At 38.6% G+C, this 218,546-nt stretch overlaps 15 protein-coding genes, 1 long non-coding RNA gene and 1 other non-coding gene across 24 annotated transcripts; 2 read left to right on the top strand and 15 right to left on the bottom strand.

Annotated features, from left to right (window-relative positions):
* Positions 1 to 7,243: 7,243 nt before the first annotated feature.
* On the bottom strand, positions 7,244 to 21,485 carry atp6ap1lb (ATPase H+ transporting accessory protein 1 like b). Its single transcript, XM_044121813.1, has 7 exons — positions 21,229 to 21,485; positions 12,965 to 13,002; positions 12,306 to 12,388; positions 10,223 to 10,461; positions 10,014 to 10,064; positions 9,657 to 9,900; positions 7,244 to 9,321 (listed from the first exon to the last, which is right to left on the bottom strand). Exons 1-7 carry the CDS (start codon positions 21,360 to 21,362, stop codon positions 9,085 to 9,087), a joined length of 1,026 nt encoding a protein of 341 aa, XP_043977748.1. The 5' UTR covers positions 21,363 to 21,485; the 3' UTR covers positions 7,244 to 9,084.
* A 2,081-nt stretch (positions 21,486 to 23,566) lies between these two features.
* Positions 23,567 to 36,355, bottom strand: b4galt3 (UDP-Gal:betaGlcNAc beta 1,4- galactosyltransferase, polypeptide 3). The gene is made up of 7 exons (XM_044121801.1): positions 36,066 to 36,355; positions 31,772 to 32,331; positions 31,434 to 31,669; positions 30,229 to 30,419; positions 30,030 to 30,152; positions 29,141 to 29,245; positions 23,567 to 28,518 (listed from the first exon to the last, which is right to left on the bottom strand). Exons 2-7 carry the CDS (start codon positions 32,052 to 32,054, stop codon positions 28,185 to 28,187), a joined length of 1,272 nt encoding a protein of 423 aa, XP_043977736.1. The 5' UTR covers positions 32,055 to 32,331; positions 36,066 to 36,355; the 3' UTR covers positions 23,567 to 28,184.
* Positions 36,356 to 38,147: 1,792 nt separating this feature from the next.
* bgnb (biglycan b) lies at positions 38,148 to 58,696 on the bottom strand. 2 transcript variants are annotated; one of them, XM_044121790.1, is made up of 8 exons: positions 58,612 to 58,696; positions 48,403 to 48,667; positions 43,531 to 43,643; positions 42,777 to 42,990; positions 42,527 to 42,637; positions 42,205 to 42,298; positions 39,626 to 39,764; positions 38,148 to 39,534 (listed from the first exon to the last, which is right to left on the bottom strand). In XM_044121790.1, the coding sequence occupies exons 2-8, from the start codon at positions 48,650 to 48,652 to the stop codon at positions 39,337 to 39,339; spliced, it is 1,119 nt and encodes a 372-aa protein (XP_043977725.1). In that variant the 5' UTR covers positions 48,653 to 48,667; positions 58,612 to 58,696; the 3' UTR covers positions 38,148 to 39,336. The 2 variants fall into 2 exon arrangements, with proteins under 2 accessions (XP_043977725.1, XP_043977717.1); XM_044121782.1 differs by lacking the exon at positions 58,612 to 58,696 and adding an exon at positions 54,222 to 54,477.
* A 991-nt stretch (positions 58,697 to 59,687) lies between these two features.
* On the bottom strand, positions 59,688 to 72,541 carry si:dkey-32e6.6 (extracellular matrix protein 2). The gene is made up of 8 exons (XM_044121775.1): positions 72,509 to 72,541; positions 72,209 to 72,425; positions 70,703 to 70,818; positions 68,662 to 68,794; positions 68,409 to 68,566; positions 67,823 to 67,962; positions 60,120 to 60,446; positions 59,688 to 60,027 (listed from the first exon to the last, which is right to left on the bottom strand). Exons 2-8 carry the CDS (start codon positions 72,261 to 72,263, stop codon positions 59,856 to 59,858), a joined length of 1,101 nt encoding a protein of 366 aa, XP_043977710.1. The 5' UTR covers positions 72,264 to 72,425; positions 72,509 to 72,541; the 3' UTR covers positions 59,688 to 59,855.
* A 62-nt stretch (positions 72,542 to 72,603) lies between these two features.
* LOC122833841 lies at positions 72,604 to 74,744 on the bottom strand. The gene is made up of 4 exons (XR_006371063.1): positions 74,612 to 74,744; positions 73,729 to 74,525; positions 72,858 to 73,006; positions 72,604 to 72,745 (listed from the first exon to the last, which is right to left on the bottom strand). It is a non-coding gene; the product is annotated as an uncharacterized LOC122833841 (long non-coding RNA).
* Positions 74,745 to 76,112: 1,368 nt separating this feature from the next.
* LOC122833832 (transketolase-like) lies at positions 76,113 to 84,074 on the bottom strand. Its single transcript, XM_044121757.1, has 14 exons — positions 83,837 to 84,074; positions 80,975 to 81,092; positions 80,766 to 80,879; positions 80,550 to 80,647; positions 79,570 to 79,761; positions 79,225 to 79,352; positions 78,935 to 79,131; positions 78,604 to 78,768; positions 78,289 to 78,445; positions 77,760 to 77,890; positions 77,599 to 77,682; positions 77,407 to 77,503; positions 77,198 to 77,314; positions 76,113 to 76,793 (listed from the first exon to the last, which is right to left on the bottom strand). The coding sequence occupies exons 1-14, from the start codon at positions 83,941 to 83,943 to the stop codon at positions 76,621 to 76,623; spliced, it is 1,878 nt and encodes a 625-aa protein (XP_043977692.1). The 5' UTR covers positions 83,944 to 84,074; the 3' UTR covers positions 76,113 to 76,620.
* Positions 84,075 to 84,754: 680 nt separating this feature from the next.
* lrrc23 (leucine rich repeat containing 23) lies at positions 84,755 to 88,156 on the bottom strand. Its single transcript, XM_044121744.1, has 8 exons — positions 87,913 to 88,156; positions 86,529 to 86,638; positions 86,247 to 86,367; positions 86,008 to 86,149; positions 85,710 to 85,840; positions 85,454 to 85,590; positions 85,148 to 85,352; positions 84,755 to 85,055 (listed from the first exon to the last, which is right to left on the bottom strand). Exons 1-8 carry the CDS (start codon positions 88,000 to 88,002, stop codon positions 85,014 to 85,016), a joined length of 978 nt encoding a protein of 325 aa, XP_043977679.1. The 5' UTR covers positions 88,003 to 88,156; the 3' UTR covers positions 84,755 to 85,013.
* Positions 88,157 to 88,750: 594 nt separating this feature from the next.
* On the bottom strand, positions 88,751 to 99,102 carry LOC122833815 (RNA-binding protein 10-like). Of its 2 annotated transcripts, none has more exons than XM_044121725.1 (23): positions 98,962 to 99,102; positions 98,511 to 98,574; positions 97,926 to 98,415; positions 97,669 to 97,839; positions 97,387 to 97,456; positions 95,034 to 95,107; positions 93,065 to 93,151; positions 92,908 to 92,968; positions 92,664 to 92,822; positions 92,382 to 92,542; positions 91,840 to 91,937; positions 91,555 to 91,642; positions 91,264 to 91,453; positions 91,085 to 91,170; positions 90,902 to 90,983; positions 90,716 to 90,807; positions 90,433 to 90,612; positions 90,037 to 90,210; positions 89,877 to 89,933; positions 89,551 to 89,748; positions 89,371 to 89,415; positions 89,235 to 89,284; positions 88,751 to 89,098 (listed from the first exon to the last, which is right to left on the bottom strand). In XM_044121725.1, exons 2-23 carry the CDS (start codon positions 98,525 to 98,527, stop codon positions 89,011 to 89,013), a joined length of 2,718 nt encoding a protein of 905 aa, XP_043977660.1. In that variant the 5' UTR covers positions 98,528 to 98,574; positions 98,962 to 99,102; the 3' UTR covers positions 88,751 to 89,010. The 2 variants fall into 2 exon arrangements, with proteins under 2 accessions (XP_043977660.1, XP_043977669.1); XM_044121734.1 differs by having other exon boundaries at positions 89,551 to 89,745.
* Positions 99,103 to 101,247: 2,145 nt separating this feature from the next.
* Positions 101,248 to 105,499, bottom strand: LOC122833810 (rho-related GTP-binding protein RhoA-D-like). The gene is made up of 5 exons (XM_044121716.1): positions 105,134 to 105,499; positions 104,877 to 105,034; positions 103,859 to 103,979; positions 102,527 to 102,657; positions 101,248 to 102,419 (listed from the first exon to the last, which is right to left on the bottom strand). The coding sequence occupies exons 2-5, from the start codon at positions 105,030 to 105,032 to the stop codon at positions 102,246 to 102,248; spliced, it is 582 nt and encodes a 193-aa protein (XP_043977651.1). The 5' UTR covers positions 105,033 to 105,034; positions 105,134 to 105,499; the 3' UTR covers positions 101,248 to 102,245.
* Positions 105,500 to 107,544: 2,045 nt separating this feature from the next.
* Positions 107,545 to 112,639, bottom strand: usp21 (ubiquitin specific peptidase 21). Its single transcript, XM_044121706.1, has 12 exons — positions 112,478 to 112,639; positions 111,814 to 112,139; positions 111,335 to 111,391; positions 111,131 to 111,248; positions 110,927 to 111,041; positions 109,727 to 109,846; positions 109,569 to 109,633; positions 109,300 to 109,487; positions 109,089 to 109,167; positions 108,870 to 108,977; positions 107,806 to 107,920; positions 107,545 to 107,695 (listed from the first exon to the last, which is right to left on the bottom strand). The coding sequence occupies exons 2-12, from the start codon at positions 111,964 to 111,966 to the stop codon at positions 107,602 to 107,604; spliced, it is 1,212 nt and encodes a 403-aa protein (XP_043977641.1). The 5' UTR covers positions 111,967 to 112,139; positions 112,478 to 112,639; the 3' UTR covers positions 107,545 to 107,601.
* Positions 112,640 to 112,807: 168 nt separating this feature from the next.
* arhgef3l (Rho guanine nucleotide exchange factor (GEF) 3, like) lies at positions 112,808 to 118,506 on the bottom strand. Of its 2 annotated transcripts, none has more exons than XM_044121686.1 (13): positions 118,304 to 118,506; positions 117,935 to 117,980; positions 117,792 to 117,842; positions 117,220 to 117,273; positions 116,980 to 117,087; positions 116,728 to 116,886; positions 116,306 to 116,368; positions 116,127 to 116,223; positions 115,768 to 115,844; positions 115,379 to 115,636; positions 114,336 to 114,506; positions 114,051 to 114,246; positions 112,808 to 113,347 (listed from the first exon to the last, which is right to left on the bottom strand). In XM_044121686.1, the coding sequence occupies exons 1-13, from the start codon at positions 118,339 to 118,341 to the stop codon at positions 113,100 to 113,102; spliced, it is 1,566 nt and encodes a 521-aa protein (XP_043977621.1). In that variant the 5' UTR covers positions 118,342 to 118,506; the 3' UTR covers positions 112,808 to 113,099. The 2 variants fall into 2 exon arrangements, with proteins under 2 accessions (XP_043977621.1, XP_043977632.1); XM_044121697.1 differs by having other exon boundaries at positions 117,792 to 117,839.
* Positions 118,507 to 118,988: 482 nt separating this feature from the next.
* uba1 (ubiquitin-like modifier activating enzyme 1) lies at positions 118,989 to 134,589 on the bottom strand. 2 transcript variants are annotated; one of them, XM_044121664.1, is made up of 26 exons: positions 134,368 to 134,589; positions 131,237 to 131,353; positions 131,103 to 131,161; positions 130,845 to 131,013; positions 129,455 to 129,589; positions 129,264 to 129,370; positions 129,079 to 129,169; positions 128,863 to 128,995; positions 128,687 to 128,784; positions 128,337 to 128,483; positions 127,753 to 127,929; positions 127,517 to 127,624; positions 127,348 to 127,428; positions 126,791 to 126,943; positions 126,406 to 126,571; positions 126,094 to 126,290; positions 124,228 to 124,292; positions 123,934 to 124,129; positions 122,604 to 122,678; positions 122,301 to 122,490; positions 122,050 to 122,135; positions 121,402 to 121,494; positions 120,979 to 121,170; positions 120,590 to 120,691; positions 120,394 to 120,494; positions 118,989 to 120,051 (listed from the first exon to the last, which is right to left on the bottom strand). In XM_044121664.1, the coding sequence occupies exons 2-26, from the start codon at positions 131,351 to 131,353 to the stop codon at positions 119,916 to 119,918; spliced, it is 3,174 nt and encodes a 1,057-aa protein (XP_043977599.1). In that variant the 5' UTR covers positions 134,368 to 134,589; the 3' UTR covers positions 118,989 to 119,915. The 2 variants fall into 2 exon arrangements, with proteins under 2 accessions (XP_043977599.1, XP_043977608.1); XM_044121673.1 differs by lacking the exon at positions 134,368 to 134,589 and adding an exon at positions 132,758 to 132,992.
* LOC122840518 lies at positions 120,787 to 120,897 on the bottom strand. The gene has a single exon (XR_006372249.1). It is a non-coding gene; the product is annotated as a small nucleolar RNA U6-53/MBII-28 (small nucleolar RNA).
* Positions 134,590 to 134,980: 391 nt separating the features above from the next.
* Positions 134,981 to 182,757, bottom strand: camkvl (CaM kinase-like vesicle-associated, like). 3 transcript variants are annotated; one of them, XM_044114259.1, is made up of 12 exons: positions 182,549 to 182,757; positions 162,374 to 162,560; positions 148,431 to 148,537; positions 146,408 to 146,539; positions 144,565 to 144,639; positions 143,676 to 143,814; positions 142,235 to 142,355; positions 141,391 to 141,466; positions 139,834 to 139,970; positions 139,403 to 139,481; positions 139,225 to 139,312; positions 134,981 to 137,449 (listed from the first exon to the last, which is right to left on the bottom strand). In XM_044114259.1, exons 3-12 carry the CDS (start codon positions 148,523 to 148,525, stop codon positions 135,965 to 135,967), a joined length of 2,427 nt encoding a protein of 808 aa, XP_043970194.1. In that variant the 5' UTR covers positions 148,526 to 148,537; positions 162,374 to 162,560; positions 182,549 to 182,757; the 3' UTR covers positions 134,981 to 135,964. The 3 variants fall into 3 exon arrangements, with proteins under 3 accessions (XP_043970194.1, XP_043970185.1, XP_043970202.1); XM_044114250.1 differs by lacking the exon at positions 162,374 to 162,560; XM_044114267.1 differs by lacking the exons at positions 162,374 to 162,560; positions 182,549 to 182,757 and adding an exon at positions 151,636 to 151,656.
* Positions 182,758 to 191,099: 8,342 nt separating this feature from the next.
* LOC122829565 (follitropin subunit beta) lies at positions 191,100 to 192,521 on the top strand. 2 transcript variants are annotated; one of them, XM_044114238.1, is made up of 3 exons: positions 191,100 to 191,259; positions 191,384 to 191,546; positions 192,086 to 192,521. In XM_044114238.1, exons 2-3 carry the CDS (start codon positions 191,385 to 191,387, stop codon positions 192,350 to 192,352), a joined length of 429 nt encoding a protein of 142 aa, XP_043970173.1. In that variant the 5' UTR covers positions 191,100 to 191,259; position 191,384; the 3' UTR covers positions 192,353 to 192,521. The 2 variants fall into 2 exon arrangements, with proteins under 2 accessions (XP_043970173.1, XP_043970165.1); XM_044114230.1 differs by lacking the exon at positions 191,100 to 191,259 and having other exon boundaries at positions 191,361 to 191,546.
* Positions 192,522 to 195,879: 3,358 nt separating this feature from the next.
* On the top strand, positions 195,880 to 199,159 carry LOC122829555 (mitochondrial glutamate carrier 1-like). Its single transcript, XM_044114218.1, has 9 exons — positions 195,880 to 196,008; positions 196,437 to 196,562; positions 196,668 to 196,723; positions 197,001 to 197,091; positions 197,184 to 197,302; positions 197,408 to 197,603; positions 197,697 to 197,854; positions 197,944 to 198,019; positions 198,109 to 199,159. Exons 1-9 carry the CDS (start codon positions 195,986 to 195,988, stop codon positions 198,266 to 198,268), a joined length of 1,005 nt encoding a protein of 334 aa, XP_043970153.1. The 5' UTR covers positions 195,880 to 195,985; the 3' UTR covers positions 198,269 to 199,159.
* A 1,117-nt stretch (positions 199,160 to 200,276) lies between these two features.
* LOC122829549 (tetraspanin-2-like) lies at positions 200,277 to 217,118 on the bottom strand. The gene is made up of 8 exons (XM_044114206.1): positions 216,931 to 217,118; positions 207,835 to 207,937; positions 203,854 to 203,951; positions 203,704 to 203,778; positions 203,539 to 203,622; positions 203,382 to 203,441; positions 203,188 to 203,271; positions 200,277 to 203,108 (listed from the first exon to the last, which is right to left on the bottom strand). Exons 1-8 carry the CDS (start codon positions 216,997 to 216,999, stop codon positions 203,043 to 203,045), a joined length of 639 nt encoding a protein of 212 aa, XP_043970141.1. The 5' UTR covers positions 217,000 to 217,118; the 3' UTR covers positions 200,277 to 203,042.
* Positions 217,119 to 218,546: the final 1,428 nt, after the last annotated feature.

The raw sequence follows: 218,546 nt of genomic DNA, 5'->3' as shown, positions 1-218,546 counted from the left end.
TTATGTCAATATGTCACAGAATTTCGCTCATAGCACAGATAGATTCACATCTCTTTCTACTGTCCCTCAAAAATCCTACTTTACTTTTACCCAAAGAGTGTTCTTTTAAATTCTACCAACAGAGCCAGAGTTACTGGAGTAAGAAAAAAAAATTTAAACATTGTAATAGTAAATTATGTATCATCTTCCCAGTCATGCTGATCATTCAAAGCACTTTACATTATAGATACTTTCACCCAATCACACTCCCATTTATTTACCGAAAACAGTTGGAAAGACTCTAAGTGCCTTGCCTGGAGCTGTCTCAACTTGTGACAGGAAGAAGCCATGGATCCCTTTAAAACTAAACGTGAGTATTGAAAAGAAAGAGCGAAACAGCTTGTTTAGTGAAAACAAATATCCAAACATGAAGAACAAAGCGAACAAAATCATTCTTTTAAAGGAGAAGAGGGATTCCTCCAGGGTTTCTTAAAAGACACCAAAGATGAATGAATTTGCCACAAATAGAATCTCAAAAATTGGAAGAACATTAGTGAACAGAATTGTGTCTAAGACCAATTATGAACCAGTTATTTCCATTACTAACAGATAAGAATAAGAAGATTGGCCCATTTATGAAATGGAAATTAGCTGATCAAAGGAAAAGACTCACAATGATACTGACCCATAACATGGAAGAACTATGCAATAAAGACATGTTGGCTTTACTGCTTTGTTAAATGTTAAACTGACAGTATATATATCTTCATATAAATCATTCAAGCTGCTGATGGAGACAGTATATTCCACAAAAAACTGCAAGAGAAACGAAATGCACCAGAAACTCTTCCCAAATGATGTAGCCAGAACAGAAACTGCATTCAGTCCATTTTGAAAGAATGAAATGCCAGTTCAGGCACTGGTATGGAAGATCAGAGTGGAGATGAAGGAATTAAAAATAAATAAATATTTGCTCTGTCTCTACTGAGCCAGTGTGGGGTGGGAATAAAAGAGGCCCATGTTACAGATTGGCCCAAGCAAACCTGGGACAGATAGAAACACTGTAGGTAGCCATCAGGTAAATTCACTATGCAGTTTATTCATGTACATAGATTGATGCATTCATTAGTTTTGGTAAAATTCATCAGAGACATCCTTTGTCTTGTATAGCATGTTCTTGAGTTTTTGTATTCTCTGGATAGCTATGTCTGGAGAAAACACACCATAACAAACATTAGTAAGTTTCTTCACTTTGTCTCTCAACATCTGGTTGTAAGCAGCAAGTGAAGCTACTTATCCATGACTGAACTCATTTTTACTGGATTTAAAACATTTGTTTTAAATCCAGCATTTATATAAATAACAAATTTAGATAAACACACGTAAAAAAGGATCAGATTTAATGTATACCAGTTAACTGCAAATTTAAAAAATTATTTGCCAAATGTCTTGAACATAGATATTTTGTCTAAATGAATGACAGAGACAGCATGGAGTCAAGAAATGAGGATAGGTCTGAAGTCGTTGGAAGTGTGGTGAATTTCTGACTAGTAAGAAGAAAAACAACAATATATAAAAGTGTGTGGCTAGTGTGACTTTTCATTATTGAGTCGGCTTGTCAATTTGGTTTTCAATCTTCAAAGAAACTCTGAAATGCCTCGAGCAGCTGCCTGATTGCATAGAAAAATGCTTGATTGGATAGGTAGTTTCATTATGTGGAATAACTGGCAGCCAGTCGAGACGTAATATTTGCATTGTTTTGCACAGCACACTAAAAATCATACCTGCGTGTTGCATTGCATTCAGAGCGTGGTACCAACCGATTTGCCCAGAGCATCCAATTTCATTTTACATTTACTGGTGACTTCAATTAAAAATGAATAAATAAATTGTAACTTGTTGTTACAAGTTCTTTCTTCCTTCAATTATTCTTCGTCTTCTCTTTATTATTCGCCCTCCTCCTGTCATAATTTTTCAGATATACAATCTCCTTTTTATCTTTTTTTCTTAGGTCTCATTGGCCTATTCTAAGCTCAGCTTATTAAAATGTATATTTTTAATTTATTCTTCACAGAGATGTTTTCCTAGAGAACCAAGGCAATGACCAATGGAACCGGAAATTACAGCCCAAGGGAGCATAACTAGATGGAGCCTTCTTGTCAGCTTTCTTTGTTACAAATTGGATATGTTACACTGAACCACCTGAAAAATAAAGTGACCAAGCAATGCTAAAGAAACGTTTTTTATAAATGTTTCTATATTGTGAAAATAAGACTCTACAATCTTCAAGCAAATATCTTAAAAATGCTACATCTAAGCAAAATAACTCTCTGTAAAACTGCATAAAGTGTTTACATTCAACTCTAGGACTGTTTATTAGTCAGAGCCCCATAGACTATGCTGTTTTTTTTTTTTTTTATAACTTTATTTTTATTGAAATTTTTACAATATTGTCAAAAAGAAAAATCAAACACTGCAAAAAGACAAACAAACAAAAATAAAACAGAACAAACAAAACAAATATAACATACTGGGGAGAGACTCTTATTACAGTATCACAAGATCCAAGGGTACCGTTCGTATCCAAAATTAGTTAGACTATGCTGTTTTGTGGATAACCAACTCATTTTCTATGATAACACGCCCAAGAGGCTAAAATGAGGCCATTCACTGCAGCTGTGTAGATACGGGATGAGGAGCTTGGAGGCTATGATTGGCTCTAATGTTATGTTCAATTAATAGTCAACTCATTTAGCTCTTATGTACATCAAAGTACTCCTGTTGGGATGAGTCAGTGATTGACACACCGGGATAATCCCAAATATGAAGTGCTGAGTCAGAGCACATCATCTATATTCATTATCTATATTTCAAAGGGGACAATGAGGTGTTATATAACTGTGAACTTTTATGTCAACTTTTTTTAGCTTTATGTCATGTTATAATGTTCTTGCCTCTTCAAAAGTATACCTGGAGTCTATATATGCTTGAAGAATCCTTAAATCTCTTGTGACAGCTTAAAGTAGCTGCTCTCACCTTTTCCACACAGCTCCACCTCAGAGCTGAAGTTACCAAGCTGATCTTCTGCCTCACAGAGCACCCTTCACCACTCAGTTCCTTCAGACTAGCAGCAGCAATTAGCAAACACCAGGTGGAACTGCTCATCTCCTGAGCTCTTCATACAGATTACTTCTCAGTGCAATGCTCCTAAGAACAGTTGTAAATGGCTTAATGGAGGAGCACTGTTGGGAGGACATGCTGAAGGAGGATTGCTGGAAAGAGCAAGAGCTTCTTAAAAACATAGAGACCAATTTCAAAGCGTCAAATTGCAAACTCAAATTTCTTTAATTATGTTTGATACATGCAACATTTTATAACAACTGAAGGTAACAGAGTTACTTGACTGGGATATAAAATGGCATTTTGTGATGGAAAACTACATAATACTGCACCTTTAATAGCAGAAATAGCAGGAAATAATTCAAGTTAAAAGTAACACAAGACAAAAGTGAGGAAAAGGTGGTAATTTTGTCTGACATTGTGTGGCCTAAGCCTATTTAGCAGCATAACTACAACTATGACACCTTAGAATGAGAGAGACAGAGCCTTATTTTTCAATACTATTCTTTTTTTTAAATCAGGTTCAACCTAATAGTTGATACGTTTATGTCTAACATTGAAAAATATTTATAAAGGCAAAAAACATCTGACAATAAAGCAGAAAATGACCAAACTCTTAATATGTTATGTTTGGAGTACTGAGCAGTGTGTATCACACAGTTCACCAAAGAGAAAAGCATCCATATCAAAGTCTCCAGCTTGAATGCGAGGTCATAAAGTTAAGATTTAGATGGTCAGGTGGAGGAAGTCAAGAAAAATGTTTTCTGAGAGCAGAAGCTTGGAAACCTCACAAACTCATAACTAGGAGGGCAGCCCATTGTGGTGTCCCCAGTCTGCTTCTAATTCACCACATTGTAGAAAAAAACTGCAACTTTAGATGCTTGAGTTTTGGTAGACATTGGATAGAGATAATTCTGCTCCAGTTTCCATAAGTATTTTTAAACTGACATGCACAGATCTGTCAGCATGTTCCACTCAACAACAGAGTCCCCAGTATAGTCAGGTCAGTATAGTCATGGTTGATCTCGCATTTTTTGACACAATCAGTTCAAGTTTTACTCGTTGATGTTTTTGACTAAATGGCAATGTATTTGTGAAAACACAGCAAACCGCACCACTAAAACTAATTACTAGCTCAAACTTATTATTGTGGCTACACAATCAGAAGAATCATTTCACATGATCAATTAACATAATCTGCAGACATCATCTACATGAACTACAAACTATTGTAGAAGGACATCATATTATAACATAATAAACTTTATGCTCACAAGCAACAGCTGCAACAATCTCAGTAAATTGACTTTTAACTCAATGCTATTGATATTGAATCAAAAATATTTTTCTAAGCTTTTAACTTTGTGGAGTCATTTGTCCTGGGTTGGGATTGCTTCCATTCATTAGTTTTAGCTTTCCAATTATCTCAGAGGCAGCAACTGTTTTCAGTTTCTGTAAATCTTATCCCTGTAAATACCTCGAAAAATTCCTTTCCTATCCTCTTTCTGTTGCCATTAAGCAGCCACATATCCATTCAACGTATAACCATTACAAAGGTCTTTTAAAATTGCTTATTGGCTTTTGAAATATATCTTTGTGGCACAAAGATCTAATTACATTTGCTTTGATAATAGTACTGAAAAAGGCAGAAAAAATGTATGTCTTTAAGAGCCAAAGAAAAAGAGGATGGTCAAGTGGTTGTGCCTGATCCCTCTAATAGTCAGCTCTGTAGTGAACATATATTTAGTGATTCAGAAAAAGGTCAAACCCAACCCACCTACTGTCAGTGCACTGCCTTGTGCAGCCTCTATTAAAAGCCGCCTAAACGATTGGACCAAGCTGCAAAAGTTTTTTCTTCAACAAAGGAGTGATGTGAGGACCCTATGGGCTGTGCTTTCTGACTGGAGGCTTTACATATAAAATAGGCGGGCCTATCTGTCTCTGCACAGGCTGCATCCACAAAGTCTGAATTCCCAGCTTTGAGGACTCTGAGGATCCAAGCTGTAGAGTTCTGCACAGGAAAGAGATTAACAACAAACGCGAAACACCACCCCTTCTGTTCTCCCTGAAATGTGACAGAAAAGAAGAAGTATGAATCACTGAAATGTTTGATCCAGTGATGGTTCCAGCTAAACTGAAAATGGAACTTAAAATTGGGTTATCTATGAAGGCAATATATTGACACATCTCTATCTGTGTATCATAATTTGTACATTGCTTGCTCTTTTTATTAGGATGATTAAGCACTGCCACAGTGTAATGCACAGATAATTAAAATCATTAAAGCTTTTACTGAATTTCGAAGTTGTAGTACAAAGCATTTCAACAGCAAATAAAATTCAGTAGCTTTCCCACAACAATGTAAGCATCTAACGTAGAATTAGTAAATAGGTTACATCATGTAGAAAGCTGTAAGTTTTGACACATGTGTATACTGACATCTAGAGGATGGAGTATGACATTACATTTCCCAAAAATATAAAAATGGTTCAATAGGTGCATTTCAATTCATTTGAATATTGAAAATGTATTTATTTAATCAACTCAGTTTTCAATTTCTCACAAAAGCTAATGAAAACACTACATGTTATCACTTCAAATATTAGACTATTACACCAAAACAACAAAAACAATAGTTTTAATACAGATAAATGGGATTAGTGAGAACTATGTTCACTACCTGCTTATAGGTAGTTATTTTCAATGGATAGTTTTAAACTGAAGAATGAACCTCATTGTTATTCTGTGTCAATGAGATGTATAACTAATTCAACCTATGACATTTTCTGCTATTTATTTACTTTTCACATAAGCTTGAACAACCGTTTGATGCAATTTGTAAGAAAGCAGACAAAGATGCTGTTTGGTTGGTGGTGAAAAAAATTATTACTCTCAATAATGACTCTCTAAGCATAATAACTTTAGATTTATTCTTATCTCATGATTCTTATCTAGTAAAATTAGAAAAAGACCATAATCCTTCATGGTTTTATTAATTAATCTGCTTTAATCTGCTTGTTTGAAGTTCTTTTTCGGTATCCATCCATACATACATCCTGAGCTAATTCATAACTTTAAATTATGTTTTCTTCTTCTGTCCTCAAAATTTTCCTAAAATACAAAATACATTGTATTTATTATAGACTGTTATCTTCCTTAACCTCTTACACCCTAAGCGAGCCGAGGTCACATGGCAGCTGGACCCACCGGTGGGTCCGTCCGGTTCTAGAGGTTAAGGCTAAAATTTATAGCTATAAAGAAATTAATATTATATTCTCATATAATCATTTCTGTGCTTAATGGTTAAAATGGAAGAATACACTTAGTCTACACCAAAGGATTAAACAGTTCTATTGCTGATCCAAGTTTGACCAACATGGCCTTTTCTCTCCTGAATTCCTTCTCTCCTTTAATCTCAGAATTCTGACTTTAATCTCAGAATTCTGACTTTAAAGTCAGAATTTTTTATTTTTTATTTTTTGGTGGCCCTAATCCTCTTCCGTATATTTAGCTTTCCGTTGAAACAGAAATTACCTCTGGCTTAATCATAGGTAAGTGCAGGCTTTCAAATCCAGCATTACTCCATGCCATTAGATGTCACTATTTTTCAACAAGAAGGATGAGTTTGTTTTCTTAGGGTATATGCAGAAACTATTTGAAATATTTTCATTGGTATAACTGTAGGGCCATTACAACTTTAGTTTGTAGTACAGTTTACTTCCTCTATTCAAGGTTGTTTTGGTTTTTTTGCCTTGCATAAATTTTGATCATAGATTTAAGACACAAATGCTATTATCCCTAAACTGTTATTTTAAATTAGTTGAAAGCTGTTGCCCTATAAATCTTGCAGTTATTCCATAAGGAATGTACATGTTACTATTGTTTTATAACGTGGACTGACAAATTATATATATATATGATATTTTTTTCTAGAATAGGATTTTTCTTTGTAAAAGTCCTACTTTTCCCATGCCCACAAAGTATTACTCTCATCGTCACTTTTGTGGCATTCATTGAAGGCAAATTCCCTTCATATGGTTTTTCTCACTGAGAAACAAATCTATAATAAAATCATATTTGCATGGAAACCATTAAGAATAAACAACAAAAATAAACATATGGTCTCAGAGAAGCACAGCAGATATGTCCCTCAGAATATCATTTTATTGTTCATTTTACACCAGTTAGTCCTTGGACAAACTGCCTCCAGTCAATCAATTGTAGGATACATTTATGACCAAAGAACACATTTCACACTGCTACAAACCGACAGAACTGCCATATCAAATGTTAAGATATCTATTTACTGTCATGCTGAGTGTTTTTTTTTTTTGTCAGTAATAATGACTCACTGATTCTGTAACTGTTGCTAATGAGGCTTCTGGCGTAATAATGGCATCTATAGGTCCCAGTGACTAAACGGCATTCAGTAGAGACATCCGTCTATTATAGGAATCTTGCTTTATAATTTACACATTGGTAAAACTGAACCTTATTTTGGCCCAGCTTAAAACAAACACACAGGAAATGTAACATGTTCACCCTTGTAGAAAAAAAATCATATGCATTGATATGTTCACCAATCTCAGTAGAACAATTTTACAATTGTATTGTCTATTAGTTGTGCAGTATTTGAAGATAGTAAACAGCTATGATCCTAGAGAGATGTTATATTTACAGTTCTGGATATCCTTTTGGTTATGAGTTTTAGCATAGTCAACCTGTACCTAATAGCTTTTATGATTACACAGAATATAAAAAAAAAGACCTCCGCAGAGTGACATTTCTGTACATGAATGCATTTTCTTCTTCTTTTTATTTTAACATAGCTGTAATGGTTCACTTTCATTTTCACATTGTCTCACTCTGTTTCAGACCATATATTATGGCAACACATTTGTGGCTTCACTTTGGCAGTCAGTTTGAGCAGTCTCATTTGAGGACCCACAGCCTCTTTTGTTCAAACAAGTGACTCGGATGAGCCGTTGCATCCCAAGAACCTGCATTTCTGCTATACCCATGGATGGGCCGTCTTTTTGCAGCATAGTTCTTTGTGTAGTCTTTCAAAAGTCTGTTGTTAGTGCTTCTGCTACTAACAAATGTTGTGCTAGTTTGTTGAATCCCCTTTGTCTAGTCTGGTCTGTAGAAGGCCATTTCACAGTTAAGTCCCAAGCAGCAATCTCGTTCAGGGGTGGGTTGAGGGAGGCCAGCGGCTCCGATGGGCCAGTAAAGTTAGTTCATCCATTCCAGACGGCTGTTAGACCAGTGGTTCCTAATAATTTTTTAGTGTTTCCACCAAAAGACTTCCCAATATCATTTTACATTGTGCCATATCTCATCATATGATAAATCTCAAGCAGGAGACCATCTGGGTCAGTCTTATTAGGAAACACTGTGATAGCCCAAGAACACCAGCCTATTAGGACATGCAGCTAATAAGGCTATCTCAGCTAGAAAAGTGGCTGTTCTAAGTTTACCATTTTTGCAGTGGTGTTAGACTATCTTTACAGCAATGAAAGCTGGAAGGACAATGTTGTTGATGGTTGCTTGCATTATGACACTTTGGAGCCATGTAATACATACACTTAAGCTGGAGCATTTGAGTTAGCTGTATTGGCTGCAACTGTGAGCCTTTTGTTTTAAGGGCAGGCTGGGACAAAGACCTGTGCAAGTCGTTGCCCTTCAGCATCCTGGGACAGACACCGAACCTTGGATATTAAACCAACAAGCCATCTGTAGGAGAGGCCTGGACTTTCCCAGGAGATGCCAGTCAGTGAGGAGAGAAGGGAAAGTATCCGGCCACACTTTGCATTTACCTAATAGAGTTAAGACTTAGCTTTTGACAAGAACAGGCAAAGTTGTCATTAAGTTGATGAAATTTCAGTTGAAGATACTTTTTCACTCTTGTGGCCACTGCAGCCTTGATTCTTAGCTTCCTCTTCCCCAGTATCTCCCCACAATCATCCTCAGTCTCATCGTCCTCCTTCACAGGCTGTTTTTGTCCGGTAACTCTGCCTCAGGACTGCGGGGGAAATAGACAGTGGCTTTGTGCTCCTCATAGCGGTCAATGTGCTTGAGGTGTACCACCATATGCAGGGCATAGGCTAAGACTAGGAGCAGGATTAACGACGTCACCAGACCCATCAGAATAGCTGGCGTTAAGAAAGTAGCACAGTCACTGGCAGACGCAAACTTCTCTGACTGTACGTTGAAGGCCTGAATCTGGAAGAACAAAGAGTAAGGCGGATAGATAAGATTAGGCTGAAGCAAATAGGACAACTGGCTCTTATTGGGCTTACCAAGCACAGACACACTACACAGATGGACAGGTTGAGACAGTTGAGCAGATGGCTAAATAAATAAAACAGACCGACAAACAGCCAACTGACAGATTGACAGCCAACACACTAAACATTAAAAGGAAACCAGCTCGCTAACGTACAGACACATGCACCTATGTAGCTAAAATGGAGAAATAATTAAACCAAAACAGACCATGCAAACACTATTAAACGAGTTGAGACAACAAAGGTTGTGCCCCTTGTGCGACTGTGTACCTGGAAATCAGTGAAAGTTATGTGCCAGTTAGCAGATGTGTCAGTGTGGGAGCTGGGCACTAGCAGGGTGTCATATTTGTGCAGGCTGCTGACGTGCTGGCAATGGTAGGATGAAGTGGCAGGAGCGTAGACCTCACTGGCGTTGAATGTAGCCTCCTGGGTCCAGTTGTACTGGATGTGAACGCTGTCTAGAGTGAACCAGTTTTGACCAGCTGCCTCATAAAAAGTGTTGGACATCTGAAGCCTTTTGAAGGAGAAAGTGTAGTTATTTATAATTGTGCACTTGAAAGCATTCTAATGTGGTTTCTAGAGATTCATAAAGATCAAATGTGTTTGAATTAAGTGTTGCCAATTTACCTGATAACTAGACCTCGTAAGTCCTCAACATCACCAAATCGTAAAGAAAGTCTGTGGGAGATAAAACCAATAGCAGAATATTTAACTCAAATACATAAAACATTATATATTTAAGGACATGTCTGCACTGTAGATATTTGAACACAACAAATATTGATCTTGTGATGCACGTTCTCTTGGCACAGTGGTTGCTTTGGGATGAGACTTACATTGCTTTGTCCTTGGTACAGATTGAGCCCTTAGTGTCCACAGGTAAGCTGGGGTTGAAGACCCTCTCAGTCAGATCAATGAACGTGTGGTTTCTGTAGCGGATTGCCAACCGTTTTGCCTTAAACAGAATGCAAGGCTTCCCATTGTAAGACACACTGAGCGGGCCATAAGGCCCCATCAGAGACTGCAGCAGCTTCCTTTTACTCAGAGTCATCCCAGACTGATGCCATTTAAAAGGCTGCAAAGATACAAACAAATGGTATTAATCAATGACAATAAAACTTGTATCCAGAATAATAACTGTTTGGCATTACCTCATTGTCTTATTGAAGACAACCCACTATCCCTTTAATTTCTTACAGAGACCTGAACAGACAGTCCCTTGCAAATGTGTTTCAGTCCCTTGAACGTTTTCATTTTTTCTCATGTTGCAATCACAAATTTCAGTGCATTTAATGGATATTTTAGGGAACAGATCAACAGGAAGTAGCACAAATTTTTGAAGTGAAAGGCAAAGGATATTTGGTTTTTGGAATAATTAATTGGAGCAAATGATAAAAGTATTACATGTTTACATTCAACCCCATTTATTCTGATACCTCTAAACAATCTCAAGTACAACAAACTCAATTCAGATGTGCGTAGTTAGAAATCTGTGAGTAACTAGTGTAAATACTCTTCTGTGAATGTCTCAGAGGTTTTTTAGAGAATACTAGTAAACAGCAACCAACATTTTGAAGTCTGACAGTGTTTCCTAAGATGACAGGCCAATGGCCAAACATGGAAGGTTTTAATCTGAGACCCAGACAAGAAGCTCATGGTAACTATGGAGGAACTGCAGCAATCCACTAAAACAGAAAGTCCAGGAAACATTTGTTGGTTGAGACCAAAATGTCAAGCAGGTGAAACTAACACTGCCCATCACTTTGAATACACCCTACCCACTGTAAAGAAGCATTGTGTATTATACTGTGGAAACACTTTTCTTGAACAGAGACAGGAAAGATGATGGGAGTTTATAGGAAAATACTAGATCTAGCTAAATACTAGGCAATCTCAGTAGAAAACCTGAAGAACCTGCAAACGACCAACAACAGAGGAATAAGTCCTCCTTCCAGTAGGGCAGTGACATTACAGCATTATCTAGAGCTATTAATGAATTGGTTTAATCACACATAGCGTGAATCAGCTTAGAACACTCTACGTGTGACCAAATTCTTTTTGTTTAAATGGTCCAGTCAAAATCCAGAACCTAACACAATTCTATAGCGGGACTGTTCACAGGCATTCTCCACCCAATCTAGATAAGCATGAGATGTCTTAAACTGTTTAAATCAGGGCATTCTATGTCACATATCCTACAATCCTACAACTCCCGACCTGCAATGCCTTAGTTTTATTCATGCTGTGATATTAATTTAATGCTTGCCTTGAAAATGGCAAGCATTTTCGAGGCTTGCCAGCTTGTCTGATCATAAAATGTGAGCCATGAGTAAAGTTCAGTATTCACCCCACCACCTGAATCTTAAATGGAGAAAGAGCAGCATGTGGAAAGCAGGAGTTCTCTAAATTTGCATATAATGGTGTGCAGTGGCAGAGAAAGCACTGACATTAGTTGGCAGAGACAAACTGCCCCCTGTAGATTCTTTAATCTGTTCGCACGAAGAGTGCATCACACTGAAAGGTAGTAGTGTTCCAAAAAATGTAAGGTGAAGTCATAATGTTTGTGTTGGGATAAAACTGGATTTTTATGGCTGAAATTAGAAGCACCCAAATTGAGTTTAGAAAAGCAACATTGCTGCTTTGAGCAGGACTCACCAATCTATGTAAAACAGACATATTTGCCTGTATGCACAAGCTGATGAGGCATCCTGTGGAATATTATTGAATTTTCAGTCACAGGAGTCCTGTGTGTGGGTGGCAAAGATGTTTTACCGCTGGTGAATATGAGACAAACATTATTCCTTCATCCAAGGTCATTCAGTGTGGCTGAGTGAGCATGCTCAGTTTTGCTTGTGTGTTCCAGCGTGTGTGCATTTGTATGAACAGCAGACAGGGAGAGGAGAACACTGAACACTCTACCTGCAGTATTCTCCTGAGTGGGTTTTCATCTTCAGGCGTCAAAAACACCTCTTCACTTTCCAGGCCATACTCTCCATCTGTACCTGAAAGTGAAAACAAACAAATGCATGATTGGAGTTTAGATCAGATGGGCAGGTTAAGCTGATTTGAAGTGCGCTTTACTGGAAAAAGCTGTATACTCATAAAAGTTGCAATGACTTCTTATAGGTAGTGCACACATAAGCACACGCAAGCAGGCAAAGAACAAAGAGACCTGCGTGCACCTCACTACTCTGGTTCGTATCTATTTCTAGTAGTTTGCGTCATCCCTCTGACTCATCACCGGTTTACTTCAAAATAAGTTTGGTGTTTACAAACACTGTTCATTTTGTTCCACATACATCTTTACCCATCACGCCTTTCAAGAAGTGCAAAAATGTATTCTTTGTGCCTTTGTATCACAATGCATATTTATAGCTACACACAAGCCAGCATCCCACTGAGGTGTTCGAGTTGCACACAGGCCCCCACTTGAAAACCTGATCAAATTACAAAGTGGCAGAGATGTCTCGGGGTTTAAAAAGCAAATGCTTTCATCAGATCTGTGCAAGTCAGTGTCAAAAGAACCACAGCAGGTTAGACTGAATCAGGTCTTGTGTCAGAATGGATTAGTTACTTACGTGATGTGACTCTTGTTGCTTGATGGGGGTTCTCTTTGCTGTGGAAAAGACAAAAGATACAATGAGGCTTTCTGAAGATAAGATGAAGAATTATTATTATTATTTTTTTTTTTTACTGGTAAACACATTTTCTGTACAGAATTCTTCCCCGCAGTAGGGTTTCCAAAGTGCACCCTGGTGGCCATTGGAGGCCTTTGCAATGATTTTGTCAACTGCAAAGAATATGACAACATGACCCACCAGCACATGTGATTAGTGCAACTTTAAAAAGAATTGGTGATGCCAAGATTTTTATGACAATCTTCTTAAGTGAAAATGTAAAACACAAAATGTTTCTTTTAATAACCATGTTTTTTATATATTAATTTCACAGTAAATAAGACCATAAACATCCATTGTGTAAAAGTCTCCTTAGGACTTTTACTCAGAAGGAGACCGCTCTAGGAGCTAACGACAGCAAACATTTTCAAAGAGTGACCCATGTTCTTGGTGCTATGAGTAGACTGAATAAAATGTGTCTAATCCAACAAAACAAATGAACCAATTAATCTAGAACATATAGAAAACTATATATATTTGTCAAGTTCACCAATAAATAACAGATCTATTTTCAAACAAAAAACACACTACTTCATTTCATTTAAAAATTGCATGCTTGTTGAGCAGGTAAAAATAAAAAATAACTAGAATTCTTTTTGCATTTTTAATTAAAAAGAATTGCTCTCAAATACTATCAATCTGACAATTTTGTCCAAAGGGACAAAACATTTGGACACTGCTGGCTTGGTAACATAGCAGGACAAAGGCGCAGTAATAAAAATCCTATTAAAAAAAAAATTATGTTCTATTAACATAATATTGTCCATTTATTATTCTGACATTAATTCAAAACTGATTACATATGACTTTACATATTGATGAAGTGGCAGTAATTGCAATAATTTATGCACAAAGTGCCACCTAAGTCATTTAAAAATATTTGAGCTATATAAAATTCATGCAGACTTAATGTTAAACCAAAATAGTTAAACAATAGCATAACAATAATCTTAAAAGCAAAAGCTGTTCAACACAGATGCTGTGTAGTCAAACTACAGGATTATTTGTTTTTTTAAAGAAAATTCCTTCAGATCAGCCTATTACTTTAGTTTCGTTCAGGTACTAGAGTAAAGAATGACACATTTAAAATGTGAGGGGATTTGAATTGACAGAAAACTAATGAATTAATAAACGTTTTAGACCAAGACTTCTGAAGTGTTGTGACTGTGGACATTAGCTGTCACAGTACTGACCTACATCTTGCACATGTGACAGAGGACCAGCCATTTCCTTGTTCTTCAGATGTTCGCCCCAGCTGTCCAACTCTCTGTCTGAGACTGAACCCAACAAAGCACGGACCTCTTGAGGCTAATCCTAATCCTTTTTTAAATGTCTAATCACAAACATATTGTGCCAATGGGCTTACTGGGCAGCTCCGACATAGCCAGTTGTGCTTGTTGTGATGGCCACTCTGATCTGACAAGGTGGTCCGTCCTGACCTGGCCTTTGTGATTATCTAGGCTTGTTCTCTAATCGCCGTACAACAGCCAGTAATAATGAGCTTGTAAGAGGTAAATCTTAATACCTGTGGGACTGGGAATAACAATTACTTTGAGTCACCATACATCACTCCCATCTGTTGTTACTGTTACGGTTTCAACCAAAATTGTAAGTGAAACTGCAGCAAAAAATAATTGAATTTAACCATCTTGCTTCTGCTGGCTTTAAGTGAACCTTGTTTGAAAGAATACACTAAACAATCAAGAGCTGCTTATGCTCTCACTAAAAGCTGTTCACATATTTCTCTCCCTCATGTACTAAGGTTTTGATTTAAATATTAAAATTAGCAATTTTTTTGTAGATGTACCTGGAAGTCACAGCTTTACAGTGGGCTGCCAGGGATGTCAGATATCCCCCCATATGGTGCAATATCTACCTGAGCAATAATGTACAGCAATAATGTACAGTTCGGTGCCAGGTGGATTAGGATTAGTCGTGAGGTCACACCTCGTCCATTGGATCCCAAAAGTGGAAAGTCATTGGCCCTGACCAAGGTGAAGGGATTAAATCATGATGTCAGAAGCTACAGCAGTCTGGATAGTTCAAGTGCATCTGTCCTGACCTCTGAAAGTGCTAATGATTGTAGGAAGGTTCAGGAAATGTAGACCTTGTCTGGGTTCAGCGTAAAGTTATTTGACAGAAATGCAACATTAAATGTATTTATATATTATAATTTTACCCATTCCGAAAGTTTAGATCATTTAATGTCTTTATAGTAATTTGTATAAAAAAACAGAAGGATCAAATTCAAGAAGTAAAAGAAGCTGATTGAATGCACCAGATACAGTACTTTAAAAATATATATAAAAAAATAATTTAAACTTCTGGAGTCAATAGTTTGTGGGACTACCTTCCAACGCAATAAAGACTACAAGTCTTTTGTGGCATGTTTTCATAATCTATGCACATCTAAATTGTTAACTTATTCTTTGCAAAATTGTCCAAGCTCAATCAGCTCTGAACATCAATTTTCAGGTCTCACACAACCTCTGGATATGTTGTGTGAGACAGAGCTGGCCTTTGGCAGCTTTGTATGTGTTTAGTGTCAATGCCCTGCTAGAAAATGAACATCTGCCTCAGGCTCAGGTCTGGCAGCCTCAGACAGATTTCATTCCAGATTCACTCCGTATCTAGCTCCACATAAACTTGTTCCTTGTTCTTGCTGAACAAAAGAATTTCCACAGCATGTTGCTGCTTCCACCACCATCTTCCAGAGAGGGGATGGTGTGTTTACTGTAAAACCCACTGTTAATATTCCAATATAGTAACCATTTTGCATGTACAGCAGAAGTTTTATTCTGATACATCTGAGAAGATATTTGTTGTCTTGCATGGCTTGAAACTTAAATTCAACTTATTACGACTTCATGTAAACATTGGCTTCATTCTTTGTGCTTTTTTGTACAGGTTATATTTATCAAGTGCTTAACTAATAGTTGCTCCAGAACTGCGATGGCCTTCCTGGCTGCTTCTCTGACTAGTCCAGTTGTGCCGTTCTGATCTTAATTTGAAATGATGAACTGGACATTGTTATGCGAGATGTTCAACACTCGCAAATGTTGTTTTAAAGGCTGAGCTTGATTGAGACATTTCTGCATCTTCTCCCTAAGCTTTCTGGACTTTACTGTATTGCTCTAACATATAAAATGCTAATAAAATACATTGAAGTTTGTGTCTGCAGTGCAGAATGACGTGAACAAGATGTGAACAAGTTCAATTGGTATGAATACTTCTGCAAAGTAGTGCAAACTCTGAATTATTTTCTATTGCATGCCACAAAGCTGTGGAACAATCAACTTACTTTGTGGAGGAAATCAAAGCAATTGGAATAAAGCCTAAGCCCATTGGAACAAGTAACGTTAATCGCACTGTGACATCTGAAGAATGAGAACCAGTCCGTGACCAAGTGGAAGACGCCGTGTTGTCATTTGCCACAAATAAGCTCTTCAGCCTACATTCCAGTGTGCATCTGCCAACTCCAGTGTCAGCATCATGATTGGCTAAATCCAGTGGGATGTGTGTGTGTGTGTGTGTGTGTGTGGACGTGTGGGTGTGTATGCATGCGTGTCTGCCCGTGTGCAAGTTTGGGGGTACATGCTATCCCACATGCATTTTGATACCTCGCTAAGGAATGCCTGCCGGTGCCATCCTCCGAGTAACAATATAACAGTTTATTTATGTAATAAATGCAAATATTTATATTTTCCACTGGTGAATGCTGGGTAAGCATGGATCTATATAAGAGCTGCCAAGTCCAGGAAACCTTTGGCAGCAGGCGCTTGTGTCTGAAACCTCAGCAGCATAGCAGCTAACTTGGATGCTGCGCACTTATTGCCTGCATTGATATTTGAGACATCAATGATCTCAGGGCTGCAGAGAGGCTTGAACCCCCCCTCCCCACCCCCCCCCCCCCCCCTCCACCACCACATCCACCCACCATCCACACCGCTGACATGACTCCTAGATTTAATGTGATTGTTGAACAGCTTAGCTAAATTAATCACTCCTGTGCACCTATGTGGTATCAGCTGGTTGGCAGGAGCCTCAGGACTGTGAGAATGCAAGACCTATGCGAAGCCCAGCCATTTTGCTCTTCTGCAAGTTTTTGCAGGGTCAGCAACCATGGGCTGTTGTGGGCCCCCCATCATTGGTTCAGTTTGTCACACAGTGGCTGGGTGCTGAGCAGGCCCTTTACATAATCAAAGCCAAGCCAGAGCCACTCCTTGGCTCATCTCCCTGCTGCCACACACATCCATAAGTATGGGTGCACACAACTGAGCAAACATGTCCCCCCCGCACAATATCCAAAATGCTAGCAACAGAATGACTTTTAACTTGTATTTTCACAAATTTTAGAAAAGTGCTGGGTTTTAAATATTAATGATTAAGCTTCATTTGGCTTTTCAATCAATACATTTTCACTGAATGTCCTTCTTCAAACAGATGGATAGTTGATCTCTTGTTCTTTCTTCTTGTGTTGCACCACTGAGCAGAAAAAAGGTTTGAGGGCTGCTCTTAAAACTTATAAGCAAATGCTATCTACCTCTGTAACAGTACTTAGCCATAAGTACTGTTACTTATGGCTAAGTAAGCCATAAGTAACTTATGGCTCCTGCATCTTACAGGTAGAAAATATTGCTGAGAATACTTATGGGTTTTGATAAGGGTCATGAGGCTGTTTGCCCTGGGCGGTGCATCCAATAGGTTAGTCTGAAAATATAACTTTTCTTAAAATCTGTCAGTTGCACTCTAAGCATGCTTTTGTATTAAAGAAGTGTTTTCTCAGTACCGGACCTGAAGGAGCAAAAGCCCTGCATATTTTGGATTTGTCTTTGTACCAGAACACCTGATTCAAGTAATTGCATGACCTCCTCTGCAGCCATCAAGTGCTGAAGAAACCTGTTAATCAGCCTCTTATTCACTTCAAGTGTGTGGCAGAAGGGAAACACCTAGAACATGCAGGGTAGTGGTTGCTGAGGATACACAGTATTTGATTCAGAACTTATTTTGTTGCTAGACTTAGCCTGGCTTTTGCATTTACCTCTTCTTTAGATCTAATAATGTCACTGTAATATCTACTGAATAAAATTAACTAGATTTGAGGTTTTTAATATTGTTTTTATTGGTATTTGTACTGTTGTTCTCATATTTCCTTTTAGTGTCCCTTCATGAAATTTAAAACCCATCTTAAATATTTAATTTTTTGAGCCGTTGAAGAGCAGGGATCTCATATTTAGCATCAGTTGTGAGTAATCATGTGTAAATTATATATCAGAAAAAATGTAGTTGGTCCAGAAAAATGACTTATGAAAACTCCTCTTAATCCCCCACTCTGCAGGTGCAGTTTTATAAATAGACTTGTTAGCAGAGATTAAGATTTAGGTGTTAGCTAAGATGCCAGTCAGACCTTTGCTGCCAGTTTCAGTATAGCTTTGATTGCAGCTTCAAATTAGACCTTAGGTTAAGCACTTGACTGGTAAATTTTTCTACACCTTGGATGTAAAGCAAATAAAGTTAGGGGACCTGAGCTTGCGGCTTTAAATTTTGACTGCAGTCTTATGTATGCATATATGTTAATAAGTAGGATTTTTTTTTTTAATCAGTAAGATTTGCAAACTTATTAGTGTGAGATATGCTTGCTTCAGTTAGAATGTGATAAATATTACTAGAAAAGGTTTTTGTCTTTTGAATTTGAAATCCTTCTCAGATTAACGATCGCCGATCAATTGTCTGAACTAAACGATAACCTTTCTTCCATACCTATATAAAGGCCAGTTTGTCAGAGATCCAACTTGTGATCGCATCTGCAGTGAATCATAGCATTTCTCAAGAGTATTTTGTCTTAAAAGATAGCATTTTTATCAGTTGACTGTACAAACAAAGCTAAAATTAACCACTGGTCTTTAAACCCTTTAATCTTTCTTTAAATAGAGCTCAATGAACCTTCTGTCACCTTGAACTCCATGGGTTTCCCTTTAATCTGTGTCTATGTTTGAAAGGACTTAACAGTTTTAAGATGCATTTAAGTACTTGTTGACTATGTAATGTGTTGGTCAAAACAGTTGCCAGATATGCTTTGACACACATGCAGATTATCGTAAAGAGCCGAGGTAGAGCAGATGAGGCAGTAAGGTAGACCACAAAGGCCTTCCATATAAAAACATTTAAAAGCGAAAATTAAATAGATGTCTTTCTGACTGATCTCTATTGATGTCTTATGGTGGTTTAATGTGGTTGACATTGTTCAAATGGGCTAACTTCTAACACTTTTATTCAGTCCAGGAATAACAGGACTGACAAGCTCTAAATAGGCATAAAACGTCCTGGGACAGTCAGGATTTGAGGAGTAATTGTACTTTTAACAAGTTTGGATTAAAACTAGGACTATATGTTAGAACTATTGCACGACTGACCCTGTCCTCATTTGAGTTTTCATTAACCTGCCAAAAGACATTCTTCAACTGTGGCTGGCATAGTCAACTCCGAGTGTTGCAGCAATCTCAATAACTAGGTCACACCTAAGTGACATGGCTGGTTTTTGAAGTGTAGTAGGACATATTGAAAAACTTTGTTACTGAAAATCAAGTTAGCAACATTTATGGCTGGTGTTGGCTTATTGTTTTTTATGTTTTGGGGGAATTTTCTTTTATTGCTCTCCTACTTTGTTTGTTGAGCCTGTGCATGGTCGCTGCCTAAATGTGTGAACAAGTCGCTTACAATATTACAGCTTAGTGTGTTGTCCTTTAATCTGTGGACACATTTTGACCTTGTTCATCTTCTTTCAAAACATACTCAGATAAAGTTGTTTTATAACCATTGTGAATGTCACATGTTTGATGTTGTTTTGTTTCCTTATTTCTTCAAGTAGAATTTTGTTCTTATTTCTCAAGTTTAGATAAGACTGAGTACTGCATTACCATCGTGACAGCATGTCAACAATACAGTTCATTTACATTGTTAACATTATAGCAAAAGAAGAAGAAAATCTACTACAGGGATTTGCCTGTTTCTTTCAGCTGCATTCCCTGGTGTCCTCTAAGCCTTTCATCAGTAAGCCTCTAATTCATATTTTCCTAACACATATTCAGCTCCCTCCAAGGCACCTCATATTTAAGGAATAAAATATTGCTATTATATAACACCGTCTTTGAGTGAGTCAGAGCTGGAGTGTTGGAGTGTTGACCTGTGACTGTTAGCTGTTATGTTAAGGAGTTACGCACAAAGTTTGATAACGGGACATGGGCTCCAAATCCCAGGAGAAATTATCTCTTTTTTTTTTTCTCTCGTTCTGATAAACTGTGGTAAAAAGTTGTAAAAACAATCGGGTTTTAATATAAGCTTTCATTAACATGGAATAAAACCATATCCATGATAGCATGGAAACTGATTGTCATTACTGGTGACCTGGAATCACAAAAAAAGTTGTTGAAGATTTAATTGTGTAATAAATAAGAGCAGGGGAGGCAGCTTGTTGTGGGTTAGAATCAGAGGACTGTGAGAGCTGTCATGCATGGCATGATTTCAAGAGCCTTTCATGGCTTTGGCACAGTTTGATAGCTCTTTGCTGCGCTGTCTATGTAAGCAAGCAGGAGAGCAGTGGTAAAGGCCCTGAATGTCTTTTGACAGTCCTGTGAGCCCTGCATTTTTGATCTAGATCAGACTTCCAAGGCGACATGTAAATTAAAAAACTGGAATTCCTTCCCAATGGCTGCATCGTTAAGCACACCCACAAAAGATGCATCGTCTCCGTTATCCTCCATCAGCCTCTTTCTTCACTGTTCCCATTTCTTCCCTTCTCTAGATTTTAAGACCCGCTGCCCAAGCCTTCTTGCCAGACCAGCATTACTGTACAGAGACAACAGCCCCGTCTGAGATTGATGAGCACCGTCTGATGCGGTCCCACACACTGAAACAAACAAAGCCTTGAAGCCTAGCGTTCTCCAACACATACCAACACAGCTTGAATGATTGAATTCACAATCTGAGATGCGTCCAAGGTGAGCTGTAACTAAGGAAGGCGAGGGTGGCACAAAGCCCTCTCAGAGAAGACGCACACATCAGCATCCCAGCATCCCTGCGTGCATCTCCAGTACCCCTCCCCCCTATCGTTCCCCCCTTGCACCCCTCCACTGCTTCGCAGCCGTAGAGAGCGAGGATGGACTCACCTTCTATCCAGGATCAGAGGCACTTCGTCATATAGGAGTCCCGGCTGGAATTCTTCCTCAGTGAAGGTTAGCCCAGGCCGGCTGAGGGCAGACAGCAAGGCGAGGGAGCAGATGAGGAGTGCGTGTGCAGCCATCGAGACAATGAGAGGAGACTGCTGCTGGACGAGCGCCGCTTCATAATCTGCTCTCCTAGCAGCGCCTGAATCCCAGATCCTCAGACAAGCAGCCGCTGCAGCCAATCAGTTCCCCAGCACAAGCCAACAAGCGTGCGTCACAGCGCCCCTCACTGCATCCATCCCTCCTCCACCCCTCCGCTTCTTCTCCCTTTCTCACCCTGCTCCCTCCTGTGTTATCCTATCAGTCTGCTCAACCTCCCACATCCTTTTCCAGTGCTGCTCTGCCCTCCTCTTTCATACACACATAGCTGCAGGCGAGCTCCAAGTGTGGACAGCGAATCGTTTGTTTTCATTAAAACCCTCGTCATACCTGAGCTTCCAACAAACAAAAGCCCTGCTTGGAAGGCTTACAGGAATGCACCTCCAAAAAAACAAACATTCAAACAGGCTCGTGCAAACTCTTACTGGAAAATCACCTGGCGATGTCAAGGTCAGGTTTAGTGGGAGCCGGATGAGATGAGTGGATGTTGACATGCCTTTAGGTGGCTGCAGGAGAAAAAAGAAAGAAACCCTGAGCAATGACTGCATGACCTAGATCTCTTGTGCACTGCCATCGTGGCAAAATAATTCACTTGATGTGTTGTTGTGAGCACTGAAGGGGCCTGCGGCTGAGGAAATTGTCCACTGAGGCAAATATGGATGACAGAAGCAGCTGAGCAGCCGTAGGATAGGGAGACAAAAAGGGTCCAGCACTGATGGGTGATCCCATTTTCTGCTCATTATTCAGTCTGCCCCGAGATCTTGATGTTAACCTCATCGGGACGCCACTATGCTTGAAATGACTGAATGCTTGTAGATGGAGGCCAGCCGGGGACGCCACTATGCTTGAAATGACTGAATGCTTGTAGATGGAGGCCAGCCGGGGATGCCGCCTTGCGTGAAAAGACTGAATGCAGGCAGATATAGGCCAGCTGGGGGTGCCGCTGAGTGATGCTATGACATAGTGTTGCCAATTAGAATAATATCCCCCAAAATGAAGCTGCGGCTGGGGCCGAAGCTGGGAGTTAGAGACTGGGGAAATGAGAATAGGCCGGGAAGCTACACTAACTTGAGGTTTACGGGCTGGGACTTTAGGAAGTCAATACCAGGCGACGTTACTGATGGAAACAGTATGAGCCGACGGAGAGAAACGTTTTCTCGTTCTGTCGTTCTGTTCTTCCTCGGCATGCTGCATACTTCAGTGAGTCGGGGGAGGCAACTTTATTCCCCCACACAAACTCTGAGTGTGGACGATGCCAGTGTGAGCTCGGCATGAGAAACTCCCTAGAGTTTGATCCAAAGGCTGCATCTCCAACCTGGGTTGCTCCAGATAACTGCCTGCTACTGGAGATGAGATGCTAGAACTATGGTTAGACTCGCAGGGGACATTAAAGGATATGAGTGAGCTATGGGGACATCCTGGAATGGAACTTAAGATGGGGGTGTGAAGGACAAAGGGGAAAGATGATGTTAAGGAAGAAAACAATTGCGTGATGACGTCACAGAATTTCAGTGTTTAATCCCATACAAAGAAGCGTATGAATTAACAACAAAACTTTTGAATACTTACCACAAACCTGTTCAAAATTAAGAAATTTGTTCAGAATAAGAATGTTCGAAATATCTTTTACCCATGATACTTACCACAAACCTGTTCAAAATTAAGAAATTTGTTAGAAATAAGAATGTTCAATATACCTTTTACCCATGCCGTAAGATTAACTGTATTAAGCACGAAATAATCATTTTTCTCAACAATGAGCATAACATTTGCTGGATGAGAGCATGCATTTGCATGAGGTTGACCAACCACCACCAGGTAATTGCGCAGTGCTTGTGAGGCACTGAGGGAAGCTGAGAAGTTACGAGATATAATTATAAGAAGAGAATGCTGGAGATGACTACAGAGCTGTTGCCATAAGGTCGAGAGGGTACCTTGAATACTGGTGAAACGTGATCTTAAGAATTGAATGCTGTCGTAAAAATTATGATCCTATGGTTGCGAGAATGCAGGGGCTTGGAACGATGGCTGAGCATGAAGCGAAGATTGGGGCAGGAAATGAGGCTGAGACACTGAGGAAATATAGGGTATAAAACTACAGTGCGAACGTGGATGACTGTTTGACGTAAATGATTTTTTTTTTTTTTTTTTTTTTTTTTTTTTTTTTTTTTTTCTCTCTCTCTCTCTCTCTCTAATAGCTGGACTGGACGAAGTCTGGGAGAGATGGCTTATTAGCAAGGGTTTAGAAGGCGGGATGCTGGTAGATGAAGGCCAGCTGTTGAAGAGAGCGTGTTCGAATGGCAGGATGTTGGTAGATGAAGGTTGGATCTGCGATAAGCAGACGTGATTAAATTGATGAATAGCAAATAGAATTGCTTAGGGTGAGTGATAACGATGAAAATAGTGGCGGTTCGGCTTGTGGGTCGAACATGATAGCTTATGGCAGAGAGCTGCGATGTAGGGACGCTTTGCAGAAAAACCCCTCGAGAAACAGGTTACAGGGTGGAACGGGTTTCGCAGAAAACTGAGGACTCGTGCTGTTGAAAATGGAGGCGGAGCAAACCGGCTGCATGGGGATTCAACGGCTGGAAAGAATGGGAAATTTAGAGAGGAAATGCGATACCGGACTCCCGGCGACAAGAAGGTGCTGATTCACCCCCGTGGGGGAGAGGATATTGGCTCGGAAGAGGGACTGGAACGAATGGGCGAGAGTGAAACCTGGGAAAGCAAGAGGACAGGATGGCCTGGGGATAACGTGCGAATTCAGACGATTTATTTATTTTGATGAGAGATGAAGCCTAGAAGTGCCAGCAGGGGCATGAGCTTGTAATGTCGGCATGCGAGGCAATTTACTGTTGGTTGAGAACGCCGAGCTATGAATCTACGTAGCCGAACGTGGGTAACGACTCGGTAACCGCAGGCTACTGTTAACATGCTTAGGGTGCTGTAATGTTATCTGGGCATGTTTCGTCTGTGATTACCGGCATCTGGCAGTATTACTCGACTCAGTTGATTACTTGGGGGAAAACTTAGCAGAGTTCTGTATTTTTGTTATGACTAATGCACATGCATGGCTCAGCACGGCGGCGGCAGGTCTCCTTCACTGTAGCATAAAACCCGGCAAGCGTCTCGGTGTTCAAGTTGCGTTTGAAGGCAGCTCGGGATACAGGTTGCAACATTTAATGAATAAAACGGTTTTAACTGTGAAAGTGACGGGGAGACACGGATATGTGAAAAGCGGGAGCCCCTATGTATGAAAGAGTGCAAGATTGGCACTTCTGGGGTGGGGACAGACGGCTTCCGGTTCAGAGGGAGGGGAGGGGCACTGCTTTCTCTGGGCAGGCAATACCCTACAAGCTCACCGTACCGCTAGGCCTGGCGGGGAAGCAGTTAAGCTTCTAACGCCAAGGAGAAACCCAGAAGCAACTTAGCCAATCCTAAAAAAAAACCTAAGTTAAGAAAAGGGGATATTTGATAACAAGCCTGGTGAAAACCGCTGCCAGATCGTTAAGGTCTTCTAGTTCACTCCGAACAGCACGACTGTGATGAAACGTGAGGTATCGATTAGCCTTTTGCATTATATAACAGGGAAAATTACTGAAGCTCGAACGCCGGACGCTTATTCTTTGAGATTAATGCGACATCACCTTCTATTTAAAGTTACCTTTGATGGGTAGCGAATGGGACTCTAAGCAAAAATTTTATGAGAAACGATGATGCGATGATGGCCCTGGCGTGATGACTTGGTTACCGATTGGAGAAGCTCTGAGCTGATTGGTACCGATGTGACCTGGGAGATTATTAGCCGGCTTCACATTCTACAGCGCATAAGACTGACTACTGAGACTAGGAGCACAGTTAGACTAGAGCTATAATTTACGGCTTTAGTCCATGCAGTCACCTCGCTTTTACAACTGCGAACGGCGTCATGAACTGTAGTGGCGGGTGGTGAGGCGATGCAAGGAACCGAGTAGCAGTAAAACGATGATGTTTGGAGAAATTTATAGTCTGGTAGTCCAGATTATCCTAAATCCCAGGCAGCACTGCCGAGTGGAAACCAGGGCTCGAGACGGGTAGGAGCGGGGTGAACTGATGGACCGAGACGTGTGACGACAGCTACGAACAGAAGGACAGGGACTCAGACATGGTACAAAGCACGGGGTAATCAAGGAATGAGAGCACCTGGGGCAAATCAAGGGGAGAGGGACGACACAGAGACTCTGAAGGCACATGTTGAATCAGAGAATTTAATGCGGTAACCATGACAACCCATGAACGGCTCTACGTAGCTGGGTGGCTGAATAATACCGCTTTGCAAATGAATGTGGAGGGGCACGGCCGCTGACTTGAGATGGACCGAGAAGCGGAGCTGAATGTCTGTTGCGGGCGTACTAAAGTTCGGGGAGGAGTATGTGGGGCTTGATGCCGGCGAAATGACAGAGGCTACTACTAGGTGCCGGGCGCTGAAGAAACGCAGTCGGCGATCCGCTTTGACGCCGCTGGGAGGGATGCTACTAGTTACTGATTTAATTATGCATTTATTCAGTAAAAGCTCTGAAGCATTTAAAGCGCAGCCTGGGTGACGCATGCGAATAAGGCTTGCAAGTTCGGGAGGGAGATGGACTAAGAAAAAAGTCCTACGTTTCCTAACATTGCGAAACATGGATGAGATATGTGAGGATACGTCTTACCTGGAAGGCCCGAGGCGTGGCGTGGGAAATCCGGACGGAAGGAGCGGATGACCGGGCTGATAGCGGCTATACGGAAGTGTGTGAAGTTGTTGGCGTAGGTCGGTGCGGCGAGACCTGGCGAGCCGGCCAAGGCCGTGAAGTGGGTAGCGCTGGAGCAGGTGACGGTGGATCCCAGTCAGCGAGAAAGCGGCGGGAGAAGCTGCTTGGAATGAATGACGTCCAGGGATTCTCTTCCATCTGGGGAGCGTCTGAGGGAAAGAAGCGGCCGAGCACGCGGCTAAGCGGCTTTATGACGGACATGAGAGGTGCGGGGGCGAGCAGTCGCTCTGAAAAGGGGTCTGGTGAGATATTTGACCGAGAGCTGAGGCGTGCGGCTGAACAGGTTGAGCGCGGTTGGGATGCGGAAGACGCCATGGATGGAGGTCCTTTTCAGCTGGGCCTTGGAAGGTGATTGGACGTGACGTGGCTTGATCCAGCGTTGATAGGACAGCGGTGATGGGCGGGATGCTCCGATAGGACGAGCCAGGTGGGGCTAAAGAGTCTTCCAGTTTGAATTTGCGCCCAGGCTTCATAAGACTGGGAGGCTTCATAGACTGCCTTCCTTCCTCTTCACACCTATGCACTGCGATTGTGTGTCTCTGACATAAAATCCCAATTAAATACCCTAAAGTTTATGGTCGCAATGTGTCAAAATGTGAAAAAAAGGTTTAAGGTGTATCAATTCTTCAGCAAGGCCCTGGAAATAAACTCTCCTTACAAAACATAAACCAAGATGGACACTAAAGAGTACATTCAGAATGGCTGATATTTTACAACAACAAAATAAAGCGGCTGCTAGCTTTTACAAGTGGATGATCACCTACATGCATCTCCTGATCAAACACACCTCCAGAGTTTTACATAAAGAAAACATATTTTGGGGTTAGAAACATTTTCTTCTTGCTTAAGTCACTAAAGCTTCACCGTAGCAAATAAAGTCAGACAGAAAAAGGCAAACATTTGTTCGTAGCTATATCTACGCACAGTGCTTTGTTGTCACCATAACCACTTTAGATACTAGAACACTAGCTTGACATTTTTCTTGTAGTGTGCCTTATGTCACTGTCTGTGAGTTTTCTTCTTAATCTCATACTTGACTAAACTTAAAGCGAACAATTTAAATTAAAAAAAAACACAATTTTTATCAGAAGCACAAATCTATTCGTGTATCAAGAATATAGTCAAACTAGACACAACAACTATCATGCCACGTCATTTTCATTATGTGTTTGAATACAGCTTACACTCCCATATAATTTGATTGTCTCTAAACTAAACGTCATAGAGAGAGAGGCACCAGACTGTAATGAAGGACATTAAACTAAAGAAGTACACAAATAAAGATGTCTCTCTATATATAGATATATAAATATAAACTCTAGGATATTTCAAGAACTATGGAATTGGTCAGTGATTGATCGATGCAAGCATATATATAAAAACAGCAGTCCTGGAACAAGGGGCTTGTTCTGGTCCATAATCAGCTTTATCCTCCCAGCTGGCAGGAGAAGCCAAACCTTTGCTAGCTTAGCCCCTAAAAGCATTCCTATTGGTCTATAAAATGCGCATAAAAGAGAGAAGGCACAGAAACACAAACCCCTCCATGTAGCGAGGTGGACAGACAGCAGCAGCTTTTTTTTGTTTTTCTTTTCTTTTCTTTAAGTAGGAGGGAATCAGAGGTGCAGACTGATTGAAGCTGCCGCTTTGCAGATGTGTTCCCTCAACTTGCAGTTCCAGTCAGTAGAGAAATGTCGGCATCTCATGTTCAGCTAGCGTTTTGTATCTTTAGAAAGATGCAATTGAGTTTTTCTTCCTTTTCTTTTTTTAATCTTTCTACTTCTGGTCACAGAGGTTTCTTTGCCAGTCAATACAGTCAGCACCACATTCAGCAGATCATAACCCAACCAAACGGGTTCAGTAGTCCTGAATCCACATCTGTAAACGAAACAGGTTGTGTGTTTGTGATCCAGTGCATAACTGCCCTTAATACAGCAAATCAATGCTGCTTTCCATCAAAAATGACGACCACTTTATGCTACAAGTGCAAGATTATTACTTAATTAACACCTCTTATTTCATCACTCCTGCTTTTTCCTGTGTAGTTTTATTTGCCGTCTTTGGCAGGATGAGTCCTGTCTTTTCACCAGATGACTTGATCAAAGTGTTATTTTTTGCCACTGTTTCTTCTAGACTTTTCACTTGTCCTTTGTCCTTGCTGGAGCTATGGACAGGCATTGCTTTCACAGCACTGTGAGCTTTACCCTGGGTCAACCGGGGGTCCTCTCCGATGTTGACAGTCAGGTTGGTGTAGAGCGGCTCCAGCTCCTTGGAAAGCAACTCATAAGTCAAAGAGTTGAGGCCGTCAGAGTGCCAGTTGAGTCTGGTCTTTTTCAGGAGGTCGAATCTAGAATGACACACAGCACCTCGGGTTTTTGTACTCTGTGGTTTCTGAATCTAGTTTTAATAACTTTTCCTTTTCAGCTAGACTTCCTTCTTTTTCAGTTGTTTGCAATTTTATACGTTTTCTGTTTTGACTGTTGTAAAATGTAACCCTAACCCTGACGTTTGTTTGTTGCTTTTAAAAATACGCATAATGATCCGTTTAGCATTTTCAGTAACCACACTGTTTCCTCTGAGCCCACAATTTTTGTTTTCTCGGTCCAGTCAATATTCCAAAATGTAACACTCACAAAAGGTCATGGTTCTGAAATGATTACTGACGAAGTTTTTACAGCAGATATGTCACCCGACCTTTCAAACATCTTTTTAACTTGTCCTTTTCTCACAAAAGGTCACTAAGCTTTGATGAGGAATTCAACTGAAATGATGGTGGCTACAACTATCATTTCGGTCTATGGCTCTACTACATTGTATTTCATTGGGAGTTGTCCGTATTAAAGAGTTTATTATTTCCAATTTTACTAAATAAACAATTGCATTTATTATTACATTCTTTGAAAATAAGGTCCAATGTGTATATACAATATGTATGTATATATTGTGTGCCAGTTTTATCTATTAAGTACCTGCGTGGATTTTGCTCATTGCCTTTGTCTCCTTTGTGCTTGATCATCTTGTAATGGCCAATGGCCACTGGAGGGCGCACAATCTTCATACCAGACAACCGCACTCTGGATTGGCAGCAAATAACAGGAGTCAATAGTGACAACAGATTCAGAGTCATAAAACTGACAGAAAATATATTACAGCATAACTAATATGGCGTTCAATAATAAAGCTACATTTTTCTTCTCCTAAATATGACAAAAATAAAGAAGACAAAAATAAAGAAAACAAAAAAAAATGTTCGGAAATAGCTGTAATCCCTTTATCCATCTCTTGATTGCATACAACACCAGTTGTTGAAGTCGTTTGAAATATAACCGACTGCTAAAATTTTATCTATTAAGTTTTAAATACACAGAAATTAGAGTGCTTTTATAATTAAGCTCAAACTATTGCAGAATTTTTTTGGAGATGTGGATTGGGGGAGTCTGCCTTGTATTGACTGCTTGCTAAGACACACTAGCAAAAAGAAAAAAAAGGAAGCAAGAGAGTGGAGAGGGGGGATCCTATGAAAGAAACAAAATAAATAAGTACTATTGTAAACTCTAAATGACCCCAAGCAGATCTAGTCCATGCAAACATACCCACTGAGATCACTCCAAGTGACACAAAGAAAAGTGGCAGCAATGGAAAGACATGAGGATGAAAAATGATATTAGTACACACAAGTAAAGTAAAAATATGCAGCAGTGAAATAAATGGTAAAAAAGAAAAAAAAATTAATGAGTAGCGCAAAGTAAAAAATGAAATGAAAAATGAGGACAGAAATGCTTATGAATTCTCTATTTTTAGCCTGAACTCACAACACCTATGCAAACGTGCTCTGTTTGCTGCTACAGTGAGCTTCACCTGGCAGCGATGTCATCATCCTCTCCCCCCCAGCCCCAGTACTGGTTTGGGAAGCCATTCATCTTCATATACTGATCTGGGGTCACCGCAGATACACCACCGAAATACTGTGGGTACGGCAGCCTAAGAGGGTCACAGACCACTGAGTCAATGCAATGCGACAATGAAGTCCACACGCTCATTCACTGTGCTCTTCTACCTGTATCTAAACTTGTCCATGGCCACAGACAGGTGTGTGGGAAACTGCTTGTGGCAGGTGTAAGTGTTGTGGTCGTTCTCTGGCAGCAGGTCGACATCGTGAAGGAAAATGCAGCTCCAGTCTTCATCTTTGAGAGCCTCCCGCACCCCTACGTTCAGCAGCTTGGCCCGGTTAAAGGTGCCATTCCCCCACTGAAGCCAAAAACAAATTCAGAGTAAAATCTTAAAATTGAAGGAACAAATAATAATAACAATAAGAAGAAGAAGAACTTTCTTTAACTGCTTAATATTTATTTTTGTTAGTTGATCAGCATGTTCAGGAACTCTTGATATGATATGCTTTGTTGTGTTATGAATATCCATGACACAGTGGCTCATTTCTCTTAACTAATCTTTATAATGGGTAAGACAGACACTTTCGTAATTCAGGAAATGACTAGAATGGAGTTACTGATCTCAGCCAAAGTCACAAAAGTCATTGAAGTGTATCAAAGATGACAACGGAAAAACAAAAGGTGCAGCACAGAGGCGCATCTTGAGTCTTCAAAACAACCTTCAAAGCTGCAGTAAATAGCTTTTATAAAAAATATTGGTTTTTTTAACATATTTGTTAACCTGTTGCTACATATTGACAGTATAATATGGGATGAATAATCTGCAGGAAAAAAAACAAACTAGCTCCTCTGCCTTCCCCCTGTGGTCCTGCTGCCATCTGCAGAAATGCACCGCTATTGGTTAGAAATAATCAATTAGAGTCAGAAGGAGGGTCTTTGCACTGTCAGTCACGCTCATGTACACACTGCACACACTCTTCTCCTTGCTACATGGTGCAGCTTTTCCCCCACAGCAGAGCCTGTTGTGAATGTGCAGACTAGAAAGCATGGCTACCAATGATGGTGGATAAACAGTTTTCTGTAATGTTAGCTTGTTTCTTTGCCATTGACACAGCTGCAGCACGCGCCATAATTTAAGTTTGCTATTATCTTGTGGAAATCAGTTTTTAATTTGACTTGAAAGACACTTGTTGTATTTGTCGTTTTGTCAAAAGTGTCAAACTTTGTTGTTGATTTCAATGATTTGCATTATGCATCTTTCATGCCTATTGGTTTTCCTCAAGGGGAGAGAAAATGTAAACTTTCCACAGCTACATACATATTATCTTTAAATAGCAAGATACACAAAACAGATGAAAACACATCACTTGACCTGTTGTACAATGTAGATGCTGTAGTGTATCTGCTGTCTTTGCAGGAAAGGGTGCAGGTGGTACAGAAGAGAACGTAGATGGCTTATGCGATTTCGGAACGGCACCACAATTGCTGTGTGGTGGCGCGGTTCGCAGTCCGGAGGCCGGTACCGTCCACCAGGCAACACTAAAGGGTTCCTCTGTCGGATGTCCTCCAGAGACATAGGGGAGGAAAGATGGACAGACACTGGTCCAACTGGAGAACAGAAAAAGGGGGAGGGGGGAAATAAGTAACATCTTTCACTATGTCACTATTTACTAGGCCTACCAGATAATATTTAACACTTCTCTCTCTCACCCAACAGGGGGGAAGGAATCGGGCAGTCTTTCAGCGGTTGTCCTGAAGCAGGAAGCCCAGTGCCAGAGTTCCGAGGAGGGGGCGGTGGTACCCCAAGGAGACTGAGGTTGGTGTAAACGTCATGAGGTCGAGAATAATCAAATTCTGGTTCTGTGGTGTGCACCAGAACAGACACCAGACCTCTAAAGCCCCCAAGGGAGAAATAGAGCACAAAGGCAAACTGAAAGCCTACCAGCAAGGCTAGTGTGCACGGTGAGTCCAGAGAGCGCCCAAAGCAAGCCATCACAAAGAAGAAGACTTTGCAGAGAAGTTCCAGGATGTGGAGGTAGATGTTATGGCGAGAGGAGAGACCGAGGGAAAGGCAAAAAGCAGCTGGATGAAGAGGGTGGAGGGAGTGGTATGAAATGAGCGAGGAGAGGCAGAAGGAGAGGAAGGGACGAAGGCAGTCCAGATTTCAAATGATGTCTTTGTGCAGGAAGCAGGCATCGATCAGGTGGAAGGGGTAGAAGTAGAGGTGAAGCTCTGCCAGCACTGCCATCACCTTCTGGCTACAGATAACACTGTGAGGAAATAAGAAGAAAGGCTATCAGCTAATATGGATTGGTCTATTTTGTAAATAACATTTTCAAAATTCTTAATACTCGCAATATAGTAAGCATATCTAGTTACATCTGGTACCAAAAGCAGAGAGGGATCAGGTGGATGTAAACATTAAGACATTTGTGGTCACTTGGTACAAGCTGTAGTCTTGCTACTTGAAGCCTATTAAAAAATGGTAGCCCTTTCTGTTAATGCTGTAGCAACATCCTTGTTAGTATGGAGGTTAAAAATCCATAATCACCAGCCCTACAACAAGATATCCCTCCGTGACACTATAGACACTGGCTGTAGGGAAATTAAATCCGGAGACTGTCAGACACTTGATGCAGTTTTATCTCCAGTGGATTGCTATACTGATGATATCAGGTATTATACTAATGAACACCTGTGGCTTACCTCACCCTTAAAAACAAAACAAACCCACAGATCTGCCTTTTTCCATTCCTCTGCACTTTTATTGCTATTTTTAAGTGTACATTTGCAATACTCATATTCCTCAAAGATATTTAGTCAATGTCCGCAGTTCTGTCATTTCCTGTTTCCCACTATTGTATCTTTTGATGTATTATAATTACACTACAAAATCAATGCTGGAGTTGTAAAATCTGAACTGGATGCAAAGCATCTAAGCAGTTTTTTTTGTTGTTGTTGTTTTCAGGAATTGGTGTTTTTCATCTTCTTCTGTACATCCACTTCTGCTTTAGTGACTTGTTTTTTTTTGTAGGTGTACTGCTGTGTTATAAGTTTATCTAAAGTATTTGTAATTACTCATTAGAATTTGTCAAATTTCTGTAGCTAGTATTTCAAAACAGCTCAAGGTTCAGTGTTGTAAATATGTCAATGTAGTGTGCTTTCCTGTTGTAATTTAACAAGTTAAAGGAGTCAAATTTATTATTAAAACACTTTCTTGTTTTCATATAGCAAACTTGTTTTCAAAGACAAAGACTATCACACCTCAAAAAGGAGCTCCTGCTAACTTTATGGGTTTTTCGGCACCTTTCAATAAAAAAACAAAACAAAGAAGCGGAAAACAACCTGACAGGACCGTATTAACTTCAAAGGTAGCTGCCAAATAATTCTACGTCAGAGCTGCTCCGTAGTCTTCACTCAGTGTTACTATGTTGGCCACACTTTACCCTATCCTGCAGAAATAGGCTCAATTTTTCCTACAAGGTCTTTTTCTTTGTCAGGTCTGTGTGACAGATGCAAACTCTTCAGCTGGCAGCAAATGCCGTGAGCTCATCCAACTGCAGAGTCTGGATCAACGGTCCATAAACTGTTCCAAGTAGCTGGCTTACTTTAGAAAGATTCAAAAACCCTCTGACGCCCTCAAGATACAAACAAGACACTGACTTAGGCCAAGTACAATTTAATGTCTGATGAAGGTCCAATAATTCAAAGAATTGGGAAAAAGATGCTTCGAGAAAGTGCAGAAGAAAGTGAAGCTTGTCTGCACCACATTAAGTGGTTGCAGTGAAGTCTTTCTGGTTGCCCTTTAAAGCATATATTCAGTGAAATAATGTTTCATAAAATACTGAAGTATGATGTGCGTGTGTACGGGGATCTTGGTGACAGAGGATGTTTTGGGATTGACTCCACTCAGGAATTGGTCTGTCACCTGTCAGAAAGACAGGTGACAAAGATGACTGAGAGTAAGACAGCAGCAGTGCTGTCTTACTCTCAGCACTGCTGCTGAGAGTAAGACAGCAGCAGTGAGTTGTCTGTGTTTTTTAATATGTAGGTTGTTCTGTCTGTGTTAATTATGGGTGAACTTTCCAATAACATGACGGTAACAGGAAGTCCATTGTCAAAATATGCTTTCCCAAACTGTAAAATTAACTCTAATTTTAAGGTCACTGACCTTCTGCACAGCGCTTCACACAGCAATAACATCATGGTGCACTGAAGTGTGCACTCTACATTACTTTAGCTAAACTAAAATAAATCAACAGTAATATCACATTTGAAATTATTAACCACTCATCTTATTCAACACTTACTACATAGCATCCTTTACCATTATTTTGTTGCTGTACATTTGTTTTAATAAACACGCTGACCAAAACTCCAATCACTTCTAAACAACAAAGTCAAATAATTAGAAATTTTAACATAATCTTGATTAATAGCTGATAAACACAAATGTGAGAAATTGTGAGCATCTTCAGTGGCAGCATATTCTAAAATGACTCTTGTAACTAATAAAATGGTCACACTGAATGTCCAGTACCATGGACAGTACCATGGACACAGTGGGCAGTAAAACTTACATAGTCTGTGAAATCATTTAAAGAAATTTTGAAATCCAGTTTACAAAGTAAAACAGTATATTGCACTTAACATAAGAACCAATTCAGCTCATAACATGGAATGTCCAGCCAGTCATGGATATTATTTAGGTAGAAGCATTGATTAAGACAAATCTGTTTCACTGCGTTGCTTTTTCAGAAGACCATCTTCAAATTGTAGGTATAGTGCCTTGCAAACTTTTCCGTATGTCTCTTTGACATTTCCACATTTGTTATGTTACAGCCACAAATGCTGATTAATTTTATTGTGACATGTCATAGACCAACAGAAAGTAGTGAATTAATGTGAAGTATAAGGCAAATCATGGACAGACAGCCGTTTCGTTAGACAGACAGACAGACAGACAGACAGACAGACAGTGGGTAATTTGGTAGAAGCCACAGAAACCCATAGTTAGTTGGAAGAATTTCTAGACAGGTTATATTAATCATGTGCGCTATAAATCGACCCTTTACAGATGAATGGCAATAAAAAAGTCTAATTTAATCATGCAGGGTGTACAGTAAACATATAAAAGAAGATAATCTGGTCAAAGCGGACTAGAGCTAAAAGGTTTTAATACTTTTCTTCAGAGAGGAAAGGGATGTTGCTCAGCGTTAATTAAGAAAACCTGTTTAGATGGTGCAAAAGTCTATGGCAGAGATTTACCTTCCAACAGAAATGACTATAAACATTTGATTAATAAGTTGTTTTAATGAAACAGCTTAGGTCACAGCATATTTATGTGTGTATGACTCAAACAACTTCCAGATTGCTATTTGTAAATAAATAAATAAAATTAAAATGCATGATTTTCCTTCCACCTCACAATCATGGTCCATTTTATGTTAGAAATAATGCTGAACATGTGGTAATTAATAGGTATGGAGACTTTTGGAGTAAGATACAGGTAGTGCGGCAGCTCATTTCTGTCTGTGTGAAGTCTTCTGCCAGCTAAAATAAGCTGGCTGATGACAAGCAGCTACAAACAAATGCCACATTTGCTTCTTTTTATAGAAAGGATTATTTTCAGCTGGAACATGTGTGTCCAGTTGATGGGTGCAAATTAACCTAACATATTTTTGCTCCCCGTTAGTGCAAACAATAACATGCAATATCATAGCTTGATAAACTGGGTTTACATTGAAATAATTTTAGGATTTTTGCAAGTAAAATGGATATATAAGGCATCCAGGTGATTACTCCACTTACATCCATCGCTTGGCCTGTAAGGCACATTCATATGTGCCTTACTTAAACCTGTGTAAACAAACTACGCCAGTGAGGATCATTCTTAGTCATCAGCCCCATATTAGGTCACCAGTAGTACACAATGACCCTCCCTGAAATTACTAGTTACACCGTTCCAGGCTTCATCCATGTTCCGCAGCTCCAGCGGACTCACCAGTACATCTCTGCGACATGTCAAATCCAGCCCCCGGCTTCCTTCGATTATCTGCAGGCCGCCGCCATCAAGCACGCTGCAGGATGCCGATTTTATGCTCACGAGAGCTGCTCCCTCGTCTTTCCCCTTGTCTCTCCACCGTGGCGAAATCTCCCCTTTTGTTGTTCAGAGGCCGCTGCTGACGCTTTCATTTGCAAGGGCATCACCGCACATCCGTCCACTTGTCAGTGCAGGCGAGCGCCCCTCTCCTCTGCCTCAACTTAACGCGTCTGATGGAGCTCAGGCGCACCACGGTGACGCACTGAGCGCCACATTTAAATGTGAAAGGGATTTATCTATTTCACTCTGACGCTTTAATGAGGTAGATAGATAGATAAATAGATAGATAGATAGATAGATAGATAGATAGATAGATAGATAGATAGATAGATAGATAGATAGATAGATAGATAGATAGATAGATAGATAGATAGATAGATAGATAGATAGATAGATAGATAGATAGATAGATAGATAGATAGATAGATTAAAATTATCTTGAGCTCACTTTTCTTCAATGATTGCCTAAAATCCAGTCTTTATCCATAAAGACTGGATAAGTGAATTGAACATATATCACTTGTCATGCTAATAAATTGTGTCTGATGTTTGTTACTGTGGACCTCTTTGAGTGTTGGTACTGTGATAATTGGTAGGTGGATGAAGGACCAAAGTGCAAGCCGGAGTCTGGGTGAGTACGATGAAAACTTTTTTGTTCTTTAATAAAGAGTCCAAAAAATAAAACAAACGTACAATAAAATAAAATAAAAATAAACATGAAAACGCAGGGAGGCAGAGCAGAACACAAATTCCTGGAACCAGGAACAAAAAGTCAGCAGACAGAAACCGGGAAGTAACAGGACTAAGCGGGCGGAATTAGCAAAAAGGAACAAGAGAGAGAGAGGTGATTAAATACTGGGAATGTGAATACTGGAACAAAGGTCCAGGCTAACTGAGTAACAGTTTGCATGTCTGAGGGGACACAGAAAATGGCACAGGGGCGAGGGAGAGCACACAAAGGAAATTAAGAAAAAAGATCTAAGAGTAGTATATGAGTAGACACAGGGAATAAATAAACATAATTAACTAGAATCACTAAGAACGGCTTTAACTAAAGTGACATAGAAACCAGGCTGATCTAATCAAAATAAGAAATCAGAAATAAAAACATTATAAACAAACCCCGAAACAACTCAACAAAGCAGGACGCTGACAGATACAGCTCTGATCTGTCAGCGCAGGTTGATGTTTAGGTCCTTCTAGGCCAGTGTTTCACAGTTCCGGTCCTCAGGCCCCTCTGCCCTGCATGTTTTAGGTTTTCCCCTTCTGCCATACACCTGGATTGAATCTGTGGGTGATTAACAGACATCTGCAGTTCTTGATGGCTGCAGAAAAGGTCATGCAATCATTTAGATCAGCTGTTCTGGAATAGAGGTATGTCTAAAACATGCAGAGCATGGAGGCTTGGGGTCTGGAATTAAAAAACAACAACACTGTTCTAGGCTTTGTGGTTGTGCCGTAATATTGGATTATACATAGTGAAATAATCAAAGCTGGGGAAAATGCTTCAAATTCCTGTATACTTGTGGTACTGTTCACTCATCAATGTTCTTTCACAAACCTCTGAGGCCTTCACATAACAGGTTGACTCTAATTAGGTGACTTCTGAGAACATGGTTGCATGAGATTTTATTTCAAATATAATAGTAAGGAGGGACAATCTACAAATCTAAAAAGGTTTACAATGAAGTAAACCTTTTCTTAAATTAAATTCAGCCTTTTATTCTTTCAGTTCACAATTGTGCACAGTGGTTTGGTGGGAACGTTCAAAAAGCATTCAGCCCCCTTTTAAGTCAAAACTGTATCCAAAGAATATCAGGGGACCATAAAATGCACCTATCATACACATCAGTGTTCAAATGTGGAGCATTTTTCTTAATATTTATTTAACTTTACAAAGTTTGACTTCATACATGATGTATTTTCCTTTATTTATTTTTTTCTTCTTTATTCCAGACACACCATTCAACCCAGGGCCACCAGTTTGTTGGGGGGGGCTTCTCGCTGAATGCAGCAGGCTAAAAATGTCTTTATTCACATGCAGCAGTAGGTTGTCAGATTACAGAATAGAGACAGGACATAATACTTATAGCTAAAGTAGTTGCACATAAGGGTACCATTGTAAACATGCTACCTCACCGCTCACCTCCCCCAAGCCCTCCACCCGCGGCCCCGACCCCCCAACTCCTCCATACTGTACCCTGAAGCAAATAAAGCATATAAGAAAATCTGTGCAAAACAATGCTTTATCACTACTACTGTTTCTTGCACTTTGTGAACACACTACCTTCATTGTCTTAAAGCAAGCGGATGTATTTATTGAGTGTGGGATTGACCCTGACTATATTTAATAAAAGGGCACAGAATGAACTCAGTAAGAAATCTGTAGAAAATATTTCAGTAAGGTGCTTTAAAAGGATTTCCCTTCTAATTATTATTAGGTTTTTTTTTTCCTCTGGGTCTTGGAGATGGAGTAAAACCACTCTGACTTTCTAACTTCATATGTCAGAATCACAGAGTTCATGACCAACTAACTGAAATGGGGACAAACTTTGGTTTTGTTGTTTGTTTTTTTTTACAAATCAGCAAACAGAGGACATAGAGCACCTTTATATATATATGTGTGTGTGTGTGTGTGTGTGTGTGTGCGTGTGTGGGCGTGGGTGTGTGTGTGCGTATGTATAAAACATTCAAAAATGCACTGCTTATCAATGTTTTACTTATATTCCTTACCAAAGAAAATAACAATAGAACCTCAGTCACAAGAATAACTGTTGTAAAGATTGATGCACTGAAATGTTTCACAAGGTTTCAGCACTCATCACACTGACTTAGATGGAAAATAGCTTCAAAACTGCGAGCTGAATATGCAAAGCTGGTTGCAGTTCTGCACAAATTCTGCTCTCCACCTACTTCAAGTTCTGGGATTATGTATTTCACTTTGCTGTCTACTCCATACGTTTATTACCAATCTCCTCCATTACTCGATTTCACCACAAAAGTAACAATTCTAAACTCAATAATCTCAGACACAGATTTCTTTCGTGACATCTCAAGTGTTGTTTCTTCTTTCTTTTTTTTTTTAGACATTATTTAAATTATGTTTCTCCTATTTGTTTTTTCCTCAACACTTCGGCCTCATTCTTTGTGTTGCCAAGTATTTCCGTTGGTTTTATTTTTTGTAATTTCCGAACTGAATGGCAAACCGGTCGTTCACACAGCGGAATGTTGCCGGCTGCACCTCCCAGTAGTTCACAGGGTTTTCAAACAGGCTGATGCCATTGTAGTACGTCCTCTTCATCCCGAACCCTCGGGGGCAGAAGTCATCCACACCCACCTGACTGATGTTGTTGGAGTGGAGGTACACCACCTTAAAAACAAGACAAGACAATAAGTTAGAACAGGCCATTTTTTTTTTTTTTTTTTAAATGTGTTAAAAACAAAAAGTTATTCAGGCTAACCTGTAGGTACTTCATGTTTGGAAGGCCTTGGGGAACACGTGTGAGCCGGTTGTTGTCCAGATGCAGCTCCCTCAGCATGGGCAAAAATGACAGGCTGCCATTCTCTATATTGCGGATATGGTTAAAGCCAAGACCCAATCTAGAAAATGAAAGAAGAGAAAAAAAGTTGTAGATTCAGAAACCAGTGACTTGCTCTTATAACAAATTCCACTCTTCACTACCTGAATGTTGTTAAAGCAGCAAAGTGCTTCCCCTTAGTTGGACATAGAAGTGGCCATCTATAAAGCAGTGGTTCAATTCTTTTCTTCAGAAAAGAAATTAGAAAAAAGGCAACGGATTTGAATTTGTGTATTTCACATGGGACCTTCTGACATTTAACCGCCATTAAGCACACGGGTTAATTATTAAAATAGAGACTTGACATTTTAGAGAAGCAGAGCTATTATTAACATTTGTGCTTTTGAGTTTTGCAATATTTATTATATGAAAAAAGTTTCTAAAGGTAATTACTAGGAACCTATTTTAATATTGATTACGCAAAAACTGCTGAGACAAACTATTTAAATTGGGACATGAAAATAGGAAAGATTAAAATGACATAGCAAACGATTTTACATTATTAGATAGTTCATTAGAACACATTAAAAAGGCCTCTACTGTGGTTGACACAATATATTTCAAAGTATAAAGTCTCCACTAATTCTTATAAAACAACCATTTAGTTATTCCCACGCCCTGAAATCCTTCTCAACTCGGAGTTCCCAGTTATAAGGATTACACCAACCACTAATGGCTTCCATACTGTGAGGAGAGTCACACACTGTTAGTTGTGTTGTTCGGTTTGTTTAGCTAAATGACTCCCGTCCTGTCATACTGGAAGCATTTCAGACAAAGGGAGGAGCATCAAAGAAGCTGTAGATCATGGTTTAGATTTAATTATCATGTTGAGTCTTCCTTATCTGTATTAGTGCTCCTCTTTGAAGGTTATTGTGAGGCAATTGGGTTTGTTTTGAAGGCTTAGAATTTAATGAACACAGTCCAAGTGATGACCATAGTGTTTTTTTTATGATACTTGCTGTGAACTGTCTACAGTGATTTGCAATGCATACTTGGGAATTGGAGGGAAAATAATCTGTGGTCTTAATTTTTTTTCTTTTTTTTTTTTCTTTTTTTTTTTTTTTTTTTTTTTTAGAAAATAAAGATATGAAAAGAATTACATGCATTTGTTTCCAGCCCCAGATGAATTGGTTTTGTATGTTTGTGTTTACGCATTTGACAGACACTCAACATACAAATGAGGATATAAAAGTGCAGTTGACGTCAAAGCTGATAAAAAGCTACTGCTGCTTTGTAGAACGTCCTTCTGCTGCAATTGCAACTGGAAGCCTCTACCAGCTCTGCACATTCGGAGTCTGAAATTTCTGCCTGTTATTCTTTTCAAAATTTTAGTCATATTTGATGGAAAGGGCCTGCAAAAAATTCAAATTAGGTTTTGACCATTCAAAGACATACTTATGCTTGGTTTTAAATACTATAACTGTAGCTCTGGAGGTATGTGTAGGGTGGTTTTACATCAGTCTCAAGTTTTTGCAACCTACAACTTTCCTTTCATGTATTTAGCGCCATCCATTTTTACAGAAATTATGATCAGCTTTAAACCCACCTGCAGCATCATATTACTGTAAAAATTTAAATGACAGACCTGCCCAAGAAAAACAATATGCTGTTTATGTCTAATATCTCCCCTCATCCCATCAAAGTTTGTCATAGATGACAAATTACTTTGTAAAAAGAATTGTGTGATTTTATTTTGGAAAAGGCGCTGTTGAAAGAAGGGCATGCTGAGTGACCAGGAAACACAATGGAATTCCTGGTCATTCTTATAACTTCTTTTGAAAAAATACTTTAAAAATATGGAACTGTGGACACAGACATTACTGTTAGAAACATCTGTGGAAGCTGCAACATGTTCTGGTCTAGCATGGTATTTTAGACTTCTATAATATCTTCCATTCATCCATTTTCTAACACCCATGTACCTAGTGGGGTCGGGAGAGGTGCTGGTGTCTATCTCCAGCTAACGTTCCGGGTGAGAGGCGGGGTTCACCCTGGACAGATCGCCAGTGTGTCGCTTCTATAGTATCTTTAATAGGGTCATTCTTTTCTGTATAATTTGCACACAATACATTTTTTTCAGCATCCCATTAGATTGCTTTTTGAAGCAAAAATTAACCAAATGTGTGCCAAGAGAAGCGGTCCTCAGTGTTGTTTGAGGACATTGTTTGTGCATCAAATTTGTGGGTACACTGGAAACATGCGAAACATGCGAAGGTTCCAGCCTTAGACTTTGTTTGTAAAAATAAAATGAGATAAATTGTGTTAAAATGTTTGTTTAAAATCTTTGTAATTAATTAATCAAAATTAATGCAATCTGATTAGTTGCAATCAAACCATCTCCCAGTAATTTCAGTCAAGAACTCTTGCTAAGATTTGAAAAGTTAATATTGTGGTTTGTGACTGGTTTTCAGATGTAGATCAAAAACTGTTAAAACAGTTTGGTGTTTAGGTGTGAAATATACCTGTGGAGGTTTCTGTAGCGGCTCAGGTCCTCCAGTTCCACAGCCTGGATCTGATTGTGGTCCAGATGAAGCTCATGAAGACTGTCTGGAAGATCTGAAGGCCAAACCCCAAACACTTGAGTTGCACAACATCAAAGTAAAATAAAACAATGTAAAATCTGAAAGGTTAATGCATCCAAAAAAGTAAGTGAAATTAAACAAAGTTGAAGGTTTTTGGAGAGTTAAAACAACTTCAGAAAAACCCAGAACCAATCCTTTAAATAGTCCATGAATTTTTGTTTCTAAATTTCTTAGACTTCCATCGAAATATCTGACTTCCTACCTTTAGGCACTCCAGTTAGCTTGGCCTCTGATATACGCAGATAATTTAATTTCAGTCCTTTAAAGGCTCCAGGCTCAAAACCACTGTTCTGGATAGGGTTTGCTCCCATTTCTGCAAGATAAAGTCAATATTAAAACTATGAAATAAACTTTTCTCCCTTTAATTTACCAAGTCTGTGGTGGTGCCACACATACTGTGGCGAGTACCACAGAGTATAACCGGGATTGTTGAAGTCGTCGGCATTTCTAACCTATGCAGTGCATGTTGCCCAGTCCTGAGAAGGTTCCAGCTGCCACCTTCTTGATGCGGTTCTCATGAATCCTCAGCTCCACCAGAGAGGCAGGCAGGTTTTTGGGGATGGAGGCCAGCAGATTCTTTGAAAAGTAAAGCTTCTGCATGTGCTTCAAAGGAGCAAAAGTTTTGGGATGGACTTTGGAAATCTTGTTATTCCTCACAGAGAGTGCCTAAAAATAACAACCAATGAAAGCGCAAAGTCAACAGCTCTGTATTTCATACGGATAAGACCTTCATTAGGATTCATTTTATAAAAAGTGAATGTAGAAAAACATAAAGTTGTATGCAGAGTGCACAAAAGTTCATTTATTTAGTCTCTGCTTCTACTATAGTGATCTGTGCAAGGTATAATCTGGTAAGGCTAAAGCAAATGCACAAAGATAGTGAGCATTTGCTTTACTCAGGAAGCTCATAAACTGCCAGAATTAATATTTCTTTTGGTGAGGGATCTTGAATGAGGGTCAGTCTCGAGTAAAGCCTTTTTGCTTGGACGTTCTCCATACTCCAAATTGGCCACGTTTTAATACAGTTAAGGTTTTCTGTGAACTGAGTGAGAAACAGAGGGGAAATAAACTTCCAAATCCCACAGAAGATGAGGATCAAGCTGAACTTTCACAGAAATAAAGCCAGTAAAAGCTGCAGCTGCAAAACATCAAGAGGTCACTAAGGAGCAGAGGATTATGAATAGATCCAAACTGTGTGTCTCTTACATATAAGTTAGTAAGGCCTTTGAAGTCATTTTCTTTTAGCTCAGTGATACGGTTGTTCTGCAAGTCCAGAAACTTGGTGTCTGGAGGAATATTCCTGGGCACCTCTGTCAAACCTAAAGACAAGACCAACAAAAACAGAGAAGAGAATTATCCTCCATTAAATGCTTCCCTAGGTGAGAGTCAACCAACACCCAGAAACCAGTTTGTTTTCAAAAGAAAACCTCAAAGGGTATTTCACACAGATACACAGTTTAAAAGAAAAAATAGCTGCACAAATCACATCCCTGCATAATTTATAATGACTACTTTCATGCTATTTTAATAAAAAGGTTGACATTGACTCATACTTGGAGGTCACATGTAGAAATCTACAGTAGCAAGGGGACAGACTCACAAACACAGCCTCACAGAAACTTGAGCTCCCCCAATGCCAGATGGGGAAACCAGATGTTTTCCATCTGGTTTCCATTTGACATAAGTCACAAAGGATGGGACCGAAACGCCATAAACTAAGGCACCCATCAAATAAAAAGTATGGGTGTGAAATGAACACATAAAAAAAAAAACAAGCTGCACGTGTTAATGTGCAAGTGGTGAAACATTGTGATGTTAAGAACAAGTGTCTTCATTTTGTCATTCTTGTCCCCGATAAAAAGAAAACCAAAATCAGTTGCCCTTCCTAGGGACATATTATGGAGGGAAGTTGGTCTTCTTTTTCATAAATTTCATAGTTAAGAGTGTCTGAGGTTGGGCGTGCTATGGTGGCGTAGGGGATAGTGCGACCCACATTTGGAGGCCTTGAGTCCTCGTCACGGGTTCGATTCCCAGACCCGTTGACATTTACTGCATGTCTTCCCCCCTCTCCTTCTCCCTTTCAGTCTAACCCGTAGTCAGTCATGCCAGAGAGCTACTGAAACTGGTTCTGTTTTGGGTTTTCAGGCCGTTATTGGAGAGTGGCTTCTCTTCACAGTTGCCACATGCCTTTCAACTACTAACACATCATGACTATTTAACTACCTCTAACTGAAATAAATTTGTAGCATTGTATTCCAGTAGCTCTTGTAGAATCTCCACCAATAGGCTGTTTGTTTTTCAGATTGGGGCTTGCCATCAGATGCACCTGGGCCCTGCTCTTCATTGTGGCTCATCTGCTTAGTGGGGAGGTCATGCTAGTTGCTGCTGATGGTTGAGGTCCACAAAAAAGTGTGTAGTTTCTCAGAATTAACTGATGATTGCGAGTAGGAAAAGCTACACACTGGTTTCTGTGGTGTCTTGGCTCATGCCGCTCCAATATATGTCGCTACCAGGTAAGGTGGGGCTCGGCTCAGCTTGGTTCTTCTTTCCACGTGGATAAAAGATGGTCAAACATGGCAAAAATACTCACTGAAACACAGATGTTCTCCAAAAAAATGGAAAAAAAAAAACCAAAGCTTAGTTCAAGTTCCAGGTCTAGCAATGGTATGAATTGGCAGAAAAACTTTTCTTCAACATTTGTCACCACACAATTGACGGGAGACTCAAGAATGTGAAAACTCTCTTCATTCTTCAACATTTAAAAATAAAATGGAATTTGGAAAGTAATAATGCTGACATTCCAGCCAATGACTAAAGACTTTTTGACTGAGTCTCTGAAAGCAGACCTTATTGTAACGCAAAAGTGATGAATAACTCCCACTAATATTCTGGGTTTGAGCATTTTAAATGACTATAGTTAAATCATAAAGTCGTGAGTTGAACTTGATTCCACATCGCTTCTTCAAGGTCCTCATAACTGCCATCACCCTGAATACTCTCTATTGCAGATATGATACTGAATGCTCATAATTACGTTAGGCAACCCAAATAAAAAAAATAAAATAAAATAAATTTAAAAAAACCTAATACACCTGCTTTATTCCTGAAAAAAAAAATTACTCATTGCACAGCATAACCAGTAATCATAGAGATGAGCCACAGAGCCACGTGGACACATGTATCAGATGTGGTCAGAGGATGTGTAAGCACATCTCAACCCTGCTAAAACCTCATCCTTACCCAGACCATGATGCAACTAGACCGACTGGTGAGAGCGTGCCAGCTGTCCCGATGGGACTCAACCCGCCGCCAACCACATCTGACCCACAAGACTATGCCCAGTGTTGTCCAACTACAGTTAACTTTAGATATATGGCTTAGGCTGTACTGTGCCACACCCTGAATGACACCACACAGGAACAAACCCTCAGCAGCCTCCTCTGGTAATTACCACACCCACTGAAAGCTAGGAGACCTGCTGCAGTGGCTTCTTCAAGGAAATGATTCAGTTTTTGCCACTGATGAATCTACAAAAAGTAATGCAGAGCGGACACAAAAATACTTAACATTCTTGGGGGGAAAAAAATTATTTTTTAAAATTCATGTTTGATTGTGGTACTCTAGTGCATAATTCAAATTCATTCATTTGCTGTTCCAAATGAAGGATGATAAACTTTCTCTAGCATATGTTAATTATTACAAAAGAAGAATTCAATAACCAACCTTGTTTAGGCCGACATCGACAACACACTGAAATAAACTTTAGAAGTAAACATTAAATGAACCTTTAAAAGTCAGACTGAAGTATCCATCAATAGTAATTTAGATAATGGTTCCACATTACCAGCAGAACTAAACCAGTCATGAACAAGAATCTACTTAACCTTTCAAAATAAGCAATCTTCAAAAATTTCATAGAACATTTCATTCCAAAGGTAGATTGCTCATTTAATTAAGTGTAATTCTTTTGTGAATCACTGAGAAAAAAATTTTGATTTGTTGGATCTTCAAATAAAGCTTAGACTTTAAGGGTAAAATAAAAGTCTTCCTCTTTCATGGATTATATTATAAATAAAGTTGGTTAATTATTCCTTTTGGTGTAAAAGACAAATGCCAACCAACAGTTTTACCCAAATTTATTCCAGATTTAGAGTTAGTTATTTTCATTCCAACAAGAAGGAGACCTCTCTCGAAAGACCCTAAAAAATGCAATGACATATCAATTTACATTAAAAAAAAATTATTCATTTCTCAACAATCTATAAAAAGAAAAATCTTCATTGCCTTTGCAGCAATCAAATGCTTTTTAGAAATGCTGGCAATCTTTTGCATGCTTCCACTGAATTTTACCAATTTATGTTTGGTGACGAGCTACAAGTCTCTAAGTCCTCCTTCCCATCCCTCCAAAACATCTATATCATCTCCAAGTCAGAAGTAAAGTCAGTCAAATTAGAAGATTAAACTTAAAAGCCAAACTTTGCCAGGGGTTTTATTCATTTTGGGCTTAACTGTTAGTTCTCTTAAACACATCAATATTTTGAAGGCAAGGACTGAATCAGATGGCAGGAACCAATAACATTTCTTTGGCAATGTTTCTTGTTTATGAATTACTGTTTTAAACCAGTGACTTCCATAATGAAGACACTGTGAACCATGAAAGGAGAGACCTGATATTTTCCTTTCAATAGCCAAGTACAACTATAACATCTGTGAGTATTTCCAGCTTGTTTTTGTGTTGATGGTGTGTCTGCTAACAAACTTCCATCAAGGTGAAAAAGGAAAAAAATCTCGCATCTGAACAAAATGTCTTGCAACTCTCTGTGCACCATTAACATTCAGTTCATTTTATTCAGTTTTCTGCATGTAACCCTCCAACTTTATTTTGCATGCCTGCATCACAAAAAAAAAAAAAAAAAAACTCACCAAGACCTTAATCAAGTGAATCCTTTAAACTTCAAAACCCTACACCGCAACTCTTCACCCATATCAGCCACAAATCCCAAAGCTTAAACACAAACTGACAACCCTTTCACCCACTAAACCCCCCAGTCCCTCACCAACACAAATTCTCAACATCATGTTGGGATGCAGGCTGAGAGGAGACAGACGCCACCACCAAAATACATCTGTTCTAAATAAGCACTTGACATCTCGGAAATTATACGCTTCCACATTTACCCGCTGCAGAAAAGACTGAGGACAGTAAATATACAGAGCTTTTAAAATGATGATTCAACAAAACCATCTCGTCTAAAGACAGATTTCTTATTGGAGCTTAATGGCAAAAATATCACGGAGACACTGTTTTATTTATAGGATGAACAGACAGAGGACTTTAACTGCACCCACAAAGGGAGAACTGTTTGCACTTTGAATATCCACAGGATGCTGAAATATAAACAGAATCCTAAACCGACTGATGCACATAATAATGCCTTTGATGTAATTGAGTGTAATTTATTTGCATAAAAGTAGTACATACTAAGACTTCATCTTGTTTGATCAAACAGTATTACCAGAAGGACAATCACAACAGCATAAGATCCTTCATTTAGATCTGGAAAGCCTTCTCATGCTAAACTTTTCATCATTTTGTATCCGGGCCTTCAACTTTAAATCCATGTTCCCTCCGACTTGGATTTAATCAAATAATTAGTATGTGGTCAGACAAATAAAACAAAACAAAAACCCTTCTCCAAAGAAGGAAATGACAGAGATCCTGATTTTAGTGCAAAAATAATTCATTTTTCTCCACCAACCCTGAAGTTGTTGATCCAGCCTTTTTTAATTACATTTTTTTCTCTTTGCTGTCATCTCTCACTGAGCATCAACATAAAAAAAAAACAAAAAAACTGGAACACATAATCCCTAAAGGAAATGTTTTTCCCAGTAAAAACATAACAGCATAACCAGGAGGGAGAAACTGCCTCTTTTTGACCCAATTTATGAGTTTGTAAAACTTGATTACTCTGTGCTCCTCAGCCATTAAAGTAGTGCCTTCATGTGTCTGAGTTTCAACATTTTCAGGCTTCTTGTTCTGTTTGGCTACTTGGTGTCTTCACATTCACTCTCACTAACCGAGGTCCGAGCACTGGACGACCCGAAGCTGGCAGTGGCACCCAAACGGACACATGGGAACGTCGGGAGTGAGGATCTCCTCCGTGGCTGAGCCTTCCTCCTGATCCCTCACCATCGACATCATCCCGCCGTTCTCCAGACTGTCCAGGGCAAAGTCCCAAAAGCCCCTCTGTTCAAAGGGCAAAGCAGAGGAGCTAGAGAGCAGCTGGGCTGCACACAGCACTAACCAAAGGGAGCAATGTGGCAACATCTTAGATGAAGACACCTGGGAAAACATAGAGAAATGGGAGAGCAGTGTGAGTTTTACTGAATATGAATGCAGGCACATGGAATGCCTTTTATTCTCCAAACTTGAAATAATAAAGACTCATTCATTAAATTGGAATAACACTAATTTTAGGAATTGTATCACTAAATAAAAACATTATCCTGATGTATTACACACCGGTGAATGTTTGAAAACCTTTATTTCTGTTAATTATGATGATTTTCCACTTACAGCCAATGAAGACATACACTTTTAATCTGACAAGCTGACCTCATCTGAATGCATATTCTAAGAATTTTTTTTTTATATATGACTGTAAAACAACAAATGTTCTGTGACCTTTATTAATTTGCATGCAACGGAGGTGTGTTTCATTCACACTTTAAAACCTGTGATGATTTAACTTAATCAGGCTTGGAAAACCTTTGATAGAAATACTGTTAAAATGCCTTGAAAATGAGGCAAAGTGATGCATATTTTCTATCATGGTGCATCATTTTGGAAAAGGTTAAATTAACTGCTGCAAATGATCTCAAACAAATTCTCTTTTTTTTTTTTCTTGACCTCCTTCTACAGGTGCAGAGGATTGCAGACTTATTTGAAATATACAGGTGATGCATTCAGTGTAACATACAGACAGTGCCTCATTTCCAACGTTTTGACCCTCCCAACTGGGAAATCCTGCCACTGACGTGGAGTCAATGAAGTGGTCAAAGGATATTATGAAATGGTCTACTTATCCTTAATTACAAGGGCCCTACTGTTTACGCCACACCTCACAGGCAGACGCAGGCTGGAGGCAAAAGAGGAGAAATGCACTCATTCCCCTGTCCCACTTGCCAGAAAATGACCCAGCGAGGGAAAATGTCTCCTACCACACCAAATTTTCACTATCCGTCTACTGCCCTCCAAGGCTCCCGGCAAAGTGAGTCGTTTGCTCCCTGTCCAATCAGATAGCAAAGAATGCATTAGCTAAAATGGTGGAAAGGTTTATTCCTTTAAATCAGGCTTTGCAACAAAGCAGGCCATTCACTTGTGAGGAAGTGTCTGGATATTGTGAAGCACAGTCTCCATGATGTCAGAGTTGTGTGCATGCACATACACACACACACACACTTGCTGCACACTAATCAAGGTCCCCAGGACTTTTAACATGTCTGTGTCTGATTGTTTGCTTTCATGGCCTTTTCTGCAGTGACTTGACAAACCAATAGGTGAACTCAACCTCTAAATGCAGACAAAAAAATAGTTCATGGATAAACCAAATTTTACTTGGTCAATTGATTTGGACAGCAGTAACTATGAGCCTTGGGGCTAATCCAATTAAGTAAACATGGATGACCTGAAAGCCTGTAATCTTGTCATGCCAGTTCGTCCCCTGACCTTGTCTGTTGCTTCTTGTGTGTAGGCTGGAAAGTCTTGTTAATATGTAGGGCACAAACAGTACGTTTGTGGAGGAATCCATCTAAGTCAAGCTACAGGAGGGTAAGGTGGAGGTTATCTTATTGTCAGAGTCAAAAGGGATTGAAGGGTGGATGACAAAGAGGAATTTGGGTCAAATTTACTTCCAGTCTAAATGTGCCTTTTTATTGTTGTAATGGTTTATTGTGCCTCATTTTACTATAAATACACCTAAATATTTAGTATCCTGTTCTAAAGATGCTTAAACTCAATTGCCCATATATTTTATCCAAAGACGTTTATCCATTTATCATACGTCGGATTGTAGTTAAAAGCCGTTCATGCAATGCTCTCTGCAACTAAAGGGGTTTTAACTCTATTCAAAGAAATACTTGCTACTATTTGGGGGAATTCAAGGCAATGAGACAAAGAGCCCGTGCATGATGTGAACCTGGGCTGAAAGCATGAATAAATGGCTCACTGCAGACTGGTCTTTGTAATAAAAATAGCAGGCAAATTATACCATTTTGTAGAAAAGAAAGAAAACACCACTGGCCTTGGCTTAACCAGAAGAATGCAGCCAAGAGGACACAGGGAGAGCCTATGGAGTCAACATCGCATAATGACATGCAACATACAAAGACGCACAAAAGAGCTAGGTTGTACACCAGACTTATTTATAGACTGACAATTTTAGCCTTTTATTCTTTGCATTGTGACAGCAGCGCTCCAACTTGTGGGGCAGTTTTTGTCTGGCTTTACAGGGCTACAGTAGCAGACAAAGAGTGGCAGAAAGGCTGGGTGTGATTGAGGGGAACAAGCAGATGTGAGCCAGTACAGTCTCTCATCAGCTCTTCTGACGTATAGAGCTGCTATAAACACAACATGACGATAAGACTAAACTACATCCCACAATCAAGCTGCCCTAATAACCACTTTTATCTGGCTCTACTGTTTGTGCACATAAATTCCTCATCTTTCCCTTCAGTTAAGCTGCAAGCTGTCAAACATCCGGCACTGATGAAAACAAACCAAAGGCAGAGATTTTAATTGTTGTTGCTTCAGCTTTCCTTCCACCCAACGGCTGCGAATGGTTTAATGGATGGATGCATGCACAGGCGGCTATTTCTGCCTTGCTATAATGTGTGGGGCAGTGAAGAGTGTGTATATGTGAGTTCAGAGGGATGGGCGTAGGGTTAGACAGGAGAATGAAAAAGGACCAAAAAAGTAGACTTGGGTAACGAGAGACGCAAACACAAAGTGGGAGTTATATGTCAACAGTCTTATTGCTGCTCTACATGCCTAAAGTCAAAGGTTAGCGCTGCAAAATACTGTCTGTTCCTTCCTGGAAATTGAAAGTTACTTTCTGAAGCACTCAAGCACTTTCCAAGTACTTGAAGGTTTACTTGAAGGTTACTTTCCAGAATGCACAAGGTACTACACTGGAAATTACACTACAGGATACCTACTGGCTAAGTACCCTTTTAAGACCCACTTCGTAATACAGCCTGACTCCTGAAAGAACCCAGGAAATTATAGCAAGGTAACCACTAATGCTCAGGAAAGTAACCAGTAAGCTCCAGGAAAGTTCCAGTAAATTGACTGGTAAGCTCAAGAAAGGAACCTTGAAGTTGCAGAAATGTACCTCACAAGTTTCAAGACTGTAAAGTTCCATGAACATTAAAGGAGAGTATCCAGTAATTCCCTAGAGAAAACCTGGAGAGAATGTAATACAATTGAAATGACCTTGGAAGCTCTGGAAATATGTCTGGTAAAAGGAATTTAGTAAGCTCCTAGAAAGTTCAGGAATATACTCTTACTAAATTCTAGAACATACATGTTAGCTTTATATTCACCTGAAAAGTACGTAATAAACCCTGTAACATCTAAATCTTTTTGGAACTACGTAGGCATGCATTGAAGCTGACAAGATTCTCCTGTCTTAAATTGATATAAACCTTCCCAAGGTAATAATGAATCAGTTAACGGAAGGTGCAGCTTTCTCCTCCTGACTGAAACTCCTTGATGCCGTCCTGCCAGCCAAAAGAAACCGGAAACCTTTTGTTTTTCTGTACACAGTAGCTAAAACATAATTCAGTTAAGTCGCCTAAGTTTCTTTCGTGAGCTTAATCATTTAAACTTCAGGAAGAGTAACAACATTTAAGTAAGTTTGAGATTTTATAAAATCACCAATTCTACAAAAAGCGTTGTCTCTGTGGTCTGGACAGGTCCTAACTACTCACTGGCGCTGCTGGAAATCCCCATGGGTGATTCTGAACATCATGTACAACACTCCTTTATTTCACCTTTCCTCACAGTAAATGCTGTTTTTACAGACAAGTTAAGGTGAGCTGAAAGGGGGCTTACCAAGTGCCAGCTGGCACCTAAAAGCTGCTGTACTGGCAGCTGCCACGTCAACACTGAGTGCTGATTAAAATCACATGGTTGCTTAAGCTGATCTTAGTGCTGAATGAGCATGAAATATTAGACACTTATTGGTACACCAATGCAAGGACTTAATCGGTTTTTTCAGTTAGGGTAGTGTTGCAGTTCTGAACTTGATCCAAGCTGCAATAAACTCTGGACATATAAACCCAAATAGCTAAATGTACACAAGAGCTTTGCATGTGGTAAACCGACGACTTTATGGAATATACATAAACGTGTGGTTCACAAATAATCTGTGGAAAACAATCTGGCTGCTTGACTCAACTTCCTTCACTTCATTGTGCCAAGCGCTCCTCTGTGCAATCCCTAATTCTTGTCCTCCTCTGACATGAAGGCAGTTACTGCTAGGCGGGTCCGGTAAGCACACTCGGGTGGAGTTAACGCCACCAGCGGCTGTAATTTGGCGAGTTCTGTGCCTAAAAAAAGGAGCTGCTTGGCAGCTACTGCTGTGCCGCCAAGCTTCGATGTGGTGGCAAGTTGTCCGGCATTGCAGGGATCAGGCCCAAGTACAGCTGAGCGGAGAAAAAGAGTCACACAGATACATGAAAGGAGGGCCAAATTTCTCAGCAGCAGAGAGATTTGGTGAGACCTGAAGATTCACACCTGCGGGAAGGTGTTCTTTGCTCTACGAGTTCTGATTTTCTGAAGTAAAAATAATAAGCCAGAGAGGCTCTCTAAAAGAATTTAAATAAAAAGCCATTGCTTGGATGCAGCAATTTTAAAATTCCGCCTTCAAAAGAATGAAAGAGAGAACATAGAGAGAATATATGACACAATTAGAACAGAGACATGGACTTGCAGGGAGTTAGAGAGCACACAGACTGGCAGGTATACAGTGATCAACCCACAGACTGGCTAATAGGCAGGCAGGGAGGACGGTCAGGAAATACACACACCACACCATCAATTTCCACTGTCTGACCAATTTTCAGGAAGTCTGACGAGGTGCTGTTTAAGCCCATACTGTGTAAGTATTTAGTTTCATGAATACAGTTTTTGGCAACAATAAAAACAAAAACAAAAGAAAACAGTGTATAGACTAAGTACTTCATCCATGAGCTGTTTTTTCCAATTGGTGTTTGGTCTACTGTAACACACCACAATAAAGTAACAACTAACTATGAGTCCAGGACTGGGTTGTGAAATGAGTTGCATGTTGTACCTCTGAAATTTCTTGCATTCGGGGATTATTGAGAAGTAAAGGTGTACTGATTGAGGGATAGACGTTAGAAAGTGCAATGCAACTCAATTATCACATCCTTTGAGTTGAGTGGAGATTATTTGCGCCATCTAGTGTGCGTGTCGAGAAATGAACAACCAAACTAACAGGTTGAGTGGAATATCTGCATAAGCTTTTCTTATGCATTTGTTCTTTTCTATGCTTTTCTTTTCTTTCCATTTCCCTTTTTTCTGTTTTCTTTTCTTTTATCCTATTCTCCTTTCCTCTCTTTTCTTATCTTATCTTTTCCTTTCCAACAACAGTTCTACACAATTTTACGTCTAGAATGCAATTCCTTGCTCTGTGTAGTATGAAAAGCAATATTTAAACGCAGCCTACATTGAACATAAAGAAAAATATTAATAAACAAATCTTATTGTAAAGCAATAAATAGCATACCAAAACGAGTTATCCAAAAATAAAATGCCAGGCCTAAATAAAATCAAACTACTTTAGAAAGTTTAAAGTAATCAAACTCCCTACCTTTTTGAAGAAATCAGATATTCACTCCGAAATAAACAGGGTTAAGGAGTTGTTGTTGTTGTTGTTTTTTTTGTTTGTTTGTTTTATCCTTCTCCCCCTTCTCCCTGTGAAGATTTAAAAACGAGCTGCTATATTTTCATCACATTTAGGGATAGTCGCGGTGTCTCCTTCTCACATCCAGTCGCAGTTCTTCTCCCGCACCGCGTTTCTCTGCGAAACGAGTCAGACCACCGCGTGTGCGTCGGGGAATGAGTGCGTGTCTGGAGAGTCTAGCCCATAAACTTAACAAGCCAGCCTACTTTCTGGCTTTCGGGGTGGAGGGAAGGATGGGAAGTTGAGAAAATGATTTAGTAAAACGCATAATTAAATAAGTCTTCACAATCACCCTTTAAGGTGGCCATAAATAATGTTCACAGAAAATGTGTCTTCTGCTAGTTATCAAACATTAAAACAGTGGCGACGGGATGAAAGTTACAACCCCCTTTACTCTGTCAACATTAAATAACATACAGTGAAACCAATTTCCTTCAGAACTCAGTCATGTGTAATTCAGTCTCGAAATAAATCCTTCTGGTTTGTGAAGGCATCTAAGATTTGTTAGGAAACACAGGCTGCGCAGTGGCGAAGTGAGTCATTGTTGTTGCCTTGCAGCAAGAAGGTCCGGGGTTCGAATCCCAGTCTTTCTGTGTTGAGTTTGCATGTTCTTCCTGTGCATGTGTGGATTCTCCCAATTAGACTTATTCGACCTTAGTTTGTATTGTTAATCAAGAAACACTTATTAGATTATTTCTGCAGATTACCTATGTCAGAGTCCGTCAACATTAAAGTCCTAAGGATAATTTACATTGGGTCTCCATTCCCGCTTCACACTATCAATTAAAATTATTGCACCTCAAATGAAAAGAGACAGTAAATTTTCCATCTTATTTATTTAGTCTGGCAGTTGTGTCCATAATACAGCTCTTTGTCAGTTCAGTTGAATGGTAAAAAAAACCCTCTAAATTTCTAATTTTGTAAACAAATTAATATTCTTTGCCATTCATAGCTTTTTTAATCAGAGGCTTATTTTTGGCAAGTGGAACCACAAATATGAAGTTTTAAGATATAAAATCTGTTAGACATCAAATACTCTCCGGTGCCCCCTGCTGGCCCAGCCCCAAGCAGCATCCCCGTTTGCTTATGAATTTGTCCATTTCGAAAGTAATTAATAAGAAAGAAGCAACCCATTTTAGTTTTTATACCTCGAGGTCACAATTGTATAAAAGTGTTCTTCACAGAGAAACTTTTTTTCCCCGTACTGTCATCATCATAGAACCCTGTTTTGTTTTTGTTTTTGTTTTTTTTCAAGAATAACGTCAAATTTTAGAAAGAGGCGTTTTTACACATATTTGTAAGATGATTACTGCTGTTATGAAACTGGCCTGCATAAAGTCTTTCACAACACAGTCCCTGGACGATCATCCAGGGTGGTTGCAGAATAAAACTTTTTTCTGTAGGACTTATTCTCAGTTTTAATGTAACTGATATTTTTCTTTTTTCTCTTTTAATAGTTTCCAATTTAATCCTTTTTTTTTGTTTGTTTATGTTTTCTTTTTTTGTTTTGCTGGATATCGGGCTATTTTTCCCTGGCTCTCTCACGTCCTCTCTCCCAATACCCAGAGTGAGAGAGAGGGAGAAATGCCAAGCCATTCCATCTGGGAACTTTGCTATCCTCGCGTAAACACTGTCACACGTTTTCTAGTTATTTACACACACCACTTGAATCACTGCTACTCGTATGCTATAGAGTAAAATCAATTTGACATTCATTACTATCCATGCAATTGGATATAGACATACATAGCTGCATTTTGATCTATATGTATGTATTTTTCTTTTCTGTAGAAGTATGCAGACCAGATCAGTGCCCTGTGGGGGTTAATGGCAGTAAAAGTCAGATAAACTCTTTTTACAGATGATATTTCATCTTCCTCTCATTCTCTCCTTTGGGAAGAGAATGTGGATGCAAGTCTTTCTCTGTGCTTGTGTGCATCCTGCTGTGGTTCACTTGATTATGGTGTTAGTCCATAGCTAGAGGGCTTGGCATTCAAATTAAACTCGTTTTGCCCTGTAACACAGAGCAGCTAACGTGTCTTTAGAGATCAGTGCAACCACTCACTTCGTCTCGAGTCGCCGCTGCCATGTTGTGTTTTCTATTCGAGGCAAGCAGAGGGAATAATCAAGATTTTCATCTATGATTCATGGTCTCTGTTGCTGATTTGTTGAGTGCTAATGGAAAAGTGGCTGCTGTTAAACACGTTCCAGCAAGTAAATAGACAAGTTACTTGTTTCTACTGACTGTCTGGCATTAGAATAAATTTCTCCCTTTTTCAGATATCAACAAAATTAAAGTCCTTGTCCGTGAGGGCATTTATTTCACACTAAAATTGATATCTGGGACACAGCACACATTTCCTTCCTAATTCATGCATCTGAGTAGTGGACAGGGTTGAGGTGTTGCCTTTAAATAAATCTGTAAACAACTCCATTCATGAACTACTAAAACCTTGCAAATGGATGCCATCATTACCTGGGCTTTTGCAAGTGGAGATGATAATAATATTGGTGATTATTGTGGTATTTACCAAATAATTTCTATAATACTAACTGACCTAAACTAGGAAAAGTAGCTTAATGTCAGACTCAACAAACAACAAAACCAAACAGCTATGCCACCTACAGTATATTTTACATCTATCACTATTTGGCTACAATTGAACTTGAGTGTACATTAGAATCTATTGCTGAATCCATAATCTAGAATAGAATAGAAGTACTTTATTCATCCCAGCAGGGAAATTACTTCGCAGTTGCAGCATAAAGACAAGACACAGTAACAATTAGTTGTAGATAAAATAAAATAAAATATAAAATATAAAATGCTATAAATTGTAAAATTATAAAGTGCTGTAAAATATAAAATGCAACTTAAGAGCAGTCCTTGCAGAGACACAAAAAATGCAGATATGTATGTGTAAATATCCTCTTCACCTAATCTCAAATTATTTCTGTATTCCTTGCAACCATCATCATCAGAGAGAGGATTCTTCTGCTGTTTGTTATCCAGGTTTTTTCTCTTACTGCTTTATTTTATCAGCTAGCACACCCTCCAATCCAATAACAAACACAGGAAGCTGCTGTCTTGGAGCAGAACAGCCAGGACACTGGAGAGGAGAAGCCTGACACCGCTCTTCAGTCAACCACTTAGAAATGGGATGTGGCTTTAGCCTGACAAGATGCAAAACAGCTACTGTATGCGCTTGGCAGTTTAGTAATGTGTGCCACAATGGACAGCATTCGATATGTCCAACATGTCAGAAATTAAAACTACACCCATCATCCGTAGCATCTATTTGTGCAGAAACACCATAGAAAGTTTCATCTCATCAAGAAGTGTAAAGGAAATGCAGGGTAAGAGCAAATGTGCAATTTCTTAGACAGTAGAGTGCCATTTACAAAATGACTGCACAATTATAGAGACTGGAGATTGCACCAAATGTACAAAACTACAGCAGAGACCTAACATGTGATTACATGCCCAAGCACAGAAAAAGACAACCTAGCATGCATTTGTCTTCTCATGTAAAATATTCTAAACATACATGGAGCATTGTTTATGGTGTCGTCTGCCTCCGTCGCTGATTTTTGTTTTGCAGCTCAAACATCTGTAGGAGACCTTCTGGTCTTCATTTAGAGCTCCAGAAATGTAGCTCTGTGATGAAACCTCCTACCTCAGTCGTTGTAGATTATACTGTGAAAACACCATCTGTAAATCTTTACTTCACTCTCTTAACATGACTCAATATGTCATGTTTTTTATTTATTACTCAAAGTGATATACTGTGCAATGTGTGTCCAGAAGTTAAACTAATGATTACCCTGGCAATGAGTTCAAATGACTAAAATTTAAATAAGATGTCAAAAAATTTTGATTTACAATTGTGTTGTTTTTTTTGGCTAAAATTCTTTTGACACTTATGTAAATCATCCTAACACTCACTGGATGTCTACATGACATGTTCATCCCTGCTTGGCCCCCTGCAAATCTCTCTTATTTTCAAACAGACATATATACGGCATGTAGAAAGGAATAAGGAAAGTTGACATTTTAAAAAGTAAACTAAAAAGAAAAGAGGGGAAAAAACAAAGGACAATAAGATCTGGGCGGGTAATTTAGCGGTTAGTCGGGTATAAGAGCACAAGTGGTTTCCATCTCTCAGTGGGAAAAGAGCTCTCAATGTGACCTAATTCCCGCTCCTCCTTGCTTTACCTCCTTTTCTGGTCTTAAATCTCCTTCCTCATCTCCTGCTCATGTCCCATTGTGCAAAACGTGACATCGTCTGTTACTCACATCTTTCCACTCTCCAGGTTTGGAGACTTTCTTAGGACAGCGGTTGATTCATGTTTTTCAGAAACACAATTCAGTCCTTGTTCAAGTTGCACTCAACTCATTTCAGTTTGTCATTTTGAATACATGGTAACCATAGCAAGAGTAAATACAGGATGTTATTTTATAAGATGATTTCATTTAGTAAGAGAAAAGCTACCTAACTCAACCTGGCTCTACAGTGATGGGAAAAAAGGGTTTGCACCTTTCCTGTTTTCCCTTTTTTTTTCTTTTTTTTTTTGCATGATTGTCACACTTAAGTGTTTTAGAACATCAAACCAGTGTAAATGTTAGTCAAAGACAATACAAGCAAATACAAAATCATTTTTAAATGGCGTTGTTCATTCTTAAGGGAGAAAAAAAAATCTTAACCTTCAAAACCCTGTGTGAAAAAGGGATTGTTCTCTAAACCTAATAACTGTTTGTGCCACTGTTGGCAGCAAAACCTGTTATGGAGTATTTGTTATACCTGCCTTTGATCACTGTGGAGGAATTTTGGCACACTCGTTTGTTCCAATTGAGCTGCTTTGGAAAGGTTTTGAAGAGTGAATGTCTTGTTTAAGTTGATGCCAGAGGATCGTCACTAGATTTCAGTCTGATATTTCAGCTCCACTTGAACATTATTGTCGCGTTTTCTTTTTCTCATTTCTGGTATGATATTTTATATGCTTGCTTTCCTGGATGCACTGGCCTTATCTGGAGATAGAAAACTGATGTGACGTTCATATTTGTCCTCTAAGTGGGGCCCTTTTAGGTCACATTGGTCATTTTCTTTGGACACCCAAGCTTAGATTGCTTAAGGCTGGTCTGTGTCCACACCACACCCCTAGTTTAATTCTACTCAATTAAAGACTCTCCTTGCAAGGACCTCAAAACTACTCTAGAGACATTTTAATCACTCTAAGTAGTAAAATTCCCAAAGAAGCTTGAGGCTAAAGACTTGGTTACCCTGTGATTTTGAGCAACTGTGAATTACAGTCAAATTTCTTGTCCAAAAGAGTAAAAATCCAGTTACTGTGTGAGGTTCATATTTTCTTTATTGCGTGCCAAAATGCTACAACATACTACTTAGAAATGGATTTACAGACTTAGCTAATTAAGTTGTAAATGTTTTCTGATACCATGGTGACTATAAAGATGTCAGATGTCAGAAGCTGGAGAGAACTGTATTGCTGTCTGCCGTGCTTATGCACAGCATTTGTGTCAGTTCATGTACGTTTGCCCTGCTGTGGATGCAGGACCAGTCCCTGTGTGTCAGTCACACAGGAGAAAGCCTTCGGGGCAATCGCCTCCTCTTCCAGGAGATTATATTCCAGGTGGACAGAAACCAAGGTGGAGCCAGAATTACCAGGGTGGCACACTGCCCACTGCCTCACCTGCCTACAACCACAGAACACAGATTTAAATTAGATCTAGGTAAAGGTTGTTCAGGGAAAACATGAAGATTTTAAACACTTCAAATGCATCCCTACCTGATCTGATTGTTTTCCAGTCTCAGCACCTGCAGGTTCTTGAACTGCCTGACACATCTGGGGATGTCCTGCAGTCTGTTGTTGTCAAGTAGGAGCTCGCGCATGGAGCGGTAGGTTCCAACGAAGGAATGCCGCTCTGCGCCCTCAGTGCTCAGTTCGTTGTGGGACAGATGGAGGGACTGCAGGCCAGCACGCATGTGACGGAACGTGAAGGCAGGGATGTGACGTATGCTGTTGTGCTGCAGGATCAGTTTACGGAGGAAGCGAGGCAGATTCACAGGGATGGAGGTGAGGCGGTTGTGCGACAGGTCCAGGTCTTCCAGAGATCTGAGAAATAAACAATCAGGACAGTGAAAAAAATGAATCCAAGTTTCCGTCACGTGATTCTGCCTGTCGTATAAAGGAAAACAAGATTGCTTTATGCTCAATTTGACACTCGCATCCAAAAAGACCTTTTATGGCTATTTAATGAAAACACCTTTCCCTCTGTAATGAGGGAAAAGTGCTTTTTACACTTGTCAGTAAAGTGCAAAAAGCACTTTATGCACATTATTAACAAGCACTTTAAGCATAGATTGGCACGTCAATAACAATTGGCACACAAGACGTTTTAATTGTATTTATGGAGTATTTTAGTGATTAGCATGTAGCCTTTTGTTCTGGGCTCTGCACAGCTGCTTCTCACTGAGAAGTGAGGTTGGTTGCCTGTGAAGGAGGATAATTGTTACTCAGAGCAATGAGCTACTGGTGGGTAAGAAACTGAGCAAATGTTTCTTCATAATCTGTTTAGTGTGGAGTGTTATTATAGAGTGACTCTCCTGTCTTTTCTGTGTCCTCTCCAGGGTGTTTGGACAAATACTGCCCCGGGGGTCCAGACACCATATATAGTTTCCGGGAGAGGCCGTTGAAAAGTGGGGGAGGAAGGGGTTGTTTATGGGTTTTGTGGCATCTCATTATGGTGTAGCAATAAAATATTAAATATTTATAAAAAAGTAAATGGAAATGTTTGTATTTAATAAAAGGTATTTTTATTTAAATAGGTGGAGATTGACAAAGCGATTCCCCTGTGAATTAAATGTGGTTTGGTCCGTCACAGCTGGGACTAGTTAAGGCTGCAGTTTCACCTGTGAAGTGTTGTTGATTTTGGGGAAGAATAAACCACTGCTGTTTCCACCTGACTGTCTCAAAGCTTCATCCTCACTGTAAAAACGTCGTCTTGTTACACCCTCATTCATTATTGTGTTGTTCATTTTTAAAGTTTCACACTAAACCTATTGCAAAATTTTTTGTAATAGGTTAATGTAAACAGATGATTAGAGATCTGAGGAAATAATCATGTGTAAACATAAAATGTAAAAATACAATAAAGATACTTCGGCCTCTTGGTTATCTTGTTAAATCTTCAGTTACAAACCTTGGGAATAATTTTCAACTCAGACTGTACTCTGCAAAATCATGTCAGATCTTTGACTCATTTTTGACTCTACCACTTGTGAACTATTGCCAAAGTCAGCCCTATTAGCTCTTGTCTTAAAAAGGAAATATCTGTTCATGCTTTTGTTTCATCTTGTCTAGATTTTTCAATGTGCAGTACTGTACACGTCTAAGCAAAACATCCCTCAACCAGTTGCGGTCTGGGCAGAATGCTGCTCCTAGACTCCTGACTGGATCATCAACTTCATTGGCTCCTGGCTCATTAAGACCTGTTTGGTGATCGCTGCACGGAAAATGATCAGTCTACATTTCAGAGTTTTTGCATGCTGTTTGGGTTGTGAAGTTCTGTGATCATGCCTTGCTGACAGTTTCCCATACAATAAAAAACTAAAGGAGATAGAAGCTTTTCTTCTGTGGCTCTGGAATGTCCTTCAACCGACTCTGATATGGGCCAACTCAGTGCCTACCTTTAAAAGTCAGCTGAAAACATACAACATTTTTAAATTTGCTTTTCCTTAAATTTTTTTATTCTGTTATTTCAAGCACTCTGTGATTTTTGTCTTGAAAATTGATGTTTTATATGACAGCACACAATGTTTTACAGATCTCTGGATTGAACATTTTAATGGATGCCCAACAATTCATCATTGTCCTGCTGTTTTGCATTTACTGGACTCTCATGAGCATTGCAGGAGAGGCCAAAAGCTAAGGCTGCAGAGCAATACTGAAGACGGCCAGGAAAGCTAATAATGCAGTCGGGGCAAAGATAGGAGCTGGGGAGTACAATACAAAGTGATACGGTATGTTGTGCAAATATTATAATAATATCAGTTTTAGTTTGCAGAAAACAGAGTAAATATCTGCAGGGATAGAAGGGGGGGGGAATTTTTGGTTCCGAGACAGAGATCTAGAACTGAGAGTTCCATGTTTTTGTTGCATGATCCCACACAGCTGTTGTGAGTTTGATGCAAGAATCACAGCAGGAGACAGACCTCATTTTCTGTTTTTCCCCTCTGTGAATAGACAAAAGCACGTAGGTGGCCAGCTGATGCCCATATGGTCAAGTGATTTGGGTCTCATTGAGAAAAGAAAAACAAATTGGTGTGTCTCCCTCTTTAGTCGTGAAGAAATGACAAAGAAGGGAGACACTACAATTTTTAAGGCAAATTATGAAAATGTTTATTAACTTAGCATAGGTTTTAAACAAGAGATTAAGCTGCAGTATGGTAAGATGCCGACCCGAAACAAAACAGATGAAAACTAGGACACTAACCCAGTGTTTCCCAACTCTGGTCCTCAAGGCATACAGCCCTGCATGTCATAGATGTCTCCCTGTTTTAATAATTCTGAAATGCCTGAAATGTGCAGAGCAGTGTGCCTTGAGGACCAGGGCTGGGAAACACTGCACTAGCCAACACAAGACCTAACTAAATCCAGCAAAACATCCTAATTAAACATAACCAAAACAACAAACTAAATGAAATACAAGGACTAAATGCTATGGGGAAACCATGAGCAGCCCCTTGGTGTGAGGAGCTGGCCCCTGGCAGCTCCTCACACCAAGGGCAAAAAAGTGGGCTGGCTTCCTTCAGAGAAACGTATGAATAATCTCAGAGGAATTATCTCACACAACTATACAACAAAAGGCTTTTTGTTCACTCTGCTTTCTTACGTATCTAACTATGTTGTTTCTGCTCTGAAATCCTACGTATCTGTCCCTGCACCAGTTCAGACCAGCTGTGCGCTGCTGACTTGTGTTGGAAATCTTTGCCAGTAAGCACAGTGGCAGTCCTCCACTACTCTGAGCTCCACATGGGATTAATGAGCGGAGACATAGAGCTCTCTTCTCAGGAAGAACTGTAGAGCCCTCCACCACCCACACCCCGCTCCCTCCCCCCGCCCACAGGCATCTGCACACAAAAACACAAACCCACAGTCAAGCAAATGATGTGAAGCCGATCCACTATCTCACGCAGAATTCTCCCCTACGCTGTTACTTCTGCAACCACAGAAAGGTACATAGCAACAGTAGGAAACTGAATGTTCTTGTCTTTACAAGTCTGGGTGTACATGCGTTTAGGCAAATCATGACCAAGTACAACCACAAAAAAAAAAAAAAAAAAAAAAAAGCCAGTAACAGTACTTTATACTGCACACGTCTCCATTTGTGTTAGCATCACACATGGCAGTTGCAGAACACTGGCAGCCAAGCAGGGTAACGTTAAGCCAGCCAGAGCGGCTGTGCCAGGTAAGAAAAGAAAGACAAAGTGCGGACTTGAAAATACACTGATGGATGAAGAATGGCAGGACACGACTTCGGCTTTATTAAAGCCACATGTGCGCGTCCGCGCAACCCGAATGAATTAACTCAAACTGATTTCTGGAAGTGTTTTGAAAAATTTGTCAAGTCTCTGCAAAACATACCGACGAATATTTGGATTTGAATACAGCTAAAACTTCATTTGTTTTACTGTAGCTGCACTTCTCTTGCTCCGAGTATTTTGTATTTGACGACATCCAGTAAAATAAGAAAAAAGCTACAGTTCAAAATGCAGATGAAACCCTTACGTGAACTGATGCTCATTTAATTAAATCCCTCTCATTTGATGTCAGTGTGGTTTTATCATAGGCGGGTTGTGTAGTGTGCAATGATGTGCGCAATTCTGCTTGTGTTCCTGCTTACATAAGCTCATTATGAAACCAATTTGTGCGGGACCAAAGACAAAAAGAGATTTTGGGACGAGCTTATTCAGGCTAAGACTCAACATGGCACCACACACACACACACACACACACACACATGCATGCATATACGTATCCGTGCTCACACACACACACACTTCTGGTTTGATGATCGCTAACCCAATATCACCATGTACTCACTCTGATTGTAGTGTTTGGAAATCAACAGAGCTCTCTCACAGCTGTCTGTCAGCCAACACCATCATATTAATAAGAGTCAGAAATTCAAAACAGCCACATGTTCGTGCACAAAACAAAGCACAACGAAGCACTGTTTATGGGGAACATTCAAGAGCGCAACCATTTGAAGTGTTTGGGGGAAGTAGGGGTTTATGTAAGAGCAATCAGTGAAAGTAGTGCTCCATTCTTTTTACATGTGAAGTGGTGAGTCAAATTTGTTGGCTGGAAGCAGTGATGCGAGTAAAGACAAACGTTGACTGACGTCTTGATCAAGAACCAGGAGCAGATAAACGGGGGGTGGGTTCTGTTTTTTTGCTTGTTTGTTTGTTTTACAGTTGGGAGAATAAGGAGGAGGGCTTTTGTTGCGCCACTACAGATTGCTACTGCAACAGAATTAATGCTAAGCCACTGCACAACCAGTTACGTAACAAGAATACCTATAAACACACACAAAAAGAGGGCACGGAGGTTAACACGGCTGGAATGGTATTAAGATGTCATAAATAAACACAGTATCAATGCAATAACAAATGAATTCCTTGTAAATACGGGTTTGAAATGAAACAGCTTATTGAAATAACGCTAAATGAGGAGGGAAAGTTTCCCTACAGCTTATGACAGGTTGCCAAAAACATGTTCATTCTAGTTAGCACTTTTACTGTGGCTTTACTTATCAGAATACAATGAAAACATTGTCATAGTAACAAAGTATTAAAATGGAGCGTCAGTATGTGTTTTGCAGAAAATCATGACTGAGTCCATATACTTAAAAGCTAGGAGCAAAATCTGCATTTCCATAGGAATTTAACGTAAATAGAAATTGAAATAGAAATAGAAATTATAATTTATTTGGTCTGAGAACAGTTTGTTTAACAAAGTAAAAATATTGGAAAATGGGAATAACCATCACTCCAAAAATATATGTAAAGATTTTAATGTGAGCAAAAAAGGAGTCATTGTTGAGCGTTCTACTTTCCTCCACAATGTCAACAAGAGAGAGAGAGAGGTTACATTTTCTGTCTATTACTCATAAAATAGTTACAATAATTCTGATTAATCAATGTATAATTACATGACACCATAATTATAAAGCAAGAAAGATTATTCACAAGAAGAAACCCTTCAAAGCAGCTGCCAGCTTTCCTGGATTTAGAGCTTCCTGCAAGTTCAGACCAAGGTCACATTGTGCAACGCTCAAAAGCAGTTTAAATAAACCAAAGGTTACATCTTAAAATGAACTTTTAAATGTTAAAGTGATAAAAGACAGAGCGCAGTTATGGACTGTTTGGACGCATTCCAGGGAAAACACTTAATGTCTCTTAACGAGCAAGCAGCACAGCATACGTTTGTGGACAGACACAGATCCATGACTTGTGTACTGATGAACTTTAAAAGAACACAACAAAGATATAAATAATTCACCATTATGTTAACCACATTTTCTGAAAAGCAATTATAAGATATCAGCACAAGCAATACAAAGATGGTGGTAAAAATGTTATAACATAGTCATAAATATGTCTGTATACCTGTATATGAAGCTATCATTGTGAAGAAAGGCTAGAAATGGGAAATGGGAGGTTCAAAAACACTGCAAAGCCACAGGAGGGCGGCTGAATGCATTAACTCAAACTGATGTTGCACTAGCCTCATAAATTTCTCCAGTTCACAGAGATAGTCTTGCTGTGGCAGCGACTAAAGAGACAGGCAAAAATTTACTTCTACAAACTTCAATAACCTTCAATAATTCTCCACAGCCATTTGAGAATTACGTTACCTCATTCTGCTATAAACTTTTGAACCATGAAGTATATATTTTTTTTTCTATTTTTAAAAAAAGAAAAAAATATACATCGTTCTTTTTTTTTTCTTTTTTTTTTTTTTTTTGCTGTTAATAACATTGAAAGATTTGATGTGTGGTTATTCACTTCAGGTTGTAGTGGACTGCTAAGATTCACTGATAATATCAACTTAAGTCAAGCCTACCTTCATACTAAAGAAGTGAATTGTTTTATACTTGCCAAACTTGAACTTCTGTGTTTATATGGTGGTTAAAAATAATAATAATAAAAAAAATAAAACTTCTTCTGAAAACTAAACAAATGTGTCCCCATTATGTTTATGACTTTGGGGATTTAATTCATTTTTGCACTGCATATTTATCCTAACATTTTACAGCTAAACAGTAGTAGGAAGGCAGATAATGGCGTAAGAATAAAGCAGCGCTCCAGTCTTCCAAAAACAGATCCCAGATTTTACTTCCAGTCCCAAACTCCCTGTAACTTCCTGTACACTCTAGCTTAAACCCCAGCAGGATGTAATAAACACACCGACGGCTACACAGTGACTAGAGGCACTCCACTAACTAGAGCCAGCACATTGCATTAAAGTATTTATTTTTAATTTATTTTTTTTTCTTCATTTGACTATTTTGGACAACAACAAGAAAAAAAAAAACCACAAGGAATGAGCTTTCTTGCAGATTCAGCATTATTGTCTTAAAATTAACTAGATCGTGGAGAGGGTAAGGTTAAATATTTCACAATCTGGTACCTATGCAAAGCTACAGAAAGCTATAGAAATCTTTTAAAACAGAGCATTTACAATTACCCATGGGGCAGTTACCACATCTATCAACAAGGCACATGCCAGGCATTAAGTACACTATTACTAGTATCTAAAAGTCAAATTAAGGGCATTTTATTGATATGGCCATTGGATTTCACTGTTTTCGTTTTGATAAGAAAATCTGCAAGTCTTTGATTTTATCCCCCCTCTCTACCACTTTGCTCTGTGCCTGATTTGCGCAATCCCTTTTCAGCCGCCTCTCCTGCACTCCCTTCTCCGTTCTCTGTTCCTCTGCGTTACTTGAACTTGCATTGTGGTTCACAAGGATCCAAGGGAGAAAAAGACAAACCCTCCGGAATTCACTATATTTAAACAAACACACACGCTGGCACAGGCTTACCCTCCAGGTCTAAATCACACCCCTGCTGTTCTAAGTACACAAAGTCGACTGCCATGACTTGTAGAATATGTAAATATGACTACATAAAAGAAAGTGAGGAAAAGGAAAGATAAAAAGGACTTTGTGTGCTGAAAATAATTACTGTAATACCATAGAAAAAAGTTTGTAATTGAGAATAACACCAGCCTGAGGTATTGATTATGATAACTGTCTACTATTGCTGGTCTGTTAAAAAAATAATAATAATAAATAAAAATAAAAAAATTATATCTCTCGGGTTACTTCAGACCTAATTATATGTAGCTAAAACTGGTCAGAGCTTCCAAAGGGCAGTTTGCCCTCTTGTGGCAAATTAAGGAACTACACGAATGGTACCTACCTAAGACGGGTCCAAGAGTTGCTATCGATGCTTTGATCGTGAATAAAGTTGTGACTCAGATTCAGCACTTTCAGATGAATGCAGTCCCTTAAGGCCTCAACGGCCACCTCTTCAAGCAGGTTTCCATTCATTTTCAGCACCTTTAAAACAGTGAAGAGGGTTAATGTTAAATAAAGCAAGTCCTGAGAAGAAAACGGAGAGATGATGTTCAACTTTGGGATATTGCTTTAGAATCTTACTCTGCTTAAAGATTATATACCTGACCTAAATGGTGTTTTTTTTTTTTTGTTTTTTTTTTTTGTTTTTTGTGATCTACAGAATTGTGTTTGCTCACTAAAGTTCTCTAACAAACTTCTGAAGCCTTCACAAAACAACTGACTGTTTGTAAAGATTCTTATTTCTGGAAAACTTTTGAAAACCATGGATCCTTTTCCTTCAACTTCCCAATTATGCACGACTTTCTGTTGGTTTGTGAAATTATAGCATTATACTAAGAAGTTTGTGATTGTAACTTAACAAAATGAACACTTGGCACTTCACTTCAGGGAATATACCTATAGGTTCCAACAAACGTATAAAAGCACACCTGAAGAGACGAAGGAAGGCCCAGAGGGAGGGACCGGAAGCGGTTGTTGTCCAGCTGCAGCTCCAGAAGCTTCTGCAGAGGTCGAAAAGTTGCAGGTGACACACTGGCTTCATAAAGAGTGTTCAGCTTTAGCTCCAGCTTCAACAAGTTTTTCACACCTAAAAAAAAAAAAAAATTGGAAAAATGTTTTGTTTTGGGTTTTTAAACAGATTTTGTCTTGTGTTTTTCTTTCTATAGCATATGCTGGTGGTACCTTGGAAGCAGTGATCAGTGAGAACAGTCAGTTGGTTCTTATTAATCTTGAGCTCCTCTAGAGATGCTGGCAGCGCTGGAATTCTGGTGATCTGGTTGTCATCAAGATCCAGTTTTCTCAAAAAGGTCAAGTTCTGCATGAAAACCCAATTTCAGAAAGAGATAAAATGGCCAGTGTGATTAAAAAAGACAAAATAGAAGCCTGCCTTAAAGTCCATAATTTTCTATTCCACTTGGAGTTTACAGAAAAGAACCAAATGAAAGAATTGCTATTCTGTGAATCTCTTCCATGTCATTTATCATGTTTTATTTTTAGTAAAACCACTGTGGGAGGTTTCTCGGTACAACCGGCTCCCGTGGTTTATGTGTGAGGGAAAGCAGAGGACAGGATCTTTTACAGTGTCCTTCTAGCCAGTCCATCAGCCCTCTGTCATTATGGTGAGGTGAGGAGAAAAAGAAGAGAGAAAAAAAAAATACTCTTCCAAAAATAATTTCCTTTTGTTCCTCAACGCATTGGCTTCAGTGTATCAGTGGTGAAGAGTAATGATTGGCCAGAACACAGCGGTTGCCTCGGTGTGGTTGGGATCTGAATATGGCATGGAATCAATCTAAGGTTTTACTTAGAAAGCATCTGTTAATGCAACTTCAATTATCCTGACTCCTAGCTGTAAAGTGACTCATACAATCTGCTCATTAGAAGAGTGCACATGTTCTATAAAGACTTACAAACCAGAGGAGAGTCGTAAATTAAGAAGTTTAAAATTTTCAAAAAAGATCTTCTGGGGGGAAGATCTTTATTTCCCCAAACAGCTATTTGGGGAAATTGCTGACTACAATTTTCCCAAATAGCTGCTACAACACCTGGATAAGACAGTGACGTCTTGTGCCTTGGCTGAATTATGAATATATGTCATGTTACTGCTTATATTACTCATCGCCATCATTTTTAATGATTTATCGCATACACAAGCTTAATTATGGTGTGATTTAAATTAAATTAATTATTTAATGGAAACAACTCAATTACGAAATTGTAGAATAGACATTAGCGCTCCATAATCATGGAAAAGCAGCTACTGACAAGGCAAAAAAAAAAAAAGTAACGCTATAGACACTGGCTATTTAATGTATCCAGGTAGAGTAGGTAGAATAATTTTTTAATATTTTTACTGGTTTCCTTGTAACTATGGACTATATGTATTTTCGCAAACGCATGGTGAAAATTTCATGTCGGTAACATCTCTTGAAATATGTTTACTGTGAAAAATTGTGATGTGTTCAATACTAATTTTACATGTTGTATATCAGTGAAAGGTTAAGCGGAAGGAAAAAGTGCGGTGAGAAAAGGTTCACAAGCATCAGGGACAATGGAAGCCTTGAGAAGGTTTAGGAACAAAGCCCATTCAAGTGTTTGAGAGAGACCGAAAGGGCATGCAGCTGGAGTCAAAAACCATCATACATAGATAGATCCAGGGCATAGTCAAAACCTTTTGCATCCTTTATCTTAAGCCTCAAGAGAAAGTGTTTTATCTGGACAAGAAAGAAAAAATATTGGTGTATCTGGTATTAAGTTTACTTTTCCCCCTTTAAGTTAGAAGTCAAGGCTACAGAGTCTTGGGGGAAAAGGAAAAAGTCATATAATCCAAGTTACTTAAAGTCCAGTGGAAAGTTTCTGCAGTCAGAGATGATTTGGAGGAGCCATGTCATCTGCTGGTGTTGGTCCACTCCGTTTTATCAAGTTCAAATTCAGTGCAGACGTCTACCAGGAAACTTGGGAGCCTATTATGGTTCCCTCTGCTGACAGGCTTTATGGAGATTTAATGACAATGTTATCACAGTGATTGATAGGCCACATTCCTCCAACAATGCAGAGTTTATGAAGGCAGCAACTGAAATAACCTGGACTGCATTGATGCAATAATTTATGCAAGTGTATGAAGTACTAACTTTTTAAAAATATATATTTATAATTTTCTGGCAGCAGAAGGAGCTGTTGAATGAAGATCTTTCCCTGCCAGTTTCAAGAAAGCAACCATACTCACAAGCAGGCAGTTCTGGCTAAACGACTCGTCGTCCAGTTGGTTCTGGCTCAGAACCAGTTCATCCAGGTTTCGTAGCCCAAACAAACTTTGTGGAGTGATGATTCTGACGTTGTTTTCTTGGAACAGAAAATAATATGCAGTGCAATTAGCATTTCAAATATTGCGTCTGGTAATAAAAAAAAAAATCATGTTGCAAAAAAATGGCTATTGTGACGCAATAAAAAAATATTAATAAACTTTTGAGCTCTTAATTACACATAGTTTGGTATCTCTTCTTCATTTCTTGCCATCAACCTGTAGCATACATTTTTCTATTACACCTGTTTTTTCATTATTTTAATTTTATTACCCCACAAGGTTTATCCACTGCGGGACAATAAAGACAGTTGTGTGTTAAACCCCGTATCTGCAGTTGTGGTCAGAAGTTTCCTACGCATATTACGAGCATGAATGTCATGTTTATTAGCTGTGTGAATTTTGAAGGCTAAATTAACATACATTTTCACTTATTTTTAAAAACAGGAAATGGGTTCAAAAGTTTAAATGTATTGCCATACTGCAATTTATTTACATTCCAACTATTAGGCTAAAAGTCCTATAGTAAATTGTAGTTCTGATTAAAGACTTTCTGTCCACAATCAGATGAAGGGAGACTGTTTAAGGTTCACAAGAACAACCCAGGAACATCCCAGGTTCGAGCGTTTTATAAACTGCAAACTATTGGCATATCGGTGTCACTGTCTGCAGTGAAGTGACTGTTACATAACCATGAACTTAGAGGGTTTTTCAAAACAAAAGATTTCTACATGGACAACAAAACTACATAATTTTTTTGTTGTCCATGCGGGACAATAACAAAAAAAAGGGTCACGGAGAAGCTTGGAGAGGCTTTCACACCTAAGAACAAATGATGGTGGATTGAGCACGATTTTCATAGTAATGTCACACTGAAGAGCTGTTTTTGGGTTAGGGTTAGGAACTGCTGCATCACACAAAGTGCTGGCATTAAATTTCTGCCATTTACAAGTACATGGACATTTTTGGATATCATGCCAGGAGACCACCACTCCAAATATCCAGCTCAACTATGTCAGATCCTTGAAAACTGTTAAAAAAGATACATTTCTTTCTAAGGAATGTTTATAAAGTATTAGTGAAGCTATGTATATTAATATTGTATATTTAGGTCTTCATGTATGATTTTGAATCTATGTGGATTACTGTAAATCCACAATAAATAATAAGAACTTAAATCACTGAAGTTGTATTTTTCAACATCAGCTCATTCCAGAGAAAGGACGTTATAATCAAAGCCCTAATTTAATCTGACATTCATATAAGCAATAAACGTATAAAAACTTCTGTCTGGAATTTCAAAAAGAAAAAAAAACGTATGGATAACACCAACTTTTAATTAAACAGAATGCTCCTTTTAAAATTTTGTATGATTTCATTGGGCTTAAAGAGGATTGTTATTTGTTCTGACAACAGTCCTGTCACACACACCTCCCAAGTCAAGCTTTGTCACTTCCAGGTTCTGGAAAACTGGCAGGTGTGTCATCCCGACGCCCCTGCAGCTTATCTCTGCGTCTGCAGTCTGGCATCCAGCTGGAGGTCCAGTAGAGTTGTACTGTGTTTCTGTTTGATTAGTAGGAGGTTCTGTGGGCTCCTCCTCTTCCTCTTCTTCTTCCTCCTCATTTTCTTCCTCTTCTTCCTCTTCCTCCTGAAATGAAAAGAAAAACTTCTTTACATACGGCACACTAGATAATGATGTGTACAACAGCAGGATTTTGAATAAAATTAAACCTCTTCTTCGTCTTCTTCATCGTCTTCATCATCGTCGTCGTCATCATCACCATCCTCCTCCTCATCGCTGTCCTCCTCCTCTTCTTCTTCCTCCTCCTCTTCCTCTTGTGTTTTTCCATTATCCATCAGTCGTTTCTTTTCCGCATGAAGTTCCTTCAGTGTCGCCATAAGGAGGCTGGTTTCCATCTCTCCCTTAGCACTCTGTCTCCAGCCTTTCAGAGGTTGCCTTAATCCGGCCTGCAGAATGAAGCGGGAAACCAGTGACATCATTAACTCAAGAGGAAAATAAACAGAAATATTGACTTCTGATGAGTTGAAATGATGCAGAAAAACGTTTGAATATATTTACTATTCGATACGCGGCAGCCTCTACTGTAGCAGCGTGTCTTCTCCTGCCCCAAGCACTTCTCCTTCCTCTGACAACCTCTAGCTTTTTACGATCAGCTTTCCTCTGATCCGTCTTCCTTTCTGATTCCAGTCGTGGCTGCACTTCTGTTCCTGAGTCATTACAATTAAATTAGACAGTCAGTGAAATGCAGGTGATGTCAAATTTTTACATCCACTGTATCAAAAACACACATGATAATTTTTCATCCCCCCTGCTTTTACATTACGTCTGACTAAATTGTTTCTGTTTTAGGTCAGTTAAGATTAACTTTTTTTTCCTCTTTGCTAAATAGGCCTACTAGAATATTGAGTGACTTTGAATTTTCATTTTTTTCAAATTCATATATTTAAATATATTTTGTAAGCTTTAGATAGATTTGAGTTTTTTAAAGATTTGAATCAAACATTTTGGATACTTTTCCAGGAGCTTGTCAGAAGAGTTTGCAGGGATTTAGGCTTCTTCCTCCTTACAGAACTGGTTTAATTAGTCAGATTTGGTGGCCATCTTGCTTAGTTACATCTTTTCAGCTCTGTATGTATTTTTAATAGGCATAAGGTCAGACTTAGAGATAGGCACACCAAATCTGGCCTGATTCGTTTTGAATTTTTCAATCATAATCTCAAAATAAAGCGTTGTTTTTGATGTGTGACCCTAAGACACCTTTTGGAGACTACCTCCAATGTTACATAAAAGAGTCCTATGTCTCTTCACACTAAATATAAGAACACACATGAAGAAACAAACTTAGATATTAAACCCAGATGTGTTAGGTTATTGAATATGTCATTGTGGAAAGCAGGCAGATAGAAACAGAAATGTTTTGTCATCTTACCAGTGATAAGCTGATCCAAAACCTTCTCCCCTGAATCAGTCCCTGATGAATGACTGGTGGCCATTTCTATTTCAGGTGCGTCAGAGTTTATTTCCAGGATCGCATTTAGGTCAGGCAATAATTCTTGGGTTTCCTCTGAATAAATTGTGCCGCTCACACAAATGATCACAATCCACATTCTCAGAACCTGCATTATTGGATTTTTGCTCATTTACTCTTCGGTTTAGGTTCCAAGCTTCTGCCAGCTTTGAGGCAATAAAAGAAAAAAAAATATATCACAAAGTTTAATGTAATTCCGAAGAAAAGAAAAAAAAGATTTTTGTCGAATTGAATCTTTTTCTAAAAATCCTTGTGCTTGGTATTAGATGTTCATTGTGTGAATGAGGAGAAAGAAAGAGGATGGAAGGAAAATCTGGGAGGTGGACAAGTTGAGAAAATAAACTCACTATGCTAATAAAGGTACTCCATCATTATACCATGAAGCACAGACACGCCTCGCTCCTCCTTGTCTCTTCTCTCTCTCAAAACTGTCTGCAGACTCTGAGCAAAAAGAAGCGATTCCCATGTTTACTTTGCAACCTAAAAAGAAAGAAATTCTAGTACAGAAAGCTTAAAAGATGAGAAAAAGTCTCCTCTTGAAACATTCTTAATGAACTGATTTAGAAGATGGTGAGGACAGTGTGCACGTATCTTGGACGCGATCTGGCAGGGAACAGAGTTGATAGACGGGTCAAGTCAGAGACAACCATGTTTGGCCAGGCTCCACTAGCATCCACATATTAAAACAAACATGAACTCTGAGGAGAGAACAATACGGGAATCTTTACATTCTCTGCGTACATACTGTTCATGAACTGTGGAGTGTGCGAGTTGTCACACTTACCCTTTGCACCCAGCTCAGAGTGGAACTAACATGGGATTTTCACCGTGAGGTGAAACATGCTGACAAACTCCCTTTTCTTTTGGAAGAAACCACACAGAAGAGCAATAAATCTATCCAGAGGTGCTTCAACATTGCTGGCTCAGGTCAATCCATATGACAATGAGACTCATGGATTAATTTGTGCTAACGGAGAGCATGACAATTTTCACACATTAGGTGCAGCTGTTGGGACAGAAGCGATAGACACAGTCCAAATGGCACCGTGGACAACTTCACACTAAACACTGAAACACTCAGGTCCTGATGAACTCCTCCAAAGTAAACAATAAAGTGTCCACAGATGATTCATTTTAGCCTTGACAGGAACATGCAGTAATCCACTGACCACATTCAACACCCCTCTGTAACCTCAGTCTGACAGCACAGCTAAATTACCAGCTTTTACCAGAAGGTATGGTCCCGAGTCTGGATTTTCCTTCCACATATTAAAAAATACTAATATGTATTGGTATTTTTTTATGATGTTGATCAGCAAAAAAAAAAAAAAAAAAAAAGATCCTCATTGGAAACACTGTGTAGTTTATAAAAACCAAAACCATTACAATAAAGATATAGTCTTTTGCATAAGTTATGTAGTTATTAAAGATAAATACATTTAATGCAGTAAAAAAAAAAAAATTGCTATGCAAATGTCAACTGTAACAAAACAAAAAAAAACCTGCCCTAGAGACACATAAGCACTTGTTGTAATCTCATTCATTTACAAACATTTCAATTCTATTGTACACATACACATCAATATATTTGGATTCTATGTACCGTAATAGGCCACCACATTTTAATACACAATTATAAAGTGGAATAAAATATATGAATTTTAGACATTTAGAAAATATATATAAAGTGGGGTATTATTTAGTCAAATTTTACTTGGTTGAAACAGAGGGGAAAAAATATTTCTGTAGATTAAGATGGTTGATATCTGGTTTAGGATGAGGATGTCTTCATGGATGCAAGGATTTTTTTTTTTTTAACGGTGTGCTGAAAAATCACATCTGCTGAGCTTATAATATAAATCACTTCTCAGTACAGTGCTCCCGTGAATTAAAACACTTAGTAATGTTGATGTGATGACATGCTCAAGGCAGAATCTAACAAAAAGAGGAATATTTTAAAGAGACGGAGGCCAATTTCAAGGTGTTAAATTTTGAAGTCAAATTTCTTTTAACTCAGGTTTGATATACATAAAGCAATTTTTTAAACAACTGAAGGTGTCATAACTATTTGATTGTGCTATATAATAATAAGTGGCTGGAAAACATCCTGCCCCTTTAATTACACAAAGTTAGCGTTTCCAGTTGCTGCTTCTTTGAGAGAAACGCAGCTCAACAGATCTGGGCACTGAGCTTGAGGTCCAACCAGTCAAATTTATGTCAGAGTAGATGAAGTGGAAAAAGAACAATAAAATAAACATCAGGAAGAAAACAACATACTGCAATAATGATGTTAAGCCATGAACGTTTAATTTAGCACTTCACAGCTACAACAGGTGAGACTGAGAACCTGCAAACACCAAAAGCATTGTTAGATTTTGTGGGATGAGGAATTGCTATGGAATGTCTTTCTGTGACTTAATTCTGGGGTAAAATAAACATCTGAGCTAAAGGCTTTCACTACAGAAGAGATATAGTACATTGCAAGAACAGCAGTCATTGTGAAAGCAATAAAATAAGAGGAATGATGACAAAAGTCATGGCCTGAGTTAACTGACAAAATTTGTACTGTTAAATTTTACAGTAGTTTTCAGCTTCAAACATTTGGGAAAAGGAATGACTGACAAAGGTAAAGGGGTAACTTGCAAAACACATTACACTGCTCTTAAAATGCAGCCCAAGGTTAGTGAATTGCAATTCTGAAACCACAAGATGGCAGTAGAGAGGTTAACTGGCGTGGACGCTGTAGCTGATGGATGAAAGCAGGTTGTGATGAAAGCTCGGAAGATGGAGTATTTAGTTTGCAAAGGTCTGGCGGACAGCGGTGACGATATTCTTGGCACTGATGCCAAAAATATCCAGGAGCTCCTGGGGCTTTCCACTGCGGGGAACGCCACTCACTGCCAGCCGGGTAACCACGATGCCAGGCTCCCCGCCCACTGCAGACAGCACGGCTTCACCGAGACCACCTGGACAGAGACAGTTAACAAGAAGCACCTTTGTAAGCAAGAACCAAAACTGATTTCACAGCTTACAGGGAAAACTTTGTTGAAAATCTAAGCAATGGCAGGACAAATTGTCAAAAGTTAGAAGGTCTGTAAAGATCAAAATAAGCTAAAGATCAAATAAGACAACATTTATTTTAATACAAGACCTACAAGTGGCTGAAAATTTGTCCTGCAGTCACAAAACAGAATTTGTAGCCTGGAAAATATGTTCTTACTACAACAACTTCATTTAATCCAACCAACTCCTAAAAAAATAATAATAAAATAAATACATAAAATCTCCCCCATAAAATGTTGCTGTTCCAGAAAGGTTTAATGCGTCATCAAACTCAATTAGGAAAATGGGAGCAAGGAAACAAGCCTACCCTCCTTGTAATGGTCCTCCACTGTGATGATCTGCCCCCCTGTGGCTCTGGCACAGGACAAAATGGTGGCGGCGTCCAAGGGCTTGATGGTAAATGGGTCGACACAAAATGTTTTTCCTGCAAAATTAAGGTTCATGTTATTCAGGTTGCTATTTGCTTTGGAAAATTTAGATTTTATTTATTTTTTTTTTCTTCTTATGCGAGTTTACCTTCACTTTTAAGCGTATCATAAGCAGTCAGAGCTTCATGAAGAGTGACACCAGCTCCAATCACAGTCACCACATCGCTGTCAGACTGGCGTACAACCTGGAGGCCATTCAGTCAATGTCAGCAAACATCAAATGAAGTTCGGTTGTGATTCTGCCCAGTTTGCAGATCAGTTAATCACCAGTATCGATTACCTTGGCTACACCCACTTCAAACTTCTCATCTGGTGAGTAGATCACTGCAGTGGCTGGTCTGCTAGTACGAATGAAGCAGATTCCCTAAGAACAGAAAGAGCTATGTTACTATAGGCTTTGGGAGGAATGTTTGCTGGACAATCTCAAGGCAGGCCTCTGACCTTTGTGTTAGCAGACAGTTCAACAGCCCTCTCGGTCGACACAGCATCACTCGGATAAAACACTGTGCATGTTGGTATGGCGCGGAACATGGCCAAGTCCTCCAGAGCCATCTGAGATGGACCGTCCTCACCTGAAGGTAGATATGACAGAGTTCTCCCATTTAATCATAGATAATACCAGGGATCTAGACCTCAAGGTTTAGCATGCAGGTGTACTGAACAAATGCAGTGTTTTAAGCCTGAACACACACACACACACACACACAATGTTTAGGTACAGAACTCAAGAGACTCTAGAGGCAGAACTCCCAGCCATCACTAAAGTCTGCCATGTGGGAACATTGAGGTTAACTATTTAGCGACGGTGATGGAGAAGTAAGGTAGACCATACCAATGTTTAACAGCAGCGTTTTCAAAAGCTTTTTTAAATGCATGAACAGCAAGAAAACCTGCTGAACCAAGAGTTCAAAACAGAGATGCATGCAAACCAGAACTTAATGATGGCAATCGTTTACAGCCATAATCTTACCAATGGAGACACCGCAGTGAGATCCTACTAGGTTGACGTTGGACTGCGAGATCGCTCCCATACGAATCTGATCGTAGGCTCTAGAGAAGAAGGCAGCAAACGTGCTGGCAAATGCAACTGTGCGGTCACGAGTGGCACAGCCAATGGCTACTCCTACCTGTAATTATAGGCAAATACAGTTCTATAAGTCAAAATGAAAACTAATGACATAACAGAGATCCAAATATTGAAGGCTTAAAAGAAAAACCCGACAGATTACACCATATGGAACAGCAGGAAAGAATATCAACAAGAGTGAGTGTGTGTGCACTTTACCATGTTTTGCTCAGCGATGAAACACTCAATATAGCGATCAGGGTGAGCCTTCTTGAATAATTCTGAGAAAGTGGAGTTTTTGGTATCTCCATCCAGGGCAACCACCCTCTTGCTTCCCTGACCCAACCTGGCCAGTGCAACACCATAGGCTTGCCTTGTTGCCATCTAAAGGGAAAGATGGGAACTGGGTAAAGCAAAGACTGATGGATAATCAAGTCGGCAAGACTTATGGAACAAACATAATGATGATTATTCATTTGTGTCTTCATTCACAGCCAAATTGCAGCATGAAGAGCCATTTTTTTAAATCATGAAAAGTGCATTTTTCTACCTTATCTCCCTTCTTATAGGCTGGGGGTGTAGGTAGGGAGATTGGGCTCAGGTCAGCTGGTGCTGCATCATCATTGGGCAGCTCTGGGCAGAGGATCTTGTTGGGGACCTGGATCTGAGACTGCAAGCCCTTCAGAAGGCCATCTACTTTGTCCTTAGGGATTGGCTTCCCATGCCAGTTCTCTAGATCCTCAATGTCTGCAGAGCCATGGATAAACAAGTTTCAGTAAGAAAATGTAGGATTTTGTTTTTTAAAGTGAGGAAACATCTTGAAATTTTGTTTATACAAACCTTTAAGTCCTTTTCCTTTGAAGGTCTTTGCAACAATACAGGTGGGTTTGTCCTTTACCTGCTTAGCCAGCCAGAAAACTTTACACAGTTCCTCCACGTCATGCCCATCCACAACATACGTATTCCACCTGCACGTATTTAAACAGTGGAAATCAGTACTAAAATAAATCTCAGAAAAGTATGCATCAGGCATCAATATCAGTTAAATTTATAAAAATCCTCAGAAATGGGAATAGACTAAATGGGCAAAAAACTAATTTTAACCAAAAGTTCATAATATTCAACTCACAAATTTGTCCCAAGAGTTTAAAAAGTGAAAGTGTGTTACTTTGTGTTGTTACCGACCCAAAGGCTTCACAGCGTTTGCGGTAGGTCTCCATGTCATGTTGCAGGGGTGCAGGCTCACTCTGACCGAGACGGTTGACATCCAAGATGGCCACCAGGTTGTCCAGCTTGTAATAGGATGCAAAGGCCATGGCCTCCCACACGGAGCCCTCTGAACACTCACCATCACCAAGCATGCAGTACACACGGTAGCTGCAATGAATAAGAGGAGAAGAAAAAAAAAAAAAAAAAGGAAGCATTTATGGCTTCTACACAATTACATGTTAAGACAATGACCAGCTAGCAAGATCAAAAGGGTTCTGAATTATTGTTTGAGTTTAAAAAGATCCCAAAAATTCAGTAAAGATAATGTTGTTTTTATTACATGTACATCCTATTTTTAAAAAAGCATCTTCAAGACTGTATAATAAGGTCCAAGATTAATTCTTGATGGATGAAAGACTCCAGACTAGGCGTGACCTGGTATATGATTGTCATCCAATAATCTGGACAAAGAATAACATGGTTTCACTGCATTATGCCAAAACTTTTAATCTGAGAATGTATAAAGTCACTAACTAGTCAGGCTACCTGCCCCACCATGCAGTTTGTGCAGTATGAATGGTATGGTTATTTTTGCAGTTTGCAAATCATATTTTGCAATATCTTTATACTGGTAAACAGCCCATGCCTAATCTGGACACTGCCATGCAGACTAATGGTATTTAAGTCTGACTTAAATACCATTAGCCAACACTAAAACAGCAAAAGATGCTTAGTTTTAATACAAGACGGCCCAGACAACACTCAGGTCAGTTTGCACACAAACAATGCACTTTCTTAAGCAATGCTGAGATGACCCAAAGGATGTTAAGATTAAAATTTAAATCTAAATGAAACCATTCTTGAACCTGAAAACGAGATCAAGATTCCAAAACTGTTTAACTCTAATCGTTCCTCAATTCAGATCTTCAATAAAAAATTAAAAAATAAAAACTGACCTGGCTTTGTCAAGATACTTTCCAGTATAGGCCATCCCACAAGAAGCCCCAAGACCTTGGCCAAGAGAGCCAGTAGCCACATCAACAAATGCGAGTTTCTGTGATATAACGGGGTAAATTGCAAAAGGAAAAGTTACCATTCACATGCATTAAATTTTTCCCAGTCATGTTGAAAGAAAAAAAAAGAAAAAATTCCAGTCACTTTTATAAACTTACAGGTGTGGGGTGCCCCTCCAGGTCACAGTCGATCTTACGCAGGTTGAGCAGATCAGATTCCTTCACGAAACCTGCTTCTGCCCAGGCAGCATACAGGACAGGGGCAGCATGACCCTGATGAGAGTCACAGAAGAATTCCCAGGTGTGATCACCAGCCAACCAAATGAAAAATTAACAACTCTCAGGTAGAATTTGCATCAAGCACCAACCTTTGAGAGCACAAAGCGGTCATTGCACTGGTTGCGAGGATCGTCTGCTTTATAGCGCATGGCGTTGAAGAAGAGCACAGACATGAGCTCCGCTGCACTGCAGCACGATGTGGGATGGCTTAGGAACCAAAATCAAAAGGAGTCAATTAGTGACAGCTGACAGTACAGATACAATATTAGTATACAAGACCGTCATGCCAGTGCATGCATATTACATTCAAACTTTGTGTTTAGTCTGAAAACATTAAATCATTTTCCGTTTAAAGCACTATGTTAATAGTGACAGAATAACTGTACGAGAATTGCCGTTGAATGAGAGAGCATGACCACAGCACACAAAATTTACACAACTGTATTGTTGACAGATATTGCTTTTGAAGATGACCTATTGAGATTAGAAAACATCATCATCAATCAATAACTTGTTAATTTTTAAACACAACCAACTCTGGTTACCACACAAAGGTCCTCAAGCTTAAAAAAAAAAAAAAAAACTTGCAAAAACGCCTTGTGAAACTGTTAGTTGCTTAAAATGGGGGTGGGATTATTGTAAACATTTCTAGAAACCCCGAATTGCCTAAGAGATTTCAGCTTCCCTTTGTGGTTAAGTTAAAACCGGTACCATTTTGAACATGCTGGGAACTTCTACAAAATCCAATGCAAATGTACATCACTCACTGTTAAGTTTTATATTAAAAAGCAAGATCCAGTTGTTTAATTTACCACTCTTCCACTTGTTGAGGCAGAGCCTGCTGAAAATAAAGCAAGGCAAATTCAGAGAAAGACAATAAGAGTGCATTGTTCTGCATTAGTCAGAACGAGGAAACGGTTGGAGAAGCAACTTAAGATTCGCTTTATTTGTAACAAGTTTTGTGAGCCTCATTTCAGACAAAGACTTCCTTATTTCCTTATCGGAAGAAAGAATTAGGAACCCAAAGAGACTCATCAACTGGCCTTTTATTTGAAGAAATGCAGAACAAGAGAATTTGTATAAGGGTTTAGTCAAGGGTGCAGCACAAGTATAATCTATGAGTGAATCACTCTTTTGTGAAGAATTAAAAAAATAAAATAAAACGTAGCTGCCAATTGTTTTACATGACATAAAACTGATGCACATGTAAACATTTCCACTAAAATTTCTCCTCAGTAATGACTAAGCTAAAATGAGAAAGGAAGAATCTGGTTCAAAACTCCCCCCTGATTTCCCCTAAATGAATTTGTCAGGCATAATAGTGCATGTGACACCCATTCAACTACAGTTAACAGAGCAGGAGCAAAGGGCAGCTACAACAACTGATAAAGCTGCACCCTATTCAAGTATACATGCCCTGACTTGCATCAACCCAGTCTGTGTGAAAACAAAAATCTGCACAAATTCTTTAAGGAGCAGAATAAATTTTAATCACTATTCTGTTTTGGTAAAATAGTTTACCTGGTGTTCATACACAGGAGCCAAACCCACAAGGTGAATAGTTTTTAGTTTTTGCTGTTAAAAGGTGCATTTGTTTAACATCTGGACAAGAACAGTTCATTTCAGTACAAGACTGCAAATGGTAACGCTACTAGTCATATCTGGACAAGATTATCCTACAGTGAATACAGATACTTTTAAAAGAAAATGTATTATTACATGTACTGCAGGGTAGTCGGATTTCACAAAAAGATGACACTACTATGTTATTGTTGAAAAACAACATATTATGAATAATCCATATTTTCACCAACCAGCTCCTCTTTTACATCATCCATAGTTCTCCACCCCTATCTGATTTTCTATGCCAGTTGTGGAGATAAAAGGGAAGAGAACATCCATCCAGGAGAAGCAATATGTTGTTTGAAATTAGTTTTAGTGCATGGAGTTTGAAATTCTATTGTCTACAAAATATGCAATTATAATATTGCACACATTCAATGGCAAAATAGATATATTGTGACATTATTGATTTAAATCCTTTAGTTGATTTAAAATTTGACCATTTTAAATAGAAGTTAATTACATAAAAAGGGAGCTTCTAACTTTGCTGTATCCTGCCCTAAAGCCGATCTTGTGTATGACAAAAAAAAAATAAAAAAAAAAAAAATAGAAAATACAAATACAAAAGTCTTCACGTGTCCCGTTAATATCAATTACTACCTAATGTAGGGGCAAATAATTCAATACCTGATTAATAAAAATGAGACTAAAAAATTCTGTGGGGACAAAATAGCACCTCAACGTCATTTAGGGAAATAAATAGAACCTATACTATTTTTCAATATTCAAAGTTTTGCGTTCACAATGAGAAAATAACTGTTAAAACTATAGAAAATTTAATTACAGGCACATTGTGTGCAAACAACTTACATATATGCATAACTAGCCAAAGTTTTTAAATTAAATCAAAACTTAAAATTTGTAACAGACGAAAAAATTATGAGCATCCCAAATTCTATAAACTGATATTACAATCCCCAGGAGAGAAAAATACCACGAGAACACAACACAGCAGCATGTGATAGTGGCATCATAGACTTGACACACTCTATCTGTGCTTATTAAAAAGTGCCTTTAAGGGGAAACTAAAAATATAACGTTATACCGAAGAGGCTCTGAATGAACCATCTAATGGGCTTGAATTTTCTTACACTAGACTCTGCTGTGCTCCTGACAGCAGACAACCATAGCGGCAGTCTCCTTAATTCGCAACTAGCTCTGGCTAACTTGCGCCGCATGAACATAATCTACTGCACGTGCAGCCACCAGGCCCCCACAGGTAGCGCGTGCATCGTCTGCACACTACGACTACGGTAATAATCTTCTATCACTGTTTCCGTGTGATTTCCTTAACACTTGACGAATCAGAGTAACTTTGTGTGACTTACCCAGAGTTGGAAGCGCATGTTGCCTTGATGGAGTGGATCCTTAGCTTGTTAGCAATGTCTTTGAGTCCCTGCAAAGTCTTCTCGTCGGGTTTGTGGTAGCTAGCCATGATCTCTTGGAGGATAACTGGAACGCTTTGTTTGCTTGGAGAATTAATGAAAGTAATTTAACACCGCACACGGCTGCTATCTGGACTTGAAGGCCTCTGCTACCCAGCGTATAGAACGACTACAAGGAGGAGGAGGAACGATTGTCACAGAAAGAGGTTTATGTCTACCAGGCGAGCCAGCCCTCATCCAATCAGATCATTGCAGGAAGAGAAGTTGCGCATGTTAAGCAGAGTATGATGTACATTTCGACAACTTTTCTTAGGTTGTCTTTCTTTTGTAAATCGAAAACTTGCAGGACGATATTCGGCACCATTTTGCCACAAAAGCGATTTTTAAATAAATAGAGAAGTCTGCAGGGCTACGTTAAGTATTACGTAAAAACCCTGAGTGTTTATGACCAAATGTGTGTTCCTGCATTTTATAAAAAATAAATATGCTTGCTTTTAATATAATATTAATTTGATAAGTTGATATTTTACTGCATTACAACTGTTATAGCAATGTCACCATTCAGTATATCCTTATGTCTCCATTTGATTTTTGTCATAAACATAAAATATAACATTCACACTTCAATTGTCTTGCTTTTTACATATTTCATAAATAAAGTGACATAAAACAAATATTAATTAGCAAAGAATGTAACTCCTCCTACCTACATTAGATCATGTTACTGAATACGTTTATTGCCAACACGCAGCTAATGTAACTGTTCCTTTAAATTTGGAGTTGGGAGGCTGGCTACAAGGAAGTGTGGGTAGCAGATTCTGCCCTATCATCCTTACTCGGGGAAAAACTGAATATACAATGTTCACATACAAAATTCTTTTTTATCCCGCAGTCAAAGCACATTTTTATTTAATGTCAGTTACTCTGCAATTTTCCATTTCTTGAAAACAACTAGAAATATAATGGTTACGGTTAGCTGTATTTCTATATATGAGAAATTAAACTTAATCAGAACATTAATCATGCAAGAGACATGTTTTCCAAACACATTTGTAATCAAAGTTGCTGACTTATACATAAGAGGCTCCTCTTTTCAAAAAGGCACAATTTCCCCATTCTATTAATCATTTGATACAGGTGCTTCTTCCTCATCCCTAAGTTCCTGAAACAAGACACACACTTAATTAAAAGCTGAAACATTTCTGAAATTTAGAGAAAAGAGAGAGCGATATGAAAACAACAACATATTCATACCCGGATTGACCTTTGAGCTTCTGTTCTCTCTTTCAGAGTGACTACCTCTTTGTCAATTCGCTCCAGCTGAGGCAGGAGTATTAGTATACTTGGCCGATAGAGTATTGTGTCCACAACTGGATTTTCCGCAATAACCAAAGATTTCAGGGAATTTGTCAGAAGGCGGAGGCTTCGTAAGGCATCTCCTTCAGTGATTGCATTTCCTCTACAGGGGAAAAAGATGGTAGTAAAAAAAAATGAGGTTCAAGACTTTGCTGATTCCCCAGAGGTATATTTAGGCACCAGTTTGTTGTTGTACCGTAATACCTGATGTTGAGGTACTGAAGACACTTCATTTCAGAACAGAGCCCTTCCAGAGTTTCAAGTTGATTGTCTCGAAGATGTAGGGTTGTCAGGCGCTCTAGCTTCTCTAGACCCTCAAGACGTTTGATAAAGTTTTGGGCCTGAGGAAAAACAAAATTTGATACATACAGTTACTATTTTACATTAACTTATACAAAGACTGATTACATTGACAAAGAAACTATGACTTATTTTTACAGATCACAAAGCCTTGTATTACCAGGTATAGTTTCCTCAAGTTTGGAAGATCAAAGCCACTTGTTGTTTCCAATTGGTTTCCCCTCAGCTCTAGAATAACCAAATTGCCAAAATCTGCATTCTGCAAACCACTTACTTTCTGAATACTATTACCTGAAAGAAAGTTTCATAGTGTCACATAATTTTTTTCACAAACATATGCTTTAAGGTTTCATTATTTGAGTTACGAACAATTGAAATGGTTTTAATTATGTCCACTAATAGAAACGCTTGCTAAATATGTTAGACTAATCATCTGGATAAATGTCAAAAGGAGAAACCTGAAAGTATGAGTGTCTCTATGGACGGTCCAACCAGGCCTTCTAAGTCTACCAGCTGGTTTGATGCCACACTCAACCACTGTAGAAAGGTAAACTCAGCTAAAGGTTGCCCTTTAAGTGTTGTCACAGAATTTGAGTCAACCTGCAAAAGAGTTGCATTCAAGATTTGCTTTCAGTATGAGATTTATTTAATGATTCAGACATATGCAATTTTCTATATAACATCAAGACTTTCTTGCCTTCAGCCAAAGCAAATGAGTCATTGGTGCCAAGGGAGAAAGATCAGAGATGTGGTTGTTGGATAAGTCCAGAAAACGTATGTGAATATAATTGCTGATTGCAACTATGTCAGTTAACGCTCTGAGACAGAGACACAACAAAACAGCTGAGTTTAAAATACAGTTAAAAGTTCTAAAAAGTTCTAAATACTATAAAATATTTTAATGTCTGAACATGACACACTTTCTAATCGTTAAGGCTGGCACTGAATTTAATTTTTCAGCTCAACTTGGTCTGCTTACCTTTCTTTAAGATCCAGTTTGATAAAAGCATGTTCCAGTCTTTTTCCTGTCTGGCAGAGCAATGAAAGCCCCTCTATGATGGTCTCCTTGTTCAATGGGAACGCTTGAATCTGACGAGAACAGAGAAGCCACTTTTCTTGTGAACGTTACTTAAACACAAACACACAAAAGCATTGGAGGTAAAGGCTCTGGCCAAAGTTTGAATGTTTTAAAGTCTTTACTATTAATTGTTTGTTTGGAGGAGCTACTGTGGGAGTGGAGTGTGCACTTATAAGAGCAAACTTAGAAGTTATACACTGACATGTTTATCAGTGTATAACTGGTGTGTACAACTCTTATATTGCCAGTTTGTAACAAATATAAGATATAAGCATTCTCTGCAAAACACCGAGCGCACGCTTTCAGGATGGGTTAGAGTCTGCTGCAGAGGATTTCTTCCCAAGTCATGATAGCATGGGACACGACAAGACAGATTGCTGCTTCATCTGCAGAAAATCTCTGCTTAAGGTTGTAGTGGTCAGTCGTCATATTCAACAAATCTTTATTATAAAAAGTTCCTTGATTTCAGTGACAATTTACTAAGTCAAACACATTATAAAGATTAATTACTCACAAAGGGATATTTAAGCCTTTATTTCTGTTAAATGTGATAAGTATCCAAAAGACAAGGGGTTTCACAAGCTTATTTTAGACTTTAAGACATTTAACTTGCCTAAACCTACTTTTTTCAGAAGATTTTTTTAACCCCGTCATGTGAATCCAGCGCCATTTTACAACTCAAATTTCAGTGCCCCTCTTTACAGTAAGAGACTGTTCTAAACATTGAATTTCTGATTTTCAAGCAAAGCTTATTCAAAAATATACTTTTCTATGCAAACACATAGGAAAGGGTCCAAGATGGAATTGTTTGTGATTTATTCAAAAGCTGGTCAGGAGTTATAAAATTTCGGTTTAAGTAATGCCCATAAATATATTTCCATTGATAATTATTTTCATCATATAATCTTTGATTTTATTTAAATTTTTTCCACGACTTATGCTCTTTTTTTACATTTTAAGAAATAATTTTCAAATCTGATATGAGGGACTTGTTTGAAGTGATTTCAAATTTAACTCTTAGTGGAACGTATATATCAAGACAGTTTACCTGTTCGTACGTTGGCTGGTAGCGGATCCTGCAACTTTTATTAATTTCCTATAGTAGCTCATTACAAGTGTAGAAATAGGCTAAACAAGCTTTTTTTGGTATAAACTAAACTGAATAAACATTTGAGAACTGTAATGGAGATGTACATATGACTTTTAAGGACTTAAAACTGAGATAAGTAGCTAAATGATGGACTTTTTTTTAAAACTGTTTTTGGTCTACCGCAATAACACGAACCTTATCGAGATCGTCCCCTTCTTCGCCTTCTCCAGGCGCATCTTCCCCTAACTGTTCTTCGGGGGACAGGTACACATCATCGTCAGACATTGGGGCCAATATTATTTTAAAGTGTTACAACCAACTTGCTTGCGAGCGGTGTCTGTGAAGTTTTAAAAAGAACTAAGTTTGACAACGTTACTATGGAAACCACGCAGTCGTAGCACTAGCAGATTTAGTAAGAGGGTTGCAGCTGCACGAAAACCAAAAATCAGGAACCTCTGATTTTGTAGAGCCAAAAAAACAAACAAACAAAGCTATTACACCACAAAACTCATATCGGCAATTGCAATATATTCCGCTTTCTTTATGTGAACATAAACGAAAGACAGCTGGTGAAATTTCTGTTGAAAATGTTGAAACCTGATATACATTCCACCCTCTTTCAAATGCATTCCATCAGTGAAGATTGATTTCTTTTTTTTTTAAAAAAAAATGTACATTAGCTTAATGAAACAATCACATTAATTGACAAATACATAGACAAAAATAATTTTCTAAAGACAATATTAGTTTCATTGTAGTTAAAACAAGATAAACAGAGACAATTCCTATCTACACATTAATGATGGTGAGACTTTTTTTTTTACAGTTCAGGCAGCCACAATGTCCCTACCTCAACATCTGTAGAAAAGTACTCACTCAAAAATATACATAGTTCATGCCTAGATCAGTCATTCATTGAATGACAAGGCATGCAGCATTAACTTATAAGAAAAGAAAAAAATCTATGGTGCATAGACTCATTTGCTGGCATAAAGATCTGTAGGCTACAGATACTCAATTTCTGAGCAGCAAATGTTTTTCCAAACTTTTTTATTACAAACAAACCTCAAAGCCAGTGAAAAATGAAAACTGCATTATTCAGGAAGCAAGCGAAAAAGGTGCAATTTGTGCAATATTCCAACATTTACTGCTACAGGATCTGTTCATGAGACTATTACCACTGCTGAGGTAATTATAATATCTATCTACAAGAGGTTCTTATACAGATAGCAATAATATGTTCACTTTTAAAAGTTCATTTCCTAGGAAGGGAGAAATGGGAAATCCAAGCGGTCACTCCACTTGCATGTTGCGCAACAGAAGCCCCTTCTTCACACCTCCTTGCAGCATCCTTGCACCAAGGCTAGTTCCTGTTCCGTCACTGTAAAAAGGTAACGCAAAAAAAAAAAATGTTGAGTACACATTCAAGCCTGCAACACATTATAAAATAAATCTTAAAATTTTAAAGCAAAGCTTCAAAACAACAAGCAGAGGTTTTTCAAGTCAAAGCTGCTTACATTGGACTGAACTTCTTAGCTTCTGGTGGTTCACTATCATCTGCTAATCTCTGCATCAGAAATAGTGAGAACATTTATAGTGAACTAATTGAACATAAGTGTTAGTGTCCATCCTTCTCTTTGAAGCTCAACTGACCTTGCCACTAGCTTCCAGCTGAGCTTTTCTTTGCTCCAAGTTTTGCTGAAGACACAAAGGTGAAGTGTCACACAAAGTTAAGGAAGAAAATTATTCAAACACAATGACAACAATGTGACACATGGATTTTATAAAGTAGTGAGCTGTTAATGATTATTAAAACTAATATTTTAAAATTACTTTATGGAGTTCAGAGAGCTGCTGGTGCCTGATGAGGGCCTCTTTGCTAGGGAACTGCCTTCTGCAGAGCAGACATGCCAGTTTCACCCAGTCTGTCAGTCTCCCTTCCTTCTCGTCTTTCTCAGCTCCTTCGTCTTCACTGTCACTTTCTGCACTGTAGGCTGGGACCAGACCGGACTGCTGAGGGGGCGAAAGCTGCTGGTGTCAAAGCAGAAGATTGGAGAATGAGACGGATACTGTGCTCCATTTACACATCTCAAATGACGAAAAATACTATAAAAACGTATGCATTTTTTTTTTTCCACAGCTTGCAGCCATGTTCGTACTTCTGTACTTTGTCGGATCTGGTCCAGAAAACTCGGCGCCCTTTCGGACAGCGCACCCTGCAGGACAGAAAATCAAGTGGGTTTAAATAGGTGATCAAATCTAAACACGTGCATGATAATCACCCCTCCTGACATTCTGATAAGGCAAATGTGTTGGCACCTTTTTCTCCAGAACAGCATAGCCTGCGTCGGCACTTGCAGACTCTCTGTAGTCGTCAAAGCGACTGTGACCCGGCCCTCGAGAAGAGCCGACAGCAGGGGACGAAGAGACAGAACGCATGTTTTCTTTTTGCCTGTTAAGACTTTTAGCCCAACGCTCCATATCTTTGGCAATCTGGAAAAGCAAATAAAAAAAAAAAATAAGTTAGTAAAATTTCACAGGGATTTAAGATGTTTTTGTTTCATATTAGAAAGGGATTTTGAAATAAAAAAAATTTCTTATGGCCCTAATATCCTGATGTACAATATACCAACGTAACATAAAGGCAAAAGCAAAAATTTAGTTTATTTCAATAAATATTACAACTTTTAAACTTGTATCCAGTTAGTAGAGTACCTGTTGAGCAGTTTTACTCTTCGGCTTCTCTTTTTTCTCTTTGCTTGCTGCGCTGTCCGAGGAGGCTGCTCCATCCTTCACTGGTGTACCTTCAGTGTTTGATTGGCTGGCAGCGGGAGTGTAGGTCTGCTTCTCTCCATCCCAGTACATGTACTGCTGAGTGTTAGCGTTGTAGTAGTACTGACATGCAAAAGAACCCCAAAAGCAAAAAAAGAAGTCGTAAGGATGAACTCGAAATGTTTCTATTCTGCTCTCTGCAATTTGTTCAGAGTGGACAGTTTACCTGGGAATTTGGGTCATAATAGAGTCCAGTGAATGGGTCATAATAGAAGCCTGAGCTTTCATCATACTGGTAAGTAGACACATCTGGCACAGCTGCGAAAGTATACAAGAATAAAAAAAGTTCTGAATTGTATGAAATTTCACCACCTGCAGGTTGGCAAGAAGTCTCTTTATAGGAAACACTTACGATATTGTTTGAGCTCGTGTTCGGTGCCGGGAACGGCAGGTTGATTAGAAGCAGCTGGCTGTGGTTTTCCTACAATCTCAACCTGTGAAGGGGCGGAACTCTTAAAGTTGGGAAGATACAAGGAGAGAATGGGGGAAAAAAAAAAAAAAAAAAAAAAAACGAAAAAAAACAATAACTATGTACCTGTGTGGCTGGTGTAGAGATAGCTGGGATGAGGGCCACCTGTCCAGCTGCTGAACCAAGTTTTACTGCCTCAGATGAGATAACAGCTACAGATGAGCAAGGAAACATGAGCAAATACTGTTCTACAGAAATATTAAACAGCCCTGTTACAGACTATTGGAAGAATCAGTCAGCCCAACCTGGGGTTCCTCCTGTATAGGCTCCATTTAGTCCTGCTCCTGCACCAACCAGGGGTGCAATCCTGGAGTTCGTCTGGACCCTTAACGCGACGCCGTCTGCCCCAGAATAACTCTGTCCTTCTTGGCTGTATGTCACTGCTGCTCCCTGCTGGTAAACTGCTGCATCCTCACTTGATCCATTCTGAGAGTTCTAACAATAAAACAGAAACCACAAGAAACAGGAGACAAATAAATATTTCGGTCGGGATGTCTTCATTTCACCATATTAGTAAGTGAAGCTAGATGAGTTACCTGTGATATAGCCCACTGTGCAGCGGCTATAGCAGTGCTGGCCACCGTAGCCGCGCTCACTCTGCTCCCCTCAGTCACAAAGACATCACTGATGTTGATAAGAGCAACAGAAAGTGTCATTATCGATTTTGGAGTATCTCGGCTAAAGCAGTCTTTCTTAATCTCACACACTTTATCTCAACTAAACTAGATTTTTTTTTTTTCCTATGCTGAACTTTGATCCAGTTTTTTTCCCCTCTTAAATTTGCAAGTATATTTAACTGCATTCTTAGTTAAAGAGTTTACCGTTTGGAACCTTTAGCAAACTCCACTACAATGGCTTTCCCATCAATAGACAGGGGGGGCTGCAGAGCCTGAAGAATCTGAAGCAGCTGTGAGGCCTCCTGTTGATAAAAAAAATAAAAATTAATGATCTACTAATGATGTTTATTTTTAAAAATCATCAGTGCAAAAAGCAAATAGTTCTTGAATCCTGCTCATTTTCTTGCAGACATTTAAATTCTCTAGAATCATCATGTCCTAGATGACAAAGAACATGTGATTCATTCATGTTTTTATCGTGAGGTCAGCTCCAGTGTGGCTGCCGTACTGATAAAACAATGAACATTGACAAAGTATACTATTAACTTTTCAAGTAATAGTATACTTTAAGCTGTATGTTTGTGAGTAATCTCCTTCAATGTTTAAACTGTATGGCTAATTCACAACAACAAACAAATCTCCACAGTAAACTTCCCAAATAAATCCAATGATGCCAGACAGAAGGTTCCACTGTTTGACCTGGAACATGTAAGCCAGTAGATCAAATGCATTTTCTCCAATCTTACCACTATAGTAGAAAGCTGCAGAAAAGCAAAGCCTCTGTTTAGATGCGTGTGCTTGTCCTTGATCAGACGAACATTGGAAGGGGAGAGGGTGGCGAATGGAGCCAACGCAGACAAAATGGCTTCCACAGTTGTATGGGGGCCAAGGTTTCTAAGAATCAGAGCTGTGGAAATAGAGGATAATGACTGACATTCTCTACTGGCTTTGCAGACAAATTGAATTATATAAACGTGATCAACAGCAGAGATGTCTATGGCATTGTAAAAGCTTGTCTGGAGGCTTACTGTCATTTGCGACGTCTGCCGGCTGCGGCGCAGGCCCTGGGGGAACACTGGGACCGGCAGGGTGGTACGACACCGGCAGAGGCAGCAAGCCTTGGGCTCCCTCCTTCTGAACTCCAACAGGCATTTCCCTCAGCAACTGTGGCAGCTTTAGCTCAGCCTCTATGGAAAGATAGCACAACACTAATGCATCAAAGAAGAAGAGAAAACAGGTTGGATATTAAAAGCAACTCTTGTTAAACTTCACCTGATTTGGGCACGCTGCATTTGAAGCACTTTTCTCTCCTTTTGAAGTTCTGGACACCACACTGTTAGAATAACGCGCAACCCGTTAGAAGACCTGCTAGATGAGCCACTACATTACGTCTGATATGCACAGACCAGGTAATTCAAGCATAAAAAACCTTGTTACAGAGCCAGTCCTCGTTGGCTCGTGGTTTGGGGTCGCTGTAGTGCATGGACACGCGCTGCTCCATAATCATCAGCGTCCCCTGGAGGAAAAAAAAGAAAGAGAGGGACAAAGAATGAGTTTCAGTGACAATGTCACACACGCCACAAAGAGGCCTCATCTCACAAGAGATGAGATTGAAAGAGAAGAAACAAAATTAAGAGAAAGAGAGAGACGGAGAGAGAGAATCAGAACAGCTGAGGCTTTAAAAATAGAAAGAGGAAAAAAAAAAAAAAACAGGACAGCAGAGAATGGCAACCTTCAGCTTAAGAAAATTCGGACGGACTGAGATGGTGTGTCTGTAGTTTTGTGGATTCCCATTATTTAGGGACAATGTGTGATGTCTTTATAAATGCGTTAACCCTCCCCCCTTAAGGGGAAACTTTCCAAAGATTCCAACAAAGCCCACACAAGTCCCCTCAAACCCCAAATGGCAAAAGCTTTGTCCTAAAATATGCAGTAATGGTTGAAAGAAAAGAATAAATAAATAAAAAATTATGTTGCTTCTGAATCAACATAAAATAGCAGGGATGTTCAGATCAGGGTTGTTTTTAAGCCCACCCCTCCCCCCCCCACCAATACCGATCCGAGTCATTTAACATTAGGCATTTTCCGATACAGAGTCCCAGTCAGAAACCTCATTTAAGTTAATAATCACTGCTATGCATGTGCTTGAAAACTCAGCAGCTGATAAGTGGCACTTGTTAACACTACATTTCACCCACACTAGGACTTACTCACCAATAAGGTTCTGGAAGCTGGATCTGCACTTATCCGTTTTCCTTGACAGCTAAAGGTATTTTATTACCAGTGTTTCTGCAGAAAATCCTCTACATGCAGCTCTAATACATATTAACTCGGTGAAAAGAGCGCGACTCACAGTAAAATAAAAAGTTGCTTTTAAACATATTTTTGACCTGCCAAAGCTAGAGAATTCAAGAATCTACATATAACTTCTGCAGAAAATGCAAAGTAAGTTCGATTATGTCCAAGGTTAACACCAGCATGTTTATCCTCCGTTTTGATCTGTCTCCATTTTCCTGCTTCATAAACATCACACTTGGGTTTGCGACTGCAGCTTCAGCGTCTTTCTATCACATTGAGCAGCGCATGGGAACATCTGAACCCAGCAGACAAAGTAAGTCACATGACACAGACAGACAGAAAACGGCAGCAACACAGTCTCTTTCACTGTGAATGTCATTATGAAGAATGAAAAACTCTTACTAGAACAACAAAGTAATGTGCATGGGCTAAAATTCAACTTAGTGAGCCGTGCACGCAGAAGTGTGACAGGACTGTCACAAAATAAACAAATAAAAAAATAAAAATTCAGCCTGGGCTCACTGGTGGTGCAGCTGACAAAAAGAAAAAGAAACAGTACACCCGCAATAGCTTTCAAAAGTTACGTTTTGTCAGGGACTCCGATATCGATTATTTAAAAATGCCATGATGGTAACCCCGATCCAATAGCTGGGTTCGGATCGGTACATCCCTATACAAAATACCTGAGGAGAATTTCCATTTCCATTCGTGTGAACTCTCCAAAGGTGGCAGAGAAAGCAGACATGGGACTGATAGAAGGTATTACAGAATCAGCCCTCTATTGGAAAAAGTTATACTGTAGAGATAATAACTGCAAGGATCTATTTTTGAAAACTAGGCAAGTGTTGAGTCTATATTCTTGGCTGTGATGTAGATGAATTGGCATCTTACTGGAATTTGTGCGCATGTGGAAAGAAAACATTCTAAAAATACAAAGGCTTACCTGCCTTAGGCACAGGAAATCAATCGTTTTCTAGTGTGCATTTTGCAGAAAACCATGAAAGTGCACCTGATGGCATGATGTCACTGGATATCATGTTAGCTTATGTCCCACTGACTTAATCTATATGTGTATTTGTGTATGTGTTGGAGAGAGTGACCTGGTTGGTCTCCATCCAGCGGGTGGCCTCCTGTATGAGATTAAACTCGACGAAGGCGAATCCTCGGCTCTGACCTGGACACCGCCCAGCGCCACAGCAACCGAACAACAACAACATAACAACAACGCAGTGTTTGGGTTAGTGCTTCATTTACAGAGGAGAGAAAGAGAGAGAAAAACCCTGTTTGAGCTCCATAAAAAAAATAAATTAATTAATTAAAAAAAAAAAAAAAAAAAAAAAAAGACATGTTCTCTCCCACAAATTTTCTGCACAGGATGGGTCTCACTTGGAGTTGGGGATGAGGAGAAATACTACCCACCCATCCGTCTGGGTCTGAGCTCTTTGCTAAATGGAAGTCGAGATACCCAAGCGGCAGCAAACACACACATTTCTGATACTCTTATTTCAAACTCCAATCACAAAAACTAGAGACCTTTACTGTATAACCAGTGACTTACTTAAGTGTTCATACCCTTTAAGCTTTTTCACATTTTGTCCAATTAAAACCACATCAATGTACTTTAGTGGGGTTTTTTTTGTGACAGACCAAGACAAAAGTAGCACGTAATAAATTTTTTAAAAAAAGAAAAGATTTTCAAACTCTATCCCAAAAACAAAGCTGGACATACATCACTTAGGTTGCACTTTGTAGAACTAACTTTTTTGCAGCAATTCCTGCAAGTCCTTTGGGGGAACATCACTACAATGACCCTGAAACTAGATTCACATTTAGATTTAGGTCAGGGCTTTGACCTGGCCATTGTAGAAAAGACTATAGTTTGATAGAAAACAACATTCTGCCTCTCTGGCTATATGTCTCAGGTCATTATTCTAAGTTACATTAGTTAAATGTAATTAACTTTTTTGCTAGTTAATGTAAATTACATTAGCACACAGTTAACCCTGTGTTGTATTGTCAAAGTATTTGCTTGGTATGCAATATTAAAACAGAAATGAGAAATACTGTATTGGTTAAATATTACATACCAACTATCAGATCTTGAACAAACGAAAGAATACAGTGGATCCCAGCCTAACTATAGTTCAGTATTCATGGACTCACCTATTCTCTGATTTTTCCATAGCGCTTATGTAAAATACTTTTAAAAAGACTGGACTAAAAAAGGAATACTGTTGGTATTGATTCCGAAGCAGTGCCAAGATGGTTTCCACTCTGCCCATTAATGCACACTGAGGTACATTTAGTGTTTGACCTATTAAAGTAGTTATTTAATAGCGTTTATAGTCGGAGCCCCAAGTATTCCGTGTTCGGCTGTGGTTTGTAACCCCAATGAATACTGGGGATTCACTGTAGTCAGTCTGGTCAGTCCAATATACTGAGGAAAAGACAAGATTGAGGAAAATGGTGATTTCATCACAACTTTCCAATATTTCTAATAAGTATTTTCTTCTAATATTGTGCAGCCCTATATTTAGTTTTAGGTGTCTTCCTTTCCACTCTGATCAGCCTCCAATGGCTTTGGTGACAACGTTTTTTAAGACAAAACAGGAAAAGCTTTAATGGGTAAAAATACTTTAGCAAGGCACTGAATTAGTTTACCTGGTGCAAAATGCTTAGATTTACAACAACCAGTATGCACAAAAAATTAAAATACAAATGTTATTTTCCAAAATGTTAGATCAAAGCAACTAATCTGAAAAGCAGATAAAGACTGATGTGGGTGTAAAAGAGAGTGTTGGGGAAGGTAAGTGTGCCAGTGTCAGTAAAGCACACCTTACAGACAACCAGGAAGTTAGCAAAGTGCGACACCAACGACACAATGACTTTAATGGGAAACATTAGGAAAGAAAATATATAGAAAATCAACCATGTAGCTGATCGTTAGCTGCCAGGTTTCATTCTCAGGACAAACAATTTATCTATAGAAATAATTGATCTATTTGGAGTTTTAACTTTCAAAATTTGTTCAGCTCAGGTGCATTTAACTTCCAAGATGGATGAAAGAGAACGAAAAAAAAAACAAGTATAGACAGTGTATGAGATACACAGGACAGGAAAATCGAGTTAATGACACTTCTTGGCTGTATGCCTGCATGTTTGCATGAGAGGCGAAATTAGTAGGACATAACTTAAAGGGTAGATGGATTTTGCTCTGTGAGGAACAGCAAAAGGACAGAAACCAGAAGATCAAAGTAAAAAGCAGGAATCTGAGCCTTCTCTGTACGAACCTGCATATCTAAACATTTGTGCTGTTCTAGAGCTGTCATGTATCATAACAAGGCTGTGAGAAAGTGAAGGCAATCAAGCCTAACAGAAAAACAACAACAACAGAGCCAGGAGTGGATGAGACCGACACAAGGAGGGGAAAGTGGCCAGCAGACAAACCCTCACCTGAAGATTTATTCCTCATAAGGCGAACTTCTCTTGGCTGGATCCCCTGTTCCTGAAGTTGTGCCCGAATCTTAAAACATCCAATAAAAAAAACCAAAAATGTAGTTTAGACTTTACAAGCATAAGCTGTACCACTGTTTGGTGCAGCTTGAGTAGACTGTATTATTGCTTTTATGTTATTTTTTGTGATGTGTGTAACAGATCTCTTTTGTGAATGAGACAATGACTCTGAAGAGGTTTTTCCTGTATAAATAAAGGATTATAGTTCAGAACAAATCACACCTCATTGGCTGTGGCACTCATTGGTAGCATGCGAAGCATGATAATGTTACTGGGCCTCTGGTTCTGGTCCAAGTCTGCTCGGTAGTCCTGGTCTCTCTGGTCCAGTTCCTCTGCAGACAGGTCTTGTCCAGCGCTTTCACAACCGCCTTCCTCCGCTGCTGCTGGAAAAGTCTTCCAGAAAAGGTTGAGTTAAAATAATGAATCTCTCCCACTAAAGGAAAGTAAATGCTGCAAATTATTCATTTCTCAGGATTTACCCTCGGCCTCCTTCCACCTCCACGAGAGACCCTATCCTCCTCTCTTGGTCTGAATTCCATCTGCTCAGAATGGGCAACCCAGTTGCCGTCCCTACTTAAACTCCTGTTTTCTGGGAAGCCTCTTCCACCTCTCTGCCTGCCCCTTCCTGGTGGGCCAGTCTGTATCTGCTCAAAGTCTTGTCTGAATCCGTCCTCCTCCCCTTGGTGGGCGAGATGTGCACAATCAGGGTGTGACTGAGAAAAGGGGGGCCATGCAGGGGTATTCCCCTCCAGACTGATGTCGCCTCTGGTATTCCCTCTATGGTGAAAATGTGGGGAACCTTGGAAGCCTGCTAGCGCCTCATCAGGCATGTATAACCCATCATCTTCCATTCTGACTTCATGCACTCCCTCCTCATCCTCTTGCCCATAAGCACGATAGTCCATGTCCCGAAAGTTGTGATCATTGTGAGAGCTACCATAGCGACCGATGCGATCGCCTCGACCACCCCTGACGATGTAGGATATAATGACGTTAAAGTGTCTTCAACGAAAAATATGCCAAATAATCAATATTTAAAATAAATAAATAAATGATTTACTCACCTCCGCTCATAGTCCATGTCGACTTTGAAATTTTCTCAAAGCGTTTGCTTCTTGACAGTTAAAGCTATTAAATGCAAGATGACAGCAGAAATACGGAGCTAAGATGAGATATCGGATTGCAGGAAAAATTTCAGGGTGCAGAGTAGTGTTGTGCAATGCGATCATTCGGATGCATAATTTTACTGTACACACTACTCTCACTTTGAGTTAATCTTCTTAACTTTCTGTCCACGTTATTAAACAAACTACTAAAACATTCAACAACAGCCATTCTTCTGTAGCTATCAAAACACACACAAATATTAACAGAATAGGAACCTAACGTGTAGCGGTCATCTCTGCTAGCAGCTAAGCTAACTAGCAACTCCAGGGTTGACATACCGAACCAAAACGGCTCTCAACTGTTACAAAACCCGAGTGCATTTTTAGACAGAACGAATAAAAGACTTACCCTGGACTTATTTCAATAACAGCCTTTTTATAATACGTCACCTTGAAGATAAGGTGAGTGCGACGTTTTCTTTTTGCTTTTTGTTTTTTAGTTAGCCAAGTGTAAAATGGCCACAGGAAGATATGACACAGAGGGCGGGACTAAAACTCCAGTTCTCAAGTGTGATTGGTGTATGTAAACCGACTAAGACAGAAGAAAGACGTAAAGTTGATGGAGAGCTGTGTAACGTTTAAGCAAATAAAAGAGTATAAGTTTGATGGTTATGTTAAACTTGGGTTTTCCTGATATTCTCAACTGTGTAGACTTGGAAATTAGATTTGTTGTAAAGACTTTTGAATATATTTAATTAAAATTGTATTTGCAGTATTTTTTTTTTCCAATTATATACTAAAGACCTATTTATTCTAATTTTAACCAAAAAACTGACCTTGAGGTAAAACTTTGTTTCTGCCAACAACTAGTTCAGGTCATATTATCTTATATAAATAATAATTTATTTCCATTTAATCACAATCCATAATTTTTAGAGTATATTTTCTTCTAGTGTTTGCAAAAATCCAGCCATCTACTTTCTATACTTCCCCCAGCTTTCTATACTTCCTTGTACTTGCAGGGTTGCATTCTAGGAGGTATCCTAGTGGTGTCTATTTCCAGTTGCCATTGGGCAAGAGGTTGCAATACTATAATAGGACAACACTGAAACACACAGACCTGTACTTAACCCTCTGATGCATAAGTGGGTCCTTTTGGACCCAGTGAGGTCATCTCTTTGCAATATCTGTAATAAAAAGTTTTCATCACTTCATATTCCAGGTATTCCTCAACAAACATGTTATTGATATCATGCAATTCAAATTTTAATTTACCTTTTACACATTTTAAGAAATAGCATGTTTTCTATTACTACCCCATTCTACCATAAGTGGGTCCTTTTGGACCCATATTCATTTCATATGGAATTTAATGGAAATACCAGATTGGTGCAGCGTCTGCAGTGAAGTGGGCGTTGTACCAGTCTGTCCAGGTGAAGAGAGAGCTGAGTCAAAAAGCAAAGCTCTTGATTTACTGGTCTACGTTCCTACTCTCATCTATGATCATGAGCTTTGGGTCATGTCCGAAAGAACAAGCGGCCAAATTTAGTGTTAGTTTTTTAGGGTGTCTGCGCTGTCCCTTAGAGAGAGAAGCTCAGTCATCTGGGAGGGAATCAAGAGTAGAGCTGCTGCTCCTTCATGTCGAGAGGTGACCTGGGCATCTGATTAGGATGCCTCCTGGTCGCCTCTCTGGTGAGATGTTCCGTGCACGACCCACCGGTAGGAGGTCCCAGGAGGAAGACCCAGGACATGCTTGAGGGACTATGTTTCTCAGCTGGCCTAGGAACGCCTTTGGGATTCCCGCGGAGGAGCTGGAACAAGTGGCTGGGGAGAGCGACCTGTGGGGCTCCCTTCTTAGGCTGCTACCCCGCAACCTGACCCCAGATAAACGGAAGAAGATGAATGGATGGATGGAAAAATAAAAGCACATACATACACACACTCGCATGCATGATACACACAGCACAATAGAATGCAGACGGCAATGTTAGCTAGCTTAGTTAGCTAGCTAGTTTCAAGATGCGTGCTCTTTCTATACCCTCTTCCCCCCACACACACACCCCCAGACACACAAAATGGACACTGACATTGATCCAACATTGCTGTTGTAAAATTGCTGTTGTTGTCGTCATTTTGTTTTGAAAATGTTCTACAAATCGTCACAAATGTTCTGCAATTTCTTCTAAAAATGCTTAAAAAAGTGAAAAATGAAAATATTTCAAACATGAAATAATACTTGTGTGAAATAAAACACAGCAGAAAGTATCATACTAAACATTATTTTGAATCAAAATGACAAAAGTAGCATAAAAACACATTGATTGATGGGTCCAAAAAGACCCACTTATGGAAGATTGTATAGTCAATATGTCATGCATCAGAGGGTTCAGAGCAATTCAGAGAAAACAGTTAACATAGCAGTCACATTTTTGGACTATTGGACGCTACAGAGTTGTGGAGATAATCCATTCTTTTTGCATGCAGATTTGTATTGGGCTCTTTCTTTGTGGCTAAGATTCCAACCCAGAACCCAGAAGCATAGCCAGGATTCAAACCCTGGACTTCCTTGCTGTTAGGCAAAAGTGCAAACTACTGCTTTACCGTCCTCCAAAAAAAACTTTGATAACATATCTACTAAACTTTGATACCCCTTCATTTTTTTTAGAAAAAAAGATTTAGATCCAGACATCCAGTACAGTATTTCTTTTTCATTCACTTTATTGAATGAGATACCATTACAAAAACATTATAACATAAACTACTGCTTGCATTTTCCTGTAAGTACAATACATATTCTTATATTAAAGTTTCTGTTGAAGCTGCTGTTCAATAAAGCATTTGATCAATACAATATCCTTACATTAAAGAACAAGACCACTGTGTTTTACAAATTTTATGACAGTGTAATCTCTTGACAATATGGCAAGTAAATCTGAAATTGGACATGATCTTAGGCTATTTCGTAAAGCTTTTGACCAAATATGAAAGCATGCAAGAAATTTTATGAGTGGCATAAAAATAAACATCAAGTCGTTGCAGTAAATGATAACTGAATGCAACAAAAAGTATTCACAAAAACAAAAATGCTTAAAAAGAAGATACCACAACCAAAACGTGTAACTAACAAGAAACATTTCACCAGTAACAGAATATTAGTTCATTTTCTGTATTCAGAATGTCATGATAATTGAGTTATACAGTTAAAATATGGCTGGAAAAACCTGTCACAAAAGATCATAGGTGTACAGTACAGTATAATGGAGATATGATGGCTTAAAAGGAAGACTAAAAATATACAATGCCTTGTGAAGATAATACAGTACATATTGACAAAATATGAAGGCTAATTCTGCTCACCTGTTTGTGAATTGATCCCCTGGTTTATGAATTTCACAGTGTGGCACAAAAATGTCTCAGCACTTAAAATTGTGGTGTTATGGTGTCAAGAAAGGTTTATATTACTATTGGCAATAATTATTTTTAAATCAAATTACAAATTGATTTTGTACAAGGTCATGACTCTCATTACAGTTTTTCTATAGCTTAGCTGTTCTTGTCTTTGCTCTTCTTGAGGTACAAATCATCCTTGGCTTGAAACACCTTGGCTTTAAATTCCTCCCTCCCTTTAAGTTCTACAGATTTAGGATCTGCCCTTCATGAGAGCTTCAGGATAGCGTTACTTTTCACCAGAGTTTATAAAAGCACACAGTGATTCCTCTTCCGACGGCTGTTGTACGACAATGCTGCCTTAGCTGCAGTGTCAAAGACTTCCCTCACGCCTTCATTGTTTTTAGCAGAACACTCCTGGTAGCTGTAGGCAGCAATTTGATTAGACATGTTTATCCCGTCTTCATGATTAATTACCTCCTGAAAACAAATTTCATAGATTTAAACATTTTGTGATTTTTTAAGTAGACAAAAATACATAGTTATTTTGAGCTACACAAAAAATACAAACAACTAACTCAACATGCCTCATTCTGTTCGGCAAGCGTTTCTCTGACATATTTATCGTTGCGAAGATCCGTTTTGTTCCCCACCAGGACTATGGGAACATAAGGACAGAAGTGTCTCACTTCAGGAATCCACTTTTCTTTAACATTTGCTGCAAAAGGTGAAGAAAATATTGTATCAATTAGCAACATAAATCCCTTTTCAAATCTATAATATGCTAAATAAAACCTAATTATATTATTATTAGCCCCTCTTTTGAATTGCCACCTTAATGTGTTGGGACCCTATCATCATGAAGGCTATGTTGTCCATTGACTAGGATCCTGGTAGGGTCTCTCAAATTGGCAAATTGGCCTCAGGAGCTGGAATAATCCAAATTCAAGGATTTGGATTATTTGGCAGATCACAAGAAGAGATCAGGTTGCCTGGGTTTTGGAGCCCCCTCCCAAAGTCAGGCAGATGGGGAACCAGGCAAGTGTCTTGTGGTTAAACCTTGGCCTCAGGAGCTTAACCACAGCTGGGCTTCACACAACAAATGAGGAATCACCACCTTCAGGGATGGTAGCTTAGCAACAGAGTCTGCTCTTCAAATCTTCAGGTTACAATTGTTGTCTGTGCCTATGGGCTGAACTGCATTTCAGATTACCCAGCTTTATTGGAGTCTCTGGATGCTGTCATGAAAGGGTTGCCATCTGGGTATGAACTCTATCCATGAGTGGTTGGACTCAAGCTTAGTAATAGGGTTAGGCGTAGAGGGGATGCTTCTTCACTGATATCTAAACTCCAGTTCAGATATCAGCATGCCTCCTGTGTGCTAATCTCTTCAGATCTTCCATGTCCCACTGGTAGGAGACCTCATGTATCACTACACTAGCTGAGGGGATTATATGTATTCTCTTCTGGCATCCCCCAGAATGAGCTGGAGAGAGTGACCAGGGAGAGGACGTCTGGGTTTTCCTTCTGTTCAGTCATAAAAAAAACTTCAGCTTATGTTCTAAGGATATGCAAGACGCCTGGTTCCAAACTTTTATTTTAAGTAACCAAGGCAAGTGGTACCTACATGCTCACACAAGGACCAGCTGCATTGAAAGTACCATCTTCTTTGTGTGCCTGCTGCTTATGGTAAAATACCACGGCTGTCAGAACCACAGAACCAAAATTTTACCATATCATTTGTAAATGCAGATAAATAAGGATTTACTGTATACAGCAAAATTCTGGTAACCCCAACTGCTGGTATTTTACCATAAATTAGAGTCTTTTTTTTTACAGTGTACCTCACCACATGACCCGATCTTGGGTCAGCAGATGGATAGATAGACATTACGTTCAACCCAGCCAACAAATAATACCTAAACTGTCCCGGTTGACCACAGAGAAGCACAGAAGGACTACATCACTGTCTGGATAGGAAAGCGGCCTCAGTCGGTCATAGTCTTCCTGACCTGCAGTGTCCCAAAGTGCCAATTGCATCTGATAAAAGAGCAAATGTATAAGTTTAGAAAATTTCTTTAATGGTTACAGAAAGTTAGGTCTACACAGTATTTTGCTGATCATGGAAATGATGTTGTGTGTTTTAATATTATTAGAAATCTTTTAACAATACTTTGAGTTTTTTTGTTTGTATTTTATAGCGTGACAAAACTATGCTGGATAAAATAAAACTTAAAATGTAATCAATGTGGTTTCTTTTGTCTCAAGTATATAATCTGTTCTAGAACCTTTGACTCACTAAATACGATTTGGCAATATGATATCTTTTATGTCAGCAGTCATTTTTCATTTGATAGATTTGCACCTCAAAGACTAAAGTTATAATTGCTGCAAACTGAATACAAATTCATGTCTCCCTTGTTACATTTTCATTTCTGAAGAAAATTAAAACAGCTCACCACTTTCATTCCCGTTCTCTATTATGATCTAAAGTGGATGTGGTTTCTATTTTAAAGGTGAAAAGAAGACCCAGCAGCTAAAAACTACGTGGTGAAGTGCGTGAGTTTGAAAGTAGAACAAAATGAAAGTAGGATGGTAAACTTCAGATTTTACTCTCAGCAATGAGTAATGAAAAACAATTAAAAAGTGCTTTAATTTTTTGGGGGGGTCTAATGGGAGAATAAAAATATTCAAATGATTTTATAGACAATAAAATCATTTTATTTTATTTATATTTTCTAAAATATACATTTTAAGACACTGCAAATTACTGATAATGGTATTCATAATTAGTAATGACAGGTATCATAATTTTAAAACTTCAAAAAGTAATTATAAAATATTAGGGCCCACCTTCCAAGAAAGACGTGTTTTTGTCTGTTTGCTCACTAACTAAGCCAGCAGTCAGGCTTCCAACCAGGTGACATCATCCCTTACCTTTTTCTGATCCACTTCCATGTCTGCCACATAGTTGTCAAATACAGTAGGTATGTAGACTTCAGGGAACAGGCCTTTGGTGAAAACCGAGAGCAGACATGTCTTCCCACAAGCGCCGTCCCCAACAATCACCAACTTCTTCCTGATAGAGGCCATTTCTGGGAAGCACAAACAAAACTAAATTATAATAGAGGAAAAAATAGCCAAACCATCTCGCAGGTATGACGAACAATTCTATTAAAATACAGAAAACTTACACTGCTTTTGATGCTTTCAGAACAGAGTGCCTTGGCCTCTGCTTTTGCAAGATCTCAGCTGGAATGAGCTGACTGGCTGTGTTCATACGCCACAAAGATTCCCTTGCTATGTTACCAATCCAGTTGAGTAGGGAAATGCGGACTTGTCAAACCAGTCATCTCTTTGAGGCTAGGCTACCTAAAGCCGTTTAAACTCTGAAATTCAAAGTTTGCTTGACTGATTCTAACACACCAGCCTTGTACTATCTGTAAAACTGAAGGAACACGCTTCCAAGTAGGGCTAGAAGAGCTCAGTGAGTTGATTGTCCTACCAGACAGACTGAAAATCTCATCCCGCCTCCTTGTGTTATTTGTCAGAAGGATGCCGCAGCTTACACGTAGCAAAATGTTTTTAACCTTCTGTAAACTGCGGGTGTCTCTTTATCCGTCTGACAGCATTAACATCCAAAATGTTCACAGTGAAACAACCCAGTGTGTCTGAAATACTTTTCTAATTCATTAGATAATGTGCAAACTACTAACGGAAAATTATTTAAGGTTTTGTTTATATTTCATAAGAATTTAGCAATTTGCATACCAAACTCTGGAAGTTAAGTGGCGTATGGATAATGTTGCATGATTTTACCAGAATGGAATGGGTTCTGACAGGATTGAGTCTCACTTACTCATTTACTCACAGGGCTATTTTAGTATCTATCTCCATTAAATTGCCTGTTAGCAATTTGATGTTAGTCAGTCACATTGGAGCATCATGGTACGTTTAGGCATTTAGACGCAATGAAAATAAGTTTCTGTAGCTCAAATGAAGCAACGGAATGGGAAAGAGAGGAGATTTAAGAGACATTGAACGTGGGATGGCAAAGATGTTGGTTATCGCACACACAACTCATCTAGAGGGAGTTGTGTGTTTTCACACTCAGCCATCATTTGTGTTAGAAAAAGAGAAAATGTAGGAGAAAGGGTAAATTGGTTCAAGATAACAGAAAGGCACATCGCCCTCCATAAAACATTCGCTCCCGCAGAGTTTATGACATTGCAAAATCTCATCATGCGCCTGTGGTCTTTCAATTTTCTTGTTGAAACTTTCATCATTTTTCATCCTTCAAAGCCAAGGGGTGGAGCTAACACGGGTCTGCTGAACTCTACTAGTTTAGCTTCATTCTTTGAAAGTCATAGCCATTTTCATAGACGATTTCACTTGACTTTCCTGTGAGCTCGTTCGTGAGATTTTATAATTAGCAGACAAGACAGAAGCAGGAGGCTGTCGTCCAGACCAGATAAAGTCGAAGTATTGATTGAATGCCAGTTTCCTAGAATAGGGAAGCAAAAGCCTGGTAAGAATGAGGCTAAACCAGTGGAGTTCAACAGATCAGTTTCAGTCCTGCCTCTCGAAATTTGAGAGATACATTTATTTTATGGCGAAACTTTGGGAACAGGAACCATGAAACTACTAAAAACACATTGAATTAATTATCTGCATCTGCTACATAAGTTTGCAATTGAATGATTAAATTGCATGTAATTCTCAATTAAGTAAATTACTCATACACTTAATTCAATAAGAATATGGATTATAATTTTATGATAATCTTTTTGAAAAAAATCTATTTAATTTTGTCTATTTTTACTTAAGTTTCCATAATTGTTTTTGGTTTCCTAATTCTGCAGTTGTTTAGTTTTTTTTCTACTGGGTTTCCAAGATAAAGTCAATCAATTATCTCTTCCTGCCAGTGGATTTTGACCAATTTGGAAGAAGGCTAAAAATATACATCTTTGCTCCCTCATTTTTTATTTTTTTTTATTTTTTGATGGATGTATTCAACTTTAAGTCAGTAAAGATTCACATTCGGACACTTTATCTACATATCCTTGCTGACGTAATGGCTATCTGTCCACCGCTTTCCTTTCTTTTCTTCAGAAACCATAAATCTCGTATGAAATCGCTTGAAAAAGGAAAAGCAAAACGTTTTTCAGAAAGTTTTATTTTAATGTGTGACCACTTGAAGATTTATAAGAATTTATTTACAAAAATGATCAAGGTGCCATTTTATTTCTCACATACATGTCAAAGTCATGACCTATTTCTACTATATTTTCTTGATTTGTTTTGAAGGGCTCATATCAGTAAGCGTGATTGATAATGATGTACATGATGTATATAGTGCTTACATCGTACATAGAATCGCAGAGTAAGAGCTGTTCATAATGAATAAGAGCATCATATTCATCACGCTCTCACCTCCCTGAGTAGCCATGGAGCCACTGAAATGGCTACTGAGATGCTGTCAAGCACGACTGACATTAAAACCTGTTACAACTAGCATGCCTTCTCTCGCCCTCTTTTAGTTCCAGAGAAGGCACACTGAGATCAAGATGTTTTTGCTGCTGATGTCAGGGTTAAAACTGCTGCTTCTATTTGTTTCTATGGACACTGGAGGCGAGGTGACTGATCGGCTGCATCTTCTAGGCTATTTCCTGACGGTGGCCGTGCTGCTGCTGCGTTGGTAGAACAGGACGTAGGCTTGATTTGTCTGAAGCTGGTTCTCGGTGATCGAGTTTGCGCTGCACATGGAGGAAGAAGGAGGGAAACTCTGAGAAGGAAGACTATACAGAAGACATTCGGACACAAAACTGCTTCTGGCAATCAGGTGTTAGAACCTCTCAAGTCTCACCTGGAGTCATTGTAGAAGCACCATCCACTTTGATCTAGACAGCAGGCCGTGTAGTGGCCCATATTCACAGTCCCAGCGTGGTTACAAATCGCATATAAATCATATAAAACTGGGCCTGTGGAGACGCAAACAGACATTTCTCTCTGAAATATTTTTTGTAAAAACGACCAATTATTTTTGCATAAATTAAATGCAAAAGTATTCAAAGACAAGAAAGACAATCTTTTGTTTATTCAAAAATTATCATATTAATTTTTTTTTTTTTTAAATTAGACATTAGTTCCTTTAGTTTGGCCAAAATTTTGTCGTATTTTCTAGAATTTGTTTACTCTTGTCATCAACAAGTAAAACCAAACAACCAGAGCTAATAGCAGGCCACTTAGTTAGCTATTATAAACACATAATTATATACCTTCAAAAATCTTTGCAATCTGACTGAGTTAAGGTTTGGCGTGAGCGATCTTCAGTACAGCAGAACAGAATTCAGTCAACTTTGGCTCAATCTGAACAGATTTCAGCATAAGGATGCTTGATTCGCTTGTGCTTCATCCTCTGACCTCATGTTGCAAATTCAGCAGCTTCTGAGTTCAAAATAATCTTACAAGGAAAAACCCTTTTTGTCTGTGAGAATTTTCTTGGATTTGCACGTGATGGAATAAGGCTTATACTACAACCAAATGTAATCTTTTATATTTAAACCCAATTACAATCTAAAAACAGCTGTGGAATATATGCTAACATAGCAACATGTTTTCTTGTTTTACATAGTCTCCATCCAAGTTCAGTAGTAAACCATGTCAGTTTTAATTTTCTAAATAACCTTTTTCCCCAATTACTTGACTAAAATTTGATTATGATTTCAATATCAATCCATTTTTCAACTCTAGGCTTTTTCTTCACATTTTAAGTAGCTTTTCTTGGTGCATATGTTTCAATTTACATTGATATTTTCAATTTATCTCCCATTTTTTCTCATAGGCTATTTTTAAAAAATGGTCAAGCAGCTGCCCACGGTCAGTAAGTGAAACATGTACATAGTTGAGGTAATGAAAACTCTTTGTTACCACAGTCAACGGGGCCGTAAGGTCCGAGGTCCAGGTTTTTGAGGGGAAAAGACACGTACACTGTGCTTTTACTGATAGACCACCGGGATGTTGTGAAACGGTTCAAATCTGTCGGAGACTGTTAAGTACGAGCGCACAATGTGTTTTTGCACACCAACACAATTCCTCACAATTCCTCATTTTCAAACTAATTAGAGCAGAAGTTGTTGCCAAGGATACGGATTACAATAACCTGAGGAAACCTCTGGATGGAAAGCCGCTTGGTGCACTCTGTACGCCTGTTACATCTCTCACACATCTGGAAGACGCAGAAATCAACATTAAAAAAAAATAAAATAGTAATAATAATGAACAGATCTGTTGTTTCAAGTAAATCTGGTTGTTTAAACTAAACTACGTTCAGTTCAAAACCTGTGAAATTTTTTCTTACTGGTGAGTTTTCCTTGTCAAGTTTCTCCTCCTGAGAGAAGAGGTCCAGACACTCCTGCAGGGTGACCTCCCCCACAGAGCTCCTTTTAGGGATGGGCAGCGACAGATCACAGAACACATCAAACGTGTTGGAGTAGTGCGAACAAACCGAGCAGTGCAGTGAACTCCGCAGCTGACCTGAGAAAAGATCTGTCAAGAGCGGGGCAAAATTTTATGTCAGTTTCTGCTTCTGAATCCAGCTGAAGACAAAGACGAGGTTGACCTCCTCACCTACTATTATGCTGTCATCTCTTTCCAAGTGCTTCTTCCACATCGCATTCGCCTCTTCTGAAATTCTACATCAGATCAGAAATGGGGAAACATAGGTTGTGCGTTCACATGGGATGGATCCAGGATTCAAGCACAGATTTGTCTTGTTCTGTTCATACCTAAATCTGACGTATTGTTGCTGAGGCTCCTTCCCTGTCCTTTTAACATAAGGCCTGCGATTTATTTCAGTATGCAGCTTGTCCAGTAGGAACCTGAGAAACTCCTGGGCATCTTGCTGGCTGGGTTAAATTCAAACATAGAAATATTTTTAAATCTCGAGTACAACTTTAGAGATTCTTTCATAATAAAAGTATCACATGCGGTGATTATTAAATGTTAGTTGCAGGATCACAAACAACGATCACAGACCTAATAGCTGATGTTGGGCCGGCATGTCTGGCGAAGCAATGAATTGGTTTGTGTCTCATTTTTCATTTAGGATTTCTGTTGCCAAATTAAACTTTAGACCATGTTCAATTACGGTTAAGCCTGGAGTTCAACAGAGCTATGTTCCTGGCCAGAATTAATTCAACTTAATTCACTTTGAACTCTAACGTTCAAAGTGAATTTATTTGCATAAATTCAAAGTTTCATGCAAATAAATGTCAAACATTTAGCTGTCTAATAATTTTCAACAGTTGCAAGGCATGAAATTGAGGTTTCTCATTTGAGCTATGTATTTGGTAACACTTTATTTGAAGGGGTGTGCATCAGACTGACATGACACTGTCATAAACATGAAGGAGTTTTTATGAATGTCATGAAGTGTCATTCAGTAAATGATGACACTTTTAATGCAAAGTTGCTTTAAAAGTTGCATTAAAAGTCCATAAAACGTTTTGTGTTTTCCCACTTTTCTTTAAAACTTGAAACATTCATCTTTGTCTTTTTTGTTGTTCTGCTGAAAAGAATGTTGGGATTTTTTTTTTACCTTGAAAAGAGCTAATTAAATAGAACCTACACATTTTTAATTGCTGCATTAATGTACATGTAAAACTTGTATCCTCATGTGTAAAAATGGATTACTTTTGTGAAAGCCAACCACTGTCAGGTATGAATTTTGAATCTGCTGTGAACAGACAGATGCTAATAAAATTAAGATTAAATTTTATTCTTCATTTTCATAGTGATATTTTTTCAATCTTTCCAGTTTACATGAAGTTAAAATCTATGAATTGATTTTAAGAGAAATACATAGAATTTATTTTTCCTTCCCTGGAAAAAGAAAAAGGCTTTACTCCTTCAGACAGATTTATGAACATCAAATTAACATCAACTCCACTTAACTGTAATGGAAAAAATATAATTGTTTTTCTTACCTGTAACCGCTGAAATAAGGCACTGCTGCTTTAAAAACGCTGTAAAACTGTCGAGGATTTACAACAGTGTCTCCTTCCCTGACATCCCAAAGGCCTGAGAGTACCTGGGAGAAACCTGGCAAAAGAACAATGGAAAAAAGAATGTATGATTTAAAAAAAAAAGTATGGAGAACATTAAAAAAGGTGGAAAATGAGGAAACCCACTTTCCATGAGCTTTGCCTCCTCTTTTGAAAACTTCTCATGCTTGTAAGACTTCAGAAGACAATAGTTGCGCAGGACGCAAGTGTGAGACAAACACTGGACCACTGCGTTCAGGAAGCACTGTTGTCCAAAGAGAAGGAAAAGAAACGTGAGCCTGTTGCTGCGAAACCTACGGGAGATTTGCATGCCATCTCTTTGACACTTACTGTATTCCCAATGTTTCTAAGGCCAACTCTTCCACTTCCAACAGTAAGCGGCTCTTTCTACGAATAAGAAGGTACGATAGAAGTTTATGCCTAAATCTAAAGTGGTCCTGTATCCGCAGACAGATTATTGTTATGTGGTTACTGGTATGCCATGTTCCGTGCCCTATGTGACTAGCTGTCTGTGTTGATCCTGCCATGTTGGCCTGTGTGTAACTTTGGCAGGACAGATTTAGCCTTCTTATCTCATTAACATAACAAGCAAGGCTAAAAATAAAAAGGGGGTCAGTCTGAGGCTTTATCCTATTAGAGAGTGCAAGGACTGCTGACAGGTGTGTAAACACGTGTGTGTTAATTAGCATCCCACCTTTATGTTTTCAAATGGTCTATTCTAATAAATTTGATAGAAATACACGTTAATAAGCTGTTCAGTGCCATTTGAGGAGAAAGTAAAGGTTTAATACAGTGTTCCTTTCCCCCACCTCGTCAGCGACCAGCAGCAGGCCCATCAGGGATGTGTAGAGGACAGACTGGGAGATGTCTGCCGTGTCTCTCTGCAGACCGTTCTGAGAAACCAGGGTTCGACACAGGGCCCCACAAGAGCCCCCCACGTTAACGCCGCTGGACCCAGGCATCCTGTTCTACCAGTCGGTCTCTGTCCGCAGATGTGCCAAGATGTATCTTATCCCTGATACGAGTCTGATTAAAGGTCAGCAAGATGTTGAGGCGCGACCCTTCTTATCAGGTAGCAAAGCACAGAGGAGTACACCCCCTGCCTTACCTTGAGAACGACAAGTAACATTTACAGCTGAAAAGGAAGACAGAAAGAATAAAAACCTCAAATTTGCTTTGATAATCCTTTAGAGTGCAATTCTGCATTAAACACATGAAGTGAAATAAGTTCCCAAAAGATTGTGTTTGGACAAGTAAAACCAAGAATTTCCAAATTCAGCCGATTCCCAAAGTTAAAATACATACAAAGATTTGGTTATGTAACCAGGATCCAGCAGTACAGTACGCATCAACTTAACAGCCAATCAATGCGCACCACTTACTGTTTTATGCAGATAAAGATAGCCTCTACGGCAAACAGTTATCTCTACAGAAATATAACGTATAGAAAAAGAGAGAGCACTTTGGACTCACCTGATCACTTTGGTCTGTATCTTTGAACAAAGAGTCCCAACCAAACTGTTCCCATCATCTGCTGAGCTGTTAAAAATGCATAAAGGGAACGTCTACGGTTTCACCGTGTGTTTGTGGGATAGAACTGAAAGTCTACCTCTCTGCCCTGTCCTGCCACGAGTGTCAGAGAGGAAGAGAGAGCGAGAGAGAAAGAAAGAGCGAGAGCCAAAGAGAGAGTGAAAAAACAGACACAGGGAGGGAGGATAATCATCTCTAATCTTTTCTCTGCAGATCGTGTTGGCTATACATAGATGTGTCAATGTGTCCACCCATGAACACCACAGCGAGCTTTTATTTTTTTTACTGTCAGTTTTTATTAAAATACAGCCGGTTAAGCATTTTGTTGCCATTTTACATTCACATTAAGTAACAGTAACACTGTTCACAGTCAGCACACTTTATGACAATCACAAAAATAAGGAAAAACAAATATAGAGAAACTTTTTTTTGTTTGTTTGTTTGTTGCAATTCTCTGAGTCTTTAATTAAAACTGTTCATAAAATAGTCCATCTGGTTTCTTTCACTCTCCAGAAACGCCCTTTCTGCCCTCCAGAAGGGCAACCGGGTGAACGGTCCACACGAGTCAGCGACAGGTGTGGTCTGCCATGTCTGTGTCCGAGCTGAGGCTGAGATCCGCTATATGACACAGCGCGGGGTCAGAGGGGAGGGAGAGAGGCGACTGGCTGGTGTGAGCGGTCCTGTCCCTTGACTGGACGATGGCCTGGCGCAGGCAGGTGATCCACTGCTGCTTGCTGAACGAGTCGTTGGCCTGCAAGCAGTAAGGGTTGACTTTAGAGCGCCCTCTGCTGCTCACACGGAAACAGTTCTTCACTAGAAGGTGACGGAAAGAGGAAGGAAGGAAATTGAGTGAAAACAGTTTGGTTTCAGTTCAACTAACAGAGGGCTAGAACTACTCTCACATTAAGGTGAGAGTGGTTCTTCTTTTTTAAAATATAAAACAGGCACATGAATATTACATGATTTTAATTACAAATTTTTGATAATTATGGAGTTGGTAAGTTCAATTAAGGTGAGATGAATAAGTGTCACTTCCTCCTACTCCTTCTCAAAAAGAAGAGTAGTGGTAACCAAAATATTTCGATCTCGGTTATGTGTGCACATGTTTTCTCTTTCCTACTGATTGCTTGTCGTATTGTTTTTGAAAACCTGTTTGCAATAAAAAATAAAATGAATGAATTAAAAACTGAAAATATGTGTTAAATTCTGATTATTTGATGTGTACTTTTGTATGCTTTAATTATTTCATAAACATGAAATGCCAACAGCTTTGTAACCTTTCTGGTATTTAATTGTCATTTTTATGAAAATGGAATTTTAAACAAAGACGTTTAGATTTAGGGAGAAAAGATAACAAATGCATATTTATGCTCAGAACTAAATTGACCTATTCAGAATAGTTTGGCTTTATATGCAAGATTCTGAGGTTCCACGATTTTTTAAATTTTTTATTTGAAAAATAAAAAAAAAATTCTGTAATTTTATTTCTAATCCAATACAAAAAAAAGCAAATTACCTTTGTCGTTTCCTCCGGTGAATGCTCCTCTGAAGGTTCCCCCCCCTCCAGCCTCACTGTCTGGGATCTCCTCTAAATTGATCAGGGTGTTGGGCAGAGGCTGCCGGTACACACTAAACATTTGCCCTCTAAAGTCTCTGTCGTCCCCTGGTCTGGTCAGCACCAAGGCCAGTTCAAACAGGAACACATGCAGCTTCTGTTGAACAAAGTGGTTTTGAATAGATGTCACGACTTAGAAATAAAGGCAACCTTCGTGTGAGCTGGTGTCAGGGACGCTGCACACACCTGCCCCTTGTTGGTCTTGAGCTCTCCGTGGCAGTAGAGGAAGCGGGACTGGTGGATCTCAGGTATCCTCTGGCTCTCTTCGAGGTAGATCAGACCCCGCCGGTAGAACTGACACTCAGCCTCCCCGGTCTTTTTGTTCACCTCGGCCACGATGCTCTGAATCAGCTCCAGCTGCGGTCAACGAAGCATTGCACAGAGTAAATGTTTTGCCGGGGCCATTAGTGACGTCAGGTACATTTGTGATTATTTTAAAACAAAACGCAAGAAAAACCCAAAAAAGAGAAAAGATATCATTTGGTTAAATAACATAGCCCATATCCCAATTTTCAGTCTTTTATTATTATTATTATTTTAATTAATTTAATGTACTGATAGACTCACTAAAATTTTACTTTCAAACCTCAAATGAGGCCACACAGAGTTATCCTTAATTAAATGAGCAGCTTACATAAAAATTTATTTTAACTATTAAGTTTATCTTAATTTTAAATACTGCTGATAACCAAACACCTATGTGTCTTCCTGACTCATACATAACAGAACTGAAAATGGTTAGAAAAGATGAGATGAACCTAAATTCATGATAACTTCCTCTGCATTATTCTTTTTTTTGTTTGTTTGTTTGTTTGTTCTCGACGGAAATATAATTCATTTATATGTTCTCTCAGTAACAAATAAATCATTAATACATAAATCTATATAATTCTTAACTGGACCACTTTACAAAAAAATTAGTAATAGGGCCCGATGAGATCAATTTTTAGACATTTTTTTCCACCCAAATGTGTTTTTTTCCCCGCATTTTTTTCTAAATTCAAATGCTGTAGCTGCTTTAAGATAGAAAAAAAAAGGTAAAAACAGGTTGGGAAAAAAAACCCCCTCAAAAAACAAACTTGTTTTGGGTAGGGCATCCAACAAATAGTGAGGGTCTCATAGCGTTTAGCTAAGAACGAAGGATGCACAGACAGATCTCAACCCAGCATTCCAGATTTTCTAAGTCCACTCAGTTCGGCACTCTAAGGCCACAGGTCATAGCAACTCACAGCATCAGGCAGCGTGTCCTCGTCTGGGTGGTCTGGAGGCGTGCACTTCTGTATCTCCTTCAACAGCAGCGGGTATTTGACCAGGCGGCTTCTAGGAAGGTCCAGAAAGTTCCACAAGTCCAGTTTCCTACTAAACGAAGACTCCTGACACAGGCGCAGGAAATGATCGACTCTTTTCTCCTGCTTCTTCAGGTCCAGCAGAGCTTTGGCTCCCACCTGGTTGCAGCAGTATGTGACGTAGGCTTCCAGGCAGGGAAACTGCAATGGGGAATGAGACGAAGTGTGAAGCGAGAAAAAAAAAAAAAAAAAAAAAGTGCGCAGAATTCGGCTATTGTGCCCCCCTTCGTCTTTCTTCTCTTGCAGCTGTCGGTTGCCATGAAAACACTCACCCAGTTCAGCAGAGTCGGTCCCACTTCGCCCACCGTCTTCTCTGAGCCCCTCAGTCGCTCAAGACGAGCCAAAAGATCTGGTATGAAATAGGCAAAAAAAACACTCTCAACCTAAAAGGACTCAACTTAAAAAAATAAAGAAAAAAGAAAAACACATCCTGAAGGCCAAAAATGGAAAATTTTATCTGCCATGATAAAGAAATCAGTATTATACGGAAATAACAGGCTAAAAGAAGCACATTTGATGCCTCATATTTACTTGGAACAAGAGACTTTCAGGAAATGATGCGTTCTGAAATAGCCTATTATTAGTCACTGAGATTAAGCTACAAGTAGGTAAAGAGTTCATATCATATTACCCTCATGCAGTGGAATCAGGGAGTCTAAAGTCCCGAAGATTTGTCCGAGCTCACTTTCTGTCAATATGTCCAACTTCAACATGGGCTCGTAGTACACCTAAAACATAAAAACGCATGGAAACTAAGAAAAAGCTAGCAAGTATTTATTTTCCTGCACTGTGTTTCGTCACAAAAAGTACCTTCTTGACCAAACTGAGGTCTTCTATGAGTTGCCTCTCTCCCTGCGTCAGCTCATAGATCACCTGCAGAGGACAAAACGTTGCACACAGCAACTTTAGACGTGTCAGTGAAAAATAAAGACAATTTCCGCACAATGCTGCATGGGATGTAAACTAAGCGGAAACTCAGCAAGAGCTCTCACAGCTGATTGTTCAATAACGGAAGTTGAGCCGCTTAGTGCCAGCTCACATCCTCTTTCCTAATACCCGCGCAGCTTCAGAAAAAACAGTGCACGCTAGTCATCCCACCCACACTGCAACCACAGCCTCACAGCCCGTCCACAGAAACCCCGCCTCCCCGAGTAGACACAAAAAAAAAGCATGTCAATGATGACAAAAATAAAAAAAATAACAATTGGGTAATAAAATGATCAAATTCACACCTCTTGGCGTTTGATCTCCTTTGCAGTCAGGTCGTGGCTCTCCACGGTGTCACTCCAACACTGGCTGTTGCGCCTACGTGGAAACGACGAGGCTTTGGAGCGAGGGCGCAGGGGCCCCGGGGGCAAAGGTCGGGCATCGGTGCGAAAGCTGATGGAGCGCTGCGAAAAGAGAAAACGTCAGGTATATGAATGCAGAAATCCCATTAAGGTCATTACAAGGTACAAGAATATACACGGGGACGTGTGTGTTACCGAAATAGACTGCCCAAATCGTTTAAGAGCAGCAGTCTTCATTGGTGTTATGACACCTGTCAGGCTGTTGGACTTTGCCACAGGTTTGACCTTTTTGTTACTGGGCTCCTGAAACAGATCAATGCTAGAAGTTAAAGAGCCTTGGACAAAATACACAAAAATTTCAAAAAACTTATAGGGTTAGTCAAGAAACTGTTCAAAAAGAGAGAGAGAGAGAGAAAAAAAAAACTTCAAACAAACCTCTGAATCCTTGTGATCAGACATAATTTCCCCTTCTTCCTCTTCCTCATCATCCTGATGGCCAGAAAAAAATAAAAATAAAGAGGTGAAGGCGACATGAAAGAGAGAAAGACGTTGAAGAGTGCCGAGATGTTGCATGGTGCACATCTCTCATTTCCTGTGCAAGGTTTTCATAGAGGAAGAAAGTTGAAACGGTGCCTCAATAGTGAAGCACAACATGTCTGCCTTTTTCTTTTTTTTCTTTTTACCCCACTAACCACAGCCGCTGCAAATTTACTGTGGTAATAATTGAATTAAAGTTGAAATGAAAACAAAATGCAAATACATGACATTCATTAAATGAAAGCAAGCACACCAGCAACTTTCTGATATCCCAGCAAACTCGATACAAGCTCTTATGGAAAAGAAAAACAAGAAGCTACCTTTAAAGTCAGCGTCTCACACAGTGTTCACCTCTTTTGTCAGTTCTGCACTCAGCATTGTGGTCACAAAGGTAAGGTTGACAGGCTTCCGCCAGTTACTGAGAAAAGCAAGAGATATGACAGTGCGCAGCATTTCAGATTATTACTCACCTCTGTGATTCTGATGACTGGTTCAGGAATCAGGTCTTGTTTTCGCTTCTTCTAAAGGCAGACATTTTGCAGAAAATTTATGCACTGCATTTCAGACTTTGGGTGATAAATACATGCTTTATTGAGGGGATAGGGTTGCTTACCCCAGCATGGTCACAGAGGACAGAGTGAGTGTCTCCTGGCAATGACCTAAAGAGGAAAAAATAAATAAAATCTTATTCACAAATCAGATGGATTTTAATGTACTGTAAAAACACAGTGCTTATTGCTTCACAGAATTTCAGCTGCAGGTTATGCACCACTGCATTATGACATGGAGGGATTTCAGTTGTCGGTGTGGTGAACGGAAACATCAAGTGGAACTGTAGTCATTTTTCAAAAATAGAAAAAAAATCACTTTTTCTTTTTAAATCCTCCAACAAATTTGATCAGTCTCATCACTAACACGTCAAAAAGACAACAAAAAACAACCAAAGCAAAGTCAGAACAGTGCATTTCTGAAAGTACAGTACCAGGAAGTCCTCATTTCACAAGCCTCCTCCACTTCCATCTTCTTCCTTCTCTCAGTGCATCTTCACCGAAATGGAACAGCTCCGCTCTCAAAGTGAGAAATAATCCAGCTGTGAAGGTCTCCTCCGTTCGGCCAGCCACCGAGCAGTTTGCGTCGAGCTGGTTTAAAGTTCGGCGTACTCCTTCCTCCTCACCTTCTTCCTCATCTCGCAGCAGACCACATCCTTTACAGTTACGCATAATCACGTATCCGCTCTTCTCAGGGAGGAGCGTTCAGAACTTCGCAGTGCAACCTGAACGTTGGGACTGTTTTAGATTTTATTTAGAAGCTGCTGTGCGGAAGACTAAAATACTACATTAGAAACTATTTGAGCCAAAATGGGAAGTGAAATGGAGTAGTTTATCTACATATAGGAAAGAAAGAAAATGACAAAGAACGGTTGCTTCACACTCGATAAAATGCAATCTGTTTTGGGATTTTCCTCTGAATTTAGAGGTTGGAGATGAGCTGATGGAGGCAGAGTTTCCCAGAAATGCTGCTCTGTAATGAAACCGGATCACCCCAAACCAGGTCAGACAGCAGAACACGCGAATCTGAAATCTGTGACACTCATGTGCTTCAGAATCCTCAAGCACCAACACGAGCACAATTTTGTCACACGAAAATAAAAACCACTCACTCTAATGCATGTTTTACATGTTTATTCACTATCACACTAAGTGCTCCCATATCAAGATACATCTCTTTGCCTTGCTCTTATTTCGGTTTTTTATTATTTGGAGTTAACAAAATAGAAACAAGTGTTATGAACTACCAGATGTGTGCCAAATCCTTATTATTATTTTTTTTCCTTGTATCTCCCTCCCCCAAAATAAAATACAACAAAAACACAAGAAATAATGAGAAATAAGGGGAAAAAAAAAAAAAATAATAAAAATATTATGTCATGTGCAAGAGCCCCTCGGAGAGTGCTGTGGTGAGGGAGGTAGGGGTGCTTCAGACTGGGAAGAGCATTCTGCCAGTGTGATACCATTGGGTTTCCAGTCAGAAAATATCTACATGGTCGTCGTTTGTTTTCTTGGGTAGCTTGGTTTTAATTAATGAAATGGAAATCATAAAAAAAAAAGGTACTTTGAAATTTAACTTGTGATGTGTACAAGGTAAAACGAGACGAGGGTTTTGATGACTAAAGAGAGCGAGAAGAGTGGAGAGAAGGTAGCTGGGTTGGATTAAAATGACCCTCAGTTACTGTGAGGATGATCGTTTACGCAGGGACTCACGTTGGGCTTACAACGTACTACAGCTGAGGAGCGTCAGGATGTCCAGTATACATGCTCCCTTCCTTCAGTTACACCCGCCATAGAGCGCCAACTGGATCCCTAACCCATACTGGTTTCCTTTAGTCAGCTTACTGGGGCTATGTACAGTCAGGCACAGGTTTACGCAAAAACCCCAGGCCCACAAAAAAGAAAACAAAGAGAAAACAGAAAAAAAAAACCCTGATTGATCCAGTAGAGAGAACTTGGATCAAGCTACCCACTTCAGAATAGTCCCCTTTTTGCTCCCCTCCCCCCGTGTCTCCCACCCTCCGGTGGGTGGGCTTGGTGTGGAGCTCAGCGGATGGTGTATCTGACATAGGGCACTTCCACGTCTTCATCAGACAGGTCGTTACAGCACAGCTCAAACACCAGGGCCTTCACGTGTTTGCCCAGCTTCTTTTTGGACACCTTAGTCACAATCTCAGTCATTCTGCAAAAGACAAAAGGAGAAACGAGACTGAGCCAATAAATTAAAAAGAAAACCACTATTAAATATCAATGCATTATTATGTGTACAGCACTCTGAACAACCATTGTTGTGGTGTATTATTTTGTTACTGTGCTGCTGCAACAAATTAATTTCTACTCTGTTCTAACCCTCAGGTTGGTATTATCCTTATGATTGTGCATACCACAACATTTTAGTATTAGATATCCTAGAACAATCGTCTTATATAGCATTCCGAAGCAGAATAGCCCTTAAAATAAAATCATCACTGTGATACGTATTTGCAGTTGTTATTGTATTTGTACACTCAAATTATATACTCACGGTAGGTCCAGTCTCTCTTTAAGTTTGGCAGCAGGCATGAAAAATGAATACAGCATGGACACTCCCTGAGATAGCATGGTGATCTCCAACTTATGCTCATTCTGACAAACAAAAAGGGGGGGGGGAAAAAATAAAATAAATAAAAATAAATTGTTGGCAAAAAATACCAAACATGCAGAAAAGGAGCTGAACCTACTTTAAAATAGTCAAGGAATTGCCGGAGTGTCATTTCTTCCCCGTTGGACTGCAGCCCTTTGACCTCGAAGCGATCCCAGAGAGTCCAGTCGATCTCGTAGTACTGCAAATGAACCAGCAAGAGTAAACGTTATCTACAGCATGCATCTCGACCTGCAATGTGTGAACAGATAAAAAAAAACAAAAAAAAAAAACAATTCTCCTCAGCACACACTGATACCGTCAGCATGAGAAGTTAAGTTGAACTCACTTACATCCAAGCAGACTGCCTAATGTATCAGTATTAGCATGGCTGGATCATCATTGGAGCATCACAGTGCGATGGCAGGGAATCGCTAGGCTTATAATGCATTTTGTGTCTGTTAAGACTCAGAATACACACATGCTTACCTTGTGTTTGGGAGCAGCGATGGGCTCAGAGAAGGCAAAGAAAGGTAGGGCTAAGTTCATGAAGCCATTTTTGAACGAATCCAGTTTTTTATGCCCTTGAATAATCTTGAAGAGCTCCAAGCACACCAAGCCAACCACTGCAGCTGTAGTCGTGGCGATAGCAGGAATGATCTTGCCGGCAATCAGCTTGCTCTAGATTGGACAGAAACAAATGTATGCAAAAAAAAACAAGAGAGAGAGAGAGAGTGTGTTAAGTCTTACACAATTACACAGAAACCCAGGAATGTTTAACTAACCCACAAAAGAAAACAGTTGACAAAAGTGTGAAACACTGATCCATCATCAACACAAGCAAGTACGTTTTAATCTAAGAGACGAGGAGGTAATCAAAACAACATTAATCCAAGGACCAATGTTTCCCACCTTGTGCCTGTCAGCAGGTGGAATGTCGTAGTTCTCCGCTCTCAGATTGGAGGCGGCCACGATGAAATCCATGTGAAAGTTTGCATCGTCATCCTGTGGACAGTCAATAAAAAAAAATCTGGTTACCGAAGGTAAATGGAACCGGTTTGTAAACTTGTCACAATAAATGATTAGACCCATGATAACTTAAAATGATCTTGATAATTTCCATCTTATCTTTTTTTGAAGGGCGATTTTGTTTACACAGACCACATAAACAAAATATGTGTATAGGTTTATGTCTGGTTGTTTTTGGGGCGGCAGGTATTGTAATCCATAGGGGGGCCCCTCCATAAACTGGACACTTTCTGTAGTATTCCAAAAAGCTAAAAGAGAAAACAAACTAACTCATCTTATTTATCAATATTTCCATAGACTAAAACTATCATTTCAGGAATTACAATATAAACAACTTGTGCACTCAATCTGTCACAGCTGCCAATAAACCATTCTTAATTTCCATATTTTAACAGAGCATTTTGCTTTGGTCCCATAGCTTCTCCTTTTAAATTTGCCCGTGACATACAAGATATTAAACATGAAATTGTTAAGTTGCTGATTTTCTCTCAGGCAGTTTATTCGGACAGAACAGTTCCCAGGATGAAGTACCTTTTCAAAGTCGATGGGGCTGAGTTTGAACTGGAACGACTCTGGCGTAGGCAGCTGAGACTTCAGTTCTTCCAGTTTGGAGTCATCTGTGTGTCAAGAGATTTCACTCAAAACTCCGAAAGCATTCAGAGATGCATGACATGTCTTTAAATTATTGTTTAAAAAAATATATATATATTTTACTTGAAACTACGTTAACCTAAAATAAAGCCTGACTGAAGTTGGTTTTTATTTAAATTTGCACAGCTTACCAACAGAGGAATTGCTATTTTGCAGCTCCTGATCAGAGACGTGGATTTTAACCCCGGAGCGAGGGGTAAAAGTTGGCACTTTGACGTCCTGCAAGATCTTGACCACACCTGCTCGGTCAGTGCTGCCAGGCAGGCCGTACGTCTGGGCGAACAGGTTTGCAGCTGCTAATACATAATCCACGTGGAGGTCCTTTAAAACAAAATAAAAAAAAAAAAAAGAAAGAAAGAAATTAGCACCTTCTTCACAAAGAAAAGATTCAATCTTATAATCTAAGAAGTAGAGATCTTGAAAATCCTTCTTACGTTGCTAGTGCTGAAATCTAAGGGGTGAGGACATCTCTTTGGACCAGACCAGAAGGGGGCGCCTGAGCTGGTGAGCTGAAACACATGAGGAGCAGAATGAATACTGACAGAACATTCATTTACAGGTACATCTCTATGAATTATTATATTGTGGAAAAGTTAAATATTTCTGTCACTTTATTTCAGAAAGTTAAACTTTATTAAACTAATTCAAGTATTTATTGCAAGTTTGACGGCTATGGCTTATGGATAAGGAAAACCCGAAACGCTGCCTCAGAAAATATCGGGAACATTGTGAAACAGTCAGAACACTGGGAACTCATGGAGTCGCACCCTAATCGGCAAATTAACTCAAAACACCTGCAAAGGTTTCCTGAGCCTCTAAAGGCTCAGAAAGGGCTGAGCTCCTGGAAGCTTCAGGGTTCGCTCCATGAACTTAGAATCTCTACGAGATTGGAGAGATCAGAAAACATGTCAAAAATTGGCTATGGTTTGATCATTTAGCGTTGACATTTGCTGATATTGGCTACACAATCACTGGGAAGACTGCTTTTAACAGAATCGGAGAGGAAAAGGTCAAAAGGTCATTACTAAAGAATATGGAGGCTCACCCAGAGAGGTCCACAAATATAATCACAAAATGGAAGGAAAAAAGTGTAGTAGAAGAAACTACAAAAGCAACAGCAAAAACCTTTAGAGGATTGACCTGACGTGTTAAGAGACACTAGAAGCAAAAATGAAGATTACAAAACAATCTGGGCTTCTTGATCAATTCAGCAGAACCACAGAACCCCCGTGTCACACTGCACTGATGCAGTAAATCATGCAAGTGGGGGCCCAACCAAATAATGAGTATGTTGAAATGAGAACACGAAATCTGTTTTGGAAATCTTATGAGAAATTCTAGTTTTCTGAGTTTTTTTAAATTTTTTATTAGCCATAAGCCATAGTCATCAAAATTTCAAGAAATAAAGGCTTGGAGTATATCACACCAACTAATGAATCATTTGTAACAAGAGTAAAAATATTGAAAATGTGCCACGATGTCCACAATTTTGAAGACGTATCAATACAATAAATTTAGACGCCGACAACAGAAAAACTCCACAGAATGAAACTTCCTAAAGTTTCATTCTGTCATGACATTCTAGAGATAAAATATGTCGGAAACTAATCCGAAGTTAATTAAAACCGAGTACCAGAGTCTAATCAGTTAATGAGTATAAATATGTGACCCGTTGTGTCACAGTAGTTGACAAGATGTGTAACTTCCACCGTGTTGTGTAAGCAACAGAGTTTTTCTATCCAGTGTAGAGAGACTTGATTTTACCTGATCTGGGGGGAAGTTGTGCAATAGCTGACGGATGTTGTTGCTGTACTGGCACTGCCAGTGGTTGCGAGCCCAGGCCACGCAGTCAGCCCAGCTGTGCGGGCAGTCTGTAACAACACTCTTGTACACGGCGTCCAGCACCTCCACAGGCTGAGCTCCTGGAAGCTTCAGGGTTCGCTCCATGAACTTAGAATCTCTACGAGATTGGAGAGATTGGAAAATACGTCAAAAATTGGTTGTGGTTGGATCACTTAGCGTCGGCATTTGCTGATATTGGAAGTGTGTGCAACTCACGTGAGGTACTGCATGGCATTTTCTGGTGCCTGTTTGAAGAGCCCCTCAAACTCGTCTCGGGCCCACTGACGGAAAGATCAGAAATAAACTGAGTTCAATAAAACAAGCGTGCAGTTTTTAGAAATGCGTGGTAGTACTTTTGAATAACACCGTGACCGCTGACTGTGAACACAAACTACCTCACAGTCATTGCGGCCGTTGGAGGGTGAGAAAGTTCAGGCAGCAAGTGAACATTTGCCTCAAGGCTGACATGTTGGAAGGACAGGTTTAAGACCCAAATCCAACATAAGAACAATTTTAGTTTAAAACGCTGAAACAGTTGAAGTTGGTTCAAAGCAAAACGTCAAATATACACAGTAAAAGTTTTGCAATAAAATATATTTTGATGAGTACGTAGCTAAAAGTCGGTTCTGAGGGTACTTTGGTAAATACTCCTGAATTTTCATTTGATTTCATTGTTTCTCAAAAATCTTGATCTCAAATAAATCAAATGTTCTAAATTAATGCAAAATTAAGACATTTGTGTTCTGCTGTAGATTGCTAAATAATAATAAAAACAAAACTATTACCAGGACTACTTATTTGTAGTTTTCCAAATAAGTAGCTGTAGGACAGTAACCGGTAACCAGGGTTACCTTTCTTCCCAAAAAGTTATCAAATGACACATCCCCAAATATCACAGCACATCTGAAGGAACGGCTGTGTCATGTGTGTTGCTTATTTTATGTGTGAACACTGTGACAGAAAATTTTGCGATACTACAATTAACTTATATTGTAGCGACAAAATGGTTTAACTACTATGAGGGCAACCGGCAAACTGAAAACAGAATGGAGGTGTAGAATTCTAAGAGGAAAAGAAAAAACACCCAAGATTCACCAGGCAATCTTTTGACCAAGCAGAATTATCTGCATTGAGGATTGTTTTGGTTTGCCATGACACTGGAACTGGGTTAAAAATAAATAAATAAATAAAAAAAGCCACTGCCCTTGTGCCTTCAGTTTAACTAAACCGCTAATTATGCCAGATGGTAGAAATCTGGCATAATTAGCATTTCATGGCAAACGAAAGGGGTGAGTCAGAGTACCAAGAGCATGTGTGACTAATAGTTGGATACAGAGCACTGGTTGTGTAAGAGCTACAGTGAGTTTCCCCACAGTGACAAAGTTAGCCAGGAAACATCTGTGTAATCCTTGGAGCAGTGAGCTAAACTGACAGAGCCTTCAGTACACAGGGGGAACGCCAGTCTGAATTCAACCGGAGGCAAAGGGTGGGTTAGTTTCCCACCGTAGGGTTTGTGACGTCTTGGCAGACTGAACTCAACAAAAAGAGTAATGATGATTCAAGGTCATAAAATTGAAAGCGGACTGCGTTTTGCTCTGAGAAACAAAAGCGTTCTGGAGTCTTCCTCAAGTTTCAGTGAGTTCAATTTAAGATTTAAGAGTTGTAAATTAAATTCAACATGAACACATTTACACTCCATTCACTCGGGAACTTAGGTAGTTAAAAGGTAACTTTACCTCTGGAATGTGAACCAAAAATCATATTTCTTTCACGTTACAGAAATGGATAAAGATGACAAAAAGGTGAATGGATGCAAGATCTGGACACATTTAAGGCCTAAAATTAATGCAAACTAAGACTTATTATTAAACACCCGCAGAAGCCCTCTAATCAGCCGGTTCAAAAACAATATGAAGAAAATCTTAACATTAACCCACGTTGATGCACAGCAGCAATCTCTCAGCAAAACAAAAGCAATACGATCACATCCATTGAAACTGGCAAGTATTCTGAAATACAGCAACAGATTTTTCATCCCATTGTGTTTCTGTCCAACCTGAGTGCATTAGTAGGTGTACATACCTGCAGTGTGTGTTCAATTGCATTTGGAAAGTTCTTCAGGGTACAGATGGGGATGGACTTCTCAGGCGGGTCTTGGCTGGAGCTGTACGACTCTGTGAGAAAGGGGATCACGACCTGGATGTTGCCTTTTGTGCCCAAAGTACCCGACTCCAGCAGGGGTTTCCGATAGTAAACACACCGCCGATCCATGTACATACCTAAGCATCGGGAAAACAAGACAGCTTGCTGGGCAGAAATCTTTTAAGGCTCGATTAGATGTTCTCACCAGGATGTGCAAACTCGCCACCTAACATTTAAATGTCACCAACTTACGTGCGTCGACATTGTCCAGTGCATTAGCGACCCCATTTAGACTTTCGAAGAAGTCGTCATCGTAGACCCTCTCCGTCTCTGGACCAACTCTGTTCTGATGAGCTGTGATCTTGAAGGAGGGGTTCATCTGCTTCACTGCAGCAGCAGCTGTGTCACTCTTCATTTTCTGTAATGGTGAGTTTTGAGTAAGTGGAGGAGGCCATGATTTTCTAAAAGAGTGTCTAATAATCAATCAGTGCTTTTACAGAAAAATACAAGATTGGCATAAAGCAGCACAGTACTTATAACTCCTCTTTATCAAACAGAACTTTACTCAGAAGTATTTACAAGACAAATGTACAACGTGTGTTTGTTTCTTCCAATAATCAAAGCGGATGAGACTGACCGTGACATCAGAGGGTCTGAAGAGGAACTGTCTGTTGAGGTTGGATTTCTCTATGGTGTCCATGTCAGTCACAATAACCTCGCCCTCCTCACTGGCCAGACCAATCATGGCAAAGTTTTTCAACAATTCGCAGCCGATGGCTCCAGCTCCAACCTGGAAGGATTTCATGTCATGCGTAGAATGAAGCTGAAGGACTGGATCTGGTTTTAAAACGGACACTTCCCACATACAAGCCCCGTCTGACAAAGTAACAGTCAAGCCAGAAATTGTTGGCAATGTTTGGTACCAATATTTTTAGAGGCTGTGACAGTAATGTGAACAATTATACTTCGTAAAAACAATCAAAAAATGCTAAATTGTTGCCAATTGAATGCTGGTTTGGAGCAGCACAGAAAAATATTCTGTTAGATTTGTCATTTTTAACACCATCAATTATTTCAGATCATTCAATACAATCCTTTTAAACATGTGTAAAATAAAAAATGTGAACAGATTTAAATCCTAAGCCTGGCGATTTGGAAAGGAGAAGTTAGGAGTTCTGTCACTCATTTACTCACCAGGAAGTAGCGCTGGTCGGCAAGAATTTTCTGCAGTTTACTGCCAAACACTGCAATCTGCCCGTCATACCGACAATTCCTCTGGGAGAAGCACAAAAGAATATTATTTATTCATATGTGTTTTCTCTACAAAGATGACATTCGTGTTTGATCTGCTCTGGAAACCTACAGGGCTGCACTCTTCCTCTGTGAGCATAACCTCTTCTCCTTCAGAAAGGCACTCCAGCGCATCAAAGTATAGCCACTGCATTACAGGCATAAATTTCCCTGTGGATGCCTGGTGAGAGAAAATAAATAGCTCAATCCAATGATTATATTAGCTCAAAACAGTCTTTCTAATCTTAAAAACAAAACATCAAACATAGCAGACAAAAGGCTTCAGTTTACATGAGACATTCCACTGACCTTCATCACTTCCTGTGCAGCCACTCCGCCAATGAAGGCATTGACAGGGGAAAGATCACCAGCAGCAAGATAAGACATCTTTTTGATAAGAGCCTCATCCAGCTCCTCCACTTTGGCAGACCCCGTCTGGGCAGAGTTCAGCTCTTTGGCCAGAGTCAACAGCTCATCACCATCAGCCTGGTGAAAACACAAAACTTGGCACTTTCAATAAATTGCCTAAAACAAGTTCTGCTTTGCTATGCCATTTTATGTGTAAATCTGCCCCGTCTAAATATTTTGATTCAGACCGTCTACATTAGGGATCAGATTAGCCTAATCTGACTGAAACTAATCTGACTGGATCGTACTGGAAAAACCTGCATTTTGAGCATCTGAAATTCAAAATAAATTAGGCTTGCTTTTTTTCTTATTGCCTTCACATGGCATCCATTATGTCACTGAATGACATTAATACATATAAATTTTAGACTTAGCAATTAAGATTCAAGACTATAGACTAAGAATAAGGGCAAGTATGAACACAACAAAGTAGGAAAGACTAACAAACAGGTCTAACAAGAAATGATGCGCTGAATGATGCACACCTGGCTCCAAGGTGTAGGGAGGCGACTGTGCTTCTGCTTGAAAGCGTGGATGGCCTGAAAGCCTATGTGTAGCTGTCCGGGACGATCGAACTTGGCAAAATCTGTCATTATGAACTCTGGTTCCACCATGGAGGACGAGATGGATTTCTGTACGGGAAAGACGTGAATATTAGTGATACAAGCTTCATTTATTATGACTTTCCAGTTGGGGGTGGGGGATAGCAGATGCAGAATTCTGTTTTAAGTAGCTCTGTTGAGCACTTGGCATAATAAAACAAGGCAACCACGGGACCTAAAATATTTTTACATAATTTTCCATTAAATCATTATTTAAGGGGAAGAAAACTTACAAAACTGATCTTCTTGGGCGTCTTAACCTGAGAGACAATTCCTCCTCTGACATAATCTGAAAAGCCGGTTGTGTCGCAGATACTGAACGTGTAAGGGCCTAGGAAAAAAACAAAACCAGTCAACTTTGGAAAAGTCAAACAGAACGTCACTATAAATGAACATTAAAAACTCTCACCAAGAACTTTAATCTCCACGGGCTGACAGCCATTTAGATCCGTCATGCCCTGAATCTCAGTGAAGGTCACATAATCTCCACTTTCAAAGCCATGGCGAGCCTCGTCAAGACAAGTTACCACACCTGGATTGTCCTGAAGGGGAGAAAAAAACCCCCAATACATTTCAGTACATTTTAAACATTGAGAACTTACCTCAATGTTATAAGTAAACTAACCTTGGTGATCATGGAAATCATTGCACTCAGTGGCTGCTCTCCGTTGGTGTCGTATACCATCATCTCCTCTCCAAAGTCACAGAAAAGTTGCCTACAAAATAAAATCCAAGTGTTCATATGTTGAAAAATTAGAAAGGCCAAGTTGTTCACTTGGGAGTGACCCCGAAAAAGTATGTCAATCTTACCCAAACAGACCACGCGTGTCTGCAACAACCAGCTTGATTCCTTTGTTGTGGCACAAGTCCCCCAAATGCTTCTGCTCATCTAGGCTGGAGTTAGTAATCACCACCACCTGGATTCAAACGCAACTTACTACAAACCTTTCTCTTGGTGCAAAACAGGTGACAAAAAGGCCTTCGACTAAGGCTGTTCATACCTGGAACTTGGAAAGGTAGTCCTCGGTGAGCGCTCCAGTATACGCCGTCACGGGGACATAGTTGTTGAGTTCAGCCAAACGAGGCTGACTCACCTCTGCTCTGTTCTTTCCCAGGTCCTCTTCACGAAGGTAAAACTAACCAGAACAACAAAATATAAGATAAAAACAACTCAGAGACAGCTGGTGAACCTAAAGCAGTTTGCTACTTTTAAACTCTTGGACACATTTTCCCCAATCAATAGCAGATTACAACTCAAACATGCTCAGCAAAGGACATATTAAGAGTAAGTTCAGCAAGAGTATATATGGTTCCTGTATGCAAAATGTTTACAAAATTTAAACATTTGTAATTGTTGCAGTCTAATTTTTTCACCCATCAATTGGGTTAAGAAGTTTGAAAGCATAATTTGCCTCAAATGAAACTGCAATAATATTTTTGTGCAACCTATTAAAAATGAACAGTCTGGACAGAAAATATTTAAGACCGAGGAAGAATGCAGTGGCGTATAAACAAAAATCCCTGCAGGAAATTTGTGGTAAAACCAGCTGTAGCTTCAGTTGTCTGATAAACAGACATCATTTCATCAAACTTGTCAGTTTCATTTTAGAAATGTGTTATTCTGTCAAATTGTGACAACAGGATATCTTCTGCACACTATAAAGTCAGTTTTAAAACCACATCTGATTCTAAGTTCACACAGGAAACCGTTTTAGTTGGAAGTGAACTGAAATGTTCTAAACAAAAAATACAGTAAAATTAAAGCCTTCAGAAAGTTAAATTAAAAACATATATGCAAATTGATTTTCAAGTTAAAAGGTTTCTGATTACAATAATTGTATTAATGTAAACTCATAACCTTAAGGAAGGAAGTATGAGAAGTGGGACCGTTTTTAAATTTACTTCAATGTAGAAAAGAATATTTTTTTTTTACATTTATGCCCTAATCAAATATTAACATATAAACCTTTCAAATATATACAACCTAAATACAAGCAAGTTTATGTCATTGACACAAGAAATACACGTCTCATATTGCTGAATGTATTTCTACAACCTGTTCAATTAGCCAGCTAACAGCTGGTGGATCAATACACTTAGAGGCTTTGCCTGTACGCTGGTTAGAACCCAGACAGAGACCATAATAAATTTGCGTCAGCAAATGGGTTGCTAAAGTGGAGGTTGTTATAGTTGGAAGACAACCTCTTCCAAGATTACCTTGGAAGAGGCAACAAAACAACTGACTCAAAAACACAAAAACTGTCCTCAAGAGCTTGGACTATAAATAAATCTGAATAAGATGAAAATATATCAATTTAAAAGTAACTAGTGATTTCACACACTAGTGAAATTAAACAAAAGTTCAAAAATATCTGTGCATTCTCCAAATACCTGGGAAGAGAGATCTCGCCATTCTGCAACTCCTTGGTCATGCACAGTGACACTTCGAACTCCTCCCAAGATGACATTCTTTGCGATCTCTACTCCAAGTCCTCTCATTCCAGAAATGAGGACATTGGAGTTCTGCATGCGCTTCATGGCTTCATGGCCCAGCACATATCTGGAGGAGGAGTCCGACGACGTTTAGTAAATCAGAACAAAAACCAGAGAAAAAATAAATAAATATGCGTGTATAGCAAGATGACTTACAGTTGTCTGGAGTACAGGCCTTCATCAATCTCAGCATCATTGCCATTCTTAGCCATGCCCTGTGAAGAGAGCAGCGAGCAAATTCAGTATATCTGAAAATGAGTTGATTGAAAGATTAATTTATTTGCACTTACGTTTGCAGGTGTATGGGACAGATCAGTTCTGACAGAGTTAGAGGAGGAGCAGTGGGATCCCGTCTTCGTCTCTGTTCCTGACAAGCGACGCTTCTTGGACAGCGGCGAGCTGGACATCTGTGTCAAAGTGCAAATACTATTCACTCCCAAAAATCTCTTACAGTAAGAGCAGCTGAAATTGTAACTTTACACCATTAACATCTGATAAGAAACATTTTTTTTTTATTCTTAAAGTGAATAAATCTTCATTTGAAATCTTAACATTAAACCTGTTATACTCAAGTTGCAATGCTGCTACCAAAACACAATAAAAGTAAAGCTATATATATATATATATATATATATATATATATATATATATACACATATAAAAAACAATATTCATAATGATGGATTCTTTGTTGTGTGTCTAAGTTGAGGAAAGAGGAAATTTAGCCTCAAGAGCAGCTGGGCTGGCTACAGGCCAAGCAACAATCTGACGGAAAAACGAACTGAGCCGAGAAGACACATGAATAGCACCATTATGTGTTCTTTCATGCAGGGGAAAAAAACACTGATTTGTTTATGTGCCTCTATTGTTCATTATGTGGCTTTTTTAAAGACTGCTAGCATCACCACAACAAAAACAGCTGAATCATTAAAAGTTCACTGCAGTATAAAAAAAAAAAAAAAAAGAGCAATCCACACTGATTCACCAGTAATGTGCTGCACCAACTGCATTCAAATAACAGACCTCACAGCTATAACCTTTAAAAACATAGTAAAGCTATTTTGATAAAGGAAATAATCAAGAAACAAATCTGTCACATGGGACATAAAAAAAGGGCCGCAGAATTTAACACAGTGACCTCACACTCAACATTATCGGCCACTATTTCCGCATTAAATGCTGCCGACTTACCTTCGCCCCTGAGTCAGACTAAACGCCTTGGTTACTTCTATCAAACTTTGGAATAATCAGGCGGCCAAAAATCAAACAGTAAGAAAATATTTATTTTGAAACCTAAAAGTGAAAGCTACTGGCATGATACAGCAGAACCATCCGGCTAATACAGTAGTTTCAGACCCTCATACAAGAAAAGAGCTTAGCTACTAGCGATCTTTTTAAAGCTCCAAAAAAATATATAATCGAGTGCGAGTCGACACCACCAAAAGACGAGTGATTAGGTAAGTTCAGAGTCACTAATCGGTTAAGTGGTTTGGCAGGTGGACAAAGACGTAACATTAATAACTTAGAAGCAAGAAAACACCAGCCTCCCTGCCCTTCCATTAGCCGCTCGGCCTAGGCCTGCACTATCCACAGTGTGGAACACAACTTTACCAGCTAGCAGCTGCGGCTACATTAACCTGCTCACAAAACCAACGAACGGGTTTATTTGACAGCCAACTATCAAAGCTCATTCTATGTTGAGGCGTAATGCAAATAGACATTCTCTTTACAGCTCTCAATTAAAAAGAGAAACCACACGAACGGAAAAACAAGCCTCTAGACTCGTGCTTCATTGATTTATCTGCTCTTACCAATATTTCTTCCCGTTCCCTTCCCTACGCAAACCCGCTCCTCTCCCGCAATGTGTAGATGTCAGCGGTAACGATGAATGCAAAATCGACGGTCGGTACCAAAAAAGAAAGGGTGGTATGGGAAAAGGATGGTCGGCGCTATACTGTCGAGTCACTATGCCGTTGAGCCGAAAGTCTCTTCCTATGCAATTGCGTTGCTGGCTTTGCGACTGCAGACGGGAACAAAACCAAAATGGCAGATGGGGAGAAAGGGGCGGAGGAGCTGTGACGGAAAGGGTGGCTGTTAGCACACGGCTCCGTCTGGCTCTCATCCGATTGGCTGCTGATGCAGTTAAGCCCGCCCTTGTTATTAGAGGATGCATGCCATGTATAACAGTGTACAATGAACTGCTAAACGTCAAGCCATGTAAGAAATACGAAAACATGCCACTTTACCAAAGAGACGGACATGCAAAAAAACAAAAAAACATCTATTTTAAGATAGTCCTAAAGTAATGCAGCTGATCAATGCTGATGAACATCTAGCAACACCTTTTGTTTCAGTTGCTCTCTAATGAGCAACTGAAACATCCAGTTTATTGTAAAACTGGATGCGCTCAATGCTTTCACTGGACGTGACCTAATCAACTGTAAAAAGAAAATATTAACATACAAATAAAACAAAATTTGTGTTATTATGATTACATCTTTTGCTGCATCAATGCTAGAAAAGGTAATGCATCCTTCTTAGTCCGACTTAAGCAATTATTACTAAGTCTGGCGATGCTCAGTGCAGCAATGAATGAATCAGGTACATAAGGTACGCTACTTGCATGCAAAGTGATGCTGATCGGCTGGGCACCTAAGATGAGGTTAGTGGGTGAGCATTCCTTGGAGATGAGTATTGGGGGAGGGGGTGCCCAAGCAAATGACAAAGGCCCATGAAAAAGACTGGGCCGCGTATTCTAGGGTACACGTGTCGGAGGGGATCCCTTAGTTTTCATGCTCCCATTTCGAAATGATCAACACTGTCCCCATCGTTCTTTTGCACTCGAAACAATAAGGTCAGAACAACAGGCTGCCCAACATGACACGCTGAACTGACCACTATCACGTTACTGTGGTAACACCGAGAACCGAGCATCTTAACATTATCCTGAAAAAGCACATATGGCTAAAATAATTATCTTCATGAGGTTTTATGCTCCTCGAGGCAAGTTTCTCTGACTTTGGCTCCCGAAATAGCCTGCATCTAATGTTTGCAGCAACTATAGCTCTCCAGCTACTATTTGACACATTATGATCCTAGACAATTGTGCTGTCCACAAAAACGTGCAAATGCTAGTTTAACGTCATCTGTTCCGTGACACTGCCTTATTAGCATCGCTTAGCAGAGTAAGTAGACGAAAAGATTCAATTAGCTAACGGTAAGTAACGTTAACAACTATCAGTAACGCAGATCAAAAGACTGCGTAGTTGTTAGCTTGTGAGAAGCTAGCACTTCGGCTATCTAGCCACCCAACGACTTTTTCCCTTCTTGTGCCGCTATGTTAGCTGCCCAGCTAACGTTAGCCAAGTAGCTGGGGCTAACGTTACCGAGGCGAGAGATTACACAAGTGTGCAGAACTTACCACATCCGATATTACTCGGCCTGATTTGGAATATTAAAAAATGCGGCTTCTATTTGAGCGAGAAACCAAACAAACAATGTGACAAGTCAACACAGCCGCTGACGGCCAACTGAAAAGTGTGTCAGGCTGGCGGGCTCTGTGTGAGTTTTTTCCACTGGACGTCTCCCTGGCCGGCTGTTCCCGAGCCGTTTCCCCTCACTCTATTTCAGTTGAAAGCAAAGCAAAGCAGCAACATGTGCACGTTACAGGCGGGACCAACACTCTGACCTAAAGGACTCAACAAAATGTGGCGACCGTAGATTTTATTCCTGGCATAAAACGTAATACATTTTTAAGTGAATCGCTTGACACTTAAGAATGCTATTTGTATTTATCTTACACTGCCGAGAGTTCGTATAATATTTTAGCAATAAGCGGTCAATACTATTTGACACCCCTATGCATTCGTTGTTGTGGACCATCCCAAACCATACGCAATGGCATATGGGACTTGTAGTGTGTATGTTATCAGAGTTGACAAGAGAAACACTATCTTATGGTAACACACATGATTTGAAAACTGTTTTCAGTACTTGCATTCATGCATGAAACACAATAATTACGCACCCTGACAGATGTTTTCATTAGTTTTATTGAAAGACTTGCAAACAGAGCACATTTTACAGTTTACATTGGTTATGAATAATGGTACTAAGAGTGGGTAAAATACCACAGAATCTGAAAATAGCACATACAAGCAAAAGCATAATGAAATATAATTTACACGACAGAGGAGTGAAAATAGGAAGGACTGTGTAAGCGACAATAACAAAGTATCCATGATGACCAAACAAGAAAAAAGATACAATTTTGGTGGACACAATTTTTGAAAAACTTTAATGAAAGAAATTGTTTTATGCGTGATTGCAAAGCCTTTATACAGTGTGTTGCATCTGGATAATGTCAGTTGGTTAGAAACTCACAAGACTTTGGTCACAGTTCAAGTTTATCTATGTTGCACAAATCAAGAAATTGTGTGATCAGATCAGCCTTTCATATCGGTGTGTCACAATGTGACTCTAAGCCCCAACAAAAGCTGAAGAGCTATAAAAATAAAGTGAATAAAAGAATAAATGGGAAATGCTGCTTTGAAAAAAGCTATGCTATGAAGAGAATTGGTTTACATTCTGGGAGCAAAGTAATAATCAGGAATCTAATTTTCTATTTATTTACAGTATATGGAATAATACAAATGTGCCTGTCATCTGTTATTGGTAGTTTATTGTATTTTTCATACCTTTAAACATTGCAGAATGCTGCTTGTATATGCTAGCAATTCGTTTGTTGTGTGGCAGATGTTCAGGCACAATAAAGATTTTAGAATTAAAGAAGCTTTGGAAATATTGGATATTGAGCTCAATTTTAACTAGCATTTTTCTCAAACAGACATTTTATATCATGAATCATATTTATATGAATCATACAAATCAGCAATATATAGTAACTTTTCAAAGTCCAGTTAATTATTCTTCTTTACAGTCTTCAAACTCTCACCACCAAATAATCAATTCAAAATTTCAAATATTTTGCAGTGTGCATTGCTTTATTCACTCCTGCCTCATAGTCCTCTACCCATCCCAGCCCTGGGCGATTGGCTGGACTGAGCTGCGCCTCTCTGTCCATCCTTGTCTTCCTGCTCCCTGACAGCCTGGGGTGAGGTTTGCATGGGTGGAGATGGTGGAGGATATGTCGGAGGAGGAATACCGAGGTGGGGGAGTGTAGGTAGTGCTGGTCTTGGAGAGGTGGGAAGTAGTGGAGGAGTTGTTGAAGTTGAGGAGTGTTGAGTTGGACGAGAGCGAGAAACAGAAGGCGAAGCATGTGTGCTTCTGGCCCGTGCTGGCTCGCTAGGACAGTCACTGATTTGCTCAAGTAGCGACGGCATGTCTCCCTCAATCTTCTCAAGTACAGCGACCATTTGCTTTTCTATCTGTTCAATGACACTGTCCATTTGCCAATCAGTTGTGGTACTACTCCCACCTCCTCCATGGTGTAGACCAGTCCCGTACATGCCTACTCCTCCTCCTCTGCTTGTATAGAGGGAACTGTAAGGACTCCCAAAGCTCCCAGCCATTCCCATCCCTACAGAGATACCCTCTGGGTTGTATGGTGCAGCATGTCGACCCAAACTAGCTGAGCTGCCAGCTACATAATAACTTTGCGAGGCTGCAGCAGGGGTCCTGGCTATGCTAAACTCTGCACTGTGTCGGTCTGCTTTTCTGGTATTTCTATCCCGTGCTCCTACAGGACTGCCATCACCTCTCAACCTAACACCTAGTGCTGCATCAACCCCACTTGCCATCCCCATTGAAGATGTAACTGGTGCTACCACTGACCTCTCTGCAACGGCGTCAGGTACTTGTGTCTGACACCAGCTTCTGTCAGTCTCATCCTTGTGTGTGCTTTGGGTGGCTGGTTGCTTCTCTGGTGAGGCTGACACAGTGGGAGCAGCGGTAGAGCCGTGAAGTGTTGCAGCCATTTTACGTTTGCCAGTTGGCTCAGGGGAGGCAGATGTGTGCTGCTTGCCCAGATTTGCCCCTGGAGAACTTTCTAACAGCTTTGATGGTTCAGGAATCACCGCCGAAGTCTGCTTAACTTCTGGAACAACTTTAGTTTGACCCAAATTGGCAGCAATTTTCCTGGTTCCATCTGAAGCTCCCTTCTTCACCCCAGTCATATTAAGCTCCTCCTGTGTTAGTTTCGGACCTGAACTTGATTGTCCAAGAGGGTCCTTCCCATCTGATGGTGTCGTTCCAACTGATGGACCCCTTGAGGTGTTTACTTCATCTGGGCTTTCTTCCATCTTAACGGAACCCTCATCTTGTTCCATACCAGCTTGTGTATTTTCAACAGTAACCTCTAAAGAAACACTGCTTGATGTAATCCCTTCATCTGTTGTCCCTTTATCTCCCTCATCACTTGTCCCCTGGGAAACACCCCCTTCGCCATCTCCTATTTGTTCCCTACTTTGAACCTCAAGTGAACTGTCATTCAGGGCTTCAGAGTTCTTCAGCCGTTGCATGAAGGTTGTCACACGAATTGCTTTCTGCAAATGGGAGGTAAAGAAAAACAGGGTAAAAAAGACTTTGTTAAACAAGATTCCCATTACAAAATTTGTCACAGACAAGTTTTGGACAAAATGTCTGTTAAAACAGAATGATTTAGCGTCAACATCCCCAATAATGTCATTTCTGTGGAGTGAAGAAATATTAGTGTCAGTTCTTTTACCTCCAAGAAGCTGTGACACATTATAACCTGGTTTAAATCAATCTCACCACTCACACGTTCCGAGAAACTCCTTGACTGTTTGCTGAAAGTAAGGTATTTGTGTACACCTCACTTTATAATTGAAGTGTTTACTCATCTGATATCGTTTGACCCACAAACACCAAAGGTATTTGGGACAATGTGTGAGTTTAGTAGTTGTTTGTAAACCAGGAAGCAGAATTCCCTTGAATTCACTGAAAATGAAAAGCCGCTGAATCAAATGTGACTTACCTAAACAGCATCTGTATGTACACTGATCAGGCATTACATTATGACCACCAACCTAACGTTGTTATGTTCCCCTTCAAAGGCCTATTCACCAAATGACAATGCAATCTAACAAGTTAGCATTAGCCTCTTGAGCAATTTCAGCTTCAGGTCCTTGTCATTTGAATCACAAGTTTCCTCCTCCGGTGCATAAATGAGGCTTTTGCTGACCATGACCCTGTCACCGGTTCATCACTTTTCTTACCTTTTACCTGCTCTGACTTACTCTTCCACATATCACACCAGAGCCCTTGTTAAACTCGTTCAGGTCATTATGATTCACATCTTTTTCTGGTTCTATCTTTAGAGGATACAATATTTACTTGCTGCCTAATACATTTCACCCACTCACAGGTGTGATAATTAACATATAACCAGTGATATTTGCCTCACCTGTTAGTGGTCATGATGTTATGCATGACTGGCGTATGTTCTGGATGTACCAACAGTATGGGGCAATGAGCCAGGATTTGTGTAAGAGGAACACCAGAGGGCCTTACAGTTCAAATCACTGTAGTTCAGTTGTCAACAGTGGCCCACATCCTTTATTTCCTTTCCATTTTTCCAACTCCTTATCTACATAATAAAAAAAAAAACATACAAAAAAGAACAAAACTCTGTTCCCTTTAACAATTAGTGCTTGTTTAACCCCTTTGTTTAGACAAACAAGAGCAGATGAGGAGTAGGAAAGGTACAGAGTGAGCCACTTTGAACATTTGAATCTTCTCCAGTGAAGAAAAGTGGAGCAGAGTGGATGGATCTCATTTGGGACAGGCAGAGTGACAGTAGGAAGGAGCAGAGCTTGAGAAAAACTTTGACACCCTAAACATAAATCAGGCATTATTCAGAGATTTTACAAAAGTTGGCTCCAATGTATATCTTTGCAAGCTAACACTCATTAAAATAAAATAAAAAATAAAATAAAACAATATTGTCAAATTATGTTTTATTGAATCACTTCATATAAGTTTCTCCTCACACTCTGTCCTTCTACTCTCAATCATAGTGGAAAACAATACCTTTATCTCCTGGGAACACATGGTGAAAGAAAAAAGAAATTTATACTTGTTACTCATGCTGTTGGGTCAGCACCGCCATCTTCTCCCCTTTTTCTCCTCAGAAATTCCGCCTTATACTTTTACAAATTTAAAACACATCCCTGTGTAGTGAGCTCAAATTTTGTTAGGCCACAATATCCAGCCTATTCTTCCACTTACTCAGCTGGTCATTATGTTATATTATCTACATTGTAGATGCTATAAGCAGAGCGATAGAGTGTGCTCATACCCGCCATTTGGCCTTTGCAAAGTTCTTTTCGAACTGGGCACATACACCATCCTTTAAGTTCTTCTCTGAAGCACCGTTTCCTGCGATCCTGATACAAAACACATGCAGTAAAACAGTTAAACAATTACACCAAAGATCCAAAAGGATGATATCTCAGTGCTTTCACCATTGCACTTACCATTCGTGCTGGAGCGCATCCTCTGCTGTGATTCTCAGCATCTGGTCCACTTCCATAAGTCTACACACAAGCCCCTTTGCTGAAGTTGGAAAAGCAGCAGAAATATATTTTACATCACCAGTGATGACAACTTAAATGCAGACAATGCCTTACAAAAAAGTTTACATAATTATTTATATAAAAAAAAAAAATCTTGCAAAATTCTGTCTTTGTGATTGTGCACCTATTGATGTTGGTCTATATCTCTGACATTCAAACAAAATACATTCACATTTGTTATTATAGTGTGACAAAATGTTAAAATATATGAGAAGAATGAGTATTTGTACTCTGTGGTGTCACTCTTAGTTGTTTGAAACTGAGCTCGGAACCGTAGGCCAGTGCTCAGAGGGAGTGGGTGTTTAGTGCCATCGTGTGGTTGAGGAAAATACCTGCAGGTGAAATGTCATCCCAGTAAGGAGAATCGAACTCGAAGTCCCCAGCAACGATGCGACAGAAGATGATGCGATTATGTAGATCTGTGTTTTCTTCCTCTGTTTCATCATAGAAAGGAGGATTGCCTGATAAGCTGCCAGAAAAGTAGTGGAACAAATAATATTTAAAGTAAAACCAGATGTTTGAATACACTGTATAAAAATGTAGATATATATTTTTTAATCACTATCAAGGAAAAAATCAAACTGCATTTTTTTTTGGTTTATGTGGAATTAGGATTACCAAGATTACATTTGCTAAATTACAGAATAATGGCCAATATATATTTTTAAAGCATGTTGTCATAACCTTCAAATAGAACAATCTACCTATGTTTCCTTTTAACCTGCATGACTTGACTCAAATGTTATAATTGTTCTGATGGGTTAGAACTATACAGCAACCTTTAGTTTGCTGTATAGTCATTACTGGTGATGTAAAATTTCTGGAATTTTGTCTCATTACTCTTGAGAGAACTAGTGTAACAGAGGTAAGTTTCTTAGCCACCTTGGTCAGACACCTTTTTAGTGCTGCCTGACAGTTTTATGCAAACCTGTCCAAAACAATGTCACAAAACATGGTGCCTGTCAGGCAATTTCTTTTGATTTTCCCATGATGTCAGAAAATGATGCATTGTGTTTAAAGTGTTGCCAGTATCTCGCTAATTAACTCAATTGTTGTGAATGAACCCATCAGAAGATTACAAAGTCTTGTTAACATCATCTGGGTTTTCCTAAATTCTTTAATTCATGATTAAAACCCCACCTGTTTAGAGTTGAATTCGAAACATAATCAATTAGGAAATTCATGATGGCACTTGACTTAATGTAATGTTTTGACAGTTGAGCATTTGGTGTCTTTTTGTGTGTAGAAACATGGTTTTGGTAAATAATATGGTCTGGTTTCAGTTTCAGTTAAATATCTTTTTTTTTAGTTCTGAGAAAGCAATAAAGACTCACAGTATGAACCAGTGCGATGGATTGATATTCCAATGTTGTTAAAAATTATTATTATTTAGTTGATCAGACCACAAAACATGGTGCCTGTCAGGCAATTTCGTTTGATTTTCCCATGATGTCAGAAAATGATGCATTGTGTTTAAAGTGTTGCCAGTATCTCGCTAATTAACTCAATTGTTGTGAATGAACCCATCAGAAGATTACAAAGTCTTGTTAACATCATCTGGGTTTTCCTAAATTCTTTAATTCATGATTGAAACCCCACTTGTTTAGAGTTGAATTTGAAACATAATCAATTAGGAAATTCATGATGGCACTTGACTTAATGTAATGTTTTGACAGTTGAGTCTATATTGCATGACTTTGTGTGTTTGTGTTTGCATTTAGTCTGAATTGGTATTGGACAGAGAAAGAAAAACATTTGGTGTCTTTTGTGCAATGTATGCAAACCTCTGGTTTCATTAGATGGTAAATAATATTTTTGGTTAAAACAAAACTCTGTTAACATTTTGGTTTGATCAGTAGCACAATTCTGAGAAAGCAATAAAGACTCACAGTATGAACATTATCACCCCCACCGCCCAGCAGTCCACAGGACGGCCATATCGATGACGAGCAACCACTTCAGGAGCTGAAATTATAGGAGCAAATGCAGAGTTTGTGTGTGAGGCAAATAGATTTCTGGGTTTTAATTTATACTCCTCCACCTCATCAGATTCTCCAGATGCACAAACAGCTTTTCTCCAAGCCTGTCTCCCACTATTCAGTTTTTCACATCCTTCTTCCCACTGGCACCTACATTCTCTTTTCTTATTTACTGATTTCATTACTTGACTTATCAATATGAATAACTGCCCTGGCCTTCAAGTGCACAGAAGACCAAAGCACAGCTTAGCACTTTCAGGTCGCCCTCACATAAGCATCAGCAAGATGGAGAGGAGCGAGACCGCACACGGAATCAAAAAGCAGATAAAAGGAGAAGCTAAATGGGTGGAGGAGAGCAAGGGCTGCACACTTTCAATCTCATTTATATTTTTCTGTGATGTAATGAGCGCTTATCCTTAATAGATTTTTTTTTCTTTCAAAGCTCTAAAGGTTCACAGAGAATTCAATAAGGTGAAGGACAACATCAATCTTCTGCTATGGTATAGGACTGTGTCTTAAAAAAGGTAAAATAGGTGTATATTTATTCTATCTATCTATCTATCTATCTATCTATCTATCTATCTATCTATCTATCTATCTATCTATCTATCTATCTATCTATCTATCTATCTATCTATCTATCTATCTATCTATCTATCTATCATCTATCTATATATATACATATATATATATACATATATAACAATAAGGGTAATTATGAATGAAGGAACACATAAACAACAGAGTGACCCACCGAGGTATTCAGGTGTTCCGCATGGTTCTGTAATTGGTCCATTCTCAAATCTGGAGAGGTAAAAATCTCGCAGAACTACTTTGTTGTGGTTGTTTTCTGTATAGTACATTAGGTTTTCCAGCTGTAAATCAAATAACAGATTAGAGAAGGATCACTTAAGCAGCAATGACAACCTATACGCTTGACAAAATGTAATTTTTTTGCTTGTTTCATAAATGGTGACTATGATGTTTTTTATGATGTAAAGCACTTTGAACTGGCTTGTTACTAAAAATGTTCCATACAAATACATTTGACTTCAATTGATTTATAGTAAATTACCTGATATGTCTTATTTCTCCTAAATTGACGTGGTAAATTAATATTTGAGTTTTTCTTAACCAAACAATGAAAAAAAAAAAACCCATGTTGCTCACACCTTCAAATGCTCAATTAGTGTGGGTTTTTGCTTAAGAAATTTTACATTCATAAACTTCCCAGAATGATCCACTTAGACATTTTGAATTGAATAAAGAGCCAGTTTTTTGAACACTTATGTAAAAAGATGGAGCACAATTATGCAAAATGCTTCTGAGAAGTTATTTCTACAAAAGCTAGTGGCTCCACATCCACATGTTGAAGACTCCCTTTCTAGTCAAACAAATAGGGAAAAGTGAAAACTGCTAAAATGGCATTTACATGTTTATACAATTCATGTTCAAGACTGTGTTTGTTAACAAAGTGAGTAATCACGACCAGCATATATTTGTATTTTATTTACATTGCAATCTTGACAGAGAGGGGAGATGAAATTACTTCTGATTTTATAGGTCAAGCATGATTTAATAACTATATCAAGCCAAGCAGAGGCTGTAAGCATGACCTATTTTAATTTGAATATGTCACTGTGATTCAACTTGATGACAAGATGTAGGAGTCCAAACCTACTGGATTGAAGCAATACCCACTTTCTACCAGTAGGTGGAGTCTGGAGATAGACAACTCTGTTGTTTCATTTTAATGTAGTCCTATTAAGAATTAGAGACACGGATCTGTATGCACTGTGAGTGTCACCAGACAGTCGTTTGAGCCATAAAGAAATTGTTTACTCCCTCAGTGAAAATGAAATGTTAAGTATGCTATGAACTGAGAAGACAGAGAAATGCTTTTATCTGTCTCTTCAGAGAATCTGTCAAATGCAGAATGATGCATTCTGGGATGTAATGGTGAAGAGGTCAGCTTATGCCATAAAGTTATTATCTTCTTACATCCACAGGCACATCAACTAGTCTATAGATAGTTCACAGTTGATCAATTATCTATAGACTAGTTGTAAAACTATTCATACCTCTTGTTTTTACTATAACATTTATTTTTTGGATTCAAACAACAAACTTCAGCATGTTATATTTGATTGTGTTAGATAGCACAAAATAAAATCTCAGATACAAAGTGAGTGTACCTTCAAGTTCCTGTGAACAATGTTGAGGGAGTGTAGGTACGCCACAGCCTCCAGGACTTGTCTGATAACATTTGAAGCATCTCTCTCTGTGTAATTCCCTTGATCCAGAATCCAGTCAAATACATCCCCCCCTGTGGCACTGCAGAGAGTTAGACACAAAAAAATATACACACTGTACACTTTGCACAGTGCCAATATATATGGCTAATACACCTGCTGATTTTTTATTTTTTTTAACACTGCAGATTAATCCTTGTATTGCTGTTAATATATTTTTACAAAGTGCTTTGCGTTAGCTGGCCTCGAGCTACTGCTACTGAGCAATTAAAGCAAGGCTCCTGGTTATTACTCTAAAGGACTTAAGTTATCTTTGGAGATAAATGATGAGAGTGATTATCACATTTTGCTTTCAGCAGGACAACTATAGACCAGAGTGAAAAGTGAGCTCCTAAGTAGCTTAATTTACACAGTGACAAACGCAGTCACTTAAATTAGTTCACTTCTCTAAGTTTTATTAGTGACAAAAACTTTGTCCTGTTTGTTTTAATATATGTTATTACACTTAAACCAAGTTCCAAATGTTGAATTGCACAAGACGCAATGTACGCATATTTGGTTGCGTCCCGGATTAATCGATTCTGCTCTCCCTGCACAGACTTGTTTGTTCCAAAGCAATGCTTCAGGCCCACTGAGTAATGAGTGTTACAGATTGTTAACATCTCATCAAATCTAACATCTTCCTCTGTTGCATAGGGGAGTTGGAGTACACAGTAATAAAGGGAAATATTAAACATCTACCTCTCAACTGAAAAGCTTCTCTGCGCTAAGTTGCAATTAACACATCAAATACAGGGAGCGTGGACAGGAAACGTAAATTGAAAGGACTTACAGTTCCTGGATGATGAAGTATTCTTTTCGGGTTTCAAATGTATCTATCAGCTGAAGGATGTTTGGGTGATTGACCCTGGAAAACCCAAAATATATTAGCGGTTGCAGGGGTCTAGTTTTCACAAAATGACAAAATATTGCTTCAGTCTATTCATGTGCTTTCTCATTTAGACCTCATGTAGATTTAGGGATTTCTTTTTTCATATTTGTGATTTTACTTGTACATTTTCTCAAGGTTGAAATCAAGCAAAACTGCTTGGTCAAAAATTGGTTTAGGCTCAGAAGTAAAATAAAAAAGTTAGAAAGCAATACAAAAGTGCAGTAATAGCATAAGCTGAAACTCAAAGACAGCTTCATTTGATTTTGTATTATAGAAATAATTAAAACCCCTTTTATAACTGATATTGAAAAGTTATAATAATGCAGAAAATGTCTGCAGCAGTAGATATTACAGATGTTTACATATTTGTACTAAATATATGTATTTTAATTTAAAGTTTTATTTAACAAGCAAATTGCACATGATGTGAAAGACACTTTCTCATTAGAGAACATGTTTAGTTTGTTCCATAGGGAAAAGATCAGCCATACAGCAAGAATCATTGTTTCTAAGCAGAACTTTTACATACAATTGGACTGTGACCAAGTTGTTCAGAAGACAGAGAGGATGCAGCGCATATTGCTGCCAAGTCATATGAGTAATGGAGCATTAAAAAATGAATGGTATCTCAATATTAATAAAAACATGAATAATACATGATGAAAGGTCCTGAACTTATTATATGCATGAATGTAATATTTCTGACAAACAGCTCAGCTGAAAAAGCATATTCCTTGAAATCACAGGGTCATGATTTGGAGCTGGGTCTTTTCTCTCTTTTATGTTTTTTTATGTTTAGAGCTGCCTGCTCGTTCTTTATGGACACAAGTTAGTCTTGCATATGCAATAATTATCTGAAATCAACTCTAGATGTTAAAGAAAACTTTCACTTTTATGCCAAATGGTGAATAACTGATAACTGAAATTTACTGAGTACCTGGAAAGATTTTTGCATGAAGAAACTATTTGTATGTGTTGCTCCATTATGAATTTTCCCATTCTTTTACACACAAACTGCTATAAAAATCTTAATAGCAGTTTAAGATTGCTATTAAGAAGATAGCAATCTTAAAGATAGAAGATAGAAGATAGAAGATTGCTATTAAGAAGAGATCAGAAGGTCTCTTCTATGCCTTCTGATCTTTAGTTTGATTATAATTTGATATTCGAGTCAGATTATTGGCTGGGCCACTCAGGCAGATTTACTTTCTTTTTATAAGTAGTTGAGAGTTATCTTCACTCCAAGTTTGGGATTATTATTTTTGAATTACAGCTTTTTTTCTTAAAAAGCATCTTTATATTATTACCAAAGTACAGATCATCATCCTTTTATTCCTTTAAGTCTGCCAGTATCGTTTGTTAATAATCATATAACGCACCAAGATGTTCTCACCTCCAAACCTGTGTTTGAATTGTGTTTTCTTCTCCAACCAACCAACCGAGACTTATTTCCACTAATATAGACCAATTAATTGGACTTAATTAATAGGTTAATCTTTTGGTTGTTTGTGTATGTGTGGCTTACTTGGGTCATAGACCACTGCGATAAATTTATGGTTGTTAAACCCATCATTAAATTTACTCAGATAAACATTGACAGGTTTGAAACGTATCTTCCCTGTAGCAAACTTAATTCAGGGTTCATTATGGGTCAAGTTTAATTAAAACATCTCATAAGTTAATTGCTCTCGATCTTTTCACTAGCACATACGCTGCTGTTTCTATTTGTGAACCGATTACATACAATTTTAAGATCATGATCTCATTTTTGGCGGCCTTGCGGACTTTCCTTCCGTCCTTCTTGAAGAATTTCTTGCAGACAAACACCTTTTCTGTTTGTCTGTCCTTTGCCAGGCACAGCTCACAAAACTCCTTCCTACACAGTGAGAAAAAAAATAGACAGACAGAAGGGAAGCAACCGAAAATACAATGTCAAAGAAAAGACTAAATGAAGCATCTTTTCATTTTTTCAAGGCCCTCGTCTAGCTACAAGTTTCCAGAGTAAACGAGATGTGATATTCAAATTGGAATAAAACAAACACTGGCGGTGTTGTGAAATACCCAGAAATAATTTAGTTGGGAGGTAAGCCACTGGCTTAACAAACACTGGCGGTGTTGTGAAATACCCAGAAATAATTTAGTTGGGAGGTAAGCCACTGGCTTAAAAAAAGGGGCTATAAATAAGAGATTTGCAAAGGATCCATTGCTGTCATCGTCTGGGAATCATTAGGTTTTTATCCTTTGAGGGCTTATAGGACTTCATGCAAATTAATTTTAAGAAGCAATATGATGAAAAGTAAAACTACAAAGAGAGCATAATGAAGCTTTAATATTAGGTTTTAATCGGTGGTTCTGTTTAATTATTTATTTAAAAAAAAATTCCTCCTTTGCTTGTTGGAGGTGGATTCAAAATATAAATGAACAAAAATAAAGCTTTTTAAACTGCACACACAATGTTGTTTTTCAGTGCAGTTTTATTACCTTTATGAACATTAATCTACCCAGTTTTAACAAGTAAATGCACATGTAAAACAGACAATTGTGTCGTTCAGTCTGCTTTCTCACTCCTAATATGTTTTTGTGCATCTGTATGTGTGTTATGCAAAATCCGAGGAGAGATTTCTGAGGCCAGATGCTGATGTCGCCATATGGCCTCTTTCACCAATTGGTATTCATGCATATGTTTAGAGTGCTCATATGTGTGGAGTGTGCTGAAGGAGAAAATGAGAGGTTCTTGAGCAGCAGGGTCATTTTTTGTAGGCCTGGGGATGTAAAATATGCCACAGAACGAGCTAAATGTAGAAGAGTGATATAAAGAGCGTAAGAATAGTCAGATGACAGTTCTTCTAAGATCCACCAAACTTTAGATTTATGCTTTACTAAAGTTAAACCCTTAAACTTTTTCAGACTAAAGCTAAACAATTTATGCACTAAAAAATAGGTGGTTCTTGCATGACAGATGTTGGTGAGCTGCTTCTTCTACTAAAATACAGTAAAGTCATCTTAAATTCTTGGGTAGGAAAAATGCACAGCACAGTACCCTATTTTCATTAAGCAGGGGGCTTCAACTCCTAGATGATTAGCTAGATGGGAATAAAACAAATGCAAACATTTTTTTACATGCTACTGTAAGGTAACTTTTTTAATCTCATTACGTTGACTCTCTTCCATAATAAGTACCAGTTGTGCACAAATGTCCACAGAGATAAATTAATTCCTGAAGCAGTAAAAAATCGCTAATCATATAAAAGCTCAATTTGTAGCTTGTATTTTTGGCTTTTAAAACAAGTAAAACACTATATAACAAGGTATTACCAATATATGCCCATCTAGAAGGCACATTAATTCAGTTAATTATAAGAGAACTAGCTTATAATTGGTACTAATTAATATTAAGTTAACTCACTAAGCTACATTAAGTTTTGTTTTCATTAAGTCTGACAGCTGTATCGGTCTGCCTGATCAGCTGATAATGTGTCTAACTAGGTACTTTCTAAATAACTATAAAACCTGAAAAAGCACACGAACAAATCCTCTTTGATAACATTGCACACATGGAAGCCCATCACAAAATCTGAGTTTACTCCATTCAAGCAGGCTCTGAGGATTTGTGTGCATTTCTACATTCTTACTACAACATGGCCTCCATCTGCTACAAGTACAGAAACTAATAACGAATCTTATTCGAAAAATAAGAACTATCCTAAAGCATTTAGAAAAGGTTAATAGTTTCCAAAAGTCTATCCATAAAACTTTATGGTACTTACGCTCGAAGGACTTGACCAAACTCATATTTGTCCGTGACATCAGATATGCTGTCATAAATCCGCCCATCTCTCAGGGCAAGGCATCCAAATGGCATCACGGCATTCACCTAGCAAATAAAGAAATGAATTAAGATTGTATTATTATAATTATAATTATCAGGCGAGTTAAATAATTACAGCTTTACAAAAAAAACAACAGAGATCCACATTAGTCAAAGGCACCAGGCAACTGTCGATACAAAGATTCTTGATGTGGTTTTCAGTGTTAGTGACTTGTAGATACAACCAAATCAGTTTCTCATCAAATCTGGAAACTAATGCCTCTGGCAGCCTGGTTGCGTGCCAGCCTTGTCAACAGATACTAAGCTTCCTGCTAAGCTCCTCTGTGCACTACTGATGTCTGCAGATTGCACGCAGTGCCTGTTAAGTTTCCACATTAAACTTTGATAATCAAGGGCAATGCCCGAAAATGAAACAAAACGAGATGCAAGCAGCTGAGTTATTTAAGAGCCATGTGTGATTCATTTGCATAGCACAACATGCATTTGGTTTTACTGAAAACCCCCTCCCCCAAAAAACCAAGAAAACATAACATCCATATTTGAACTTTCGTTTATGTCTTGAGTTATATCACTACTACAGCATCTAACGCTTGCAGCAACACACAGATTGATACTTGTCTTCCGTCTTACAGTAACTTCCTCTAGCAATGTTGCACATGTTATCAAATATATACACACATATATATATATATATATATATATATATATATATAAGTTTTTGCGTGCACATGTGTGTGTGTGTGTGTCATACTTTGACAGATAAATAGTACCCAGAGCATAATATGAGACCTTGAACACCCAGGTAAAACAACAGGGATCAAGACTGTGAATCAGCAATCAATATACCATCTCCGTCCTCCGGCAGTCCTCACCCACATCCTTTATGCACTCCATCTAGTGAAGAAAACATATTTCTTGGAAGGTTCAGTCATCCATCCCCATGGTCCATCTCCTCCTCTAAATACCTGACTTCATCCATCTCTGTTAAATGCTTCATTTCAGTTCTGTCTCTAAAATAGCACAGTTTATCCTCTCCCTGCGTGGTACCCATCTCTGCATTTGGCCGACTTAAGATATGAACATGATAGTACCAAATGTAAACTTCAAGAGTATTCTTGCATTAGAGAGAATGTGCAATTGGACATAATTTGGGGGAGAGGGAGAAAAAGGGCGATACAAAAACAATGAATCTGACATTCAAATAAAGGAGAAATAAACAAGGGAAATGACACTTTTTAAAACTGAATATTAAAAAAATATATATATCACTGAATATAAAATTCTGGCTGATGTTTTATGAAAACGTCACCACTGGAGATGATCGGGCCAGAGGTGCTTTGGGCCTTTGGTGGAGGAGGGGCTGGAAGAGTTCTGTGTAATCCAACTGCTGGCCCTAATCTCTAATCTGTACCCCTAATCCAGTGTGTTGGTATATGCTGTGTCTGTGCATATGAGTGCACAAGTGAAAGTGAGTGACTAAACAAGTGCAAAGGTTACTTGAATATGGCACATATGCACATGGTAAGGCAGAGCAGAAAGGTGCACAAAATTGTGGAATTGTGCATACTTATGTGTGTCCCTAAGGGAAAGAAATGACAGCAGGCGAATTGAGTGGCAGACTGAATAGACCTTGTGTTTTTTTTTTTTTTTTTTTTTTTAGAAGATTACATAAACACTACAACATTTCCACAACAAGGGCCAGGACAGTAAACGTGAAGATGGTATTACATAAAGCAAGCCCAACCATCAAAAGTCTTCTCACTCACAAAGCCTTCAATAGCTAGTTCTTACAATATCATAAAGAGCTCCTAATCCCACATGAGCCTAATAAAGAAATTTGCTTCACAATGAGGGATTGCATGAGGCAATTGTGTCCAACAAAATATTTGGTAAAAACTGAAGTTTTAAGGTAGAATTAAAACATCTGTTATTTGCAACAGATGTTTAAAACATATGTTATAAACAACAGAGTATGGTTGTCTGAAATTGTCTTAAATCTCCATTCTCAGACAGGCCTTGAATTATAAGTGTCCCTACAGCTTTTTTTGTTTTTGGTTCTTACAAATAGTATAAAGGTTTAAGAAACTGCAAAATTTGTTTCAAATAATCTAATAATTTCAGGTTTAATCAAAGTTTTGTTTTGCTTGAATATATATACATATATAACATTTCATAAATCTCCAATTGTACATACATATTAGATGAATTAGAATATAAGTCCAAATGAGTCTAGTTTGTCAAATTAAAAGTACCTTTTTTGAAAATAACTTTTAAGCAGATATTAAACATAGTTTTCATCAAACTTGTGTTTCTGTTTCTGTAAAAATAGATTTTTATTGCTCTGATGTAATATTTACATATAATTTCTGCAAGTGTAAAAATCAATAAAGGCTTTTATTTTATCTGCATTTAAAATAAAAATGCTTATTTAGTAAATGTGATCTGATGTGTCTACATGTCCCCAATGGACCTTACCAGAGGGGCCGCTTTTCATTGGCTGATGCTCATTCTACGTGGTCACGTGGGTGGCAGTCTCACAAACACGAGCTTTTCGTTAGCTAAGTACAGCATAATAGCAGTTCTGATACAACTTCTACATCTTGAAGCCTGTCTGCTACACAGTCTAACGTTAGCTAAACAGATCAATATGCAACGTGTACTGTATCTGACACACACTAAAGATTTTATTTTAGCAGAAAAGGCTTTGGACTAAACTGTTACTCGTGTTAGCCACTCTAGCACAAAGTACAGCTGGTCAATCAACCATCGCTGTGTTCAGGGAAGCGCTGATTAATAATCCAGAAATAAATATCAAGCCTGGAAACTTGATATCGTAACGGACTGGATGTTATGTTTTTAACGTAATCTTTGCTCGTCTTGCGGGGCGCAGGCGGTTGATACGGTAACAGGTGTGCTTAAACTACAAAGAGAGACAGACTAAAAAGGTACGAATGGTTTTGAGTTGATCACCTGTTCGGGTTATTTTACCTTTGTTTACATTTGCTGTGGCTCATTACAGCCGCTGTAGTTTCTAAACGTTGGACCAATTACCCTGTTTGTTTGTGATTATACGTCATTCATAACAAACATCAAAAAGAACAAATAGATTTCATAAAATTTTAACAAACAAATGGCTTCTTTACCGTAACAAAGCTCTTTGGTTCCTCTTATCAGTCTGTAGCTTCTCATATTGAGGTCATCAAACCAAATTTCAGATCTACCATAACTGACCGACTGACACCTGCTGGCCTCAGGTTTGCAACCAGCTTGTGACTGAGAAACCAGTAACCTCCTCCCAGATGATGACATGAACTTGTTATTTCCTCTGTCCATTGTAGTAGCTGATATATTGTGAAAATCCGGTAGAAATGATGCACTAATGGAGTCATGTTTACATAGAAACAATGCGCTACGAGGCTTTGCTTGTGAGACTTGCGGTCACGTGGGTCGGTTGTGGGCGGAGCTTGGTAAGGTCCATAATCCTATCTTTCTATTCCATGAAACACAAGTTCAAGATCTCCACATTAGTCTGATAGATGGCAAAACAAGACACTGGTGCTACTCTTTTAGCCTCTTCTGCTGATTTGTTTTCTTAAATTTCATCCTCAAATAAAATTCAGATTGATTTGTCCTGTTTTATAACTGAGGAGTCCAACATCCTTACTCAATATTAAGAAAATTATACCCACAGAATACTATGTCAGTATAGACCTTAGAGTTTGAAAAGAATATTAGTAGGAAGATGTATGAGAGGAATTTGGAAAAATATAAGAAAGGGAGCAAAGAGAGAAGGAATGAAAATAATGAACTGAGGTAAGAAGAGAATTACAGAAACAGAAGAACAGGGAGAAATGTGGATCGTGCCTGAATGGAAAGGTGTTTGGAGGAAACTACACAAAAAGAACAGTGTTAAAGAAGATAACAGCAGAGGCACCTGTCAACAGCTTGCACATGGCTGTGAGAATTTCTGCAAAGATGAGCTTGCATATGCACATGTTGGTTGCTTGTGAATATGTGCTAACAAGCTTTATGTGATAATTTCATTTATGATTGATAACATGCTTCTTCATGATGACAGGAAAGGCCATCCCTGAAGTTGGAAAGCACATGAAGACACTGCAATCATCCTTCACAGAGACCAGTTCAGTTCAAGAAGAGAAACTCCTGAACTTCTGAAGTTATTTTGATTCAATTCCCACAGGGACAAATGTTTGAAGAACTTATTTTGTGTAATCATGGGCTACAGTGTACAGTTTCTAAGATGATTTCAGACAAATAATAAAAAAAAAAGCTTTAATGCAGAAATATGTGGTAAACTGAACTGTATCATTATGCATTGTGGGAGTACATGAACTCACTACTCGGCTGAGGCTCCTTCTGCATAAATGTCTTTTTCAATACAGCATGGATGTGATCCAGAAATTGGGAATTTTTTTTCTGAATGAAATGCAAAATATTAATGTATTTAAATCAAGAATGTCGGACTATAAAGTGAAAATCCCTTTTCCTCATAGCTTAGCTAAAGCACTTCCCACATTCCAAGTAGATCAGAATGTGGCTAACAGAATGCATGTAAGAGCTGGGGATCATTTCTTGGATAACTCTGTATGTAAGCTATTGAACAGCACTCCACTCTTTATGAGTATTTAGTAAATTAGTAAAAACAGACATATACTATTTCACTTTTTCCTTCCACTCAGCTTTCTATTAATGTGCTTGGAATCAAGTCTCAGAAAGGCCAGCTTGTTTAGCATTGATCTTTTATAACATACCCTCCTAGCAGACGGTGTAAGTTACTGTCTAATGTACAATAGTCTAGAATTTCCAATGATTTCAGCCAGAACATTTTTGGATATCATTCCATTTTTATTGCACACATATGTTACATTTAATCTTTTTGATAAACTAAAATGTGGGATTTTGTTAGTTGCAAGTCCTAATTGTTACTTTTTAACACAGGTAAACCCTTGAATTACTTTGCAATGTGTGGATTTAATTACGTCATAAATGACTTTCACATACTCAAAAGAATTACTAAACTAAATTAACCTTTCAATGGTATTCTAATATTTATTGGGAGACAACTGATAAACAAAACACTTGAAATGCTAAACTTTAGCATGAAACTGAGGATGAAAATGATTGGTAAAAAGAGAAGCAGCAGTGAAGCAACATCTCATTACCTCATGCCACCAATTTTATTTACAATGTCAATTAGATATAACAAAGTGAATGTTTTAATGTGGCTATGAGGGTTGTGGAAAATGACTCAAAAATGTTTGACCCAGGTTATACAGTTTGAAAAGAAATTCTACTACATAATAAGAAACCTTCACCCTTTTCTTTATGACAAAATGGATCTAAATAGACAACTGCAGAATGGAAAAGCATGCCTTAACAAGGAGGGATGTTGCCAACATTTTATCAAAAAAGCATAACCTGCTGCAACAAAGCAGTGTACTTGTTATTGTTTTAATTTCTGTTTTATATTTTACAAAACAATCTGCTTACATTGCAACAAGCAGGAATATAACAATCCCGCAAAGCACTGATATGCAAAAATTGTGACATGGGAAAAGGTTGCATCCTGATTCTGCCGCTCGAACACAAACCCCATTAACACATGCAGCCACAAATAAGCCAAGACTCTACGCTGCCTCGAGCCATCCGCAAAATCACACTTTATCTTCAGCACCTTAAGTGAAATAAGGTTGTGCGTGTTTCTGCATCTGTGGGTGTCTGCGTGCTTGTTTGCAGGTGTTATGTATAGACTGCAGCAGGGCTCAGAAATGAATCAAATACAATGAGGAATCTTTTCATCAGCTAAGAAGTGAAATATTTCTTCTTCTGAGAGTCATGGTCGTCAAGGTCAATCAAAAATCGTCTATTTATTGGTGTGAGCTCTTTATATGTCTTATCCTATTAAAACAGCTCTCACTACACACTCTTTTGAAAGATGAAGAAGATTTTCTATCTGATCTGTGCTCCCGAGTTTTGCACATATATATTAAATAGTAGCTTGTTTTGTGGGTGTATGATGGTTTTATATTCACTTTAGCTTGTAACGTCCTTCCAACTTTGGCATGCTGAAAGTAATTGCAAATATGTGTTATGTAAATATTTCACTTACTGCCACATGAAATTGCTTTTGCGTGTTGTCAAGCAAGTGCTTAGTTGCAGCAGCGTGTCGTTGATGCTCTCAGACAGACGCTCCACAGCGAGTCTTGTAGATGAACATTAATATTACCTGCATCAGAGCAATTAAAAACCCTGATTATTAGACCTCGTAGTGAGTCAGTTTTGAGGGCACGCTGGTTCTTTTGGGACAGTGCCTGAGCATGTGTCGATACAATTAATTGTCGTGTACGTCAATGTTTGTTTTAGGATATGAGTGAAAAGCTATTCTGCCCTTTCTCCCCCATGAGAGAACAGGAGATGACAGGCCTGGCACATCAGGCTTCATGTCAGTGCTAACAACTGCTGTGCATCCACACACACACACACACACACACACGCACATCCACACACACACAACTCACAGAATCTCGCTTCCTCTGTCCTTTAGAAACTGACTATATCTACCCCTCATTAGTGTTTCACCTGCCACTCCGTCTGCATCAGGTGTGTCATTTTGCAACCAGATGGCAGGACCACTTTTATACAAAAGCTTTCTATCCGTACCTGCCTCACTGCTGTCTTTCCTTACTCATTCACCTTTCCTTGCCCCAGCACCTCTTTCATCTTCATGCTTTGCTCAAAGTAAAACCCTGGCTTACGAATTAATCATGGAACCTCCTGACTGAGGATGAGGAGAGGAGCTTCAGGGCGCTCTGTGGATGTGAGAACCCAGCAGTATATTCTAACGTCAATGCACAAAGTATTAAACGATATTCCTTTACCAATTTACCTGGTTCACCTGTTGAATTGCTTGTTAAAACAAAGAGATAATTGGCTAATCACATAACTGTCACTCAATTCAGTTGGTCTTTGAGATGTGGTGAAGACAATTTTCTTGAGTTCAAGACAAGCATCAGCGAAAGAAAGGGGATTTAAGTGACTTTGCACATGACATGTTTGTTGTTGCAAAAACAATCGGGCACGAGAATTTCACAAACTACTCAACTTGTGGGATTTTCAAAAGCAGTAACGTCTTAGGTTTACAGAAAATTGTCCGAAAAAGGGAAAACATCCACTGAACAACAGTTATGTGGACAACAAGGCTTTGTTGACCAAAGGAGAATGAGGAGACTGGCTTGAGCTCATAAAAAGGCCACGCTAACACAAATAACTTTCGTTACAACCAAAATGTGGACTGAAGATTTTCAAAAGGTTTAAGGAAGTATTTTGGAATCAGTAAAAAAAAAAAAAAATCATTGGAATTATCCCACGGAACAGCACATCCATTTTCCATGAACTGTAAGAAGGCCCTTAAATACAACAACATTTTTTAGGGCAACACAAAACAACAAAAACCCTGTAGCACAGGCCTGTTAACAGTAAACTGCTAAAACCTGCATCATCATTCATAGTGAAAATAGTTTTTAAAGAAACTTCTAGAAAACTAGCTTCCGCTCAATAATAAACTTTTTTAAGATCAGTTGAAAAGGTGGTGGTAGCATTATGCTGTGGGACTGTTTGACCGGCAATTATTCTAATGCATTTCACAAAGCGGATGCAATAATCTCCAATGAAGCAGGGTTACCTTGTTGTGTTTTTACTTCACAACAAATCAACAGCCTGATTGCTGAAATCTGGGCACTGTTGGGTGTTTTGTTTAATGAAAAAAACAAAACAAAACAAAGCTAAAAGACAAACAGATTTTGAAAAAGCCCTAAAATCCCATCCTGAACTCTCCTGAAGTGCTTGGACTGTACCTGAAAGTCACGACTCGGACAAAAAAACCTGCCGATTTTTGTTGGCGGTGAAATCTGAATTGCTAAAGTGAAAGCTTGCTCAGGGCTTGAGGAAAGCATCCACAACCATTAAAAGGTGTGCATCTGAGTTTTTAAAAAAATATACTACAGTAGTATATTGTACAATCAATCCATCACAAAACAGAAATAATAAACTAAACCACTGAAAGCCCAAAACCGATCCAACTCATGGACACGATGATTGCAGGCAAAACCTCTGATCACCACTTTAATTTTACCCTTCTCTGTACTAACCCATTTCTATTTTAGTGTGTTTGTTTAGTGTGAGAAAAATAATTAAACAATGAAATGGGCACACATCTGCCACGTTATGGAAGGAAATTGTCTGCGTCCCAAAAGCCCTCAAAACGGTAATTAAGCACACCATTACTATCCGGTTTCACACTTTTAATAATATTTTCAGAATGCCTTCACCTTGGTGTTTGTTGCGTGCGAATCAGTGTGTGCCTCTTCAGCTGTGTAAAACGAGGTGTGACAGTTGCTGCCCGTTCCTTATCGATCACTAAAGACCCCCACATGACTTTCTTCACACATGACTGAAAGGGTTTCTGTTTCCGAGACCAGGTCGCCTCGGGTTTGAAATCTCTCTGAGGAGATTTCGTTTTATTAGATTCGCTGCATTACATAAGAAATGCGTCGTGCTTAATTACAAAATAATAACACAATGAATTTCCGAGACAACGCCGAAAGCACTTCCAAGTTGTCATTATTTTCAATTTGCCCCACAAATCAAATCTCCGGCGTCAATGTAATGGCATTAAACAGGAAAAAAGTCACTTATTCTCACTGAGCTCATTGTCTCAGCAGGTTAAAGTGTTGCGCCTCACACTGAGTGCATGCAGCAAGTGGCAGCTTGAGGTTGGTCCCAGGCCTTATGCTGCAGCATGAAAGTGGGACAAATAAAAGAGTTGTGAGGACATGGCAGGCAACACAAGAGGGACGGAAATTAAGCAGATGAAAGCACAACACATGAAGGACCAATTAACAGCATTATTGCACTTGATTAAAATCGAGAGCGGCAAAAGATACGAGTGAACAGATGATCATTGGAAGCATACATATGCAATGAGTGTGTGATGAAAGCCGGAAACAATCGATATTAAAAGCTTGTGGGTGTTGCTTCTATTAAAGAACCCTTCTTCAGTAGTGTTAACAGCACGGGGTCTTCTTCAAGCTCAGTATCAACTCTAATTCCCTCATTGCGCTCAGAGTGGCTCTCATCTAAGGCCTTGCATGCATGCTTGTGTGTGTATGGGTGTATAGTTGGTGTTCATGCGTGTGTTTGTGTGTGTGACTGCAGGGCATACACATGGTCAGAGACAGGCTTGAAAAGGAAACCATCTAATAAAAATTCATCACTTCTGCCCAGAGAGAGGAAGAGAAACTGAAACCCATTTCGACAAGTGAAATCCTCCAAATTCGTGTGGTAGTTACAGTTCTCCTACAAAAGCAGAATGGCTGACTCTGAACAATGTGATTCACCTGTCTCTATACACTGCGGAAATATAAGAATCTCTCCCTGCTTACCTTTTACTCCCCACTTTCCTGCTCTGTCCCCCAGTCCCCTCATTAGAGGGTGAACATGTGCAGGTCTAACACAGTAAGTGCATCCGTAGGGAAAAGGGCCACAGAGTACATTTTCACTTAAAACTCTGTTTATGTGTGTGTGTAAAGACGGCGTGCATGTGCGTGTGTGTAAGACATAGAAAGAGAGAGAGAGAGAGATAGAGATAGTGATGATGTGTTTCCTGTAGCTTACTTGGAACAACACAGTCTTTGTCTACTGGGGCTGCTCTTTCAGACACTAAATGCCTGAGGCAGGACTTGCAGGCAAAGACACACTTACTGGATGCTCACACTGACTCAGGGAAGGAAAGTTATATTGCACTATTTTTTATTTTTTTTTTGGAAGTGTGTGTTTGAATAACTAACTTTTCCTACTCAATGGGAAACCAGAGGTAGATTCTACACACATGTCAATGTTAAAATAAAAAAAATAAAAAAAATCACACACATTGAAACTCAAGGCAAAAATTAAATGCATGTGGATTTTATTGAAATTTTATTTCACAGCCCAATACAAAGTTAATATCGCCTTTTATTATAAGGCGATATTAAGGTGTTACATGGTTTTAAAATCTTTTTCAAATTAAAATCAAACATGGATGAAATCCATTCAGAATAACATTTTTTTTTGGTGGTAAGTATAAAATTGAACTTAAAAATATATTTAACAGTTTTATTTCTGCCTCTCTTGCAAAAATTCTAGATTTACGGCCTGCGTGACTGACTGTTGTCCTGTCGACAGATCAGATTCTCTCACTTGAGTTGTGGATCTCTGCAGCCTGTAGCATTTTATTTTTTATGTGCCATGTGGGTAGTTGCCCAAAGTGGCATTACAAAGTGAGAGGTGCACAAATACCTGATAATAAATCTAATTTAGAGGTAGTCAGTTGTGTCTTGCTGGACTGCAATCAAGTTTATTCTACCACAGAATTTGATAATTTCCTGCATTTTAATTACACTGAGAGTTTTGGTGGTAGCGTGAAAACCTTTGAGGGGTATGCATACTTTTTTCAACTCACCGTTGAGCTGCTTTTTCATCAAAATCTAACAGCAACAACATCAACAACAACCCTTCACCTCAGCATTTGTCTCTGCAGTGTGAATGCAACCAGAGAAAAAGTACGTTCAATATTTTTCTTTGCCCAGGTCATATGGCCCTTGGGAGCCCTTACAAAGGCTTGGTCCAACAGCAGCTGGCAACAGACGGAAAGTGAACCATTGGGAGGTAAGAAGATAGTGAGGAGAAAAAGTGCAGCAATCATGAATACGTTACGAAGAAATATTGAATAAAACATGAATCCATAGACGCAGGTTTACTGCATTTCTATCTCATTAGAGAAGAACTGTAAAATGTTTTTTATGGAGACAAGCAGAGGCCTTTTCCTCTCTTCATACATCTGATTGGAAGATGTTTTGATGTGTTATGATGTTTTGTTGTATTTCTTTGTCAGCGTTCAGACATAAGAAATCGTGCAGAATTCAGTAGAAGCAAAAGCAACTGGAAGGGCACATTACTACAATAGAAGCAAGGGAAAAGCAAGGATTCTTGTTGTAATGTATGATATGCCTACATACTTTAGGCATATCACAGTCATTTATGTATATCAGTCAACAATAACATAAAATCATCTACCAGAATTATCCCTGGTTGATGAAGCAACCCTGACTTTTTCTCTAATGTACTTGGATATTGTCATATTCATATTGTCAATTTGATCCAGTGGAAGTGGGAGTTTGGAGGGTTAAATAGCGTGTAAAATGTGTAATAGACACACGTTACAATGGAATAATCTCTCCCTTGGCAGATTTGTTTTACTTCATGACTTGCAATAAAATATATTTTTAATGGACCAAAAGGAATTATGCTCTGTGCTGCTTTATATAAATGATATAATGACATTTTTTTTTTGCTGCAACCTCTCTTAACCTTATAATACTTATAATACGATTTATTAATTTTTATGTGATTCAGTGTTTTACTGTTTCTTTCTTGGGTGCCTGTGAAAGAGGCTTGTTGCCAATAACCATGAACTATTATTGTTTTTCCTTTCCACAAAACAACCCTTCTGTGATTTTCTGGGTTGACTGGTGTAGTTTATTCTTCCCTGGTTCTGCTGTAGGTTTCCTCTGTTAAAAATAGAGAAAACCTAACTTCACTGTTGGTGAATATTGATGGACTCAACAACACTTCTTTAAGTAGATTTTCACCTACTGGTATAAAGTGATCTACCAAATTTGACTATTGTTTTCTAAATAAGAGAACAACACATTGCAGTGTTTGCAATTCATTATAGTGGAATGAATAGGATTTAAGTTAAACAAAATTCAGTGAAATTTGATCGCATATAATTAGGCATAGATGAAATCAGTTTGTCTCATAAAATGCAGTCAGTGTTTCAGCTGTTTTACAGTTTTCTGGAAGTTTGTTCCAAATTTGTGGTGCATAGAAGCTGAATGCTGCTTCTCTTCGTTTGGTTCTGGTTCTGGGGGTGCAGAGAAGACCAGAACCAGATGACCTGAGAGGTCTGGAAGGTTGATACAACAACAGCAGATTTTAATGCATGGTGGTGCTAAGCTGTTCAGTGATTTACTGTATAAACTAACAATATTTAAAGTCTATTCTTTGGGCTGCAAGGATGTTATGTGCTCCATCTTCCTGGTTTTAGTGAGAAACACCTACATACTGTTTAGCAGTTGAGTTGTTTGACAGGGGGCAGGTGCTGTGATCACCACATTGAGCATGATAGAAAGCTGAGAGACAACAAAAAGAAAACCCGAGACCCCAGAAATGTGCAACTCTTTCTGGTAAAAAGAGAAGCAGACGTACTGATCTGATTCTTGAAATGACAGACCATCCGTATATGGCACAAGAACAGCAATATCCATGGACATATTTAGTCAGGCGTTTTGGGGCAAAAAACAGAGAAAGTGCACTGAATCACAATGTATCATGCGCTCCTCATCTTTTGCGCACATGCAGGCACACACACATGCATACATGCACAACATATATGTGTGAAGACAGCCCAAAAAAAAAAAAAATGTATAAAAAGGGAGAAAGGAGAGGAAAGGTTTTAAACGTAAATAAGATGGCAGAGGACAGAAAGAAGCATGCAGCAAATACAAGTCAATGCCATAGAAGCCTGCCTCTACACATTCAGAAAGAGAGAAAAAATGATAGTCAAGAAAGTATTATAAAACTTACTCAATTACTAAAATATCTAATTGTTACTCATTCGATCTTTTTTCTCATTGTTATTTTATTTAACATGCTGCAACTTGGTGAATTTATGATCACCGTTCAACAAACTGTTTCAGGAATTACTTGTTGCTTTTGTAAAGCCACACATAATAACTAATCATCAACACTTCAAATTTAGATCACATTCAGTACAATGGAGTGTTGCCCTCCTGTGACCAAGTAGAGTGCTGGCCCTCTGTTTTATGGCAGCTTTGAGGAGGAGTTATGCTGTAATAATAAAAGTGTTTGACACATGCTAAAATCTTTTGTTAGTTGTTGCTATGCAACTCTGCAGACATGCCTTAAAGCAGCCTCTTTCAACCCTCAGTTGTTGTTTTTTTTTTTTTTTTTTTTTTTTTTTTTTTTTGTCTCAGCAGCGTCTTTCAGTGTGACCAGAACAATGCTGCTTTCAGGGCCCTTCATAATGATTTTATTTAGCAACACACTCACAAGTCAAAGATCAACGGCCACAAACACAAACTGTATCTGCGGCTTCACTCATGCATACCAGGTAAGGGAGGCAGACTTTATGTGGAAGGTCTGTGGTGCAGAAAAAAATTACCATGCCAAGCAGATACAAAAGTGGCCACACATAGATCTCAATTTAAACATGAAACCACTGAATTAAACTGTCGTTTTCTGCTGGGCCACATGCTTGGCTTACAGAGGGGTTTTCTGCAGATGTGCCAGATTAGCTGAAAAGGACAAAGAACTTTCTGACTTTTTGTTAAGGATGCATAAGTCGGTGATCATGCAATAGAAGTGGCTGAATTTGAACATAAATGGTGGAGCGTTTGAATACAGCAGAACCTACACATCACTGTAAAAAAAAAAAGCCTGATTTCTGGGTGCAAAAAAATTATGCCATAATAAATCTTTCCCCTCCTTGCACAAATTTGCACGACTTAATTGATAAACATAAATATCTAGATGGACTGAGGGGGAAATTAAAACTCTTTTGGCATGCATATCCTTTCAGTAACAGCTTCGGGCTCCCTTTGATTTTACAACAGCACTCAGTCTCTTTGGGTAGAGTACATCTCGACTTGCACATATTTGTCCAGTCTTGTTTGCACAAAATGTTCTAAATCTGTACAATTGTGGCAGCATCTCCTGAGAGGACTGCCCTTTTTAGATTACCTCACAGATTTCAGCCCATGTCTGGGCTCCGGCTCGAGGTTTGGTGAAATTTTAATATCATTCTGTAGGAGATATTCTCATGTCGATTTGGATGTATGCTTTGGGTTGTTGTTGTTGTGCAGACCAGGTTCTTCTCAGGTATTACAAGCATTTCATAACTCCTTCCATGTTGATAAAAGTCCTACATCTGTCAATAGAAAAAAAGAAAAGAAGCTTCAAAACAAGACACTGCAACCTCCTCTGTCTCACTGTGAGTTTGGTGCTACTCTGGTAATCTGCTCAAAACACAATTTTTAGAATTCTGGAGAAAAGTTTAATCTATGTTTCATCAAGGCATAGCACAGTTTGCTACATGCTTTTTGGAAAATCTAACCTGAAGTTTATGTTCACAGTCACATCCCCAGTCAAGGAGGAAATACATATGATACCAGCTACATAAAGAATCTACATACCATATATAGATAAATATAAATCAAAGGTGCAAAACGTTCTGAAATAATTTAATCTTGAGATCATCTTTGTACTTTACAAAAACCTCCCACTTTACTGAGGCATACAGAGCCTTTAGATCTTTTACATGGAGGCAGAATAAAACCACTTACTGCTCTATAATGTATCAATGACTTGAAATTCAAGTTCCTTCAGGGAACAGGAGTGGATGCTACTTTTACCAGCCAACTCAATTTCTCTATGTGTTTAGGAGCACTTTTGTTTCCACTTAATCCACTTGTGATGAAAGCTTTCGGTTTCTGTTATAAACACACACACACACACACACACACACACACACACACACACACACACACACACACACACACACGCACACGCACATCAGACACACACACGTTATCCTGTTTAATTCTCTGTCAACACATCCAGACCCAGTTCTGTACCAGCTCACAAGCCACCTTTATTTGGTAGACTTTGTGTGCTCCACACAAACACAAATACGCATGTGCACATTTTTGGACACATGACAAATCTTTTTATTCTCAGTGGAATGAATTAAACCTTATTTCCAAATGTTCATTTGCATATGTGTGTGTGTGTGGGTGGGTGGGTGCACAAGCAAATGCATTTGTGTCCATCTTCATTGATCACGACTCCATTAATTAATTCCTTTTGTGGACGAACATGGCCTTCAGACACACCGCACAGAGTGCCTCTCCAGAAATCCCAGACTTCAATGGAGAGGCTCAATCCACACCTCACTTTGTATGCACACACACACTTACATAAACCAAGTAAGACAAAGTGAAACACGCTCAACCTCTCTGATTCCTTGCTTCTGAATCATTGCAACCCAAACCCCTTTCTTAAGAAACTCCTCACTTTTGCACCATTCCTTTCTTCCCTCCTCAAAACAAGGCCTTGTTTAACTTTTTCTTGCATGTGAAATGTTAATGACTGAGATGGCACACATTACTCACAGCTCAAACGTAATGCACCTGAATGACAGGAATTCCCTAAGTAAACTTTGATTTCTATTCACGCTAACAATGGTCAATAAAAGATTCATTTGGGGCATAAGGATCCATCATGTTGAGGGATAATTGCGCCATCAGCCAAAGAAAGAAAAACTTAAACAAGTTAGACAGAGCTTCACTGAAAGAACTTTTTCTACGTTTAACTTTGTTGTTAACAAAAGTATAGATCAGGTGCTTGAGAGCTTTTTAGACACTATGTGGCTTCAAAATGCCAGTAAATGTGTGATTTCTGTGACTGAGTTATTTAATAGAAAGACATGAGTTTACACAGTCCTGTAATACACAATGAGTAATATAGCACTCCTGTACTTTCCCTTTGCTTACGATAAAAGGTGATTTACATCATGAACTTGAAAACTTGTAAACTACTGTTAAATTTAGCTGGTATTTAACAAAAACAATGGAATCACCCTTTCCTGTAATTCCAGCTGTCTTTTAGTGCATGTCTCTGCCAAGTTTACACATTAAGAGACAATATGACTTGCAAACATAACTGGATCAGGTATCAGAGTAAAGGGGATTGAATATAAATATATTAGGCACTTTGATGCTTCCAAGAAAACCAGCAAACAAAAAATACAACAACATTGCCATAATGCTGATTAATCTAATCATTTTGATCCCTGTTTTTCCCAATTCTGCACCAGTTTGTTTTGATGTATCTTTTAAAATCACAATAAGATGCATTTAGGTTTGTGATTGTAATGTAGCAAAATGTAGATAGAGCCAACAGGTGGGAATGTTTCTGCAAGGCACTCTAAATCTAGTACATCATGCCATTAATTCAATAGATTAATTATAATTTTCTTCTATTTCCTGCAGCTGTCTCGCACATACATAATGATTTCGGTGTGAAGTCAAAGATCATATTTTTTTAAAGATAGCAACCATTCTCATTAGTGTAAGTGCAGTAAGACCTAACTCAGTCTCAGATAAATACAATAATGAGCATGACCTGAGGCACATGAACCTCTTAATACCGTGTGCATGTGCTACGTTAAATCATGTGGTGGCATTGTGGCAGAAAAGGCCAACGGAAAATGAAAATTAGCAGTAGCAGTTGAGATATCTGTTTTTGCTCTTTCAATAAAGGCTTACCTGCCTTTAGGTTGTTAAAAACAATATCCTTTAAATGTGGAATGACTGCTTAATAAACACATTGAGACAAAGGGACAAGTTTGTCCTTTTTTCCAGGCGTTGACAATGTTTTTCACCTGCAGAAAAACACTGACCAGCATATTCACAATTACTAAATACAAAAGAATTTATAGAATTGCTGCCAGACGTAGCAAGCAACACACTCAAGTCACAAACATTTCACAAACAAAAATGTATCTTTTTGTTTTTGCAAAGTTTTTTTTTCTTTTAAAAAGTAGAAGTACAATTTACTCTTTAATAAATGACAAAAAAAAAATTCTTGTGGTAGATATTTATAAAAAAAAATGTCATGAATAAAATTCAGAAATATGTTTAAAACTTATGTTTTATTTGGCTGAACTAAGTACTAAAGTGGCTTCTTGGATTGCAAATGTGGGAGATCTCATGAATGAATGGACGGACGGACTGATGATTGGCTGGAACTTGAGCCTTAAAAAACAAAACACATCAGTACTTTAAGCAACACCACAATATGGACACACTCCTGTGTCATATTTGAATCAAATGGCATATTTACTAGGATGAATGCTCATAAAACTTTAGCATAACATAACCTAACTTACTCATTTCTAAATGAATAATTATTACCACTCTTTTATATTGCCGGTTCCAACCAGGTTGCATAACTGTGTCTAACGTTGGCTTTAAAGTCTTTCGAAGCACTACCTGCATCCCATCGCTGTTGGGAATATTTCTGAATGAAGCCGTATGGAAAATTACCAAAAGGTTGAGCAAAGTTTTAAAGACCGAAGTGTGGCCCACATTTTTAAGAGACCAGCAGAACAGCAACAAACTGAAGATGCTTTACTCAAAGGAGAGTAAGGCACATAAATTATTATGGGGAAAAAGTGATGAGAGAGATGGAAATGAGGCAAGTGGCATCTGGCTGCTGGACAGGATTGAGTCTGGACAGTACCAGTAGAAACATACCAGTACACAAAGGTGTCTTTTAGCACATATAAATGGATAATGTACAGTGGCTCTCAAAGCTGCACGTACATCTGTTAATATTAGATTTTTGTGATGTAAAAAACGAGACTGCAATAAAATATGGTTAAATTTTCTGTGGCAGTTCATATTACTCTTTAAATGTGACTGAAATCAAATGTCTGTGTGAACAATTTACCATCCCAAAGCAACTCAGGAGAAAATGTAGATGTCACACAGCAGCAAGCTGTATTACGGAAGTAATAATGGATGTCGCTGTCTATGGATAGATTTTGAAGCTGTAGAGCAATGGGGACCAGCAGCATTGTCACAAGATCATAACAAGACAAAGAAAGCCAGGATAAAAAAAAAATCACAACTTCAGGTTTACCGAGTCTTTCTTCTTCGGTCTGGTGCAGAGTTATGATGCATGTCTCACTTCAATGAAATAAAACTTGTTGACATGTGAGATGACCGTTTTGACTGCAGGCACTTTGAAAACTATTGGATAAAATCCGATTTAGTACCAGGTGGAAGTGGCACAAATCGGATTTTTTCAGGGGGCGTGAAGAGATCTGATTTGGGCCATTCAGATGAAAAAGTCGTATATACGATGAATATGGGAAAATAAATTAGATTTGCATATTCCTGCTGTCTGAACGCAGCCTGTGATGATTCATTATGATCTTTTTGTTTTGCATCCCACAATTTGGCATTTTGTGCACTTTTTGGAACCTGTGCTTAGCATGTTTACAAAAAAGTAAGTAAATTAAAAAATAATAGTAGTAACTTTACCTTTGAGATGGGTAAGTATATCTCCCTTACCTGATAATTTGTTTGAGTTTTACTATTTTTATTTTGCCCCGTGTGATGAGAGTACAGTCTGTCCTGATTAGTTCAGACTTCACCGGTTGTCTTCACACTCTTGTGTACTAAATGGCAACTTTTTAATTATTTACAAAATCCTACAATTGGACTTCACCTGAAATATGTGCATCTTATTCCCAATACTATGTGACTTGCACCGCAGCCTTCACAATCACACAGAGATGATGTAAGGAAAGGCAAAAGGGGAAGTGAAAGGCAAGTTATTTTGATGAGAGTCACACCTGTTTTTCTGTGTGAGATATTTCCAAGAGCATTTTGGAGAATTTTGAGCAATTATTGCACCAGAGTCCCAGATGCACACAGGCAATCAGCAAGCTTTGACAAAAATCAAGATGAAGAATCTAATTTTCATGACTAAAAGCAAATACTTAAGGCTCATGTAGATACAAAGAGTATTAAAAAAAGGGAAAGCTTATCTTTCATTCTAATTCAATATGTCACACATGTCCCTCATCAAATATGATGAAGGTAGTTCTTTATGTAGGAATGTAAGCATTAGCTAAGGAAATATCACATATATTTTAAAGAATTTGGCAGTTTGTCTTATGAAAAATGAGTCATCCTTAATGCTGAAAAAGTTAAATGTATAGATAGTTGCTCATCAGAGTCTACAAAGTGCTTTAAAAAGGTAAAGCAAGAAAGCTGCAGAAAACAAAAGGAGAAAGTATATTTATTACAGAGGAATTAACCCCTAAAAGAAACTCCTGGGTGAGCCATGAAAGCATTTAAATGTGTGTTAAAGGTGAGAGAGGAACAAGCAAAGTTCCCTGGATTGGAGCAAAAATTTGAAAGCGAGAGAGAGAGAGAAAGAGAGAGAGAGCACGTGTGTCAAACTAAAAGAAACATTCAAAAAAGAAACTTGAATTGAAATGATGATGATGACGTAAAATTTAAAAAAGAAGTAGAAGAGCAAGAAATAAGACAAAGCATGAAAGACTGAAGATGTGGAGACTGTGGGAGAAAAAAAAAAAAAAACTAAGTGAGAATATTTTTGTGAGAAAGCCAGGAGTCTTTGTGTGTGTGTGTGTGCGTGTGTGTGTGTGAGCTGAGAGGAAAAAAAAGAGGTACTTTTGTGAAATATTCAGTGTGATAGAAGACTTAGAGAAGCAAAATCCCTTCCCTGGAGAGATGGCAAAGAGAGGAGGAGCTGAGAAGAGGAGGAAAAGGGATCTGCGATTGAAGTTTTGGATAAGAGTCATAAGGCTGGAGACCATTTCAACAGAGAGGTCTGCTGTGAGGCTTTGTGTGGGACTGTGAGGTCTCTCTCTATTTTTAAACAGTGTGTGGGTATACTGCTCACACCTTATAGGATTGAAGATACCTGTGGAGCCTATCGGAGGTGCACTTATGTGGGTATTTCTCCTTAGATACCTTGCCAACAAAGAAGAACCCAGACTGCAATGTTAAAAAGCACATTTTGGATTTTGTAAAGGGAATAATTTGTAAGTCAGATCAGTAACGGAGGCAGCTCAGTATATGGGACAGATGGTTTTAGTTGTTTGCTATTGACAAAGTCTAATTCCTAAACTCTTAGTTTGTAATGGCAAAGTGAAAATTCTCCTGCTGACTTAAAGGGTGAGAGGCATGGTTGACTCATACCCTGCTCTCTCTAAATGCAGGCTTCGCTTGTTGCTATTTCTGAGATTACAGAAAGAGAGAGGAACGCAACATCTCTGTTATGTGGACAAAGGCATGCCGTGAATTTAGAAGCATATCCATCCTTTATGTCATCAGGAAGCACAACATAGTGCAGATCTGGCTAATGCTGCACTCTAACTTATCCCTTGAACTGGAACACCAGTAATGACATCCACTGATGGAAGTTGCCTCTTTCAGCAGGATAATGCATCCTGCCAAACTGTAAAGGATGCTATAGGATGTGTTGGAGGAAATAATCTGACCTAGTGCATGATGAGAGTCCCTCAGAGGTTCTGCATCTACGTCTCATAGGGTATGAGCTCATATTGGTGACACTGGGGAGATTTACAACTTTTATTGAGCTGCTCTGTGTGTGTGTGTTTTTTTTTGTTGACGTGGTTGACTATAATTTTATTACACCTTCCTCATCCCCAAATATCTTTTCGTCCCCCCCCAGTTCTGACAGCATTTCTCTACAGAATGACTTTTTCTATGGTGCAGCCTCAAAGCAAACAAAAAGGTTGTAGTTTGGAACCATTTTGATCTTACATCAGAAAATAAGGTATGGAATGACAATTTGTGAAAACCCCCCCCAAAAAAACCCAGCTAACAAGCATCCTCAATCCAAACGCAATCACTAACATTTTCATCACTTGATACATGTTCATATTATTATTTATTGACTGTCGAAGAATATCAAATATATTTTGAATTTAACTGAAGATATAACATAATACAATATATAATATACAATAAAATACAATAACTTAAATCTTATTGTATAGACTAGGTCATCAAATCAGTCTGTCAACCACGTTGCCTGTAGGGATTTTTAATGTCCAGCAGGTGTCAGTATTCAGTGACACAGTATCGACACAGTGTCAATACAGTTTTGCTATGGGTCGAAACGCTTCATGAATTTACCCCTCACTAGTAGTCAGGTCTACATAATTTTTATATTGTGAGTTTTAAAAGTGCATAATAAACAAAGAGATTAACTAATTGTTCGGAAGCACAAACCTGTAGCTCCTTTGTCTCCAGCTCTCCCCCTCACACCTGACTGGAAAAGCTGGAGCAGGCCTGAATAACCACTTCAGATGCAGTGATTGGCTGAATCAATCACTGCATTGATTCAATGATTGAATCAATGCAGTGATTCAATCACTGAATCTAATTGCTGGATTAAGGGCCTTCAGATAAATGTTTAGTTCTGTGTCTTATGATGGATGAAATGAAATGTTTTATTGCCAGCCCTTATTTTAATAAATAAAATAAAATGAAAAACTCCAGCCCGGCTAAATTAATTAAATAATAGGGTTTCTTTTCATCAGGTAACATCCCAAATTGTTTCAAAGAATAAGAGAGGATTTGAAAAAACCCCCCAAAGAACTAAGAAATGGACACTGCCCAAAGGCAAAGAAAAGCAAGCTGCAGCTCACCAGGCAGAGGATGCAAATGTGTTAAGATCGATTATTATCTCTCAAATTACAAAATATAAGGGAACCGACTTTTTACTTTCTCAGTATTAAACTCATCCATCCCTTGAGAGGGGAATGCAGAGAGACCAAAGGAAGGAGAAGGAAGGAGCAGAGCTGGAGTATCTGCATCTGCAGAGCGGTCATATTTCACCTGTACCCAACAGAGACCCTGACTTGCATAATCGAATGGGAACATAAAGCCTCATTTATGACCAGCTGCGACAATAAATCCTGATCAGTTCTGACCTCTCAGCACTTCCTCCCTCCTGTTGTGAAGTTTGCTGGAGCTAGCAACAAATGGCTGAAATGTCCACATCTCTGGAACAGATTGATTCTGTCTTTGCGTCTGGAAACAGGTTTTGTGAGGTCTAGCAGCTGTTGCCAAGGCATTTTTGGCATAAATTTGCAACTGTCTGTATTTGCTTATCAAGTGCAGAGCTAAATCTGTGCCTGAAAGGTGTGGACACAGTGCTCCTTCCACTTTCAGTGTTGCGTGATTATTTATAGGAGTTTCCTTTTGAGAGTGTAAAATATGGGAAGGAGAATATTTAAATGAATCACGGCAACTTGTTTACTAGGCTTTGCGCTTTGCACATTGCCAACTGTGCCATTATTTACTGCCAAAAACCACGTTTTAGCTATTGTGTCTAATGTGATGCTTTGAGGGAGATGCGCAGATGTTCCCAACAATAACAGAGAAGAGAATTTCTGAAGTAAAAATGTTTCTATTCAAATAAATTTAGTTGGAATTCCTGAAAAAGTCACTAAGCCAAGGTTGAGTGGGTTTAGTGGTTTATGAAACCTCAGACCAGTTTAAGTACCTTGCATAAGAATTCATGTCCCTTGGATTTTCCACATTTTGCCACGTGACACAAATTTCAATGGGTTTGACCAATACTTGTGAAGTAGAAGGAAAATGAAATATTGTTTATAAAAATGTAAATACTAAAAAGCTGAGTCCTTCTCTCTAAACCAATACTAGCATCTCCTCTCACGTCAACTAGAGCAGCAAGTTTTTTGTGTTGTCTCTCGTCTCTCTGCTGAACATCGAAGAAACCACTATTTTTTTTTTTAAAATTGGCTCACTTCAGTAGGTTTGAACGGATAACATTGAACAGATAATGTCTCCAAACAACAATCTACAAATTTTGCCAAAGAACCTCAATTAGATTTGGGTAAAAAAATTCTTACTAAAACATTTTAACACGTGAAAATACTTTGGACTACAGTGTTCAGTTGCAGCCTTTGCTCAATATTTAGTGTTGCCAGACCCAGTCAAAAAATAGTTATGACTAGAGTGACAGCATGGTGATATTTCTGGAATATAGAGAAGTCACCATTTGTCAAGATATTTAAAAATAAAACAAAGCTGTTCAGTCCAATATGTTCTTGGTTGACAAATGTGATATGACTCACATCACACAACTCTTATGTCTCATAAAGTTTGCCTCTGATTACTGCTTTGGGAAGTCTCTTCATCATGACACCCAACTTGTGAGGGAGGAGACACTGCAAATAATGTCCATCAATAAGGTGCTTTGAGATTTAGTTGCAAGGAAGAGTTGAGGTTAATGCCTGGATCTCCCAGTCTCTGGTTTAAATATCAATGCATAGACATTCTCCTTGTGGAAGTGAGGGATTTATTTTGGTACTCTGGTTTTCCTCCACAATCCAAAAACATAGATGTTAGGTCATAAAGCGACTTTAAGTGTAGATATATGCCCTGCTTATATTAAATAGTGAATTTACAGTAGCACCCTGTTTAACAATTATACCTGGGATAATAGCTGCTAATCCATGTTAACCTTGATGCCCACGTGGTTAGAAAAAAAAAAAAAGAAGAGCAAATTTAGAGTTTATCAAATTAAATCTGATGACTATCAGCATAAGCTGGGAAAAGGTAGGTACTTCATTAGCAAAATGTTTCTTTGTTAGCGGCCACATAAATTTGCGCTGCTCCTGGAACACAGCCGTGGTCATTAGTTTTAAATGAGCTGCTTGTGTCTTGTGTTCACACTCAGAAGCGGACACTCCCACCGGTACCATTTCTGAACTGCAACCAGATGCTAAACTGCCCCAGATAGTATGCAAGCCCTCAAAGATTTCCATCTCAAATCCATCCGTGCATTTGGCAACACCAGTATAAAAAGGAGACACTAGATATTCTCCATCTGGAATACTGATAATGGCATTTTCCCAGGATATGTAATTGCTTGTATATGTGTCCCTTTACACAAACCCTTTCCTCTAGCAAAATGGCTCTGTCATAATTGTTTTCAATTAAAAGGTATTGCGCTGCAGCTGTCTCAGTATGGCTGTTCAGGGGTAAAAGCTAGCAGTAGTTGATAGGTGGAAACTTTGGCAGCCATGGTTGTGATCGGAAGTTGAAGGAGTGATGAAGCAGTAGCTTGTGGGCTCCATCTTTAACAACAGCTTGGGGTGTTATATAAGGAGCAATGCAACTGGGGCTGGTGGAGAACGAACAAGCGATGAGTCCTGATGATAAATATAGGGAAGCAATAAGTGGCAGATTCTTGCCATGCAGTTTATGCCTAATTATATTTTTGCTCCTGTTTTTTTTTTTTTTTTTTTTTTATCTCATCATTTGACAGTAGAACTATTACTTGCAGTAATGTATGAGGATTTTTTGTCAGTTTCAGTTGTGCCCTTTATGTCATTTTCCTGATCTGTAACCTAGCTTTTGTGTGCTGGCCCAGATTCTAGCCCACTTATGGCACTTTTCTGCTGAACTCAATGAAACTTCAAGCCAACTGTACCACAATTTGGCTCTGTTGTGTCTGCGTAGCTATGAGGAAATGCCCCAACTAACAGGTGAAGAGACTTGCGCATAAAATTAGGCCAGGCTGTGTATGTCAGGACTGGGCTGCTTGGCCTCCAGAGGGCTGTTTGAAGGCAGAAGAAAAAAACAACCATTCTTGCTTCATTCTCTTCCCTGGCTGCTTCAAAACGCCACTGCAGCTGTCTAATGACAGAGATAAATAAGAAGTGGGAGAGAAGGGCACAACTGAGACACTCTCACCGAGGTGAGAGATACCCAAAGACGAAAGGAAGAGATGGAACCAAGAGTTGTAAAAACAAATAATTTTTTTTTAGGAAGGTATAAAAAAAGGAGAAAATAATTAAAAGATGTGGGCAAAGACACAAGGAGTGGTAATGAATGCCATTTTAATGAAGAACTCTTTCTCTCTCCTTTCTCCTCTGCCTCTGATCTCTTTTCTTTCTATCTCCTCTTTTTCTTTCGTCTCTTCCCTCTCTTTTCTATAACGCAGGAAGACCCTGGGGATGGGATAGCTCATTAGTAATTTACGCCCTCTCCCCACAGATGTATTTTCAATGTCTTGAATGCTGCTTAATTAAGCATCGTACAACAAAGTGCATAAAACAATTTTCTTGTACATGAATGATAAAGAGGCTTCAAAGGTCCTTGCTTTTTCATTTGCCTTTTTCTCAGCATTCCACTTTTTCAGACTTTTGAACTGAGGTCAAAGAGAGCAGACAATGGCTACGCTCTCTTGTTTGTAGATGAGATACGGAGCCATCGCCAAAAGTGAAATGAATACAAAATGAATAATGAGAGATAAGAATACTTTTGAGCATACAGCCCAAAACTGACCGTTTTATTGAAACTTTTGCCGGCTGTGCGGAACGCAGTCTTTGTTCCACTTTATACAATGTGGAACAAAGTGGAAATTTTCATAGTCTTCTATGATTTTGTTTTTCCTTACTTCTAAATTTCCTTTGTCTTAACTTTTGTTTTTCACTGTTATTTATTAGAATTTATTTTCAGCTCCTGTGTGTCTTCTAATCTTGTGGTTCTTTGTGTATTTTTCTCCAAGTTTCATAAGTTTGTTAAGTAAATAGTAACATTTTTTGAACCAACATCCTTCTGCCTCTTCTGCATTTAGATCTTGTTCAAACTGTTCTGTGGCAGAACGATCCTTGCATTGTTAGTGTTTTTTTATTTTATTTTATAAACACCACATTGTGACCTTTCTTTTCTAGAATTATTTTGTCTTCTAAATAAACATTTTGTTTGCATGGAAATGCTGGAGGAAGAATAGCTTTTTGGCACAACACTACCCAACACAGCTCACTTTAAATTGCCGTAAATTGTTGAATTTATCCAGGCTCACACCAATGAGCATGTAATGATTTTTGCAGAACCATTTCACTGTGGGCCAGTGACTTTATGAGGACTTCATGAGTTTAATTTCTCCTCCGGCTGTGTTACTGCTTGTTTTGGTTTACATGCCAGTTTGAGTGCTTTTAGTTCTATAGTTTCATAATTTGTCAACAGTTTCTTGCACTACGGTAGCAAACTAAATAAAAGTTCAGCTGCTTGTGTTTTGACAGTGTTGCTGTGACTGATTTGGTTCATGTGTAATAAAAATAAAATTAGAAAGTGTGGAATATTTCCTATGCAATCCAGAAGTAACCTCAACTTGTACTTCTGCAGCTCTCAATAACAATATGACTTGCATATTGATGTAATGGTTGATAATCATCTAAGCACTTTGTCATTAGTTCAAAACCTAATAACTGATAATGAATTATAGAGATGCACTTTTCAAGCTTTCCAATGTACTAGAGCTTTGTTAATATAGATGTAACAGTTTTCATTCCATCAAAAAAATTAAAGCAAATAAACAACTATGCAGAATTATATTATGTCCTTAACCTTTATAGGTGATTATAGCCCAGAGTTGTGTAATGTATGTAATATGCCATGGGGGAAATAGGAACAAGTCACAAGGGAACAAACAGAGACAACAAAGAAAAAAAAACCACACCAATATCTTAAAAAAATTGTGATTTTTGTTTTTCTGCAAAATATAGTTTGAAGTGAAGGGTGGGGAAATGCAAAGGTGGTTTTTGTTAGCTTCAGTCAATAATCCCTGCAGAGCATGTCTACATAAACATGTACTTCCTAGTTAGGTTTCTGTTATTGAACGAAGCTGAAATTGTTACTCAAGTATTGAACAGTGGCTGTCATAGAGCATCGCCATAGCAGAACGTCTCCACAGAGGCTGGAGGCGACACCAATCATTCAAATTCTGAATCAGAACACGATGGAGAGGAAGAGTTTGACAATAGTGACTTCATTACAAAACATTTCAAGTTTCCAGTTAAAGTTAGCTGAAGATGAAGAATGCTTTGGACTTTTGCCAAAAGAGCTGTAACACAACATATCAGAAGCTATCAACACTATAACATCTGAAGAAGACAAAAACACTTACATGGAGAAAATCCACTACTTTCCTTGTAAATGCGACAAGTGGAGAAAAGATAGGTTTCCACTTGAGACACTGTCATGCAGCTGCAAGAGCTCCAGAGTTCACATATAACGTATGGAACACTGTGTCATGTAAGTATGCATGTATGTATGTATGTATGTATGTATGTATGTATGTATAATTAGGTAAGAGGAAATATTTTGAGCATCATAGATAAGAACTGATTCTGGCTTCTGGTCATGCACCTCTAGTAATTTGTCCTTCAACATATGCAAGTATACAATAAAGCAGCCAGCTAAAGATTTTGCTGAACAGATTTAATCTTCAAGCACCTTGCATTTTTCATCTCAGCAAGTTATCTACTGTCACTGAGGCCCATCCTTATGCCCATGAAAAAGCAGAATAAAAATAAAATCGATATGGTAGTCCATCAAGCAGAAAATAAACCTAGAAATCCCAGAGCAAGAGAGCTTGGTTCAAATGAGTGCCCACCCAGTCTTGCACTTTTCATACTTTTACAGTACCCAATGTCTTTGAAACAAAACAGAGTCCCTTACTGCTGAATATTTTGGAAGGACTCTTATGTTGACATCATAAGAGTCAACAGCCCGAAAGAGTCAACTAAATTCAATTATGGGAGATTTGATATATATATATATATATATATATATATATATATATATATATATATATATATATATATATATATATATATATATATATATATATATATATATATTCGTCTAATTCATGAATACCTAACTTTAATGGAAATAAATACATGCTGGCTATTCAGAACACAAAGTAACTGTTTTTACAAAGAGGGAAGGATAATGGCTAAAAGGGCAAAGACATACACCAGCACAATCTATTGTTATGCTCAAAGTATAATTACTGGTTTTTTTTTTAATTTACAATTCAACTCCATCATTTTGCTTCTGACAACATTTACGCACACTTCTGAGGAAAAACTGATTTAATAGACCAAGACGTGATCTCTGAATGTCTGGATGTGGCGTGTAATTTAAAGTGCTCTGAGTGGTCAACAAGTCTAAAAGTGAACTTCATGAATGTTTTCCTTTAGACATGCAGCCCATTAGCAGTCGCCAGCATTACCACTTCCATTTGCAATGCTGATGCTGATGATTTGAATCTCAGTAAAAATGTGACATCCCTTATTATTTTCTGAGCCATCACACACACAAAATGATACCAGCTATTATCAAATTCTGTCTGATATGCATGTGCATTCTATAAATATTAATAACATGAAGGGCATGTGTGAGAATTGGGAAATTAAATTGAAACAATCTCAATGCTGGCAGGAGATAAGGATGTAAAGGTGTAAAGTATGTAAAGGATGCATGTTTGTATGTGGAAGCCAGGGGGGGGGGGGATTTGTTGCCATCCTTGTGCTCACATTCATACTATTTGTAGGTCAACTGCAACATAGCGTCCTACTTAGATGCTTTCTCTAGTTTACACTTCAGCCAAATCAAACAGCTATAATGAACTGATTTGTCAGCCGTCTATTGAAAATAGAAAAGGAGGAGCGGTCCAAGCAACTGCTCATCAAGGAAGCAACTGTGCTTTTGGGACCAGAGGGTCTTTGAGTGAAACATTTTCCAGCGTCTGGTGCCTCATACGGTTTTCCATAAAAAAGACTTGGCAATCCTCCACTAATTTCTACATACACTCATCCCCAAAGTTAGTAGGTTCACCGGTTTAATTGCATGTTTTAACATGAATAGATAATCAACAAATCATATGGCACCAGCAACGGCAGTTTCATAAGTTCAATTCAAGCATCAGCATGGGAAAGAACAAGGATACAAGTGACTATGAACATGTCATGATTGTTGCTGGCAAAGTATTTCATAATCTGCTGATCTACTGGAATTATTCTGCACATCCACCTCAAAAAGGTCAAAAAAGAGAGAATGTCCATTGAGCCACAGTCAGAGTGTGAATGAAAATCCTTTTCAAGGTGTCAATGGATAGATTGGTTTAGCAGGATAAAAAGCCAACAGAAACTCAAAAAGCACTCATTACAACCAATGTGTACCGGATTAGAGCTTTCATTGCAGAACACATCAAACCTTATGATAGATGAGCCACAGCAGCAGAACACCACACAAGAAACCAAGGCGAGAAACAGAACCTCGTCAAAACTGGACAAGAACATAGTAGAAAAACAAAAACATTCATGGGCCTCTGAGGAATGTTCCCAACGCTTGATTGACTCTGTGCTATTGCTAATTAAGTCAGTTCTCAACGTAAAATTGGGTCCAACATGAAACAAGTAAAGTGCTGGTACCTAATCATGGGTCTGTTCAGTCTATAGCAGACTGGACAAAGCTGTTTATCACAAAGAGTGCTCTGTCATTCAAACAATCGAAAACACTTGGAAACATAACCTGGACCTTAGAATGCCAGTGACCATGTAAACAAAACAAAATCTGAGTCAGAGCCAGACGTGGAGAGCATGGTTTTCTATACAAATATAAAGTAAAAAGTGAGAAAAAAGATCAGAATACATAGTCCAATCATCAATAATGAAGTATAGTGAAATAGGATAAAGTTTTTCCAGAAAGGAAATTATTTTTTGGTTTAGAAATTCAGTTATACAGCTACATCATTAGCTCGATAGTAGGCTGCTGGCCAGCCAGTTAGCTGGCTACTGTGATGTCTGAACACACAAGAGCACTTTTTGGGATGGGGTAATACAGGTCAAGACCTGACGAAGATGTAAATATAACCCATATGTATGTGGCAAAATCTTTACGCTGGGAAATATATGTTGGTCAGAGCCCTAGAAAAGGAACAATGTCTGGAGATTGGCCGGACTTCTCTATGATCAAGCCAAGATTTCCTCGTGATGCAGTTGTGCTGACTTCGGCTGCAGTCTGCAAAAATATCTTCACTGTTCAACCAAAGTCCAGCCTGCAGCGGTTTTAGTCCTGAAGCATCACAACATCAGCATCTTTAATACACCACACTACCTACCCAGGTAAAGAAATAGATGCATGGGCAAACAGAAAAATGGATGGATAGAAAGAGAAAATAACATTAGGAGGACTGTAAATGACACGGGGCTCAGCTGGAGGATTGAGGGAGCAGCTGACTTGAGTGTGGCTGGGTGCAGGAAGGCAGCAGATGAGCAAGGAGGGCAGGACATGAGATACCTCTGGCACCAAGCTCAGTTATGAGGAAAAAGGAAAACAAAAACATATGCTGTGTGTGCACTTTGTCCAGAAGCTTGTTGTTATATAACTGTAGCATGTGTGTGTGTGTGTGTGTGTGCGCGCGTGCGGGGTTGCGTGTGTGCGTGTGTGTGAAAAAAGGCAAATTCTGGCTGTTATGTGTTGGCATTTCTTGCCCAGCTAAACCAGTTTTTGCCTCACACGCTGACAAATTTTTTTTTTTTTTTTTAAAAAGAAGATAAAAGTGTTTCCTCTATGCTGTCTGTTCTACATTAAGATCATTGTAGGCCACCAAATGTGGCCTACACTGAGCAAACACTGCGTCACATTACACAGATGTTTCAAAGAGTCATGCTGATGGACAGAAGCACCTCCTAATCTCCTACAACCATCTGTAACCTGTGCTGGCTGCTGTGATGGTGAACCACTGTAACTGCGAACGTGTTGGTTGCACACTGTAGCAAGAAAACATTTACACAAGAATAAAACAAGGATTTTTGACTCTATTATTTCCATTTATCATACCCTGGCATTTAAACACGTTACACCTGTCTGCACACAGATGATTTGAAGCTTATTTTATGATGATACATGTAATATATCAAAGAGACAACAAGAGCTGAATGGCTGGATGTAGTAGCACAAGGACATAGGGTGGAATGATATCTTCATGGTATAACAACCTTCAGAAAAAACACCACTTTGTCATGGTTATTGTTTTAAATGTAAAAGTAAAGAAATGCATAACATGATTTAATTCAAAATAGAGGGCAACGGTTAATAATTTTGAAGGTTTTAAAAAAATATTACAGTTATGTTGTCATCCATATAATGTATTTATTATTTTATTAATTATTACATAGACTTTGGCAGAAATAATAATATCAACATTTGCTGGTTCATTCGTTGCCCTTTGTGCTGAGGTAACACTTTTTGTGGTTTGACTACAGAGTTCAACTAATGTTACCGAGTGTTACCAATAGGTGGCGCTCCTTTAGTTTCCACGCCATGACTGCCCATCTTTTTTACAATGTGAAGTATTTCCATTTTGCAGGATGTGCACTTTCTGTGGCATTTTCATTATTTTACACTGTAAGATGATGTAATGGAAAAATGTGATCTTATATCTTGCATATTTTTATATTGGCAACTGGACAATATAAAAGCTTATCAAGTAAACCTATTAAATTTGAGTTTAACTCCAAATGTCACAAACGTTGTGTTTAGTCATTAAATTAACTTTGGCTTAAAGTCAGGACTAGGTAAGGAACTCACTTAGAATAATATTTTAAAATGATCTATGCGTCCATTGACTTTTGTAATAAACAAACTAAAAGATCTGCTTCAACATTAGTACCTGCAAAACTTTCTATAATATTTAAGTGTCACCTGAAAATCAGCATGATATGACAGAATCTGCATCGTTAGTCTTCTAATAATATCAGTCTGGATACTGCATAATGCCTGACACATATTTAAAATAAAATATTACATAAACTTTAGCTTATGTGCACTGTGTTTTACTTTCTTAGTTATAAACTAAAAATGGAGATTCGATCGTGAGGTATAAACGAGTAATCGTTTTGTCCTTTAGATGCTGGTCTTCTGTAAGCAGTGGCTAAAAGAGGGCTTTAAACCTAAACAGACCGACTGGCAGACAGACCGGCTGATAGATATTACATAAACTGCACATGACCAATCCTAAACATCTTAAAAGAATATTATGTGATAGTTGTCATCCCAATGTAAGATGGATTTAGCTTTTTAATATTACTCTAAATGCATCTGACTAGTAGGTTACTCAATTGTAATTTTCCATTATAATCTCCCAACTCAGCCTCTCTCCTTAATGTGTGCACTGGCATGAAGAATGATCTGTGCTTGCAGATATTTCTAGTTTTTAAATGCAAATTTACCTTATTGTAGTTACGGTTATGTGTAACAGTTGATTGCACATTCAGGACATGTAAATATGCTGCGTTGGGGAAGCAAATCACCAAGAAGAATGTCTAATTTTAAGTTGCCTCTGAAATACTGGTGTTTTTGAAAGACGGATGAATGGATGGATGGATGATAGACACATATATAGAAAAGCAGAGGCACAGAATAAGTTTTCAACCTCAAGGTTTGATAGGAGGTTATGTACATCTTGTTACATTGGATTCAACAGATAAACTGACTAGAAATGGAACAGAAACACACATTTGAATTTACCAAACATGCTAACCCTGTTTTCGCCGTGCATCTTTATTTGCTTTTCTTGTTCAAAGGTGTCTCAAAGGTGCAGTTCTGTTGTAGCTTCAACCAGATTTACTCTGATGCTTTTTCTTTTTCTCCTCTTTCATAGAAAAGCAAGTTTAATGAGGCCAAAAGGGGCTGTATTCTGCTTTCATTGCAAAAATAAAATATGATGTAATATCACCATTATAGCTTTAATAGAAGCAGTTTATCAGTTCTGATAAGTTCAATTATTCAATTGATACCCCTCTCTGGCAGCTCTTCTAGTAAAGCTGCATTAAGCACCAGGGAGTTAATCTCAATAATTTCTGCCACCTGTTTCTCGGAATGCAATATATATAATGTTTCTTAATCCCTTTGACATTGACTTTGATTTCAGGAAGAACTTGAAGCAGAAGATGAACCAGAATGGAACAAAAAGCACATTACATTGCATCTGTTCAGTTAATGGGAAGTTATTAAATAATTAATGGAAACTTAAGATGGAAACAGCTTCAATATACAGAGGCATTTCAATGTATTAAAACATTGAAAGATTTTCTTTTTTTTCAGCAATTAATTTGACATAGTAGAATGAGTTCATTGCATAGATGAACTACACACATAGTGGCTGTATTCCATCTGTTTCTTACAGTAAATTGAGAAGATTTTGGCTCAGAGGTTAAAACATGCAGCTTTTCAGAAAATCTAAATATTACATACAACCACTGTGAGACCACTGTAAGTATTCTACTTCACATCATTTGCACTCAATACTTGGTCAGGTCTCCTTTTGCATTCTTCCCCTAGACCCTGATCTTGATTTCTAGCTGAAATGGAAAATTAACTTAGACCTGAATAGAGGATTTTGGACAAAGTGCAAATGCCCACATGTTTTTTTTTTTTCTTCCTTAGCCTACGTAAGACATTTCTCTTCCTTCCCCTTAACTTTGCATTATTATTTGGATACAGCAAAAAATAATTTGGATAAAGTAAAAATGATTTGCTGTATCCAAATTTAGTTTGAGTCAAGCGTCTTGTCAAGAAACTTGCACACCTTGTGGAAGGTAACTCTGTCTGTAGACCATAAGATATCTCAAGTAGTAACTTTGATCTATTATGCAATCAAGTATTTTTCTTTAAAAAGTAGATTTCTTGGTTTTTGTTCATTGTAAGGCACATTTATCTACGACAGAATAAAAATAGGAAATAAATCATTTCATGACGTAAATCTATAACTTAGGAGTTTCTCATTTGAACTGAATTAAATAAACAAACTTTTCCAGAAAGAATAAGAACCTTCTTTTGCTTTGTCTTAAAGATGCCTTGAAGTGAAATTATTACACAAGACTGCAAATGGATCTACTATAACTTTAAGTGCTTTTAGAAGTGAAGAAATTTTGAAGAACAAAGAACGAATAAGTGAATGAATGTAAGTACCACAACAAATGTTCAATCCAGCCAGAGAAAGAGACTATTGTTGAGATTCCTTAAGAGTAAAATGTAAGAGCAGCAGGATTCCTAACAGTAAAATGCCAAATACCCCAAATATGGACAGTCATCTGTCAGGCTTTTAACACTTTGCAGCAGCTAAAAAAAAGAAAAGAAAAAGAAAAACAACAGCTGAAGCAACTGTCATGCTGTACTGGCTTTGATTTCACATTGGGTTAATAATAGAAATATCAAACTATTGGCACTTTCCAGTTGTTTTCATTTGGAGATTTGCACTGCAGCTATTATACGCGTGCTGGTTGAGCAGCTCTCCAGAAGAAAATCTCTTGATCCTGGATCGTTTCCTTTATTACATTTTTAAATTTTTTTTATTTTTGTGTTTAGTTTAGTTTAGATTCCTTACTGTTTTTTGCAAAACGGCCATGCAAAAAAAAAAATGTAATCAAATTTCAACTTCGCTGCATTGGCTTACCTAAAGTTGTCGCTGCTTAGGAGAAGTGCAGGTGTGCAGTCTCTTTATCCCCAAAAGGAAACTCCTGTTCGCCGTGGTAACAAGTGCTCACAGAACAAAAGAAGATGTTACTAATAAGGTCTCTTTGTTAATAGACCTGCAGCGCCGGAGAGGTGAACTGAGCGCAGCTCCCACTCTGGCACGACTGTCTGCTCATCGGTGAAAATTAGTTTGCGTGCTTCTGACTGCCGCCCTCCCTCCCACTCACTCACTCTCTCTCCCTCACTGTCTCCCACCCATGAGAAATAAATAATCTTTAATCTCTCCGTCTCTTTCCCTCTTTCCCTCCATCTCACTCTCTGCCCAGCAGGAGGGGGCATTTTTGAGTAAAATGAGCCTTTAAAAAAAAAAAAAAAAAGTCTCATAAAGGCAACAAGAAATGTTCTCAACAAAAATCTTCCACGCTTCTTTCTTTTTATAATATTTTACCAACCCCTTCCCCCCCCAAAAAATAAAATCCTGCCTCTCACTGTTATGATTGTTTCTTGGGCTGTCCGGTTGGTGCAGGAGTGGTCGGGATTAAACCGTGGGATTATACCTCGGCATTCATTTCATCCCACACATGGAAGCACACTGGTGGACAATGACATCAGCCTTTGGCAGATTCAGACAAACAGACAGTTTCACGTGGGTAGAGATAGAGATGGAGATGGAGATGGAGAGAGGGACAAAAAGACAAGAAGAAGAAGAAGAGAGAAACAGATGAAGGGATACGACAAAGAACTGTTCAGACTGCCAGATTATCCGGTGCTTTATGTTTTAAGTTAATCCAACCAAGTTGCAACACAGAAAAGGTCAACGGGGTGAGAGACTTCTTCGGTGAATTGAACAATTATTGTATCTAGATTCAGCGTGTGTGAGTTATAATTCAGTCAATCCATACGCAAAGGCCTTCATGCTGACAGATGGCCACTGTGGTGACGCAGAAACTAAATACTGGGTTTCTATTTGCCTCTGTGCTGTTCTCTCTCTCTGTGTGTGTCTGTGTGCTTGTGAGTGGGGAAGTTGGTTTCCTTGCTCAGTTCCATGCAGAAGCTAAAAATTTATATTACTTTTCTGTTTTAGTAGCCTTCAGGTTCGCACTCACTCTGGCACGCAATCGCTCACATTCTGTCACAATTTACAGTTTTGCCTTTTTGTACAGGCGCTCACAGCCATTCTCTGCAGATATTCACCAGAGACCTCCAAATATGTGGCCACTTGTATTTGCTGAAAATACAGCTGCACGGAGACAGCTGTGTGTTTTGACAGATAGGGTCAGAACAGGAGGGATGAGGAAAAATCTCACCTGAAAGGCTGCAAGAAACCTTGGGTTGAGAAAAAAAAAAAGAAATGTGGTTGGCTTTTTGTTTAGTTAAGGATTCGAGGCCATTGTGAACAAACATTCCTCTGAACCAAGTGTTGCAGTAAGATTGAAAAAGCTCATTGCTGCAGGTTGTCTAAGCAGAGAAAATTCAGCTTGACAACAGAACATTTTAGACAAACGCAAGCCTTAATAGAATGGTGCCACCAGAAAGGGGCTCAGGAGGGACAAAGGTCACCCTCATAAATTTGCTGCCCCACCCGAAAATCAAAAATGAAAAAAAAAAAAAACAACAACACTTTGTTGAACTATATTGTTGGGCCTCCAGCCATGAAAAATGTAACTACAGGGAGCAAGTAGGCTGTTGTATGAATTGTTTATCCCACTTGCTTTTGACAGAAAGAGTAAGAGTTTTACATCATGAGATCAAAGAGGAGCCATTGAAGGAAATCGTCCTGCCTTGCAGCCTGTCGCCCGTGAGTGCTACGTTGAGGGCACAGAACACAACCTTCCTCCTTCATTGCTGGCAAAAGGCATCCTAGTTCTTATCATAAGCCCTGGATCCAAAATAATCTACTGTCTGCACACCCAATGTCTATTTCCAGCTGTAGGAATAAGCCTTTGCCCTGGCTTATTCGTAATTCTGCAGAAGAATCCTTTGAATTACAGATTCCCTGAAAAGAGAGGTGTCTCTGATTGTCACTGCAAAACCCACTGTTGCTAACATTTTTCCAGAGGGAGAAGATGCTAACGCCTGTCCAGACCTGAGGAGAGAAGGGAAGCTTAATCAGCGCTGGTCGCGAAAATCAGCCGAACCACCACCTAGCAACTCACTGTCCACTGGAGATCTCACTGGTTCCGAAGAACTGTAAAAGTAAGACGTGTATCAGGGCAGAGTTAAATCATCACTGTGACTCATCCGATTTGCTGCATTAAACACTCACCTTCACCTCAATGAGTGCAGCAAAACGGAGGGAGACTCCAGAGTTACATTATGGACTGATGGTCAGACGAAAATGAGGAGGTCAGCCAAATTAGGCAGTTAAATGACAAAAAGGTAGTAAAGTGGATGGGTTTAGAGCAAGGCGCATTACAGCTCTGAGAAATCCAAGCAAACGTACAGCTGCCAAATGTGCCATTCGACGCTGGCAGCCTTCAAGGCCGGGAGCCATCTAGACAGAGAGCTCAGAGCTCTGGCTGTCCTTCAATCACAGTGTCACTTTGTTTTTGTTTCCCCACTTTCTCTCCAGACTCTGACAGTTTTAGCTTCATTCCTTTTGCTTTTATTTTCCTCTCCTTCTGGTGCACATTTCACCCTAACCTACGAGGTGGAAATCAAAACTGTCTTACAAACTGCAAACAGTAACTGATTTATTTTAATATTTACCTTCTAACAGGAGAACACTCCCATGTATATGAATTCCCATCTCATACTTTCCTAGTTTATTGGCCTTAATTTATCTACGCTGTTGTAATAATGGTATAATGGCTCACTGTAGACCTAACTTAGATTTATACACTGAGCAACTTTAATTTTGGAACTCAGCAATACAATGCTACTGGGGTTGTGATTATTGCACTCCCTTGCCACACTGTTGCTCACAAAGGAGGGACTGAAAGCACACACATACACAGATGCACTCACTCCCTATGTGTTTTATTGGAATGTCTCCCACTTCCTTTCATCGGAAGCTCACCCTCCTCCTTTCCCTCTGCCATTCCTGCTCAGCCCTCACCCTTTCATCCAGCCTTTCCTCTCCTCCATCTATCTGTCACAATCCCACTCCACTGTTCCACTTTAAGATTAAAAATAAATAAATAAATAAATGAATTATGTTGCTCCTTCATCATCATCTCTAACCTTTGTCTATTTTCTATTTGTCATGTTTTCCTGCTTCTTCTTCTTCTCTATTTGTAGTCCTCAGCAAGCCCTCAATATTGGGCTTTTGGCCAGTATGAGTCAGAGACAGGTTGTAATTACTTTACTCCTCCTCTGACAGCCACGGCAAAAGAAAACATGTAAAAAAAAAAAAAAAAAGGAAGATTTTTGTGTAGAAAAAACCCCCAGCGATCTACATGATGCTTTATTCCATCTGACAGATTAACATAAACATTTCTTTTCAATACTAATAAAAAATTTGATTTATGCAACGTACTAACCACTCGCACAGCTACTGTCTGTTGCATTTGAGAACAGTTTACACAGTCCAACATTTTGCAATGAATAAAACAGAAGGATTTCTCCCACACGCTTAATGCAACATTTCAGTGCTGGCCTCAATTCGTGCAGCTATATTTGAGTTCCAATGTAGGGCGGGCACAGCCTCCTTGACTTCTGCATCGGTTTGGGACAAATTTGCAAACCTTTTAAAACCCGCCGCTGTCTAAAAATCAGCATACATTAAAATAAGTTGAAATATTATCAAAAAGTGTGATTTCAGGCATTTCTTTGAGCTCACTTGCCTTTTAGATCTAACCTGGCTTGTTTTGTAGGGGTTGTGTTTTTTTTTTTTTTTTTTTTTTTCCCAGTCCTCTCTTCTCAGTGTCCTCCCTAAATGGCAGGAGAGCTCATTAGCTAAAGGTTGTAACAGACAGAAATAGGGATTGTTTGAAGATCGTCAGCCTGATGCATCTCAGGGAATGGTGCAGTTAATTACCCAGTCCAGGAAGGACTTAGACAGTCTCACCGATGACCACAGGCCAGCATCAAGATGCTATTCTTGTCTTGGGAGATCGATCACATTTTTCCAGCTGCCTTAGGTTCACATCTCAGTGAGACAGAGGTCACCAATTATGTTCAAAGTACACCTTTTATTTCCATTCTTATTTATTTATTTATTTTTTCTTAGTAAATAAGCAATTTTACAGCTATGTTTAAATTCACTTGCAGAGGTATTATCCTATTAACATTTAGACGTTTTATCACCACAAGTCAGTGTGTTTCTTTGCAATCTGATGTGATAGACGAACAAAGCAGTGCATGACTAATGAAGTGCTCTAGATCAAGTCAAGTTTATATGTGCAGCTTTCAGCAACAGATCACTCCAAAGTGCTTCAAACGATGACAAGTGGAAGCATATTTATGTCTTGCATTTTTCCAAATAAAGAACAAACTTTTTACTGTATATTAGTATTTGTGGTATTTTCAGTCTTCAGGTGTGCAAAGCTGGTAGACCTATGTCCTAAAGAACTGACCACTGTAACTGAAGCAAAATGTAGTTATTGACAAATGCACGCTACATTTTCCCATTTTTCTTGTGAAGAAAATTAGAAAACAATCCATCCTTTTCTTTCTGCTCCACAATTGTATCCCAACTATGCTTCTGCATATTGCATAACGTATAAAAAAAAAAAGCACAAATGTTTGTGCTTGTAATATAACGAAATGTGTAAATGGATTGCCGTAAATTTTTTTGCACGGAGCTGTAGCTGATTCAACTTGTACTTCTATGAGCACAACATAAAATGTCTCCAGTAGGTCTGGTTAATTTGAGGTAAATCTAAGATTCTGAAATATGTTTTTAGGATTCTGCAAACAAAGCCAAAAAAATAATAAGGCTGGACATTCAGATATTAAAATTAGAGAATAAGATTAAAGTCAAAGTAGGGAAGGAATACTCCTCTACTGTACATGTCACTGGTAAGCCCTTTCCCTCAACTAGGTTGATTATTTTAAGCACTGCAAGATTGATTTTGAGGCCCTGTGGGGGCCTTGTGGTTACGTGCGAGTGCAAGTGAAGGTGCACGCAGACCAAAAAAGGATAAAACTTAGGACATCATACTGGATTGGAGCCTTGCAGGCAAGGGAGGAGAGTTGGAACGAGGACTAGAGGTGGCCTCCAGATTCCTGATGTTATTAATAAGTGACTATCTTCAAGGACATCTGTGATGATTTGGGTCAAACTATTCCCTCTTCCTCCTGCGATGTGCCAAAGTCCCCTAAAAAACAGCAACAGAAATATCTCCCACTCCCAACCTTTAAAGGATTGTCCTTGTGTTTTCAGTGAGCAAAAAAACCAAGAGAATACTCAAAACAATCAACTGTTTGATTTTCTACAGTGCTTTTGATTGATGTGATTTGTGAGATGCTGCCTATTGAATTCAGTGTAATCAAAACAGATGTAAGAAGATCTATCAGGGCGGCAAATTGTTGAAACTAGAAGTATTCCAAAGCAAATAAACACTGTCATTGAACAAAGCTTTTTTGTGTTAAGCACACACTGTCAAATGCATCATCCATTTCAAAGCTATTTTAAATTATGCAAAGAGGACTTTGAAGCACCTATTACCGGTAAGATTAAGGAAGCAGAATGGCATGTTCAAAAATCTCTAGTGTTTAATTGTAACAGTCTGATTGCATTCGTTTGAAAATATCACAGATACTTCAGTCTGTCTTCAGAACCGGTTCTAAGTCGTGGTCAGAATATTTTGCCATATTTTGCAAATACTCCTCTAAGGCACTCATCATTAAAAGGTAAATAAATAAAGGTTTAAAAAATAATAATAGTTACAGTACATAACATGTTCACATTTCACATCTTCCCAAGGAGGAAGCTTGTACTGATTTGTTAAACTCATATAGATCAATCTATTCTATATTTTCATCCTGGTTTAGGAGGAAACAGGAAATTGGTTTTGTCTGCCATCTAGTGGTCAGATTAACCAACTAGCTTGTAAAAGCACATTCAACTTTGTTTTGTTTTGTTTTTCTTTTTAAAAAAACAAAACAAAGCAACAGTCTTAATTATAACGCGCAACAGATTTCTTATACATTGGGTTAGAAAATTAGTTGATGGGTGTTTATGAGCTGCGAAGGTTATTTACTTATTTAGGTAGTTATTTATATTAATATGCCTTCTATTGTTAGTCTTCATAGTGCTACTTTTGATGCCACCTGTCACTACGCACAGCAAGTACATGAAAGAAGACCGTTTGATCAAAGACCAGAGACCAAAATTGAACTATCTGAACAATAAGTAAAACTCATACTGTACCTTACCCTGAAAACGTGTTGACTTTAGGGCATGGTCAGGGCATGCCTCCACCAAACAGAAAGTGTCCCTCTATCTGTCTGACCCAGTTTCGGGGCATTATCTTAGCGTGTAGAGTTACGCATATGATCTGCAACAGCCAAACAATTGGAGCCTCAGACATCCCATTGCAGGTGTCACTGATGTAACAAAGAGAAAACAAACTGGGTGGGCAGGGGGGCAATCAGATAACCTGTCCTCTTCACAGCACAGTTGCACTGGCCCCACGTGGCTCAGTGGTAGCACACGTGCACCACACACAGAGGCCACAGTCCTCTGGGTTGGATTCTCAGCCCGCGGACATTTAATGTATGCCTTCCCCTTTTCAAATATGTTTTTTTTTTCATGTTTGTTAAAAGTGTCACTGTGTTGTGACAGTATAATACAAGACAGCTAATTTGTGAAAAAAAAAAAAAAAAATTAAGCTTCTCCATCTCCTGAGCTACTATTGCCGTCTGAAGAAATGCATCACTCCCAAGTCGTCCAGACCAAAAACAACCAATCAGACCCACGGGAAGTGTCTTAGCACTGTCAATAAATCTCATGTATGCACTGCCAAATGTGCTAATGGTGGCAAAAACAACTAAGAAAAACCATTTAGATGTGGGCAGATATTTAAAATGATTTGTTAATGGATGGAGGACAACTGAAGAGCGATATCCTTTGTTGATATCACTCTCACTAAGATTTTTATATGTATGGAAACAGATTTTACCTGATTTCTTCTCTCTTATTTCTTTACTAATCCAGAAAGAATAGAATAGCTTCTCAGTCAAAAACAATAAAACAAATAACAAAACAAATGTTATTAATATGTTGTGTTTTCACAGACTGGTGACCTGTCCAGGGTGAACCCCACCTCTCACCCAGAACATTGGCAGGAGAAAGACACCAGCACCTCTCCTGACCCCATTAGGGACAAATCTATTAGAAAATGGATGGATGGATGGATGGATGGATGGATGTCTTAGTTTCTTCTAGCTCTGTCCATAGGCACTCTATCTGCCTAAGGACATACATAACATTTTGCATTGTTGGTTTTGTTTTTTCATAAACCTCTTGACACCCAAATGATGAAAAACCTTCAGATGTGTGTCAAGGAAGATAATTGCTGAACTGTTTATGACCCAGTTTATTGTATTCATCTGATATCTTTGTTACATAGTTCTGACCCATCGTCGGAAATGTAGAGCAAAAACAAACCATCCGTAAGACCAGGTCAAAAAAAAAAGAAAGACAAAAAAGGAAAAAAACAGATAAATTGTGAAAGTCATAAGATTTGCATGATCAGCTTCCTCACCATAGTGTTTGTACATATTAGCTCATTCTTCATATTGACAATAAAGTTGTAGTTAATCAAGATTAAGCCCTCATATTATATGCATGCACCTGCAGTCATTTAAAACTATACTGGAGAAAACACTGCTCATTTTTCATGAAATTACTCATTGTTTGTCCATTCTTTCCTCATTTACCTATGAAAATAAGCTATTTGAAGGAAATGTTATATAATAAAGCCATGTGTTTTATCAGCAATGTTTTCAGTCTGTAATTTGAGTTTATCTAAAACTATTTAGATTAATTTGACAGCCAGCTACATCCTTTTTCTCAGGTGGGACTCATTCATGTGAGTATTGTCCCAACATAAACTGGATGAACAGCAAAGATCCTTGATTTTCACAAATTGATTTAATATTAATGACTTAATTTGCGAAAAACTTCTTGATGAAAAACTTATATTTTATTTCCTCATTATAACTTTATCACTTCATTTTTTTTTTTTTTTAACAACGTTGACTTAAAATGTGTCACAAGTTTAGAAAAGAAATCATTTTTTATTAAAATCTGGATTTGTTCAGTTTCCAGAAACCCAAGTGACCAGTTTCACTGATCAGCTCTGACTGGCATATGTACTAGTTTACTGACCGGCATCTGAACCTGCTGGGACTCAAATTTAGATAAGCATGACACCTCCTCCCGTCTGTGCACCAAATAGTGTGACCTGTGAAAATGAGCATTCATGTGCACACGCACCCACCTGCAGTCAGCTGACATAATGTCTGAGACGATATCACAGACTGAAGTTTAGTGGGGCAGCCAAGATGGATTAAGGTTTGTATAAAAGACGCCGAACAGACAGTATTTTCAAATCTTAACTGAGGAGGAAAGCAGAGAAGAGTTGGAGAGCTTGGATGACATTAAGCAGAAAAACAGCAGTGCAAAAAAATTATTTTTTTTCTAGGCGTGAGAGATTGCACATCCAGAGGGACTCATTTTTTTTCACTGCATGTCTGATGTGGTAACAACAATAACTTTATTCACCAAGATTAAACAAACAGGTTTGTAAACATCTCAACAAAATCTGCTCAGATTATATGCTCTGCGTCTTTCAAATGTTTTTAATCTTTATGTCTGCGCTTTGCTTCTTGATTGCTCATATATGTCTGTATCTGCATTTTCTAGCATGCCTCTGTTTATTTTGAGATGGACTCTGCTTTTTGCATTAATGGTTGGAGCTGTCAACACCTGTATGCTGATGAATCACACCATATGGATTGAGAAGAAAAACTGCACCCAGTGTGTGGCAGTCAACACAACCATATGCAGTGGCTACTGCTACACGAGCGTGAGAATTGCCACAAACAGACTGTTTCTGTTTTCTTTTTAAATTTATTCATTTATTTCTTTCTTTTGCAAAAGTATTTTTTAAGTGTGTTTGAAGTGTGGCTGTATGGTGGCAGTGTCGGGTGATTCTCCATTGAGGTTCTCCCCATAAGTGTTCTTCAGTGCGCTGCAGTTTCACACACACAAGATTCCACCCATAGTCCAAATATCGGACTGTTAAGTTATTTAGTTACTCTAAAAGAACAATTAGGTGTGAGTGTGTGTGTGTTTTTGACCTGTGTGCGCGTGTGTTGCCCCGTGTTTGACAAGTAGCCTGTCCAGGACGTGCCCCGTCTCTCTCACAATGAGAGCAATAGATAGTCACCAGCCCCCTTATGATCTTCAGGGATAACCAAGTATAGATAGTGGTTGGATGGGTGGATAATTACAGTGGGGTTGCACATTCAAAGAGTAGATTCTGAAATACTAGTCTTTTAAACATTTTTGAAGTTCTGGTCAACAGCTTCTCTGTTCCTCTCATCCTTTCTTCCTGTCCTCCAGGATACCAATCTGAAGGGCAGATTTGGCAGGGGTTTTCTGATTCAGCGGAGCTGTGTGCCCATCTCCCTTGTGTACCGGGCTGTCTTCATTCCCGGCTGTCCTCAGGATGTCAGCTCACAGTTGTATTATCCCGCGGCCCGCTGCTGCAGCTGCAGGCGCTGTGACACGCGCACGCACCACTGTGTCCAACCGAGGCCGTACTCTTACGATCAGTGCTCCGTGGAACTTGGTGGAATGGAGAAGCAGAATCTGGTTTTGGAAACCTGACAACATGCTCGTAAAAGCAATGCACCTACATGTCAAATGGCAGTTGACCAGCTGAATGAGTAGTATTTGTACTAGGTGGCTTTAATATTTTCTGTAGTTTGATTGGAAACGGATACATCAATGAATATCAATAGATTGCATTGTGTATGCACATTAATAAATAATTGTAAATGGGATTTCTGGACATTTTTATTGTATCATTGTGCTTCTGTTGGCCTTGATGCTCACTGCACTCACAAAAACTTGAACACATTGTTAAGTTTCAGAGGACAAAAATTTGCATAATTCATATGCACTATAGCAAATGGTTTCACTGCCCATGACCTATTTAGATACAGCGTGAGGTGCTTGCTTATTGAGATAAACCAAAAAGGTTACTAACCCTTCCAGTTCAAAACGAAGTTCAAGTTAAAGACACCAACAGATTCACATTTATTAGTGTACTTAGACAAGGGGCGGTGTACATCCTGGACCGTTTGCCAGTCCATCACAGGGCAACATGGGACAGACAACCAGGTAACAAACAAACTCATGGAGGGGCAGACTTGTTGGGTAGGGCTTGGAACCCAATGATAACTGCTTGCAGTTCCATTTTATAGTTATACTTTCCGCTTAGTTATTATACTCAGTGTTGTAGAAAGTACTAAAAAAATGTACTTAAGTAAAAGTACAAATACATGGACAAAAATGTACTCTAGTAAAAGAGTACATTTTACAAGAGTACATAGTACTCTAGTAAAATGAGTACTATGTAAAATGAGTACTCTGTACTCATTTTACTCATTTTTTGAGTAAAAATGTTTTACTCAACATTTTTACTTGAGTAAAAGTAAAAATGTACTGGCTTTTAAAAATACTTAAGTATTAAAAGTAAAAGTACTTCCTGAATGCATTACTTAATCTTTAATACGATATCATTAAGTGTACCTATCGTATTTAATTTTAATACATGAAATATGTGCCATTTTGATGAACAATACCACAGATAAAGCATGTTTTTAGTGTGTTTACTCTCTGTGACAGTTTAGATTTAGATTTGTGATTCTATGTATCATAATTTCAGGGATGGAAACATCTTGTCTCCTGTCCTCACATAGCATAAACTTCACTTTTTTGCCACTAATGGCCTTTATTTTGAAAGAAATCCAACAGAAAGGGGATGGAAAGAAGGTGGATGAGGGAGAACATGCAACCAAGGAGCCACGTAGCAGTGTTGTAGTTAAGACAAAGACCAGAACCCTGCGCTACATGACACAATAAAATGAAGTGCACCTTTCAAAACTGCTTCTCAAATTGATTTGAAAAATCCACATTCCCATAAAAACACCTAGATATTAAATACTGAGAGCTGAAATAAATTTAACCAGTATCATTATCAATTCAAACTCTTCTTCATTCTGCTTTGCTTCCATCTCTGTGGCACAATCCGAGGAGGTCTCCTACCATCCCTAAAAGGTACCGCCCTGGATGTTTGCCCATATCACCCATGTCAGAAACCACAACTGTCTGCTCCATTAAACATAGAAATTAAGGCAATGCTCCAATGGTAAACAACACTCAACTATGAATACAGTCCAAGGTGCAAGAAGCAAGAAGTAACCAGGCAGAAGGACAATGATTGTTCTCACCCTGTATGCCACCATGACAGGTTACCAACACAATCAAAGAGCAATGAGCAGCTCTGCGTTACACGTTCTTGTTTTGTTTATTGGCCAATTAAATACATCTATCTATTTTTTAATTAAATAAAATAATAATAGCTACTGCAGTGTGTGCAGAGCGTCACAAGGACAAAGAACGGCTCTCAGTGAGGCTTCAGTCCTATAGGACTTAGTAAAAATCCGTCCAGAAGAATCGGATCGTTCATCACTATCACTATATAGCAGATTTTGGTCACAGCGTTGTCCCATATATGCGACACCTAAAACAATACTTCCACACAATAATTAAACACATGACTGACAACGTTTTTTCATCGCAGATGGACCATATGTGTCTCTGCACCTACAGCTAGTTTTGCTAACATCACGTCCACATAGCTTACCTTCCTTTAAGCTTGCTTTCCAAGTGACGCTAAAAGTCGGACGAAGTTTCCACCGTCTGTGAAAGTGAAGCGCTGCTGATTTTACATGTCGCCAAATCTTATGATTTATGTAGCGAAATTCTATTACTGACTATTAGACATAATCATCTCCCGCTTAGTGGAAACCACTGCGCATATCTGGGAGCTCCGCGTGCGACTGAAAGGAGGAGGCGATGGGTGACGACAGTAATTAGTAGGTCACGTTATTGCTTGGATTTACAGCGCCTTGTTAAGTCCCTGAACTTCATATTTTAACGGGGAAAAAAGTTAATGCCACTGGATGTAACGAAAATCACGTAGACGGTTTTGTAGAAATGTAGTGAAGTAGAAAGTACAGATACTTACTGTAAAATGTAGTGGAGTAGAAGTCGAAAGTATCCATTATTAAATATACTTAAGTAAAGTACAGATACACGAAAATTGTACTTAAGTAGCCTACAGTAACGAAGTACGAGTACTTCGTTACTGCACAACGCGTGATTATACTAGTTAAATTACACAGTTTAATTTTGGTGTGACTGTTTTGCACTTGATTCAAAGAGTCACAAAAAGAAGAAGAAATTTGTTACATTTGAAGAAATGGTCTGTAGATGTGAATAGATTTAATAACTTAAATCTATAGTGACACGTATTAGCAAAATACCAACAAGTAGTTTAGGTTAAGTGATTGTTCCACGAATGTTTGGTAATATGTTTTGGAAAAAATACAAAAAACAACAACAACAAAAACAACGCTCTCCAATATTATTTCAACTCTAAACATCCGGTCTTGGAAGGTTCGGCTTTGGCGTTGGAGGGTGCAGCGTCTGTCTTGGAAGAAGCAGCCTTGACTTCATGCCTGATTGATATCTTTTTGCTCTGGAACTCTGTGCTCTTCTCAGTTTTGTGAGCCATCTCCAAAGAAGTCTCAAGAGGCAATTCAATGATCCTGATAGTCTGAAAACACATATGCAGAGGTGGAGAGTTCCAGCCTGTAATCAGACAGATAGGGAAGAAGGGGTGTCTGTGTGTGGACAGCCCTAGGGAACTTGTCTTTCTTATTTTTCTGGCATTTAACAAAAATATAATGTCTAGTAATTCTAAAGGACCTCAAAGAGGAAGAGCTTAGTGTAATCTGTTGCTATACCGTGAGAAAAAAATGTGCATGTGTTATGTGTATCTTTATAAAACTCATGTCTGCATCTAGTTTCAACTGAGTAGTATTTTGGTTGCTTAATATGTAGATTTGTTTTAATCTGGATCAGAGAAACCAGTTAATATAAATTAAGTGAATTCTAACACAGTTGGACGGTGTATCGTCAGAAGGGATTTTTGCTGAGGTTACAAGCAACTCTGGGTCAGTTTCCTGGCTGTAGGGGATGTGGGCGGAGCTAGATGTGAAATTGATCCTAAATCCAGTGGGGTTAATGTTTCCCTGCCCTTTATATAACCCTGCTCTTCTTTCCCCTCTTGCCTTGCTCCGTGTCTCTCAGGGACTCTCAGCCTTGTCTCCATCTGCGGCCTGCTTTGTCACCCTGACCAATTTTTGCACTTGCCAAAAACAAGAAACCATGGCCCAGCAACAGCAGATTAGGTATGAACCTTAGCAGCATGATATGCAGAATGCATGTAGACAAATATGGCTTCATTATTTAAGATGAATAATTTATGTAAATAACAAGTTTAGGCCTTGAGACGTGTAAGACTTTTGTCCGTGTGTAGGATGTCAAGTTATTTTCAGATGACCGGGTTTCCAGAAGCACGGTTAAAATAAACTCTGACGCAACCCATAGATAGCATTTAAGAAGCATTTAAGAAGTGTAAAGAAAAGTCTCCCCACTATCCATCCACTAAACAAAGGAAATTTCTGTGCATTTCCTTTGTTTTTATCTTTATATTATTGTAAAATCTTTCAGTTCAGTGTTAGAAGTTTGTCATTACCTTCTCTTATGCATTTGTAGAATCACCAATAGAATAATGCAAGGTCTTATTACTGTAAACACCTTCTATGTTTTTGTACAGCTTACCTGCCAAACTAATCAATGGAGGGATTGCAGGCATGGCAGGAGTCACCTGTGTGTTTCCAATAGACCTGGCCAAGACCCGCCTGCAGAACCAGCGCAGTGGGCAGCAAATATATAAGAACATGTAAGAACTAACTGAAGAGAAAGACAGCTGTCTCTTTGTGTTGACCTGACATAAAAAGAAAACATCTGACAACTTTCACTGATCGGGTTCTCATGTTTCCTTCAGGATGGACTGCCTCATTAAAACTGTTAGGTCTGAAGGGTACTTTGGCATGTACAGAGGTGAGTAATAGCAGACTTTGGATAAGAGTTGTTGTGGGTACTTAGCTGAGGGGTTTTGTGTTAATATTAATAATGTGTTCTAAATTCACATAGGTTTCAAACCCAACTAATTGGCTCGTAGTTTAACCAAAACTTTCCAGTGTCTGCAGGTACCTTAGGAAAATGTTTTGTTTTTTTTCCCCCTGTTTTCTGGGTCATGTAGAAGGAAAAAAATGAGAAAGAATAGCTGCATCTTAAAACTATATTTTAGTTTGTAATTAGTCCTTTCCTTGCCCAGGTGCTGCGGTTAATCTTACCTTGGTAACACCAGAGAAGGCCATAAAACTAGCTGCTAATGACTTTTTTCGCCACCAGTTGAGCAATGACATGTGAGTAGATAATAAAACCGACTTCAATTTTTTTCTCTTGTTTTATTATTGTACATTCTTGGGTTGTTTTAACCCTTTGCAATTATCCTCAGTGGCAGGCTTACAGTTTTCAAAGAGATGCTGGCAGGATGTTGTGCAGGAATGTGCCAAGTCATCGTTACCACACCAATGGAGATGCTCAAGATCCAGCTGCAAGATGCAGGCAGGATAGGTAAAACAATAAATCTTTATCTGTCTTTGTGCACTCAGTTATGAGTTACCTCTTAAAAATCTTTCCCTCTTAAGACAAATAAATTTTGTTTGCCATTTCTCCCAGTGGCTCAGCAGAGGGTAATGCCAAGTGTTGTAACTACACTGAAGATGGGGGGGACCAGTGCTGTTCTCAGTCGTTCCTACAACACCGCCCCTACACCTCGGGTTATTCGAATGTCTGCCATAGAGATAACTAGGGAGCTGCTGAGGACTAAAGGGGTCGCAGGTTTATACAGGGGCCTTGGGGCCACACTGATGAGGTGACTGGAGTTTTCTGTGCATTTCCTTTGTTTTTATACATTATTATAGTAATTAATTGGATTACCAACTTATTTTATTGCTTTCTTTTTTAGGGACATCCCATTCTCTGTTGTGTACTTTCCTCTTTTTGCCCATCTGCAGCAACTTGGTCAGCATTCATCAGAAGATCAATCTGTGCCTTTCTATTGGTCCTTTATGTCTGGATGTTTGGCTGGATCTGTTGCTGCTGTAGCTGTCAGCCCTTGTGATGGTGAGATGTATGCAAAAAATGGCTACATATTTTGAGAAAGTAGCAAGCAACGGTTGGATTTACAGACATTTTTGGATGATGCTTCACAGTGGTGAAGACGAGGTTGCAATCGCTCAAAAAAGGATCCAATGAGGAGACCTACAATGGAGTTGTGGACTGCATCAGGCACTTATTTCTTTATTAGTGGGCATTCTATACCACATCCAAATTGGGATGAGTTACATTCTAATCCTGGCTTTTTCTCCCTATTGCAGAAAGATCCTGAGAAAAGAGGGTCCAAGAGCTTTCCTTAAAGGAGCCAGTTGCCGGGCGTTGGTCATTGCCCCACTCTTTGGCATTGCCCAGGTGGTGTACTGTGTCGGAGTGGGAGAGTTTCTGCTGGGGTACACTCCCTACAATATCTACACTGCATAAACAATCTGTCACTGGATGTTTACGGACACTTATTAAACTGCCAGTGCTAAGCTCTGGGCGATAGACCCAGCTCTCTACAGCTGTCTAGACTCTTTATTCGTAGAGTTCTAGAGGTCAACGCTAAAAGGACCACAAATATTCTATTCAACATACCTTTAGCTTGATTAACTATTATAGCGTGAGTCTTAAAAAGTCTAAGGTTGGTACTTCCTTGTCTATGGGCTTCAGTGGAGCTTACTGCTTCCCTCACTGAGGGACTATGTTGTTTGATAAAAGATTTTGCACAGACCTCTCCCCCCTGTTTTAGATTTTAGCCTGACTCCTAAATATACCCCCACACCACTTGACCCTTACTGTAAGCCTAACCTGGATATTATATCAGCTGCAGTCTCTTGGGAATCGCAGTTTGATGTCTTGGAGCAGTGCTTCGAAAGACCACAGGCATAAAACTGAAACATGATTACATATGCAGCTAAGTTCTGATGCTTGATACCGGTCTTTGTATATATTGTATATTCGTTTTTAAAGATGAGTAACATTTTCATACAAGTGCCACAGGATAATTCTGTGATAGTGCCCTTTCAGTAACCTGACAAGGAGGGATGAGGAAAACAGACTGCTTAAGGGTTCAAGGCGTGCAAAGACATAAACATTTGGGCTGTCTGTTCACCAGATTACTTTTAATGGCTCTAAGGGGCTTTCGAATAGAACTTTGTCCAAAATGTTTTCCTTTACTAAATCACACGGGAAGATTTTTTGTTGTCTTAAGTTCAAGAAGAGTCACAGCTTAGTACTTTCACTGTGCACTGAGGACCTCAGCCTGAAAAGTTATGTTTATTTCATGTGCAGATTGAATGTTTTGTCATTAAATGTCAAAGATGAGAGCAGTGACTTATGTGTCCTGTGTTTTTACTATTCAAAATCGGTGCAACTGGTCAATAAGGAGAAAAATAAAATGTCTACATGCCAAACAGACTAGTATGAATCCAGTATTTCTTTTCTACAGCAAAGCATTGCATAATATGCAAGAGACGAAATGTAGACTCTCTTTTTTTGGATGCAAGCCTGATAGGTGTTACACGAACCCTCTAAGCATCCACCACAAGTGTAGTTCAGTTTTTGGCAGTGAAAGTGCCCATGTTGCAGTGTTGGGAAATTCTATCTTGGGTAATCCTACAGCCTCGGATGCATTGCCCGCCTAACTATCCCTTCAACTACGTTTTCAGCTGTTCTTGAAACTCAAGTCCAGAGAGGCGAGCCATCGAAATGTAGAGGCAAGCTACGTTATGACAGGAGACGGTTCTGGTTTGGTCTTTAGCAATTCATTGTATTTACTTAAAAACGTCCCATTGGAACTAGCAGGACATCTGCTAGTCATGCTGAAGGGAGAGAACTTCTTCCACTGAATGGTTGATCATTAACTGCAGCTATAGAGAGGACTACCTAATTATACACTCAGGAATCAATTCCCTTTAATATAATTTTGTATCAATTACAAAAATCATTACAAGGTATAAATTGTTTGTCTGGGACCCTCAATTACATACATCATAGAAAAAATTAGCAGAATCTTAGAAACAATGTAACATTTCAGTCTATTATGTATTAGAACTAATTCTTTTAGATTAAGAGTCAATAAATTAACAAACAGTAATTATGTAAATTAACTTAAGGAAAGAAACATGAACATAATGCAACATACATGAAAATATGTCTACTTAAGGAGTAGTTATGTTTAACTAAATGAAGATTTGCCAAATTTTTATCAATGCATTTTCTCTCAAAGAGAACAACTCAAGAATTTTGTGCATAATTTGGATTTCTTAATACCCGGGTTTGGTTGGTGTAATGCTAAAAACTGTTTATAAACAAACTATATTCTGAGTATTTTTTAACAGACCTTTACAGAAAAATAGGTAGATATCTTTAATAACGTCTGGGTCACACAAAACCAGTTTTTAAAGACTGTGAAACAAATTAGGCAAACTAGCAGTGAGAAAACACAAGAGATTGTATAAAACTTTTATTAAACCTCAGACAGCTGCATTCCTGAGAAGCCTGACATTTGACTAAAATGGATTACCAGACAATCATCTATGAGCGTGTGCATAGTTTTATTTTCAAAGGTTTACATTTTGTCACAACTCCAAATTTCCACAGCGGCAGCTTTTGAAGTGAATAGCAGTAAACACTGAAAGTCTGCTGGACCAAATGGCACTTTAGTGGCTCTCTTATGTGCTGCCTGAATCTTCAGAGAAAACACTGCCAACTGGCAGCCTGCAGTAGTGCGTAAGCCTTTTAGTTTTTATATTTTGACTCATTGAAATAACAAAAGCAAAACCCACAGTAGATCAGTGCTATTGACCAACGACAACAGCTGTATTTGACCTTAATCAACCAACTATAAAGAGATTATTCTGGGTGAAAAGACTTATTTGTGGGTATAAAAAAGGTTTTATTGTGGCTACAATTTTGAATCCTTAACCAGTTTAAATGAGGAAAGATTCAGGAGCACAACATATGAACCACTACTCAAATAGAACCTACTACTACTGTATTAGCAGTCCATCTCTACAAACATATGCACACATTGCTACATTTAGTTGCTCTTTAAACACATGATGCTTGCGACCAAACAAAGGCACATTAATAAGTTCTGTATGAGTTAATTCTCTTTCCGAATTGTTAAAACTGACATTTCTTTGCCACTGTACATCTACACCAAACACAAATTGACATAGAACATGTTAAATAATAACTACCACTTCTGCCACAAATAATTTACAACTAATAAAAAAAAACAAAAAACAAAACATATTTACAAGTTGGAATCCTGACACTCAAATAACTGCGACAGCAGTTTCAACGACTTAGTTCAACCCACATAAATGTAAACAATTTCACATCGGTCATGATTCCATCCAGTACTCGGTTTAATGAATTAGAAGGGACACATTAACTTTTTAAACTTTTTTTTTTTCATTGTTTTGGGAGAGGTATTTTTAAGGCACAAAAGAGATTAAACTGAGATGAGATACAGATTTTAAACTGACAATGAAAGTTCTCAGTTATTCAGCTGGGACACTGTTCAACTTTCTGGGTAAAACATTTAGACGAAAAAGCACTTTCATTCATTTTAAGCATCTCTAATCATAGGCTTCATGTTATAAATATATTTCGTAAAAAGTAGTTTTACTCTGCTGTATATTTAGGGAGGACGATCACATGAGTATTTTACTGGTATTTTTCGACTGATGGTAAAATAACTTGGGTGTCTTTCTGAGTGGTAGGTTCCCTTCACAATGGACCAAGACTGTGGCTGGATCAAGATAAAACTGAACCTCCTCACTATTCCTACACAAGCAACAAGACTGTGTCTTCACAATCTCTGGATTTTCTCTATGCATGTGGGTGTAAGGGGTATCTGCACCTCCAGGATATTTTGGACATTTAGTCCTCTGAGCTAATAGAAAACACTGATAATTTAATTATATTACTTTGCTTCTGGATAAAAAAAGATATCTGAGAAGATTATTGATTAACAAGATCTTGAAAGTTATATCAAGTTTTTTTTTTTTTTTTTTTTTGCTTTCATAAAAACGATGCATGGTCTTTGTGTGCTAGGTTGTTTATTCTACTGCCGCTCAGAATGCAAAGATGATCTGGCCAGAGGAAGGAGTATGACTCAATCTTGGGGAGTAAACCTGGTGTCTGTGTCGGATTGAGGTCTGATGACATTCACACCATAAATAACTCAGCCTAGAGTTTATTTGGCACCACACCAAGACCACCTCCCCCAAACGGTCTCAGTATGGTTCCATTGGTCTGCAACCCAGTGCAATAGTTGTGTTCATATCTATGGAAACAAACCGCAACAAGAGGGGAAAAAACAAACAAACAAAAAAAAAACTGGAGGTTTTTTCAAATGAACTAAACATTTCAGGTGTGCAAACAACCTTAAACACAAGGACAGCCTCCCAAAATTAGCATAAATTAACAATAGGTGATCTAATATTGTTAATTGGTGTTGATTTTTGCAAGACATTAAAATCTCTTCAGAAAATGTCTAGCGCCACTTTTGTTTTCTTTGTTTAGATCCGTTTTATAAGCTTCAAATTCAGAGGAAAGGGTTGGCTTGAGCCAAAAAGATGTTTTGAAATGAATTAAATTTACAATTTCTATAGTTATTATATTAAGAGTTGTTTTGTTGAAGAAAAACTCCCATGTAAGCAGTAGACAGAGTCTGTGTACAGTATGTGCCTCTGCCTTTTTTGAGGCACTACTAGTCAGGACTTAGGGTCAGGTTTTTTTTTTCTAAGGCTATGGTCTCACATAGCATGGCATTAGCGTGTTAGTATGTGTGTGCTTCTGTGTCACACATAAGCAAACTCAGCTGTTTTAACCTCAGATTGCACTCTAAGGCTCCAGTTTCCCACAGCTGAGGGGTCAGTGTCAAGATTGTGTGAAAAAGCACTGACACGGCCGTGACAGTATGTGGGTTAAAATTTCCGAATGGGTGAGAGAAGAAACTGTTTAAGAGATTGTCAGGTCAAAATAAACTGTCCTAACAGATGGTTACAAAAGCTATTATTCTATTTGGTTTGACTACGAATAATAATAATAATAATAATAATAATAATAATAATAATAATAATAATAATAATAATAATAATAATAATAATAATAAAAAGATCCAAAGACGGAAGCAGAGCACCAAGGTGAAAACGAATTTCTGAAACTTTTGGAAATGGCGAGCGTAGATGAAACATGGATCTCAGATAACCTCCCTGCTGTTGCGAATGGCACAGCACAGCACCATGCTGAAAATCATCCCAATGATCTGTGGAGCAGAGAGCAAAAATCTGGTCATTTCTGAAGCCTGTAAAACTATTTTTGACATATCTTGTGTTGTGACTCACCATTACTCCAGCGATGCCAATGCCCACATAACCAATGATGAAGAGTTTACTGTCAAAAAAGTCTTTGATTTTTGTCTCACAGTCCTGCAGAGTACAGATAAGGGCAGGAAAGTAGTGTTATGTATCGACATTATTAGGATGCTAAGCATTTAATCAGCAATCATTCATTAGTGACTGTGAAGCTGAAGACATACCTTGTTTTCAGACTCGGGTTCAGCATCACAGGGGGTCGATTTAGTTCCACAACAGTTCAACTAAAAAAATAAGACGTAAAACACAAGAGAGACGCTTTCAAACTTCTAATCAAGTAATAAAAACTTAACTTAAACACAAGGTTATTTGAAAACTGACCACTTTCTGGTAGGACAAGATCATCGTGCTGTTGCTGTTTTCAAGATAAGCTTCTGAGTAGAAGTTCTGCACATCTTCAATTATCTATATGAGAAAAGAGAAGAGTTATGCATCTGGCAGGTCAAAAACCCTCACAGAAATGACCAAGGCTGTAGAAAATTGTACCTTATCTTTATTCAAGAATCCAAACACCCCTGCTGCCACCTCGGCTCCAAAAATGATCAGCAAGCAAGCAAAAAACTGAAAGAAAAGAAAAATCCTTAAATGAAAATTTTCTCTAACACAAACATGTGATAATTATGGATTTGCACTCACTGAACCCAGCAGGCACTGAGACTCTCTGACAGCTCCACAACAACCAAAAAATCCAACAAGCATTATCAGACTGCCAGCACCGATTAGAATGTACACACCTGCAAAGAGAGGAAAATAAGGAATAGTGATGCTAGAAACACATAAACAAGACTCTTAGTTTGGAAGAATAAAACCATTTCAACACCACTTTATTATATGAATGGTACATATCAAAATACACTCACTGACTATTTTAGTTAGGCACAAGCAAGCAATGACAGCATCAACTCAATGCCTGTAGACATGTGGTGAAGACTTGCTGAAGCTCAAACCAAGCATCAAAATGAGGAAGAAAAAAATTATATTTAAAGTGTTCCAGCTTTTTCTTTTACTACAACATAAATATATATGAACAAATAACCTGACAATATATCTAAAATATAGCCATAGCAAAAACAATTACTTAGTTACATTTTGAGCTGGATGGTGGAAGTGCTAACCCCTAACATATATGACACTAACCTGTCAAGATGCAAAAGACATCATTTGCTAACAAGGTATCATTTGTTTGCTTCCTTGTTCAGACTCACAAGAATGCTACATGCATATTTAATAAAATAAATTGTGTTGTTAAGATCAGACTAAATATGAAGGTAGAAGGGATAAAGTAGCAATGCTATAATCAGCCATATCAGCTGGAAAAAATATGTTTTGTTGCTAAACGCACTGGCTAATGGTTATGTTATCCAGTAAGTTCGTTTACATTTATTTAACCCAGTCTTCAAAAAATAAATGGTCAAAAATAATTTTCAGCTAATCGTCTAATGAGCTGAAAACTTAAAACGATGAGCTGAAAATACCCAAAAAATACCCCCCCAAAAGCTCCAAAAATACACAAAAAATGCCAAGTGTTGAGTTAAGGCCTCCCCGTGACTTTGAATGTGGCATGACTATTCTGAGGATTTCAGAAACTGGTGATCTTCTGGGTTTTCGATACACACCCACCTCCCAGGTTTATCTAAAATGTTTTGGAAAAGAGAAAATATCAGGTGTGAAGTGATAAAAAGGCCTTGTTCATGTCAAAGATCATGTGTGAATGGGGAAACCGATTCAGGATGATAGAAACCAGTTTAAATATCTGGTTACAACCAAAGTATGTGGCCACCATGCAAACACATAAAATAATTGTACTTTGATATGACTGGGCTATAGTAGAATACAGTGAATAATTGACTGTAATCCATTTGAACCCCATTTTAAATCTATGCCATGAAGAAATAAAAGGCATCTAAAGGCAAAATTGTAGTTTACCTGGCACTACCACGGCGCAACAAAAAAATGACTGTAAGTATACTTTTGTAAATGTCTTATGAAAACCCGTTGAAAATGTTCATATTTGCGTTTCTCTAAGAGAATGGTTTTAATCACCTACAAACTTTAGCTACAACAATCTTCCACCTCATTCATGTAGAAGCTGCATTTACCAGTATCAACAGCAGATGGCAGTATACAGCTACGGAACTGAGTTAATGCTGTCAGTACTTCCATTTCCAAGATCCGAACCAGACTTTGAAGCTGTTATTTACTATTAATGTTGCTGCTCTCCAAGTTGCTCTTTTAGGATTTGTTCAATTGGAGAACTCTTTCTGTGTCTTTACATACATTATAATTTGTTGGAAGTTTAGCCTGGGAGGTTTCCCATTGATGCCACAATTTTGAAGGATCTACTATTAAAAACAAAAAACAAAAAAACAAATATATAAATATATATACCAACATCATAGATGTGTCTGCATGGAGAAACCTAACAAGATTAGTTTATAGTTAGAGTCTGTTGTGAGGCAAACAGAAAATAGGCTGAGTCCTTTTTCTCAACATACAGAAAAAAACAAAGCAATTTAGCATTTTCACATTTTTAAAATTGATTTTTATTGTAACTTTATGGGATAAAAACGAAGAAGAGTCCATGGAGAGTTTAACGATGATGCAACGAGGCATGGCAACAGTTATGCACTCTCATCTGTACTGAAGAGAACAGCCCATTCCCTGTCCAAACTGGGTTAAGCACTACAATCCAGGAAAACATAATTACAGCCATGCATCTTTCACTGAATTGCTTGGACTTTTCTCTAGGGCACACCTTTACATTATCATAGGATTTTGTACAAACACATTTCTCAATAAGCTGGAGTGGTCTACAACTAACAATTGTAAAGTATGAGTCAGGAAAAGAAGAATAAATTTTTTTAGACTGCTGAAATTACTGATATTTTTGAGAGTTTGTGCAAAATGTAAATTAAAGTTGAGTTATTTTTTTTTCTCTAATCTATAACTAATCTAAACAAGCCATCTAATTCTGTATTACTTTTTGCACTTCTTTCATTACATTTCTGTCTTCATTTCTTACTTCCTCCAGCTTTTTCCATGGGTATTTTACAGTGACTGTTCTGCCGTCTGTCTCCTTCTTTCCGTCTGGGCAGAGACAACTTGAAAGGTGGTGTGCAGGCCTGTGGTTTCCCTCATGGATTCTCAGTCAGTGTGTGTAGCACCCTCTCTCTCTCTCTCTCCCTGGTTACACACTCTTCTTTTGCATAAAAGTTTAATATTTTTAAATCTTGGAAAGCATGTTGGTGCATGGAAAGAACAGATTGTGATGAAAAAAAAAAAGAAAACTTATTTGGAAAGTTGTAGGTGTGATTTGATGAGTTGGGTGTGGAATGATGCAATAGAAAGCCTGGCGAAAGCATTTATCCAATTAGCTTCTCCACAATTTGACATGTTACAACCACAAATGTTAATTTTTAAAAAATTTTATGAGGCAGAAACACATAAACGTGAATAAAAGAACATAAATAAATTCAAGGTCGGAGGAAAATAATTGCCCCTTTGTCTTAGGTCTTCTTTCTATTTACAAATAAAAAATATGAAGAATCTCTTAAAGATGCAAAAGTTCAAATGTACTTTTGCAGCTATAACACTTTTGTTATATACATTAATATAACACTTTTGTTATAGCTGCAAAAGTGTGACATTTTTACAGATTTTTTTAGTATCAAATCTGAACTGTTTGGTTATCCCATATTTTCAACAAGACTTACAAGACTTGTACTGTATTTAAATCCAGCTTTTTACCCATCACCTCTGATAAGCTTCCCCACAGCATGACACTGCCACTACCAAGTTTCATCTTGGACATGGTGTGTTAAGGGACACGGGTGATCTTAGCTTTCTGTTATGCTGAGGTTTGCATTTAGGCCAAAAAGTTTACATTTTGGACTCCTCTGACCACACTTTGCTGTATTTCATACATGGCAAGTGGTAAATTTTGAAAACAACTTTTTCTGACTCGCTTTCAAGAGAGCCTAGCTTTACCTCCATCTATAACACAAGTGATGATTGCAGAATACATGGGTAATAGTTGTCCTGCAGACAGATTCTCTCACCTCAACAACTGATTCTGGCCATTTCTTTGACTAATGCTCTGTTTGTCTGGCATCTCAGTTTATGTAGGGACCATATCTTGGACGTTTCAGTTGTGAGATACTTTTTCCTTTTTTATATAATAATTTTTTCAGTGCCTTGTGAGATGCTCACACTTTGAGGTATTCTGTTGTAACTTAACTCTGGTATGTCCTTTAGTGTTAATTGAACTTGACTTTATTTACTGGGATCAGAATACAGGGAGGTATATTTTCGGATTTAAAACCCCCCCAAAAAAACAAATGAAAGAAAAGATGCCTCAAAAATGAAAAGGGGTATCAGCACATTTTTCCAGGAGACTGAATATATTTTAATTTGGTAGATACCAAAATATTTTTACATTTTTGGTAAAAACAAAATATAAACACAGCAAACCGAGTGAGAACAAGTCAAAGTGTACTAGACATGATTTATAACATTAGGTACTAAAATATAAATTGTTGTATATTTTTGTATATTTTTGAATAAATTACCCTATATTACAAGGTGTCTCGATAAGGTAAGGTTTAGTCTGTCACTCACCCAGGAAAAAGGTGTCTGGAGCTCTACTGCCACTAAGAAGAGAAACAGTCTCTGGGTCAAAACGCAGCCAAAGTCCCACTGCCAGAACAAACGATCCCATTAACTGAAAGACAAAAGGAGACACAAAGACATCTATTGCAGCTGCACAAAAAGATTGGCACAAAATTATGCTAAAGATAATATCTAAATATGTTGTGTAAAATTTTAAATATATCCTCATTAAAAAAAAAACAAACAAAAAAACACTGGTTTTCCATATGTTCTTTAATCATTTCCTGTATATTAACACACTGTGTTTTGGTTGCACACTTGAAATTAATGTTAAAAACTAATTACCACTCATAAATAAATGGGTTTATATTCATGTAAAGCACATCCATGAGTATACATGTTATTTTTGTATCGTTAGCCCTGCAAATACCTTTTTTCCTACTTCTCTTAAAATTGTTTTTTCACTAGTCCCCTTGGTCTAGACATTATATTTTATAGGAACAGAGTTATGACTGCATGGAGAGTAGTCGAGCACAGGTTACAGGTATTAAGGTATACCAAAAGCCCGTTTTGAAACCTCCAACATTTTCCACCACACCTTTTCCAGATTTTAAACTCTAAATCAAGACGCCAGGGAAAAGTCCCAAGGTGACCAGAGTTTATACCGAAAGAATCACAGAGCAACGCTACACTCTTGACTGCTTATTGCTGCACACTGCTCGTCAGCTGGCCCAAACGAAGGCTTTGTTTTATTCTGCATTTTGTTTTAATTCTATTATTAAAGTGCTAATAGGAATACACACATCAATAATTCATATTTTCATGTTTTAAAGAGCAATTAGATTACATTATTCATATTTGCTTAAATATTTAGGTAAATTCTATGCTATTCTGAAACTATGGTGTTTTATTCTTGCTGTGAGACTCTATAAGCTCATGTCCAAGTGAGAGTTGTAATTTGTTGAAATATAATTGAGAATTGAGTAAATCTGGTTTATGTAGATACATAAAGAAAGTAAATAAATAAATAAATAAATAAATAAATGAGAAGGGTATTTTTTTCACTAACCCCAGGCTTTTCATAAAAATACAGGGAAGTTAAGATGCTCATAATCTGTAAAGCACAAACTGTTCAACCTTTGTTAGCCATGCTATTTGCATTTGATAATAAATTAGACCACAAACATGCAGTAACAAAAACACTCAACCATTTTTATGTTTAAGATATGTACCAATTCTTTGAACACCGAGAACATGTCACATCAATGAAACAACTACATAGATTGAATTATGAAGAAACACATAGAATTACTAAATTAAAATAATATTTTAAACATGGAAAGATACAGGTTTAAATCAGGCCGTCAAACTTTTAAAAATTAAAGTCAATGACAATCAGGTTAGTAAGAGTTTTTAAAAATACTTTTTAAAGCAATTTTCATGTGCATCACAGAATGGCTTCAGACACTATAAAACTCCAGCCCTGATTTTTTTTTTAATGCTTATTCTGTGTTAAGTTCAAGAGCATCTGAATCGTAGACCTGATTCCTTTTGAAGAAGTGTGTTTAGTGAAAGATCCTTTAAATAAACAGAGACCAGACTGAGTGGAATCCTGTAAACAGCAAACTCCAAAGACAGTAATCTCCAGTTTCCTGGTATAGAGAAGATGATCTCTTTGGTGTCTCACCAGAAGCCGAGAACAGACTATCCAGCTTACCTAGAAATGTATCTTATATTTTCCTTTCTCAAATTCTCCATCGGATACTGTTCACTCCACACTGTGACTGATCGGAAATTTACTTGCAGTACATTATCCAATTGTCGAAGAAAGTTTTCATCAATCTGGGAACTTTTCAGCAGCCTTATTAGTTGCATTTCTGACAGATCAAAATTGCGAGGTTTAAGTAACAACTTAACCAATGTACCCAGAGGATAATTCAGTCTAAAAAAAGCCTTGAAGCTAAATGTCCTTACAACACGCTGCCTTTTTTGTGCACAGAGAGATAACTTGCTTAGAAAATTACTATAAATGGAGAGTATTCAGAAGTGGCTCTCACATGATAAGTCTGTGTCCCAGATACAGAATTTAGGTAAACCGCTGTTTGTGTGATGGCTTGCTTGGCAGTCTTCCAGCTCTGTTAATATATTTAGGAGCAACAAAGTTAAGAAAAACTCTACCAAATTTATTTTACTTGGAAATCTCTTGTTTACTCAGCGTAATCTATCTTGGTCGGGTCCTGCAATTTAAGTTGTCTTTGTTTTGTCTCATGTCTTTCATCTTTTGCTGTCTACAATTCTTTCCCTGCTACTAGTCCAGACCCACAGGTTATATTTCACAGCATTTTTCTGAAGTAAAGCCAGTAGCTTAGTTGTAAAGCATCAGAAAAGGACAGGTGTTGGGAAGCCGGTCCTCCCAAACTGAGGATTTAGTGTCATGCAGGGTGATGTATGAGTAGGCTGAGCTCTTGGGGCTCCAGGATTATCAGGTCCAAAGTGATAAAGCACTGTGAAGCAAAGACTGAGGATCTGTAGATTTACTGAGCATGTTGGATTAGTCTCAAGATAGAGTCTGGTTTGCACAATAATACCTGATATTGACGAAGTGTTCCAAAGACATTGTAGATTGTTGTGTTTTTATTTAGGGAAGTGGTTGGTGTATGCTTGGTGAAAACACTGAACACAAGCTGATGTAATTGCAATTACTGTTAAAAGCTTTTTCCAACAGCCGAAAAAGTGATTTACTAAAAGCATCCCCAACTCTGGCACTCAGGAGCCTGAGGATCCCAGAGGTCCCATTAACACCCGATCTGCCATCAGGTCTCCCTGCTCCACCCAACTTTGACCTCGCGTACCCCTCCCTCCAACCCCTGACAACACCATGGATCCCCCTTCGTCTGCCCCACCTCACTTCAGCCCTTCCCTCCCAATGTCCCCAGAGGACAAAGACCCACTGTCTCGCTCTCTCACTGCACGCTTTAGTGCACAATGGGAAAGAAAGAGAAAGACACAATGAAAGAGAATATATGAAAATGGAAGGGAAGATAGAAAAAAACAGAAAGTCATTACAGAGCCCATCATCCACTTTTTTTCTTTGCCTGCAGACACAAGCATCTTTCTGTACCAAAACCCCATTGTATGTCAAAATATCACAAGGTGGAGATAGAAATGTCTCTGTCGAAGTTTCATTGAAGCTTTCTTCATGATTGAAAGAACGGGTTTTAATGTGGCAGCTAGAGATTGTTTTGTTGTGAGGGAAATTTCCATGAGAACATGGGTGGGAGTTGAGACAGGACTGTGGTCTTGGTCAGAAACAATCTGTGGTACAAAGTCTGGAACAAAAAAAAAAAAGAAACAAGCTTTACTGTATATTAAAGCAACGTGACTATAAACATCTTTTTGAAATCTAGCAGTAATTAGTGAGCGATTTAAGCTTGTCAAAAATAGTCCTATGTCTCACACATGTCTGGGGAAACCAACACAGCGGCATATTAAAAAATGATGAGCAGATGGAGAATGTAAATAGAGGAGATAATTATGGGGGTGGGAGTAAATCCAATTGTACCCAGGGACAGACAGGGCAAAGGCTCACACTGGTTTCCACCATGTAGCCATGCCTGTTTGGAGGGCTGCGTTTGTCTTCAGCAATAATTAGCGCACACTGTTGGCAATCCAATTTATGTTAATTAACAAAACATAATTTCAGAATGAAAAACAGCAGGAGAGTCAAATGTTCTACCATAAACCTTTCATAGCTGTTTGTTAACTTGGTACCAGGTTAACTTTGTACCATTCTGAATCAAACAGGAAGTGGATAAATTCAAAATGTCCTATTACACTTTTTTCAATGATTGAGACTTCACTTGTGTTCGAAAAAAAAAAGTAAGTGCCACTAAAAATACTATAGGCAGCTTTTATTTCCACACATGCAAATGCACTGTGTAAATTTATCCAAAAGTAAATTTATCCCCCCAAAAAATCTATTTTATCATTCAACTGCAAATGAAGAAACTGCTTCTGACACCTGTAAACAGACATTCCTACTCAGTAACTATGTTACACAATTGCTCTGTTAAAATAGAATCCAGGGTTTAGACAGGCCTCTCCATGTTAATTTTATTAGTCTAGAACCTAGACACTTCCTGGTGCATTTGGGATCGCTATCTTCTTTAAATACCAATTTCAACTGCATTTCATCTTCAGCATTAGACAACTTAGTCTCTTGAGATGTATTCATACATTAGAACAATATCAGAGTTGTGATTGCTGGTAGGCAGCATATAATCTGAGTCCACAGAATGAGAAACATCCCCACAGCAGGAGATCTGAGCCTGCTGGCATTTTATGTTTTTTCCGCCCTCGAATAAACCTTTACTCAGATTTCATTGGAGGAATTAATTTTGACCAGAAGGCACAATGTTTCCTTTGTCCTTAAGGTGGTCTGGCCAGAATGATGTAAAATCAACTTTTTTGAGCTTTACATCATGTTATAAAGTTATCCCCTCATCAAAACCATACAAGGAGTGTTGCTTTGATTGTCATGCGTGTTTGTGAAATCGCTGAATCTCCCATGGCTGTCATTTGGGGGTGTCTGATTCCATCTTCCTCCTTCCTTCTCCTGCCAGATGTCGATGCCCTTCTGGGCAAGGCACTTAGCCCCAAATTACCCAATAGTGAATGGGTGAATGTGACTCTAGTGTAAAGCACTTGTAGTCAAAATGACTGGAAAAGCCATATGAGTTCAATCCATTCGCCACTCAACTCCATCAGACTGGTGGCAGGACTAATTAGCAAACACCATGGAACCTCAAGTCTCCTAAGAATGGTTGTAAATAGCATAATGGAGCATTGTTGTGAAGATATGCTGAAAGCACAGTGTTGCAGGAGGTTTTTTCTAAAGAGGTTAAATTTCATATTTGATACATACAGCATTTTTATAACAACTAAAGCTAACATAGCTACTTGATTGTAATTTATGTTACACAGCATTCGTGTAGCAATGCAAGTGAGAAGGAGATTTTAGTACACAGCTGTTGCTGACATTTGCCCTTTATCGCTGTCTAAACAGAGTGAGAATGGCATCATCTGACTGTAAGCTTTCTCACATCAATGAACTTTGCAGAATCAAACATTCAATGTTTTAGTGTCCAGTGTGACGTTTCATTGTGTCTGGACTTACAAGCACACCTACCCAAACCATATCTTTCACTTTGAATAACTCTGTAGTTCGACCAGAAGCAACAATATCAAACCATGCCAGTGTCTCTCTACTTCACATACAGCATACTGAGGAACAATAGCTAAATTAGTAGCAAAAAAATTTAAATAAAAAAAAAAAATCCTCAAAATTAATTAAATCCTCTATGAAATGGTCAGCAAAAAGTTACTTTTCGTTATGAATTAAATTATACATAATTTAATAATTTAATTGCATGTATTCCTTATTTAAGAGAAATGTATGTTTTTTTCCTGATATTTTCCCAAATTGTTTCCTGTGCTACTTAATAAATCCCACAGGTGCAAGATGAAAGAAAAAATAAATTATATATATATATATATATATATATATATATATATATACATATATAACTGTAATAAAAAAACTGTTGACATTCACATTAGAAAACTGAAGATTTACTGTGGGTTAATTGAAAGAAGAGAAAGCTTCTTCTGCAGCTTTTGAGCATAATGAACATATGAGATGTCCTTGACTTGTTAACCACACAGGTTTAATGTTTCACTAAGGGAATCAATAAAAAGGTGAGAAGTCATAGGGAGGGACTAAAACCAAAGAAGTCTAACTAGAAAACAGATCTGGTTTGCTTTGCAATCTTTATCGCCACTCTTAAGAGAAATCTCACAACAGCGCAGTAGTATCATTTTTAAAAGGTCACAATAGCAATGTTAGAGGTTCTGTGAAGGTAATCATTAACCATACACTGTCGACCTTCACCTCTGAGTTGCCTTTGTTTTGAATGTTTGACAGCTTTCCGAATAACAACTTGTCTGACTTTTACTTTACACGAGCTCTCGCAACAAAGTTTGAGAAAAAAAACCCATAATTTCCCTTCAACTCACATCACAAACATCTTATCACCTCCACAACCAGAAACAGTGTAGCTACAGCTAAATGGAGGCACTGTACATGCATTGAACATGTGTGGGTGGAAAAATGTAAACTAAGTGAAAACAGTGGTGGAATTAGAAAACACAACATACCAGAAAAGGTTATTTTAGATGATTTGGATAAATGCAGATATTTATTGTATTCCCAGTTTTCTTCAGTCCTCCAAGTTCCTTATGATAAACATAAAAATTATGCCGACTACGACTTTTCTGGACAACGTGTAATGTTGTCCAGAAAACCTTGTAAAAGAAACCTTGTAAGTTTCTTTTACAAGGTTTTACAAAAAATTTGTATCTTATTTGCATCAGATACTGTTCTTGATTTGACAAATAACGATTATTAGGCCTCCTAGGCTGAAGCTAACAGGATATGGGTCAATACCAAATTTGACTTTGTCGTCTTGCTGATGATGATTAACACAGAAATTGGAGGAAGGATATGATATTCCACCAGGGTTCGTCTTGTGTGAAACACAAAATACTCGTGGAACACGTGAGTTATTTTTTCCCCCCTAAACATCAATAACCTATCCATCCATTCAAACTCCAAACTCCGTCTGTCTCAGTTTTGGGCAAGATACTTGACTTGCTTTGCCAGCTGGTAATGGTCAGAGGGCCTGGTGGCACCAGTGCATAGCAGCCTCTGTCAGACTGCCCCAGGGCAGCTGTGGCCATCTTATCACCATCACGCCATCAGCCAGAAAACACAAACAAAAGAAAAACATTGCTACCCTCTTTACCCTCCAAGGTAAACAGAAAACCGTTGTCTGGAGGTACTTTCCTTACAAGGCGCACAGAATGAAAAATTAAAATGCCAATCGATACTACATGCTAGCTGTAACAACCCTAGGACACTGATGTTTGAAAACAACGTAAAACTGTCAGCAGAGCTCCCGTATAAAATAATGAACTTTCCAAGCGACGTAAGCTAAAGAACAAAACATTGTGCAGAATTACAATTAAAGACGTTGTGCAGAGCTGACGCTGGAAACGTGTGCATGGACCGCATTCTTGTTTATACTATAAAACCTATGTTTAGTAAAGCGCCAGATCCATGTTTGAATTAATCTAAGAATAGAGTTATGCTTTATTTTGTCTCTTTGAAGTCAAATTCACTGCAAAGAAAAACAATTTTTTATATATATTTTTGAGCAAGCTCACTTCAAAAGTGCTAATTGAGGTGCTAATGTCATTGTAATTTTTACTTCCTGATAACATGGATTCAGCTATAAATGACAATCAGGACCCAATTTTGGGCAGCAGTAAAAATTATCTTGTTGCAAAACAGTCTTTTTATTTTTTTTAAGAATATTCTGCCAACAATATTGAAAAAGTTAAAGTCAATGGTCAATCACTAGGAATATTAAATGAAACACAACATGCCTCTACAGAATGTAACTCTGTTATCCTCATGCTGATCTGTTTTATTTGTATCTGGGTCAAATTCCGGCCAACTGTCCGTGTTTTCTCTGTGAGCGCACAAATACCCACATGAATATCCCTCTCAATCTCCTATTGACCTTCTTTTTCCCCCTCTCTCCTTCACTGTTCTTATCCCCTTGAATTTGTATGACTATGAATCCTACTTTTTACATCTGACTGTAGTTCATTTTCTATTTCTCCCAGGCTGATGCCAATGTCCACACTCGGATATGATAAACCAAAGATAGCTCTGCGTGGCAATAAGAGAAGTCAGTGGACCCTAAAGACTGCTGCATTCATGAATCTGACAGGTGCTGCTGCTGCTTAGCAGTGCTGAAGGATCCCATTGAAATTATGCTTTTGTCCTTTTGTCACAATGGATTCATTCAGAGTGCATTCAGCCCTTCAACCACTCAGCAGATGCACACGAGAGGACCTCTCCACACAAACATACACAAAAAGACATATCTTCATCAGGAAGAAATGTGCAAACAGCAGTATACACAAACATCACTAAACATAAAAAGGGAAGTATTTGCAGCAATGCCATTTTTCCACTGGTATTTTGACAACTTCTGTTTGGTGATGAGCTCAAATTCAAGTCAGGAGTCTAGACTGAAAGATAATATTGAGTCCACTAAGGAGAAACATATTTCTTCTGATTCGAGTCTACTCTGCATCCCTAGAGTCAAAACAAATCATGGTGAAGTATAGAAGCAACAGTTTATATGCTCCTCTAATCGGGAACAAACTTACCAAAATCCTCTGGAGAAATGTGAAAATGCTGAAACCTTTAAATTAATGCCACAATTTATTTGTTCAGAGTTTCATCTGAATAGAAACAGACTAATTCTAATCTGTATTGCAGCTCCCCATTCTGTGTCTTTTAGCCTACTTGTAAAATTTTGTCTACTATACGTTTTTAACATTTAAAACACTGGATTTCTTTATTGCGGAAATGTGATATGAATGAACTTCAATGCAGGACATTATTAACGACAGACTGGAAATGTTAATATTATCTGAGAGGACAACCACGCGATGGTATCTTTATTAAAGAAACACACCTGTTTTTGATAACGTAATTAAGTGCGCCCTCCACCTGAGAGCCCAAGAACTGTTGTTTCCAAAACCTTTAAAAGAGCAAGTGTTGCGGTTGCACCTTCACTTCATCAGAGCTTCGCGGAGTTTGTTAATGAAGCAACGTGGCGCGGAAGCCCAGCAGTGTGTTTTCCATGCCCTGTCGGTCTCTCTCTCTCTCTCTGGCTTTTCATTCAGCCTTCCTTTCAAAAACACGCTTCCCGGGGAAAAGGAGGGCGGGTTTTTTTCTTTTCCTCTGTGGAAAATCTGATTTGTGCCCGGTGAGCCAAAACCAAAAAAACTGTAGACTGTCACCCTTTCTGCGCCGCGCAGGGCAATTTCACAAAGCATAAGCTAGGCAAAGCCAAAACTCTGACTAACGGATGCTTATGGGGAGTACCTACCATTCTGCACTGTTGCACTTGCTCAACTCGCATCTCTTTCATCCCGCAGTACAGCAAATATGCGATAGGCACTCACCCAGAATATAAAGTTGAAGACGAACAAAAGGTACTTCACACATTTCATTCCTCCTTCTACCTTCCCCATGTCGGCTGGATGTTGGTATTTGTCCGTGCAAAATGCTCACACTGATGAAACAGACTCACAAGCTAACGGTCTAACAGAAAGCACTTAGAAGCGCTCTCTCTCTCTCTCTCTCTCTCTCTCTCTCTCTCTCTCTCTCTCTCTTTCTGTCTTTCTCTCTTCCTCTCTCGTACAGTGCGCACACACGCACACAAACACCGCAGGAGCCGCTTAATCTTTCCAGACCGCCCCTTTCAATATAGCCGAGGGTGGCTCAGGGGGGTTGAAGCCACTCGATGGAGACGTTGTTGTTGGTTTCTCAAGAGAGATATTTTCCATAAAAAGTATTGCTTATACGTAGCCTCTTATGTTCCAACCTCCTTTTGATTCAAAGTTTCTAACCGTCTGTGGGCTAAGCTAAAGTGAATTACAGAAACTCATTTCACAACATTGTTTCTGTTCCGTTTTTACACCACTACCGTCGCCATGTAAAAGTGACAGTAAACTGTTAATATGTAATAAAGATTAACCATTAAACACCCAGTATATTTTTAAGATTGGAGGGCTAACTAGAAGAAGGAAATATAAACACAACTCATCTGTTTTCTTCAGCCTTTGACTTAAGTGGCGCATAAGACGCATTGTGCCTTACTGTATTTTACTCAGTTTTATTCTGTATGATGTATTTTATTGATTGTTTGGCAGAAGTGTAAGCATTTAGGTCAGTTTTTTTTTTTTTTTTTTATGTGCTATGCAACTAAATTTGACCTCAGTGTTGAGAAAACAAGAAAACTCCAGGAAAGAGTAATTTCTGCAGCCCTGTTAATCCAGGAATGTTTTTTGCAACAAAATTACAAAAAATACAATGTGTTTTGTTTCCGTTTTAAGCTAACATTTTTTACTCGCTTTTCCAAAATGTCGTAGTGAAATTGGGCTTCTGCTTAAAAGTTTCTTCTTATACTTCTTAAAAATTGTGACAGCCAGATAGAGAGAAACAACTTTCCATTGAATTGCTAAGTTTAGTGAACACCTGAGGAGTAATCTGTTTTAACACTGATGTAACTGTTTCACTGTGTACTTTCTTGGCTCATTTTAAGTTTTTGGATGTTGAGTTAAGCTAATCCATTACTCAGCCTGAGTTGGATTTGAGCTTTTTCCATGTCAGTGATAATGAATTTTCCAACTTACTCCAACCTAGAAGTTGCTAAGCGCAAAGAAGATACAAACTAAATGTACTACTGCTAACATAAAAAGAGCAGGGACTTTGGTGGAGCAACTGAATGCTCCATCAAAGTAAATAAATATTTTCTATACCGCCACAGAGAACAGTGGAATGGACATCCAAAGAGCACTGCTGCTTTATTAGTGGCAATTAGGCCAACATAAGAAAATGTCCTTGAGTAACAATGCACTCGGCCATGCTGATTAATGGAGGGTGGAGATAGTTAGACAGGAATGGTGTGATGGAGAGGGGACAGGCAGCGAGTCTTGCACAAACAGGCCACTCAATGTTGTATTGAAAAGATTAATTATCCATGATACTTTTATTCTATTCTGCCCCAGAACGACCT

This window comes from Gambusia affinis, linkage group LG01 (assembly GCF_019740435.1).
Source record: "Gambusia affinis linkage group LG01, SWU_Gaff_1.0, whole genome shotgun sequence".
Lineage (NCBI taxonomy): Eukaryota > Metazoa > Chordata > Actinopteri > Cyprinodontiformes > Poeciliidae > Gambusia > Gambusia affinis.
Note: the sequence above shows the minus strand (reverse complement) of the source record. Positions and strands in the feature narration are given on the sequence as shown.

Bases quoted from the DNA above. Each gene is read 5' to 3' on its own strand.
- atp6ap1lb (XM_044121813.1), bottom strand. From the start codon at position 21,362: ATGGCTGCACACGCACTCCTCATCTGCTCCCTCGCCTTGCTGTCTGCC. The intron at 9,901-10,013 runs GTAAATTGGCAA...CTCCTTCAAAAG, and splicing joins TTACGAGGTCTAGTTATCAG to GCTTCAGATGTCCAACACTT. The intron at 9,322-9,656 runs GTACACAGTCGC...TTGTTCTTCCAG, and splicing joins TAACTTTCACTGATTTCCAG to ATTCAGGCCTTCAACGTACA.
- b4galt3 (XM_044121801.1), bottom strand. From the start codon at position 32,054: ATGGCTTGCTTTGGGCGCTCTCTGGACTCACCGTGCACACTAGCCTTG. The intron at 31,670-31,771 runs GTGAGAGAGAGA...TCTGTTCTCCAG, and splicing joins GATTCCTTCCCCCCTGTTGG to TTGGACCAGTGTCTGTCCAT. The intron at 30,153-30,228 runs GTAGAAGAGCAC...TGACCCTCTTAG, and splicing joins ATGGACAAGTTTAGATACAG to GCTGCCGTACCCACAGTATT.
- bgnb (XM_044121790.1), bottom strand. From the start codon at position 48,652: ATGTTGCCACATTGCTCCCTTTGGTTAGTGCTGTGTGCAGCCCAGCTG. The intron at 43,644-48,402 runs GTTAGTGAGAGT...TCTTGTCTTTAG, and splicing joins CGTCCAGTGCTCGGACCTCG to GTTTGACAGAGGTGCCCAGG. The intron at 39,765-42,204 runs GTATATTTCACA...TTCATTTTCTAG, and splicing joins CGCTACAGAAACCTCCACAG to ATTGGGTCTTGGCTTTAACC.
- si:dkey-32e6.6 (XM_044121775.1), bottom strand. From the start codon at position 72,263: ATGACACACCTGCCAGTTTTCCAGAACCTGGAAGTGACAAAGCTTGAC. The intron at 67,963-68,408 runs GTGTGCTTTTAT...ACTGTTTTAAAG, and splicing joins GCCTTCCTTCGTCTCTTCAG to GTGCTGAAAATGAATGGAAA. The intron at 60,447-67,822 runs GTAGGTACCATT...TTTATTTCTCAG, and splicing joins AACTCTTGGACCCGTCTTAG to ATCTCTGGAAGACCTGGACC.
- LOC122833832 (XM_044121757.1), bottom strand. From the start codon at position 83,943: ATGGCTAGCTACCACAAACCCGACGAGAAGACTTTGCAGGGACTCAAA. The intron at 80,648-80,765 runs GTAAGTTTATAA...GTTATATCACAG, and splicing joins TGGAGGGGCACCCCACACCT to AAACTCGCATTTGTTGATGT. The intron at 79,353-79,569 runs GTCGGTAACAAC...AAATACGTGCAG, and splicing joins AAACGCTGTGAAGCCTTTGG to GTGGAATACGTATGTTGTGG.
- lrrc23 (XM_044121744.1), bottom strand. From the start codon at position 88,002: ATGTCTGACGATGATGTGTACCTGTCCCCCGAAGAACAGTTAGGGGAA. The intron at 85,841-86,007 runs GTTTCTCCTTTT...ACTTTCTTTCAG, and splicing joins AGAGACACTCATACTTTCAG to GTAATAGTATTCAGAAAGTA. The intron at 85,591-85,709 runs GTAATACAAGGC...GTTTTTCCTCAG, and splicing joins ACTTGAGGAAACTATACCTG to GCCCAAAACTTTATCAAACG.
- LOC122833815 (XM_044121725.1), bottom strand. The intron at 90,613-90,715 runs GTAAACTGTCCA...TTTGCATGTCAG, and splicing joins ATTATGACCCAAATTCCCAG to TACTACTACAACGCTAACAC. The intron at 89,285-89,370 runs GTCAGTTGAGCT...TTTCTGATGCAG, and splicing joins AGCTGGAAGCTAGTGGCAAG to AGATTAGCAGATGATAGTGA.
- LOC122833810 (XM_044121716.1), bottom strand. From the start codon at position 105,032: ATGGCCTCTATCAGGAAGAAGTTGGTGATTGTTGGGGACGGCGCTTGT. The intron at 102,658-103,858 runs GTATTATTTGTT...CACCTTTTGCAG, and splicing joins GGTCAACCGGGACAGTTTAG to CAAATGTTAAAGAAAAGTGG. The intron at 102,420-102,526 runs GCATGTTGAGTT...ATTTGTTTTCAG, and splicing joins CGCTTGCCGAACAGAATGAG to GAGGTAATTAATCATGAAGA.
- usp21 (XM_044121706.1), bottom strand. From the start codon at position 111,966: ATGCCTGGGTCCAGCGGCGTTAACGTGGGGGGCTCTTGTGGGGCCCTG. The intron at 111,392-111,813 runs GTGGGGGAAAGG...TCTTATTCGTAG, and splicing joins TGCTGCTGGTCGCTGACGAG to AAAGAGCCGCTTACTGTTGG. The intron at 109,168-109,299 runs GTAAGAAAAAAT...TGCGTCTTCCAG, and splicing joins TTGACAAGGAAAACTCACCA to ATGTGTGAGAGATGTAACAG.
- arhgef3l (XM_044121686.1), bottom strand. From the start codon at position 118,341: ATGGAAGTGGAGGAGGCTTGTGAAATGAGGACTTCCTG. The intron at 116,887-116,979 runs GTAACACACACG...CTCTTTTCGCAG, and splicing joins GATTTGGGCAGTCTATTTCG to CGCTCCATCAGCTTTCGCAC. The intron at 114,247-114,335 runs GTGTGTGCAGCG...TTTGTTCAACAG, and splicing joins TCAAGACCAACAAGGGGCAG to AAGCTGCATGTGTTCCTGTT.
- uba1 (XM_044121664.1), bottom strand. From the start codon at position 131,353: ATGTCCAGCTCGCCGCTGTCCAAGAAGCGTCGCTTGTCAGGAACAGAG. The intron at 129,371-129,454 runs GTATGAACAGCC...GTTTGAATCCAG, and splicing joins ACTACCTTTCCAAGTTCCAG to GTGGTGGTGATTACTAACTC. The intron at 128,484-128,686 runs GTAAGTTTTCTT...TTTCCCGTACAG, and splicing joins CGCCCAAGAAGATCAGTTTT to AAATCCATCTCGTCCTCCAT.
- camkvl (XM_044114259.1), bottom strand. From the start codon at position 148,525: ATGCCATTTGGATGCCTTGCCCTGAGAGATGGGCGGATTTATGACAGC. The intron at 144,640-146,407 runs GTATGTAATCGG...TGGGTTTTCCAG, and splicing joins GAGATCATGATCTTAAAATT to GGTCAATCACCCAAACATCC. The intron at 139,482-139,833 runs GTATTTTCCTCA...TTCCAACTTCAG, and splicing joins GGATGACATTTCACCTGCAG to CAAAGGGGCTTGTGTGTAGA.
- LOC122829565 (XM_044114230.1), top strand. From the start codon at position 191,361: ATGTCTGTATCTGCATTTTCTAGCATGCCTCTGTTTATTTTGAGATGG. The intron at 191,547-192,085 runs GTGAGAATTGCC...CCTGTCCTCCAG, and splicing joins GTGGCTACTGCTACACGAGC to GATACCAATCTGAAGGGCAG.
- LOC122829555 (XM_044114218.1), top strand. From the start codon at position 195,986: ATGGCCCAGCAACAGCAGATTAG. The intron at 197,092-197,183 runs GTGAGTAGATAA...AATTATCCTCAG, and splicing joins CACCAGTTGAGCAATGACAT to TGGCAGGCTTACAGTTTTCA. The intron at 198,020-198,108 runs GCACTTATTTCT...TCCCTATTGCAG, and splicing joins GGAGTTGTGGACTGCATCAG to AAAGATCCTGAGAAAAGAGG.
- LOC122829549 (XM_044114206.1), bottom strand. From the start codon at position 216,999: ATGGGGAAGGTAGAAGGAGGAATGAAATGTGTGAAGTACCTTTTGTTC. The intron at 207,938-216,930 runs GTGAGTGCCTAT...TTTGTCTTTCAG, and splicing joins TCTTCAACTTTATATTCTGG to TTAATGGGATCGTTTGTTCT. The intron at 203,779-203,853 runs GTGAGTGCAAAT...CTTTTCTTTCAG, and splicing joins CTCAGTGCCTGCTGGGTTCA to TTTTTTGCTTGCTTGCTGAT.